Genomic DNA, 288,358 nt, shown 5'->3' on the forward strand with positions numbered 1-288,358 from the left:
TACACTTGTGAGCGAATGAGCATGAAAAAGACAAATGCTGTGTTAATATTATGAAAATAGTTTTGACTGCACAGATAGCCTGGTGGAGTGGATTCCCGGACCACTCTTTGAGAACCACTGATCCTAGGCTATTAGAGCTTCTGGTTGTAAAACTACCTACCTCCCCAGCCCTGACCTCCACAACTAGTGTTTTGCTTCACCTTTTTTACTAGAGAGAAGTGGAGCAAATTGGGCTGAACATGTTACTTGAATGAAAATTGTTCCTAAGTCTCTTAAGTCCTTTTTAGTTTACTTATCAAACCAGTGATCTGGTTATTTACTTAATTCTGTATATTAACAGAACAGTCACCAGAGAATGATGAATCATGCACATTCCTTTTATACAAGGTTGTTAGGAGGGGTGTCAGGATTGAAAAGGACCAAGTTCCAATGGCCGAGTAACCTGTTGAAGAAATCCAAACTTGGATGAAAGCTTAGGCATTCCAGATTTGCAGGAAGGAGTTGTAAGCATTTATATCTCAGTCAAAATCTTCCTCAAAACATGAATCTTGAAGCCCTCAGTTACTCTGCTCACACCCAGATGGGCCAGCTTTAATGTGTCCCTGATTAGAACATTTGACCTTTTGTGAGTGCAACTTATGGGACCAGTGTTTGTCAAATGCATCCTGAAAAATGGATTCAGATCGTGGCTTGAGGAATTTTTACTCTGATGTTTTGGAAGGTGGCATCCTGACATGTCCCTTTACTTAATAACTGTTTATTGAACATTCATTCAACAAATATTTATCGAGTGCTGACAACACACCAGGCACACTATACTAGGTGCTGGGACTAGAACAGCATCATGTCCTCAGTGCAGAAAATGTTAACGGAGAGAGAAGGATTAGGAGAGAGTAAGGGCTGGGGTGGGGGGGAGGGGGGTGTTGCCATTTTAATTGGGGTGATCAGAGAAGCTTCTGTGAGGTGACATTTGAGCAGAGACCAGAAGAAAGTGAGGGAGTGAGCCATGTGGATGTTTGGGGGAAGAGCATTCCTGGCAGAGGACAGCAAGGATATCTGTGGCCTGAAGCAGGCGAGGTCCAGAAGTGTGAGTTAGGGGCAGATCGTGGAGGCCCTCAGAGGCCGTTCTAAAGGCTTTGACTCCTAAAGAGATAGGGAGCTTTTGAGGGGGTTTGGAGGAGAGGAGAGGCATATCAGACTTGTCTTTTAGAAAGAGCGCTGGCTGCTCTGTAGACTAAGAGGGAAACCAAGAGAAGGAAGAGAAGGAGGCCATCAGGAGGCTCCTGCAGTAAGCAGTGCTTTCTAGTGGCTCGGACGCTTGGCAGTGCGGGAGAAAAGACGTATCCCGGGATTATTTTGAAGGTAGAGATGATGGATATAAGGTGTGAGAGAAGCGTTGGTATTAAGGATGACTCCAAAGGTTTTAATACACTGGGAGTTGGCTGGAGGGGCAGATCTGGGAGGAGACCTTGGGAGTTTGATTTTGATCTTCTCAAGTCTGAGATGCTTATGAGATATCATGTAGAGATGCTGAGTTGGAGGTTGGTTATGTGACTGAAGATCGAGAGAGGTACAGGGTGGAGATACAAAGTTAGGAGCCATCAGGATGTGGCTGTTAATGAAAGCTCTGCAACTGAAGGAGATCACCTAGGAAGTAAATGATAATCAGTCAGAGGACCAAACTCTGGGCCATTTCCAAGGTATAGAGATCAGGGGAATGAGGAGGAACCAGCAGAAGACTTGAGTGGTAGCAGCCAGTGAGGCAGGAGCAGAACCAAGAGACGAGCCCTAGAAGTCGAATGAAAAAGCATCTCGAGAAGGGAGTGGTCAGTTGCCAAATAATGTGCGGAAGGGAAGATGAGGACACCCCGTATGTGCAGGTGCAGAGGAGCCAGAGTGCCAGGCAGGCACTTAGGAGGTGTTCATGCACTTTTTTTTTTTTGGAATCAAGGTAATCTTTGCTTCAAACAGCTCATAGTTTGAGGGAGGAGCCAGTATGTGGGAAGGCACATAACCCAGCCAGGTAACTTGTCTGGGAGGTGAGCCTTCTTCAGCTAAGTCTTTGATGGCTGAGAAGAAACTCAAGCGGATACCTGTGTGCATTTCTTCTCTGTTCTGCATTTTCAGTTCTCTCCTCTCCACCTTCCCTAGGAAGAAGCCATGCTTGAGAAGTTGAGAAAGAAATAGAGGAAGCAAGTGACTGCCCCCTCCGACCAAAGAACAGAACCATGGAGTGAGAAAAACCCTGTGAAAAAGAGAGAATGGGATAGCTACCTATAAAAACAGTTTAAAATTCATCCCAAGACCATTCTCTTTGGTTTGAAAGAACTTGGTATTCCTAAGAAAAATCTGTTGTAATGCACATATGGCCACAAGGGGTCTCCCTTTCCTTGAAACTCACTGGTTTAAAGATGCAAAAAAGGGATGGCTGGTCACGTAAGGCCAGTACCAAATTTGGCAAAGAATTTACTTAAACTTTTAAGAAATCAAAGTGTCCCTTTACCAATAACACAGTTTATCAGTTTAAAAAAGGAAAAACCACAGGGTAACGTTGAGTAAACATGTACTGGGAAGAGTAAGGAGTGCTTCAGTGTCAATATACTTAATATTTAGGGGGTGATTCTTCCCTCTTTGGTGACTATTTTATTAATCATGATAGTTTGAAAAGCAACTTGTCATGTGAGGATAATATTGATATTTGATATTGATACCTAATATTGATATTAGGTGTTTAGTCTGTTATAAGCCTTTTTACAGCATTAACTCACATAATACCCAGCCATATAAGGTAGATACTATTATCCTTCATACCAAGAATCCTTTGAGATAGGTACTTTTACAGATGAAGAATTTGTGGCTTAGAGAAATTAACAATTTGTCCAAGGTCACACAGCTTGTGAGGGGCAGAACTGGGATCTGAACACAAATCTAACTCCACAACTATCTACCTGACACAGCCGATGGTAAGTAAGTGGATGCATGAATTTGTACATCCTTAAGAAACTGTTTTTTAATTTGAAAACATACAGTGGTTCTTTTTTTTTTTTTAATGTGTGTCTGTCCAGTTTTCCCAGCATTACTTGTTGAATAGACTGTCTTTTCTCCATTGTGTATTCTTGCCTCTTTGGTCATAGATTAATCAATCATAGGTACGTAGGTTTATTTCTGGGCTCTCTATTCTGTTGCATTGATCTATGTGTCTGTTTTTGTGCCAGTACCACACTGTTTTGATCACCGTAGCTTTGTAGTATAGTCTGAAATCTGGGCGGGTTCTATTTCCAGCTTTGTTCTTTTTCCTCAGGATTGCTATGGCAATTCGGGCTCCTTTGCAGTTCCACATAAATGTTAGGATTATTTGCTCTAGTTCTGTGAAAAATCTCCTGGATATATTGATAGGGATTGGACAAGATGACTTTTAAACCCCTCCCCATTTGTGTGTGGGTTTTTTTTTAAATTTTATTTATTTATTTTTATAAGCAGGTTCTTTTTAGTTATCTATTTTTTACATATTAGTGTATATATGTCAATCCCAATCTCCCAATTCATCCTCACCCCCCATTCCCCCCACAGTGGTTCTTAACCAGGGATGAGAGTCAGATTCATCTGAGGAGCTTTTAAAAAGAATGCAAGTGCCCAAGCCTTCTCCTAGGACAATCTAATTCAGTAGGTTGGAGATGGGGTGGGACTCTGTTCATGTTTTTAAGTTCTACAGGTGATTCTTACATGTACCTACCCTTGGTAGGGAACCACCATAGGGAGCTGTACGGTGGCTACACTTATGCAGGCTGAACAGCTCCCTAGAACACAGTAGCCACCAGCCTTAGAACAGGATTTTGGTGATTTGGCTGGCATTTAACTACAAAGGGTATTGAACTCCCTCTGGCTTCCAGTTTGAGATGCTCTTTCCTCTCCCCTGGAGAGCAGAGCTGGAAAGAAACGTGTGATTTTCCAAAGACCCAGCAGAAGTGGCAACAGCAGAACTCTCTGGGGGCAGCACTGAGGTGCTCTCAGCTGTGAACTGTGCAAGCAGGCTGTCGGTCAACCCGCGGGAGGAGTGAGTCAAAACCCAGATGATACAGTCTTTATCTACTGCTTTTTGCTGCATGTCAGCTTGGCAAAGAACCAGCAGTAGAGAGCTCTGAGGCTGGGTGTTTCTACCTGGGGGTGAAATGTGGGCAGAGAAGGGCTCTTTAAGACAGAGGGTTGTGAACGAGGAAGGAACCAAGTGGTAAGAACCAGGATCAGCTGGGGTGAAGGGAGAGAAGCTTTTCTATCCATTCCTTAGACAAGAACACATCTTCTGCGGTGACTTTAAGTGGCCTAAGTCATCATGGGATTTGGAGTATGACGGATTAGTCTGAAGTCAGATAATAATAGTTGAATGTTCTCAGGTCACTTCTGTGCTTGCTTTTTTGGTGATTTCTATCCTCCTCCTCCCCCATCTCACACACACACAGCTTCCTGTGCTTGGTGGCTCCTACCTTTCCCAGAATTACTCCGTGTTCCTGGTAACCCTGGGCTCAGTTGGAATTTCCAGTCTCTAGCCTTGGCCACTGCCTCTTGTCTTGGAGATTTATTTGTCCCTTTCACTGGATTTTGGTGGGAACCTGAGTGCTGGTCAGTCCCTTTGCTCTTGACCCTGCCCCAAGAGCTTTCTGAAGTCTGGCCTCCCAGGCTCTTAGGACAACACAGCAAAAGAGAGCTTGGAAAGGGAATTAAAAAAAAAAAAGAATCACAATCCTTGAGTATTTCTGAGACGACCTCATTCCAATACAACCAGAAACACTGTGTCTCAGAACTAGAGAGAGGAGGGCAGTCTCCCTGCCCGTCAGAAGAGAGAAAGGGAGTGATCCGTGGCCCATGCTTCTTGCACTGTGTTCTTTCCAGGGTTTTCCCAGGGTTGGGGGGAAGGGAGGGAATTTGGGGTTGTACTAGACTCAGACTCGCTTTATCTTCCCAACTCTTGTCTCCAGAACCTCACCTCTCTTCCTGAGTTCTCTCCTCCACTCTCAAAAGCATATGTGAACCCACGCCCCGTTCCTTTCTCTTTAGGTCACCAGATTCCTTTATGGGGTTGGCAGTGGTGCTATAACAGCCCCAGGTCCTGCGGGGGCATGTGAGTGGTGCTGGGGCTGAGATATGCTCACTTCTATGCTCTGGGGGACTCTAAGTGCTCCAGGACCGGGTGTTCTGCTGGTCTTCCTCTCCTCTCCCTGCCTGCAGACTCAGGGGACCAGGAAGGTGGAAGGGAGCTCTTACCCAAGAGAAGAAAAGCCACCAAAGCTCCCCAGCTGCCCACGCTTAGTTCTCAGCTTCCCGTCCTCATCCCTCCAACCACTCCCTGAGTCTGGAGCGCTAGCCCAGTTTGAAATACCCCTCCCACTTTGAAGGAGGCTGGGCCGGCCAGGGGGTTATTTTGGGAGCAGCTTCTGAGCTCCAATGGCCTTGTTAGGGCAACACTGACCTTTCCATCCCAGGAGGAGGGCAGGATTGGAGAGGGGCGGGGCAGGGGTGGGAGAATCACAGCCCTGCACACCCACCGGGGGTGGAGGAGAAGGGGGCCAGTCGGCTGCAGGAATTCAGCCTCGGGCTGGGGGTTGTCACCGAGGGGGAATTTCTCCTCTTTGAAAACGGACTGGGGACCCCTCCACCCCACCCCTTTCACTGCACTTCTTAAAGGGATCACACCGTTTTTCCTTTGACTCCATGGAAGCCAGGTTTGGGACACTCCGTGGACACTTTGAACCTCTCCTTCCCACTTCCTTCCCAGCTGGCAGCCTTCCTCTGGCTGAGTGAGTGGGGGCCTCCCAGGCATGGCACTGACCAGCCGACCCAGTGCTGACTTGGCTCCTGGGTTCCTTCAGCCTCGGGTGGCATCTTGCTTACCCCCTCCAGGGGCGCAGTGAGTGGGGGGGGGCGGCCCTGAGCTGCTTGGAGAGAGTCGTTGGCACCACCACCCCCATTGCCCTCTCCCCCGAAGCTGGAGGACGGTGAGGTGGTCAGGGGCTACGATGAGATGAGCGGGGGCCGCTTTGACTTTGATGATGGCGGGGCGTACTGCGGGGGCTGGGAGGGGGGAAAGGCCCACGGGCACGGACTGTGCACGGGCCCCAAGGGCCAGGGCGAATACTCGGGCTCCTGGAACTTTGGCTTTGAAGTGGCGGGTGTGTATACCTGGCCCAGCGGAAACACCTTCGAGGGATACTGGAGCCAGGGCAAACGGCATGGGCTGGGCATAGAGACCAAGGGACGCTGGCTGTACAAGGGCGAGTGGACGCACGGCTTCAAGGGACGCTACGGAACCCGGCAGAGCAGCAGCAGCGGTGCCAAGTATGAGGGCACTTGGAACAATGGCCTGCAGGACGGCTACGGCACGGAGACCTATGCAGACGGAGGTGAGCCCAGCCTGGGGCTTGCGGACCTGGGGGAGGGGCCAGGCAGGGTGAGGAAGACGGGTGGTGGGTGGGAAGATCCAGGGGCAGTACAGCACCAGATCAGAGGTGCCAGGATGTTATCTGCTGTGTGGCTTCGGGCAAGCGGCTCCGCCTCTGTCTGCATCTATTTCCTTGTTAGTAAAGTGGGGTCAATAATGGAGCTATTGAGAGGATTGGCAGAAGTGCTTCTAATGCAAGGCCTGCCATAGAAATACACGTTCAGTAAGACATTACTGCTACTGTTGCATGCTGGGTGTACCATCCGATGTGGAATATGCTCCAGAAGAATTGGTGTCTAATGTCAACTTTGCCATGAAAATTATTTTCAATCAATAGATCATGAAATATTCATTCATTCATTCATCCATCCATCCCCCCACCCACTCACCCATCCACCCACATACCCATTCATCCATCTATCCACCCACTCATCCATTCATCCATCCATCCACCCATTTATCTGTTCTTCCAACCATTCATCTATCTATCCATCCATCCATCCACCCATTCATCTGTCCACATATCCATTCATCCTTCCATCCACCCAGTTATCCATCCATCCAACCATTCATCTGTTCTTCCAGTCATTCATCCATCCACCCATTTGTCCATCCATCCATCCATCCATCCATCCACCCATCCATCCAAGCATCCTTTCTTTCAGTGCATATTCCTGTAGTACCACCTATTCACCAGGCACTGTAAAAAGGGTTCGACATAAAGAGGAACAAGATACATCCCATGGGTTCAAAGATAGGCTTGTGGACAAACAATTATACACAAGTATTCACAGAGTGCTGTGGCAGAAAAGAGAAGTTAGATTTGAGGAGATCAGGGGATGCTTTCGAGGAGGTGACATCTGAACTGAACCTTGAAGGGAAAATTATGTTTGAGAAGCAGATAGAGAATGGCCTCAGGTGCAGGATGGGCTCCTGACTGGGCTCCCAACTGGTGAATGTCTGAGGGCCCACCCTCGAATGCCTCTGGATGTTAACAGGTTGTGTCCCTGGAGTTTCTATGGCACTATGGCGGCCACGCAACCCTGGCTGGAATTGAACAAAATCTGGCTCCACATTTCCTAATTTGGTGACCTTGAGCAGTTTGCGGAACCTCTGCAATTCAGTGCAATTAAGTTCACCAGATGTTTATGCCGGACACTACACTACACACTGGGGACAAGCAGAGAGCAAGCTTCAGATTCTCCAATTACCAGATGGAGATAATCCTTGCATGCTTGCTGGACATCAGTTATCCATGCAAAATGGTGCAAGTACGCACGTGCTGAAAGTTCCTTCTTTCCCCTCCCCAAACCACGGTTTGTGTGTGTTGGGGGCCTGGATGTGAGTCGCAGGGACACACATTTCTGGGAAACTAGAGGCCGATGTCCCAAGATGTCTAAAACGGGGGAAACCCATTCATTCATTCATGGATCACCAACTGTGTGTCAGGCACCCTCCCACAGTGAGTCCTAGGGGCCAAGGCAGTGAGCAAGCATAGTCCTCAGGGACTTCCCTGTCTGGTGAAGAAGACAGAAATAAACCGGAAAACAAACATATATGCAATTTCCAGAAGTTACTAGTGTTATGAAAAAAATAGCAGAGAAGGAAGAGGGTGATGTTTTTGGATGGGGAGTTCCTGAGAAGTAGGGTGGAGAGGACTAGAGAGGGAGGGAAGATCCCAGGCAGAGGGAATGGAGACTGCAAAGGCTCTGAGGCAGGACTGGGCTCGGCATGGGTGAGGACAGCAAGAACACCGGAGCGGCGGGATCCGCGTGACTGAGCGGAACAGGCCGGGCTGATGGGGCTGCCGCTGGAGTGGCAGGCATGGGCCAGGTCACACACACTTGCAGGGCCTTGGGTTTTAGCCTAAGTGTGTCCAGGAGCCTAGAAAGGTGTGTCATCGGAAGCCCTGCCTCCCTGGTTTGTCAGAAGCCCAGACTCTCCTCCCGAATGAGACAGCCCCACATCCAGGGGGCCTGGAAACCTCATAGATCCTCTCCTACGAGTGCAACCCTCCAAAATTAGATGTGGCCACTGCTTCGGAAAATCTCTTTAATCAACCTGTCATCAGGTCTCCCAGGGGTTGTTAAGGACCTGCCCTTTGCCCCATCCTGGACAGTGTTGAGGGGAATGTGGACAAATAAGATCCTGTGATTAGGTACCATTGGGAGTCAGGCAATGCTGGATTATTCCCCTCCCCCATCATATTATTTGATCTCTTGGAGCTTTAGTTTCCTCATCCCTAAAATGGATTTATACTGATCTCTCCTAAGATTTCTCATGCGATAAATGTGTAGTTGCCATTATTACTATTAACTATCATCAATTCATTCAATAAATATTTACTGAGTGATTATTAGGAAGCCAGTGCTACGCTACACTGGGTGGGTGGTAGGCGGGTGGTGAGGAGGGTGTAGAAATGAACAGGATGGGAAAGGTTCCTGCCTTCCAGAGAATCTAAGAAAAAATGTGTTGGGTGCCAAGCAGGGATGTGCCAGGGACTAAGGGAGCAAGAAGCAGGCAGCTAACCAGACTGAGGCAATCAGGGAGGCTTCCTGGAATAAGTGGCAAGTGGAGCTCTGAAGTACCAGAGTGAACCAGGTGACAAGGGTGGAGGACACGTGCTCCAGGTGGAGAGAACAGTGTACAAAGACTCTGAGGTCCAAAGCTTGCCATCCAGCAGATATCAAGCTGAAACCTTCATCTTATCCCCAGTTTTGAGAAGTACTGAGCTAAGCGATAATATGTCCCCTTTCCTCCACTCCCTACCTTACCTTGCAGTCCAATGTTACAGGTGTCTGCCTGCTCCAAACCCAAACTGGAGATGTTGACTCATTGGCAAAATCAATTTATTGGGTCATGACCTGCATTTTAAAAAATGAAAGAATAGAATAGAACAGAACAGAATAGAAAATATCAAAGTGTTTCATAGAGAATGAGATAAAGTATTGTTTCCTGAAATGTTTGTTCAGTTGGAGATATATGTATATATATACATATATGGATATATGTATATATATTGTGTGTGTATTAAAATGTCTGTGTTTCTACATTGATGATTACCGTCTACTAATATCTCCACACAAAGTACTTAATCAGGAATAAAAGATGACCCTTTAAATTAAATTCAACAATATAGAAAATTCGCACATTATTATTTTCATGATTTCATGGTAGATTAATAAATTATTCATCATGGGCAAAAAAATGTGTTTATGATTGTGTCATGATTCAAACATATATATTTTTTACTGCAGGTCACGGTCAAAAAAATATGAATATCACTGTTCTAAAGTGACTTGACCTGGCATCTTCATGGAAGCCCCTGCCACTCCTAAATCCACAGACCTTCTCTCTTCCCCATGCTTGTTGCTTTGGCTGGAAGTTAAGCTCCAATTCTTTGGTGGGAAGGGTAAGGTGGTCAAGGCAAAGGAGCTCCAGCCTCCCAAACTCTGCCCTCAGCCTCCTGGCACCCCCTCCCCTGCCTATAGCCCCACATTCCTCCCCTGGCCATATATAGCAAAGCTAAAAATAGCTGCTGACTTAAAAGCCCAAAGCCTGCATACACCAGGTCCTTAAGTAGTAACGTGCTGCCTGGCGGTTTCCTCCCCAGAGACCCACAGACTCCAGGACTAGAAGGGCAACTAGTGATCTTTGCTTTCCTCAGATCTTGACCTGGGCCTGAGCCTTGGCCTCAGAGGCCCATAAATGGCCTGAAACTGCAGGCAAGATGTGTGCATATGTGCGTGGACTATCTGTGTTTTTCTGGGAGGTATTTCCTCAAAGAGCCATCAGATTCTCCAAGTAATCTGGTGCTCAGATAAATTCCAGAACCATGGGTCTAGTTCAATAATCCCCTCCCCAAAATGTGCAGTAGGAAAAACCAAGCCCAAGGTTGCCTTTTTTTCATGAAGTTAATAATAATAATAGTTAACATTTTCGGAGTAGGAAGGGTGTGCCAGGTGCTGATCTTGATACGTGGCATGTGTTATGTTATTTAAACTTTCACAGTAACCTTACGGGGAAGTACTATTGTTACCCCTCTTTTATAGAAGAGGAAACTGAGACAGATAGTAAGTATTCTCTCATGGTCCTCTAGCTGATAAGAGGCAGAGATGGCATTTGATCATTGTAAGTGATAATTAAATATTTTATACATATGATGAATCAGTATTTTAATAAATGACAGACAACTATACAAAATAATCAGGACTGGCTACATAATTTGAGGGACACAGTGCAAAATGAAAACGTGGGCCCCTTCTTCAAAATCAGTAAGAATTTCAAGATGGTGACAAGAGAGCATTAAGCCATGTTCAGGACCCTTCTGAGCAGGGTCCTGTGTGACTACACCGGTTAAATGCCCATGAAGCTGGCCGTGACAGTAGTAGCAATGGTCTTGACCATTTGTTGAGTGTTTACTAGTTTTTATCAGGCTCTGTGGCAATAGTAATAACTGTCTCTACCATTTACGGAGTCTTTACTAGTTTTTATCTCTCCGGCTCTGTGCTAAGAATCATACGTTCATTATATTAGTGAGGTTTATTTTTTATTTTTCCTTAACATAATTTTATATATATATTTTTTTACTAGCTATCTATTTTATACATATTAGTGTATACATGTCAATCCCAATCTCCCAGTTCATCCCACCACCACCCCACCCTGCCACCCCGGCTTTCCCCCCCTTGGTGTCCACGTGTTTGTTCTCTACATCTGTGTCTCTATTTCGGCCTTGCAAACCGGTTCATCTGTACCATTTTTCTAGATTCTACATATATGCATTAATATATGATGTTTGGTTTTCTCTTTCTGACTTACTTCACTCTGTATGACAGACTCTAGGTCCATCCACGTCTCTACAAATGACCCAATTTCGTTCATTTTTATGGCTGAGTAATATTCCATGGTATATATGTACCACATCTTCTTTATCCATTCGTCTGTCGATGGGCATTTAGTTTGCTTCCACGACCTGGCTATTGTAAACAGTGCTGCAATGAACATTGGGGTGCATGTGTCTTTTTGAATTATGGTTTTCTCTGGGTATATGCCCAGTAGTGGGTCTTTTAAAAAAATATTTATTGGAGTATAGTTGATTTATAATGTTGTGTTAGTTTTAGGTGTACAGCAAAGTGAATCAGTTATACATATACATATATCCACCCTTTTTTTTAGAGATTCCTTTCCCATATAGTCCATTACAGACTATACATATAGTCCATTACAGACTATACATAATCTGTAATACAGAGTAGAGTTCCCTGTGCTTTATAGCAGGTTCTTATTAGTTATCTCTTTTATATATAGTAGTGTGTATATGTCAATCCCAGTCTCCCAATTTATTATTGAGGCTTCTTAACAACTCTCTCATCTACTACACTAGCGGCTTTCAAATTTTTATGACCACAGCCCACCTTAAGATATGTATTTCCCATTGTAATTCTATGCACACACACACAAAAACATAAAACTGAAGCAAATCATCATGAAACAATATTTCTCTTCCTATATGCTGTACTTGTTCTTTTCTCTTTTATGAGATATTATTGATAGAATTATTGTTCTCTCTTGTTGAGAGAATTAAATGATGCACTGAAATACTTAAAATACTTAGAACAGTTTTAGGCATGTGGTTAGTGCTCTTATTATTATTATTACATACTGAAACACTGATATTTTTATGTTTAAGTATGAGACCTGGGTCAAAAACACAACCTTCTATGCTCTGGATACAGATTTCTTTATCCTTCCCAAAGCTGATGACTTAAGCTCATTTTAGCCCAATTGACTCTGAACACGGGAGCTAAATGAATTTGCCAGGCTAGAGGCCTGAATAATACCTGATGTCACATTATCTGGGCCTGTGATATGGGTTCCACGAAGCAACTTAACCCCCATATTTCTTTACATATTTGCTCTGCAAAGGAATATCGTTTCTATTGATCTATGTGTCTATCTTTGTGCCAATATCACACTGCCTTGGTTAGTGGAGCTTTAAAACAAGTTTTTAAATCAGAGTAAATCCTCCAACTTTGCTCTCCTTGTTCAAGACCGTGTCGGTTATTCTAGATCATTTCCATTTCTATATAGATGATAAAATCAGGTTGTCAATTTCTACTAAAAATGCCTGATGGAAATTTGATTAAAAATGCAGTTGATGGAGTTTGCTGAAGTATATTCAGCACAACTTCACAATTAAGATAAGCATAAGAACCAAAGGCAATTTGTAAAGGAGTGACTGTATTATCTCTTCACTAGAGAATTTAAGAGACCCATCTATGGAAAGTGTCTTGTTGCTTTTTAAATTCTTTTTTTCCATTTTCTTGGATCCTAGTTAGTTTTCTAAAAATGTGCTGCATTGTTCATACTGATGCATTCGTTCCATTCATTTATTGTGTGATTATGAGTAAAATAATTACAGAAAAAATGCATTTGATCTACACATCAATTTGGAGAGAATGGACATCTGAACAGCGGTGAGCCTTCCAATCATGGACATGGTATATATTCCTATTTATTTAGGTCTTCTTTAATTTTGTTTGGCAAAGTTTTAGAGTTTTCAATGTCTTGCACTTTTTTTTGATAAAATTAACAAGTATTTTACTTTTTTATGATATTATAAATGGCATTTAAAATTTCATTGTTCCAATTGTTCACTGCTTTTTCAATCCTTTCACCTTGCTAAATTAATTTCTTAGTTTTGGTGGGATTTTTTTGGGGGGGGGTTGTTTTTCAGATTTAAAAAGAATGTCTTTTAATTTAGAATTTCTTGATTGCTATTAAAACTCAAGTGTAGAAGTCCTAAGAGAATCTGATGGGACTAAAGGAAGCCTGTGTTACTTAAACACTTGGGGCTTAGAGTAGCCAGATCTGGGTCCAAATCCCAGTGGGACCACTTCTTAAGTCTACAAACATAAGCGTATCATGTGATCTCTTTCACCTTCCATTTCCTTTTTTCCATTAGGGATGTCAAAATCTCTCTCAAAATGAGATTGAAACAATGAAATGAGATAATACATAAAAAGGACTTAGCAGGATGCCTGGCACAGAGGAAATGCTGAGACATATATTCTCTTTTCTGTGTTTCTTTCACAGTCCAAAGGACGAACTAATTCAGGATGGCCTGAACCACACCTGCCTCCGTTTGGGGAAGAATATTTCAGTACAAAACCTAGCTTTTGATTTTGGAGCACTTAAATAAGCCAAGACTTTGCTTAGTTCTGCCTTGGGTCCTGCCAGTGTAGATGGAACCCAAGTCAGGCATGATTCCATTTCGAATGTAGGATCAGCATAATTTAACCTCATCTTGAAAATCTCATGTCCCAGTTCACAGCCAGGGGGTCAGCATGATAGTCATCTGGGCTGCTGTCACAGCAGCTTCTTGCCATTTATCCGGGACTCCAGGGGAGCAGAGTGGACCCTCAGTGAGACAGGGAAGTGGATGTCACTAGTCCTCTCTGCAGCCTTGTTTTCTGGGATGCATGTGTCCAGTTGGCCAAATCTCCCCAGACGTACCCCTGTCCAAGGCCAGGCCCTTGGCATTCATCGAGCTGGCTTGCTTCCAGGGCCTGCTAATTTCATGTCCCCAGCAGCTGTTGCTTGGACCAGCCCTGGCTGCCACACCTTTGTGAGGAATGTCCAGTCTCATTTTCTAAGGGCCCTGGTTGAGGGCGGGGTGTGGGGTGAGGGAGACAGGCTTGCTTCCTGCCGTAGACCAGAGGGCCGCCCCTGTTCTCTCCTTTCCTTTCCCAAGCCAGAGCCACAGAGTAGGTGGGCTTTGGGTCTGGTCAAGACCAAGGCCCCTACTTACTCCTGCATAACTGGGAGTCGACTGACCCGGACCCGCCTGGCAGAATCGAGAGGGCGATCCAGGGGCAGTGGGAACTCCAGAAGCCTCTCCCCCTAGGCGAGTAGTGAGCACCTTGTGCCTGGAGGTATTCAAGCATGTGCAGCTGACCATTGTTTGAACTGTATAGAATGGGGGCCACACCCTGAGGCCTGAGGGTGGGCCGCAACCTGCAGGAAATGCTCTGTGTGGCACGCACAATGTTTTTCTTACTTTTATTTTTAATTAAATTTGAATCCTTTGTGAATACCGTCTTAACAAAGTGATCAAATTTCACATCATTGATGACAGGACAACCAGAAAATAGGGGCCTTTGTTGGGATGTACAGAGAAGGACACAGCATCCCCTATATAATATTCCTGCCGGGAAGGTGTGGTACAGGGTAGTTCACGCAGATTGTAAGAATCTGGCTTTTACCCTGAGAAAAATGCGGGCTATAAAAGTGACATGCTCTGACTTTGTTCAGAGGGCTTCCTTTGGCTACTGTGTTCAGAGACGGTTTGGGGGCAAGGATGTGGTGCAGAAAGGGTAGAAGCAGTGAGATCAATTAGTGTGTCTATTGCAATGAGACATGACGATGGTTTGGACCTTCAACCTGGATCAGCAGAGGTGGGGAGAAGTGGTCGAACTCTGGGTCTGTTTTGAACCTGGAGCCGAAAGATTGGGCTGATAGATTGCATAGGGGGAGTGAGAGAAAGAAGAGTCAAAGAAGCTTCCAAGGCTTTGGCCTGAGCCACAAAGGATGGCGTTGCCCTGAGCTAAGCTAGGGTGAGGGTTTGAAGAGGGAAGGTCAGGAGCTCGGTGCTGTATACTGAGAGTCAGCAAAGCCCCGTTAAACACGGCACATGGGCGTGAGGGTTGTGGGCGGGCGTGCACACAGACAGGGAGCCCTGAGCAACCAGTGGGGGGTCGGAGCCCTGAGCAACCAGTGGGGGGTCTGAGCCCAGGCCGTCTCCCCTTGATCCCTTTCCTCCCCCACACTCAATTATTTCTGGCTTCCAAGGCCCTCAGCGTTGTTGAGCTGACCCAGGGCCTGGCAAAGATGCTTCCCCCGAGGCCCCAGGACTGTCAGCATCCGCTCAGTGTCACCTGATTAATCCCCTGTTGGTGATCCTGCGAAACCAGAGACAGTGGAGCTTTGATGGGAGGTAGCATTTGGGGGCCACAGGAAGGGACTTCGGGACCACCTCGCAGGCGAGCCAGAGAGCAAGGCCTTGGGATTGTTACAGGAAAAACGGAAGAGCATCTATATGCTCACCCAAAGGGACTGTTCAGTTAATTCATAAGACCATGCCAGGAAGTACGAAAACCATTAAAAAGACCGAGGCAGAACTACACCTCAATAAAAAAAAAAAAAGTTTAAAAAGAGAGAGAGAGAGAAAAAAAAAACAAGACAGAGACAGGGACTTCCCTGGTGGTCCAGTGGTTAAGACTCTGAGCTTCCACTGCAGGGGGCGTGGGTTCGAACCCTGGTCGGGGAACTAAGATTCCAGTATGCTGCACGGCGCAGCCGGGGGGGAGGGGGGAAGGACAGAGACAGACCCACCTATACTCATATGGAAAGGAACCTAAGGCATTTTAAGCAAACAAGAGCCACTGGACAAATATTTATTGCGGGGGGAAGGTGTTAGGGTGGGGAGCAGCTAATCTTTTAGTTCACTTGTGATATATACAGGCTTGTAAATAAGTAGAAAAAGTCCTGGAAGGACTGAAATTGTTAACAGTGATTACCTCTGGGGAGACAATACAAGAGTTTTTTATTTTAAATACTCCTCTGTTGTTTGAATTTTATGCAATGGGCATGTGCAACTTTGTAAGTTTTTCAGAAGTGCTCTCCCCGCAACACATAAACGTTTATATGCTGACATGCTAAGAAGCCTTCAGGGTACAAAGAGAGTTTGGGGGCTCTAAGGAGAGTCCCCCAGAATCTAGGCTCAGATCCCAAATGAGTTCCCTTCATTCTGCCCCACTCTGGGGTATTCAGCTCTTCAAGGCAAAGCAGGATTGAAAGGGCAAGGAAGGCAGGTGATCTGTTCTTTAGTCCCAGCTGAGCTACTGCCTGGCTGTGTGGCTTTGGGTAGGTCCCTGTACCACTCTGTGCCTAAGCTTCCTACCCTGTATAATGAGGGGCTGAACCACACTTACTCCTGGAGGTAAGTCGATTTCTTGCACATGCAACATCAGCTACTTGACTGTGGCTGCCCGGAGAGGTGGTGAGGGGAGACTGTTCCGCCTTATTAGGATTCAGCATCATGATCGATTAACAATGTCTGTTGTGGACACAGGATGGGGAAGTGGTAGCCCATGTGACAGATGACTTGTTGCCTTGGACTAGATGGTCTTCAAGGTCCATTCCAGCTGTGCCTTTCTTGGGATTGAAATATTCTCACTTACCCCCGAGTTGAGGTTGTCTATGACCCTGTTGTGCATGTGTGGATATCAGGAACGCGACAGTCTGTATTAGCTACGGGGCGCTGGCATCAGCTCCTACTGGTGCATGGCGGCCCATTGTTAAGTTTTCAGGAATTTTGCAAGCTGGCTGTTCGACCGCTGGTAGCTTCACTGGCCAGGGTGGGAATATTTAGATGATGGAAATTGGCCGACGCGATGAATCAGGGTTGTTTGTTTTTCCAAAGAGCTGTTTTACCAGCATACCAGGAACAATGTGCTAATATGAAATGCACTTCTCTCCTTCCCACCCAAATTTAGGGCAACCAACCCTCCCAGTTTCCAACCCTCCCGGTTTGCCTGGGAACTGTCCTGGTTTTAGTACTGAAAGTATTAAAGTTTCTCGGGAAACCCCTCAATCTCAGGCAAACGGGGATGACTGGTCACCCTGCAATCCTTTCCCAAGAAGTGAAGGGAGCCAACATTTATCGAGAGTCTGAGGTCTCTGCTAGATAACTCACAGGACACTCACAGCAACCCTGCAAAGAAAATTGCTTTGCTTCCTTTGCTGAGCAGAGATAGACTCAAAAAGAACTTGTCCAGGGCCGGGTACTCATGTACTCATTTGACAGTATCTGCTGGATGCCTTCTCTGGGAATCACATTGAGGGCTGGAGGTGCTGTGGTGAGCAAGGCATTGGGTCCCTGCCCTCAAGAGCGTGCATTCTAACAGCAGAGACCAGCATTGGACAGTTATTTAATTACAACATGGGATAAATAATTTGAAGGGCAAGTAGAAGGGTTTATGAGCTGATAATGGGTGAGCCTAGTCTGGTCGGGTAATCAGAGAAGGCTTCCTTGAGGAAGTGATCTTAGCCTTGAGGCTGAGATCTTAAGGATGGGTGATGGGAGGACCACATGGTGCCGGACAGAAGGAATATTGAGTGCAAAGGCTTGGAGGTGGGAATGGAGCATGCTGTGTTCAAGAAAATGTGGGGGCTTCCCTGGTGGCGCAGTGGTTGAGAGTCCGCCTGCTGATGCAGGGGACGCGGGTTCGTGCCCTGGTCCGGGAGGATCCCACATGCCGCGGAGCGGCTGGGCCCGTGAGCCGTGCCCGCTGGGCCTGCGCGTCCGGAGCCTGTGCTCCGCAATGGGAGAGGCCACAGCAGTGAAAGGCCCGCGTACTGAAAAAAAAATAAATAAATAAAAAAGAAAAGGTGGGAGCACAGAGACTGGGAGAGAGAGTGGGATACATGAGGCTGGAGGGTTGGCAGGGCCCAAGCCAAGAGGGCTTCGTGGGTCACAACGAAGAGTTTGAATTTCATCCTTACAGCAGATGCTGTGGGACACCCTCAGACACGCCGCAGGAGCAGGGTCCTCTTTTCCCCAGCCGCCGGAAGTTTGGGCTGCTGATGGCTCATAGCTGGCCATTGCCCTCTGTCAAAAGGAGGTACCTCCCTCTGGGGGTAACCCACAGTTAAGGACTAGTTGATACAGGAGTACAAAGACCCAGCCTCCTTGCTTTGATTTTGGACAACTCTGAAGGGCCATACCAGCTCCAGAGATCCCCATGGGATCCAGTGAGGCTTTAGCTGCAACTGTTCGACTTCTTCCACTTATTGAAGCCTGCTTCCTTCCTTATGGCTGTTTGCCCTGAGAGCCCTCCCCCCAGAATCACCCACATGCAATCTCAGTCTCAGAATATGTTTCCTAGGGGACAATCCTCCCTCAAGGTACTGGGAAGCCGTCAGAAAGTTTTACGTGGGGATAACCTGATCACATCTGCATCTTACAAAGGAGATGACTCTGGCGGCAGCGAAGCATGGATTGAAGTGGGTATCTGGGGAGGCAAAGACCAGGGCAGAGGCTACTGTAGTTAACCAGGGAATATTGGCACAGCCCTGCACTAGATGGACGGAGTGGAGATAAAGGGAAGTGGGGAGAGATTAAAGAGATATTCAGAGTCAGGTCTGTTTCCAAAACCCAAGCAATTTCCATTATTCTTTGCTTTTCCCAAAGATGTCTCAGGTTTGACTTGCTCTCTCTGGGACACAGGATCCGTGGTCTTCATCAAGGTGGGATGGGTCCCCTATAGTCAAGAGCATCTATGTGGCTGTCCATGGCATGGGCACGTGTGTTCACCACAATGTGCATTCCTGGTTTACCTCATCTGATTTAGGGTGCCTGGACAACAGCCGTGACCCTTGGACTCTTCTGGCGCTCACTCCCCTACCTGCCATGCTCTATCTTAAACCCTGTCTGAAATCTATTGTTGATGCTTCCATGGTCCTGCCCAAAGATCTTGAACTAACTTCTAAGACTACGTGAGAGGATTTGGAGAAGGATCAGAGATGGCTGTTGGACAAAATAGACAATATATAGACAAGATAGCGGCCATGGGTGGGAAGAAGTGATGAGAGTTTGGAGGAAGGAAGGTGGCCTGGGTAGGTTTCTGAAGCAGGTGGCTTTGAAAGTAGGCTTTGGGGGATTTGGGGAGGAAAACTGAGAAGGTGAGCTGGGACCAGGTCATGAAGACACTGAACTGTCAGGTAAGGACTTCCATGGGCAGTGGGGACCTCTGGAGAGGAGCTACTCCTGATTACTTTCTCTCCATCTCTGTTCAGTCCCCTAGGGACACTGACAGTTGGACACTGACAGTTGGACAGTTTCCTAGAAATAGGCAGGTGTCACCGGCCAGAGGGGATGGTGTTCTCAGTATTCATTCTGTATTTGGAGGCGGAATCCATGGTCTGACCCACAGGTCTCTTCTCTGTCTCCCCTTGGGTTTCTGAAACGGTCATGCTTTCTTCCGAGCTGAGGTTTGGGTGAGGGTTTCTGAACCTTTCACTTGTAAGAGGTATTCTGAGGTTCTTAGAGGTACAGACGAGAAAGCACTGGCCAGGATGCTTGACTGTGATCACCAACAACGGCTACACTGGTGTGATCATGAGCAAGTTATTTACATTTTTTTTTTTTTTTTTTGCGGTATGCGGGCCTCTCACTGTTGTGGCCTCTCCTGCTGCGGAGCACAGGCTCCGGACGTACAGGCCCAGCGGCCATGGCTCACGGGCCCAGCCACTCCGTGGCATGTGGGATCTTCCCGGACCAGGGCACGAACCCACGTCCCCTGCATCGGCAGGCAGACTCTCAACCACTGCGCCACCAGGGAAGCCCTATTTACATTTTTAGTGTCAGTTTTTCCCACTGTAAAATCAGAATGCTAATACTTGTATCTGTTTGGATATTTTTTTCTGTCTGCAAGTAACAGAAAACCCTAACTCCAGATGACCTAAACTAGCCCTTTCCAACAAAAATATGACATGGGCTCCAAACATAATTTAAAATTTTCCAGTAGCCACATTTAAAAAGGTGAAATGAATTTTAATCACATCTTTTATTTAACCCATTACCCCAAATATTATAATTTCCACATGTAATCAATATGTAATTATTAGTGAGATATTTTACATTCTTTGTTGTACTAAATCTTTTTATTTTTATTCATTTATTTATTTATTCATTGGCTGCACTGGGTCTTCGTTGCTGTGCGCTGGCTTTCCTAGTTGCGGCAAGCAGGGGCTACTCTTTGTTGAGGTGCGCGGGCTCTAGAGCGCAGGCTCAGTAGTTGTGGCACGTGGGCTTAGTTGCTCTGAGGCTTGTGGGATCTTCCCAGACTAGGGCTCAAACCTGTGTTGCCTGCATTGGGAGGTGGATTCTTAACCACTGCGCTACCGGGGAAGTCCCTGTACTAAAACTTTTAAATTCAGTGCTCAATAACCACACGCATCTAATGGCTACCTTATTGGACAGCACAGACCTTGTTTAATAAGGATATTTCTAATCACACGTAAACAAGAATCCAGAGGTAGGCAAGCCTCAGGACTGGTTAATTTGGAGGCACAACAGCATCAGCAAGAACCCAGGTTCCTGCTACCTTTTTGCTCTGCCATCCACAGAGTGTCAGTTTTGTTCTCAGCTAGTTCCCCTCATGGTCCCAATATGGCTGCCACAGCTCCAGGAGTCATGTCCACATGTGACAACATCCAGCAGAAAAAGAGGGTATGTTTCTCCACAAGTATCTCTTCAGAAGAACTAAGAACTCTTTCTTGTCTCCCTTGCCCCACACCTTTTGCTGACTTACCTCAGGTCTCAATGCCAGAGTTCATCACATGTTCATAGGCTCATGTCTAATCCAATCACTGGCAAGGTGGATAGACTTGAATGCCTGGCCTTTTTTTTTTTGGCTGTGCCTTGCAGCTTGCAGGATCTTAGTTCCCCTACCAGGGACTGAACCCGGGCCCTGGCAGTGAAAGCACCGAGTCCTAACCACTGGACCACCAGGGAATTCCCGAATGCCTGGCTTAGAGCAATCAGGATTTGCCCCTGGATTGGAGACCTTACTCTTAGTCCCATGGGAGGAATACTGGACCCTGGGACAAAAATTAAGGCTCTATTAGCAAAGAGGACAATTGTTGTTGGGTAAGCAACAACCAAACAGTAGCTGTACAATAATACCTGCTCCCCTGACCCCACCAGGTTAAACTGATGTGAGCCTTATGGTCATTTCCCAAAGTGGGTTCCAAGGAATACTAACCCTGACAGGTGTTCTGCAAGAAGGGTCTTCTGATTAGCTAGCATCTCCTCATGGAGACTCATGGTCCCCAGGAGCACTTTAGGAGTTCTGACAAACTCCCACAGGCAGGAACACTCTCATTTCATTTAACCTCCTCAAACTGTCTTGACTTCAGAATTGTTTTTCTTTTTTTCCATGATAAAATACATTAACACCAGTTTTGCGAAACACATTTTTTGGAGATCCTGCCTTAATGGATTATTAAGTTATACGGCCAGGAAAATTTTCCACAGGCTATACACCTCCAGTTTGGCCTCTTATGGTCAGAACTGGATGAGCAGTACCTACCACGTTGGGAAGATTCCTGCAGACCAGGTAGTGGATAGAGGCCCCAGTGACTCAGGCCACAGGCATCCTTTTCCTGAGAAGGAATGAAAAGTGCAGTTTTGCCCTAACTAAACTCATCCAAAACTTGGATTCAGACCCTATGGGAAAGTCGCACGTCAGGGTGCTGGCGTGTGGTTACTTGCTTATTTTCCTAGACTTAGTTTTGATTACCCTTTCGGTGTCTTCCTTCCCTTGCTTTCTCTTTGTCAAAGCAAATGTATTCACACTGACGTTTAAAACTGCAGAAGCCCTCTTATCTGATGTCATCAATACCAAATGCAAGCTGGTTAACTGAATGTTAGTAAGATCAGAGAAAGATTTTTAAAATGATTTATATATCTTATGACATTTATTTTCATTTATATCACATTTACGTATAGTGTATAGATATTCAGTCTTTTTCATTCACTAATCTTTTGATGGCAAAGCTTGTTTTGGGGGGGAGAGAGAGACTGTGCTTCGCGGCTTGTGGGATCTTAATTCCCCGACCAGGGATTGAACCCGGGCCCTAGGCAGTGAAAGCACAGACTCCTGACCACTGGACCACCAGGGAATTCCCGGCAAAGCCTTTTTTATGATGGCAGTGGAGTTTCCCATTGTCTGTCTTCCATTCCTGTAACGTATCATCTATAATTTCCAGTTTCTGTTGGTTTCTTTAAAATGGAGCAAGAAATTAAAGACACTGCAACGTAGTCCGAGTGTAGAAAACATCTAGATTTCTATCATTTTGTTCCAACCTTTTATAGTTATCCCATTCATGCCAAATTTGGGAGCGATTTTTAAGGAACTGTCTCCCTGTGAACATCCAAAAACATTCAGCTTGTGTTTGGAGAAGTAAGACTCTTCTTCTGTACACTCATAGTCCATTGGTTTAGGGAACAAATATTAATAAATAACAAAATTTCAATAATGAGTACAATGGAGGTAAACAGGTTTAGGAACAGTCTTAAATAAACACACAGTTCCACATGTGGGAACAGAGGCGTGGATTTGCTAGGTCATAGGCTGCTGGCCAGGCACATCAGAGTGCTAAGGGCATCAGCTAGCAGGTTTTACAACAGAGGAACAGAGCATGGTGGCTAACTGTAGGTCAGTGGAAAACTTTTACAGAATTCATATTAGAATCATCTGAGATGCTTTCCAGTATCCACATCAACAAAGTCATAATCTCTGGCCCTGGGAAGTGGATCTTAAACTATAGATGTGGCTTCCAGAAACTCCTCCATCCTGTGTGTTTAGAGGGTGTGGAGGCAGGTCTCACTGATGAGCAGACCCCCAAATGTTCTTCTCAAGGACAGAAGTTCTGAGGCCCGACTCAGGGGTGTTCCCAAACCAGCGAAAGCCGGGCATTCCAGGCCACCAGCCCGCTCTCTTACCAGCACACACACCTAGGCAGAAAACCAGAGCTGGTCTCATTCTCTCCCTCTGAGTTCTCTCTGTCCTCCCTGGCTCCTCTTCATCTTCCCAGTTAATCCCAGTTAATCCTTTGCCAGCTTTTCTGAGCAAAGACTCTGACCTGCCAAAAAGCTAGCCTTTATTGAGCACTTGCTATGTGCTAGCTGCCTCACATAGAGTTCACTTAATCTTTGGTCAACCAACCCTCCCCACTCCACTGCCAACCAAGATCTGGATCGTCATCTCTCTGGACCACACTGCTGGGGCTGCTTAACGTTTATTTCTGATGATTGATTAAATCCAGTCTATTGCTGGCACTAGACTCCAAGCCCCTCGAGGGCAGGGACCACGTCTATTTATTCACACTGCATCGCCAGCACCTAGCCCAGTGAATGCAGGGTGCACTGCAAATACTCGCTGATTCAAAGGAATGAATGAAAAACCATATAAAGTAGGTATCATTATCTCCATGTTATAGGACAGCTGAGGCTTACCGGGTTTCAATAACTTATGCATGTTGTAGAACTATCCAGTGTCAGAGTTAAGGTTAAAACTCAGGTTATTCTATACTAAACCTGAAGGGGAATTGCAGGGAGAAGGCGATATTCAGGTTTTATTAAACTTGGGAGCCTGGTCTGTATATTAGGACTACATTTACCATGGTTACAGACTTCACCAGCCTTTTACAAATATCCCAGTAACTCCCAGAGTTAGATGTGAGTATTCTCGGTAGCCACTGCCAGTCCCTACTGAGCATTTACCATGCGCTGAGTCATGAGGGGAAAGAAAAATGCAGTTCCTGCCCTTGAAAGAACAGCAGGGTGTCATTCAGGAGAAAATCCTCCCAGATTCATCAGATGTTAACTCACGGCTTCCTCAGGCCTGGGAACTGTGCTAGTTGCTGAGATCACAGCAAATAAGCTAGATATGATGCCTTCCCTCTTGGAAGCCACAGTTTGGTAGGGAAGGCTTAAGGTGAATAAATGATCATAATAATCAGTTAGCTGCTACTACACACAATGCCCAGAAGAAGTACTGACATCATGTGGTAGTACTCAGGGGGAAGGGCTCAGGAAATCATCCTGGATGTAGTCAGGTTTAAGCTGAATCTTGAAATATCACTAGAAGCTGGCCAGGGGAGGAGAGAGAAGAGCACACCAAGAAAAAGAAGGGAAGCATGTGCAAAGGCCCTGAGGTAGGAAGGCGAGTGTGACTGGAGAGCCGTTCAAAAAGAGTCGGGAAAGGTGGGCAGGGGCAGCCCACTCCGGGCTTTGTAGGCTGCTGAGAACCTTGGTCCTTACCCTGCGGGCAGTGGGAAGCCCTGTAATGTCTACAAGTCCCAGTGAGGGGATCATCCCCAAGGGTATTAGGAAGCGCTTCCTTACATAGAGGCTCCTCTCAGCCAGATGGCTGTGGGTGGGTCCTCCTCTCCCTCTTTGGATGCATTCTTCCTGTCCCCAGAGAGAACTGTCCTGACTTAGAGAGTCAGGCAGGGGATGGCTCCAGCACTTGGCTCTTCCCCCTTCCCAGGGCCCCATCACTCCCAGCCTCCCCTGGGTGTTTGTGCCTCTTGCCACTTGCTCGTAAGTTTCCTAATATAGCCTGGCCATTTCCTCCCCAACTGGAGGCCAAGAGCCCTTCTCCTGTTGCAATCTCAGTTTTTCCTGGGCTTAAAGTGGCCACGTCAGCCCATCTCATGCCAAATTTAAGCCAAAGGTAGACTGGTTGGTTTAATTTCACAAACTTGTCCAATCTCGAGATTATATGTCTTCCTTCTTTTCTCTGGTTTACCATCTTCTCTGCTCTTTTCTCACTCACTTCCCACTTTGATTTATATATTTTTTTCTTCTTTCTTCTGAGACTTCTGGAAGGAGCACAGCCAGACGTGGGTGTGAGTTTTGACTCTGTGCGTTTATTAGCTGTGTCATCTTCGGTGAGCCTTATAGGAACTATTAAATATCTCTCTGGTCATTTCGCAGACCTGTTTTCAGATGGATAGAGCAGAAAGAAAAGAAAATAGTTGGAAAGTGCATGCTATTCACTCACTCACTCACTCATTCAGCAAATATTTATTGAGTACCTATTTGATACTGTTCTAGGTACTAAGGATACAACAGTGAGCAAAAAAGAATGGAATCCCTGCCTTTGTGGAACTTACATTCCAGTAGGAGAGAAGGTTAATAAAAGAAAAAGCAAAATATATGTAATATTAGATACGCTATGAAGGAAAAAAGAAAGCAAAGAAGGGAGATAAAAAGAAAAAACCTTGGGTGGGGGTTATAATTTTAAATAGGGTGGTGAGGGAGTCTTCAGGGAGATGACATTTGAGTAAAGGCTTGAAGATGGTGAGGGAGTGAGCCATGCAGATATCTGGAGGAAGAACATTCTAGGCAGAGCAAACAGCAAATGCAAAGGCCCTGAGGCAGGACCATGGCTAGTGTGTGGGAAGAACAGCAAGGCCGCCTCTGTGGCTAGAGTGAAGTGAGGGAAAGGGGAGAATGGGAGGCAGTAAGGATGGAGGAGTGATGGGGATGAGATCAGGTAGGGCCTTGTGGGTCACTAAGGACTTCAGCTTTTTTTCTGAGTAAGAAGGAGCAGAGCAGTGTCGTGATCTGGCTTATTATATTTGAACAGAATCCCCTCTGATAGGTGCGTTAGGGAGATAATGGTGGCTCGGGCTACCATCTAGCAGCAATGGGGGTGGTGAGACGTGGCGAGATTCTAGATTCACTTGGAAAGTAGAGTGGACAGGATTTCCTGATGGATATTTGCAGGACACTGTACTGGGTAGGGTTTTTTTTTTTTTCCTTAAAAATTTATTTACAAATTATTCATTTATCAAATCAACTTTATTGAGGGATAATTTCCATGCAATAAAACACATTTTAAGTGCACAGTCTTTTTTTTTGAATTTTATTTTATTTTATTTTTATACAGCTGGTTCTTATTAGTCATCAATTTTATACACATCAGTGTATACATGTCAATCCCAATTGCCCAATTCATCACACCCCCACCCCCACCCCCCCCCGAGGTGCACAGTCTTGACAAACGTCTACACCTGTGTAACCACCAGCATAGTCAAGATACAGAACATTTGCATCAACTCAGCAAGTTCCCTTGTGCCCCTGCACAGTGGATCTGCGCAGTGGATCTGCTTTCTATCACCATAGTTTAGTTTTTTCCAGGCTTTCATGTCATTGGAATCATATGATTTGTCTCCGGCTTCATTCCCTTGGCATGTTTTTGAGATCCACCCATGTTGGTGTGTGTTTCAGTAACATGCTACTTTTTACTGCGGACTAGTATTCCATCGTGTGGTTGAGCGCAGTTTGTTTATCCATTTTCCAGTTAATGGACATTTGGGTTGTTTCCATCTTTTGTTGTCTCCCAAAGAAGGCGGAAAACAGGTATTATTTTTCTACTTTCCAGGTAAGGAAATTGAGTATCAGAAGAAGTAGCTTGGTCAAGGTTCCCCAGCTTAGATGGTGTTGGAAACCAGTTTGTCTCTCTCTGTGTTTCTTTCTGTCCCCCTGCTTCCCACACAATGTGGCCCCATGTGGATGAACTTGGAAAATGGAGCATAATAGTTTCCTATCTGTCTCCTCACACTTTCATCCTTTGTACCACACTCTCATTTCTTTATTCTCTACACTTGCCACATAATCCCACTTCCCCCCTTGAGTCAGACCTCAGTTCAAATCCCAGTTCTGCTTCTTCCTCACTGTGTGACTTTGGGCAAATCACATAACCTCTCTGAACATCAATCCACCTAAGAAATGGAGACCATATTTGCATCTTCCTTTGCGAGGTCATGCCCAACGCTCTCATCTCTCTCTGTCTCTCTCCATTTCTCTTTGGCCCTGTTACAGTTGACGTTCTCTGATCGTTGGTTTTTTATGGCTGGTCATTGAAGGGAGGTGAGCCCTGCTGTCCTCTCACCCCTGGCTGTTCCTGCCTGCCGTACTGAGGGACCAGAAGCACCAGACACCCTCCCCAACAAATTAAAGAGAATTTCAGGTGGCAAGGCCCGGGGATCTGTATTTTATCTTTAGCTTCTCACATGCAGCCAGGATTGAGAACTGTGGGCTCAGAGCATGAGTTTTGGGCATCAGATAGACTTGGGTTTTGATCCTGCTTCCTTGGTCAAGTCTAGTAACTTCTCAGATCACCAACTTCCTCTCCTGTAAATAAGCATCTGCATGAGACCCACCTCACAGGGTTGCTGGGAGGTGTAAGTGAACCCCCCGCATTGTACGTGATCCTTGATGAGGTCTCTTCACACACAAAGGGCTGGGGCTGGGTAGGCGTGGGACCCTGAGCTGGAGCAGTCTGTGCTGGGAGGGGCCGGGCCGCGTGGAGTCATGGGGACTCACTGTCCTTTGCCTCCAGAGTCACAGTGCCCCGATTCCTAGAAGCCCAGCATCTCAAAGTGAGGCCAAACCTTAGAGCCTCATCACCAACATGTCATTGACTGATGAGGCAACTGAGCCTGTAAGAAAGGAAGAGAGTCACCCAAGGTCACACAGTGAGATGGCGTCTCTGGACAGGTTCAAGCCAATCAATCAGCAAATATTTCTGGAGCACCTCTATGTGCCAGGCACTGTCCCAGATGCTGGGGACACATCAGAACAGAAAACAGGAAAGATCCCTGCACCCACAAGGCTTCCATTCTAGCAGGGGAGGAAAAGCAATAAAGCAATAAATATAAATAAATAAGTCATATGGTATGTCAGAAGGTGATAAATCCTATAGAAAAAAAAGAAAAAGTAGATCACGGATATCTTGGTGCTTGTGGGGACACAGGCAGACTGTAGTTTTAAATAGGGTGGTCAGGTAGTCCTCAGTGAGCAAACACTTGAAGGATATAGGTAGGAAAAGAGTTCCTGGCAGAGGGAACAGCCAGTGCAAAGGTCCGAATGGGAACATGCCTGTCAGGTTGACCTTAAGAGTCCCTTACCAGCCATCCTGGGTATTTGTTGTTAAGCCATTTGGTTCTTTTGGTTAACCAGGGCAGCACATCAGCTTGTGTTTAAAACAGCGGCTCTGAATTTCCCCCCTCCCTTCAGTGAACATGATGTGTCAGGCACTGTTCTACATACAAAAGGCACAAAGACGAAGGCAGGGAGATGGCTTTCAGTGGTGCTGCTGCGGAGAGACCAAGGAGGTAGAACAGCTGTGTGTGGGGGTGAGGGAGGTGTTGAGTTGGAGATGCTGTGTAACATCTGGGGGCATCCATCTCCAAGGCAACATGTGGAGCTGCAGAGGGGAAGAAGTTGGGGATATATTCAGGAGAATCTGCAGGACACAGATGGCAGTTATAAAAACACCAGATGATGCAGTCACCCAGGGACGGTGGGGAGGAGGTTTTGGACGGAGCCCCGGGGAGCACAGCCTGTTAGGATGGGGGTGGAATACGACGATATTTTGTCACCTTTGTATCAGCTTGTTCATACAACTCAGGTTACCTCACACGCTAGCATAACTTTGTAAAATCATATCACACATATCTTTTCTTTCTTAGTTCTTCAGCAATATTAACTCATTTAAACCTCCAACAACCCTACGAGGTAAGAGGCAATGGTTACCTGTTTGACGGGTGAGAAAGCTGAGCCTCAGAGAGGTTAAGTCACTTGCCCAAGGTTACACAGCTAGCAAGGGCAGAGGCAGGGTTCGGACCCAGCAGCCTGGCTCCGCAGTCTGTGCTCCTAACCATTACTCTGTGCTGCCTCTCTATTCACGTCGTGGCCACATGCACAGATTCTATTTCCCAGGAGATCAGGTATTCATACTCATGGACATGCAAGGCCTTCTTGTTACCAGCTTCCTGTACACGCCATCTTGCGTACACGTCGTCTTACACGGTCTCAGTTTCATTAATGCGCACAACTTCACACACTCACTCAGCCTCGAGTGTCTCAGATTACTTTGTGCTTTGACACTCAGATGGCCTTGTGTACTCAGACCTCACACATACCCGTAATGTCACCTCCACTGGGCACTCACTCCAGTGTGTACACACTGCATCATACACTCATGAGCTCACAGAGGCAAAGGACACCAATAGGCACGTTCCTAACAGTCTCCTCTACCCACGGCCTTGCACAAATACACACTCGCCTGTGCCCTGCAACATTCACACCGCTATGCAAACTCACCGTCTTATCCATTCATGACCTTGGACTTTCACGTCACCTTGCACACTAGGATAACCATGCACACGCATTCAACCTCACATACCGACAGAGCCTTGCCTGCTCACAAGTTTGCACTCTTTGATCCTCTAGTCGTCTTGCACCCTCACTCAACTTTGCCTTTCCTGCATACTTAAGACCTCAAATGCTCTCATAACCTTATATACGTCCCATGCTCACGTGATCTCGGTCACCCTCTGTGCACACACTGCCTTGCACACTCAAGCTTCTACACTCACACAAATGCAATATTCACGCTACCGCACAAACTCACTGTTGTGCCACTCGTGCTCGGGCACATTCACTTGCTCTGTGTGGTTCCAAATCTGTGCACACTCACAGAGCCTCATCTGCTCACACAGCCTCACACTTAAGACGGACTCACCCAACCTCACCCGATTCGCACGGTAAAGATCCTGGCGCATTCCCACCAACAGAAATACTCACACCGGTCACGCAAACTCCTTCCGGCCTGTCTGCTCGTGTCCCGGCACGCACTCCCGGGGCCCCGCCTTCCCGCACAACTTCACACACCGACACCCGGCATCACACCACCTCACTCCATCTTGCACGCTCGTGGCCTCGCCACGTTCTCACCGACGGAAGTATTCACACCACTACGCAGACTTCCGGCTTGCACGCTTTGTTCTCCCACACTCGTTCACGCAACCTCACACACTCGGAGCCTCACAGGCTTTGGTCACTCCACCCTCCCTGCCCCGCAAGGGCCTGGCCCGCCCCCGCCCCGGCGCCCCCGGGGGCCCCGTCCGGCCGCCCCACTGACCGCCCTCTCCTCGCCCGCAGGGACGTACCAAGGACAGTTCACCAACGGCATGCGCCATGGCTACGGCGTGCGCCAGAGTGTGCCCTACGGGATGGCCGTGGTGGTGCGCTCGCCGCTGCGCACGTCGCTCTCGTCCCTGCGCAGCGAGCACAGCAACGGCACGGTGGCCCCGGACTCGCCCGCCTCGCCGGCCACCGACGGCCCCACGCTGCCCGCGCCCGCCATCCCGCGCGGTGGCTTCGCGCTCAGCCTCCTGGCCAACGCCGAGGCGGCGGCGCGGGCGGCCAAGGGCGGCGGCCTGTTCCAGCGGGGCGCGCTGCTGGGGAAGATGCGCCGCGCCGAGTCGCGCGCGTCCCTGGGCAGCCAGCGCAGCCGCGTCAGTTTCCTCAAGAGCGACCTCAGCTCGGGCGCCAGCGACGCCGCGTCCACCGCCAGCCTGGGCGAGGGCGCCGAGGGCGCCGAGGAGGCCGCGCCCTTCGAGGCCGACATCGACGCCACCACCACAGAGACCTACATGGGCGAGTGGAAGAACGACAAGCGCTCGGGCTTCGGCGTGAGCGAGCGCTCCAGCGGCCTCCGCTACGAGGGCGAGTGGCTGGACAACCTGCGCCACGGCTATGGCTGCACCACGCTGCCTGACGGCCATCGCGAGGAGGGCAAGTACCGCCACAACGTGCTGGTCAAGGGCACCAAGCGCCGCGTGCTGCCGCTCAAGAGCAGCAAGGTCCGCCAGAAGGTGGAGCACAGCGTGGAGGGCGCCCAGCGCGCCGCCGCCATCGCGCGCCAGAAGGCCGAGATCGCCGCCTCCAGGTAGGACCCCGGGGGCGGGCGCAGATGGGTTGTGCCCCGCTTGGGGAAGAAATCCTGAGCCAGGGCAACCTAGGAGGCCCTGTTTCGGCTTCTTTCTCCATCAGGGGCTCCTCCATGACTCTGTATAGAGGACTCTATATAGAGGGTTCATTGGAGGTGCTTCGGGATCTCATGTCACCTGTTCATCTATTGTCCAGACATCCATCCGTCATCCATCCATCCATCCATACACTCAGTGACTCCCATCCACCCATCCACCCAACCCCTACCTTCACTTTTAAACCTTACATTCACCCAACCGTTATAATATCAACGTGAACAACCATCTCTCTACCCACCTATCCACCCAGCCCCTTAACTTCCTGCTTACTCATTCAACCACCCAGTCACCCATCCAGCCACCAGCCATTCATCCAACCACCCAGGCACCCATTCAACCACCCATCCATCCCCTCATCCCCAGCACCCACTTTCACTCAACTTCTCCCATCCACTGAACCACCAGCCATCCTATTCAACCATGCATCCATTCACCCAGCCACCCTCATTCACCCAGTTATCTCCATTTATCCAGTCACCCCATTACCCAGTCATGTTTCCATTCACCGAAACAACATCCACTCCCACCCACCTAGCCAGCCATCCAGCTCTCCATCCATTATGCATCCATCCAACCGCCTTCGTCACCCAACCATACTTAGATCCCACAATCCATCCACCTTCCATTCACTAAACCACCTCCACCCACCCATCCGCCAGCCCTGCATCCATCCACCCTCCGTCCATTCAGTACCTACCCTTTCATCCATATTCAAGCCCTCTATGTCTTTTTATTGTACTTCAGAAAAAGTTCCAATGTTGCCTTCAAAGATTTATAACACCTACTGTGTGCATGGCACTATTTTAAGTGGTTACAGGTATTGACTCATTCAGTCTCCTTAACAGTTTTATAATATTGGTACTATTTTTATTTCCATTTTACAGATGAGCTAAATGAGGCATTGAGAGATAAGGTGACTTGTCCCAAATCACCCAGGTAGCTAGTGGCCAGGTCGTAGGTGGTTCCTCCCCTCCTATCCAGCCTCATTTTCTACCACCTTTTCCTTGGACCTGGATTTTTTTCTCTGTACCAGTCACACTGGCCTTTTATTATCCTTCTCTGGTTCTTCCTGTCAGAAGGCTTTTTTTCCTCCTGGTTCCTTTGCCTGGACTGCTCTTCCTTTCTCTTGCTGCCCCCTTAGTGTCTATTCCTCCTTCAGAGCTCAGGTCAAGCTTGACCCCCATAGAGAGCTGATGAGGCCCAACCCCCCGTCACAGGCCACCTCTCACTCAGCTGCGTGGATGTCTTCTTAGAACATCTCACAGTTGCAACTTTATGCTGTTTATGTGATTTTCTTTTAACCTAGTACTTATAAGGAGCTTCCTATGAGCCAGTCACCATTCTGAGGTCTTTACATTCATTAACTCATTTAATCTTTACAAGATCGTGAGGGGGTAGGTACTATTATTATTTCCATTTTGCAAATGTGGCTGAGCTGCGGGGACAGCAGAGGGTGCGGCGGGACATGGTGACAGGGACTAGCCTGTCCCAGTGCCTGTAGCCATCCTGCTGGCGGCTCAGAATGAAGCGGGCTGGAGGCTTTCGCACTGTGGTCTTCAGGATTAAGCAGACCGAGGGCCAAATCTTGGCCCTACCATCTTTTAGCTCAGACCTGGGCAAATCAGTTTGCCTGTCTGAACTTCCGTTTCCCCATCTGTGGTGCCGCCATTGCTTAGTTGTACGTTCTTGGCTAAGTCAACCTCAGTTGTCTCATTTATAAAAATGGGGTTGGTCTGAGAGTTAAGAAACATAGCGCAAGTCCAGTGGTTCACAGCCCTGTCATGGCATGAGGTCCCTTGGAAGCCAACTTTGAGATGGAGATTAGTGTGCAGGAAGTTTACAGGAGCGCTCTCAGGATCAACACCTGTGGCGAAGGGAAGGCGGCAGGATTGGGCGGAGGGAGATGCCGGGCTGCCGTGCAGTCTCCACAACGCATCAGCCGACCGCAAGGGGCAGCCTGCAGTGCAGATGACCTTCAAAGTTATCCCAAGTTGAAGTGAGGGAGCTGGATCTTTACACCCTCTGCACTGGATGCAGGCTAACGTCCAGAAAGGGGCGTGACCTGGGGCTGGATGGCTCTTCTCAGCCAAGGGCAATCCCTGGACAGGACTGACAGCGGGCAGCAGTCTGAGCAGCTGGGTTGGGGGCAGGGGGAGGGGAGAAAGAAATCCTTGGTTCTGAAGGGGAGACTGGGTAGCAGATCCCATTGTCTACTACAGTGCTGGCCACCTAGCAAGGACTTCATCAATATTACTAGTCATTGTCGTCCTTCGATGAATTCATTCTACAGATGTGGAAACTGAGGCTCAGAGAAGGAAGACAATATGATTTAGCCCACCTGACAAGCGAGTGAGAGAAGCAGGGCTTCAGCCCCTGGCTTTCTGATTCCAAAGCTTTAACCAGCACATTTTCCCACTCTAAACTTGGTAAACTTTAAATTGTCATGAACGTATGCATAGGTAGTATCATTAAGGCAGAAAGAAGGTGTGGGTAATTTTCTTAAGACTTCTTGGTTAGGGGCAGAGCCAGGCTTGTGACCAGGCGATCATATAATTTATTGTCCAAACTTGGACACTTTTATGAGTAAAAGGGGACACTTTTAAAAAATAACACTTTTATGTTGTACTGATTTTAGATTTACAGAAAAGTTGCAAAGATAGTACAGAGAGTTCCCATATACTCTCCGCCCAGATTCCTCTAATGTTAACTTCTTTCATTACAGTAATACATTCATCAAAGCCAACATTCATACCTCACTGTTACCTAAACTCCAGACTTTAAGGTGGTGTCTGCCAGCTTCTTCTACTATAAAGTCACCATTTTCCCCTTTCCCTAATTTAATCTTTGGAACACAGACATCAAGTTCAGCCCATATTCAGGACGGAGAAGGGTCTGGAATTAAGCTCTACCTTTTGGAGGGGGAAGCATCCACATACATTATTTGGAATCCTTCTGTACGGAAGATTTGTCTCTTCTTCCAAATGGAACATTTAAAATTATTATGCCAAGTGTATATAGTTACGACAGGTGTAAGCCAGCACTGTCTGGGACACAGCAGAGCTTAGATTATGTAAGAGCTGAAGCTCTTGATTTGGAAGACCAAGAGTTAGCATTCTGGCTCTTCTACTGAATTGCTATGTGACCTTGCCCAAGTTGCCTCACCACTCTGAACCCTGGATCTTCTTTCTTCCTAGGGTTTTTTGGGGGAGTAGATGAGCTAATGCCTGTTAAATGCCTGGCACAGAGCAGCCAGCAATAAAAGCAGTCATTGCCATCATTTAACATGTTTGCTTTTAAAAGTGAGGAAGTGGAAGCTTGGAGAGAAGGAGGGATTCCCCCAAGCTCTCCCCTGCTGGGGGCAAACTCTTGACCCTCTCTGCCCCTTTGCTTTCCCGGTCCTTCCTGCCAAGGCTGTGCCCTTGAACATGAAGGTGTCGAGCTGCCTCCAAGAAGGCTGCCAGGCCCACAGCTGGGCACTGAGTCTCTGGAGTGAGAAGGTGGTACCAGCTTCCTCCGCGTGGTGCCACTGGGAGGGGAGTGTAGGGGAGATTTGGATTCCTCATCCTGGATGCCCGCGGGGCTGGTGGCATGTGGGGGGCAGCTGCCTTACTCGGTTTTAAACTCAGATTGAATTTCCAATTAAGGTCATCTTGGGGTTAGGAGGAAAAGCAGGGTTGTCTTTCTCCTGGGGGCTTTGGTGAGTATTCGGGCTGCAGAGAACAGAAAGCCTTCCCAGCAGCCTTCAGGCCCAGGCAGGCCTAGGGTTTCTGTCTATTGTGGCCTCAGGCTCCCTGTCCTGGGCTTACATGGAAGCTATCAGCTCAAAGTCTAGGATCAGGACAGCTTTCCCAGGGAGGAGGGGAAAGCTGAGAAGTCTCATCCTCTAAAGTGGGCGATGGATTGAAAATGATTCTAGATCTGTGCTGTCCAATATGGTAGCCACTAGGCGTATGTGTGTGTCGAGCTCTTGAAATGTGGCTCATGTGAATTGAAATGTGCTGCAAATGTGAAATACACACTGGCTTTCAAAGACTTAGTAAGAGGGGCTTCCCTGGTGGTGCGGTGGTTAAGAATCTGCCTGCCAATACAGGGGACAAGGGTTCGAGCCCTGGTCCAGGAAGATCCCACATGCCGCAGAGCAGCTAAGCCCGTGCGCCACAACTACTGAAGCCAGCATGCCTAGAGCCCGTGCTCTGCAACAAGAGAAGCCTGCACACCAGAATGAAGAGCAGTCCCCACTTGCCGCAACTAGAGAAAGCCCGTGCGCAGCAACAAAGACCCAACACAGCCAAAAAAAAAAAAAAAAAAAAAAGACTTAGTAAGAAAAGAATGTAAAGTAACCTAGTAATAATTTTTTATATTGATTACAGGTTGAAATGATTATATTTTAGATATAGTGGGTTATGGGCTTCCCTGGTGGCGCAGTGGTTGAGAGTCCTCCTGCCGATGCAGGGGACACAGGTTCGTGCCCCAGTCCGGGAAGATCCCACATGCTGCGGAGCGGCTGGGCCCGTGAGCCATGGCCGCTGAGCCTGTGCATCTGGAGCCTGTGCTCCGCAACGGGAGAGGCCACAACAGTGAGAGTCCCGCGTACCGCAAATAATAATAATAGTAATAATAAATAGATATAGTGGGTTAGAGAAAATGTATCATTGTAATTAATTTCACTTATTTCTTTTAAATTTTTTGAATGTGCCTACTAGAAAAGTAAAAAAAATTACATGTGTGTCTCACGTTATATTTTTCTCGGACAGTGTTGCTCTAGACCCATTCAGGGCCCTAAGGAGATAGTCCAACTCCTTCACTGACCAGATGGGGAAACTGAGGTACAGAAAAGGACAAAGAGATACCCATAGTCACTGAGTGATCAAGGGGGGAGCTAGCTTCATGGTTCCTGATTTTGTGACTACGAACTCTTTTTGTAATGCCTCTTAAGGTCGTGGATACTGGGCTGTGGAGGGAAGCTGGGATATTTGGGGAGGTGGCTAAACTTTTCTGGTTGTCATGACAACACCCTGATAAATGGCTCCCTTCTGGAAGGAGCACAGGGAGTGGTTCAGAGTGGGGCTCCGGCTCTGCCTCTTGCTGGCTCAATTTCATCTTCTCTCCAGACTTTAATTCTTTCATGTCTAAAAGGAGAATAATGGTATCTACCTCAAAACGTTTTCACAAGGGTTAAATCAGAGACTGCATATGCAGCACTCAGCACAGGGCTGGAAGCAGGACTCAATGAATGTTAGCTTCTCTTGTCATTGTCTAGGATTCTTGTTGTTATTGTTGTCATTGTGCCCCTGCAGCAGAGGCAGGGGCTGGCCTGCAGGAGATCTCAGCTGCCCCAGGGTGTGAGGCTTGGAACATCTCAGGTTTTTGACCAGGGTGGCATCAGTGTGGCCCTGAAAACAGGGCCCCCTGAATTGGTCTGTCCTCTGCTCCAACACCTCCCCACCCCCATTTCAAACTACCCCCCCACACACAGACACACACCCAGATTGACCCTGGAAATTCCCAAGTTGAATGCAGGGTTAGAGTTGGCTTTGTGAGTTGCCGGGAGGTGAATTTCTCGGGTAAGTAGCTAAGAGCTTGGGTTATGGCATTGAACTGACCCAGGTTTGAATCTGGGTTCAGCTACTTACAAGCTGTGTGACCTTAAGCAAGTTACCTCACCTTCCTGTGTCTCACTTTCCCTTTCAGTCAAATGGGAATTATGTTAATTCTCTTTCAAAGTACTGTTGCAGAGAGTAAAAGAGATAGCCCATGTAAATGGATTTTGCTTTGAAGGCATGCAAGGAGATATACGCTGTTACAATGAATCCGGTTATGATGAATCATTTTGTACTGATCTGAGTCTCCCTGAGAATGATATCACCCCAAGGGAAGCCTCTGTCTTCTCTCACAGTCCCTACAACTGTTTCCCAAACTTGCATCTTGTGCATGCCAGAGTCCCAATTTTTGCTATATCCATGTATCACCTCTGCTTTCCAATTTAATCTCTATCTTTAAATCAACTTACTTCAAAATATGTACAATTACTGAAAAGAAAGACTTTCGACTCCCTGTTGAAAGTGAGAGACCCATAGCACGGGAAGTTCTGAAAGCAGAATGATGTTATTCAAGTCTAAGGTCAAACTATTAATTCCAAAGATCCTAATCCTGAAGACTGCTTTCTTTTTGCTAAAAAGAGACATTGACAAGAGATGGACAGGTCTGAGAGACCTGTAGGCACCTGACTGAGGTTTGTCCTTGACCAACAAGAAGAATGGTCTGATGCTATTTCAGGCTGTGGCTTCACATCTGCCCATTTCCAGCACCTACAGGGTGTGCAGACCATCCTGGGGAAGAGGGTCTGGCCCTAGGCTAGGCCAAGGTAGGTCTAGGTAACTGCCCATGTTCGAGCCTGTTTAATTTTTATTTAACAACAATCCAGGTAGTCCTTGTTTCTAGGAGCCAGAAGGATTCTAAGTACCTTACATATATTAACTCACTTAATCCTCAAAACAACCCTATGAGGAAGGTACTATTATTCCCATTTTACAGATGAGGAAACTGAGGCAGAGACAGGTTAAGTATCTCAAACAAGGTCATTCCTCTGAGTAATGGCAGAACTGGGAGTTGAGACCCCAGAGCCAGGAGACCTGGTTCTAGAACGGTCTTAACTGTGATCTGACCTTTGGCTGGATTTCTTTCACAGACATTGATTAGCACTTACCCTGGGCCAGGCTTGTGCTGGGGCATTGGTCACCCAGTGGATCCGCATGGCCAGCATCCTCTGGGGACTCACAGCCTAGTGGCCAAGACAGAATGGGATTTGACACAGTCAGTGGTGGGTTAGAGGGACAAGTGAGCAAAGAGTTACTAACTGCCCCAGAGGTGGTCTGGGAGATTCCCTGCAGGTGATAGGTGACTCTGCTTAGGAGTTTGCAGATGGAGACAAGGGAGAGAAAGGTCATTCCAGGTAAAGCCACAGAGGTAGGAATGTGTGTGGTTTGTTTTGGAAGCCATGAGTCATTGGCAGGGCTGGTGTGGGTGGGGAAAGAGATTAGAGATGAGCCCGGGGAAGGCAGCCTAGCACCAGGTGAGGACGGCTTTGAATGCCAGGTTAAGGAGTTTCGAACTTACTATGCAGCAGGCATTGTTCTAAATGCTTAGCTAAATTCACTCAGCTAATTCTAACTGTGGCACACAGAGATTGTTAAAACATGCTCCAAGTCACATAGCTAGTAAGTGATAGAACTATAATTCTGGCCCCAGAGTCTGATCTTATCCAGGACAGTTTCTGCCACTTGAGATACAGTGAACTTCTCTCTTTCCTCTTTTTTTTTCTTTTTTTACATTGTTCAGAAAAACATACTTGCTAAAATTTAAGGAAATTCAGAATAATAGAAGATAAAAAGCAGTAAAACCCCTTTTCTACTTCTACCTCTGTTGCACCTCTGAAGTAACCATTGTTAACAGTTCACTTATAGCATCTTTCCATTTACCTATTCTGGTTTGTGTTTTTTTTTTTTTTTTTTGCGGTACGCGGGCCTCTCACTGTTGTGGCCTCTCCCGCTACGGAGCACAGGCTCCGGGCGCGCAGGCTCAGCGGCCATGGCTCACAGGCCCAGCCACTCCGCGGCATGTGGGATCTTCCCGGACTGGGGCATGAACCCGTGTCCCCTGCATCGGCAGGCGGACTCTCAACCACTGCGCCACCAGGGAAGCCTTTCAGCTTGCTTTTAATATGTTTTGAGATCTTTTCATCTTGTGCACGTACTGCCTTAATCTTTTTAACGACTGCATTATATTCCCCAGTTCGGATGTACCATGATTTATTTAGCCAGATCTCTCTTGATGGAGACTGAAACCATCTCATGTTTTTACAATTACAAACGAGGCTGCAGTGAACATCCTTGGCCCATATTCTTGCTCGTGAAGCTGGTTAAAGGGATGGCTCAGCCAGGTACCTTATCCTATCAGGGATATTTGAGCATCAGCAGAATGCATTGGAAATATAATGCCGTTAGCCCAGGTCTTGGCAAGGGACTGACTCTTGACGTTCACGGTCAAAATGTAAATTCTGTGTTCTCCCCTGACAAGGTCTATGGTACTCTTGAGTGGATTAACACAAACAAGCAAAACTCCAAATCACCCCTGTCAAAGGTCCCACTGCCCCTCCATATTTTTTTAAATAGAAATTTAAGAATAATCGTTGCAAGGCGTGTCAAGTCATTAGCCTGCTGCGGTGTCCCCGTGTCTCTGCCTGTCCCTGCTTGCACAGATATACTTTTATGGATTAAATTCCTAGAAGCGGAATTGCTGAGTCAAAAAGAATGTGCATTTTAATTATTAGCAGAACCCCAGTTAATCTCCAAAAGGGCTGTACCAAATTCATAACCCCCATCAACAATGTACAGTTGTGTGTGGGCGGTTTTCCTCACACCACCACCAACACCACGATTATCTTTCTTTTGCATCTTTGCCAAATTGTTTGAGCACAGTCAGGTGTTCCGTGAACCCAGTGATCACCGTCAACTGCCCAGGCCCACAGAGGCAAAAGTTTTCCCTTGTTCTGTTTCTGGCTCACCTCCAGAGGTTCTTGAATATGCGGTTCCACCGGGGGGATTAAACTCTCAGGGGGTGGCCTCAAAACGTTGGGAAGGCCCCCAGCCCCGGATTCCTGCCGTCCATCACATCTGTCCTTCAAGAACTGCCAGATGGACAAAATCCCTTTGCTCCCAGAGACCGAAGACTGGGATGAATGGAATTTCCTGAGTTGTCAGAGCTGGATTCTCCTGATATACATGAGGCAGCTGTGACTCTAAGGCTGTGACTCTGAGCCGAGTGGTCTATGGAGAGAGAAGATCTCGCCTGGGTCCCTGGCAGCGGGAGATATTCAAACTGTGAGGCAGTGTTTTTGGGGGAGGCAGGCCTTCCAAGCTCGGAGAGGGGAGAAGCAGAGAAAAGACAGCATCACTCCTATCAGTCCTCAGAAAAAGCCGGTCAAAGGACATGGCCCAATGTGCTCATGTTACAGATGGAGAAACTGAGGCCTAGAAAGGGACAGTGACCCAGAGAGAGGAGCATGGCCAGGGGGCAGAGTGTGGGAGGCTCTTCTGAAACCTCAGTTGGTTTCGGGGTCACATTTAATAGGTCATCCAGGAAGAGGACAGGCCTCTGGGAGGTAGAAAGGAGCATTTTGTCTCCCCCAGCCCCAGCCCTGTAAACTGTGCTTTCAGTCTGACTCTGGAACCTTTCCAGCTTGATATTTCAGCCTAAACAGCAGTCAGAGAACAGACAGGCAAACAGCCTGCACCTTTGCGAGAAACATTCCCCTTTCCTCCAATGCCAGGGTTTCCCCATGTCCCAGTGGAAGGTCTGACCATGTGAAGCCAGTGCTTGGCCCTGACCGTGGCACCTGAGCTGAGCCCCAGCAGTGCCAGGGACTCAGGGGTCATCACCAGAAGGGCCTGGACACAGGGTGTTGGGATAACGGTAACAGTGAGAATAATGGTGGGGACCATAGGGTAAGCGCTTGAGGCCTCAGACTCAGGGTCAGGCTGCCTGCGTTCTGGTCCTGGACACTTGCTAGCCTTGCAGGCAAGTGACTTCCCCACAAACTTCCTGTCCCTCCATTTCTTCATCTCTAAGATGGGGATCATGAGAGGTCCAGTCTTGGGCATATGAGAGGATCAAGCACTTGGGGGGCCGGGCACAGGTCAGGGCCCTGTTCTCACTGCTGGGTACCGGGCTCTGTGCTGATTCCCTTTATATGCATCATCTCATTTAGTCCTCATGAGGGAGGTGCTACCTATTATATTAACCCATTTCACAGATGAGGAAGCTAGCCCAAAGTCCCCAAGTAACTGACACAGCAGGGCTTCAAATTCTCTGATCTGGACTCTACCCCCTTAACCACTGCTGGAAGAGAAAGTCTTTGAGCTCCAACATTTTAGGTTACTATCCTGCCAGTCTGATATTCTGTGCCTTGACCTTGGTGTCTGGCCATGCTTTTGTATGGCAGAGTGGTTGAAAGCATGGGGAGGTGGAGAAATTGAAGTTCGAATCCCGCTGTTTCTTGCCAGCCTCGTGTCCTTGGTCCTTCCTGAGCCTCACCTTCCTCGTCTGTAGAATGGGGACAGTAACAGCCTGGCTCACTGTCGTGACGAGGACTAAATGAGATGATGTGTGTAGAGGATTTTATGTGGTCTCGGTGCTCGGTAAGGAGAGGCCAGTTTTATCATCATTCTTCTTACCCGGAGAGTCAGGCGGGTGGAACTCGGAGAGGACAGCAGGCATTTCCTCCAAGCTTCGTCCTTCCCCAACTGCAGGCTGTTTCCCTCCCCTGAGTTTCCACAGCCTAGTCCAACTTCCACTTGACTTCCTAAATCCACACCAGTGAGTCCCTGCCATTGGGAGAGGAGTTAAAAATAAAGCCCAGTCTTTAAATCCTTCAAGTAAACACCCAGCTCTCTAAAAATAGCACCTTTGTAACCGGTCTCTGGAGCCAGGTGGGGATTGCGGGATGGAAATTGGCGAGGCTGGTTCTCGCTGACAGGTTGGCGGGGGCCAAGCCTCTACATCACCCCGCCTTGCTGCCGAGCGTCTGGGCTTGAGGGGCAACCAAGGATCCCTTAGAATCTCCAGCCTCTTCTGTCCAGTCCAGAGCTGGCCACCAGCGCCTCACACTGCCCCACTGTAAGGGCCCCTTATCAGCTCTTTCTGCCCTAAACTCTCCATGCAACAGCTGGAGTGAGATTTTAAAATGTTAAGCGTGACCACGCCACTCTAGTAAGCAAAACCTTCATGGCGTCTTCAGTTTGGTTTCCCCTGAAAGCAGAGCCTGAGACAAGGGTTTGGGTGCAGGAAGTTGATTTGGGAAGTGACTCCAGGAAGGAGGAGGTGAGAGGAAGTGGATGGGTAGAGTGAGACAGGGAAGAAGGAAAAGCCAATATAAATGTGTGTTATCAAGGCATCGGGGCAGCCACAGGGACTGGGCTGGGCTGGGACCTCGGTACAGAACACACCCGAGATTGTGAACCTGGAGGATGGGGCAGAGGCAGGGGTGGTAGGTGGGCAAAGCGTTATCCACTGGCTCCAGTCCCCTGTTCATTGAAGATTTCCCCCAGGGGCATAACTCCACTGCACTTCCGGGTGTGCTTGCGCTTGGGGTCGGGGTGAAGGGGCCTCTTGCAGCACTGAGAGCAGGCTCCGGGTAGAACTCGGGAAGCTTGGGTGGGACACTGGCAGTACCAGGGCATCTTCCTGTACGTGGAACTGTCCTGCAAAGCAATGGGTGAAAGTGGGGATAGACTGAGGGACTGTGATGTGGGCAGCAGGGGTGTCTGCCCTTAGGAGAAATTTCAGATTCCCCTGCCTTGGCCCCCAAGACCCTTCCTGTCTGGCTCAAGCTTACCACAACAGCCCCATCTCACGCCAGTCTCCCCATCACTCACCTCCAGCCTCAGTTCCTCCAAAGGGCCATTCTCTTTCCTGCCCACGGTCCTTTGCATGTGCTATTCCATGTGCCTAAAATGCTTTTCCCTTACTCTTGATCTTGCTAGCACCTCGTTTATCAGGCCTCACCCCGCTCAAATGTTTCTTCCTCAGGGAAGCTCTGAGCTCTTTCCTAGTCTGGGCTCCCGGTTATATGTTTCCTGTGTGCCCTGGCCTCACCTGCCACCCCGACAATTGTCCCTACTCATTCTGTCTTCCCGACTACTTTGTATACTCCCAGAGGATGGCAACCCTGTCGGCTGCGTTCACTGCCAGGTGGCAGCACCCAGCACGGCACCCAGCACGTATGTGGGGCTCAGGAAGCATTGCTGAATGACTGATGTTAGGTCTCCAACATCTCGTAAGGGGAGGCACCCTCCCTTTGGCTCAGTTAAGCTTTCAATTACATTCAGCAAATATGTACTGAGCACCTACTGTGTGCCAGGGAGTGTTCTAGGCACTTAGGGAGGAAAACTTCAAGATCCTGGCCTGCATGGAGTTTACATTCTATCTGGGGAGACAGCACAGCAGACATAATAAATAAATTTTAGAGCACATGGGAGGGGGCAGGTTGCCTTTCTAAATATATGACATGAAGGAGTTGAATCAGTTAGCCAACCGGGTACCTGGGGGAAGAGCAGCCCAGTAGAGGGCAGAGTCAGGAAAAATCTCCAAGGTTGGCATGTGCCTGGAATGTTCTAGAAGCAGCAAGGAGACCAGCGTGGCTGACGTGGACTGAGAGAAGATGGTAGTATAAGAGGCCGGAGAGAGTGCAGGGGTGGGAAGGGGACAGGTCGCTGCCAATGTGGGAGCCACTAGCTACATGTGGCAATTTATTTTTTTATTATTATTATTTTTTTAATATTTATTTGGTTGCGCGGGGTCTTAGTTGCAGCAGGCAGGTAACTTAGTTGTGGCTCACCAACTTCTTAGTTGTGGCACACGAACTCTTAGTTGCAGCATGCATGTGGGATCTAGTTCCCTGACCAGGGATCGAACCCAGGCCCCCTGCATTGGGAGCACAGAGTCTTACCCACTGCGCCACCAGGGAAGTCCCGACACATGTGGCAATTTAAATGGAACTGAATTGAAATTAAATAAATTAAAAGTGCTCTTCTTCAGTCACAGTAGCCACATGGCAAGGGCCCCATGGCTACCGTGTCGGACGGCACAGAGGTAGACCCTTTCCCTCCTTGTTGAAAGTGTTGTAAACCCTGCCTCGCTGGGGCCTTGCAGGTCACTGTAGGGCATCAACCTTGCCATACATAACTGGGCACACATCCTGGGGTCCTTTCCTCACCTCTCAAAGTGGGTATGATAAAAGTCCGCAAGGCCATCTGGTTCAGCGCCGGCCAAGGTCAGAATGCCTTCCCCATCATCCTTGCCGAACGGCCCTTCGGTCACTGCTTCTGTGTCTCCAGGTGTAAGAAACTCACCACCTCTTGAGCCAGTCCAGGCCAACTTTGGACAGCTTTGGCTTTTAGATTTGCTCAAACTAGGAGAATGCTCTGCTTCTCTGTCTCTTAATTCGTTGGTCCCAGTTCTGCCCTCGGGGACTCTGTGGGTTAGAAACGTGTTCAGCTGCAGGTCACAGAACCTGTCTTAAGCACTAGGCTTATATCTTCTCACAGAAGAAGATCAGAGAGGCAGTGCCAGGCTGACGCGGCAGCTCCAAGATGCCCCCGGGGACGCCCCCCTCTGTCTTTCCCTCCTGCTCTGCTTAGAATGTAGTTTCTGTCCTTGTCCTCAAAGGTGGTCACAGCGCCCCTAGCTTCACCTCCACATCCAGGGCAGAGGTCGGAATGCGACATCTCCTTCTCCAGAGTGGGTCACATGGCCTTCCCTGAACAAGAGTAGGCTTCTGTTAGGAGGAAAGAAGGACAGAATGGATATTTCGTGAGCGGTTAGCAATGCCTGCCCTGGACGTCCCTGCGGAGATGTAAAGACTGTGATCTTAGTGCCTCTGAGAGTCTTCACTGGCCTAAACGTCTCCAGCCCCTTTCCTCAGCCCCTGTTTTCAAATCTCATCACTTTCTCCATATTCCAGGTGGAGAAACAGAGGCACAGACATCACTTAGTGATCGAGAGCATGGGTTTTAGGGTCATATAACACTGTTTCTTTCAACAGGTCACTTCCCTGAGCCTCAGTTTCCCCAACTGTGGAATATGGTGGAAATTAATAGAGTACTTACTGGTGAGGGTGTTGTGAGGGTAAGATGAGATAGTCCCGTCAAGTACTAGCCACAGTGCCTGGCACACAGCCATCACTCAGTAGTGGCAGTTGTCATTTTTATTATTATAACTATGCTTCCTCTTGCTTCAGTGATTCCTTCCGGTGTTGATGAATGAGGAACCAGAGACCGCAGACGGTGGGAGCTCTCTGTCGGGTCCCCTAGGTGTTTCCATTGTCCCAGCAGTCACCCCAGGGAGAGCCTGTCTCCTCTCGTCTCCAGAGGGGTGTAGAGTGGGACCACAGAGAGGAGGGAGGGGCTGCAGTGAGGATCCGTCTCTAAAGCCACCTTTGGCCAAGCACATCCCTCGTGAGGGCTATCGCATTACTGCCCATGGGCTCGTCCCATCAGCCCCGGCTCCGCGCAACCCTATCTGGGAAGGGGGTATTACCCCAAGGTCACGGCAGCCCACTGCCAACCCCGTAACCCCACAGGACTTGAGGTAGCCTTGCCAGAAGCCTGGCCAAGGACAGGGTCCTCTGAGCTCTGACCCACCAGGTAGGGTCAGAAATGCCACAGGGTGGGTCCTTCTGGTGAGAATTGGTCAGAGGTTCACCCGGGCAGCCCCCCACGCCCGTAGGGCCCAGGCATAGATAGTTTTTCCCTGGGCACCCCAGCTGGCGTGGAAATAGAGACCAGCAGCCCTCATTAGTTCTTCCTTTACATTTTTAAAAGGTCCTCACGGTTAGACAAAAATGTAAAGTTTATCTTCTTTCCCTGTTCCCCTCTGGTTGCCACCTCCACCCCTGGTCAACTGTTACCTGCAGTTTTTTCTTTTCCTTCCAGAGTTACTTTATGCTTATATTAAGGTGAAACTTAATGTTTGACCTACAAAACAGCAATTTCGCACGGTTCCACCTAATGTAAGCAAATGCAGAGATTCCTGTTTTCCTCTTTCTGCCACAAAAGGTAGCATATTATACATATTCACCTGAACCTTGCTTTTTTCTCTTTGCTGTGTGTATATATCAGAGAGCTTTCCAGATCTTTCCAAATAAAGAACTTTATCCTTTTTTTTTTTTTTTTTTTTTTTTTTGCGGTACGCAGGCCTCTCACTGTTGTGGCCTCTCCCGTTGCAGAGCAACAGGCTCCGGACGCGCAGGCTCAGCGGCCATGGCTCATAGGCCCAGCTGCTCCGTGGCATGTGGGATCTTCCCGGACCAGGGCACGAACCCATGTCCCCTGCATTGGCAGGCGGACTCTCAACCACTGCGCCACCAGGGAAGCCCAAAGAACTTTATCCGTTTTAACTCCCACATAGTATTCCATTATATAGCTGAATCATCATTTATTTAATCAGGCCCCTGTTGTTGCACATGATTGTTTAGGTAGTTTCCAGAACTTTGCCATGTGAGATAAAGCTGTACGTTCATTATTTCACCCATGGATCAGTATATCTGTAGAATAAATTCCCCCAAGTGCAATTAGTGGTCAAAGTCTCTCTGTAGTGGTTGTCCATTCTTATCTTCCCATCCACATTGTAGGAGGGTGAGAAGGCTGCCCCGATGTGCTGAATAATCCTGTGCAAGTCCCTGCCCTCTGTTGGTCTCCGTGTCCTGGGACACTGAACCGTCCTTGCCTTGTTTTGGAGAAAAACAGAGACCCAGAATTGGCTTTTTGCTTGGCCTTTCCCACACCCCAGCCACATGCACATTGTTACCACGGCTTCTTTGGGAGATGACTTCAGCCCGGACCAAGGCCAGGGCAGCCTAGTGCAGTCAGCACGGAAGAGCAGGCAGAGGGACCAGCATGGGCAAAGGCACAGATGCGTGACCATGTGGGGTAAGGCAGCGTTTCCCAAATGCCAGTCACTGATGTACCTTCCCGAGCTGTGCCACAGCCATGTACCCTCTGGATTATTATTTCCTTACTATTTTAAAAAACCTTAACTTTCTTAAGGCTAAATTTATTTATTTATCGGCTGCACCTCGCGGCTTGCAAGATCTTAGTTCCCCGACCAGGGATCGAACCCGGGCCCACAGCAGTGAAAGCGCCGAGTCTTAACCACTGGACCACCAGGGAATTCCCTAAATTTATTTTTATAAAGCGTCTTTAGGTCATTACCATAGATAGAAATGCAGTGTTACGTAAAGAGAAGTTAGCGGAAAAAACAAAAACACAACCAGACAATACCAAAAGAAAATCAGAAAAACATACGCACAAGAAAAAGAGAAAAATACAGTGAAGCAAAACATCGTTAAACCATCCCCAGTGCGGTTGCCTACTAAAAGCTCAGATCAAGGCTGATTGCTGCTCTGCTCTCTCTCTGTTAAAAAAAAATGGAATATAAGACTCACTAAAGGTATATAAACATTAAATGAGACTTTCTCATTGAAGAAATCAGGATGGTTGACTTTGAATCTTAAAGGAACAATGTTATCTGATGAATGTCCTGGTACCACCTTTCATTTTCCGTCCTGTCAGTAGTAAGCTTTTGAGTCATTGGCCTGAAGGACAGATTTCTCCTCTCCCTCTTTCCAGAGCCTGAAAGGGAGGGAAAGCCAGTCTTTAGAAGGGCAACTAGACGCTGGAGTTCTGCATGGGAGGAGCCCAAGCTTAGACCTTATACACAGTAGGCACTCACTAAATGCTCGGCAGTGACTGATTCATTAGTGGGCCTGAGGGGCTCTTACGAAAGCGGGATGGACATTGAGACTAACAGTACCTTCCTGAATCTTGTCCAAGGAAAGCAGATGTCCTGCTCTCACTCTCCCCTCCTGTGGCAGACGGTTTACCTCAGGGCTGAAGCTTGCTGGTGGAACATTGGAACAGGAGTCCCCCAGACTGGAGAGGAAGAGCACAGGAGTACCGTTGCTACTCTCCTCATCCTCGTCCATCCCTTCATTTAAACACACAGACACAGAACAGATCAGGCACAGGTTTATTTCTCACGCATGTAAAATCCAAAATGGGTACCCTTCTCAGCGGGCAGCTCTCCTCCAAGCCATGATTCAGAGACCCAGGCTCCTTCCATCTTGTGGCTCTGCCATCTTCAACATACGGTTTCCAAGATCATAGTGCTCTCTGCATCAAGCCAACGAAAAGGAAAAACACCCGCAAAGAGGCAGTGGAAGGTTCTTATTGGCCAGGAAGTAGGGCACATCATGTCTTCTCACATTCCATTGGCCAGAATCTAGTCACGTGGCCACATCTTCCTGCAAGGGAGGCTGGGAAACAGTCCGGTGTGTGCCCAGGAAGCAGAGGAAAGGGGTTTGGTGAACTGCTATCTAGTCTCAGCAATGTTTAGTGAACGTGGCCTTCGAGGCTCTTTATCATTTGCCTCCATCCTAATTCTTCATTCACTCACGACATTGTCAGGCTAAACTTTTCTCAGCTTCGTAAACACTTGGTGTGTGTCTGTCTGTGTGTGTTTTAACACCTTTTTGTGCCTTGGTTCCTGCAGTTCCCTCTATTCAGACCACCCTTTCCTCGCTTCTTTCTTCTCTTCTCCATCTGACTAGCTCACACAGACATGGAAATAAGCCCACAGCCTCAGAATTTAAAATAAGACTTTGTCATTTTCCCAGGACTACATGCAGGAAGAAGAGAGGATGCCTGTGCACAGCGTGGAGGGGGTCCCCTTCAGCTCCCCTAACTCCTTCACAGAGCAAAGCGCAGGTTTCCACAGATGCCGCCTGAGACCCACTCCGAGAATTGTCCTGTGATAAATAGGGAGGGGAGATCCTGAGATCAGAGATAGCAGACTTCAAGTGCTTTTTGCCAAAAAAGCTAGTAATCTGTGTTTCAAAGGGGGAGGGGAGAGAAATTACCCAGGTAGGAGATAAAACATAAGGATCTGAATCTGCTGAGACAATTAGCTTTTTTCTAGCTCATGTCTATTCTGTGAAGTGATGTGCTGATTCAACAGCTCTTGAAGGGTCTGGTGGGTGGCGGGTGGAGATGGAGAACCCTGCTTCCTTAAGTTTGCCAGTTTCCATGGTGTAGACACTGCCACAGTGGCTGATCTCACGCTACCAGCGTCCTGTCAAGAGCTTGCCCGGGCCATCTCCAGTCATGTTTAGTATCAGCCTTGATTTCTCCATCCCTGCTTTGCTTCAGGCTGTAGCTCAGAGGTCTCCTCTGCAGGCAAGTTTACCATGTCTGTTCTTCTTCTGGGTTTCCCATTTTAAAAAGCCTGAACTTTCCCAACTAGATTATTTTCCTATAGGTTTTCTCTACTGGTCTATAAGCGCCTTATGGCCAGAACTCTGATTTTAAGTTTCTTCATATCCCTGTTATGTTGTCAGATGCCTGCACTTAGTAGGCACCCAGGGAATGCCTATAGAAGGCAGGCAGGCAGGGAAGATGGGAGGAGGTAGAGTTGAAGAGCCCGGCCACGGAGGCAGATCCCACTCTGCGACTCGTTGGCAGTGTGACCTCAGGCAAATCCCTTCACCTGTCTCGGCCTGCTTCCACATCTGTAAAAAGCTCCTTTATTTTCCTCTGCTCCAGCTCAGCCAGGCCTATCACTGAATAATAATTATGATAATAATAGTCATAATGGCTGCCATTTATTCATTCAGCAAATTTTTAATAAGCACTTGCTGCGGGCCAGGCCCTGTTCTTGGTGCTGGGAATTCACCAATGAACAAAACTGACAAAAATCTGTTCCTTGTGGAGCGTACTACATCTGTAGTACGTCCTACATTTAGCGTTCTACATTTGCAATGTGCCATTAACTGAACGGAATTTCACAGGCATCTCATTTGGTCTCCGGGCAGCCCTGAAGAGCGAAGGTATCCTTTGCTCTATTTTATTGCTGCAGAAAGTGAGGCGAAGTAGATCGTGTGAGTTGCCACGGGTAAGCCAGTGCATAAGGGGTGGAGATGGGACTTGGACCCTTGATTCTGGTCCAAGACCTGGTTCTTAGCCATCAGGACATGCCCTTCCCAAGCCCCAGGCCCCCTTCCTGCCCACCTCTCTGCCTTTGCTCTGCATTTGGTCGGTTCCCTTTGGCACATCCCTCAGGCCCACCCAAGACCTGACCCCTCCCTGATGGTGTCTGGTCTATCTTGAATCTTGTCTCCAAATGCTTCCTTGTTACCCGACCGACCATGGCTGGTCACCAGGCATGGAATCCTTTACTTCTTTATTTTGCTTCCTTATGACACCTCTTTCCCCTCCCCCTTCACCCCACCACCCCGGGGCCTAGGCATGGACCCACATAAAGAGCTCAATAAATATCTCTTAACTAATGCATTGAAATCCTTAATTTTTTCCTTGGACTCTAGCTCAAGTCTCGTTTTTACATGTCTTCATCGTAAGGGTAATTTTTTCTTCCTGGGAAATCTGAGAGTCAGATCTGTTGGAAACAAAACCTCAGCAGCTCTCGTGCGCACCTGCTGTGTGTTGAGTATGGTGTTCATCTCTTGCAGGGCTGGCTCACAAAGGTGACAGACAGTCGCTGTCGGTGACAGTTGGCACCTTAGTTGTGGTCAAAGCTGGGATGACCACGTTGCCTCGTGTGCCTGAGATCGCCCTGGATCATGCTGGGTATAATTATAAACAGACCCCCTTTCACCCTCAGGTGCCCTGGTTTGAATGATAAGCTCTCCGGTCACCCTAAACAAATCCTGAGGACGTGACCCCCCCACCCCCCGCCCTTACTGCTCTAAGCACTTTGCAAATACCCACGCATTTAGTTCTCCCAACTCTGTGAGGTTGGTGCTGTTATTCTCCCATTTCACAGATGGGGAAACGGAGGCACAGAACTGTAAAGTAACTTCCTCAAGGTCACACAGCTAGGAAGAAGCAGGGCTAGGATGGGAACCCCAGTCATCTGGTGCCAGAGCTCCCCCGTTCAGCCACTGCCTCAGCAACAACTTCTCTAAGAGGTCTCCCCTGAGCCCGTGCTCTGGGCTAGATGTGTCTCCCCCTTCCCACCCCACCAGGAGCCATGGACTTGTCTCAGTCGTGACTGCTGTGACATGGTTTGGGGATAGAGGAAGACAGCAACGTGGTCGGAATCTCCTCTGGGTCCCTCACACCTGACACAGCGCCTGAGGCCAAATAAAATCTCTGGAAATGCTTTTCGAAGCAAGGGATGTGATTTTCCAGGGCTGGGGCCGGGCTTGGCCCCTCCCCGCGGTTTCTTCCTCCCCGTGTGGCAGCAGGGATGCCAGCCCCCAGGAGCAGATGGAGCTGCCTGGAATTCCTTCCTGAGGCTCCTTATCGGTTTTCAGAGCAGCCTGGGGGGTGAAGGGGGGTGTCAGGGACCTTGGGGGCTGCTCTGGGAAAAACTGGAATGCCGCAGCGGAGTACCACCTGGGGAGGGGCCGGAGGCTGGGGAGGGTGCTGGGCCGGGAGAGCTCAGCTGTCAACATTCCTCCAGCTCACAGAAAGCTCCCCTGTGCGCCTTGTCCTTATTTAGACAGGAGATGTCTGCTGACTTGGGCCTTGTGGGATGCCACGGCCGGCTGGCTCACCGGGTGGGCGGGGTGGGCTGGGGCGGGGAGCAGAGCACACCCAGAGCCAGGTCAGTGGGCTCTCTGCGGGCGATCCCAGTAGACCCAGGTGGGAAGTCCACCCCTTGGGGCGAAGAATCACTCTCTAAGTAATAGTAACAAAAGTAGCAGCTACCGTTGATGGGGTTCCCACTATGCACAGGGAGGCATGCTAGGCTAGTCTGTAAGTTCTAGGAGGTGAGTTTCTTCTGTTCACTGCTGTACCCCTAGATCTAGCCCGGGACCCGGCACACGGTAGGTGCTTGGTAAATACTTGTCACGATCAAATGAGTATACCCTTCGCATGCCGCGGTTCGCTTCATCCTCACAATAATTCTAGGGGCAGCTAAGTGCTATTATTAACCCAAGTTACAGATGGTGAAACTGAGACCTGGAGAGGTTCCACGACTTGGCAAAGGTCACACAACTTGGACATGGAGGAGCTGGGGTTTGAAACCAGGTCGTCTGACACCAATATTAATGAAAACTCCAACATTCATATTAAAAATTATTTAATATTAATCTTATTTTGGTGTTCACCACACTGGAATTCCTGGCTTTCCCCGTTTATTGACTGTGTGAGCTGGGTGGCTTATCTAACCTTCTCCTCCTTAGTTTTCTCACCTGTAAAATGGGAATCGGTAGTGATGTCTACCTTAGAGAATACTGTGAGGATTCAATGAAATAATACATGCCAATATCTGAGCGCAGTGCTGGCAAACAGTAGGCACTCAACAGGAATTGTTCTTCAAATGACCACACCACAATTTAATCAACTACTTCCCCACTTCTTGCCTTGGCTTCATTTCCAATCTTTTGCTATTACAAACAGGATGGCGGTAAATACCCTTGTACGTGTGTCATTTTGCACAACTTGAGTATGTCAGTTGGCCAGATTCCCAGGAGGGGAAGCACTATAGCACAAAAATATGTAGATGTTAAATTTCTAAAGAAAAAAGGGTTGAGCAATCTGAAGTGATAAACATGAATCTATGGAAACGTGAAAAATTATGTGAGTGAAAAATGTATAATAGTGAAAGCTAAACTTCTCTAGTGCACACTCGGTGCAAAAGGCACTGTTCTAAGCCCTTTCTCTATATTAATTCCTTTAAATTTCATAACAACCCTATGAGGTAGGCATTATTATTATCCAAATTTGTAATAGTTGTCTATCACTGCCTAAAAAATTATCCCCAAACATAGCATCACGAAACGACACATTTTTCTTATCTCGCAGTTTCTGTGGGTCAGGTATCAGGACGTGGCTGAGCTGTGTCCTCTGGCTCAGGGTCTCCCATGAGGCTGCAGTCAAGGTGTCGGCCGGGCCTTTGGTCCCATCTGAAGGCTCCCCTGGGGAAGGATGCACTCCACACTCACGCACATGGCTGTTGGCAGGATCCAGTTTCTCGTGGGCCATTGGACTGAGGCCCTGAGCTCCTTGCTGACGTTGGCGGGAGGCTGCCTTCAGTTCCTTGCCACGTGAGCCTCCCCAACATGGGAGCTTGCTTCGTCAAAGCCAGCAGGAGTCTGCTAGCAAGAGCAAAGTCACCATCTTTTGTAAACTAGTCATGGAAGGGATATCCTATCACCGCTGCCGTAGTCTTTTTATTAGAAGCCTGTCACTGAGTTCAGCCCATACTCAAGGGGAGGGGGTCCCATAAGGGTATGAATACCAGGAGGCATCTGAAAAATCTTCCTGCCACACTCACTTTTCAGAAGAAGAAATGGATGCACAGAGAGGTTAAGTGATTTTCCTAGGTCACACGGCTAATGTCTGAGTCAGGGTTTTCAGACCTGGGTAGCATAACTTCAGATTCCATGCTCTTAAAAACTGGCCCTCAAAACTGAATCTTTATTGTGTTCACAGCTCTGTTAAAAAATAGATGTACACGTGGAAAGGCTAGAAAAGAAGGCTCAAAAGCTAACATAGCTGTCGTTTTAGCACAGTGGGTTCCCAGTGCTGTTGCTTTACTGTTACTCTTTTCATAATTCATAAAATGTGATTTTAAAATCTGCCACAGACTTTTAAATATTTATTTATTTATTTGGCTGCATCGGGTCTTAGTTGTGGCACATGGGATCTTCGTTGCTGCATGCAGGGCCTTTTGTTGCAGCGCGCGGGCTTCTCTCTAGTTGTGGCACACGGGCTTCTCTCTAGTGCGCACAGACTCAGTAGTTGCGTTGCGTGGGCTTAGCTGTCCCGCAGCATGTGGGATCTTAGTTCCCCGACCAGGGGTCGAACCGCGTCCCCTGCATTGGAAGGAGGATTTTTTAACCACTGGCCCACCAGGGAAGTCCCTGGTGTAGACTTTTTAAAAAGGAAGTTTCACTGTGCAGCCAACTCATCCAGAAAAGGCCTCACTGCTGAGACCTGGGTTCCAGATTGGACTGCAGGGCCCAGTCCTATGTGGGCGGCGGCGGGAGCGAGGCCTGAGGTCCCCTCCCTGTCACTTCACTGGCTGCCAAAATACAGCCAGACTTTAGTCACACAGCCAGGCAATTCCCAGGTTCCAACTGACTAACCTTTCTTTGGAGAAGTTGAGGGTATCACTGCTGGTAACTACTAGCCCTGGGCTCTATGATAGGCAGGATGAACGCTAGGGATGCCCACGCCCCGAAGGGAAGAGGCGTGGTTGTGGCCAGTCCCAGCTGCTGGGCTCTTCTGGCTTAACTGAAGTGTGTAGCAGATGCGTGGGTCAGCAAAGGCTCTGATGCCAGACAGATCTGGAATCATGTTCCAGCCGGCTCTGGATCTCACTAGCCATGAGCCGTGGGCAAATAATTTCCTGAGCCTTCCTTTCTTCTCCTGTACAGTGGGTTGTCTTGAGGATGACGTGAGATCACAGAGGTTGTTGTAATTTCCTGTTGCTGCTGTAGCAAATTACCACAAACTTGGGGGCTTACAACACAGATTTATTCTCTTACAGTTCTGGAGGTCAAAAGTCTGAAATCAGTCTCCGTGGGCTAATAGAGTCAGGGTGTTGACAGGGCTGGTTCCTTCTGGAGGCTGACAGGAGAATCCAGTTCCTTGACTTTTCAACTTCCTGGTGGCTGCCCCCACTCCTTGGTTTGGGGCCCTATCTGCATCTTCAAAGTGAATCACTCCAGTCTCTGCTCCAACATCACATCATCTCCTCTCCTGTGGTCCCATCTGCCCCTGCCTCCCTCTTATAAGGACACTTGTGGTTACATTTAGAACCTGCTTGTATAATCCAGGATAATTCCTGCACCTCAAGATCCTCAATTTAATCACATCTGCAAAGCCCCTTTTGCCATATAAGGTAACATTCATTGGTTCCAGGGATTAGAACCTGGATATCTCTGGGGCCATTATTCAGCCGACCACAAAGATCAGGTGTCTGGCACATAGTAAACAGCAGCTCATTACTTTGCCTCCCCCTTAGAGGCTGAGGGGGGAAGGGGTGTCACCCACCCACACATGGTGAGTGTGAGCCCCCTCCCCAGCTGGGCTGGCAGCTCTTTTTCAAGAAGGGGAGAAAGGTTTCTGTAAAACATGATCTGGAACAGGTCACCGCTATGGCCTGGGGATTTCAGGCTGGGCTTCCAAGGTCGGGAGGTCCTACCTAGGGCCTGAAGGGGGGCACAGCCCCCTAGACTCAAAACCCATGCCCCTCCACTTCAGCTAAAACAAATTCACTTTGTAAAATTTTCAAACACTTGCATAGCGCTTTCTATGTGCCACGTCCTGTTCTAAGTGCCTTATGGACATTCACTCTATAATCCCAACAACTCTATGAGGCAGGGGCTATTCATAGCCCCATTTTACAGATGGAAAAAAATCAAAGTACAGAGAATTGTGTAAGCCACCCACAGTCAAAAACAGTGTTCTTAACCACCTCAAAATACCAAAATATTTACAGCAATTTTTCTTTTTTCAAAAACATCGGCTTATTTTCCAATTTTTTTGATGATGAAACCATATTATTTTTACTACATATTTTATATATTTATAATATATAATATAAAAATAACAAAATACAAATTATGAACATGTAACCCACCACATGGGCTTTCTCCTGCCCTGTAGCCTTCTGTTTGTTCTCAAAACTTTTCACCTTGTCTTATCTCTGACCAGACTCTACATCCTTCCAGAGCAGGGGCCATGTCTGGCTTAATGTTCATTGTAATAATAATGGGCAAGTGACTTAACCTCTCTGTGCCTCAGTTTCTTCATCTGTAAAATGGTTGTGGTGCCTATCTCCTAGGGAGGTACGAACCCTTAGTTTATTTCCCATTTTTTCTTATTAGAAGTAATGTTTCTAGATCTAAATGTAAGAAATAAACTATAAAACCCTGGGGATAAAATATAGTAGTAAATCTTTGGGCGTTGAGCTAGGCAAAGCTTTCTTAGATATGACACCAAAAGCACAGGCAGCAAAAGAAAAATAGATAAATTGGACATCATTAAACTTAAAGACTTCTATGCTTCAAAGGACACCATCAAGAAAGTGAAAAGACAACAGAATGGGAAAAATATTTTCAAATCATATATTTGATAAGGGACTTGTATCTAGAATATATAAAGAACTTTACAACTCAATAATAAGACAAAAAATTTGAAAACAGGCAAAGAATCTAAATAAACATTTCTCCTAAGAAGATTCATAAATGGTCATTAAGCACATAAAAACACGCTCAACATCATTAGCCATCAGGGAAATGCAAATCAAAACCACGATGAAATGCACCTCACAAACCACTAGTGTGACTAAAATTTAAAAATGGATAATAGTAAGTGTTGACAAGGAGGTGGAGAAATTGGAATCCTCATATGTTATTGGAAGAAGGTAAAATGTTGCACTCAATTCAGAACCAGTCTGGCAGTTCCTCAAAAGGTTAAAAAGACTTATCACATGACCCAGCAATTCCACTCCTAGGCGTATACCCAAGAGAAATGCAAACATACATCCACCCAAAAACTTCTACATGAATATCCATAGAAGCATTATTCTTAGTAACCAAAAGGTGGAAACAACCCAAATGTCCATCAGCTGTTGAACAGATAAACTAAATATGGTTTACCCACCCAGTGGACCATTATTTGGCAATAGAAAGGAATGAAGTATTATTTATGCTACAACATGGGTGAACCTTGAAACAATGTTTTCATGACATATCCTTCTACAAATGCATATTTAAATCCCAATTTTTTGGCAGTCCTTAGCATTTTGGAAGGGAATTGCTGGTAAACATCATTATAATAATAACAAAAACGGTAACAATAATGATAGCTAATATTTGTTAAGTGCTCAGTTTATGCTAAGCACTTTTGCGCAATCTTATTTCAGGCTCCCAGTAATTTTGTGAGTTAAATGTTATTAACCCCATTTCGCAGTTGAGGAAACTGAGGCCAGAGAGCAAAGGTCAGGTACCCAGAATATGATGGACGTGAACTTGTACCCTTAATCCCTCTGGTGAAGAGTTTCCCAGCAGGGCTTAGCACATGTTTGCCAAATGAATGCAGTCCAGGCAAGACTGGACCCTTGTCTACATCCTTGTTGGAGGGCAGGGGAACTTTCTCCCAGGGAGCTATCTGGGCAGGTGGCTGGACATCCCACCTGTGGTTCCTCCTCGAGTTTACTCTGACCATGATTGTTCTGGGGGGAAATGGCTACAGCCAGCCAGAGCTAGGGGCGAGGGGCTATTTTGGGAGAAGACAGGGCGGTGGCATCTGAAGCATCCCCTCAGGAAGACTTGGCTGCACTGCCCTTATCAACCACCTCTGCAGCTTCAGAGAGGCTGGCAGCGGCCTGAGTTGGGGGCTCTGATTATCTGCCTCTCCTCCAAACCTACCATGGGCTCCTTGTTCTGATGGATTTCTGAAAAATTTTTAAGTGAACAAATCAGTGACATTAAGTACATTCAGGTTTTTTGTTTCAGTCGTCTAAAAACAACTGTGCTTCTTATATATTTTATTAACAAGCACCTAGATAGCACTTTTGTGTCCTGGCTACTGTTCTAAGGGCCATATGACTGTTCATTCATTTACTCCTTATACTGTTTCTCGGAGGCAAGTGCTGTTATTATCCCCATTTTACAGATGAGGAGACTGAGGCTCAGGGGGCTCAGACTTGCCCGAGGGTATAAGGAGCAGAGCCAAGACCTGACCCCAGACAACCTAGCCAGAGCTGCCCCCTCTTAGCTACACCCCCATGCAGTTCAAGGCTTTGCTCTGCACCCCTGTCCATCCACTGATTTTCAGAGATGTGGCGTAGTTGACCTGGCGGGGCTGCATTAAGCTGTGAGCTCCTCAGGCGGCTGCAGGGTCTGATTTTGCCCCATCCCTGGTCCCAGCACGTGGAACACCTGGCCCAGTTAGTTAGTGCCAGGAAGGCCGCGGCTCAGTGTAATGGGGAAGAGCTTGGGCAGGTGCACTTTCTAGCTGTGTGACCTTGAGAAAGTGACTTCACCTCACTGAAGTCACGTGTAATTGTGGCCATAGCACAGAGCTGGGCACAAAGTGCTCAACCAATAACAGATGAATATTATTAATCAGAGTAGTAGAAGAGACCGTTGTTGAGTGGATGCATTAGAACAGAGGTGGGCAAACTTTTCCTGTAAAGCACCAGACGTTAAATATTTTTGGCCTTGCAGGTCACGGACTTCGGTGGCAACTACTTAACCCTAGATAATAGTAAACAAATGGGTGTGGCTCTGTTCCAATAAAACTTGATATGGACGCAAATCTCAATGCCATATAATTTTCACGTCATAAAATTACTCTTTTGGGTTTTTTCCCACACCTTTAAAAATATAAAGAGTGTCATTAGCTCACAGGTGGGACAGAGCCAGCGGGCTAAATTTGGCCTGTTGCCCTGACTTGCTGACCCCTGCAGTAGAATGTGAGCTCTACAAGGGATTTTTGGATACTGGGTTTGCTGTTGTAGTCACAGTGCCCAGAATAGTGCCCAGCACATTGTAGGCAGTCCATTAAGTTGTATGAAATGAATGAATCTGGTTGTTGAAGTGGGTCTTGAGCTGGCCCTTTAAGGCTGGGAGGTGGAAGGACTGAGAAGGAACATTCCGGAGGGGAGAACAACCAGAGCAAAGGAGTCAGGGGTACATCCTGTGGGTGTCTCCCTTTGGCCCAATGAAGCCATCGGTGGCCTGATGGAGACACCTGGGCAACAAGGCCAGATCTAATGGGGCGGTTAGGAGTCTGGGGTGGGCAAAGGAGTCAGGGGTGGGGCTGGATACTCTCAGACGTGCTTCCACTGGGTTATTGCCCTGCCCCATCCCTGAACCACCACCAGCCCTATTTTTAACCCTGCTGACGAAAGAAAATCTGTTGAAATCAAGAAGGGTGACTGATCCCTGCCCCACCCTGTGCCCCAGTTACTCTCCTTCCCTTCTCCCCATTAGGGGCAGAGCCATCCTAGGAGACCCTCCCCAAGAAACATCAAAGTGGTCATAGGAAAAGAAATGGTTCCTGCGCTTCCCTAGCAGGACCTGGACTCAGGGAGGGATCCTGGGGCTTGAAGAGAGCCACTCAAGGCTCCTGGGGGGTTGAGCAGGCCGGGAACTGCCCAAGAGAAGACTGGATTTTCTCTCTGTCTGACTAGTGCATGCTTCTCAAATTTTAATGAGCAGTGGAAGCAGCTGGAGGTTTATAAAATACAGATTCCTGGGCTCCTCCTAAGAAATTCTAATTCAATAGATCTGGGGGGGAGCCCCCAAAGCTGCATTTTCAACAAGTGCCTGGATGATGAGGGGCTGGGGGGTTGGTGAATGGACCACACTGTGAGTGCCACTGGACCAGAAGATAGCCTTTGGACCACAGCAGTTCAGCCTGCCCTGGTAAGCTGCCAGATATACCCCATCAAGGCTTCCTCGGGCCGAGAATTTGGAGAGCCTTGAAGGCCACCCTAAGTAGTTTGGACTTTATTTTCAGCACAATAGGAAGCCTTGCAAAGATTTTCAGCAAGAGGTGAGGCCAGGAGATGTATGGGTTAAGCAAGCTGCATGTCATTGGTTGTAGGAAGCGAGCCTGGAGGCAGGGAGGCTACAGATGGGAGTTGGGGGACCTTGCAGGAGGAGTGGTAGAAGGAAGGAGAATGGGCAGATTCAAGAGCTATAGGGGGAGCAGGAGAGACAGTTGGTGGTTGTTGTCTGTGAATATTGAAAGATGAAGAAGGGGGGTGTGGGAGACGCTGGGATTCCTGGCTTGAAGGCTGGGGAGCTGGGGAGCTATTCCTGAAATCAGAAGCATTTTGCGTGGGGAGCTAATAAGGTATTCAGTTGGTCAGATTGATGGATGTGGGCAGAGGAGCGTGCTTCCTTTAAACCCAGCAGCCCTTATTGCCTTGGGCTGTGTGGCCACTCCCCTCTGACCCCTGTTCTGGCTGCCCTGGAGGGTCCACCGTTGATCCCCCAGAATCTTCCAGGGCTCAGTGTGGAGGCTGCCATTCTGGCCTGAGGAGTCCTGCAACACAGCTTCCCAGGGCACCGGGAAACAAGCCTCATCCAGCTCACGTTACCAAAAAAGGACATTTTTGCAGTTTGAGGGTTTGCCCAGCCCTTTCCCTCCTCCCCCAGCCTGGGGTTTCAGGTTTCCAGGGAAGTGTCTCTGAAAATTTAGATCTTTGAATCACACATACCCATGTACAGGCAAATACGAGTCTGGGGATATGTATGTACCACACTCGGTTTTAAAATTTTTTAAAGTATAGTTGATTTACAATATCATGTAAGTTTCAGGTGTACAGCACAGCGATTCAGTTATACGTATATATATATATATGTATGTGTATATATATTCATATATCTAGGTATGTATATACATATTATATATACATATATTCTTTTCCAGATTCTTTTCCCTTATAGGTTATTACAAAATACTGAGTATAGTTCCCTGTGCTCTACAGTAGGTTCCTTGTTGGCTCCACACTGGATTTTGATGTCACAAATGTCATCTTCCTCCTTCTCCTTCTCCACCACCACCATCACCACCATCGTCACCATCATCATCATCACGAAGCCCCATCCCGGGCTAAACACTTTTATGTGTTGCCTCTCAGTAGTTTTCACAGCAGCTCCAGGGGGAGTGAGAGACACAGAATCAGACAGGGAAGTAGCCAAGCAGGGATGTGGTCTTACCTGGAGTCCAGCTTCAGCCTGATCCCATACATCTTTATTTTTACTAACCTCTAACTGAAATTTAGTATTTTCTTCAATTATGGAAGTTGGCAATAAATCAACAGTAGTATTGGCAGTATCTCTGACTTTGTCACTAATAGAAATCACATATATTTTCATGTCACATTACTGTTGTTGCACGTATCCTTGAAATATTCTTTATGTTAATCTATACTTTTAAATTATGGTAGTTAATAGACCTGCTAGATATTTTGTTTAAAGTGTTAATAAAGAAGAATATACATTATTATATTACAAATTTGTCCCTTTAAATATTTTGGTAACAGTGTGTCAATATAATTGCATCCCTTTGTAATCCTGTGTAATTTGTGCATTTTAAAACATTCCAAGAAGGGGTCCAGCGGTGTCACCAGATGCCAGGAAGATCTGTGACACAAATGAGGTTAAATTCCCTGTTCTGGGCCTTGGCCTCTGCATTTTACCAGCAACAGGGGGAAAAGAGAGGATGAAGAGGATTACAGGGGGCGTTTCTGTGGGCCAGGTCTGGAAATGGCGTAATCCTGTCTTCCCACAATGCTTTGGCCAGTCACCTGACCACACCTAACTGCAGGGGAGGCTGGGAAATGTAGTCCATCTGTGTGTCCAGAATGAAGAGGAAGTGGTCTGGGGAATGCACAGCAGTCTGGACCACAGGGCTCAATAAATATTCATTGACAGCTGGAGTGAATGAAAATTCTGTCCAGAGTGTCTCTTTGTGGGTTGGGGAGGAAGGGCAGAGGACTAGTTCTCTGGAGGGATCCTGAGTCTCCACCATGTTGTCTCCTTAGGACAAGTCACGCCAAGGCCAAAGCTGAGGCAGCAGAACAGGCTGCCCTGGCTGCCAACCAGGAGTCCAACATTGCCCGCACTTTGGCCAGGGAACTGGCTCCAGACTTCTACCAGCCAGGTAGGGCCAACCAGGGAGGGGAGGGGCAGGACGGGGTAGGGGGAGGTCCTGGGGGGGGGTGGACACCTTTTCTTTGTTTGTTGGAAAGCTGAGATGCTCAAGTGGGTCCACGCATGCCTTTGAGTTCCAGAATCTGTGGAGCGTGGTGCAAGCATGGGATGGGTGCAAGCATGGCACAAGGGGACTCATGCTGAGATTGTGGCGGGGTATCAGAGGCTCCCCCCACTCCAGCCCGTCTCTTCTCTCTGGGAAATGGGGCTGCAGAGTAAGGAGGACCCCCTGGCTCTGATACAGACTTTGCATTTGGGTAGAGCGGTGGGAGCCCATCAGGGTGGGAGACTGGTGCTGCCTGCACTGAGGGTTGTAAGGTGAGTGGCACGATTAGATTTGTATTTTCTAAACATTCTGGCTGCGGCCGGAAGACCAGAGGGAGACTAGATGGAAGACCGCGGAGCGCAGATCTGTGCCTGGGAGGTTAAGCCGCTTCCCATCACAGTGCGCCCCCTGCTGGTCCAAGGAAGAGCGACCCTGGCTGGCTGCCTCCGCCCTTGGGTGGTCATAGCAACAGCTGTCACCACGTGCCAGGCACTGAGCTCAGCATATTACAGGCTTTTTTTTTTCTCATCCGATTAATCCTTCCGTTAGTATTTATGAAATAGGTATGATTGGGCCCGTGTTTCAGATAAGAGAATGGAAAGAGACCAGTGTGACCATACAGAGCGTAAACTCTGGAGCCAGACTAGCCTGAGTGCCTGTCCTGGCTCTGCCCTTGGTCAGCGGAGTGACTCTGGGCAAGTGATTTTTACCTCTCTTGAGCCTCCTTTTCTTCATCTGTACAATGGAGGCTAAATAATAGTATACGCCGCATAGGGTTATTAAAATGATTAAATGAGTTAGTATTGGGGAATTGCTTAAAACAGTACTTGGCACTTGGTGGCCGTAGGTTAAGGCTGGCTGAGTACATAAATGAGACTCAGAGCGGCTTGCCCTGGGTCATCCAGTGCTGGGACCGGGGTTCGAATGCAGCCTCCCCGTGTGGTCCCCGGCAGGTCCGGAGTATCAGAAGCGCCGGCTGCTCCAGGAGATCCTGGAGAACTCGGAGAGCCTGCTGGATTCCCCCCACCGGGGCCCTGGCGCCGCAGGCCTCTCGGAGCGGCCCCGCGAGAGCCCGGAGCTGCACGAGCGCGAGACCCCTGCGCCCGAGGGTGGCCCCCCGTCGCCGGCCGGGACGCCCCCTCAGCCCAAGCGGCCCCGGCCGGCCGCGGCGTCCAAGGACGGCCTGCTGAGCTCGGGCGCCTGGAACGGCGAGCCCGGCGGCGAGGGCAGCCGGCCGGTCACGCCGTCCGAGGCCGCTGGCCGTCGCAGCCCCGCGCGTCCCGCCAGCGAGCGCATAGCCATCGAGGCGCTGCAGGCGCCGTCCGTGCGGTCGCAGGAGCCCGAGGTGGCGCTCTACCAGGGCTACCACAGCTACGCCGTGCGCACCGCGCCGCCCGCGCCGCCGCCCTTCGAGGACGAGCCCGAGCCCGAGGTCCCCGCGGCCGACTCGGCGACCCCGTCCCCGGCCGCCCCCGGCACGGCGGCCCCGCCCCGAGGATCCGCGCCCGAGAGCCCCGCCAAGCTGGAACCCAAGCCCATCGTCCCCAAGGCCGAGCCCAAGGCCAAGGCCCGCAAGACGGAGGCCCGGCTGACCAAGGCCGGGGCCAAGAAGAAGGCTCGGAAGGAGGCGGCGACGGCGGCGGAGGTGGAGGTGGAGGAGGTGAGGCTGTCGGTGGGAAGTCGGGTTCCCCAGGCGTGGGGGAGCTGGGGGTGGGATTCGGGGGCAGATGGCCGGGTGGCGAGGGTGATGGCGCAGGACAGGGCAGGCGGGATGTGGCCTTAGTTAAGTGCAGCCTGATCCACGGTTATGCAACACAGCCCTTGGGGCAGGGGACTGGCCTTTGTACCTGCTGTCTGGGCAGTTCTTTGGAGAAGGAGGTGGCTGGGAGTCCTAAGCGGCTGGGGTGGGATGCCCCTGTCCATCAGGCTCCCAGCCTCAGCTGCAAGGTGTAGCAGCAAGGGGCCCAGTGGGGGGCCTGGGTCCTGGACCTCTGGGCTTGGTATAGGAGGCTGGGAGCTAGGAACTGCAGCGCCAAAGACTGAAGCTGGGCTCTGAGGGACTGACAGCTGTGGCCCCAGAGGAATTAGCAGTGGGGAAGGCCGTGTTCTTGGGTTCCAGGCCCAGCTCTGCCCACTGTGTGCTCTGGGATACGTTCTTGCCCCTCTCAGGACCCTGAGCAGTTTGGTTATTTCCAAGAATCCTTCCAGCGCTGATGGTGTGTCCCGGTGCTGGGCACAGCAGTGAGCAAGAGGGTGGGGGTGTGCTCTCCCGGGGACTCAGGCAGCCTCTCTCCACTGTTCCCAGGTCCCCAACACCGTCCTCATCTGCATGGTGATTCTGCTTAACATTGGCCTGGCCATCCTCTTCGTTCACCTCCTGACCTGACCTCATCCACCAGGTGCGGCTGGGAGGAGGGGATGGGAGCCCCTGGGGGAGGAGAGTAAGGGCCAGCTGCCTGCCTAGCGGACCATCCTGTGGTTAACTGAGGCCCGTCCCCCAGCAGAGGCAGGGACCTAGAGTGTGGATTTGAGAGATCATCTCTTCCCAGTACACAACACACACACACACACACACACACACATACACCCCCTCATTAGCTCAACATTCGCAGAGCACCGGATCTCTGTCAGGTGAGCACTGGGGGCTTCATTCATTCATTCATTCACTAACACATCATTAATTTAAGCACAGTTTACTGAGCACCTGCTCGCTGGGATCTAAGGATTCAGCAGGGACTCACTCCTGCCCTAAGAAAGGGGGTGAACATGAGAGTAAACCTTTAACTTACAGCTCATTATGTGAAAGTCTTGCAGTTTAAAGGTCAAGCAAAACCGTTCTTGACTCCATCCCCCCAGACCCCCGCAGGTCTAGACTGAGGCTACCTGGCATGGCCGGGTCCTCTTCTCTCTGTCCTCCAATTCTCTCTTGCTCTCACCCTCTACTTGCCCACCCCCCATCCCCGCCCTCAGTCCTCTCTTCCTGATACCCTGCTGTCAGTCAGTTGGTTCCATTAATTGGTTTTCTCCCTGTGATGGAGCTCAGGGGCTGGGTAAGATCCGGGGGGGAAAGGAAGTGGGCTGGGCTGGGGTGAAGGAAAAAGGCCCTGGTTGGTCTCAGGGTGAAATATCTACAAGGCAAATAAAATCTTTCTCCTGCCGGGACCAGCCTTTACACTATAATTCCTGTGCTTGGTGATGCTAACAGAGTTTCTGCCTCTTGCCCTCCCCCACTCCACCAGAGACCCCCTCCCTTGATCCTAGCTTAGTGTGGGCTGGAGGTTCCTACTCAGTCCCAGAGGAGAAGGAGAAGGAATCCTTGTCCTGTCACCGGGTAAATAGCCAATGACAATATTAGCCTGGTAGGTGCTGGCGTGCGGGTTGATGCTGAGCTAGGCAGGGTCCATGTCTCATAGGGGATCTGGGAATGATTGCGGTGGGGACTGCCAACTTCCTGACCTGAAGGATGGAGAGGGGCGAGCCAGATGGCAGTGGGGGAGGAGGAAGAAAGAGAAGAGTGTCCCAGGTAAAGGGAACAGGCAGAGACAGCAAATAGGCAGAGGCAGCATCCAGCGGGGGGCCTTGCAAGGGCCAGGGGAGGCCTCCGGGACTTGTATCTGGTCCCACTGAGTCAGAGCCAAGGGCCAAGGCTGCCCTGGGGGCTTGGGGAGGCGGGGCTAGTGGTGGTGATGGAGATATTGCCCCAGAGAGCATCAGGCCTGAGGCTTGAACCCTGCCTGGAGCCTGGCTGAGCCTCAGCCTCCCTGCCCTTCTCCCCGCTCCCTTCTTCCCTCGCCTGACCCTCTTGCCGTATCTTTGCAGAGCCAGGAGTTCCTGCTGAGAACGCGTGGACCCATCTTTTTGCAGTGCCCCGCAGGGCAGCCGAGGAGGACTGGACTCTGGACCTGGATGCCGGGGGTCCAGCTCGCATCCACACCACAGACATTTAAGGAGGTTTCCCGTGGCGCCCATGCCCGACGCAGGCGGTGCCCAGAGGGAGAGAAAGTGCCGGGCACCCTCCGGGAGCTCTCTGCCCAGTGGCAGGGAAAGCCCTGAAGGCAGAACCTTGGTCTTGAGCACCCTGATCTGCTCCGTCCCCCATCCTCATCCATTCCCTCGCCTCACCCCTGGGTCACCCCCTCCCCGGGCGTTTCTGTGTTTTGGGAGAAGTCACCAAACCAGGATGCTAAAATCCCAGTCGCCTTCTTTCTACCCTCCCTTGCTTTCTTTTATCCTCTGGCTGCTGGGCTGAAGCCTCTCGGGCAAGTGGAGGGAGTGACAAGATCCTTGCGGTGGGCCAGCGAGGGAGACGCTCCGACAGCCCAGTGGCCCTTCCCATTGCAGTCCGGACCCCGCCCACACTCTGTCCCTTGCTTACAGATGTTCTGGGTGACAGTAGAGGAAATGGACATGTTCCATTTGAATATCCCAGGATACAGTGCTTCTGTCTCCTCCCACTGGTCCATTTAGCTTCCCTCTGGACCAGTAGAAGAGGGAGAGACGGGAGGAATTGGGGCCTTTGGCTGGGAAGCCACTGAGCAGGTGGCCAGGGGGTGGGGGTGGGGAGAAGGGCTAAGGGGTGGTGAGGATGGCCCTGTCTCTGAGTGCACCTGAGCCTGGGGCTGGCATTGCATGTGGGGCTTCCAGGATGCTGAGGGGGGAGAAGGGGTCGCCCTGCAGGAGCCGTGGGGCTGGTGCAAAGCTCCGGGGATGCCCCGTGAGTTGATTTGTCCGCTTCCGCTCCCAGGGGCCACCGCAGGCTCGGGGAAGCGTGAGCATGGAAGCCCAGGCAGATTTCACTGGGGCTGACTCTTGGGCAGGTGTTTGTCAGCCAGCGTTTCCCAGGGAGAGGGGAGCAAGTCTGGGCCTCCCACTGGGCACAGTCTGTGATAATAAGCCCCTCGGCTTGCTTGGCAGAAGATGGTATTTGCATGTAGCCCCTTAACAGATGTTTTGTACCACGCTGATCCTTCTGGGCCTTGGTGTTGGCTGCAGCTGGGGGGAGGCTGAGGGCTGTGGCCTCTGCCCCGGGGAGGATGGAGGGCAGGTCTTCCAGGCCCCTCCAAGCTGAGCCGGGGGAAAGGATGCGGCCACGGCACCTAAGCAGAGCTGGAGGGGGCAGCTGCTCGTCTCTGTTTGTCTGCTCCCTGGGGGCTGGGGCGTTGTGGTCTGGCCTCTCCGGGGCAGCTCTTTGACCTGGAGTTTGCTTCTGATGGGGTCGGCTTTCCCCTCCTCCCTCAATACTTGGGAACCTTCCCTCCAGCTTCACACTTGCTGTTTCAAGCACCGCTGGGGTCTCGAGGCGTGGTTGGAACCTTGGACTGCATTTCCGCGGAGAGGAGCCCGTGGGTTCTCCCATCCTCCAAGGGCTCTGCCTCTGTGTGTGGGCTTTTCTGGACAGCTAGGGAATGAGGGGGGTGGGCTGGGGGCACTGCTCAGGGCTGACGGCCTCCAGGCCTCGGCTCTGAGGTCACTGTCGAGGGTTTCTGGTCTGGCTCGGGGCCAGGGATAAGCCTTTGGCTGCCAGAGCTCCCTCCCGGGGCCTTGTTTGGGGGCTGGTGTTTGGGGTGAGGGTTCAGGAAGCTGCCGTCTGTGCCATAATAAACTTGCATCTGCTCACAGGCTCTGGCTGGGCTGCAGTGTCTGCTTGTGGGCTCAGGACGAGGGACTGGCTGAAGGAGAAGAGAGGCCCGGGACCCTGGGTCATGCTGGTCCAGGCCCTGTCTCTCTCTTACAGTTCCCATAATACCTCCTGAGGGGTGGCTGAAGGGCTTCAGTTCTGGAGGGATGCCCCAAAGGCCACAAACCTTCTAAGGCAGACCCTGGGTTTCTAAAGCAGACTTCCAGAAGATTCCCTAAGCAGCATATAGTAGAATAAAGAGCCTGCCTTTTTTTTTTTTTTTAAATCTTTGGCCGCACTGTGTGGCATGAGGGATCTTGGTTTCCAGACCAGGGATCGAACCCATGCCCCCTGCATTGGGAATGTGGAGTCTTAACCACTGGACTGCCAGGGAAGTCCCCAAAGAGCCTGCCTTTTGAGATTGGCCTCCCTGGGCTCTAGTCCTGCTCAGCGTACTTATTTCACTTCTCTGAGCCTCAGTTTCCTCATCTATAACATGGGGAAAATAATAATACTACCTCCTGGGGTTGTAGCGAGGATAATGTTAAATGTTGAAGCTTATGTAAAGCCCAGCTGTTGAGAGCAGTGAGAAGTGCAGACTTTCCATTTTGGGATCCTTATTGCTTTTGCACGAAAGTGCTGTCATCAGTCCTCTCACAAGCCTTTTGCATTTTGATAGAGACCCCAGAAGCCCCAAGGGGGTGGAGATGATTCACGCCCCCGTCAGAGAGTCACAGAATGTCTCAGTCAGAGGGGGGACCCAGAGACCATCTTCATACTCTACAGAGGCTCAGAGAGGAGAAGAGACTTGCCCAAGGTCACACAGCAAGTCAAGGGCAGGAAAGCAGTTATCTTGTTTGTGGATAAGTATTAAGGTTCTCTCAAGGCCAGGAGCCCCCAGTGAGATGGTTGGAGGGGAGGGTCCCTCGCCCATCAACTGGCTTGAGTGCAGGCAGGTCCCGGGGTGCTGTGGCCATCAGGAGCCCTGGCTTTCTGCCAGGGCTTTCTGCGTGCCAGTCAGCCCCTCTTTCTGGGTGTCAGCTTCCTCTTTTGCCAAGGAGACCATCGTTCCTGCCCTGTTGCCTTCTTCACAGGCAGTGCAGTTGTAAGAATCAAATGAGGTAGATTATGGGTGGTAAAGAGATTGTCAAACCCTGGAATAATCCAGGGATCCCCAGGAAGAAGGATGGGTTTGGAGGGACTACGGGAGGGATGGAGGGAGTGGGAGTGAGTGGTAATCTGCAGAGGTTTGGGTAAAATCCACCAAGAGAAGGGGTGTGGGGTAGGGTGGCAGGGCAAGTGGGCAGCCAGCCCAGTTGACTAGTCTGTAGACTGGATGTGTGTGTGTGTAAAGTGGGAGTGTGGGGTGGAGAGCAGGAGGACGGCTGCATTAGAATCACCTGGAATGGTTTGGCAAGAAAGCTCATTCCCGAGCCCCACTCTGGAACTTCCGAGTCAGGTAAGGTTGGTCGGAGTCGGGCGCCCCCTGGTGGCGAAGCACAGCTTACAGCCTGGCTGGTTCCTTTTTCAGCCTTGGCCACTGGCAGCTCTAGAAGTTTGTCCTGTCCTCTGCCAGGTCCAGGATCCGGTTAAGGTGTCTTGTGCCATAGGGGAACTTAAAACCACCTTGTGGGCATTGCCAGGGTCTGTGATCACTGACCACTGCCTTGGGGTCTTGGCAGGACTCTTCCAGGGCAGAAAAAGGGAGGGGGCCTGGGAGCTGTGGGATTCAGATTAGGGATTTGTGGCAAGATGGGAATTTCCTTTTTTTTTTAAGATGGGAATTTTCATAATTTCTGATGAACGCACAAAGGATCCGGCTGCGCTGGGAGAGATGCAGGTTCAGACTACGACCTATGGAGGCCTCAAGCCTGAAAAAGTTATATGGAGGACCCTCAAATAAGTAGCTCAAAATAAAAGCAATACCAAAACTGTAAAACACAAAACTTGCATGTATGCGGAAATTAGAATAGCTCTTCCTTTTTTGTCCAAACTTCTGACTGTGTTTATGGAGGCTGAATTTCTCCCTCCCTCCCTCTCTCTCCAGTCCACCCAGGGAGGGAAACCCCACATTCAACGGAGTCAGGCAGCTGTGGGTCAGGCCCTGTGCTGTGCCCTTCACTTACTCTATCCAGTGACAGAACAGCTGTGTGATTTAGTGCAATAACTCTAAAGTTAGGCTGCTGGTCTGAATCCTGGCCCCATCCCTTGACATCTCAAATCTTCTTGACTTCCTTTTCCAAGATGGTGGTTATGCTACCACCTGCCTCTTAAGATTAAAACTATGAATGAAGCCCCGAGAACAGTGCCCAGCATGGGCTGAGCACATGATAAATGTACCCTTATTCAATTTTCACAACGACTCCACGATGTAGATATGTCTCTCCATTTTACAGATGAGGAAACTGAGGCTTGGAGAGATGGAGTTACTGGTTCAGGGTATCGCAGGTGGGGAAGGGCAGAGGCTGTGCTCTTTCCACAGAACTGCACTGCTTCCCACAGCAAAGGAGTGAGCTTCCCGTCACTGTGGATAAGCCAGCTAAGAGCAGATGGCTACCGCACAGGGATATGGCCGAGGGGATTCATATATTGGAAATGGCTGGGTGAGATAATTCACAGTTTCTTGAGAGAGCTAGGGCACAGAAGGAAAGGTTCCCTTAAGAAGCTCGAGGAAACGACTTCCAAGGTGGCAGAGGTGGAAGGTCTAAGCGATCAGCTAATCTGGCGCCCTCACTTGTCATAGGGGAAAACAGGCTGGAGAGAGGCCGGTGACTTGCCAGGACCATACAGCAGGTCAGTGACAGACCAGGACCCCTTGCTCACAGGCTGACTGTAGGTGGGACCCTCCTGCCAGGAGAGCACATGCCAGGCTCCTCCATGTGTCAGGTCATTTACCTGCCCACTTTTTAGCGATCTTTTAGAGATATTCATGCCCTAGGGCCGTGGGGTCAGCAGAGGGTACCATCCTGAGCTTTGTTTCCCACTCTCTCTATGAACCCAGCATTGCCATAGTAACCACTCTCTGGGGATGAGTTTGTTGATCACGTGAGGGAAGCCATGGTATTCATTATTTTCATTTTACAGATGAGCAAATGGTGGCTCAGAGTGGTGAAGCGACTTGCCCCTGGACACACAGGGCCAAAGGTGGGACTGGACCCCGAGTAGGCTGACTCTAAACCCGGGCTCTTCACCACCTTACACTTCACTGCCTTTCCATGATTGTGAGTGTGTAACAAGGCTGGGAGACAGAACAACGGGGGCTGGACAATGGGGGGGAGGAGGAGGGGTGACTTGGAAGCAGGGCATGTGAACTGAGAGGAAGTGGTCCTGGAAAGGGGCTGGTGGGTCTGGGAACTAGAGCTGAAAGTGGCAACTCGAGAGGATGTGGGACTTCCATGAGGCAATTAAAACCGTTGGAGACCTAGCCTTGATTGGGAGAGAGAGGAACTTACAGGGGACGGCACATGGGGACCAAACAGATGGGCCAGTCAGCCCGGCCCTTGGGAAGCAGAGGTCCGCTCTGGCAGTAACGGGGGCCTTTGCCTCTGGCCCTCTCGGGGCTTCTGGACCCCCTTTGCAGAGGAGTTGGATTGGAATCAATGACTAAAATAATCCAAACCAAGTTACTTAGCAACTGGCTTTGATTTCTTGATGCATAAAGGCTTTATGGTGCCTGACTTTTTAAAATAAGGGTTTCATGATCAGATGTAATGATATTGAAAAGTCCATGTCACATAGAGATGCAATAGGGAGCTTCTAGCAAATCCAACAGGAGAATCACAGCACAGACCTTTGAGTTTTGGAGCAAAGTCATGCCTTCTTCCCCAGAGAAAAATATCAGGACTTGCTGTTGGGTCCTGTTAGAGACGAAATGCCTGGCTCTCAGGCCGCCAAGCCAGACATCTGGGCAAGTACGGTTGCAATCCATCATCAGGGGGAGCTAGCACGTACAAGGCCAGGCTCAAGTTGGTCCTCGAGGTGTAAGTTACATGAGCAGAAGTGTAGACTCCTGGGGCTCTTGCTTCTGTGGCTTTGCTGCCTGTCCGTCACTGCACAGGATGGTCTCAAGAAGAGTTCCAGCTGACTGAAGAAGAAAAAACTTGAATCCGTTTGCCGAGAGGGATAATTCCAGGAGGCCTGGAATTAGCCTGTTGTTTTGCTGAAGCAAGAGATGGACCTGCAGAGGGCTGACCCCTGCTCAAGGCATGAAATGGACTGATTAACTGTGACGCTTTATAACCATGGGTTCAAGGTGAGCTCGGGAGCAGTTTATAACAGCTTGTCAGCATGGTTTATTGATAACAGTTAGACTGATGATTTGCACCTGGTCTCCGTGAGGCCCCTAGAAGGCTCTGCTACAGGGGCTGGTTACATAGCAAGAATGTGTCCATGTGACCAGCAGGGTCCAAGACTCTATCTTAGGCTCCCTGATCCAGGAGAGAAAGCACAGCTAGTAGGACCCTGCAGAGGGGAGGATGGTTGGAGCTCACAAACAGCCTTTGGGACCTGGTTACGAGGCAGTCTTTGTCTGTGATGACTCTCTGTACTGTAGGGCAGTTGCTATATTGAATTCTTTTCTTGCAATAAACCTTAGATTATAGGTATTGTCATCTGGGGTCCTGTGAGTTTTCTTTAGCAATCGAACCCTAACTGCCACCATTAGTGCAACCTGGTTTGCAGGTTGTATTCATTTTCTATTGCTGCGTAACAAATTACCCCAGACACAGGGGCTGAAAACAACCACCTGTTTCTCATCTCAGTCTCTGTGGCTCAGGGGTCTGGCCCATTTTAACTGGGTCCTCTGCTCAAGGGCTCACGCGTCTGAAATCATGGTGTTGGCTAGCTGCGTCCCCATCTGGAGGCTCAGCTAGAGAAAGATCTGCTTCCAAGCTCCGTTGGGTTGTTGGCAGAATTCATTTTTGTGGGTGTAGGACTGAGGTCCCCGTTTCTGACTACCTCTTAGCCAGGGACCTCTCTTAGCAACGAGACCTCATTAGTGCTTCTTGGCCATGCGGCACCTCCTCTGAGAACAGAACAGATTACTTCCTTCAAGGTCAGCTTCGTCAGCGTGAGCTGTTACCCTGTTCTTATTTCGCCCCCTGGCAGCGGGACAGGGTGCTCAGGGCGGTGGAGGCCCCTCTTCCCAGGTTTCCAGACAGAAGGGGCTTTTAAGGAGGTGTGGGCAGGATATGGGAAGATGGGCAAGGCTGACGTGTGGGGAGCTGGGGTGAGGGAGACCCTGTAGTCTGAGCCCAGGCATGGCCTCGGGTCTCCCATCTTGGGGCAGGGGAGGGGGGAGCTGGAGGGCAGTTTTCTCAGCCTAGGCTCTTCCTTCCCTCCTGGCCTCCGAGAAGGAAGGAAGTCCCCTCTCTAGGCAGAACACCGAGTGGGGCAGAGGGTGGGTGTGGAGTGAGGGGTCTGGCTGGAGATAACGACCACACAGAGTGTCTCCCAGGCCCCTCCAGCCTGGGAGGAAAGCAGCTGATACACTCATCGTCACCTGTGCATTTGACACGAACAGTTATCCTTCCAGGGGAGTTTTCACTGGAAAAGAGAAGCCTGGATAGAGCAATGCATGATCCGAAGGAATATTTTACTCTAGAAAAATGTCAGTTATCCACAGGGGAGCTGCTTTTTGGCCAGGTGCTCCAAGCCAAAGCAACCCCTCCTCACCCCCACCCAAAAGAAGAAAAAATAAATAATCATACACCTGTTTCCCTGCTCACACGAGGAAGGATTTTAGCAATGTGGGGCGCTAGGATCATAGCCATCACTTATTAAGAGCTATTCATATCACTTGCATGCCAATGATATTATATTGTCTCATTAAGCTGTCAGAGCCACTCCATGGGATCGTAATTGTTGGGAGCAGGAGATGCAGGGTAAGGGTGGAGGTGAATGACCCATGTTACCTACTTGTATCTGGCAGAACTGGATTCAAACTCACTGTCTATTTGACACTAAAGCCCACCTTGGCTACTACCCATGCTGTTAGGCCTGCTACACTGCACTGCAGTTCTTGAAAATGACCACCAGGGGACGCCACCACTCCACACATGAATGCTCTCATGAATGTGCTCAAGAGAAGGCTGCTTTTATTAAGAAAATTCATCACCCCTGGACTTCCCTGGTGGAGCAGTAGTTAAGAATCCGCCTGCCAATGCCAGGGAACACGGGTTCGAGCCCTGGTCCGGGAAGATCCCACATGCCATGGAGCAACTAAGCCTGTGTGCCGCAACTACTGAGCACGTGTGCTGCAACTACTGAAGCCTGCACAGCTAGAGCCTGTGCTCGGCAACAAGAGAAGCCACCACAACGAGAAGCCCGTGCACCACAGTGAAGAGTAGCCCCCACTCGCCTCAACTAGAGAAAGTCCACGTGCAGCAACGAAGACCCAACGCAGTCAAAAATAAATAAAATTTTAAAAAATTTCATCATCACCATTGCTATTCTCTAATTCACCATAATAATAAAATCTACTATAAATTAAGCACTTACCGTATGCCAGGCCCTGCACAAGTACTTTACATGCCTTATTTCATACATTCCTCACAACAGCTCTGTGTTTTCAAAGGCCATTGTGTTTTGCAGATTAGAAGCTAAGATTTAAACCTAGGTCTGTCCGTCTGTCTTCAACACCCATACTCTTAACCATACCCTCAATGGAAGGCACAAACTGGATGCGTGGAGGGTGCATTTGGCTGGCAAACTTGTCTTGTTTGGGCCAGCTTGGTGTTTTAAAACACATTGAATTTAAATGCTTTAAAACACATTGAATTTAAATGCTTTTTGGCAGGACACCAGTCTCCGCTTAGCCACGGTCCTCACCATACCCTGTCAAACTGTCGTTTCTTTCCTTTTTTGGTCTTATCTGCCCAACTCTGACACCATTTGAATTTGCAACTTCATTTATGCCAATGACAGTGTGTTGACTCCCTTTATTCTAATAACATTTTGTGGACTGAAAAAAAAAAAAAACTCCTGGGGGAGCTTGGAGGTTTAGGAAGGCAGAGATGACAAATGGTTGTGGCCCAGTGTCATTCCAGAGACATGGGAGGCAGCCCTGTCTTGCAGTGCTGTCCCCTGACATGTTAGTAAATGGGTCCTGTTAGAGTAATTGCATGCACCAAAAGGGTCCTGTTTGAGTAATTGCAGTGTGCATGCACCACGTCGGATGTGTGGGTTTCCTGTGACAGACGACGGTGAGCTGGAGGTGGATGTGACGCATCTGGACTTCACAGCATCCTCCCAAGGCGGGCGATCAGAGTGATCAGCTACTTCATGGACCCATGCAGAATTTTTCCCGATTTGTGTGTCTTTTCTGATTTCCTTTTGCTTGGCCCATGAACCGGTAGTTGGACTTAACCAGCACTGTGGGGTTACTAATTAACATCAACCACCTCGTCTGTTAAGGAGTGAGTTGTGTCTCCCCTAAAATTTATGTGTTGAAGTCCTACCCTCCAGTACCTAAGAATGTGACTGTATTTAGAGACAGGGCCTTTAAAGAGGCGATTAAGTTAAAATGAGGCCATTAGGGTGGGTCCTCAGCCAATTTGTCTGGTGTCCTTATAAGAAGAGGAAATCTGGACATACAGGAGGGGGCACACGAGGAACTCTTGCACACAGAGGAAAGACCATGTAAGGACACGGAGAGAAGGTGGCCATCTGCAAGCCAAGGAGAGAAGACTCAGAAGAAACCAATCCTGCCGACACTTTGACCTTGGACATCCAGCCTCCAGAACTGTGAGAAAATGAATGTCTGTTGTTTAAGCCACTCAGCCTGCGGCATTTTGTTACGGCAGTCCAAGCTGTCTAATACACTGTCTTCATCAAAGGTGGTCTGGGTGGGGGCTTCGCAGGGCTGGCTGAGCTCAGGATGTAAGTCTGCGACCTAGAGCCAGGCTGGGAGAGAAGAGGAAGGAGCTCCAACACTCCCTGCCACGCCCCTCACCCCCGGCAAGAGACGCCATGTGGAAGAATTAATTGGTGTGCTTTGTTCTTCACGTTCTTCTCCTACTAGTGATTATAAGAGCACATCTTATCCTCATGGATAAGAGCACAGAGAAGCCAATCTCTTGCCTTCTAAGTTCAAAAATATGGTCTAGGGGTAAGACAGAAGTAGTCGGTAGGGAGAGGCCATCTAGCACTCTTCAGATTGGAAGAGTCTACCGAGCTTCGGACAATGAAAAAAGACCCACCTCAATGTACAGCATGGTACCATCCCAAGACATACCAGACACAGAGGAAACCAAAAGCTACCAGAGAAGGGAGAAAATGCAAGCAACATATGAAGAAATGGGAAGCAGAATAACATTAGATTCTTCAACGGCAAACTGGTAGCTAGAAGGCAATGAAGCCACACCTTCAGAATTCACAGAGAAAGTTACTTTCAACCTTTACCCAGTTCAACTATCAATCAAGTGTGAGGGGAGAATAAAAACACTTGCAGAGCCCCAAATATATTTCTGATCTACCTTTTCTCAGAAAGCTACTGGCAGATGTGCTCCATCGCAACGAACATGCAAAACAAGAAAGAGGAATGAACAGAATCCAGAAGAACGAGGACCTTCAGTGGAGAAAAGCAAAGGGATTTGCTTCGGACGACAGCTGTGAGTCTGCCCGGAGAAGGAGAGAACACATTGGAACACCCAGTATCTGACCATATGCCGAACAAGTTCACATTCTGTGAGACTGGGGGGAAATGAGGGACAGAGGAAAATGAAGTACCCAAAGAACAAAAACCAAAAACAACAAAAGTATTCGAGAAGGTATAATTAAAATACACACCTTGGCCCATCAGTAAACATTTGTTCACATGATAGGATGAATGTAAACGTGAAATGTTGATTTAACCACAATGATTATGGAGCTTCACGGGGAGGAGAGAGGAGGGGAGAGCAAAGATGAAGACATATGAGCACTAAATCCTTTTTTTTTTTCCCCACAGAGAGAGGTGAATAAATTCTTCAAACTGATGTGTTAAAAATCTATGGCCTATGACCACATTCCCACCAGCTACATGAGACCAGGGTCTGGAGCAGGCCAGCCCTGAGATTTGCAGGTTAAGACAAGATACAAATGGGGCCCCACCCATAGCCCACCAGCCTTGTCTTCCCACCTCTGACAAGCAGCCTGCAGTGGAGGGGCCTGGCATTTGTGTCCAGACCACCTAGTTCAAACGTCTGGCTCTGTCCACCTCCCTCCCCCGTCGATGACACACTGGGCCACCTCTCAGGGGTAGAAGCGTACAATCTAACAGCCAGGAGAACTGGCCCCAAGCACACTCAGGCCCTGGAAGACGGAACGTTGTTCAGAAAGGCGGAGGCTCTGGGTAGGCGTGTCTCCTTGGCTGCATGAACCTCTCACCCCATAGGGAGGGCAGTGGCCAGAGCGGGACCTCAAAAGGCCAGGCCGCCTAAGGCAGCACCGGTCTGCAGCAACCAGAAGACGAGCCCCAGTTTCCGATACATTGGTGGTTCTCAGCTGGGGGTGGTTTGGCCTCCCAGGGGTCATGGGCAGTGTCTGGGGGTATTTTGGGTTGCCACACATAAGGGAGAGGGGTGCTACTGGCATCTAGTGGGTACAGGTCGGGGATGCTGTCAAACTTCCTGTGATGCACAGAACAGCACTCCTCCTCTGCTCCCCACTCCGGTCCAACAAAGCCTTATCAGGCCCCAAATGTCCACAGTGACACGGTGGAGAAACCCTATGACGCATGTGTGAGTATTTTGGAGGCCACAGACTTGGGGTCCAAACCCTGACTCTGCCATGGACTTGTTCTGGATTCAATTATTTTTTTTCATCTCTCTAGGCCTCTGCTTTCTCAATTGTAAAATGGAGTTAATGGTAACTATTTCACGGGGATGCGTGAGAAATAAAACGGACTTCATATGTAAAATGCCTGCCACAGAGTAGGTCCTCAAAAGGTGTTGTAGGTGCTCCTTAGATGGGGCAAAGAAGTGAATAAATAATATTAAAAATGGGCAAATCACGAAATAGCAGTGTATCTAACCATATTTATTTGTGGAGTCACAGAGGAAATACTAAAAGCATTGAGGGTCTGGAGGGAGGTGGTGGGAGGTGGACCTGGAAGGCGTGGAGAGCAGTGTTGTTAGAAGCCGCGTAGTACAGTTTGACTTGTTAAGTTCCATACGTGTATTACTGGTCTAAAAGTTGAAGATGAAGACCTTGAATATTAGCATCCTTCCTTCCGTGTCCCTGCTAATTGCTATTATAAGGTAGCATGAGATTACTGTGGGTGTCCCACAGGCGTGATTTCATGCCGCCGAGCCCGGCTTGGTCCTGCACGCTCCAAGCGCCGCGGGGTCCTGCCCCTGTTTTCTTGCCCCTCCAGAGTCCTTACTAATTCTCAGGGCATAGCGGTCAGCTTGGGCTGCCACGACAAGTATCACAGACTTGGGGGGGGGGCTTCAACCACAGAAATTGATTTTTCTCACAGTTCTGGAGGCTGGATGTCCAAGATCAAGGTGCCACCAGTGTCTGATGAGAGCTCTTTCTTTGGGGTGCAGATGGCTGCCTTCTCACTGTGATCTCACATGGCAGAGAGAGGTGGGGAGGGGAGGAGAGAGAGAGAGGGATGGGGGGAGACAGAGAGAGAAATTACTCCTCTCTGGGGTCTCTTATAAAAGCACTAATCCCATCGTGGGGACCCCACCCACATGACCTCATATAAACCCAATCACCTCCAAGTACCATCACATTGGGGGTTAGCCTTCAACATATGAATTTTGAGGGGACACAAGTAAGTCCATACCCAAGAGCAGCAACTAAATGACAGGTGGCCTCGATGTCCCCTTCTCCCTCGACTGGAATGTCTTCATAGTGGTTCCTTTAACTGCTTCACGGCTGCAGTTTAGAAAGCTCTTTCTTGCCCGGTACTCTGTCTGATTTCCTTCCCACCCCTCAAAGGCGGTAAGAGTCCCACGTTACATGGTGGAACCGGCGAGTATATAGCAGGACAGAGACTGAGGCTGAGGTCCCTGCAGCCAGGGCTATGGACTCCTCGCCCTGTGCTGCTTCTCTCGGCCAGCAGCTGTCCCTGTGCCACTGCACCTCGAGTCTCCGTCATTTCCAGTGACAGTGCATCCGAGCCATCCGAGCGCATCCCTCGCCTCCACTGTCACCACCCTGTCTGGTACCGCCATCTTCTCTCCCCTGGAGGACAGCACAGCCCCCTGACTCCTACTCTCCTCCCGACAGCCAGAGATATCTTGTGAAAATGCAACTGGGATTGTGTCCCTCCTTCACTTGAATGACTTCCTGCTGCCCTGACGACAAAGGCCAAACTCCCTACTGTGGCCTAGGAGTGCCCATCAGGCCGCTGGCAGCATCCTCAATCCCATCTCGTGCCACGCTCCCCTTTGATCACCCCCCAGCCACACTGCTTTCCTTGCTAATTCTAAAACAAACCAGCTTCTTCCTGCCCCAGGGCCTCTCCATGAGCCTTTTCTTCTCTCAGGAACTCTGTCCTCTCAGATGTGGTCACTGCTGGTTCCTTTACCTCCTCAGGTAACCTCCATTCCCTTTCTGAAGTGACCCCAAGCTCCCTCCACCCATCCCTCTCGTGTCATCCTATTACGTTGCCTTCTGAGCATTTGTCACCATCTCAAACTATCCTTCTTATTCATGAGTTATTTGTGTAAAAATATGTTGGCTGGAAGGAGCGGTTCCAATGGCCCAGTGCAGGTGACCAGGGCTGCCTCTGAGGTGTACGTGTTAGAGAAATTGATTCACAGTTGGGGCCAAATATCACCACCCCCAACACACTCATACCCAGAGCTCCCGAAGAGATGCGTGAACCTGCGCCTCTCCGCCGAACCAGCATCCTGGTACCACCTACACCCGCGTTGCGTGGGAGGGGATGGTTGGAGCAGGGAAAGCCACTAGGATCCCTTCCTCAAAAGCCCTTCCTTCCCCGCCTTCTCCCAATCTAACAGGACCACCCGTTATTCTTGCTCAGAGCAACTATTTTGGGGCCCTTCTAAGCATCCTTATCACGTGATGTCTTATATGTATTGGTGGGTATCCTCGTTTAATGCTTTATTTCTCCAAGAGGGTGGGGACTTGGCCTATCTTATTCATCACCGTGTTGCAACACCACACACAGTGCCTGGCACTTAACAAGAGTTCGTTAAATATTTGTTGAACGAGTGCCAATTAACCCGCTTTGTGTTTAACAGGAACCTCTGGAGGGCAGCCTACCTCCACTGCAAAGCCTGGCTCTGACGGCAGAAGATCAAGAGCGGTCAACGTCAGATGGGCAGAGATGGGCAGGTGGCTGGGGGGTGGGGGTGCCTTCTGGCAGCAGGAACACCTTCCCTCTGGGGAGGAGGGAGGATGGAGGCCCAGGTAACGCCTGCATGTGGCGTGAAACTGAGGCCAGACAGATGAAGGGCTAAAGCGTTGTGATGAGGGACAGCCTGCCTGGGAGGATCTTGGTTCTGCTTCCTATGGGTCACCTGACCTTGGGCAAGTTCCTTCCCCATTTCCTCATATGTGACTTGGGGTGAGTAAAAGTCTCCTCTTCCAAGAGTTGCTGTGAGTAATAAGGAGTTAATAAATACATGTAAAGTTCTTCGAAATTATTATTGTTGTTATTTAATCTCTACACCAGAAGGTACAGGTTCCCGTATTATGTACTAGCCAGGATATAGTGGGGTGTGTGCGTGGGCATTGTGGGCGTGTGGTATGTGACGTGTATGGCGTGTGTGCCCCTGTGCTATGCATGTGTATATGTCTATATTCTTTTCCATTATAGGGTATTACAAGATATTGAATACAGTTCCCTGTGCTCTACAGTAAATCCTTGCTGTTTATCTATTTTATATACAGAGTGTGTATCTGTTAATCCCGTACTCTGAATGCATCCCTCCCCGCCCAGCTTCCCCTTTAGAGAATCACAGCCACAGGGCCAGCCTCTGGCGTCTGGGGTCAGGGAAGCATGGCACTCTCCAACCACGGGCCAGTCCTCCAGTTCAGTCCTGGTCACTGGGCAGGGCACAGCCCAGATGTCCCCTACCCAGGAAGCTTTGACAGACACCAGCCAGACTGGGGACCCCTCTTCTGCATTCTCCTGGCTCCCTCTTTTTGCACGGGCCACATAGTAGTTTTAATTTTATATTTTTGTGATTTATGAGATGAAATTATAACTTTACGATCAATTAAATATTACTGTTTTCATCCTCTGCCTCCCCTGCTTGCCTTAAGCTCCTAGACTGGCAGAATCTGTGCTCGATTCCACTTGGCCTCCCTGGTGCTCAGCGAAGGGCCTGGCAGAGAGTAATGCTGCCAGGTTATGCTCCTCGGTTATTTGCGTTCCTGCTGAATGAATACATTGAATTTTCGCATCCTGGACTCCGAAAGTTAATTGGAAGGCCCATCGTGCCATGTTGCCCACAATCGGTCTAATGTGGAAATCTGTACGTAGCCCTGGAGGGAGGGGTTACCACTAGGCAATCCTAGGACCAGCCATGCCTTCCTTCCGGGGTGGGAGGCTCGGCCTTTGGCCCCGCTGGGAGCCCTGCTGGATTCCAGTGTGTTTAGGGGGCTGGGAGATGGATGCCGCTGAAGCAGGCGCTTGGCACCAGGAAGGGCGAACGGTTTTGGTTCTGGGGCCAGTTTCATGGACAGGGGGTGGGCTGGGCATGGAGGGTAGCTGCAGGCAGGAGCTGAGGGTCCTCACAATGTCAGGGCCACTGCACTAGGGTCCAGGCAATAGCACGTGACCTCGAGGTACGGCGGGCCCAGGCCACAGACCGGCCTTGGCATAGCGGGGGCGCAGTGGCTGCGGGGGTACCTGGTCTATTCTGAGGCTGTGGAGTCCGGGGTGCAGGTTTGGGAGCACAGGGTGAAGGCATCTGCGGCAGAGGCCTCAGTGCTTTTACGGCGGGTGTGGCGTCGGGCTCCCGGGGAATCCGTGGGCTGTACCAACATCATCTCAGGGCAGAGTTGGAAGAAGGCGGCAGACACTGCTTCCTGGGGAGAGGACTTCTTAGGGGAGAGGATTTCTTTGTGAGTATGTGGGAACCTAGATCCCCCCTTGCGCGAAGCTTGAGTTGGTTTCAGGGGCTGAAAGTCTTGCATTTGAAGGTAGGGCCAGAGCCAGTGAAAGAATACGGCGCTTCACTGGTGTGGCCTCACTGCTCAGCTAGGATGGGTAGGTCCATGGCCCGAGAAATAGAGCCTGAGATGGGATCTCTGGGTCAAGAAGCTTACCAGGTGGGTGCTCTCAGAAGGGGGTGAGGTAAGCAGGGCAGGGTAGAGAAGCAGCTAAGCAAGGATGGAGACCTGCTGCATCATGATCTGCCGGGAGCTCTGGAGCATGAGTGGTACCAAGGAGCCGGCTGCTCCGTTATTCGGTCACTAGCTGAGGATAGCTCTGGGGAACGGGGCATCCCCTCCTGGTCCAGGGCAATGCCTGGGACAAAGGGGGCCGCTGAGAACTGTGAGTGGCCACCACTCAGGAGCTGGGAGATGGGTTCTGGCCCATAAAGCGATCTGGGGGAGGCACCAACAGCATCCGCTGTAGTTAGCATCGTGGGCTCCACGGCCCTGAAATCGGCCTTCTCGTACCTTCCACTGACCATTGGCCCTGTTTCCACTCTCTGGGGCCGCAGGACGCACCCGCTTGGCCACCCCCTGATCTATGTAGGCAGAGTATTCAGACTCTGCTTGGGTGCCTCTGACTGTCCCTTGCAGCCGAGGGAGAGGCCAGCCTCGGCATGTGGATGTGTCCAAAGGAATCCCGAGCTCCTGGTGCAGCGATGGGCGGCGGGGCAGGTAGGAGTGTCCGCCTCGAGAGCGAGAACCCGAGAGCCTTGCACTCTTGTTATCTGGGGCTGTCTGCATGGATCCCAATGATGCTGTTTTCTCCAATGTCGAAGCAAGAGTCGAACATTAAACTAAGTCATCAGTGTGTTACTGACAAGCTCCACATAGGGAAGGAAGTCGTGACCACATGAAATATTTATGCTTCACGTCGCAACGATGCTACTGACATGACAGCGTGTTGTCTTTGTTTGGCTGGTTTTTCTTTTTTTCTTTTTCCAAAGTGGATTACAAAGTGCCCCCCCCCCAGTGAGGGGGGAAACTGCCCACAGAGAAATTGCGCCTCATCCCGGGAGCTGTTGTCTGGGCGAAGCGGGGCTACGTGATTGGAGAACGAGGGGCCAGGCCCGTGGAGCCTCCTCTGTCTGGGTCATGGGCCTGGTTTGGGGTGCCAGCACCTGTCCCCCTCCTCAAAATAGCTGTGTCACGGGGTGCAAAAGCCGCAGTCTCCCCAGAACTCCACTACACCAGCGACCGTGATTTTTCCAGATACAATGAAAGTAGTCACGTAATTATTACTTTTTTGGGAAGTATCACCCCCTAAAATCTGTCAGGAAACCTGGCTAGGAGCCTCTCCTTGTCTGGGATGCTGGCTACACTCGGGCTTGGAGGAGTCCCTCTGCCCGCCCTGGGCTCCTGTTGCCCTGAACCCACCTCTCACCTCCACCAGACTGGAAGCTTCCAGAGGTCAGAGGCCCCATCGGTGGCGAGGGAGTGGTCAGTAGGGACTCACTGCGGTCACCTGCCCGTGAGGGCCCTTGCGTGGCCAGCACTCTATGCCAGAGCGCCTGGAATCATCATGAGAACCCTACGTGTTCACACCATCATTATCCCACTTCTACAGATGGGAAGACTGAGGCCAGCAGGGCTCTGTCACCCATAGAGACCCTTGGGGGTGGGGAAAGGGCAGGTGGGACTTTGCCCTCAATCTGACTGACACCAGAGGCTCTGTCCTGGTGAAGCCACCACCAAAGTCCACTCCAGAAGGCCTGGCCCTGGCTTACCAAGTGTAAGGAGAGACAGGCTTGTTGCCAACTTTTCAGAAGTTTTATTATAAAGAAATTCGAGAGAAGCACTGTGCACCGAGGCAGACATTTGCAGGGTCAGAAAACGGCTGCAAACATTAAGAACCCAAACCCAAACCGAGCCCCCAAAGCACGCACACTTCATGATAAACTGCAGTGTCGTTCTCGGTTGTTCCTTATAAATAGACAGAAGTCGTTGTTGGCCATTTTAAATAAACGTATGATTAAAAAAAAAAAAAGCGCAACGTCTCTGAGTGTGGCTATAAATCGTCCGGTTCCTGCTGTACAGACAGACGATCAAACGGTTTGGCCGCTTCTTTCGTGCACATCTCCCTTAAGATAACACTTAAAAAAATGTGCTAAGGGTCATAGAAAATGCTTTTTACCTTAAAGGAATCTACTTTTCCCCCACCCCTCCCCACCCTGCAACAAAATAATCTTACAGGTGTCTTCAGCACAGTTTCTAAAACACTTAGTCAACTAGTACTTACACGGAGCCAACAGTTTATGTTTCATAATGTCTTGTTTGCACTGTAAAACCGTATTTGCACGTCTGGGGCGGAGCTGGTCCCTGCCCTATGCATCTGGGGGCGGGTTTCTGCTGCAGAGTGATCCATCCAGGGGCGGCTCACGCGACTTTGGGCTGGGGCCAGACGTCCCGACGTGGGGTACGGTGGCAGGGAGAGGAGCAGGGTCCACAGTAACCCTGGAGCAAGCAGGTCGGGGGCGGAAGGTTCCTGCAGGTTCTTTGGGCTGGCGGCGGGCGGTGCGCTGCCTCTGCAGAGTCTGGTGGGAGGTTGAGGAAGAGACTCAGCCCGGGGCCATGGTCGTGTCACTGCTCTCTCTTCTCCGGCACCCTGCTTCCTGCCAAGGCCTCTTTTCTGCTGTCAGCCCTTCAGGCTCTGAGCAGTGCCCTTCCAGCAAGCCTCAGGGAGGAGAGGGAGGTGGGCTTAGGTGAGGTAGAGCGATTTATCCCTGGGGAGGAGGCTGGGGGAGAAAGGAGAGGCTGTCAGAGTGGATGTGACACCTCCACCCCGCCCCAGGCGCCCCCCTGGCCCTCAAGGGCCTGGACACAAGGCCCAGGGCACATCAGGACACCTGCTCCCTGGCCCTTCACGCCCTCCCTGGATTCGGCTGCCCCTCTGAGGATGAATGAGGGTCTGTCCTGGCCCCTCCCTGACTACCCACTGGGCAGAACCGAACACCCCTCCTGGAATCCTGGCAGGGGACCACCTGGTCCTCAGCGGATACAAAAAGCTCAAACCTCAAAATGACACCAAGTCTGTGCTGTGATTGGTGCCCAGAGCTCCCATGGGATCAGGCTGAAGCCAGTCTCCAGCTGAGGCCACGCCCTCGCTAAGCTCCCTCCCTGCCCCGGTCTGCTTCCCTCCCCCACCCCGTCTCCTGCAGGTTCTCCCTGAACATGTATACATCGTCGAGGACACCCAAATCCCTGCCTCAAGCTCTGCTTCTGAGGAAGCTGACTGAAGACAGATGGCTTAGCTATGAATGCCATGTCAAGCACTTGTGAAAAAGAACAGGATGGAAGGAAAACCAGCAAGAGTGAAGACAGGCCTTAGTTTCCCCTGCGGGCCTGGCAGCAGACCAGCTGAGTCCCTCTGGGGCCTTGTTTTGGTCCTCTCCTGAAGACGACGGGCACCCGGTGCCCAAGAGAACCTCCTGCAGGGCTGACAGTGACCTGCGGTGTCCCCCTTGTCTTTTCCCACCCTGTCATCCCGTCCTCACGCTCCACGTGTAGGCAGGACAAGGGCAGCACCAAGGGCGGGCGAGTGGGGTGAGGGCCGACCTGCAAGTGCTGATGCCACACTCCCCGCTGGGGTAACTGCTGTCCCAGTCTCCGCTGCTCGTGGGGTTGGATGGGCCAGGGGAGCGGGATCCGGAACCACTGGGGAACTCAGAGATGTGAGGGAAGTCCTGCCGAGGTGGGGAGGAGGCGGTGAGCAAAGGAGAGAGAATGGGGTGCATCTCAGGCAGCAAGAGGGGACGGGGGTGTGTTCACAGAGACACCTCCCCGGCTTATAAGAAATCTCCGCTCTGCCTCTCTGCCTGGAACGCTTCTTTCTTTTCCCTAGTAGAGCACGTTCTGGAAAATTCAACCCTTGTCTTAGCTACATGGGGGGGAGGGGGTGACGGACTTTCTTTTCCTGGACCTCAGTTTCCCACTCTGTAAAATGGATTTCTTGGGCTGAGTGACCTCCCAGGGCCAAGCAAGCCTTGTAATTACCAGTGTCTGTGGAGTAATTAGGGGGATCTGGCTTCAAAGGCTTTGGGGAGAGCCAGGAGCTAGGGTTGATCTAGCAGAAGCCACAGTGGCCTCAACCCCTCCAGCCAGAGAGCAGAAATGGACAGAGGCTGAGGGAGGAGGGTCTGAGGTACCCTAAGAATCTGAAGAATCTGTCTGGCTACTTGCCAACTGTTCTCCGCAGCCAGAGCATCTCACGCAAGGTGTACTTGCCCCATTTCACAGTTGCGGTAACTGAGGCTCAGAGAGGTAAGGTGCTAAGGCTGAGGTCACACAGCCGGTGAGTGACAGGGCCAGTATTTGGAATCCCAAGCTGCCTCCCCTTTCTGCAAGGGGTCCCCGAGGGGCATGTTCTCACTGGACCCTGCTTACCTGTGGCCCTGGAGGTGAGGGGCTCACGGCCAACTGCACCTGGAGTGCCATGGGAGCGGGCAGGATGGGAGGCTGGGGGGCTGGGGACATGCTGACAGGTGGGCTGAGGAGGGTGCCCTGGGTGTGGGGCGGCAGTGGCAGTTGCTGGTGCAGGGGGCTGCTGAGAGGGAAGGAGGGGGGCGGTGGCGGGGATGCACTGAGGCCTGGCAGCAGCGACTTGGAGCCCAGCGTCCGGGCAAGGCTGGCGGGGGAGGCCCCGCTGCGGAAGGCCTGCAGGTCGGATGGCGTCAGGAAGGAGGCCAGGCCTGGCATGGCGTACATGGGCTGCTTGGGTGGGAGCATTTTGGCCGGTGGGTTCGCCTGAGTGTTCTTCGTCTCACCCTGGTCGGGGGAGCTCTGGAAGGAGACAGACACCAGTCACTCTGGAGAAGGAGCATAAGCCAGAACTTGGGCCACGAGGTTGTGTGGTTTTGTCACCCACTGGCGTGGCTCCTGGATGGCCCTCAGGCCCCTGGGGAAAGAGCTGGGGACTCACCAGAGATAATCCAGGGTCGAGCACACTTGGCTCTGACAATCCAACCACCCCTGCTTTAATCCCTGGGGCCTCCCCTGCCCACGGGTGAACCCATGCTTCTCAGCCTGGCCCGAGGGGCCAGCATCGTCCAGCTGGGCTATCCTCTACTTAGGCTTCTCCCCAGCCTCTGCGCCTCAGTGTGGGCCGTTCCCTTGATTTGGGACACCCTCTTCGCTTGGCCCTTTATGGCCTAACCCAGAAGCCATGTCCTCTGTAGCAGCTTCCAGACCACCTGCTGCCCCCCGTGGACCACACAACCACTGCCAGTGCTGAGCCTCCTGCAGTGCTGGGGCTGAGGAATGAGGCAGAGAGCGCAGGACGGGAGGAAAGGCCACATCTGAAGACTGGCAAAACTGGGTCTCAATCCCGGTACAGCCACCTAACAAGCTGGCTACTCACAGGCAGGTCGCTTAACTCCACTGTGTAATGGGTCCTTCTTGGAAGAATTAAATGAGATGCATGTACACTATGCATGTAAAGCACGAGCTTGGCACAGAGGCGGTGCACTGGAGAAGGGACCACACTGGTCTTATCCATCCCTCCCAAGACCTATGGTGTTGACCATTCCCGCCTTGGTTCTTGCTCTAACCCTCAAGTGGCCCCATTCTTATCAGGGCTGGGCCTAGGGATCCCAGGTGTTACCTTGGAGACAAGGCTGGCCCTGTAGGCTGCCAGAGCCTTCAGATACTCCTTCTTCGCTGCTTCGGTCTTCCTCTTGTAGGCCTGAAAGATCCAAGATGTGGGCAGTATCGAGGAGAGGTCAGGTGGTCAGCCTGAGCTCACAGGGCTGGTAACTGGCATTTACCTCGGAGCTAGCTCTGCTCCTATTCTCCCTGCAGGCCCCTGAGAGGAGGCCACGGGCCTCTGGTCAGCGGATAAGAAAGCTCTGGCTTGGACCCCAGACTTTTAAGAGTTGGAGGCCAAGATGGATGAAGATGCCTGTTCTCATTTAACAGATGAGGAAGCAGAGGTCCAGTTTTTTTCTCCACTTAACCAAGTGGCTAGTGAACGCAGCTGCAAAACAGCCAGATCAGAAGGGTCCTACCTCCCCAGCTTACAGATGGGCAGACTGAGCCTAGCAAAGACCTCTGCAGGAGCCTCTAGTTCCAGAGGCTGGGCCTGGTTCCAGACCTTCCAAGTCTGACCTCAGAGGCTTGAGGCATGGCCCAGAAAGGGACGGAGGCTCACCTGCTTCTGCTCCTCTCCCAAGCTGTCCCACATGGAGGCCACGATTTTGGACACATCCCCGAAGGTTGCACTGGGGTTCTGTCCCTTGATGGCGGCCTGAGTGTCTCTGAAGAAAAGCGCGTAGGCCGACACAGGCTTCTGCGGCTCATTGGGGTCCTTCTTCTTCTTCTTCTTTGGGTTCTTGGCCTTTCTGCCGGGGTCGGCGGAGGGTCTCTTTTCTCCCGACATCTGCCCGGGTGAGAGGAGTCAGAAATCAGAGAAGTCCGGGACCTCCTGCCAAAGGGGACCTGACCCAGCCTCAGGCAGAGCTGGACTTTCCTCAGCTTTTCCCTGCTTGCCCAGCCCTGCTTATACACAGGCAGCACCTGGGGGCTGGCCCCGCTCCTCCCGGGCTTGAACACACACACACACACACACACACACACACACACATGCATGCACACATGTCCTGGGTATGAGCCCTGGGTTTTTCTGTTTTCTTTCTTTCTTTTTCTTTTTTTTAAGTCTAGTACTGCATTTTTCGTTTAACTCATCAATGAGAATCAGCATGATGGTAAAGTTGATTCAAAGAAATACAAGAGAAAGAAACTGGTTAATGCCCTGGAGAACAATAAAGCTATCACCTCTGGGGCTTCTAGTCTTTTGTACTGGACAGAAGTCATTTGTGTCTCTACAGGGAAAAATTCATTTGCCTTGTAATCAGACAAAAATCGTTCACATCTTCATTGCTTTTCCCCCAAGTTAACATCTTCCTTTACAGAGTGTAAACCCCCTAATCAATAATGAAGGAGGAATCAAAACAAAGGCACAATCTCCCAGAGAATCAGGTAATTTTTGAGAGTCTGTTAGACGATGCTGTACTATGCCATTGAAAGAACGTGCAGTTATCCGTTTTTGGACTATTTCCAAGTTTTGGATAGATATATTTTTCTTAACAGCTCTCCCCTCCTGTGATCACAAATAATCCCCAAAGATTATCCTTGATTACCTAAGATCAGTCTCTTCCACCACATTTCAGCTGTGTGATTTGGGTCCAGTGGCTTAGTCCCCCTGACCCCCTTTGAAGTTGTTGGATGGAGTGAGGTTAATGGAACTGTCGCCAGGTGTGGCCTCACCCTGGACACCTGGCCTCTGATGCAGTCAGACGCCAGGACCACCATACTGTGAGCACCTCACTTAGGGCTTCCAGGATGCGGAGCGGGTGGGAATACCCCCCCACAGACTAGGACTCCCGGGCCACCCAGGGACCACGGATGTTGCTCAAAGGCCCTGGATCCTGCCGCAGAGACCATGGCTCTATGCACCAAGGAAATGAAAGTGACGCCATGAGCTGATAAGGAAACTGTGGGCCAGTGGATAAGACTCAGGCCTGCGCATCTGAGGGATGGGGAGGGGCGGTCTGTAGCCACACTGGTTCTGTTCCTGAGTGTTTCTCTGCAGCCACTCACCTCCCCAGGCCTCAGTTCTGTCAGCACCGTGGCAAGGCTCTGACAGGATAGGAGATGCGGACGGACGCGCCTTGTAATTGATGGAGAGCTGAGCAGATGAGGCACTGCAGGCGGTTAAGGGCACGTATGCTGGAGCCAGATTGCAACTACCTTGGTTTAAATCCTGGTTCTATGACACTTGATACGTTACTTAACCTCTCTGTGCCTCAGTTTCCCCATCTGCCAATCGAAGATGATAAAGGCACCTACCACATAGGGTTGCGATGAAGGTGACGTGGATTAATTCCTGTCGTGTCCTTAGAATAGTGTCTGGCCCGTGAAAGTGTTTTAGAAGGGTTTGTTAAATAAAAAGAAAATAAAATTAAAACTGCCCCCACCTGGACTACAATAGAGACCAAGTTATCCTGAGGATGTAGCTGGACCAGGATCCAGAGGTGCCCACCCCAGCCTGGAGGTCAGGGTACCTGCAGGATGGCATGGGTGCCACGGTTACTGCCCAAGGCCTCTGCAGGGCCGCCACGTGGAAAGGGGTGAGAGGCCCTTATGAAGAAGAAAGGGAGGGAGGCGTTGTGGAATCAAGCCTGGATTCTGCCGGCGACTCATTGGGAGATTGCGGGCATGCACATCCACCCCTGGCCTTTCGGGGCCTCTGTTTTCGTAAAAACAAGATGCTCTTCGACAGGGAGGGAGATCTAGAGTCAGTGCAAAGAAAGGATGGGAGCCTGGACACATGGTGAGTTCTCATCCCTGACGTATTCTTGAAGAGGCAGCACCACCCCTGGTTCCAGGGATACAGGGTGGGCCACGCCCCCAAGGGGGGGAGTCATTTTTAGTGCTCCATCCTGCAGTGCTGCCCAGAGCACTGCTGGACCACGCATCTTTGTGGTCCTCCAAAGTGGGCCAAAAAGGCCAAAGTGGTCATAAGACATGGCCCTGAGGATCTTGCCAATGCCATCAATGCCATCAATGCCACTGAAATGACCCATTGGCTATTCAGGAATAAGACGACATCACGTTTATCCAGAATTTTCCTCCTTTTTTTTTTTTCCAGCAAAGGGTAGAGTTATACTCTTCTAGTCTTTTCTAGAAGTAGGTGATGACCATTTCCATGCAGGGCCTGTCCCCTTGCTGACAGGAGGGCATCTTAAGCCTTTGCATCTCCATCCCTACGTACCTTGAAATGCGCTTCCGACTCCTCCTCCTGAGTCGAACTGGAGGGAGACGGGGTCGCTGACTTGCTCCCTGGGGGTGACGGGGAGCTGTGGGCGATGCCACTCCGGACGCCCATCTGAGAAATGAGCTGGGACTGGCTGAGGGAGCTCATGTGGCTGGCCAGCATCGCCGGGCGGCCCAGCAGGGGCCCTGGTCGGCCCGAGTCATAGGCAGCAACCTCTGAGTGGACCATCTCCTGGATCTGAGAGAAGAGGAGATTGCATGTTGAGTTCGAAGGGACCAGCACATCTGCATGTGTATGTACCAGACTCAGAGGAGGGGGTCCCCTCTGAGCTGTGGCTTCCCCATGGATCGCCCACAGGTGAGGGTCCATTCTATTCCGACCCCTGCACAATTAGATGCACCTCTGGGGGGTGCCCTTCTGTTGATAGTCACCCTGGACAGAGAGTCAGCATCTCAGCCCTTGCTAGAGAGCCCAGTCCAGCTGTGAGGAGATCATTTTATGATACTGGGTTTTTCTTCCTGGAACACAGTGTATCTTTGCATTTATTCACTATGCAGCGTGATAGCAAAGAGCATAGACGTTGGAAGCCGAATGCATTTTGAATCCTGGTTCTGCTGCTTATACACTGGGTGACTTTGGCCAAGTTACTTAACCTCTTTGTGCCTCAGTTTCTTCACCTGAAAAATGTGGATAATGATTAAATTTACCTTCTAGGGCTGTTAAGGATTAAATCTGCCTGGCACATAGTAAGCCCTATCTTGTACGAGGGTTTGTTAAATACATAGAATAAATAAATCCCTTAATAAAGTTTGCACATTTTTCCCCCACAGGTCAGTCGTTTTCTTATTATCTATTCACCATGATATTTTCTAACTGGTTATTTTTAGAATATAAAGCAAGCTACTAATTTTTATATACAGGCATTTCTCATACTAAACACATTTAGAATAGTGTACACTTTTTGCCTAAAAATTACATACACACACACACTGTTCAGTGAGGCATGCCAATTTGCATAGTCTTACAATTATTTTTATTTCCTCTGAATTTGTGGTTAAATTCTAATTTTATTTATTTACTTATTTATTGCGGTACACGGGACTCTCACTGTTGTGGCTTCTCCCGCTGCGGAGCACAGGCTCCGGACGCGCAGGCTCAGCGGCCATGGCTCACAGGCCCAGCCGCTCCGCGGCATGTGGGATCTTCCCGGACCGGGCATGCACCCGTGTCCCCTGCATCGGCAGGCGGACTCTCAACCACTGCGCCACCAGGGAAGCCCTAAATTCTAACTTTTAATATCCAGTATCTGTGTTTTCCTTTACTTGTTCTTCGTTAGGGAGCCTCATCGGTTTTCTATTTTATTTTGTGGGATTTTTTTTTCCTCCTCAAAAGAATCAAATTTCAAATTTGTTTATCAGGTCTACTCCTCCGTTTTCTAATTCTTTAATATCTAATTTTATCTTTATTAATCTCTTCCTCTGATTTTTACATATTTATTAGTGTTGCTTCCCCCTCAATTTTGGGTCGCATTTTCAATTCAGTATTTTCATTCTCAATGTTTAGAAGTAGGTTTCATGCTATGAATTTTCCTCTGAACATGACCTTAACGTTTCTCAGACTTCATCACGTGAGATTTTCATTATTGTTCTTTTTGATGTATTTATTTTTAAATTTCAGTTTTAATTTCCTCTCATCCAATCGATGTTTAAGAAGAGTTCTGAAATTTCCTTTTTTTTTAATTTAATATAATTTTTTAAAATTTTTGGCTGCGTTGTTTCTTCGTTGCTGCGCACAGGCTTTATCTAGTTGCAGCGAGCGGGGTCTACCCTTCATTGCGGTGCGCGGGCTTCTCATTGCAGCGGCTTCTCTTGCTGCGGAGCACGGGCTCTAGGTGCGTGGCCTTCAGCAGTTGCAGCACCCGGGCTCAGTAATTGTGGCTCATGGGCTTAGTTGCTCTGCAGCATGTAGGATCCTCCCAGACCAGGGCTTGAACCTATGTCCCCCTGCACTGGCAGGCGGATTCTTAACCACTGTTAACCACTTCCCTGTGCCACCAGGGAAGTCCGAGTTCTGAAATTTCTGTGCCACCAGGGAAGTCCGAGTTCTGAAATTTCTAAGAGGTCAAAACTTTTTGTTGTTTCTTTTCCTTTTGCTCCTAATTTCTAGTAACAAACGTGATCTAAGAATATGATCTGTACTATTTGCACTTTTGAAAATTTATTCAGGTTTCCTTTAAGACCCACATATGTTTAAATTTTGTATATATTTCACAGTATTTAAGGGCAAAGGGGAGCTGTGTTTGCAGAGTAATATAATAGTGTGACATTTCTCTGTCTTATCAGTGGTGATTATATTATTTCGATTCCTTTGGTTTGTCAAAGTTGCCTACAACTTTCTGCTTCCATCAAAATCTCCCTTTAATGCTTAAAGTTTTTGTTTTGGGAATTTGATGTTGGTTTTTATTGCAAAAAGAAAACTGGCAATTATATCTTCATAACGGATTAAACTTTAGTATTATTATAAAGTGTCTAATTTTTGCCTTGAATTCAGTGGAGTCTGATATGGACACTGCTATCCTTGCCTGTATATATATTTGTCTGAATTTGTTTGGCGTTTCTTCATTTCTGAGGAACTTTCTTTTTTACGTGTCAGTTTCCATTCTTTCGGGTTATCTTTGTCAAATGTTGGTTTTTTTGTGTGATGGTCAGCTTTAGAAAAAGAACTGAGTTGTTTCTCTTTTTCATTATGTCCTGGAAGAGTATAAATAACAAAGAAATGATTATTTTCCTTAGAGAACTGAAAGAGTTTAGACATAAAAACATCTGAGGCCCAGGGCTTTTTGAAAGATTGATTTTCACAATATTTGCTATGGCTAATAGGTCTATTTTAGTTTCCACATTCTCTTGAGTTAGTTTGGTTTTATATATATATATATATATATATATATATATATATATATATACACACACACACACATATATTTAGAAAATTGTATACTTCATCCAGATTTTAATACCAGTAGCATAAAATTAGGATACCATTACCATATTTTTAACCTACTCTATGGTTTTAAATCCCCATTCTCAATTGTAATACTGTGAATGCATGTTGCTTTTTAAAATTTTCCTTCTCAAAATTTATATATTTTTAACTGTCCAAAGAACCAGTTCTTACATTTAAACAAATCTATTTGACAACTTTTCTGATCATTATTAAATTTTGCTTTTCTCTCTATTAATAGTAACTTCGGGTATCATGTTGCTTTTTATCTAGCTTTTCAAATTAAACAATTTACTTATTTTCACATTTTCTTTTTTAATAATAGAAGTAGCTAGGGCAGGGGTTCAAACAGGGACACTTTTGCCGTGTAGGAGATGTTTTTGGTTTTTAACTGGGTGAGGGGGGTGCTGCTACTGGTGTCTAGTGGGTCGAGGGGCCAGGGATTCTGCTCAACACCCTATAAAGCACAGAATGCTCCCCAACAAGAGTGATGTACCCAAAATGTCAACAGTGCTGAGGGCGAGAAGTCCAGCTCTGTAACCATGATGTTTTCCCCCTGAGGAGGACTCTAGCTGAATCATAGAAATATTTTAAAAATATTCTACAACTGAAGATCTGATTTTCCTTTTTACCCTAAAATTATTTGGAAAAGAGTCTTTATTCATGTAGCCTTTTGTGACTGTGGCCAGGGAACATAACATCTAGGATTTTATCTTTGTGGTACTGAAGTTTTCATTATGGCTTAAGATATGATCAATTTTTGTAAAACTTTCATGTGCCTCTGAGATAATGTTTACTCGGTAACATACACATTTCTCTATGTGTCTATTCAATAAACTGTTTTGACTACTTTAGCTGTGAAATCTCGAGAAAAATGAGTTTAAGCCTCCTACTACTATTGTGTTCCTATCAGCTTCGCTATAGAATTTAAACCGGTTTTCTTTATATTGATGTGGTTATTCATTCCCATATATGTCCCAGAATGCTATATTTTCACACGGCTTCTCCTTGTTAATTTTTTTTAAAGTATGTTTGCCTCAATTACTGTTTCTATCTTAAATCCTACTTTATCTGTGGCAATTATCACTTTCTTGATTTTTCCACTGTTTTATTTACTATACTTCCATAAAAATTTTTTTTAAAAACCACAGTGAGGTATCACCTCACATCTGTTAGAATGGATATTATCAAAAACACAAGAGATTACAAATGTTAGCAAGGGTGTGAGAAAAGGGAACCTTTGTATACTGCTAGTGGGAATATAAATTGGTGTAGCCACTACGGAAAACAGTATGGAGGTTCCTCAAAAACTTAAAACTAGACTACCATATGATCCAGCAATCTCATCCCTGGGTATATATCCAGAAGAAATGAAATCACTACTTCGAAGAGATATCTGCACCCCATGTTTACTGCAGCAACATTCATAATAGCCAAGACATGGAAACAACGTAAATGTCCGTGAACAGATGAAGGGATAAAGAAAATATGGTACATTTTACAATGTTATTCAGCCATAGAAAAGAAGGAAACACTGCCTTTTGTGGCAGTGTGGACGGACCTTGAGAGCATTAGGCTAAGTGAGATGAGTGAGACAGAGAAAGACAAATACTTTATATTCTCACTCACATGTGGGTTCTAAAAAAGCTGAACTCAAATTGAGAGTACAGTGGTGGTCGCCAGGGCGAGGGGGTTGGGGGAAATGGGTAAAGGTGGTCAAAGGGTACAAACTTCCAGCTGTATGATGAATAAATTCTAGGGATCTAATATACAGCATGGTGACTATAATCACCAATACTATATTATATAATGAAAAGTTGTTAAAAGAGTAGATCTTAAAAGTTACCACCACATACACACTTATTATGGTAATTATTTCACAGTATATACATGCATCAAATCATCACGTTGTATACCTTAAATATGTTAAATCTCAATAATACCTCAATAAAGCTGGAAAAATTTTTGAACACTTTGAACAAAAGGTAGATTTTAAAATCTATTCTCTAAACATCCTTTTCTGTTCCAACATGTACACACTCCTTTTTCCATGAATCTTAAAGAAGGATCTGACATTATTTCTTCAAGGGCAAATTGGCCTTGGGGCTCTGTGTTTAGGGCTTGTTTTTTGTTTCTTTTTTTTTTCCTTCCCAGCTGCCTGTTTTAGAATTCTTCAGTCAGGTATACCTGAACTCAGTAATTTAATATATGGCCAACACTTGATAATGGCAGATTTTGAATTTTTGCAAATCTGCTAAGTCTGAAATGCTCCCAAAGTTGTTCTAATTTGCACTGCCCTGTTTACTAGAGAAGTCAAACATTTTTTCATTCGTTTCTTGGCCATTTGGGTTTCTGTTTATACTGCTGGTGGGAGTGTAAACTAGTAAGATACACATTTTAGGAAGAAATCTGATAATCTATATCCCATAACCTAGCAATTCTATACCAAGATATTTACTGTAAAGAACTTTCCCACATGCACAAGAAGACATATATACTGCAGGAAACTTTAAAGACTCTGAAATGGGCAAATGAATGTTCTTTCAATGGGTGTTGGCTAGTCGACCTCAGGGTTATCTGTTTCTATAGAAATGTGTGCCTTTGTCTTTGACTAGGCTATTTGACAACTTTGTAAGCTGTACAAAAATGATATTAGTGCAACTTATTGTTTTATCATTAAGTTTTTTTAAATTGTGGTAAAATACACATAAGATAGGATTTACCATCTTAACCATTTTAAAGTGTTTCACATTTTTGTGCTACCGTCACTACCATCCATCTCCAGAGCTCTTTTCATCTTGTAAAACTGAAACTTTGTATCTATTAAACCATAGCTTCCTGTTGCTTCCTCCCTACAGCCCCTGGCAACCACCATTTTACTACTATGAAATTTGACTATTCTATGAATCTGACTGCTTTAGGTACCTCCTGAAGTGGGATCATACGGTATTTTTTCTTTTGTGTCTGGCTTATTTCACTTAGCATAATGTCCTTAATGTTCATCCACGTTGTAGCATGTATCAGAATTTCCTTCCTTTTAAAGGCTGAAAAATTTCATTGTATGCATATAATGCATTTTGTTTATCCATTCATCTATTGATGGACACTTGGGTTGCTTCCATATTTTGGCTATTGTGAATAATGCTGCTATGAACACAGATGTACAAAGATCTCTTCAAGACCCTGCTATCAACTCTTTTGGATATACACCCAGAAATAGAATTGCTGGATCATATAGTAATTCTATTTTTAATTTTTGAGGAGCTGCCATATTGTTATCCATAGGGTCTACACCATTTTATATTCACACCAACAGTGCACAATTTCTCCACATCCTTGCCAACTCTTGTTTTCTCTCTCTCTCTCTCTTTTTTTTTTTTTGGATAGTAACCATCCTAATGGCTGTGAGGTGGAATGCAAATGATTCTTATCCATAAAAATGCAAAAAATGTTTTCTGGTAGAGGTACAAGTTGATCGCATCCTGTAGAAAAGAAGAACCCGAACATTGTATTCTTGCTCTATAGATATCAACCAGTTTTGCATTTATAAGAAAATTTATTTCAGCATTCTTTTTTTGTGTGTGTGTGTGTTACGCGGGCCTTTCACTTTGTGGCCTCTCCCGTGCTCTGGACGCGCAGGCTCAGCGGCCATGGCTCACGGGCCCAGCCGCTCTGTGGCATGTGGGATCTTCCCAGACCGGGGCACGAACCCATGTCCCCTGCATCGGCAGGCAGACTCTCAACCACTGCGCCACCAGGGAAGCCCTATTAAAGCATTCTTGATTGCCTGTATATGTACCTATTCATCAGATTGTTCTTTAAGCTGATTATAATATCTTACTGGCTTCCTCATTAGTGAATGAATTAAATAAATTGACATGTTTTCATTTTATATGAAAGTCATATTACCTTTCAAAAATTATATACTACAACAATGATCATTACAGCACTTTTTTTTTAACTCCAGAAAAACTGGGAATAATCTAAATGTTTGCCAGTTGGGAAATGGTGGTAATCTGTGATCTATTCACAGAATGGAATTCTGCACAGAGTTGAAGTGAATGGCCCGGAGCCACACCCACCAATGAGGATGAACTCAAAACAATAATGAGTAAAGAGTTTCAGAAGGATACATACAGTAGAATACCTTATGTACATGTTCAAAACATAAAACATTACTATAAAGTGTTTAAGGCCATATAGAAATGCAGTAAAATCATAAAACACCTATTACAGCCCCTTCCTCTGTCGTGCAGGCGTGCCCTGGGGCTCCCCAAGTCTCTGGCTGAGGTCACATCCTTGCTCAACTCCTTCCTCTGTGGACTCTGATTCCTTCTCCTTCGATAAACAGCATTCACAAGAATCCTCGTCTCAGGCTCTGCTTCCAGGAGCCTCACCTAAGTCTCTCTCCATCAGGTCAATGGGTCTCCCCTCTCCGTGGGCTGCACCCCATAAGCATCAAATCATGTTCACTTCTCTCCCGTCTTTACGTGAAAAGCTCCCTTAGTTCCAAGTCTCCTAAAAACTGCTGTCCCAACTTTCTCCCCTGCACAGCCAATCTTCTGCAGAGAACTATCTATTCTCACTGTCACTAGGACCTCCCCTCCCATCGGCAACTCATTTGGCGTGTACCCTCCTTACTACGTATACCACTTAATCATCTTCATCATCCTCACCACCATCTTCATCAGTAGGAAGAGGAGGGGAAAGTTTCATTAAGCATTTAATACATGCCAGAAGCACTGCTAAGCTTTTCCATATATGGCCCATTTAATCACCACAGCTACCATACCAGGTGGGTAATATAGTCATCCTCAGCTGAGGAAGCCAAGGCTCAGAGAGGTTCAGAGACTTGTCCATGATCGCACAGCTACTGCCGGTGGAGCTGGATTTCTACAGACCGTCATACTTCCTCACTAAGCTATGATGCCTTCCCCAAGACACCCCTTAGTCCTTGACTCCAAGAATTGCTGCCTTCCCCGACAGCCCTCTTCCCTCCAGGGCCTGACTCCTGGCTGTCCAGCTACCTCACTAGTCACTCCTTCTTGGTCTTCTCCAGCCCACTCCTTCAACACTGGCATTCCTCCAGCTCCATCCGACTTTCCCTCCTTTCTTCCACGCCCCCTGGGTGAGTCGTGGCTTCTGCATGGATGCCTGCAAATAGGGGGCACCCCCCAGAGATGATTCCAAATTCCCATATCCCACCTAAGAAAGTGTTTTGTTGAAAGCCAATTTCAGGCTTTGAAAGAAAAAAGGTGAGCTCACCGGAGCAGTACACAGAAGTGGTCAGACGTCAATCCCTCCACACATTCCAGAATTCTCTACCAGTTCACAGGGCCCCTTCCCCAATCACAGTCCACCCTGCTCTGCCCAACACATTTGGTAACCATTGCCTTTTCTCCTAATGAGCTACAGCAGGTGCTGGGAGGGGTCAGCCCGCTTGCCCTTGGCCTACTTTGGGGGTCCCCCCGACACCACCAGTCCAAGGGTTATCGCCCCTGTTGCTGGTTTCCTGCGTCTCCCTGCCTGACAGCATTCTCTGTCCAAGGAGGCTGGAAGTGCTGAGCCCTAGAAGTGACCCTCAATCTCTGAGGGGCTGCAGTTTGTGGATAAAGCCCCGGCTTCCCCTCCCCTCAAGAGGACGATTCTGAGTCTCATTCCACACGCCTCTTGGAGGGTCCACAACAGGATTCCAGTTGGTCCAGGTGGTCACAGCTCATCACCCTGCCCTTTACTGGCTTTCTTCCCTTCCTGTCCCTCTTCCCTTCTTCATTCCCAGAACATCCTGGGATCACCCCTCAACAAACTACTTGCCCCGAAACCTTTGTGTCAGAGTCTGCTTTAAGGGGGATCCCAATTTAAGACACCAGCCCTCCTCTCGGCCCCCAGCATGGCTTCCTCAAGCCCAGGTGCTCTGCTGGCCACCACAGTGACCCTTCAGGAACATAATATGTCTCCTCCCTCCTCAGAAGCTTTTAATAGCTCCCCCATGACCCACTAGCCCAGTCCTGGCCTTGTAGGAGCCCACAAAGATCTGCACCTTCTCTTTCCTGCCGACCTCTCCAGATCCTTCCCAGAGCTTCCCAGGACATGTGGGCTTCGAGCTGGAATGGATAGTTTCCCCTGTGGCTCACTGGTCCTTTCATCATCTTCAAGCTTACCTGAAATGCCACCTCCTCAAAGAAGCCTTCCCTGACTCTCCTCCCTCTTTCGGCCATGCCCTTTACCTGGGCCTTCCCCTGGGCTCACCCTGGTGGGTACGGAGCATCTGCTTATGTGCAGAGATATATTATGTGCTTCCCCAGCCCCAGGCAGGTGGCCAGCCCGCAGCTGGCACTTACGAGATGTCTGGTAACCAAATGAACCAAGCCTCCTACTTCTCTCATGGAAACATACGGTCACCTCCAGGAGCCTCTCCAGGAAGGATGAAACAGAGGAAATAGTAAGGGTGTCGCTGTGAACATAATTAGGTTCGCCTGGCTTAATAGATTCTCAGGGCTGCACACAAAGGTGTTTTTCTGCAGAGCATCATTTGCATTCTCTATGGAGAGTACCCCAGGTGCTGAGAGCAGCCCCACGCTGCAAGGAGAGAACAAGAAATCACACCCGTCTCCTTCCCACTTTCTGCTGATTCACAGAACGCACACCCGCCCTGCTTCCTCTGAGGCAGGGACAAGGTGTCATTCAACACAGCCTCACGCTCTGCCCAGGGAATTGGAACTTTTTTTTCTGGAGGCAACAGCGGCTCTGCTCAATTCTCTCATTGAAGCCTCTGCCTCAGTTCCAGAGGGTCCAGAAACTTCTCCTTAATTTTCGAGCACAATCAAACCACAAAGGAAAATTAACAAGCCACTGACCAGCATTTTACAATCCCTTCCATAGCCTCGGAGCAGCTCTTTCTAACAGATACTAATATTCCTGTTTTATAGAGGAATGGTAACCATAGTCATAGTGATACCATATACTTACTATCATGTTTAGTGAGTACGCACTATGTCCCAGGAGCTTCATGAACAAACCTTTGACATAAACACTCTTATCATCCCCATTTTATAATAAAGACACTGAAACTCAGAGAGGGTAATTGACTTCCCCAAGGTCACACAGCTAGGTAGTGGGAAAGTCAGAATTCTGGCTGTCTTCCAAGACTGAGATCTTTTTACTGCACCCACGGACCTTAACGGCTCTAATATAGGTGGAGGGTAATGAACCTGCTCTCACAGGACAGCTGTAAGGATCAAATGAAAAAATGTTGTAGAGAACCTGGCACACAGTAGGTGTTCAACAGGAGAGGTTTCCTTTCCTTCATGCCCTCATGGACTTGCTCAGGGTATAACCTTGAACTGGATCTCAAATGGGCTAAGAGGTCAAAAACAATGGAAGTTTCTGGATTATGAAAGAAATATGAGAGAAGCCAAGAGGGAGGCTCTGATGACAATAAAAATAATAGCACAAGGCCTGGCAAAGGGGTGGTGCTTCAAAGATCTTTGTTAGATATTTGTTAGATCAGGAGTTGGGAAACTTCTGTAAAAGGCCAGGTATTAAATATTGTAGGCTTTGCAGACCAGATGGTCTCTGTTGTAAGTACTAAATTCTGCCATTATAGCACAAAAAGCAGCAGTAGACAATATGTAAATGAATGGGGTGGCCATGTTCCAATAAAACTTTATTTATAAAAACAAGCAGAGGGCCAGGTTTGGCCAATCGATAGCCATGGATTGCCAACCCCTTGAATGTTGTTAAGTAAATAGAAATGGTGCTAGAAAAACTACCCTGTATTTGTCAGTTAACATCTGCCAGGCACTGATCTTCTGACTACATGTAATTCTCACCCAGTTGTGCGTGGGAGGAAGGTGTGTTTATCAGTAGCATGTTACCAATGAGGAAGCTGAGGCTCAGAAAAGTGCCCAAGGTCAGAAGTTGTAAGTGGTGGAGCTGGGATTCAAACCAAGGGCTGACTGGTTCCCAGGCCTGGGTCCTCAGGCACTACCCCACCCTCCTGCCCAGCCCTGCCCTAGGAAACAGCTGCTCGGTGTGCTGTCCTTGGGCACAACCCTGCCCTGGCCACCAGCTGGGCTCTTGCTCTGTCTGAGTCACATCACAGCCTCTCTTTCAAATCAGAAAGACTTGGACTGGCGACAGAGGCCTGGTAGTTGGCCATTGTCCTCTGACTCTGAGCTTCCATGGCTTGTCTTGAGCCTCTTTCTCATGTCCTCAACTGGGCCTCTGCCTCCAGCTGCCCTCATGAGAACTACCTCTGTGGTCCTTTTACTTCTCGAGTCCTCCTCCTGTTATTCATTCAACAAACATTCTCTGAGGGCTTCTATGTCTGAGATCCTGGGAAGAAGCAGGACGAAAGAGCAGACTAAAAACACCCCATCTGGGGTGCACCGTCTGATGGCGAAGGCAGAGATGCAGCCACCCAGTTTTTTGTTTTTATAAATTTATTTACTTATTTACTTTTGGCTGTGTTGGGTCTTCATTGTTGCGCGCGGGCTTTCTCTAGTTGCGGCGAGCGGAGGCTACTCTTCGTTGCAGTGTGCGGGCTTCTCACTGCGGTGGCTTCTCTTGCTGCAGAGCACGGGCTCTAGGTGCTCAGGCTTCGGTAGTTGTGGATGCAGGCTCAGCAGTTGTGGCTCACGGGCTCTAGAGCGCAGGCTCAGTAGTTGTGGCGCACGGGCTTAGTTGCTCCACGGCATGTGGGATCTTCCCAGACCAGGGCTCGAACCCATGTTCCCTGCATTGGCAGGCAGATTCTTAAGCACTGCGCCACCAGGGAAGTCCCACCCAACTTGAAACAGTGCAAGAGCACAGGCGTGCAGTGGGATCTGGGGAGGGGGCTAGAGAAGGGCCCCTCCAACGGCTGGAGGGTTAGAAAGGCTTTCCACAGAAAAGACTCTGAGCTGGCTCTCAGAGGGGAAGTCTGCAGAAGACAAGGAGGGGGTGGAGGGCGTTCCCAGAAGCAGGAACAGCATGTGCGAGGGCGCAGAGGCATGCAACAGTCTGATGGTTCATTTCCTGTGTCCACTTGACTGGGCTACAGGGTGCCCAGACTTTTGGCCAAACATTATCCTGGATGTGTCTGTCAGGGTGTTCCTGGATGAGGTTAATATATGAGCTGGTAGACTGAGTAAAGCAGCTTGCCTTCCCCGATGTGGATGGGTATCATCTAATCAACTGAAGACGCGAATAGAACAAAAAGGCCGAGTAAGAGAGAACCTCGCCTCCTGACTGCTGGGACGTCGGCCTCCTCCTGGCCTGGAGCTGCACCACCAGCTCTCCTGGGTCTCCAGTTTGCTGACTACAGATCTCGGGAAGAGCAGGAGATGAGGATAAAGGGGTAGCAGAGGCTAGGATGTGGAGGGCCGAGGTGGAGGACCATGCCTGCAGGTGCTAAGGCTTGAGGCAGAGGCGCGTCAGAAGCCAGGGCTGTGTGCCGCCAGCCGCCAGGGAGTCCTGTGATTTGCAGCAGAACTGCTTTCCTGGGGGAAAGTTGTCCCAGGACTCAGAAGCAGCAGACACCCTGCATAGCAGTTTCCCATTGCTGCTGTAACAAATTACCACAGACCTGATGGCTTAAAAGAACATGAACTCATTACCTTACCGTTCTGGAGGCCAGAATCCATCTCACTGTGCTAACGTCAAGGTATGGGCAGGGCTGGTTCCCTCTGGAGGCTCCAGGGGAGAATCTGTCTCCCTGCTTTTTTTTAAGGATGGATGTGGTCCTTACTCCTTGGCTCGTGGCCCCGCATCACACGGCCTTTTCTCTCTCTACTTCCATTTTCCCATTTTCCCAACACTCCAGGTGTTGGACCCTCCTGCCCGGCTCTTATAAGGACTCATGCTTACATCATGGGGTCCATTCAAATAATCCAGAATAATCTCCCCATTTCAAGATTTTAACTTAATCACATCTGCAAAATCCCTTTTGCTGTATAAGGTAACATACTCAAAGGCTCCGAAGATTAGGACACGGCCATCTTGAGGGGCATTCTTTAGTCTACCGCACCCCAGAATCAATGATGTGGGTGAGGCAGGAGATAGATGGGCCCAGGCTGAGCAGCTGAAGTTCGGTCCCCTGTGGACAGATATTCCAAAATAGCAGGAGGGAGGAGAGGCTGGGCCCTCTTATCTTTGATAAAAGATAAAAGACTACATATTTCTCATTCTTGAAGTCAAGGAGACCTTCCCAACTATAAAGCTCCTTGGAGGTCAAAAGGGCAGTGACGTCAAGCTACCCATAGGCCTCTTTACTGGAATCTATCTTGGCTAAGAGATGCACAAGCACACATGGGAGGTTCCTGAGATATACCAAATACGGACTCAGAACCAGGCAAAGCAAGATGACTGGCCAAAGGACACCTGGGAGAAATGCCCCACAGAAGTGATTCAAACTACCACAAGGGCACGACTCTCTCTCTGAGCCCGCCCATATGTCTATCCACACGTACTCTTTTTCCTCCTAATAAACACTTTACTTGTTTCACTGCTTTCCGTGCCTTTGTGGGAATTCATTTCTGCAAAGCCAAAGGGCCAGGGCCTTGTCAGTGGATACTGGTGTGGCTAGGATTCAGCCCTCTCACTGCCACGGCCTGACTTCAATCTCTGGCCGGCAACCAAAACCCTGCTTCAAAAGCCAGTGCAGGCTGAGGCCACCCGAGATCAGGGGGAGTCACAACCAAAGCTCTCCCTATGCCAACCCTCCCAGGGATACACCACTCTCTGAAGTTTCCTCAGGCTTTAAGAGTCAAATATCGGAAAACTATTTGCTTTTAGGAAAAAAACTCCAGCACAAAAGAGATAGACAGCCATTAGGAAGCCTTCCCCAGTGCCTGCCTCTCGCCCCGAAGCCTCATAAGTAAGTATTTCTAATAAACTTTCATGCTTGGTGGGAGATCCCTTGCACACTGACACATTTCTCCTGAAATCTGAGATGTCTTGTTCAGAGTAATAGCTATAGTGCCCAGGTGCCCAGCTGCTATTGTAAAATCAGTAAGCATTTAATTGAAACAAATGACTATAATAATAGTACATTATCCCTGCAGGCTGAGCACCATCACAGTTTTAATTACTGAGTTAAGCGTCAGACTGCTTTATCCTTGAGAGCAACAGCCCCATTACAGGTTACGCTGATCATCCTGTATGAATATGAAGGCACCAGCAGGGAAGGATGTAAATGGAAAGCAATTTGTCCTCTTTGGGGCTGGTTTTGTCTTTGAAGAAAGGTTTGCAAACACAGGTTGCTGAGACACTGGGTCTGGGGTTGCCCTGATGGGGTTGTGAAATTTCTGCCGGGTTGGGATGGCGGCGTGGTGGTCCTTAGGTTTCCCATCCCTGGGATGTGAGCTCTCACTCCTCTGCTTGGAGCCTGCACTAGACCCCGACTTCACTCTAAGTAAAGGCCTGAGTCTTTACCAAATCATACGCCCCTAGAACATCCCACTGCCACCGCCACTACCACCCAGACCTCTCTGGTCTTCTCCCCATTTTGCTTTCTCCCCATTCACTCCACTCCAGCACCCACACCTCCGGCCACCCCTCGCACACCCAAGCTGATGGCCCTCCTCTAGCTCTGTGTGATGCCCCCTAGTGGACAACAGGCAATATTTGGAGACATTTTCAGTTACAACTGGGAGATGCCACTGGCATCTACTGGGCAGTAGGCCAGGGATGCCGCTAAACAACCTATTAGGCACGGGACAGACCCCCACCATGGTGAATTACCCAGCCCCAAATGTCAATAGTGCCAAGGGTGGGACGCCCTGCAAGTTAGCTGTTGCCTTTGAACGGGATGTTCCTCCCCACCAGCGGGGACACCTACCCGACTTATTCCCTCATCTCCTGCCAGTCTTTGTTCAAACCTCCCCTTACCTGAGGCCTTCCCTGACCCTCCCACCTAATACTGCAACCTGCCCACGACCCCCACCGCTCCTGCCTTCCCAAGCCCCTTCAGGCCATTGTTCTTTTTCTTCCTTCCAAAGCACTGATCACCTGTAAACACACTGTGTGACGTCTTTATTGTCTCTCATCTTGCCCTCCCTGCCAGGATGTAATTCCCACACAGGCAAAGATCTGTGTTTTGTTCACCATCGTATTGCACCCGGAACAACACGTGACACATAGAAGAACGTCTGTTGAATGAATTATCCGCCCAGACCCCTTCTTCCTTTTCCTCCCACACCTATTCTGCCTCCATATCAGGCAAGGCCACCTCCTCGTGATCTCCCAAATCCACCCCTCTTGCCCAGGTTCAGAGCCTGCAATGATTAATTTCACGTGTCACCTTGGCTGGGCTAAGGGATGTCCAGATAGCTGGTAAAATGTTACTTCTGGGCATGTCTGTGAGGGTGTTTCCGGAAGTGATTAGCATTTGAAATCTGTCCACTGAGTAAAGAAGATGGCCCTCCCCAATGCAAGTGGGCATCAGCTGAGGACCCGAATAGAACAAAAAGGCAGAGAAAGGGCAAATTTTCTCTCTTCTTAAGCTGGGACTTCCATCTTCTCTGCCCTCAGTCATCAGAGCTCCTGGTTCCCAGGCCTTTGGACTTGGACCGAATTATATCACCAGCTTCCCTGGTTCTTCAGCCAGTAGATGGCCGATTGTGGGACTTCTATGTATCTATCGATATGCTATTGGTTGTGTCTCCCCGGAGAACCCTGACTAACACAGAGCCCATTTCTTTTTCCTGGACAGTGAAACGTCTCTTACTGGGCTGCTCAGAGGTCTCTCCAGCACGCGTTTTTGGGGGTGACTCCCACGTGCCACATGGCACGTTCTCGATCGCTTGAGGGCAGAAACTGAGGCCTATGGTCTGTCGCAGTCCCAGGGCCCACACGGGACTGCCTATGAGCCACAGGCCCTGGGAGACAAAGAAGGTAGGCCCAGGCCCTGTCATTCAGGAAGGGCCACCAAATCCAGCAGGACGGACAAGTGAGCCACAGCCATGTGAGTACAGTGTGATGTGCTATGAATGCACTCACCCGCTCAACAAATGCAGCGTGTCCCCTGCGACCCGAGCTCCTGGGACACAAACTATCCCGTCCCTACGAACGGGTGAGTGATGCGCCACATGGATGCCCCGTTCAGGCACAGGTGATTCTTCCAGTGCATTAATACTTTGCGCCACCAAGGAACAGCCTGTGAACGCAGAGGATGCAAATCCAGATGAACTCAGCGAGCAGTGGAGGAATCGGCGCTATTCCCCTTGCCCGTTCACCCCACCTTCTTACTCTCATCCTGTCTGGCCACGTGTCTTGGCATGAAAGCGCTTTCCGCATGCTTCTCCCCAGTCTTCGTGCATTTTGCCGTCGTCTCTGTAACCCAGCGGTGTTACACCCCCTTCCATCAAGCTACCTTCTCAGTTCTTACTGAGAGTTTTTTCATTGTGCAGGAATAGGCATTAGGCTAGTTACAGTTCTCTGGCTACAAAGTTGCAGAGGTCTTGAGAGGTTTGCCCTAGCCCTATTTTTCCTATAAGCTCTGCTATATTTAGGATTTTGCAGCCATTTCAGGACTGTATCTCTCATATCACAGCAGAAACGTCTGTATTGATTAAGTATCTGCTATGTGCTCAGCCCTGTACTGGACACTGGAGATTCACAGTGACTAATATAGGTGGGGTCCCTGCCCCATGGAGCTGACAGTCTCATGGGGGAGACAGACATTGATCAATTCCACAACGAAATCAGTATGTAGTCACAACGGTGACGAGCGCTGAAAGGAAAGCCACAGGCCATGGGGAGGTTGTCAGAGGCAGACCGGGGATCCAGAGAGGCCTCTCTCTGGCTGCGGTGAAGGAGGTTGGGGAGGGGTGAGGAGGGCAGGGAAGGATGTGCTTGAAGTGCAGGCAGGGGCCAGGCTGGGGTAGGACTTGAATGCCAGGTGAAGACGTTCAGATTTGATCCTGAGGGTCGCTGGGAACCCAGAAAGGCAGATCAGCGACTTGAATTTTACAAAGGCCAGCCCGGCAGGTATGTGGCAGGTGGCAGCTTCCAGGTAAAAAGTGACACCACCACCATCCCAGATTTGGGTAGATGGAAAGTAAGAGATGGCTGTGAGAGTTGCTGAGGGAGAGATTTGGGACTGGTCATGGCATGGGGTCAAGGGTGGCACTGGATGGCCAATGAGGTTCACGGGCTGGTCAAGTGGGAGAAGAGGCGGGTCCAGCTAGGTAGGGAGGAGAGGTCAGCTGTGAACAGGCTGAGCTTGGGCCCAGCATCCTAGTGGGGTCTTCACATGGGGACGGTCGATTACATGGTCTGGTACTTAGAGAAGGGGACCGAGCAGTGGAAAGTGGCCTGGGGTCCTAGAGGTATCCAGCCACAACGGAGAACCAGGTAGAGAGACAGAGAGAGAGAGAGAGAGAGAGAGAGAGAGAGAGAGAGAGAGAGAGAGAGAGAGAGAGAGAGCGCCTGCAAAGGAGGCCGGTGGGGGGGAGCTCTGAGCAGTGAGGACCCCAGGAGCATCACGTCACACTGAGGAAGCAGAGGAGGGGGAGGGTTTCAGGACAAAGGGGTGGCCAGTTGATCTAACAGCGCTAAATGCCAAGTATGACAGGCAGAACATGCCCGATGACTTTGGCAACGTGGAGGCCACCCCGGCCCCCGACGTGGACTCGTTTTGTAGTCAGGGGGGTTGGCAGAGGCCAGAGTTAATGCGAGGGGAGGGAATACAGACAACCAGGGCCGATGACTCCTTCTAGAAGCTCCGCTGGGACCACGAGGGGAGAGATGGGACAGCAGGCAGGTGTCGAAGGACGACTTTCTTTTAGACGCTGAAGTACAATTGTGGAGGATGGGCGTTCCTGTCACAGTAATGCCCCCATGGGGATGTTTACTGCAGAACTGATGGGCGACAACACGGCCCTGCCACTCACCGGCCACGTTCTCACCCTCCGTCTCAAGTGATCCTTTTAACAGCCCTGCGAGGCAGGTGCTCTGCTCCCCCACTTTACGGAGGAGCAAATGGGGTCTCAGAGGTGAAGCAACTGCTCCGTGTCCGCAGCTCAGATGGAGCAGGGTCGGGATCCCAGCCCAGGTCTGCCTGACCCCAAAGTCTGAGCTCTTCTCAGTACTGAGGGCGGAGGGGTGCAGCATGGGCCCAGCAGGCCCACGGTTAGAGTGCCCCGAGGGAACGGTTCTGTTATCGCTGCACAGGGGCGGCAGCACAGCATATCTGCCTTGTTTTGACTACTCCTGGAGCCTTCTGTGTCTCTGGGAAAGATTGAGAGGGGATGACAAACCACTAGGAAATGCTGCGATTAAAACAAGGCTGGAGACGACGTTTGGGGTCCAGAGTCAGCACGATGGTCACCCCTGGGCGCCAGGGGCCTGCTAGGACCCGGGTGCACCGGATTCAAGGCAGGGATAAAGCTGGGGGGCCCCCAGAGGACAGATCACAGGCGATGAGGGCTTGGTCCTGCAGGCAGTGGGAGCCTGGGTGGCTGTGAACAGCAGACGGCCCAACAGATTTCCTGCGTTCAGGTTAAGAGACCAGAGGCAGGATCACCAGGTACATGGGGCAGACGCCACGGACACGAGACAGCTGCGGAAGAGCCACCACCCTGGGTCACAGGAGGCGGATAACCTGTCGAGGCTGTGAAGCCTCCATCTTCCTGAATTTGATCTTCAGCTCCTCTTGGAAGGGGGCCTGGTGCTGCCTGGGGCTGAGCCACATTCTGGGAAGGTGCATCTGCTTAGCTGGCAGGCAGCCTCCGCTTCCCCAGCTGAGTGGCAGGAAGGGTGTAGTTTACGTCCTTATCTCCTTGTCTGTCTGTCTACCCCACTGGAATGTAAGCTCCAAGAATCAGGGATTGTCATCTGCTCAGGGCTTGGGAGAGTGCCTGGTACACAGTAAGGGCTCAATAAAAGTTTACAGAATGAATGAAAAAGTACAGGAATGAATCCTGGTGAAGGGAAGCTGAGCAATTGCCTACGTCTTGTTTGAAGTCTTGCAGCTTTAAGCACCAGAGTCAAATTCAGGACCGGAAAAGGGGGTTATTTCTTTCCAGCAATGAGTTCCCTTTCTCATTCCCAGTCCAGCCTCCACCACTATAACCAGTCCAGTCCCACCCCCAGTCCAGATCACTGCCAGGGACTCCGCCAGACCACCGTCCTCAGCACCTCCCTCTGGGGATGGGGCAGCTCTGACGCCCTGCAGGCCCAGCTCCCTCTGCCTGGAACCCAATTTGCCTCCCTTCTCAGGACTCCGCTCAAATGTCAGCACCTCCAGGGAGGCCTTCTCGGGCTCTCCCACCTCAACCAGGGTCCCCAGGTGACTGTCTCTCATGCACCTTGTTATTTTTTCCATTCGCCTTGCCATACGTGTAATCATACATTCACCAGCGTGTGGACGCTGTTCTGGTAGTGTGCTCCGTCCGTGAAGGGCAGGGACCGTGGCTGCTTTGCTCGGAGCCGTTTCCCCGGTGCCCAGCCCCAGGCCTGGCACACAGCAGCCACTCAGTAAATGTTGAAGGAGGGATCCAGGTAGCCCTGGAAGCTCTGGGCTCCAGGGCGGCAGCCTCCCGAAGCTCCAGGCCAGCCCCATGGAGACTGAACCCTCAGTGGGACCCGCCTCCCACGTCTTCCCTCTCCTGAGCATGGAGGCGCGTCACAGCTAGGTCCCCGCTTCCTTCAAGCCTCTCCCCACCCTGCTCCCCACTGGCAGTCCCCACACCACAGGTTCTCGCCTCTTTGCCGTTGTTTATCCTCTTCCTTCAGCCATGGATGCCTCTCCCATCCCCACACGTCTAGAGATTGGCTGAAGTCAGCTGGTCCTGGTGTGTCCCTTGGGACCCGCGTGATTGATTGATTGATTACCCATTCCCTCTCTCTGGGCTTCCTCACTTGAGGGGCTCTAGGGACTCCCCTGGCACTCCAGTGGTTAAGACTTCCACTTCCACTACAGGGGGCACGGGTTTGATCCCTGGTCAGGGAACTAAGATCCCACATGCCGTGCAGCACCGCCAAAAAAACAAAAACAGGAAACAAAAACCAACCAAAGAAAAAAACAAAACAAAACCCAAAAGCAAACAAAAATAAAAACGAGGGGCTCTAAAGGTGGCCGAAGTGGAAACAGATTTGCATTTCAGAAAGCTACACTAGCTGACCGGGTGGGGATGAACCAGCTCATGAGTGAACCGGGGTGGGGGGAAAGAGGCAGGGAGACAAGTTCAGAGGCTTTGCACCAGCGCAGGCCATGACAGGGGATGCTGAGCTGGGGTTCGGCAGTGGGCCTGAAGCCGGGGGCAGTGGAAGTATGGGGGCTTCGGGAGGTGGGCTCAGCATGGCTCAGAGATTTCTGGCAGGTGGCGGGACCCCACAGAAGAGGGAAACACAAGGAAACAGAAGGGTTATACTCACCTCCCTCCTCCTTAACGCTTAACATTCTACATTCAGAATTAGCACATGTGCTAATTAAAACCATCTTTCTGAAGAATTTATTATAGGATACTCCAAGCTAATTATAAATTCTCTGTAGCTGATCCTAAGTGGTGTGCTAATGTGGTGTTGAAATCTCTTTGGCCATGCTCGTTTAAATTATTCATCAGGCCCTGCAACAGTTGTGAACTGTAATTTAAACAGTCAGCTCATGAATATTCAATTAACACAACAAACACTGGCATGTTTTACTGCCTTGCCGCTCAATATTTTGTAACCTCACCCGTGTTTACATGTTTTTATGAACTCTCGAGAAAAGTGCTGCCTGTTGAAGTCCCTGGTTAAGTGGAGATTGAAACGCTGGGGAGGGGGCAGGAGGCAGCAGGCATTGTTTCTGACAACCTTTCTCAAAAGAGTTGTGGGTGATCAGGCTGGAAGGGGCCTGATCACCTTCCAGATGGGAAGCCCAGAGAGGGCAAGGACTGGCCCTGAGGTCACACAGTAGATCCAAGGCACAGATAGGACTTGGAGTTCAGGGGTGGTTCCCACTGCCTAATCCAACACAAATTAATTGGCAAAGCGGGTCTGAGGACGTCTGACTCTGAGTCAATGTTGGGAACGTAGAGGAGGCCAGGTCTTCCCTGCTCCCCGGCCTTCTGAGGGCCATGGGCAGATGTTGCCAAATCAGGTACAGCCGTTCAGGGTAGCAGGCTGTTTAGAATCCAGGCTAGCTCCACCCTTGAAAATCAGGGCTCCCAGCCCCCTCCATGGCCAGGTCAGAGGACTATGTGCCTCCTCTCTCCGCCGTGAGCTTTAGGGCCCCTGCAACCTGTAAATAGTTTTGAAGCTTCCACAAATGGCTTCCTCCTTTATCCTCACATCCTCCCATGAGGCAGGCGCTATGGTGATTCCCATTTTTACAGATGAGAAGACTGAGGCTCAGAGGGCTTGCCCAGGGTAGAGCTCTCCTCTCCTCCCTCTCCTGAGACCGCACCCTCAAAAAATCATTTTCACAACTCCTAAGGAACCCATCCCAAGAGAGTTTCATGATAGAGAAAAGTCAGAAATAGCCTACATGTCTATCAGTAGATTACTGTTTACGTTCACAATGAGACAGCCATAAAATCAAATGTTATGCAGCCACTAAAAATAAGGGCACGACCTATCATTATGGTCATGGAAATACATCCATTACCTCCTGTTGCAGAAAATCAGCAGGTCGCAGAACAGCTCCGATAGAAGAGACTGGAAAGTACAGGAAAAGGCACCGCGTTATGGTCCCTTTTATGTAAATTACGTGTATAAATCACAAAGGTATGACTGAAAAGATACTTAGCAAATGGTCAGGCTAATAATGGTTATCTGTGGATGGTGCAGTTTTAATGATCTTTTATTTCTTCTTTATATTCGCTTCTGTGTAATATTTTGACTGTGAACATGTGCCATCTTTAGAAAAATCAATCAAGCTATGTTTTTGAAAGAAAGAAGTTAAAGATCTAAGAACACTTCATTTCAAAATTTACGGGGTACAGCCAAAGCCACACTCAGGGAAAAGGCACAGCCATAAGGCTTTTATTATTAAACAGTAAACAGTAAAAGCAAACGAACTAAAGGATCTAAAGTGAAAACTCTAAACATCCACAGGAAAAAAGGAAGAGGGATTAATACACATAAAAGGGAGGGATTAATACACATAAAAGGGAGGGATTAATACACATAAAAGGGAGGGATTAATACACATAAAAGGGAGGGATTAATACACATAAAAGGGAAGGATTAATACACATAAAAGGGAGGGATTAATACACATAAAAGGGAGGGATTAATACACATAAAAGGGAGGGATTAACACACATAAAAGGGAGGGATTAATATGCATAAAAGGGAGGGATTAATACACATAAAAGGGAGGGATTGATACACATAAAAGGGAGGGATTAATACACATAAAAGGGAGGGATTAATACACATAAAAGGGAGGGATTAATAAACATAAAAGGAAGGGATTAATACACATAAAAGGAAGGGATTAATACACATAAAAGGGGAAGTGAATAAATGAAGAAAATTGAAACATAACTCTGATGGTTGGTTTTCTGAATAAAATGAATAAAACAAAGTTGACAAACCAATAACATGGTTAAGGATGAGCATAAAAAAAACCGGGAAACTACAATACACAACTTTAGGAATATGACTGCGGTATAATCACAGGTACAAAGCCTATAAAAATTACATTATACTAAATACAATTCAATGGTGATAACTGTACAGATCTCAGTGTGATAAACTATTCATTTTCTGAAGATGGTATATAACCTGTATAGTGAATATATAGATTATACTATAATCTGCATTTCAATACAGAAAAATGACGAAGCTATCTCATAAAAAGAAAACTACAAAACCATTTCACTATTAAAAATATGTAAAAGAAACATCTTAAGTTACATAATAGGTACATTAAATCCAGCCTCATGTTAAAAAAATATATGTGTGTGTGCATATGTTTAAATATGTATGTATACACGCATGCCATACCCAATTAAAATATATTAATATGTACTGGGAACCCATTAATAAAATTTATTATCTCAATATACTAGGAAAGAAAAACGTATATGATCATCTCAATACGTATCTTGGAGCCATTTGATAAAACTCAACAAAAATTATGAGTAAGCTGAAAGATTAGAAATGTCTTTTAAAATATGCTAAAAAACTGACTTTATGCCAAGGGTGAATTTAATCCCCATTTAACTGGGGGAGAAAGCAAAGATCACTGTTCACTGATATCATCCCTATTAAGTGAAAGTTTGACCCAATGCAGTGAAACAAAAAGAAATGAGTTACAACCACTGGAAAGCATCTTCTCTGTAGATGTGATAGCATTTCTAGAAATCCTCAAAACCTCAAATTCTCAAGTTAGAATTTGAGACAGCCAGATAAAAGTAAATATAAGAAATACACTGCTTTCTTATTTACCCACAAAAAACCAGAAAACGTAATTGAAATGTTCTAACCATAATAGCAAAAATATAAAATTCTAAAGAATGAAATTTATAAGAAATATGTTGGACCCATACATACGTATGTATATGCATATGGATATATACATATATAAAACTATAAAGAAAGCAAAAATTATTGAAATAAATGGCGATTCACATTGTTCCTGAATGGGACAACTCAAGAGTATAATGATATAAAATCTCTCCATTTTAATTTGTGGATGTAATGAAATTCCAATGTAAAAAAGTATATCCAGGATTAAACCCAAGCAAGACCAGAGGGCATGAGTAAGTTGAATGGGAAACAGCAGATCACACATCATGTCACAAAACACAGTTGCACCAACGCCTCAATTCACACCCGCGGCTGTGTTGGGAACGAGGGAGTCCTGTACAACGTGCCGAAACGAGAAGGAAAGGACCAAGTACGACTTACAGATGGGCCAGTTCCCTATGTGGGTACACACCAAAAGTGGGTGATGACTCTATTTTAGCAACGTTCGCGGCAGGTCTTGAAAGAGAAGAGAGCGGTAAGATCTTCCCAGGGGATGGAATGTGAGCAATTGCACCCCATCATCCACTTTGTGCGGCAGGAGAGGAGGCTGAGGTGAGACTATATAGTCCATTCTCATAACTCACGGTGGTTCTGTTCTATAAAGCCACCCCCAACACTGAATCAGTGAATACTGAACCACCACTCCTAGGAGAAATAAGGGATTAGGTTCCTGCGAGCCTCTGGTCACAGGAAATGATGATATTCTCATCAACCGATCAATATACAACCTTGTTTTATGTGTGTTTCTGTTTAAAAACACCTCATTTGGTATGTATTGTTGACTCATTAATATTGAATTCCAGGCACTGCCACTCGTGTCTGAACACACCCATTTTCTCTCTAAATAAATCACAGCCTTCTTGAGCTTAGGGACACCAGGCAGCACTTCGGCACTACAATTGGGGGCCACTTTAAACAGTGAAATCAGCCACTAAAGGCAAGAAAATGCGAAAAATGTGGCACTAAATAGACCTTGGAAAGGAGACTTGTTTACAGCATGAAGGCTGAAACAAGAAGGCAGAACATCACCCCCTGTGACCTCAGCGGGGGATGTGAGATTTGGATTACAAAGTACCACGAGCATTGATTTGGGGGTTCTAAATGAATTTTGGCAAGTGGATGAGTTGGCAAACACAGAAATCTGCCAATCATGAGAATCGACTGTATACAGAGTCACAGCAGGAGCCCACGGCCTGGCTGGCTGGTCAGAGGCCTGGATGGCAAGGAGCTGTGAGCTTGGGGGCCAGTTGTCTGGGGTACAGGCATATGGATGGAGTTATGGGAGTGGGCACAAAGTGCGATCTTTGAATCACGTTTTTGCCAACCAGAAGGCATTCACCACGGGAGAGGCACTGAATGATCACGTAGACAAGATGGCTCACTCGATGCCTTAACCAACCTTCATCTCCAGCCACCGCAGAACCGGCACTGGGCACGTGGATGGAGTAGCCCAGGTGCAGAGACGAGGCTATACATGGACCCGATGACACGAGCTCCCATGGACCAAGGCCAGTTTAGCTGCTGCTGCCTCTGCCTATCCACCCTCGCAGCCACAGGGACCAGTGCTGAGCCCCCAGCGTGGCACCAGTCCCTGGAGAGGTCAACCAGTCCCGGATGGTAAGTTGATTACATTGGGCCTCTTCCATCTTGGAAGAGCCAGTTCATCCTCTCAGGGACAGATATTTTGGGCACAGTCTGCCTCTCCTATCTGCAGTGCCTCAGCCAGCTCTCTGGGGGCTGACAGAAAGCCTGGTTCACAGGCTTGGAATCACATATGGCATAGCATCCCACCAGGGGGCCCACTTCACAAAGACAGAGGCATGGGGATGGGCCTGTCACCATGGGATCTATGGGTCCCATCACATATCTCCCCAGGATCTGGCCTCTAGAATGCAGGAATGGCCTTCTACAGGAGCAGATGAAGCACTAGCTTGGGGATAACGCTCTGAAAGGATGGGGTGCTGACCTTCAGGACGTGGTACTTGCATTAAATTGGAGACCTCCATGTGGTTCTGTGCAGAATACGTGGGTCCAGGAACCAAGGGGTGGAAGCAGGAGTGGTCCTACTCTTCATCACTCCCAATGACCCACTAGGGCATCTTATGCTTCCTGGTCCAGTAATTCTGGGCTCTGCCCAGTTGGAGAACCTGGTCCCCAGAGGGGGACACAACAGATCCGGCTGCTGCCGGGGCCCTTTGGACTTCTTATGCCTAGGGACGAGGAGGAGAGAGGGGAACTCACCGTCGTGGCAGGAACTGGCCCTGCCTGGCGGGAGAAGGGAGGTCTGCCCTGTGGGTGCAGGGAGGAATACACACGTATCCCAGGTGACCCACTCGGTGCCTCTCACCCCTCCCTTCCCCACTGCGACTGTCCATGGACAGGTGCAGCAACCCGGACCTGAGAAGTGTATGTGTGAGGAAAAAGACCTCTCGGGAGCAGGTAAGACACGAAAGCCACCAGATCAGCAGGGGTGATAGCTGAGGAAGAGGGGAATTGAACCAAGGACGGCACTGGAGGATGAGTACTGATCACGTTTCCAAGAGCAGAGGCAGCAACGAAGGCTGCCACTAGTTCCACTACATCTCCTTCAGGAACCGGGGTCCAGGGAACCGTGGAGATACTGCTCCCTCGCCTGCATGGAGAAGCAGATCTGTGTGGCACAAGGAGTGGACTGTGGTGGCCACGGAAACGCACCACTCAGCTCTCCTGCTGTGAGAACCCAGTGCTACTCTTCTGGCTCCATGAACGTGCTCTCGCCAAGGCCACGCTTTCCACGGGCCACCCCAAGCCAGTGACTGAGCACACGGGGGTACTGAGGCAGGGCCATCTGGTGAGACATGCAGCTCCTCCAATGGGGATTTTGGTTCAAGGATCCCCCCTTGGCCTGGCCAAACCTTTCTTGAAACTATGCTGCCACCCAAGACTCTTCCTGCCCAATCCCTCTTCCTCCCGCCCTCCCTCCCTCCCTTCCTTCCTTCCTTCCATAGATATAAAACCTGCATCACAGTCTGGAATTCCCCCCACCTCCCGCCTTCTCTTTCTCCCTCTTCAACAAACCTCTTCCATGTCTAATCCCGTCTAGCGCTGCTTCTTGGTGGAGTCGAACTAATGCAACCAGAATCCTTGTTTGGGAGAAAACTGTACTTCTTTTGACTTGTATTGAGAAACATACCAATACCTTGCTCAGGGTGGAGGGTGGACCCAAGGATGCTCAGTTTAAACCAAAGGGGCCCTAAACTAACCTCTAAGGAAGGTCCTATTCAGAGAGGAGCCTTCATTCAGCTGAGCTCAGAGGTACGTCTAGATCTGCAGGTCTGGGGACAGATGCTGAACTTGAGGGGATTATGGTGTGAGACCGAACCAAGAGGATCCAGACGCCGAACACGCCATGGGGGCAGGGATGAGACAGAGAGGTCATCACAGTGTCAGTGTGGCCAAGAGGGGACTCGGGAGCACAGACATGTGTCAACATGATGGGTACCCCCAGAAGACCCCCAGGGAAGCAACTTTCTCTACCAATATTTGGGCAGGTAGATTTCTCGGGGGAAACTAGAAAGGATACAGAGTCCTCCATGTGGGCTGGCAGGGAAGAAAAACAGCTCATACACGAAGTGCTTAGAGACAAATAATAGCATTGTTATGGCTACCGTGCTGAGCATTTTATAAGCATTATAGCATTTAATTTTCAAAACAACCCCATAAGGTAAGGGTTACTAACATAACCATTTTATGCATAAGAAAGCTAACGAGCAGAGGGGGTGGGTAACTTGCTCAACACAGCAAGCAGCTGGAGGGACTCAGATTTAAATCCAGGTCTCCGGAAGTCCAAAGCCAGTGATATTAACTTTTGCAAAGTACTAACCCCTTTTCAGCAGGTACAGAGACACGGTGTGAGTGTCCAGGGTAAGGGGCCGTAGCAGAGGCTAAGCTCCTATTCCCAGAGGACAGTTTTGTTTCTGGTGTCATTGGCTGGCCTTTGGTCACCTGCGCTGTGGATACCTGCGTGGGTGGCAGGCTTCCGCTATGTGCGGAACCTGGGCACAGAACCTGGGCCCTACCACACTGGGGGTTATGAGAAGATACAGTTCCAGTTTACTGTGACCAAGGTCGCAATGGTGGGGACATGCAGAGAAGGGCACAGCCAATTTGCTGGCTGGAGTTAACCTGCTTCTCCTAGCAGGGGCACAGCAAGTAAGAACACATCACGTACACAAGGCAGGTGAAAGGGGGCGGGGAGGAGGAATCTTATGTGCAAAGGCATAGGGGTCTGAGGTCTGGGGTTCCCAAGCGAGAAAAGGAGTCTTGTGGGATGGAGGAGTGACTGTCTCAGGCTGACCCTTTGGGCCCAGGATCTCGGGCAGGGGATGTCGCCCTGTGCCTTTAGCCGAAGCCTAATTCATCAGGTCTAGCTGCTGCCAGGGCTGCAGATGTCGCTTGAGTCTTTTGGTCCGACAACCCATACTCTGTCCGCTCATGATTTCCGAGAACAGGCTGCTCCGACGGCCCTTAGCTGGTACACCGCACAGCCCCCAGGCACAGCTAGCAGAACCCTGCCTCCCGGTCGCACAGAGGTCCTGGTGAGCCCCCGGCCCGCGTTCCCTTTCTTTTCCCCCGGTACATGCTGTTTCTAATTCTGCACAGGCCCTTGGTGCACAACGAAAGCCTCGCAATCTAAGGAGATGTGGCCTGAAGTCCTTCTGATCCCAGGCTGCGGACGGTCCTCACACCAGAGTTTCTGCTTTGAGGCCCAGCCAAAAGGAGGCACGGGGGGCTGGGACGAGTCAGGAGCCATAGGCAGAGGTGTGGATCCTCTGGGGAAAAAGGTTTGCAACTGTCACAGGTGTGATGACATTCTCAAGGCAGACAGAAATGCAAGTGACAGTTCTGTGTGTCCTAAAACCACGGAGAACTCAGGACTCGGGTGAGGATGATGGCGATCCAGTGGTTCTGAGCGGGATCAGAATCCCCTGGAGGGCTGGTTAAACACAGGTTGAGGGCCCAGGAGGGGGCCTGAGAATCTGCATCTCTTAACAACTTCCCAGGTGATGCTGATCTTGCTGGCCTTAGGATCCTGTTTTAGATGTAGATACTGCCGGAGCCCCAACGAGAACAATTCCTGGGCGTGCTGACTGTGAAAGGTTCATGGCTGCCTCCTTCTCTAAGAATTGCCCTTGGCCAATGGGAGCCTTCCTGCCTAGGAACTTACGCACATGCCCCACCCCTCCTGGCCTGTGACCAATGACTGACACCACACACAGGGGTCTAATTCATGCTTAAGAGCTCCCTATGGAACCAGGTAGACCTCCCTCTAGCACGGATCTGGACACCACCTGGAATATCTCATTTACTCCTTGCAAATATCCCATGAGGAAAATGCAGCACAGAGAGGGTGAGTAGGTGGCTGAGGTCACACAGCTGATCACACATCTGACCTTGGAGCTCCCACCCGACTCTCCCCCAACCACTAGGCTCTGAGCTGCAATGTTGAGGGCACAAGACACTTGGGGTCAAGGGAACGAGGTTCCTGTCCTGCCTCCACCACTTCCTGGCTGTCTCTGGACAAGCCACTTGCCCTCTGAGTCTCAGGTACGCATCTGTTAAATGAGGCTAATTCCATCTCCCTCCAAAGTTGATGAGATGAGGTGGGCCGTAAGATGGAATAGACTACAGGGTCCCCATCTGGCTTACTTACCAACAATAATGTAGGCAGCACTCTACAGTTTGTGAAGTGTTTACACAGGCAGCATTTATTTTTCATTCATTTCTTCACTCACTCAGTCATTCAACAAACCCGTATCGGTCACCTGCTACATCTCACACAAGAAGCTAAGCACCAGGACCATCCATCCACACATCTGGTTCTCACAGCCACCCTGTGGGGTAAATAGCACCAGCTCCACCTCACCTGAGGCTCAGAGACAGGGAGTTACGCCCCAGGTCACCCACCAGGGCAGAAGAGACTCCATACTCCCGGTTAAGTGCTACCACTTGGACCCCGGCTGCCACCATCACAGCTGGGACCACAGCCCAAGCCAGCCGGTGTGCTGAAATCTCTCCCAGGATGCCCTTCCTCTCGAAATGCTCTTGGTGTCTCGACTTCAGGAGTATATCGATGCTCTCTTCTGGAGCCTTAATATTTTGATGAGTTTTATTTGTGCTGCTGCCTTTTATAAAGACCCCGAGTTCTAAATGGACAAAGCCACAAGATGAGAAAAAGAGGGCATGGGACTGACCTTTTATTATCCGGCAGAGCAAGGGGAAAATGACTCCAATAGATCTCAAGTTTTCTGTGCTCCAGACATTCTGCGGAGCCAGAGATGGTTTCTCAGCAATGCCGATGGTACATTAAAAGCTCATTTTCCCAAACGTGGTACTGAATATGCACTCGGAGGAATGAGCCATTATACTGGGTAATATCGAAGCTGCAGCTGACGAATGTTGCTGAGATTTTCCCTGAATTCTCCCTCGTGACTCGGGAGCAGGTCTCAGAGGGAGAGGTACTCTGCTGAGCTGGGCATCTGGCCCAGAATGGAAGTTAAATGCCTGGCCCTTGCACCCTTCGCGGCCAGAGGGTCACGGCTCCGATTAGGAGCCTGGCAAGGGGTGGGGAGGATGGACACCAGAGGGCACCTAAGTGATCGTAAAACATCACAACCGTTTGGTGAGTCTCAGCAGAAGAGGTGGCAATTGGGTCTGAATAAGGACATCCAGGCAGGTGTGAAGTTTCCTCCCCTCAGGCTTCTGCTGCTGTTCTCTGGCCCCTAAGGCCCAGCCCCAAGGCCACCACCTCCAGGAAGTCCTCCCTGCTACTATTCTCCTCTGAGCTTGTCAGCACTCCTCTGCTCCTCACTCCAAGCTAGCACCTCACACTTCATGCTGTGGTTACTTATGAACGTGAATGGCTTGACTCAGAGTCGGTTAAAGGGGTTCTCTATCTTGGCTCATTCACCCCCTTGCTCATTCAATAATTCACATGAAGGCTGTACAGGTTGGCTAATGGAGTGCACAGGCTGGGGAGTCAGCCCATCTGGGTTCAAATCTGGGCGCCACCCAGCCCATCTGGGTTCAAATCTGGGCGCTACACAGTGGTGGTGTAGCCAAGTGATTTATCTCTCTGTGCCTCTGTTTTCTCATCTGCAAAATGGCAACAATAATACCCTTCATCAAGATGAAGGATTAAATGAGATAACAACTAGAAAGGGCTTAAGTTGGTGTCAAGCGTATAATAAATGCTACATAAATGTTTGCAGATTACAGATAATTTATCCATTTATTTAGAAAAAGTTCACCGAGAGGATATAGGGGTCAAACAAGGAGTAGTCCTTGCCTTCCAAAGGCCAAGATAAGGAATCCGTGACCACAGGGAGTGTGAGAGGTGCTCCAGGGGGCTAGCCATCATGGTTCTGTTCTTGGAGATGCTCCACATCAGTGAGCTGCTGGCTCTTGTCTGGCACAGGGGTTGTGGGTGAATAAGACAGCCACAGGGAGAGCCAAGCGGACACCAAGCTGAAATCATGGCTGCCGTTACCCTTCCCCCTCCCCCAGGCTGTGAGCACCCCAGGGCATCTTTGAGTCCCCTGTGACTTAGATACCACCCTGCAGGCAACCTCGATTCACCCCATATACGGCCTGAAGGGTGCAGAGAGCACTGGGCTTGGAGCCAGAGACCTGGATTCAAGTTCCGTATCTACCCTTTTTCTCACTGTGTGACCCTGGACAATAATCTCCCTTCTCCCATTCATTCCGTCGATAAACAGAGACTGAGGGTTATCTGCGAGCCAGGCCCTTGTTAGATGCTGGTGCCAGAGAAAAGCATAAAGCACAGACCCAGCCTTCAGGCTGTGCCGGGCTGGTGGTACAGACGGGCATCTAAATGGCCAACCACATATTTCCATGAACTCAGACTGATCTCACCTTTATTTAAATTTCTGATACACAGTTCATCATATTTTTTGGTGGTAATTTTGGTTTATAAAAATACTGCATGAAAAAAATGACTTCTCTTGATTCCTGAGTTTTTGGCCACATCCTCAAGTTTTGTGATGGAGACAAGCGCCTACACCCAGCCCAAAGGATCCAGAGAGCCTCCAAGAGAAGATGACTTCTGAATTGGGTGCTAACGCAGGAGCAGGAGTCCACCAGGTTGACAAGGGGGAAGGGGCTTCCAAGCAGAGGGAACAGCATGTGGTGGTTCTCCAACAGGGGTGATTTTGACTGGGGGCTGCTCCTAGAGGCCAGGGATGATGGGTAGAGGCCAGGGATGCTGCTAGACATCCTCCACTGCACAGAACTGCCCCCACAACAGAAACTGACCCGGTCCCCAATGCTGGTAGGTCCAAGAATTGTGAAACGCCACGCTAAAGCACCAAGGGGTGAAACATCATGGCGTCATGCTACCTTGGGCTGATTCCTTGGCTTCTCTAAGCCTCAGTTTCTGCATCTGAAAAATGGGGATAAAAATGCTGCCTACTTTAGAGGGTTATTGGGAAGAGGCAATGGCACCACATCTGTACACAGCAGGTGCTCAATAAATAGCCCTATCTTTTCCTGCTTTGAACACCCCTCAAACTTTATAGCAAACCCTTCTCAAAAGAGACAGCTTCCCTGGGTTCCAAAGAAAACTGGGACATGGAAAAGAATACGTTTTGTTCTTTCCCGACCTTCCTCTTCGAGAAAACCATGAGTCTTATCTCTCAACGGACGTGAGCCTGTGCGTAGAGAACTAGCCCGTGTGTTGGCTTATCACTGGCCTGAGTTTTAACAGGGACTGAATTTTTATGGCTGCGTTATAAACCTTTGCAAAAACCATTTTTAAACTAAAATACATTGACAGGTTCTTAACTACTATAGCTACTAAATTAAGCATGAGGGATGGGGGTGGTGGTGGGGTGCAAAAGGAAACAAAAGTGCCCTGAAAGAGTCAGTGGAGGTAAAATAATGTTCATTAAAAATAGAAAAACAAACACACAAAAACATCTTTTGTGTTCAACTTCATACTCGTACATCATAATGGTTCCAGTAAAAGGCCATTTCCCCCTGAGATAATAAAAGAATTGAATTTTTCCTTATCGGTCATCTATTTTTCTAGCTGAAGCTATTACTCCCGCTCTGGGGTTGCTAGGCAACAAGAAATATTAATAGCAGCTTTTATTAGCTTAGCTTTTGCAGCCGAGTACCAGAATGAGAAAATGGGAAACATAAATGTGTTACATAAATCTTTCAACCTTTCAGAGCCGGTGTTAGTCTCTGTTTTCATAATGATTTATTGAAGTGATGGTTCATTTATGAGAAAAAGGAGTACAGGATAAGAAAACGGAGCAGTCCCCTGCAGGAGTGTTTGAAAATAAATAATTATAGCAGGGAAGCAAAAGCTGTTTAAAGCCATTTTTCCGAGTTTTATGAAATGTAAAAAGACATTTCTTTCGCTTATTGCCCCTAAAAAACAGGGGGAAGGAGTTTCTTATGGACTCTGCGGAATATAAAGAAACCTCCGGACTCCGGGTCCCCCCGCCCCCATGTAGGATCCTCAGAGGCCCATTTCGGACATAAGTACCCCACTCCCAACCCCAGAGGGAAATTAGCCAAAAACATGGCAACCAGGAAAAGTTCAGGCTGTAGACGCCCTTGCAGACACCCTACTTTCACTAAGATGGACCCTTCCCCTGGTCACGCAGCCAACAGGAGTTGGGTTCGGGGCCCTCGCTTTCTTGGCAAGCAGTGAAACTGTCACTTTGCTGTTGCTCTCAAGCGCTGAGCCTTGACCAAGGCCCTAGTTTAATGACTATGCCCGTCCCCTGTCCACCCCCAGCCTCTGACCTGCCCTCCCCGACACCCACCTCTTGGACCAGCCCCACGTTGGCAACTCAGCCCAACAACGGCTCCAGCAAAGCCGACCGCAGGCAGGTCAGGCTGGACAAACAGAGATACCCAAACCTCATCAGTAAAATGAATAAATTAATAAATAGAGTAGCTTACATTTATTGAATGCCCACTGTGTGCCAGGCAACTGGGTACTTGCCTACATCTGATCATTGAATCTCCATAAGCTCCAATAAGGCAAGTAACACTACCTCCATTTTACATATGAAAAAACCTGAGGCGCCGGGGCAGTTAACCCCTGGCTCTGGGTCACAGGGTGGAAGGTAACAAATGGTGGAACTGCGTTTTAAACTTAGGTTGGCCTAACCCCAGAGCCCACGCTCCTAAATACTGGGTAATACTATACATCAAGGAAACAAAACACACATACACACACACACACACACACAAAATATGATCACAAATTCCTGCCCTGCCCTGCATTCATGCCCTTCTGCAATGTGACTCTGCCATTTCTCCCTTCAAGAGGTGGGGTCTGTTTCTGGACATGAGCAAATATGATGCAAGCTGAGGTTTGAAGTGGTTGCACATGGGAGCCTCTTTCTTGATGCTCTTGGGAGCCCTGTGGCCATCACCATGTGAACAAGCCTAGGCCACGATGTGACGAAAAACCTGTGACCACGTCATCCCCATTGACCCCAGCCAACTGCTGAGATGTGAACAGGGCCATCTGAGGCCACGCAGCTCCAGCCAAGCTGCAAGCTGACCGCAGAAGTCAGCCAAGCCAGTCCAGATCAAAAGAACTACCTTGCTGACCCACAGAAGCACAAGAAATAGTAAAAGTTCATTGCTTGCTTTAAGCCACTAAATGTTGGGGTAGTTTGTTACACAGCAAAAACTAACTGATTCAATTGTAAAACAACGACAACAACGAAAAACAAATCATGCATTAAGGGCAATAAAATGAATGAATAGGTTGGACTAGGCGGGGGCGGGGTGGGCAGGGAGAGGTGTCTCTACTGGTCCTGTGGCTCAGAAGACCAGACGACCAAAGGTTGGGGGTCTTTGGTCCCTTTTTCTTAGATTCCAGAGGGGATCCCCTGCATCTCAATTTGTGAGAATCAAATAGAGGGAGACCAAGTCTCCTGGGTGGAGAAGGAATAAGTCAGGGAAGGGAGGACAGAGAGAGGAGATTGGAGGGGAAGAGTGAGAACAGAAAGAGAAGGGGGAAGGAGGTGGGGGGGGATGAATATTAAGGATCCTCCCTGGTCAATACACAGGCCCTGCCCATAAGCTCTGAGCCCCGCCCCCAGGCTCCAGACCCTAGGCCAGGGCTGCAGGCTCTCTCACGGGAACCACCTCCAAGGCAAGGGGGTGAAGTGCAACTAAGAAACTGCCCAGCCCTCTCCCCAAAAGCCCCTCCTAGGATCCTATCCAGGAAAGACCCTTCACTTGGTATGGCCCCCAGCCCTCTCTGTGCAGGGAGAAGGTCCAGCCTTGGCGAGACAATTTGGGAGCGAGCCCTAGAACACAAAGGGTCTAAAACTACCAGTCTGGCACTCAGGATTTTAATCCAAGTTGATAAGTTTTGAGCCCCCCAGGCCAGTGGCATGTGTTGCGGTGGTAGCAGGGTCTCCCCAACCCCAAACCCATATGCTTATCCAGAGTGTCACAGCTGGCAAAGCAACTATCCCCATTTTCCTATCTGTGAGTTCACCAGAGATGGAATCCCAATCCGCATTCTATAGATGGGAAAACGGAAGCTGGGAGAGAAGTGACTTATCCAAATTCCCAGAGAAAGCGGTAAACAAGAGTCGGTGCTGGAGGAGAATGTTCGAACGACGGCTGTGCGCCACCCCTGTGCTAACTGAAGCCCGAGCCTGGACCACAGAATTTTAGTGACCCACAGGGCTCATCTTAGGGAGACCCCACATTTCCCAAATCACCGGAACCCATGGCTGATTCTGCCAGAAATCACTTCCCATCGAGCCCCATCTCCACCTGCCCAAGGCTCTCCCAGGAGTGTCTCTAGTCTAGAAAAAGGTACAGGTTCCCCAGGAACTTATCTGGGGGCATCAAGCTTTGTCCCTTCCCAGGGTAATTCCTCTTCTGGGTAAGCCAGGACCGTAAGCTCGAGCATTTCCCAAGGACGACTGCAAAGTAAATTATTTCAGACTTAACAGAGGCTGCGTAATAAATTCCACTCTTCTAGTTTCTTTGGGTATTTTAGAAACTGATTTATACATACAATATCTCTCTCAAAATGAGACAATCAACACAGGATAAAATTACTGAGTTACGAAAATAGGGGTCAGATGGAGGTGCGGTGCTTTAAATTAAACTGGCAAAATATATCTTTCATACTAAATTGACTCTTTTTGTCTTGGAAATGAATGTTTAATCAGTTAAGATGCTGAAGTCGAGGGAGAAGCCTTAAGCATATTTAATTTTGTAAAAGGAGCCTGCTGCTCCTTGTATAGGACTCCCGCCGGCAGCCATACCTTTAAAGCACAAGAGCCGACTCCCATGCATGCTGGGAGACCACGCGGGCCGGGCAGGGGACCAAAAGGAATTGGTGGCCTCTGGCATCAGAGCCAAGAGGGCCTGGCGTTAATGAGATGGCTGTCAAACACCTTGGCCTCATCCACTGCTCCAAGGACCCCATCCTTGACATCTCAGCCTGTGCAGAGAGCACCTGAGGCATCCTGGTCGTTGGCGCATCCTCTGTGCCACTGGTGACCCTGCAGCCGAGCTGCTCCATGCCTTGGGCACCTGCTAAAACTGAGAGGTGCGTGGTAGACAGCTGCAAGTAAATTCTGGTTTTGTGACCTAATAACTATGTTATACTCATTCATTCATAAAATACATAAACTACTAGTGTCAGGTCATCACTTCCTTTAGGAAGCAATAACCCCACATCTGAGCCAGCTGCCTCTTCTAGGGGGACAGAGCAACATGCACTGATTCTATCAGAGCATTTACTGCATTTTCGAAAATGGGCTCTTCACCAGTCTCTCCACCTGCACCAGGAGTTCCTCAAGGGCATTTTGTAGATCCAGAGTTCAGAACAATGCCTGGTACCTAGCTGGCTCTCAATCGAGGCTGATCACTGTGGTTAAGTCCAAAAATGGCCTCTTCAAGACATCAGATTCTAATCCCTGGAACCTGTAAATGGTACTGTATTTGGAAAAAAGAGTCTTTGCAGATGTGATTAAGTTAAGGCTCTTGGGATGCGGAGATGATCCTAGATTATTCCTAAATGCCCTAAGTACTTAACCATCCTTATAAGAAAGGCAGAGGGAGATTTCACTGACAGAAGAGAAGGCGATGTGATGACAGGCAGAGATTGGAGTGATGCAGCCACAAGCCAAGGACAGATGGCTATCACAAGAGGCCAGGAGAAGTATGGGATGGATTCTTTCCCAGAGTCCCTGGAGGAAGGTCACTCCTCCTGACACCTTGATCTTGGTCCAATGATACAGATTTTGGACCTCCATCTTCCAGAGCTGTGAGAGAATAAATTTCCGGTGCTTTTTTTTTGCGGCACTTGGGCCTCTCACTGTTGTGGCCTCTCCCGTTGCAGAGCAACAAGCTCCGGACGCGCAGGCTCAGCGGCCATGGCTCACGGGCCCAGCTGCTCCGCGGCACGTGGGATCCTCCCGGACCGGGGCACGAACCCGCGTCCCCTGCATCGGCAGGCGGACTCTCAACCACTGCGCCACCAGGGAAGCCCAATTTCCGTTGTTTTTAAGCCACCGAGTTTGTGACAATTGCTAGAGAAGCCACAGGAAACTAATACAATCACCTACCTGCTCTGAGCCGCCATTTCCTCACTGCAGTCGTTCCTGCCTCGCTCGGAACTTGGGAGCATTACGTGGGAAAATGTTTGTAAAGCCTCCTGCACAATGCTTAACATCTAGAGGGCGCTGACACAAATTCCAGCATCACCCACATAGCAGCACATCCATACACACAGACACACACCTTCAAGCTTCAGCTCAGACACATTTAAAACAATTGTCTTCAAGGGTGCTTTGTCCCTCTTTGCCATATAGTCCCAATGGATGGACACGTTCTTATTTGGTTTCCTACTTGGTCCGGCAGCCTTCCCCTGGGGAAAATAGTTTGGCTTATCTTTCATTTCATAACGAGGGAATATAAAACCCAGTGAACCCTTGAAAACTCTCACTAATGGAAGAATTAAAGCTATCTGAATTTGTGAAGCATCTTAAACATGCACTAGTTTTTAAAGAAATCTGGAAAGTGGCTACAAAGTACCTATCTGGACTGAGCCCAACAAAAGCATTTTCTAGGAGGAAGGATCGGGGGTGTGGGGGGGTCATCTCTGATAAACAGATAATATCCTTTGTAATTATCAGAGCTATTATAACCAGGTGGCCCTACCAAGGTACCTGTGAGTATCTGCAGTCTGTTCCTTTAGGTAAATGAGACTAATGGGAAAACACTGCCATTTGGTTACAGTGGGAATTCATTTTTATGACTAATAATAACAATAGCAAACATTCCCTGATTGTTTACTCTCTGCCAGACATTTGTTAAGACTTTACATACATTATCTCAGATACACGTCACCGCAAGAAAAGAGGACTGAAGCTCAGGATGTGGGACCAGGATTAATACGGGTCCGTGGGATGCCGGAGCCCACGCATTTATCACTAGCCCACACTGTCTCCACTGACCACCAGCATCCCAGACCAGTGACACTGTGGACCAGAACTGCAGCTAGACGCACCCCTTATCCACGGCCCTCCCCAGGGTACACACCAGAGACGTCTGCAGGGCCCCGCCCCTGCCTCTGTTACCATAAATCCCGAACCAGGACGGTCTGGAATTGTGAGGTTTTTGTTAGGATATTAGCTGGGCAAGCAGCTAAGGTAAAAGCGTTGTAACAAAGTGGAATTAAAACCACATGGCTGTGGAATCCGCAGGTCTAGAGAGAGAAGGGGAAGCGGAGAACCTGCATTATTGATGGGCTCGTTCCTCAACAAATGGAGCATCAATTTCCATTGAGCACTTTAGTCAGACCCTGAACAATATAAAATGTGGGGCTTGAGTTGGCTTCCTCCCTCCCTCCCTCTCTCCTTCTCTCCTTTTACGTCTCACTAGCTTCGAAAAAACAAAAGTGACGCGGCTCTCAAAAGTATACATAGAGTACACCAGGTTTTTTTTTTAAGCAAGGAGATTTGGCGGTAATAAGAGTAAACAATAAATAAATAAAATACAGTTAAGATTGTTAGACGACAAACTGTATACCTGAAGGTCCCAGGCATCTGCTAGAATTGGGCCACACATTTGGCCATGACCTCTGAGCAGCCTCTGCAGAGATAAACATGATCCATCCAACATCATGTGATTCTGACGGGAAATCAATTTAGTGGCCCCTCCTCCCCTCCATAGGTGTGTTTGTGACAAAATCAAGGACTGCTTCCTCCTGGACACAGTGGTGGGTCCAGCCATGCTGTCATGGTCCTCCCTGGAAGACCCAAACTGTCACCTGCCAGAGACATCAGGGAAGATGTTGGCTGCTGGAAGCCTTCATGCCTGCTGCGCAGATGACACTAACGATACTGCTGGAGTTCCTGGATCCAGCTATGCCTGAAACCCTTTGTCCACCCCTGGATATTTCAGTCTTTTTTTCTGCATCAGCTCATTTGAGTTTGATTACTGTCACTTAGGAATGAACTTAAGGGTTGTGACTAGCTGTGAAGGAAAAAGCAAAAATAAACACACATCACAGTCATTCAGGAGAAGTACTAGAATTCCCTTAAGGAGATTTTCCCATGGTACAAAAAAATCTCTACTGATCTTCTATAGGTCTTGATTGTTCAAAGCAACCATCCATGCTGAAGAATCATACATTTCCTCAGCATGGTATTCAGGATCTTCATGATCAGGCCCTGCTAGTTTTCACTCCTCTCTCCCTGTATAGCTCCATGCCCTTTCTCTCCAGCCCAATAAAAAGAACGACCTACATGCCACTCCTAAGCACAGCACGAGGCTCCTGCCTCTTGCTTTTGTACATGCTGTTCCCTCAGCCTGGAAGGTCCTTCCCTTCCCTGGTCTGCCTGCCAAATTCCCACACATCCTCAAAACTCTAAGTCAGTAATCACCCTCTTCCCTGCTAGCTGAAGCAATACGATATTTTAAAAATAATCTGATTCTATTTATATGAAATGTGCATAACAGGCAACTATATAGTAGATCAGTGGTTGCCTAGGGCTAGATGATGGGGGAATTTGGGGATGATGGTTAAAGGGTATAAGGTTTCTTTTGGGGGTGATGAAAAGGTACTAAAATAGAGTGTGTTGATGGTCACACAACTCTGTGAATATTCTAAAAGCTACCGAACCATATACTTCAAATAGGTGAATTGTATAGTAGGTGAATTATATTTCAATAATAAAGACTTTTTTTTTTTTTTGGCCACACCAAGCAGCTTGTGGGATTCTTAGTTCCCTGACCAGGAATCGAACCCAGGGCCCCTGCGGCAGAAGCACAGAGTCCTAACAGTTGGACCGCCAGGGAAGTCCCCCTCAATAAAGTCTTTAAAAAATAAAAATAAAGATGAGACTATACTATTAAAAAAATAATAAAACAAATAATACCGAGATATTATAAACTCAGCTTCAGAAATAAGTAGTGTGAGGACATAAATTTCCCTCCATGCCCACCCCCAATATTCTGCAGACCCCCATGCAAGTAACCAACCGAGCCCAGACCCTGCCCATGAGCAGAGGGTCCTCAGCAAGGCACTGACATTCTGCTCCCCATCAACTCCCTTTCCTGCTGTAACCAGCAGGAACCGTGGCAGGTAAAAGGGACTCACCGTGGGCAGCTGGCCCGATAGCAGGTGGCTGTCCTGGGCCAGCATGTTGGACACCATGATGGCTGGGAGGTCCATGGCCTGGTAGGAGTAAGCAGGGAGCAGCCCGTTGGGCGTGAGGCCGTGGCACAGTGAGTGGTAGCCGGCTTCGTGGTCCCCCAGGTGCAGGAGGGATGGCTCAGGGAGGTTGGGAGGTGTTATTGGGGGGATCTCATAGTCTTCGTTGCTCTCGTTCTGGCTGTTGTAGGTCTAAAACATCAAAAGGGCATGTTGTTGAGGGTCAATGTCTTACAGCTGCAGAACAGGTTTGACAGCACCAAAAATAGCAACAATGACAACCCCTTGGCAAAGGAGAGAGGGGATGATCCCTCTGCAAGGCACACAGTCAAGATGGCCCAGTCAGACTCCTGACCCATCCCCAAATGGGTGCTTCCTCCTACTGTACAGCCTGTATACAGAAACCTGCCCTCCTGGAGAATGGGGTCAGCTCCTGTTCACCTGTTCTTCTCTGTTTTCCCACCAGATCTGGCCCCTGCAGCCCACCATGAATCCATCTGTCCACACCCACCCATTTTACAGATGGAAAAACTCAGGTCCAAGAGGAAAGCGGCCCTTGCAGGGCCAGTAGAAGAGCTGGGAGTGGAGCTGAAGTATCCTGACTCCCTGCCCCATGGTCTTCCAGGGCAGCTGGGCGACCTTCTCTTATATGTTCCCAACTGGGTCCTCTCTTGGTCTTTCTCATCTTGGTAAACGGTAAAAACATTCCCCCAGGAGCACAAGCTACGAGCCACACTGGACACCTTCCTTTCCAAACATTATTTGTTCCTTTTTCCCACCTCACTGCACTGACCAGGAAGCTCCATTACAATGCTGAATAGAAATGGTAAGAGTGGACACCCTTGCTTTTTTCCTTATCTTAAGTAGCCCAATATTTTTACCACTAAGCATGATTTGCCATAGGTTCTTACAGGTATTTTATAACAGGTTAAGGGCATTCCTTTTTCTTTCAATCATGCATCAAATTTTAATTTTATTGAATTCCTTGTCCCTGCATCGACTGAAAGTCTCAAGTGACTTTTTCCTTGAATTCAGTTAATATGGTAAATTGCTACACTCGGTTTTTCTAACGTGAAAACAACCCTGCATTTCTGGAATAGACCCTACTTGGTCACTTTATGCATGATTAGATTTTGATTGCTGATATTCTGTTTAGGATTTTGGCATCTAGTTCACGAGTAAGATGGGCCTATGATTTTCCTTTTTCATACTGACTTTGTTGGGTTTTAGTACCAAGGTTATGTTAGCCTGGGGAATCATTCCTCCTCTTCTGTGCTCTGAGAGCGATTAGACCTAGGAGAAGAGTTATGTGTGAACTGCAAGACGGATCCAAGAAAACATGAAGGAGAAGTTTCAAGGTATAGAGGACAAAGTGAGGGTGTCTAATGGACATCTGTTCAATCAGCCTTCTGGAGGGAGAACAGTGAGAATGGGGCAGAGGAATAACTGAAGAGATAATGGTTGGGAATATTCCAGATGAAGGACACCAAAGGTCCTGGTGAATATGATAGTAAATCTTACAACAGTCATAAAATATAATGTGTAGAGAAGGAAAAAAACATGAAACCACAACAGCATACGAGAAATAAATCTTCTAACATCCTTATATTCTTTGGTAAATTAAGTATGTGTATTAAAATAGCTAGGGCAGTTGAAGCCCATTACAATATCTGGGTCTTGGTGGGTAGGCTCTCAGTAAATATTTGTTGGATGAGGTCACTGAGGGGGTGGGGATGGGTAGGATTCGAGTGGAGTTATGGTGGGAAGAAGGCCCACATGGTCTCTAAAACACCTGCTTGTTGTTAACGTCTCTCTTCTCGGGCATCTGTGAACCTCACCACAATTCCTGGGGAAGAGCCCTAGACTGCCCTTTATAGCCACAGAAACACGCTCCGAGAGGTAGTGCCTAGCCACACGCATGCCCCCACCTTGGACCCAGAGCCCAAGCCACCTCTTGCTTCCTGGCTCCCTCTGGAGGGATCCTGTGAGATTATTTCACGGGTAGGCAAACAGCAGGCCAGGAAGCAGTGACCTTGCTGGTGGCAAAGGGCATCCGGAGCCATCAGGAATAGGATCCAGTCTTCTGACCCCAAGATCTGGCTCCTTCCTACCACATGAAGTTGCTTCCGAGAGCTGGTCCAAGCTGGACCGTCCCCTGCCTAGTTGCTCTATATGCATACAACCAAAGTTATATATCTTGTACTGCACGATCTTAGCCTGTCATTGCTCTCTCTCAGCTCAGTTTCCATACTCGCACAAAGGGGGACAGGGGATGGGCTCATCCACCTTTCAAGCTCCATGGCTAAGTATACACATTAGCTGTTCTATCGATATCCATGGGATTTCAATCCAATTTGACGGGAGTCCCCCAGCTGGTGCCTGGGAGTAACAGAAGGACCAGGAGAGGGCCCAAGGAAGATCCCGTTTCTCCTGATCAAGCTTGACACATAGGTGGAAACCATGTCCTGGTAGGTCTCAGCTCTACCATAAACAATTTCCTTGAGCAGTTTTTTCAATCAGGGAATATAAATATCTAACATTTATTGAGCATATAGTATGTGCCAGGTGTGAGCGCTTTACAAAAGTTTAATGCATTTAATTCTCACAACATCGTTGTGAAGGAGGTTCTGTTATTATACAGCCATTTTATGGATAGAGACACTAAGGCACAGGGAGGGGAATCCACCTGCGAAAGTCACACAGTTAGAAAAAGGTCTCACTCCCTCCTCCCCTAATTTACACTGTCTGCAAAGGAAGGCAACGCTTTCTAGTCTGTGACTTGGATCCTGAGACTTTGGGTCCTAACAATCCTGAGAGGCAGTGCCAATCAAGGCCAAACTGAGGGCTTGGGCACCAAGAAACAGGCTTTGGTCCAGCCTTGTTATTGATGAGCTTGGGAAAGTAACTCCTCCCACTAAAAGGTGAAGATCAAAAGCCCGTTTTCTTACACAGGACCCCAATCCAATGCTCTCCCTTACTGTCTCTTACCCAGAATATAGCCCCCATTGCTAGTTACTGATCACCCAATATATGGTGGGTGTTTTATGTGCACATCATCTCTAATTATTTTTTCTCCGTAATTTCCTAGGTGTGTAACAAATGGTATGTGTCTCTAATATCCCAGCTGTGTCTACAGTGACCTCCTATGTCTCCTTAATTACAAGTGTGTGTCACCTATGATCTCCCTAATTCCCCAAGTGTGTCTAAACTGACCTGGGACATCCCTCAAATTCCCCAGGGAGGTCTACCTTGATGTGGGTGTCTCCCTAATTCCCCAGGTAGGCCTGCCCTGAACTATTTCTCTTCCAGCTTTATTAAGATGTAATTGACATATAAATCTCAAATTGTTAAACGCATCCTGTATTTATCCTCATTCACAGGTCAAAAAATAATCCCCATTCACATGTCAATGTAATTGACATATAAATCTCTAATTGTTAAACGCATCCTGTATTTATCCCCATTCACAGATCAAAAAAATCAAGATCTAGAGGCTTCGCCCAGGTTACAACTAGGAGGTAACTGGGTCTGATCCGTATCTTCTCGTATTGCTGTGACAGTAGCAACCTCTTTAAGGGCCCTCCAAGCATCAGTCTCCCCCTCTGAGTCTATGTCCACTCTGCTCCCAGTGCCCATTCCTCAAATAAAGACCTTCTGAACACTCCCTGCCTAAACACTAGTATGTCTCTACTGAAAAAGAGACAGAAAGAGAGAGGTCCCTCTAAACATCTTAACATGGTCCCCAAGGGTGATGAAAATGCTTCAGATTGTATTTTGATGCATTTTGGTGCATATATGCAGGTGTTAATGTAACTTCACCTTTACGTGCCTCTCTTCCAAGACAAGATACCCAAAGGTCAAATGGTATAATTTTGTGGTTAAGGATATGAATGGTACATAATTTGGTGAAGGGAGATGGATTGCTCTAGGGAGCAGAGAGGGGAAGGGGGAGAAATACCCCCAAGAAATCAGAAATGGCTGGAGAGAAAGCACTCTGTACCCTTCTATGCCTGGCGCCTCGCTAGTAAACCCGCCACCTCTGATGTGAATGCAACCATCCGCCCCGTCTGCACCCTCACCAAGACAGCTGAGCAAGGCTCTGGCCAAATTTCACCAGAAATCACGCTCACCAGCTCTGCGCGGGATCTTCGTGCTGCTGGGAACCGCTCCCTCCCACCTTGTTAATCTCCACGATGATTCTCCCCAGAGTAGTCCTCTAACTCCCTTTCTGCCCCTTTGCAGATGACCAGTCACCTTCTACTTCATTCACAGGGAAAACAGAAAATAGCTTCCAAAATGTCCTGACACCAGAACCACAAACCTGCCCATCTGGCACCAACTTGCCTCCTGTTTTGATGCCAGAAGAGCCATCCCTACTTCTTCCGAAGGCCAGTCTCCCTACGTGTGTATGAATGGTCCTACCCCGTCCTTTCTCCCTCTGCCCCGAGGACCTTGGTCATTCCATTAACCGTCTTGTCCCTGGCTCTTCGGCCTCCCCTCCCTGCTGGACTGACACAGGCTCAGCTCTCTGGTCTTACACCCCACCCCCTGCAGCTGGACCATCTCTCCTCCGGTCCACACCCATCTTCTGGAAAGGGCTGTCCTCACCCATCGGCTCCCCTCCCTTGTCTCCCATTCACTCCATAGCCCACTGCAACCTGCGTTCTCTTCCCTCCATGCCCTCACCAACCAGTGAGCTCCATGGCACCAGATCCAACTGGCTTTCTTTTCCAGCCACGTCTCATCTGTCCCCTCAGCAGTGACAGTCCAACGAATCCCTTTCCTTCATCTTGCAAACATCCCTCCTTTAGCCTCCAGGACCTCGTGCTTTCAGTTATCTGCCCACCTCCTTGCTTCTCTGTCTCCAGTGTCAACTCCTTCTCTGCCAGCCACGTTGGAGTTTCTTGGGTTCAGTCCTGAGGGTTCTGCTCTTCCTGCCCTACACCTTCTCCCCAGGTGGACCTCACACAGTCTCAGTTTCAACTTCCATCTTGATGCCGCATTTCCACCTCCAATTTTGGTCACTCATCTGAGTTCCAGATCTGAGCATCTAAATGCCTACTCAATGCTCCCACTTGATGTCTCACAAGCATCTCAAAGTGAACATGTGCAAAGCTGCAATCACGATGCCCCTTCCCCCAACCTGCACCTGTGTCTCCCTCATCCTCCACCCAGTTAATAAAGCCACGAACTGGGGGCTTACCTTCAGTCACCCCTCAAGTCCAATGAAACTCCCCTGAAATATCTTTTAAACCTATCCATTTCTCTCCATTCACACTATCTTGGTCCAGGCCACCAGCATCTCTTACCTGGGGAACCGCAACAGCTTCCTTACTGGTCTCCCATAGCCCACTCTTGTCCCCACCAATCCATTCCCTTCATGCAGCCAAACGGGTCTCTTGAAAGATGATCATCTCACCACATAACTCCCACACTTACAAGGCTTTGACGGCTCGCCTCTGTCCTAGGATAAAGTCCATAGAACCAAACATGGCTTGTAAGTCTTCACCTGGCTTGGCTCCCATCACCCTTCTAGCCACAGGGACCTTTCCTGCCTCCAGGCCCTCACACAGTCTGTTCCTTCTGCTAGAATGCTTTGCCCGCTCTTCCTTCATCTGGCCCATTCCTACTCATCCCTCCGCCATAGGTTTGGTTTAAATGTCTTCCCTGACACTCTCTAGAGTGTCACACACCCTGCATTTCTTCTTGGAAGTACTCATCAGATTTGTAGCTAACTTCTTGTATAATTATGTGTTTAATGTTTAATGTGAGTTCTGCCGGGACAGCCCTTATATGTCCTGTTTTCCAGCAACTGGCACAAAGTCAGAGCTAAATAATTAGCTGGATGGGTGAATGGGCCACGTCCTATGGCAGGTGCCATAAGCATGCATCTCACTCGACCTTCGTGACTGCGCTGGAGGTGGCCATTACGCTGCTATGTAGCAGTAGCCATTAGGTATGTAGCCATTACTGCTGCTACAGGAGGCAGTACAGTGTAAGTGGTCCAGTGCCGTGAATTCTGGCTCTGCCACATACTAGCTGTGTGGCTTTGGGCAGGTTACTTAACCTCCCTGTGCCCCAGTTTCCTCGTATGTGAAAAGAAGGTAATAACAGTATATACTGTAGGGCTTCTGCAAAGAGTAAATGAATCAACATGCGTAAATTGCTCAGGACACCTCCTGGCACAGAGCCAGCCTGCTCCAGTGACGGTTGTTATTGCTGTTGTTATTGTCCTTGCCAGGAGTTTCAGAGACATTAAGGAACTTCCCCAAGGACACAGGACAAGTAGACAGCAGCTCACCCACTCGGTATCCTCACTGTTTTGCCCACCGTGAATGTTCCTAACTCCTCACACCACAGGTCTGTGCAGCACAGGGTGATGTCTGGCTTCAGCCTGACCACCGAGATGGGTGAGGGGCTGACTGCCTTTAGATGGCACTCAGCCACAGGTATCATATCATCCCGGAAAGCAGAGTCCCAGGAAGCCTTCCCCAGACCCTCCCACAGCAACTCCCCTCCTCTCATTCCCCCTCCACAGCCTCATCTGTGCTCCCCATGGCATCCTTATCGCCTGCAATGATTTGCGACTCTTTCCTTCCCTTTAGCTTGTGTCCCCTCCCCACAGACTCCACGGGGGCAGGGGTTAAGGCTGTCTTGTCACCAATGCCTAGCACACAGTCGGTGCTCAATTAGAATGTGATGAATGAGCACATGAAATGGGAGGACGCACCAGGCTTTGGGTTTAGACTTTACCTGGGGGTTTCCATATCTGCCCCTCCCAACAGACTGGAAGTCCCTCAGTCACCCACTGTTCATGTCTGTGGACTGTCACCTTCCTCTCTACTCCCTGCACCCACAACAGGTGCTGTCACATGGCATGTGACAGTAAATGCCAAATGACTGCACGAGTCCATGCCTTTCATTTAAAACACCAAAACCCTAACACACTGGAACCAGCCCAAATGACCAGAAGCCTTTTCCAAAAATAAGCATATGTTGCATCAAAATATTGGAATCACACAATTATGACAATTCACTTAAAGAGGCAATTAGCACACTTAACAATAACTAAACGTGCAAACGCGTACATGCCTCCTCTGAATGCAATTAAATCCTAAACGCATGACACCTGAATGCCACCCCAGCCTGCTATGGATTCATACTGTGTGCCAGTCTCTGGACCCGGTATTTCCACACGCTTTCTCCACTGAGTCCATATGAGCTCCGCAGGGAGGTGACTGTTCTCTCCATTCTGCAGATGAAGAACATGAAGCTCAGAGAATGAAGGTGTCCCGAGTTATTCTTGGGGTAACAAGAATTATTGTTGGGATTCAAGCCCATGTCTTGTGACTCTGAATCCATCATTTTCCCACACTGGGTCAGAGACCTATTCAAGACTCATATTCCTCACTTCCTCTAAGTAAGAAATGAACCACTCAGTGATGCCTAATTTGCTCTCCAGCACGAGTGTCCTCATGAGAATATAGAAAGAGATGCCAAGTTGTAAGAGCTCTAGAAGCTAAAAAGATTAGCAAATCTTACAGGGAAACTTCTGTAAAGAGTTGTCTTTTCCTATCCACCCATCCTCTCTCAAACACATTCCAGGGACTTCCCTGGTGTTGCAGTGGTTAAGAATCCACCTGCAAATGCAGGGGACATGGGTTTGAGCCCTGGTCTGGGCAGATCCCACATGCCGCGGAGCAACTAAGCCCATGTACCACAACTACTGAGCCTGAGCTCTAGAGCCCACAAGCCACAACTACTGAGCCCGCATGCCGCAAGTAATGAAGCCTGCATGCCTAGAGCCCATGCTCCGCAACAAGAGAAGCCACCGCAAGGAGAAGCCTGCGCACCACAACGAAGAGTAGCCCCCGCTCACCGCAACTAGAGAAAGCCCACACGCAGCAACGAAGACCCAACACAGCCAAAAAATAAATAAGTTAATTAATTAGTTTAAAAAAAAATGCATTCCAATCACATTTTCATCCCACCATCCACCAAAACTGTCTGGCAAGGTCGCCAGTGACCTCCATGTTACTAAGTCCAATGGTCAGATCTCAGTCCCAACTGTCCACGTTGACCTTCTCAGAAGCATTTGACACACTTGGCCACCCTCCTTCTCCTGGGAATAAATTTCTTCAAGTGATTCTAGGACACCACACATGTTGCTCTTCCTAAATCACAGGCCTTTTCTTCTCCATGTCCTTTGCTGGTTCCCATTCTTTCCCTCAACCTATTAATGATGTCACAGAGCTCAGATCCCAGACCTCTTCACTAAATACACTCAGTCCTTGAGGATTTCATCTAAACTCCTGGCTTTAAATACAATTTGTATGCTGCTGACACCCCAGATCATATCTCCAGACCAGACCTCTCTCCTGAACTACAGGTTCATAGAGCCCACTGTATTTGACACCCTTGTTTGGATTTTAATAGACATCTCAAATTTAACACGTCCAAAAGAGAACCTGTCAATCCATGGTTTTCTCCTCCTCAGCTGATGGCAAGTCCATCCTTCCAACTGCTCAGGCCAAATGCCTTGGAGCTATCCTTTGACACCTCTCTTTCTCTCATACCCTACACCAAATCAGTCAGGAAATCATATTCACCCCACTTTCAGAACAGATACAAGATGGAACCTTTACGGTCCAAGCCACCATCCTCTTTACCCTGGATGAGTGCAGTAGTCTCCTACCTGGTTTCCCTGCCTCCGCCCTTGCTTTGGTCTATTCTCATTCAGAGACCAGAATTATCCTGTTAAAATGTGAGGTCATGTCATTCCTTTGCTCACCACCCTCCAGTGGCCCCCTTCTTACTCAATTATAACAGGGTCCTCAGCAATTCCATTCCTGGGCATATATCCAAAAAAGACAAAAACACTCATTCAAAAAGATACATGCACCCCAATGTTCATAGCAGCGTTATTTACAATTGTCAAGGTATGGAAGCAAACTAAGTGTCCATCAACAGATGAATGGATAAAGAAGACGTAGCACATGTGTGTGCATATACATACACACACACACACACACACACACTACGGAATACTACTTGGCCATAAAAAGAATGAAATTTTGCCATTTGCAGCAACATGGATGGACTTGGAGGGCATTATGTTAAGTGAAATAAGTCAGACAGAAAAGGACAGACTGTATGGTATCACTTATATATGGAATCTAAAAATACAACAATCTAGTGTATATAACAAAAAAGACCCAGACGTACAGATACAGAGAAGAAACTAGTGGTTACCAGCGAGGAGAGGGAAGGGGGGGAGGGGGAGTATAGGGGTGGGAGTGGAAAAGGGTTATTATGGGATTATATGAAACCATGTGTGTGAAACTTGTGAAAATTGTGAAGCACTGTAGAGTTTAAAGAATCTTTCATTCAATAAAAAAAGAAGAGGGTCCTTATAATGGCTACATGGTCTACTCCCCCACTCCCACGTACATCCCTTTCAGCTTCCCGACATCACCTCCTAATATTCTCCTCGTTCATGCCAGTCTGGCCACACTAGGCATGATTCTGTCTCAGAGCCTTTGCACTGGCTGTTCCCTCTCTCTAGAATATTCTCGTCTTAAATATTCACTGAGCTCATTCCTTCACCCCTCAGGTCTTCACTCAAACCCCTGCTTCTCAATGAGGTTTAACCTCACTGCTCAATTTAAAGTCACAAACCATCAGCCACACTCTACTGTTTGTTTGTTTTTATCTCTTGTTACTTCCTAACATCCTGTATACTGGGTTGGCCAAAAAGTTCATTCAGGTTTTTCATAAGATGTTAAGGAAAAACCTGAACGAACTTTTGGCCGACTCAATATTTTATCAGTTTATTATGTATTACCTGTCTCATCCCACTAGACTATCAGCTCCACGGAGGAGGAGATTTTCACCTGTCTTGTTCACTGCTGTATCCCCAATTTCTTCAACAGTGCCTGGCATGTCATGAGTACTCATAAAGTATTTGATGAATGAATGAATGAATAAATAAACAAATGAACTACTCATCAAATGCCAGAAGAAAGAGTGGTAAGAAAATGAATGGACTGGCAAACCATGAAGATACCCCCTTCTAAGGAGAAGGCTTACTTTTGGCTCTGATCCAAGGGTAAGACACAGGTTGAATCAGTCCAGCACTCCTCCCTTCCTGGAAGTGGTGCATGAAAAACTGTTATCGACTGTCCTTTGTGGGGAGTGAGTGGGAGTGGGGAGGAAGAGGCAGTGAGGCAAACAACAGGGCTAGGAGGTAGGGCTTTACCAACACGTGACATCTACCATACAGATGTGTGTTAGGAGGCTGCTAGAATCACCTTATTTCTCAATTCGTCCATTTGTGCTTTTCTTTCCAAATCAACTAAATAATGAGAACTCAGAGCAAAGCAATATGGCTGGGGGAGAAGGGGCATCCAGGAGACTGGCAGGTTTCTCATGCACCAATTCTAGGAACGGAAGACTACTGGACTGGTCCAAATGACCTTTGTGGCTTGCGCTTGGGTCAGAGACGGGTGAGCCTTCTCCTGGAAGTCCTAGGAGGAAAGGTCTTAATTGAACATCAAAGCCAATGAGTCCTTGAGATAGGGGAATAAACAAGCAAGGGAGCAGCCTCTGGGCCTTGAGAAAGGGATGGAGAAGAAAGAATCTAAGAACATCCATTGGACCAGAAGCCTGTCACAGTGATAAGCTTATGTTCCATGAAATTATCAGAATAAACTCATTTGCTTACCACAATAAAATAAGTGAATCAAAAATTCAACCATAGGAAGTAACAAATATATATATATATAGATAGATAGATAGATAGATAGATAGATAGAGATATATTCTTTTAAATAACCCTTTCCGAAACAAATACTTAAAGCTCAAACCTAGAGAATGAAAAGAAAATCAAGAAAGGGATTCTAGAAGGAGTGGTGAGCTGAAAAACTACTACAACTATATTAATTCAAAATAGCTGTTGATACTACAATTTATATTAATTCAAAATGGCTGTTGATAAGGTGACTGCAGGATTCAATGTGACTATCTTATAAGGATTCCTAAAATAGAAGAGGTATAGGACAGAATTATAAAACTAAAAATGATCACAAACTAAAAATCAACAGGATTTTGCTAGAAGCTATGCCTTCCTTAAAGAAGACTCCAAATACTGATTAGTTATTTACAGTGTAAGGAAAATTTAAGTTTAAATATTTTGTTCTAATTTTTTACACGTATTGAGTTGAACTTCACATAACACAAAATTAACGCTTGCGTGGCATTTAGTACATTCATGTTTTGTGAACACCACCTCTGTCTAGTCCCAGAATATGTCTGTCATCCCCAAAAGGAAACCCCATACTTATTAAGCAGTTTCTCCCTACTCCCCTGGTCCCAACCCCTGGTAATCACCGATCTGTGTTCTGTCTCTGTGGAGTCACCTATTCTGGATAGTTTCATATAAATGGAACCATACAATATGCGACCTTATGTGGCTTCTTTCACTCAGCATAATGTTTTTGAGGTTCATCCATAATGCAGCACATATCAGTAGTTCACTCCTTTTTTATGGCTGAATAATATTCCACTGTATGTATAAACCCAATTTGTTTATCCATTCATCCACTGATGGACATTTGGGCTGTTTCCACCTTTCAGCCACTGCGAATAGTGCTGCTATGAACAAGTTTGTACATATATTTGTTGGAGTTCCTGTTTTCAATTTTTGGGGGTATATAGCTAGGAGTGGAGTTTCTGGGTCATATGATAGTTTGATGTTTAATTTATTGAGGAACTGTCAAACTTTTTTCCACAGTGGCTGCACATTTTACATTTCCACCAGCAACGTCTGAAGGTTCCAATTTCTCCACATCCTTGCCGCCAACGCTTACGTTGCATTATTTTTATTATAGCCATCCTAGTGAGTATGAAGTGGTATCTTATAGTAGTTTTGATTCGTATTTCCCTAATGACTAATGATGTTGAGTATCTTTTCATGTGTTTTTTGCCATTTGCATATCTTCTTTGGAGAAGTGTCTTGAAGTCTTTTGTCCATTTTTAAATTAGGTTTTCTTTCTGTTGCAGTATTGTACGTGCTCTTTATATATTCCAGATACTAGACCCTTATAAGATGTATGATCTACAGATGGTTTTCTCCCATTCTCTTTCTTGATAATGCCCTTGATACACAGATGTTTTTAATTTTCACGGAGTCCAATGCATCTATTTTTTCTTTTGTTGCTCATGCTTTTGATGTCCTATCTAAGAGTCCACAGCCAAATCCAAGGTCAGGAAGAGTTACTCCTATGTTTTCTTCTAAGAATTCTGTGGCTTTAGCCCTGAGACATAAGTCGTGGATCCATTTTGAAATAACTCTTGTCTATGGCATGAGGTAGAGTCCAACCTCATTATTTTGCACATGGCTGTCCAATCGTCCCAGCACTATTTGGTGAAGAGACTGTTCTTTCCCCATTGACTGGTCTTGGCACCCTGGTTGAAAATCAATGGACCACAGATGTAGGAGTTTATTTCTGGACTCTTATTTCTATTCCATTGGTCTATATATCCATCCTTATACTATTCTATTGTGAACCACACTGTTCTGACTATTGTGCTTTTGTAGAAATTGGGAAGTGTTCTCCAACTTTGCTCTCCTTTTGCAAGATTGTTGTGGCTACTCAGGACCCACTGCAATTTCATATCAACTTGAGGATCAGCTATTCCATTTCTTCCTAAAAAGGCCGGTGGAAACTTGATAGAGATTGCACTGCATAGGTAGATGGCTTGGGGAGTACTGCAGTCTCACCAAAATTAAGACTTCCAGTTCATGAGCACAGGATGTCTCCCCCATTTGCTAAGGTCTTCTTTAATTTCTTTCAGCAGTGTTTCATAGTTTTCACTGTTCAAGTCTTTCACCTCCATGGTTAAATTTATTCCTAAATAGTTTATTCTTTTGCATGCTGTTATATATGAAACTGTTTTCTTAGTTCTTTTTTTTTTTTTTTGGATTGTTCATTGTTGGTACGTGGAAACACAACTGATTTTTGAATATTGATCTTATACCCCGAAACTTTGCTGCATTCATTTATTATCTGTTTATCATAATTTTAAAGAAAAGAAGAAATTCCACACTGCTGGAGGAACAACAATAATAACAACAACAAATGGAAAAGAAAATAGAACCTGATCAAACCAACAAAAATCTGAAAAGAAAAAAAGAAAATAGAAATGAACTATGAAACATGATAAAGAACCTTCAAAAAATGACAGTATTAAGACTAAATACTAGTAATCACAATAAATACAAACGATTTCAATTCTTTTATTAAAAGATAAAAAATTAATATTTTGATTAAAATAAATGAATCTAGCATGTGACATTTATAATAAGCATGCGTGAAATAAAGTGACACAGAAGGTTAAAACTAAGCAGATATATCAGGCAAATAAAAAGCAGAAGTGGCAAAATTAATAACAAGTTAAGTACAATTTGGGGCAAAAGGCATAAAAGAGACTAAGAGTAATACTTAAGTTGATAAATGACACAATCCACTAAGAAGAAATAACAGACATAAACTTTTATGTAGACGGACAAACCACAGGAATATAAAACGTTGAAAAACTGTGAGAAGTACAAAGCGGATTTAACCAAACCATAAACATGAAGAGATGCTAACACAACTCTTCAAAAACTGACAAACGAATCAGATAGAAATGAGTAAGGACAGAAGATTGAATAGCACAATTTCCTCTCTTGATTTGTCTCAAATTTAAAGAACACACATTCTTTTCAAATGTCCATGGAACACTTAAAAAACATGAGTATGTAATAACTACTCAGATAACCTCAAACTGTTCAAAAGGCAGGGATGATATAAGCCACATTCTAGGATCTAAATGCACTAACCTAGTTTTTAATTTAAAAAAAAAAGAAGGGAGAGAAGGAGGGAGCAGAAAAACATGGAGGGAGACAGACCCTCCTAAATACTTGGGCATTTTAAAAGCAATCTTCTAAATAACTTTTGGGTTAAAGAGGAAATCACAACTGAAATTACAGACAATGAGAACACTACCTGACAAAACCTGTAAGAGGTGGACAATGGAAAATTTACAACTTTTTACCTAAGTGAATTTACTGGAAGATAAGGAAGACAAAATAGATGAATTCAGCACTCAACTCAAGAAGCTAGAAATAGGAACAAAAGAAACCAAAAGTCAGTAGAAGACTAATAAAATAGAAAACAAACTTTAGAGAAATACAGGAAAGAGATGGTTTCTTGAAAAGGCTAACAAAAGAGTAAACCACTGACAAGAAAAAGAAAAAAGGACACCCAAAAAAGGAATGAAAAATACATTGATTCTTTGAAAGTTGTTGAGAATTCCTTTGTGACAGAGTATAAGGCTATCATAAATGTTTTTTATTTTCAGCTTCATTCTGTTGTTTAAATCTTCTAAATAACTATTAGTTTTCTTTTTCTGTTTGATCTATTGGTTTCTGAGACAGGTAGGTCAAAACATTTCCACGATTGTGATGTCATCAATTTCTTCCTGTATGTCTGTCTATTTTTGGCTTCATATATTTCAGAGCAATGTGGTTAAGTATTTACATATTAATGATTATCGTATCTTCTTGGGGAAGGGTACCTTTCATTATTCAATGGTTTATCCAATTAGTGCTTACTAGAAAGTTCTCAGACTGACATTTGGATTACCCATTTCCATCACCCACCCCGATGCTGTATAGGCAGAAGATTCACTGAGGGGGGATCTATAGGAGTAGAGTGTGATTTGGCTTTCCCTCCATCCTGAAACCCCACTTTCGAGCCAAGTGAGAAAGACCCCAGTAGCGCAGCTTGTTGGGACTCGGAATGCAACACAAAAGGGGAGGCGGCACCTCATTCCGTGGCGAGTCTGGTGAGAAAGAAAGAGCTCTCAGGAGGACCCAACTTGTGTCCCCAGAGTTGAGAGGCTCTGTGACTAGAAGGTTTTGAAAGATGGGAGGAGAGCAGAAGCTGCCTGAAATGTCAGGGCCAGGAGAGATTGAGAGAATGAGAGCGAGTCAGAGAGCAATCTGCACGTCCCTGGTTTGGCAAGTTAAGGATATGAGTTGCTGAGGACAGGTGAAAGCTAAGGACAATGGCTGGCTGAAGGCATCTATAGAGGTCCCACCCAAGATGGTAGCCTGACAGGGCAGGGGGATCTCAGCAGCAGGAGGTATGTCAACAGGTATACCACCCACAGAGCAGGTCACAAGAGGTGAGCTGCAGAGTGAATCCCCAGCTCAATATGCCCCATGGAAAAGAGCCAGCGTGTGAGAGCCTGCTATAGCAGCAGGCACGGAGGGTAGGACTTCAACAGTACTAGTCAGCAAGAGGTTTTGACCCTAGCCCTTAATCCTGCCTTACCCTGTCCTGACCCTGGAATCTCCAGCAGCATCACAGGAAATGGGAGTGGATGGAGAGGTAACAGACCACCCCCATGTCCACTGCAGGTTTCCAAGACAATGAGCCAGGAAGGAAAGAACATGGGATGGACCGCTGCTTTCTTGTATCCTGTGGAGTCCAGTCCGCTGAATAACCCAGAGTGACAGCAACAACACCTTATGTTGACACAGGACTTTGGGGTTCCAAATGCTTCCACATATTACAAATATTTTCCCATAAAAGCCTGAAGATTCTTGGAATACATAATCAGTGAGTACTTTTTCTTTTTTAATTCTACAGAAAGAACGCTGTCTTTGGACCTAGACTGACCTGGGGGAATTCCAATCCTGCCACTTACTTGCTGAGGGACCTTTGGCAATTTATCCCAACTACCTACTCCCGAGCGTCTTTATCTACAAAACCCCACCTAACAGCTGAGAGAATTATATGAGGAAACAGATGTGAAAACACAGGAACAGAAGTCAACACAAATCCCCTCCCCGGCCCCCAAGGAGGGGAAAAAAGAAAGACCTCAGGGTGTAAGCAGAACAAGTGTTAAATATCTTTTCCATTTTGGAAACTGAGGTTCGAAAAGGCAAAATGACTTATCCAAAGTCACACGGGTAGCATGTATGGTAACAAGGACAAGAAGCCCTGACTGTCTGGGGCCAACACATACTCTACCATTATTCATGCCCCTCCTCGCACGTACATCAATCCTGATTAGCCCAGGACAGTCCTGCTTTATGCCTCTTGTTCTGGGGTAATTTTTAATAGTGCCTTCTTTCACTTTAAAATTGTCCTGGTTTGGACAATAAACTATATGGCCACCTACCATCCTAACAAATTAAACCTACACCCTATAAAAACATCTCAGCTAGAGGACTGGCATTCAATTCAGTGTTTCCTGACTCTGTTTTCAAAACAAGGAAAATGGCATCTTACCCAAACCTGAAACCCCATCAACTGGATCAGGGCACCCAGCGCCATAACTTCTTATTATGTGTACAGTAATTTTATGGAATTCAGTGGGGACTGAAATGCAATTTTGTCAGGATTGTCTGTGTCCATAATGACCGAGTCAAATTAATCATCTTGGATAATACCCCTGTGTCACCCGTCCCAGAGATATTTAATAGAATCTTTCTGATTCATGTCTCGCAGACCATCAGATCTGGAGTATTGCCACCCTTCTGAAAATCGGTACAATTATGTCTTCTTGTTGGGCTATCATTTTCCAGGACTAAAAAATGCTTCTTAAAAATAAATAAATAAAATCCCATGCCACATATAAGTGAAGCAGGAGTGAAAAAGCCATATTGTTAAAATTAAATGTGGATTCTGGAGGTGGTGGGGGGAGGAGTATGTAATAGCTTTTTAAGCCTCTATTTACAGACAGAACCTCCAAGTCATGGCAACACGGACGGAGGAGAGTGTAGAAAACTCTCTCACTGGTGGGCCTGATCCTGAAATGCTTGGATCGCAGCAGACAAAGGCATCATAATGTGACAAGGACAACCAGTCACACTTGACATGAGTTTTGTTTACTAAAACTATATCTGGGAACAAACATGATAATCCCTGTATGTTTTTTTGCTCAGAAAATTATCTGAGTCACTTTAAGGTTCTGGCAGCTTTCCAGACTGATACACTTGTGGGGAATGTTTCTGGAAAAATGAGGAATTAGCAGTGGGGTTCCCTTCTTTAGGAGGAATCAGTCCCAGCAGAACTGAAGTAGCAAGGCTGGGGATAACCTGGGGCCACAGCTTTTGAGTAAGAGGGAGTGGCCTGAGCAGTAGGCATTACCCCATTTTACAGATAAGCAAGCTCACTTTTCCAGTAAGTGGCAGAGTTTTATTTTCATAACATATTTTTTTACAATCACATATCCAACTGCCTCTTTGACACGTTCCCTTGGATGTCCTAGAGGACAGGTCTGCAAATTTTTTCTGCAAAGGTACAGATAATAAATCTTTTTGGCTTTGTGGGTCAGTCTCTGTTACAACTATTCAACTCTGCCGCTGTAGCATGAAAATAGCCATAGACAATATTGAAACTAATGAACAAAGCTGTGTTCCAATAAAGCTTTATTTACAAATGACAAGTGGTGGGCCAGATTTGGCCCATGGGCCATGGTTTGCTGACCCTTGTCCTAGAGGTGGTTTTTCTTCTCCATAGAACTTTTAGCATCTAACACACAATATTCTTGACTTTTTAAAGGTACTTATTGCCTGTTCCTGTCACTAGAATGTGAATTCTGCTGTTTGGTCACTGATTATCCCAAGGGCCAAGGACAGTGCCTTGCACATAGTAGGGCCTCAATAAACATTTGCTGGATGAAATAATACATGAATGAATGAGAATAGGGGTTTTGGACTATTGTGTTTGCTGCTGTATCTCCAGCACCTAGAACACTGCCTGGCACACAGTAGGTACTCAGTAGACTTTTTTTTAAATGAATGAATGCATGAATGAATTTACTGATGGCCCACTGTGGTAGAGGGCTGGGCTCTGCACTATTTTCCCTGTAAGTTCTAAGAAGTCAGCAAAGGTCTAAGGTGGTCTTCTCCTTAGAGATGCTGCTTAGTACAAAGTAATTCTAACTTGACCCATGAGGGTCTCTTGGTTCCCTGTCCCCATCTTAGAAATCATCTTCCCATGAATGTGTCTCAATTCCAGCTCTACCCTTGGCAGTCTGTGTAACCTTGGGAAAGTCACTGCTCCTTTCTGGGCCTCAGTTATACCACCTGTGAAAAGAGGGATTTGGACCAATGGATTTTTTTTTTTTTTTTTTTTTTTTTTTTGTGGTACGCGGGCCTCTCACTGCTGTGGCCTCCCCCGTCGTGGAGCACAGGCTCCGGACGCGCAGGCTCAGTGGCCATGGCTCACGGGCCCAGCCGCTCCACGGCATGTGGGATCTTCCTGGACAGGGGCACGAACCCGTGTCTCCTGCATCGGCAGGCGGACTCTCAACCACTGCGCCTCCAGGGAAGCCCTGCTGATATTTCTGATGCTGTTTTTAGTCTCCTGTGCCCAGCACGTCCTGGGTGGATGACTTTGGCAAGCTGTTTTACCTTCCTGAAAGTCAGTTTCTTCATCTGTAAAATGGGTACTTTAATAGCACCTCATGGTGACTACCATTTGCCATGCACCAAGCCCTATAATAAAAACTTTGGGTATAAATGTATCTTATTTACGTCTCCCCACATCATTTTGAGGAACTTCTAAAGATAAAATTGAGGCTCAGAAAAGTTGGTTGACTTGTCCAAGGTCGCCCAGCCATGAAATGTCAAGACCAGAATTTGAGCCCAGGTCAGTTGGTCTTCCCCTGTCATTACCTTTATAACTCATCTGACCAACAACATCTCTCTATTGTTGCCCATGATGGGCTGAAACCTCACTCAGAGCCACTAGACTCCATCTCAGGGGCCCCTTCAGCCTAGGGGCGACTCAGCCTGGTGGGGGAGACCAGTCTCTGGCCACTTGAAAAGACACTAGGGACTTTCCTGGTGGTGCAGTGGTTAAGAATCCACCTGCAAATGCAGGGGACACGGGTTCGAGCCCTGGTCCAGGAAGATACCACATGCTGCAGAGCAACTAAGCCCACGTGCCACAACTACTGAGCCCGTGTGCTACAACTACTTAAGCCCGCGTGCCTAGAGCCAGTGCTCCGCAACAAGAGAAGCCACCGCAATGAGAAGCCCACGCACAGCAACGAAGAGTAGCCCCCGCTCGCTGTAACTAGAGAAAGCCCGCACGCAGCCAAAAATAAATTAAATAAATAAATAAATAAAAAGACACCAGTCCCTCCTAGAGTCTCAGGCAGGGGGTGGAAGAGGCTGACCCATCAAAAGACATAATCTAGAAGGTCCCTCAGAGGCACCCATTCAGCCCACATTCACAGATGCAAAAACCAGGGCTCAGAGAGGGCACATGACCTACTCAAGGGCACACAGTGAGAGAGGCTGAAGAAGCCAGAGCCAGGACTCAGCACCATCCTGGAAAGGTCCCCCATCTGGCCCATTTCGACTTCCTGATCACTGGGTGACCTTGCATTGCAGCAATGAACAAGTGTGTTAAATCAGGGACTCTCCTACCCTCCCCAGCAAAGACTCAGGCCCTACAGAGGATGCTGAGTTGCGGGTGGCTGGGAGTGGCCGAGGGGTGCTGTTTTAAAGAAAACCCTTGAAATTATGTCTCCAACCCAATGCTGTTCCCTCCCCCAACCCATAAACTTCCTGCACCATCTTCATTGTTTCCATCCCATTTAGAGAGAGTGAACGTTTCCTGGGATTCAATTTCTCTCATAATAGTTGGAAGGAAACAAAACTACATGCTGTAAACATTCACTGCATTGTACGAGAAACCTCAGCATTACGGGGGAGGTGTAATAAGTGCAGACCCAGGTCTCCCACCCCCAAGCCCCCGCCCCACAAATCCATCCCCAATGCCTCCCATGCCTGTGCCCTCAAATATCTAAACATCTCACAGCCAGGAATCTAGAGCTTTAAAATAAATATATATATTTTAGCTATTGGAATACATAATTAAGATTGGTGAGGTGTAAGTACCGACTCCTTCCCAGCGGTTTTCTCTCAATGAAAACAAGAGAGGCTGGGCCATTTTTCTGAGCACGTGTGTAGGACAGATGAGGGAACATTCCTTAGTTCAGCCTGACATATACTCAATTCTCTCCATATACACATCATGGGTTTTTTTTTTTTCCTTCCTTGCATTTTCTTCTCCAGCTGCGAAGTGATATTAAATTTCATCAGATTTGAACAAAATCTGTGGTCTTGAAACAGTTTCCCTTAAGGCCCTTCATATTTATTCAGAATTCATGAATCATGTTCCGATAACAGAACCGTAATTATTTTTAAAGTGTGATGTTTGTGGCTTTAATAGGAAATGCTTGCAAAAGGCCTTTTCTCTTTGCTTGTTTGTAATCTTAGCAGTAATCACTGCTGTTCCCTTCTCTGCACCACAGCAGGCAGAACACAATTTCATTTTCATATGAATCGGGAGCTCTTCACCCAGGTTTTAATTAAAGCAATAAAAGCCATGTCATCTTTGCCCTTTACGATGTACACAGATTCAGAGGCCAGAGTTACTAAGCCTAGAATCTTAGATTTCAACAGTGGCAGGAGGTCTCTGGGTCCCGGGACATTTGCTGGAGGTATTTTTGTTTGTTTCAAAAAGACTCAACCACCCCTCTCTCTGTGGCTACAGTTTCCTTCTCTGTTAAACAGGAAAGCAACCATACCTACCTGAGATGAAATGAGACCAGCCACGGAAAACATTTAGCCCCAGTGCCTGAGCCCAAGGAATTTCCCAGTAAATGTTCATTAGCAGCAGCAGCAGCATTATTTAGGGCTGGAAAAAGCCTACAGACCATCTGCCTTCATTATTCTCAGGAGGGGACTGAGGCTCAGAGAGATACCAACACCAGATGAAGGGAACAGGGCAGAGCTGAACCTGGAACCCAGAGGTCCTGGCTCTTTCCTCGTTCTGGGCATCCTACACTGCCCCCTGCTGGAAGGAGGCTGCGCATCGACCCAGTCTAGGTCTATGCTTGACCCAAGTGGTAAGAAAAACAGACCAGGCACCCCTGGGGATGGGGCTGACATCCTTCTCTTTCTCCAAGGTCCCATCCAGACTATTGTCTACCTTCCCTACAAATCCCACCCCACCCCACTCAGCTCCATCAGCATCCAGCGGCTCATCCATCTCCAGCTCACCTCCTTTCCCCATCATGCTCCCAGCCTTCAGATCTAGGCTCTGACTTCCCATCCATCGCAACCCAGCACCATCCCAAGTCCCTTCAGCTCGGCCACCACGTTGATGCTGGGCTCTCAGCTCCTCACTCCCCAGGAACGTCTGCTCCACTCTGTCAACACCCCCTCCCCAGACACACCCAAGACTCCATCAATGCCCATGGCTGCTCACCTTCGAATCACCACCCGCTTCCCACTCCGTGACTAAGGTGTCCTCACTGTCCAGCACCTCCCTCAGGGATTCTCTGAGCCTGGGGTTCCCTCTCTTCTGTCCTTACCCAGCTTGGATTCCCTGGTCCTTCACTTCAGTCTCTCTTGGGCAACGAAGCTTGAGTGTCCTTCTGGTACACCTGCCTGGCAAATCCTTGCCCTGGATTCACCCAACTGTCTGCCCTTACAGCACCTGCACCAAGAACTCAGTCTTCCACAAGCCATAACAAATATCGCAGACCGCCCCCATCCCCTTAGACCTCCAGTGCTCTGACTGTCAGCAGGTGACCCAGCAACTCACCAACCTCTCTGAGAAGACAGGTGCATACAGGGGCGGACGCCCTCTGCTCCGAGCCATCCCATCTACAAAGCCACACTCCTTTCCTCCTTGGTCCCTGCTTCTGGCCAAGGCCAGAGCTTCTACCTCTGGGCAGGACCCACCCCTCCCACCCTCTCCCAAAACTTAAGCCATCAATTAACTCTTTCCTGTCCTGAGCCCTGAGCATCACCTCTTTTCTGGATGCCTTCCATCAAGATTAATTCTAAAGACTCTATCATCTTTAAAAAATCCTTCCCAGGAGTCATCTCACTGAGTTATGGTCCTTGCTCTTGTCTTCCTCAGCTAGACTTCTTAGACATTGTCTAGACTTGCCATTTACGTCCTCACCTCTCACTCCCTCCTCCATCCACCCTGGGACCTGTAGGACATCCCCTACACATCAGAACTGCTTTTTCTGAGGTCCAGGATGACTTTCTCTTTGCTAAAACTATTGGACATATCTCAGTTCCTATTCCAACCAACCCCTCAGAAGCATCGACCTTCTGCTTCTTCTTGTTTAAATTTTATTTAATTTTTTGAAGTGATACTAAATCCTCATGGTTGAAAACCCCTGAAAAGGTCAGTGAAAAGTCTTTTTGCTACTCTTGTCTACCTCCCAGTAACCAAAACACACACACACACACACACACACACACACACACACACACACACACGATGTACAGTGTCACTTTTACTAGTTTCCATATATCTTTCCAGAGTTATACAAGCACACAGAAACATACATTCTTACTATCCTTTTGGCATAAATGGTAACATACTGTACTTACTGTTCGCCATCTTGCTTTTTTCAGGAAATAATGTATCAAAAGAACTCTATCACTTCCAGCCACACAGTATTCCACTTGATATATGTACATAATTTCTGTAACTAGTCCCATATTACTGCACATTTGGGGGTTTTTTTTCCAATTTTTTTGCCACCATAAACAGTAACAAAATGAATAATCTTGAATATGTCATTTCTCATGTATACAGATATATCTGTAGGATATATTTCCAAAAAGGGAATTACTGGGTTAAAGGGTAATGCGTTTGTAATTTTGATAGATGCTGCCAATTATCCTTTCATAAGGGTTATACCAATTTACTCTCCTTTCAGTGATGTATAAAAGTGCCTCTTTCCCCTCAGGGGCTCCAACACAGTGCGTTATCAAACCTTTGGATTCTTGCCAATCTAATAGGTGAAAAATGGTAGTTTTGCTTCTCTTATGAACTATTTTTAGCATTTTGTCATATATTTAAGATATCCATTTATATTTCTTTCTCTGTAAACTATTAGTTCATATCTCCTGCCCATTTTTCCACCAGGGTTTTGAACTGATTTCTAGGAATTCTTTATATATGAGGGAAATCAGTCCTTTCAGTATACCATAAGTTGAAAACATTCTTGCCCAATTTTTCATTTGTCTTTGACTTTACTTATGGTATTTTGAACATACCAAAGTTGTTTTGTATTTTAATTTATGGTCAATTTTTATGTCTTCTCTTTTAAGACTCTGAGTGGTGGAAATGCCTTTCCCACTCTGAAGTTGTAAAGTATACTTTAAAGATTTTTTTTTCTGGTGCCTTTATGGTTTCCTTGAGTACATTTAAATCTCTGATTTATTTAAAGTTTATCCTTTGATAGGGAAGTAGCTGGATCCAACATCATTTTTCCCCAGATCCCCTCCCTCCTTCTTGGAACACTGCCATTGGCTGCTAAGACTCCATGTTCTCCTCCTACTTCCCCAGCCACTGCTTCTCAACCTTTCACAGTTGTCTTCTCCTCTACTTTGCCTTCAAATGTTAGAGCCCAACATTTAAGAGTCATTGGTCCCCTACTCTTCTCACTCTCCTCTCTCTCCGTAAATTTCGTTCTCTCAAGGTTTTAATACCATAAGCTGAGGACTTCCAAGTTCAGTTCCCCAATGAGCTCTAGACTTATACAACCATCTAGCTACTTAGACATCTTTACTTGGATGAACATCTCAAATGGAACATGTCCAAGTCTGGCCTCATCAAACCTGCACCTCCCTAGACCATCCCCAGCTTAGAAAGCTGTACCATCGTGCTGGGAAAGAGACTCATCATCGAAGCCTGGGAGTCTCCTTTACTCCCCTATTTCTCTCTCCCTCTGCATCCATCATCATCAAGATCTTCCGGCTTTATTTCCAAAATACATCTCAGATCCATCCACTTCTTCCCATCTCCTCTTTGCCTCTACACAATCTAGGACAATACATCATCCTTCACTTGGACTATTACCACACCCTCCCATTTGGTCTTCCTTTATCCACGCTTGCCACTGAGAGCTTTTAAAACTGCAAATCTGATCACATCATTCAATCTCAGTCTCTCTCTGTCTCTCACTAACAAAGCCCAGTAACTTGCTTTGACTAATAAAATATGCTGGAAGTAGTCATGTGCCAGTTTTCTCTCTCTAACACACGCACGCACACACGCACACGCACGCACACACGCACACGCACGCGCACACGCACACGCACGCGCACACGCACGCACGCAAGCTCTTTCAATAATTCTTTTTTTTTTAATTTTAAAAATTTCTTTTATTTATTTATTTTTGGCTGCATTGGGTCTTCGTTGCTGTGTGTGGGCTTTCTCTAGTTTTGGAGAGCGGGGGCTACTCTTCATTGTGGTGCACAGGCTTCTCACTGCGGTGGCTTTACTTGTTGCGGAGCACGGGCTCTAGAGCGCAGGCTCAGTTGTTGTGGCGCACGGGCTTAGTTGCTCCGCAGCATGTGGGATCTTCCCGGAGCAGGGCTCGAACCCGTGTCCCCTGCATTGGCAGGCAGATTCTTAACCACTGCGCCACCAGGGAAGCCCCTCTTTCAATAATTCTTAAAACAAAGTCTGAAATATTTAGCAGAAGTGGTATTTATAGATGGCCAATAGGCACATGAAAAGATGCTCAATATCTCTAATTATTAGAGAAATGCAAATCAAAACCACAATGAGGTATCACCTCACACTGGTCAGAATGGCCATCATTAAAAAGCCAACAAATAATAAATGCTGAAGGGAGTATGGAGAAAAGGGAACTCTCTTACACTGTTGGTGGGAATATAAATTGGTGCAGCCACTATGGAAAACAGTGTGGAGTTTCCTTAAAAAACCTAAAGACAGAGTTGCCATGTGATTCAGCAATCCCAGTCCTGGGCACATATCCGGAGAAAACTCTAATTCAAAAAGATACATGCACCCCAGTGTTCATAGCAGCATTATTTACAATAGCCAAGACACGGAAGCAACCTAAATGTCCATCGACAGATGAATGGATAAAGAAGATGTGGTGTATACATACATATATATATATATATATATATATATTTTTTACTCAGTCATAAAAAAGAATGAAATAATGCCATTTGCACCAACACGGATGGACCTAGAGATTATCATACTAAGTAGTCAGAAAGAGAAAGACAAATACCATATGATATCACTTATACGTGGAATCTAAAATATGATACAAATGAACTTATTTACAAAACAGAAACAAACTCACAGACGTGGTTACCAAAGGGGAATGGGGTGGGGGAGGGAAAAATTAGGAGTTTGGGATTAGCAGACACAAACTACTATATATAAAATAGATAAACAATGAAGACCTACTGTATAGCACAGGGAACTATAGTCAATATCCTGTAATAAACCATAATGGAAAAGAATATGGAAAAGAATATATGTGTGTATATATATATGTGTGTGTGTCTATATATATTTATAGCTGACTCATTTTTCTGTACACCAGAAACTAACACCATGTTGTAAATCAATTATACTTCAATTAAAAAAAAAAGAAGTGGTATTTACAGCCATGAGAGTGGAAAACTCTACCCACAACTAGGAAGGCTGTAACGAGGAGGTGACATTTGCAGTGGCCATGAAAGAACAAATAAGCATTTGCTGGGTAAAAACGGCCAGGGGATTCCCATCAGAGGAAACAGCGCGCACAGGGGCGCAAAACTGTAAATGAGCACAAGAAGTGACCAGAGGTTCGTCTCGAGTGACCATTATTAAAGCATTATTTATGGTAATAAAAACAATAAAAAGAAGACATAGGCAGTTGTTTTGAACACTGGCACTTTACATACTATCTTAGGTTAGATTCTCTTGAAGTAGAGCTGAGACGGGGATTCCCATGAGAGTAACTTATTGAGAAGTGACTTTAGCAAAGGGGAGGGAGGGAAGCAGGAGAGGGCATGTGATGGAGCTGAGTAAGGATGTGGTCTCAGCTAGAGTTGGCTGGAACTCCATGGGGAGTGGCCCAGTTGGTCCCCCTTGAGACAAGGGGTGGGGCCTTCTAGACCATCTCCCATTCCCCTTCCTGGTTCATGGTTCCCGTTTGGCAGAGAATTCTCTAAGGAAGGGTCAGCTGTGAATAGGTAACAGCCAATACTCACAACAGCTGGATAATGGATGTCCTGAGCTGATGAAGGGAATCTGCAGGGGAGGTACCAACAGAATCCACATCGCACTCCTCGTTTACTTCTCAAAACACCTTAGGAGGCAATCATTACTCCTCCCATTTGACAGAAAGCTGACATAACTTACACAAGGGCATCTGGCTGGGATGTGGAAAAGCTGGAATTTGAATCCAGGACTGCTAAGACCCAAGCCTAGTTCCTCTCCTCTTCACCCTCATCCCAGGAAGAGGGAGAATCTTTCTGGATCACTTAACCAGGAAATATCAATCCCTGTAACTCCTGAATGGGGAACCCTCTCAGGAGGGGAAAGAGCTGATCTCTACTGGGCCCTCTGCCCCTAGAAGTTGCTGACGGGCCAGAAACCATGCCTGACAAATGCATCTTGGGCTCAGACCAACCAAGAAAGTCTGGTACAAAAGAAACTCAAGGTCCAGGGAGGTAGGAAAAGTGATAATATATGAAAACTAAGGCAGCTATTCAGGAATTTTGGAGAGACTTGCAAAAAGCAAACAATGAAGCGAGCATTTGCAAAAGAAACTTCAAGCCCATGAGAACTCGTCTGAAAGTTTTTACAAGGGGACACAGTTGGCTAATACATATCCTGTAGGAACCTCTGTCTCAGCTGCAGAGATAAAGAAGATGGTGTTTCAGGAGAAGGTTAAATTAAAGAGCAGGTTTTTAACATGATAAAATTGCACTTTCTGGAAGCAAACATCTTCCAGAAATGGCTTCCTGCTTACATATAGAGCTTTGCACATAGAAGGTGCCCAATAAACATGTGGTGAATAGATGAAGCTTGCATTTAACTGTATTTATAAAATGCATTTCATGCCATTTAGAGTGTTTATCCTCTGAATCCTCTACCAGCTATGAGACCTTCATTTGCCCACATGTGTATGTCAATCCTTCAATAATTGGGACAATACAATTCCTACAGCTGATGAGGCCACACACCATGACTGGGTATTCATGTACAAATGTGCATGTGTGGGTTCAAGCAAGCATTCCAGGGAAGAGACTGGAAGGAAAGGTAGAGAACTTTTGCCATTAAGGACTACAGGCCTTGTCCATCTACAGATGAATGGATAAAGAAGATGTGGTAAATAAACACAATGGAATACTACTCAGCCATTAAAAAACGAATGAAATATTGCCATTTGCAGCAACATGGATGGACCTAGAGATTATCATACTAAGTGAAGTAAGCCAGACAGAGAAAGACAAATATCATATGATATGACATATATGGAATCTAAAAAAATGATACAAATGAACTTATTCACAAAACAGAAATAGACTCACAGACATAGAAAACAAAATTATAGTTACCAAAGGGGAAAAGGGAAGGAGGGATAAATTAGGAGTTTGGGATTATACACTACTATATATAATATAGATAAAAAACAAGGACCTACTGTATAGCACAAGGAACTATATTCAGTAGCTTGTAATAACCTATAATGGAAAAGAATCTGAAAAAGCATATATATACATATATTTATATATATAAAATAACTGAATCACTTTGCTGTATACCTGAAACTAACACAACGTTGTAAGTCAACTATACTGCAATAATTAAAAAAAAAAAAAAAGCTAGAGGCCAGTGGAGCCCCACCATGCCACAGGAGCTGCAGGTCCCAGAGACGTCTTACTCTTCAGTAAAATCAGTGTGAACTACGTGGCACATGCTTCCCATATGTGATAGTTTGTTAAAAGACCACACTGCTTTGCAGCACCTCCCATCAACAGAGTCTATTTCCCCATTCCCTGACTCTAGACTGGCCCCTTGACTTGTTTTGACCACATTCTAGAATATGTTAGAAGTAGTCATATGCCAGCTGGAAGCCTAGACCTCAAGAGGTCTTGCAGCTTTGGCTCTTGCTGCTCTGGGAGCCCTTTTCCCACCACGTGAACAAATTCAGGCTAGCCTACTGGAGCACAAGAGACCATCTGGCACAGAAGGGAGTCCTCCATACCAATCAGCCCACAGCCTACCTGGCTGCTGACTGCTGCCACTTAAATGATCCTAGCCATGACCAGAAGAGCCACCCAGCTGAACTCAACCAAACTGCCAAGCCATGGAATCATGAACTAGATAAATATTTATTGTTTCAAGCCACTAATTTTGGGGGGTGCATGTTATGCAGCAAAAGCTAACTGATACAGGGCTTCCCTGGTGGTGCAGTGGTTGAGAGTCCGCCTGCTGATGCAGAGGACATGGGTTCGTGCCCTGGTCCGGGAGGATCCCACATGCCGCAGAGCGGCTGGGCCCGTGAGCCATGGCCGCTGAGCCTGTGCATCTGGAGCCTGTGCTCCGCAACGGGAGAGGCTGCAACAGTGAGAGGCCCGCGTACCACAAAAAAAAAAAAAAAAAAAAAAAAAAAAAAAAGCTAACTGATACACTATAGTAAGTCTAGATTGTAATTGGTAAGTCTGCCCACGTCAAGGTTGGCTTGTGCCACCACGTGGACTCAGAGAATCCTGATATCTTCTCTATAAAGTTCTAAGTTAGGGAGACTCTCTGAGTGACAGCACAAGAGACTTGGAAGGACCCTTAGGGAGTCCAACCACCTCGTTACACTGTTAAGGAAATGCATTCATTACATAAGTATTTCCTGAGTGCCTCCTTTGTGCCAGGCATTATGGCCCAACAGGGGGGCACAACAGTGAATAAGAGAGACCAGATTCTGCTCTCAGGGAGGCCACAGTCTAGGGTAGAAACCAGATGTTATTCAAGTCATCCCACAAAGAAGCAGACAACCACAGTGACAAACGCTGTGAACTAAAAGGACATGGTACCATGAGACAGAATTATAGAGAAGGGACCTAATTTGGATTTGGGGTTCACCAAGAGCTCTCTAAGGAAGTGACATTTAGGCTGAAGCAAGTTGGTGGCAGCCTTGAGGTGGGAACGGAGCTCTCCACAGACACAGCAAGGTGTGTGGAGCTTTGAGTCCCAGCCCTGCAGGTTCAAATTCCATCTGTACTGCCCCCTGGCTGAGTCAATCAACATCCTTGAGCCTCAGTTGCCTCATCTATGAAATGGGCTTAAGGATACTGTCTTACTTCTTCATGGTACGTCTCAAAGCGGTCGTGAAGGTCAGTTGATATAACCACTGAGAAAAGGGCAAACTGTCGAGTGTTGGGTGAACAGCTGAAGCTACTGTTAGCAACTTGGCGGGGGGACATTTATTTGTTCTCCAGCTACCCTGAAAAGGACTGTGCCCCCCTCTGCCCAAGCCTAGAGCAGACGCGGAGCCCCACTGAGTCCCACTTGCCCTTCTTGGTGGAAGCACAGTACCAGCCCTCTCCACTAGGGACTGAGCCAGTGCCGACTCCAGCACAGCACGGTTCTGAGAGCCAGGGCTCAGGACGTTAGCAAAATGCAGTTGAAACATTGTGAAAGGGCTCGGATAAGGTGTTCAGGAGTAAACTCTGGTCTTTGGAGACCATCACATTTCCAAGTGGATTATGGACAATTCAGTGACTTCTGTGATCTCTTCCAAAATGAGCATTCCCAGGACTGCAGTCTGGCTCACCAGTTCTTGCAGCTTGGCACAAGTCAGAGCAATATACCGGCAGCTTCTCAGCAGGCCCCCTGGTGCTCACACGGTCACAGTCACATAGACGGGGTACGGCCTGGCAGGTCCACAGGCACACCCCTGCAGTGGCAGAGGAGGGGGCTGCAGCGCCCTGTAACAGAGGAGCTTCCACGCCACGCTGGGATGATAACAGTATCTCCCCTCACCGGCAGTGTTCCCTAAGGGCCACAAGCCCATGTCTCTCTCATCTGTGTCCCCTACAGTACCTCTCACAGAGTGGGGCACATAAATGTTTGTGAATTAATAGGCTTCTGTTTCCCCAGCTGGAAAATGTGGTCCCAGCCACCCAACTTGGACTGCCATGACCTCCACGACTACATAGCCGAGGGCGGGGGGCAGCAGCTCCAGGGACAGGCTTGTCCTCCAGCTCCCCAAGTTTCTCAGCAGCTATGAAACCCCTCTGCCCTCCATCCAGCACCCTGAGCTGCTGCCATCCAGCAGGCACCACTGCTTTAGGGAAGCATCTTCCAGGATGTTTGCGGGACCCTCCATGGGGCCCCAGCCTATAGTGAGGACCCTCTCTGGCATCTGAGTCTCTAGCGAGGATACTCCCAGCTGAGAGAAACCTTAATTTCCAGAGACCAGGCTGTCAGTGGCAAATCTGTCCAACTGGCATCTGGGACTCCCAAGGGGCTGGGCTGGAGCTGGGGACAGTCTTGCCCGGGGATGACTCAGCCCCTTTCACCACCAAGAAAAGCTGCACAGAAAGCCTCTGCTCTCCTCCCTTTTCACCATGTCCACAACCCTCCCCAGTGGGCAGGAGAGCCCCGAATGCTGATACGTGGGTGTGAGCACCTCCACGCCAACATCTGCCCCCATGGGTGCTGTGTGGTGACGAGAGGCAGGCAGCACCAGAGAGCATGTGACAGCTCTATCCGTTGCTGCTGAAAACTTGCCCTCTGTGCATGGACAGTGCAGACAACACATTTCGAGTTTTATCAAGTTTTCAATGATGCCCATTGTAAGCCAACAGTAGCCAGGTAGTTGATGTACAGAAAACACTACAGTCCCAGTTTGATTGCCCAGTTGAGGGAGACTCAACTGATACTCTTGATCATTCTAAGAGAGGACAATAGTGGGCTGAGCCACCTGCTCTGCACCCCTCCCCTCCCACCCAGGGAGCAGCTTGGCTCCAGCAAGCCCAAGGCTGGACAGGGAGGACGGGGCACCCACCTGGCTGGTTGATAGGAGCTCTGGGTTTCCGTCACTCATCCCCACGTAGGCACTCTCACCATCAAACTGGAACAGAGAAAGAGAGGCAGCTCTGATGAAAATGTTCTCAAGAAGGGCCCAGGAGAGGCCAGAGGAGGTCAGGGGACTAAAAGCACTGAGGGGAAAAGACTCTGGAGCCTGAAGAAGCAAAGACTGAGCCCAAGATGCCCAGTCCCCATTTCAGTAGGACTCCCTCTAGGGTAGAAGAAGCAGTCCTTACTCTGTGAGCTCTGATGGCTTGGGTTCATCACACTTAGGATGCAGAGAGGAAAACCTTTCTGCCCTTTATACCTTGTCCATAGATGTGTCAGGTTGCCCTGTCAGATACTGAGCTCCCCATCTCTGGAAGTATGCAAGTATTTCTCCCGGCCAAAATGACATCAGGCTCTCAGCTAGAGCTGGAATTCCACAAGCTGGAGAGAGGCCAAGGTCTCCAGAGCCTTGGGATGAGGACAGCCTGCCCCTGACCCATCCTCCGGGCCTTACCATCCCAAGTGGCTCTGCCCCCTCACCTTTGACCCTTAGGCAGTGAGGACTGTGGCAAAAACCAGGTACAGGAACTACACCCTGTGTTCTGAGCGGCTGCCAAGGCTGGAGTTGTCTGCAAGAGGGAGCAGGTGTAGCGGGAGAAGCAGGGGCTCTGGGGCCACTGGCTCCCCTTCTCCCTGATGTGTGATCTTGAGCTGGTGTCTGAACCTCTGAGGTGCCACATCTGTCAAATGGGGATAACGGCAGTGGTCCTCTCTCCAGGGGATGCTGCACTGAAACGTGCAAAGCACTTGGCTCAATTCCAGTTCCCTTCGCTTGAGACAAGTGTCTTGGGTCGGGTTCTCTAGAAGCAGAGCCTGAGACAAGGGTTCAAATGCATGTGATCTTTGAGAAGTGCTCTTTAGAAATAACTGGTAAGGGAGGGAGGGATCAGGATAGGACGGGGGAAGGAGCTAAGCAAGGATGTGGTCCCAGCTGGACAGTCGCTGTAGCCTGATCCCACCACAAGCTCTGGGGCATGGATGGTACCACAGTTAGTCCCAGCATGAAGCAAGAGGCTGCACTTCTGTAGCCCATGTACATCAGTCATTGGCTGTGGGCTGCCCTTAAGGGACAGAAGGAGTCATAACCCGAGAAGGGTGGCCCCCATTTGGCCAAGGACAGTTCCCCAGAGAATTGTGCTAGCTGTGAGCCATTTTTAGCCAGTGCTCGCAGCAGATGGGAGTAGGCTGTGCTGGACAGTAAAGGGATCGGGGGGGCGGGCACCAACAGCAGCTGGCCAGTGTACTGTAACTGAAAAAAACCCTTTTATTAGGTTATATTCATATGGTTCAAAATTCCCAAAGTACAAAAAGCAACAGAGTGAAAAGTCGCCTCCCCCCACCTCCCAGGCATTCACCGCCCCTCTCCAGAGACAACAGCTGCATCTATCAGCTTCCTATACATCCTTTCAGAGATAGTCTCTGTATATACATTAGAGTCATTGCTTTCACATAAATGACAGCATACTATACACACCATTTCGCACCTTATTTTTCTCCTAGCAACACATCCTGAAAAGTGTTTTATGTCAGGACATAATTTTGTTTTCTGGTACCTAGTATGCCACAGCATGCCTGTAACATATATATTTAACTAGTTAAGCACGTGGGCAATTGAGTTGTTTCCAGGCTTTTGCTATTTCCACATTGCTCCCATGAATATTTTTGTACATCCATCATTTTGCATGGGTGTGAGTCTATCCGTAGGATTAGTCTGTATAATCACGGCATCTAACCGTGTGTGCGTCTGTAATTTGGATGGATATCACCAAGCAGCACTCATGGAGGTTGGAAAAGTCCACAATCCTGCAATCAACAGTTCATCCAGACCCTCTTCGCTCAGAGAGGTTTTCTTAACAACGGCTCAGATGCCAGCCTCCTACCTCTGTGTGCTCTGAAGCCCGCTACCCACGATTCCCTTGCCCTGTTTGCCCTTGTTCATCGTTCCACAGCCCCTTTACCTTCTAGCTTTCTACATAATTTACTTATTTACCACGTTCATTGCTTACAGTTGGATTTCCCCTACGAAAATGGAGGGGACTTGAGGTTGGGGTCTTAGTCTGTCTGTACACTGATGCCTCCCAAATACCTACAATAGTGCTTGACACAGAGCAAATACTCAATAAATGCTTGTTGAATGAATGAATGAATGAATGAAACAGCCACTACATCACTCACATTGTCTTTTACCAGGCCAGTCTTTTCATCGGGGTAGTGGGATTAGGGTTTATACCCAAGTGCCTTCCCAACACAAGGATGGGCAGAGTCCTTTGGTGACTGCTGGATTTGCAAAAGAAAAGGCCATCCCATGCCTAGAGTCTGGGCATGACCCCAGACGCAAGGCTCCATCTACCACACTGTACCCCTGGAGCTTAGGCTTCAAGGCTCTGCTCAGAAACACCTCCTCCAAGAGGCCTGCCATGCTTTCACCTCCTTTGGCTTTCCCTCTAACAACATAGATTGTCTCCATATCTGTCTTCTGCCCCAGAGTGGGAGCAGCATGGAGGCTGGAACTGTGTCCTGGTCATCTCCAAATCCCACAACACCTGACACAGACTGGCATCAGGAACGGGACTACGACTTAGGCAGGGTAGGGTGCTCTCAACAAAAGCTCCTGGGTACTTATCAGATGTGTCACCATGGCTACATAGTCTTCGATAAAAGTAAGACCTTTTTAAAAATCACATGTAATTTATAAGTATGTTCTAAAAGAAAGAATGATGGGAAGTGGAGGGGGAAGAAATTGAACCAGGTATTTGGAACATTTTATAAAGCAATAGTCATCAAACAGTATGGTATAGATTAAAAGTACAGGGACGTGTATTAAAGGAGCAGAGGGAAAGATATCCCCCAAACGCTGTGTAATAATGTCCCATTTATTAAATGGCTAGAGCGAAGCCACCCTGGTCCGCTCTCTCCTCCGACATGCACAGCAGGCAATGAACAAATATTTGGTGAATGAATGAATGTGCTTGGCACCAAGCAAAATGCTTTCCATAAAAGAGCTCATTTAACCCTCACAACAACCAGTGTTTCAAACCAAGGAAACAGGTCGAGAGAATAAACAGTTGCCCAAGATCACGCAGTTAGGGAGACACTGCACTGCAGAGTGCTCTGTTTGCTTCCTGGGCTTGGCCTCTCCCACGAGGCTGTAAGCTCCTTGGCGGCAGGGATCATGGCCTGGCTGCACCCTGCCCCCCCCCCCACACACACACATAGCCAATCATTTGCCGGGGCCTTGCACATACTAGGTGTTCGATGTGTATGTGGTCGCGCTTCGCCGAGGAAGGAACTCCCTGCAGCGAGCAGTGGGGAATGGTGCGGAGGAACAGAGACCCTGGATTTTGAGGCGTGTGTGCCGGGGGCAGTGAAGAGGTTGAGCAGTGGGCTTCTGCATTCACTTGTTTATTCAAACAAGAAAGAGCAGCCACATGCCAGAGCGAAGCTTGCTTCCTGCTTCAAGGAAAATCTGAGAAGTTGGCAGAGGTTCCCAAGGCAGGGCCTGGGTCAGCCTCCATCGGGTCGCCCCTGCGTGCTTTGCATGGTGTCCTGGAGCACAGGACTCGGCTACTGAGCAGCTATGAACAGAGGCCCCAAGGTGGTGATTGGGTAGGTGATGTCTGCTCTCTGCCCGCCTCTGTCCAGCGCTCCACCACCTCCGAGCCCTTGTAGGGGGAAGGAAGGAGGGAAGGGGACTCCGAAACCTCCCAGGCTTCCCCTGGCTTGGCCCCCAGGGCCCTAAGGCCTGAGACTTACACCCTCAGCCCTCCTCTTGGGGTGGGGGGCTTTCTGGGGGAAAGAACCTGCATGCCAAGGGGAGAAGTCACAAAGCCTAGACACTGAAGAGTCCCCTCCTCCTCCACGTGCACAAAACAGACTGAAGACGCCCACATCGACACCCACTGCACAGCGGTGATGCTGAGTGAGCATCACACAAAGGTATACGAGGGCTTCCCTGGTGGCGCAGTGGTTGGGAGTCCGCCTGCCGATGCAGGGGACGCGGGTTCGTGCCCCGGTCCGGGAAGATCCCACATGCCGCGGAGCGGCTGGGCCCGTGAGCCATGGCCGCTGAGCCTGCGCGTCCGGAGCCTGTGCTCCGCAACGGGAGAGGCCACAACAGTGAGAGGCCCGCGTACCGCAAAAAAAAAAAAAAAAGGTATACGACACACAGTGTGCCCAAGCATGGTGACAACATATGCATCACAAACTGGTGGGGGCCCACGTCACACACAACAGAGTGTTCAAGACAGCACTCAGTTACACACATACCACATGCATGGGTAGCACCAACCATCACAGACGAAGACGTCCAGAGCACGAGCATGAGCGTACACGGCACAGACCTTCACGGGACTGGCACGCAACCGCCGGAGCCTGCACACACGGAAGGGAGGGGGCGCCCAGATGAGAGTAAGTACCCCAGCCATCTGCAACTGAATACGTATATAACTCAGAGAAACGTGCACACAAACACACATGACCCGCGCGTGTAGAGACACACAAAGGCACCGAAGAACTTAAATTCTGTGCATATCTCAGTTTCTGAGTCCCTCAGTCAAAAATCTTTTTTCACACCACACAACCTTCCACACGCTTTAAAATGTGAAAAAAAAAAAGTGTGTGTGTGTTTCAGGAGGGTGGGGAACAACGGCCTAAGAATTTCCACGAAATGCCAGGAGAATATCTCTTACCACTGACTGGAATAGATTAATTTTCCCCATTTCATATTCTAATTATAATTCCTTTTCCCAGCGCCATCTTCAGTCGTCATTACAGCTGGAAGATTGTTCTGCGAAAGCCAGCCCTTCATCTTCTCTTCCCAAGAGTTTTGTCATGGAAATGAGTTTGGGAATCTGAAAGAATCCACATTTTTGCAAATAGCGGATGTGTGGGGATAACCCTTTCATGACGGCCACCAAGGAGAGGCTTCTGAAGGGTCTGTCTCTCCCCACAACGTGTGGTCCCCTTGGTGAGAGGGGCAGCTGGTCCTCTAGTCCAACAGCCACCACCCCCACACACACACACACATGCACAAAGAAAAGGATAGATCCCTTATCTATCTTTAAGCAAACTTAGCAAATAGGCAGCCAAGGTGAAAGGTGAGACGCCCTGATTTTAGCGAGTCAGATGATGCGAGCTCCATCTGTGCCCCTTGGGCAAGCTCTGTAACTGCTCGAGTCTCCGTTGCCTTATTCTGATGACCCACAGAGCCACTGATTCACAGGAGGTGGAAATTAAACATCTGTGGCATGGACAAATGTGGTAACTGGGTGGATGAATGGATGGAAGGAAGGGAGGGAATGAAGGATGGGATGGATGGATGATGGATGGTACAAATCAGCACAATCCCATAGAAATATAAAGCAAGCCACATGTGTAATATAAAATTTTCTAGTAGCCACAGTTAAAAAAAAAAAAAAGGGACTTCCCTGGTCATCCAATGCTTAAGACTCTACGCTTCCTGGAATATTACTCAGCCATAAAAAGGAATGAAATTGGGTCATTTGTAGAGATGTGGATGGACCTAGAGACTGTCATACAGAGTGAAGTAAGTCAGAAAGAAAAACATATATCGTATATTAACGCATATACATGGAATCTAAACAAATGGTGTAGATGATCTTATTTGCAAAGCAGAAATAGAGACACAGATGTAGAGAACAAACGTATGGATACCAAGGGGGTTGGGTGGGATGAATTGGGAGATGGGGATTGACATATGTACACTACTGATACTATGTATAAAATAGATAACTAATGAGAACCTACTTAAAGCACAGGGAACTCTACTCAGTGCTCTGCGGTGACCTAAATGGGAAGGAAATCCAAAAAGGAGGGGATATATGTACACATACAGCTGATTCATTTTGCTGTACAGTAGAAACTAACACAACATTGTAAAGCAACTATACCCCAATAAAAACTAAAAAAAAAAAAAAAAAAAGACTCCGCGCTTCCAATGCAGGGGGTGCGGGTTTGATTCCTGGTCAGGGAACTAAGATCCCACATGCCGCACTGCGCGGTACGGCCAAAATTTTTTAAAAAATTAAAAATAAATTAAAAAATAAATAAAATATAAATAAAGTTTAAAAAGAAAGTATAAACTGGTGACATTAATTTTAAAGACATTTATTTAACCCAATATATTAACAATATTGGTTTCAACATGGGATCAACAGAAAAATTGTAAATGAGACGGTTTACGGTCTTTTTTTGATACTGTCTTTGAAATCCAGTATGTATTTTACCTTACAGTACGTCTCCGTTTAGACTTAGCCTCATTTTGAGTGCTCAAAAGTCACAGGTGGCTGGTGGTGAATAGAGAAGAAAACAGTTGGGATGGAGAAGATGCGTGGGTGGATTGCGGGTAGGCGTATGGGTTCAATGGATGGATGAGCGGACGGACGGATGGATGATGGATGGAAAGGGGGGTGGGGAGATGAGTGGTGGGAATGAGTGGGATAGATGGGTCAGTGGACAAAAAGATGACTCAGTGGTTGGACAGATGGAATTAGAAGGTGGGATGAATGGACGGATGGGCAGGTGGGTGGCTGGGAGGAGAGCAGTTGGATGAATGAGATGGGATGGCTGGGTAAGTATGAAGAGACGGGTGTGACGGGAAGATGATTAGGATGGTGGAGGAGATAAACAGATGGCTGGAATGGGTGTGTGGGATGCCTGCGCTGATGGAATGGGCTGAATAGTGGGTGGACAGATAGGTCTGGGATTTCCTCGTCGATTGGATGATGCTGTGGCTTCTTAGGGTTACAACATGTCACTGACTTTCAAACACTCACCTGCAGCCAAGTTACCTCCAGATTGCAATGCACCATTTCCCCTGAACATTTCCCCCATTTGGTCCATGAGCACCTCAAGTTCAACACACCCAACACTGAACTCACGACATGTGTAGAAGCCTGCTCTTTCTCTGGCGGTCTGCCATCATGAGAGATGTCACCTCTCCAGAGTACACTGTCAGTACCTCTGGGGTGACTCTGGACCCCATCCTCCTGATCCAATCACCAGCAGAAGCTTTCTGCTCAGCTTCTTCCATCCCAACCCATCTTTCACCCTGGCTATCACTAGCAATCTTTCGGCAATCATTTCACTGCTCAGATCAAAACCCTGCAGTGACTCCACATCATTGATTCTGGCATCCAGGACCCTCTATGACAACCAGCCCTGAGACTCAGCTCCCACAGCGCCCCTCAAGGCTGCAGGAACCTCCAGCACCCTTGCTTTTGCACACATTGCCCCATCATCAGCCTGGAGCACCCTCCTCCTTCCTTTCTCAATCCACTGAAATCCAACTCTTCCTAGGTCTTTTCTTTTTCTTCTGGCTATGCACTCCAACCTTAACAGTCCTGCTTGCTTCTATAAATCCGTATTCTTGGGCCCAATCTTAAAGCCCCCATCTCAAGCCAGCTTTGGACTTAATTCAACCTCCATGTATAGTGTGATATACTGGGCAACAGCATTGATTCTTGAATAGGAGTATCAGCTCCACCGCTTACTTAGCTGTGTGTGACCTTGGATTTAACTTCTCTTTGCCTTAGTTTTCTCACCTGTAAAATGGTAATGATCGCAGTTAATTATTACTGCCTCATAAGGTTTTTGATATCTGTTATCAGGTATGAGTTAATATCTGTAACATAATAATAATGGTAATGACTTTTGACAAGTGTTTAATAAATGTTATCTTTTATTATTATATGCTAAACTATTATCCCCTCATCAGCCGCAGTGCCCCTCAGTCTTGCAGAGGACTGTATCTCCTATGTCTCTGAGACCATCAGATCCTCCCTCAACTCTCCCTCCTCCTCCACATTATTAATATCACACCCATCCTGACCTCCTTTCCTTTAGTCTAAACAGGTGAAGTGTCTCCCTCCCGTTCAAGGTGAGCCCTTTCACTTTGACCCCGTCCCTCTCATGTCTTTCCCTCATTCATTCCCACGCCTAGATCTAAGACCTAATTTAAATATGCTGAGTAAAATGAAATCAGTCGATGCCCTTATATCAGGCAGCAAGCACCTACAATGTACTGAGTAACACACTCCCGACATCGGCGGTTAACCGTAAATAAACCTGGTCACAAGGCACTGAAAAGAGGTAAAAGCAAAGGGATTCTGAGGTCACAGAAGGGGCAACTGTCATTGTTCGTTGACTGGTATCTAGCGATTGGTTACCATGTGCCTGACATTGTACAGACACCAGCCATGCCGTAATGATAATGACACAGCTCCTCAAGGAGCCCCCAGTCCTTTGGAGAAGCTTGGGCGAATAAAACGTTCCTATTCTCCAAATCTGAGAAAGCAAGACAGGCCATTCTTTGGCCGTAGTCCCACAACAGGAACAAGTAACCACAAACCTTGTCTGACGCTCATCTCAATTGGTCAGTGACAGTTTTGTACCCACCCAGACTTTGAAAGTCAAGCGATCAATAACTCCAAGAGCTACATGTCCACAGCTGGGGGTCAGCCTTTCCCAGAACCTCCTGCTTCTGAAAGTACCCCCATCCCTGGACTCCACGCTTCCCCAAACCCTACAAAACGCAGCTCTTGCTTGATTTGGACAGACTAGCTTTGCAAAGTACAGCAATGAATTCAACATCTTGTTTCTGATATAAAATGATGGCCTCATCTTTGACAAATGTGACAATGGTAGGATAAAGTTGTCACAGAGGAGTGAAAGAAGGGAGAAGGGCCTTTCAAGAGAAGTATCCTGAAAAGGATAACTTGGAAGCCCCATGATGGAGAACATATAGGAGTTGGCCAGGCAAAGAGCAGGGAACATGACATCTGAGGCTGCTGTGAGCACAGGCCAGTGGGCACCTACTCTATTCCAGACCTCATCCCAGAGCTGTGCCTGGTCATCTCACTGGAAAGCCCCAGAATTCCCAAGGTTGCATGACCAGCCCCATCATAGACATGAGCAAGAGGGTGGTTGGGGAGCTTGCCCAAAGCTACCCAATCAGTTCCGAACCTGCCCTTGATGTCAGGGACCAAAGCAACAGTTGTTCTGTAGAAGCTGCTGTCCCTCCCCTCTGTACAGAGACACAGATCAAAGACCAAAGATGCACAGTCCTCAGCCCGGCCAGTTGCAGACACCAAGAGATATGCCTCATGGAGATCTAAAGAGGAAACAATCAAAGCAGCCTACACCGCTCCCGCCTGCCCCCACAGGGGCCGTGAGAACACTCGTTCTGCACAGATAAAACAGCTCAAAAGTATAGAGGCAGCAAACGTGGCAGCTGTGCCCTGGGCTCTGCCGAGAGTGCGGTTTTATGTGGTTTTCTCTCTCCCAGAGAGATACACATCACACCAGGGAGATCGTGGGGGAGGGGCAGAGAGGCGCTGCACAGATGGAGCAGGACAGGGATAGGGCCTCAGGTTCAAACTCTGACCAGACCCCGTATGCTTAACTCCAGGTCCACGGTCACTCAAAGAAGGATGACAGCACAGTGGTTACAAACGTGGGCTCTGGTGCCAAGCTGCCTGGGTCTAAATCTTGTGCCTGCTTTTCAAGCTGTGCAACTTTTTAACTAAGTTACTATGTCTCAGTTTCCTCATCTGGAAAATGGGCATGACTATCACTTGGATTAAATAAATTAACTTATGTGCTTAGAACTTTGCCTGGTACAGAGAAAGCACTCAAAATTGTTAGCTATTACTTATATTACTACTTAAACCTTACAACAACCCTAAAAGCTTGCTATAATCGCCTCCCTTCTGTAGATGAAGAAACTGAGTGGAGCTTCACGCAAACCTGTGAGGTCCTAAGTGTGGGAAAAACCCCTTATGCCTCCGCCCACCATATGTAATTTGAAATAAAATTTGTAAATTAAAATCTTTGTAAGACAGTCCAACTAGGGGCTAATTTTTTCTATGATGATGACATTCGCACTTTGTTCCTAAATGTCAAATATCAATTTCTCTCCAAAAACAAGTTTTTCTCTTTATCAGTGCTTTGCCAGACGTGACGCACATTCTTATTCTGCCCACCAAGAAATCCAGAGCTCTGATTGAGGCCCAGAGAGGTTAGGGGATCTGCCCAAGGCCACACAGCCAAGACGTGCCCAAGCTGAGTCTGCAGTCCAGGCTGCTGGACCCCCAAAAGACCACACTGGCTTCCCACCTCCACTGTTTCCAAGCTGTGTGAACCAGAGCAGGTAACCTCGTGACTCTGGGCCAGGGGCCTTGTCTGCCAGGAAGGAGAGATAATGCCTTGAGCATGGTCTGCCAGAGGGGCTGGGGGTCTTGTGATCAAGCCCAGTGTTGTAGCCACTGCAGGACCTGCTTTCCCACCACTGACCAGAGCTGGCTTGGATGATGCCACGTGTTTTATCAATTAAAAATATTGGAAGGTAATGTAAAAAGACAGTGATCAATACAACTTCAGTGGCAGAGTGCTACCAGGCACCTGGCTCCTCCAAGAGGTGGGAATCATTGCCCCCGTTTTACAGACAAGGAAGCAGGGCCTTCCCAGCTCGCTCTAACCATCCTCCTTCTAGACCTGGCCTGTCCAGCGTGGTGGTCATTGAACACTTGGAATACGGCTGGTCCAAACTGAGAGGTGTTTACATGTAAAACACATACCAGGTCTCAAAGACTTAGAACAACAACAACAAAAGAATACAAAATGCCTCATTGGTATATTTATATTGATTACATGCTGAAATGATAACATTTTGGATAGATGGAGTTAACTAAAATATATTATTAAAATTAACTTCACCTGTTTCTTTTTACTTTTTAAAATGCGACTACTAAAGAATTTGAAATTATGTAAGTGGTTTGCATTATACTTCTGTTGGACATTGCTGGCAGAGATGCTGTCCCAGCCACTATCTGCTCCAGACCCAGAATCTTGGAGATAGCAATAGCTGAATCCAATTCTCCACGAGAGATATGGGGAAACTGAGGCCCACAGAGGGAGAGTGATGTTTAAGGCAAGCAGCTGGTACAGAGGCATTCATTCACTCAACAAACGTTAAGTTCTAAGTGCTGGGATACAGCAGAGGACAAAGTGTGGAGCCACATCCCAGGCCAGAGGTGACATGGTGATGTTGCAGGTTTCCTTGCCCGGCCAATACACCTGGGGACCAGGGCAGCTAGACTTGCACCAATTCCTCAGTTCCCCATTGTCACCTCAGATCACAGAGCTCAGAGACGGGAAGACATGGTGAAACTCCAGCTCCAACCCAGAGCAGATCCACCTCAAAGACCGATACTGAGCCCCCCAGCACCTGCCAAGACATCCTGATGGGCAGGGTCTCTCAGAGGGCACAGCGTGGCCGGGCAGGCCTGTGATTCTATCACTGGTGGCAGCGTACACACCGTCTGCATTACTGCAGATTTATGGCAAAAATTATCCTCTCTCTCAGCTCCATTTAAAGCCATTTGGAGCTTGCTCCCATCCCCGATTATAAATCTAATTGCACATTCCAAACAGACAAGCACTCATTAAGCTTTAATTATGCACATGTTGTTTTCAACAAACATTTTCATTTGGCCGCTGTGAGGGGGAATGGTTCCAAGGGGGCTGCCAACGCTGCCTGTGGCTGGAAGGAGCTGGGGCCCGAGAAGTGGGTCAGGGTGTGGTCTGTCCAAGAGCAGGACCAGGACCCCATCAGATCAGACTGATCAAGACTTTGATGGCCTTCCACCAGGCTTCTGCTGCTGGAGATGCCAACGCGCATATTCTCAGCTGGTCCCATCTGCATCCGCAGTACGTCAGAGTCTCATCTAAGCTGGAGCCAGTGGGCCTCTCTAGGGTGGGGAAGGGCGACCCACACTCCCAGCTCTGAATGATAAACCCTCCCCCATCAGGAGCTGTCCCTGCTCCCACCCCTCTCCCCCTGAACTGCAGCTGGCGCCATCTTTCTCCAGCACCTTCCATCCCTTCATCTGTCCACTCATTTATTCCACAACGATGGACCAAGCACAGCCTTGATCAGGCAGTGAGGGGCCAGTGGGGAGCATGACAGATAAGCGCCCTGCCTGGTTTTGCCCAGGTCATTCTCCTTCAAGGTCCATCTCACAACTGGGAGAAAAGTCTAAACTCTTTACTGTAGCATTCAAAGCACTTAAAAACCTCCATCCTGCCAAACCTGACTGTCTAGGCTGGCCTCCCGTTCCTCTCTCACAGTCCTTCCCTGTTCTGCCTTTCGAGATGTCCTGAGATCCCGGCACGGACCACACTCTCCCACACACCTTGGCCTCTGCGGCTCTGTACTCTCCACCTGAATCTCCCTTCTTGTTCTGTTCCTTGCGGTTAACTCCCCAACACTCCCGCGCTGTTCCCCTCCAGGAAGCCACCGCTGATACCCACTCCTGGAGCCAGCTGACCGCCCTCTGCTTGCGGGAAGCTCTGGAAGTGTTTATTGGACCCTATAATGCTGTTACCAACTGCCACACGTCTGGCTCCTAAGACCAGACTGCCCCGCTATTTCCCCATAGCACCCTCTGCTCCAAGGGTGGGGAGGAGAGGTATCCACTCACTGTGTGGCCTCGAACAAGGCCTTCCTCTCTCTGGCCTCAATCTCCCCATTTGTACGTGGAACGGTTGAATGGGCGAGGCTCTCTGGGCCCTTCACAGTTCAGTCAGTTTTAAGTTTTGTGGTTCGTTCAGCAGCTAGACCTTTCTCTTCCCACCTGAAGAGGGGTCCTGAAGCCGCCGACGCACGTCCAAATGTTCAGCCAGGACCCTCGGAACAGAGGGAGCTCACCAAGCCACGTCTAGAGTGTACAAAGGGCGCCCACCCAGAGATGGGGATCAGGGATCGCGGAGGACTCTGAGGCCACGCCTCAAAGAGCTTCTGGAAAAATAAGCAAGGAAAATAAGTGTGTGTTTTAAGATGGTTATCGAGGTCCATTCACATCTGACGGTTACCTGCTGTTTTAGGGCAGGTTCCCTGGAAACAGACTCAGGGTGAAATCTGCCAGTTCGAAGTTTATTGGGGAGCATAACTGCAGACAGAGGGAAGCAGGTGGGCAGAGGGCAAGTTGAACTGTGATGCCGTCACAACAGAGGTCTCAGCCTGTCCCAAGGAGACTCTGGAGCTGCGATGGCTCTGTAGATGTCCTAAGTTGAGGCAGGAGCCACTGCATTCCCAAGCAGCCCAGCCATTGGGTCCAGGCTGCCCTGGAGGAGGGTGACTGATAACCTTGGACAAGGTCCCTCCTTCCACCAAAGGCAATACCCAGAGACTCGGCTGCGGGTGGCAGCAGCCAACACCCTCCACAGCTGGAAGAATGAGTGTCTCAATCAGGGAGGGATCTGGGTGACTTACAACAGCATCCACTACAGCTACGATCATTTATGCATTTTAACTCATCTGCGCAACATTTACAGCCTGCTTACGATACGTCAGGCACTCGTTTAATTGATTTACGAGTTTTAACCCATATAATCCTTACAACAACCTACAAGGTGAGTTACTGCTTCTAAGGCTCCCATTTTACAGATGAGGAAACTGAGGTCAAGTGAGGTTAAGCAGCTTGCCCAAGGCCACACAGCTAGTAAGTGGTGGAGTCAGGATTCAAACCCAGGATGCCCACCTCCACAGCTGACGCTCTCACGACTGGGCTGTGCTACTTCCGTGGCCTTGCCCTGCTACTCACGAAGACACAGAGCTATCCACCCGCAGCCTTCTGCCCAGAGGCTGGGCTGCGGTCAGCGGTCTAGAGCCTCAGGCTGCCCAGAGTGGCCAGCATTTGTGCTTGACAATTATCTATCATCCAAGCGGTTGGGAACAAGTCCCAAAACTGATCCTTGCCAAAGACAATTAACTAAAAGCCACATGAGTGTACATTGTGGGGACTGTGGCTTGGGAGAATGAGTGTGACTGAGACAATGAGAAGCAGATGATTTGGAAGATATTTTCTCCCCAGTGCTACAAAACAAGCCCTCAATCATGCCACAAAGGGCTGGTATTGTTGGAAGGGAAATATGTCAACGACAGCGTTCAATCGTGGGGCGGTTAAAAAAAAAAAAAAGAAAGAAAGGAAAAGAAAAAAAATCTTTTGAAATCGTAATTTGACCTAGAAAGGTTTTCTAGGTCACCTGAACTTGACACTTATGCCTCTAACCCCAAAACCTAACATAGACAAAGTACCAAGTTCACTTCCTTCTGTTGGTACCAGATAACACAGGAAATGATATTTGTAAACACTGCTACTATATTTTTTAGCACTGTATTGAAATCAGCCCTTGGACTTGAGAGCTGAGAGAACACTGGAGCAGACCAGTTTTGGAAGCCTAGGCTCCGCACTTAGCTTCTGTGTGGCTGTGTGGCCATGTGGCTGGGACAGGAACCTCACCTCTCTGATTCTCAGATGCCTCTCCTGTAAAATGGGAATGGGGCTGGCAGGGCTGTGCGTGCCTCCTGTCAGTGTGCGGGCACACCGAGGTGCCCTAGAGAGGCTGGATTCCCCTATCACCCCTGCCATTTGCCTAGGCTGAGGTCCACTCCTCTGTTCTTCACTACGGAAGCCCTACGTCCTAGGTCTGGGCTCTCCCTGGGGACCCTGCAGCACAGAAGCCAGGAGGGCAGTTAGGACCTCTGGGTCTGGACCTTATTCCCGGACAGAGAGAGAGAGAGAGAGAGAGCAAACCCCACTCCAAGGCAGAGCACATGCCAATGAGTTCTTCAAATTCATCTTTACTGCCAAGCCACCCAGTTTAAACTAAATTATAGAACCTCAGGGCTGATAGGCTCTTAGACTCCTTCCCATTATCCCACTGGGGAAACGGAGGCCAGGGCTGGTAGACTGCCCCCGTGACTGGCCACAGCATGCCAACGGTCAAAACCACCACAGTACTGGGGTTCCCGAGCCTGTGCCTCCGGAAGATAACAAAGACCAGTTACCCTCAAAATCCAAGATGGCGGCAGCATCCCCGCCTTCCCCAATCCCTGATCTGAGAATCTATGATGTAACTGGCCATGTGCCAGGCTCTGAAGGTACCAGGGACACAGAAACGATCCCCAGGGAAGCTTGGGGTCCAGAGGCAGTACAGACACCAGCACTAATGACAGCTGGCGTGATGAGGCATTAGGTAGAGATAGGCCAGGTGAGACAGTTGATACACACCTGCCAGGTAGAGGGGCCAGAGTGATCAGAGAGCTGGGAGGCGAGGCAGCTGGGAGGGTGAGAAAACTGGTGTGTGTGTGTGTGTGTGTGTGTGTGTATGTGTAGGTGTGAGGTGGGCTATAGTGCAAGAGTGCACGGGAAGACTCAATATTTACTGAAAAAAAACAGTGAGAGTTTGAAGCAATATTCCTAACAGAAGAGTATTTGGGGAGGTGCCATCTAGTTTGGCCAGAGATAAAACATTCTGTGAAGCAACAGTTAAATAATTAAAGCAGTGGGGCAGGGGTGTCAAAGGAGAACTTTAAATCAATGAAACAGAAGAGAAGGTAGAGAATTAGACCCAACTCTGTACAGAAACACATTATGGTTAAGGAGGGCACTTACTCTATGCCAGGCATCATGTGACGTGATTTACGTAAGATATTTCACTCAATCTTTGCAATGAGCCTACAAGGGAGATGCTACGACCCCCTTTTACAGAGGAGAAAAGCTCGATGTAAGCAGCGTTACACGGCTAGAAAGTGGCAAAGCCAGAATCTTAACTCTGCGAGCTCCTGCCCATAACAACTACTCTATTTTGTCTCTCCTTTTGGAAACAAAGAGACAAAGACCAATTATTTCATAAACAGAATGGGGATAACAGGGTTACTCTGTTCCTACTTAGGAACACTGGACTAGATACCCATTGCAAGCCACCTACCAAAACGTACTCTAAACAGATTCAAGAGTTAAGTCTAAAAAGTCATGTTATAGGGAAATAGAAAACAGAGCAGAATGTTTATCAGATCTCTGGCAGCAGGATAACTTCCTCAGCCCTTGAAGCGATCACGGAGGAAGGGAGATTGACAGATTCAAATATATACGCATTAATATCTTCTGTAGAAGGAAGCATAATAAAACCAAAATGAAAAGGACATCGGACTAAGAAAATATCAGCACCAACTATGAGACAGTTAATAAATACGATGCAGAAACGGCTCAGTCAAATTAAAGAGAGCAAGATGCCGACAGACGGAAAGACACGGGACACAAAACAGGAAAGTCACACAGGAGGCACTCTACCAAGAGACAAATACATAGGAAAAAATGTACCCTTGATTCTATGGAAATGGGAGAAATGTACATGAAACACACCAACTATAATGAAACTGGGATACTTCCCACCATTGCTGACATGGAAAACAGCCTTCTGGAAAGGAATATGGCAGCCACCACCAGGCAGATAGCCAGCCAGAAGCAGGGTAGATGAGAACCCAAGACCCCTGCCTGCTGCCTCAAGAGTCACCCCCGCACCACACTGCTCATTTGTCTCGACTCCACCCAGTCTGAGCATCTGGTGCAGTGAAGAAGACAGGACCAGGAATTATAAGTGGGTGATAAGTGCACTGGGAGCCAGAGTTCATGGGAGCCTAGAGACTTCTCAGAGGAGGTGGTTTCTAAGCCAATCTACCTGCAGGCTGAGCAGAATTCGCCAGGTGAGGGAGAAGGCACCAGATGGACAGGACAGGCAGGCTGGTGGGAACAGCATTTGCCAAGGACAGAGGGCTGGAGAGGAGGACCCACTTACTTAGGGGAGGCAGTGAGAGCTGAGCTGCAAAGGCAAATAGGACCTTATCACCATGGGGCTTTTCAGGGCTACATAGGGTGGGGGTGGAGGGTTGAGACCGAAGCCCGGATTGTGGGCTGCATTTTAGAAACTGGCTTCTTAGCTTCAGGTGAAGAATGGATGGGGGAAAGTAAGACTGGAGCCTGTCTAGGAAGCCAGGCAAAAGCTCCTGTGATGATCCAGGGGTGGAGCTCAGAAGCAGGACTCTGAGCAGGGAAGAAACGCTTGCTAAAGCAATAATAAGTAAAAGAGTGTGGCAGTGATTCAAAAATAGAAATTTATATTGATGGTTAGAAAGGGAAGCAGGGTTGAAGCCAGAATAAAACCACGACAGTCTCCAGTATATTTTCCAAAATTCGGAACTAAGAGTCTCAGAGATGAATGAAAACTGCCAAGAGCAAGGGATCACCCAAGAGTCAGAAAGGGGGTGACTCACGCAGTTTGCAAACCCTAATTTCCTCTCCTTGGTCACACACTTCCTTCTGATTTCTTTTTCTGATGATTCATAAGAAAAAAAAAATTTCCCCTTTTAAATTCAAACCAGAAATGCTTGAGCACCGGAGCTTACCCTGCCCAAGCCTTAACCTTGGCCCCTCAGCCAACAAAACCCAACTTAACCCCAGGTGACTAAAAAGACACTGGCTGCTAAGAAACCAAGAGGAAACGAGGTTTCTGCCTCTGCCACGGCTGTCAAAGGCCCCTGTGGACCCTCCCAGACCCCAGGAGGGTCTTCGGCAGCAACTCACACACCCAGGTCCACAGCCCCTTAGCCAGAACCCGGGGAGTTTCAGAATTCAGAATCTGTTTGGATTTCATAAAAGTGAGAAAGTGAAGATTCCACGAATTAGGTAGTAGCCTCTGTGGGGTCTGGGACAACACCTGCAGTTAAAACACATTCAGATGTCTGCAATGAATCCTATGAATGTTCACACAAGAGGGCTCAGTGAAACTTATATCTGTTAGTTTAGATCAGGCTTGGGGGCCGAATGAGTTTGCAGCATAGTTACAAGATAATTGCTGGTTGCAGAGCCTTTTGGGTTTCAGATAAGGGAGTTTAGAACTGAATCAAGCACTGGGCACACATGCACTAGGCCCTTGTGGGACACTGTCCCTCTGTATGCCCATTTTACAGATGAGGAAACTGAGGCTCAGGAACATAAGGAAACTACCCAAGGTCTCACAGCTATTAGATGACTCAGCTGACATCTTTCCACAGGTACACATGGATCCACCAGGATGCCGAAATGCCAGGCAGAGCATTTACCATTACAGGGAATGTGGGCATCACTGGGAGTGGGTCAAGACCAGGTGCAACAGGAATTGGGTCCCTGCAAGGTGTCTGTCTCCTCAGGCAGGCCTGGGAGCATCAGCCATCCCCACAGGCCCAGAGCTCCCTGAATCCACCACAGACATGGTCCTAGCCCCCGAAGGCCTCAGAGTCCCCTAGAGGAGGCAGGTGACAAACAAACACACAAAGTGTCTACAACTGTGACAAATGCTGTGAAGCAAACAGAGTGCAGAAACAGAAGATGGAGAGAAACACAGAGTACTTGAAAAGGTCTCTCTCTCGAGGTAACAGTTTAACTGAGGGAGCCCTGAAGGAGGAGAAGGGCCCTGCCACGTAATAAGTGTGTGTGTGTGTGTGGGGGGGCAGCCAGTGCATAGTCCCTGGGGTCAGCCAGCAGAAATCTCTGGCATGAGGGCAGGCGTAATGTGGCTGGAACACGGTAAGCAGAGGGGCAGGAGCAAGGATGAGATCAGAGCAGTCGGCAGGGGCCAAAGCATGTGGGGCCCTGGGGTCGTGGCGGGGACTTGGATTTTATCTCAAATGGGAAGCCACTGGAGAGTTTTTGCAGAGAAGCAACGTGCTCTAATTTCTATTTTAAAAGATGACTCAGGCTGCCACATGGAAGACGGATTCCATAAGACTCCATTCTCTGAGTCTCAGTTTGCTCATCTATACAATGGGTTCATGAGAAACCTTGTGAAAAGCATAACCAAGGGCTGTCTGGCAGACAGCTGACTCTTGGAAAGTAGAAGAGCAAAGCCTGGGTTTTCCCACCTAATCACAAACCAGGAGAACCCAGTCCTAAATCATCCATACACAAGTCACTCCTCTGCTCAAAATCCACAGTCCTCAGGATAGAGACTCACCTCTTTCCCTCGGTCCTGCTTGGTCTGGCTCCTGATTTCTCCAGTGCCATCCCTCACCGTCTCCCACTGGACCTCTACTCTCCTGCCAACTCAACAACTCGTAGAATATGCCAAGGTCTCCATTCCACTGGCATTACTTAGTCTCCCCCTCCTTTCTACAACCACTGATGAGCACTTACCCCGGGCCAGCCGTGTCCCGAACATTGAGAGGCTCAAAAAGGGGCTGAGGGCGTGTGTGCATATACATGGAACGAGAATCCAAAATACCCATCCTGACCCTCTTCTCATTGCTGGGCTGGTTCTTCTCCCCTCGCTCATGCATCCACTTCCTGAAGGAATATTTATTGAGTGTGTGCTTGGTGTCAGACACTATTGCAGGCCCCTGAGATACAGCAGTGACCAGAGATCCTCGGAGCTTCCCTTTTGCATTGGAGACAGAAAATAAACGATAAACGTAGTAAGTCATGTACTTAGTATGTTGGACGGTTCTAAGTCTTATATGGAAAGAAGAAAAGGTTGGGCAGGTGAGATGAATCAGGAGTGGTGAGGTGGAGGGTATGAGAGTTTAAACAGGGTGGTCACGGTGGGCCTCACTGAGAAAGTGATAGTCGAGCAAAGACTGGAAGGAGGTGAGAGAGTGAGCCGGGCAGGTAGGTGGGGGAGAAACAGCCCGTGCAAAGGCCCTAAGGTGGGAGTGTGCTGGTAGGGACCACTAAGGTGGGCAGAGCAAGCGAGGGGGGAGAGGAAGAGCGGCCAGAGAGGTAACAGGGGATAGAGTGTACCCCACAGATGGCACTGAGATTACCCCTCCCCAGAGAGAGGAAGACAGCACTTTTTCCGCCTGCTTTATCTGATGCTGTGGTTGGAGGAGCCGGCAAGGGCAGGCGTGAGGGCTGCATAGCTCGGCACATCCGAGCAACCACATGGGGCCCCAGAGCAGCTGACATCCGCTCGGCCTGTGGCTTCTTCCTGTGGCTTCTGCATCTCAGGTTGCCCCGACGGCTGCTACTGTTTGCTCCTGTTTGGGGTTCGATGCAGGGCTCCTCTGTGTACGGGACTGGGGCCTGCTCTGGGCCTGGCCCCCCTTTAGGTTTGCTGTGCTCGGAGAAATGGGGAGTGGCCACTGAAATGTTCCAAGTGCCTTTGGGGACACTTACTGTCCAGCAAGTGGAAAAGGAGAGGGAATTTGTTACAGGTGTCATCTTGTCAATCCTCTTGACCCTCCAAGCTCAGAGAGGTTGAGGCTTTCCGAGGTCACACAGCCAAACCAAACCACAGGCTGAGGCTTCTGATCCGGTCAGTCTAGGTCTGAAGGCTGTTAATTTGCAAAGGACTCTTCGCATTTACTATCTATAGTAATGTTTCCCAAGCAGAGAGTCCGTGCTATCCAGCCTTCCAGAAGGCATGAGGATAAAGGTGCGTCATACGTGACTTCAGTCCCCTCCGAGCATCACAGCGCCGATGGGAAGGGCACAGAGAAGGGCCCCTGGCTCAGTCTCTTGGGGGTGGGATGAGGTGGCAATCAGAGAAGGCTTCTAGAAAGCAGTGATGCCACAACTCTGTCTGCAAGAATAAGCAGCAGTTCAAGGGGCAGAGAAAACCTATTCTGGGCAAAAGGGTCTGGGTGTACAAAACCGAGAAGCATGATAGTTTGGTTAGCAGAGGAGGGGCTTTAGGCAGCAGCAGGGCAGTGATTCTGCCCAGGAGGGAGGAGACAGAGGCTAGCTCTGACTGCAAAATCTGAGATCCGACAGGTGCCCCCGCCCCGAAGCAGGCATATGAAGGATTTTGAAACAGATCCAGTGGGTACAAGTGACCAAGGCTTCAAGCAGGGGATTGATTCCCGGAGATCCCACTGGGGGCTGTGAGCAGAGCAGACTCTAAGAGGGAAGGTGGAGGCAGGGAGGCCTGGGTAGAGGCTCCAGTGTCACCCAACCACAGGTAAGAGTGAAGAAGGGAGACGTGGTTGTACCCTGAAGACACAGCCAGCAGGGAGTACGGCAGAGAGAGGGGTCAGGGATGACTTAAGCCAAGGAGTGGACAGTCATGATGTTTATCAAGATGGGCGTAATGGGGGAGGGCAAGTCTGGGGCTGGGGGCACCTGAACCAAGATAAAGACCATTTAGAGCCACCGTCTCCTTCAGATGAACAGTCTGGGGTGAAGACGTGCAAATCAAAGCTGCCTTTCTACACTATTCCCCCATCCTTAAGGGGCATCCATTCCCCTGTCCCCAACAGCTCTGCATAGCAAGTTAAGACCCGCAGAAGGTAAGAATGTTGCCGCAAGTCTCATGGCCAGAAATCACGAGAGCGAAGCCTGTCCACCCAGGCCCCCAATTCCCATTCCAATGCCCATCTCCACAGACACCCGACAGCGGGGGAGCCCTCACACCCTCCCTGGAAAATGTCACCGCAGGGTCTGGGAGGAGCTGGGGAATCCACTCCCCATCTATGATTGTTCAGAACTTCGTTTGCTGTTTTTCACACATGTGAACATTTGCCAGGCCTCCTGGCTAGACAGAGATGGCGACTCCTGGGCAGTCCTCCGGCCCCTGAGGCAATCACAGTGGGTGCCACAGGGACAGCCCAGCTGTGCCCAAGCCGCCTCCTCGGGAAACCCTGCATCCCTGCTTCTGCTCCCAATTTCATTAATTACTGGTTTGTGGATGCACGAGGCAGCGGGGAAAGAGTCGTTACGGGTGCCACTAATGATGGGAAGGAAATTAATTTCAAACATGCAGTTCATCCTCCTCTGGAGGGTCCCCACACAGCCCTGATTTCCAACAAGGAGTAACACAGTAGGGGCTGCTGGGACCCGCCTGAATTATTTCTCTGAAGGAATCAGAGACCAAAAAAGGTGAAGAACTTGCCCTAGATCACAAAGCAATTACAACAGCAGGGTACATACTTGCAACTTGCGGTTTCCCACTCCCTGGGCACCTTCGTTCTTTCTGTAAATATTCAGTGGGTGCCTGCTGTGTGCCACACCCTGTCAAAGGCTCTGCAGGGTCCCTTCCTCAAGAGAGATGAGTATTTTTATTTACTGAGCACCAACAGAGTGCTTGATAGATCTCGTTTAATCCTCCTAACAATCCATCATTTTGTAGGAGAGGAAACTCTGGATCAGAGAGGTAAGGTGACCTGCCGGAGATCACACAGCGAGCGCAGAGTAGAGCCAGGACTCAAAGCCAAGTCTTAAACCTGGGTTCAGCTTCTGTTCTCCAGGTTCGAGAGATGTGCGGGGGATGGGGGTGGGGGTGGTGATACTCCAGCCACACCCTCCCTTCCAAGACCACTCCCTCCTCTCTTCCAAGGCCTTTCTCCCTGACCCAGGGCTCTCAGCAAACACTGGTTTACTAGCTGGCTTTTGTCTTGAGATCCCAGTTGTATTATACAACGCTGGTGACTGGTATTCAGTAAGCTGTTCAGGAAGTGTTAAAAATTAGAGTCAGTTCTGTTTCAACACAGCGAGTAAGCCCCTGTCATTTACTCCTCTCCCTGTCAAGAGCCCATGAACGTGACCAGAGACAGAGAAATTCATATCAGCCAGGGCTGCAAAGCAGACTGCGGCCGTGCATTCAAGCTCCCTAAGAAGAGAACCAGAACACAGAGCCTCTGGCTACAAGCACAAGGGGAGAGCTCCCCAGGTCATACACAGATATGCCCCCCCCCACACACACACAATCATCACAACACAGAAAAGCAGGTATCAGTGTCCCCATTTTATGGATGAGGAGACTGAGACTTTCCAGGCTCAAAAAGCTTGCTCAGGGCTTCCCTGGTGGCGCAGCGGTTGAGAGTCCGCCTGCCGATGCAGGGGACATGGGTTCGTGCCCCGGTCCGGGAAGATCCCACATGCCGCGGAGCGGCTGGGCCCGTGAGCCATGGCCGCTGAGCCTGTGCGGCCGGAGCCTGTGCTCCGCAACGGGAGACGGCACAGCAGTGAGAGGCCCGCATACAGCAAAAAAAAAAAAAAAAAAAGTTTGCCCAATGTCACAGATTGTATTTGAGGCAGAGCTGAGATTTGCAACCGGTACCTAACCCAACCCCTGGTACACAGCAGGCACTCAATAGCTATTTCCTCAATGGATGGCTGGCTCCAAAGCCTTCCCAGCAGACTGGGGTCTGTGACTGCCTGCTTTTAGACCCAGTGTGCAGAAAGTGGAGATCACACACAGGGCACAGAAGCTCCTGTTTCTTGGTCTCTCTCAGTTGACCTGGGATATTCCGAGCCAGGGAAAGCAGGCCTGAGAGAGTGGCGGGGCTTCCATTTCTGGGACACACGTGCATGCAGCCAGATTTGCAACAATGACTACGACTGTGATGAATGGGCGCCAGAAGAGGTCAGGCCTCCCACTCTCTCTCGGCTCAGTTGGGTGCAGCCCTGTCAACGGTAACAAGCCCCGCCCCCAACTCAGCCAACTCCCATCACAAAGACTGTCTCCCCAGGGTCGGCGGGAAAATGCCATGAACGTTGTGTTTCTTCATTCAAAATCCCTGTCACCTATAATGCGTGTGTGTGTTTGCCCTTAAATCTGTGACAATGTCCTTTCTCATTTTTTGCTGTCCTTTCTTCTACAAAAGCAGGGCAACTGGAGATCCCAACTGGTTATCTTTTCAATATCATTAATGGAGAAAAGGAAAAGGTGGCACTCGCCAATCGGGAGAGGAATTTTTGATTCCACAAACTCCAAAATCCAATGGAAGAGGCAGGCTCAAACTTTGTTCCTAGTGATGTCCCCAGCTACTTCTCACCCCCCCTGCCTTGAAAGGCCCTTCCCACCCCTCATCCCAGGTATCTTCTGGGCCAGCTCCATCCTTGTTTCAATCTGAGTTAGCCAGACCCCCCCCCCCCGCCCCCACCATCACACCTGGTCAGGCCCGCTGCAGGGCATATGCTAAATGGATGTACGAATGAGCGAACAAACGCCTTCTGAGCATCTGGGCACCAAGACCTGCTCTTCAGGGGCTGGTACCAGCCACTTCCAGAATTTCTTTTCAAGAAGGAGCTGCCAACTGCAGGCCTCCTGGACCTTTCAAAGTATCTTCATTCTACAATGTGACAGACACCTGTCCAGGTCCCTGCCTGCCCCCACCCAGACATCGTCTGTCTTCACCCCGCAGCGCCAGCCTGACCACTTCCACCCCAGGAGGCAGCGAGCACCCGCTGCTTACCTTCTGCTGAAACACACCTGCAATGCACCAGCGTCTTGTAAGTAGAAGGAACCCGAGTCTCATTCCACAGAAGCCCCAGCAGCAAGAGAACGCGCCCGCGACAGCCTCTGTGCGATTCTGCTGCATAATCAGCAGAGAAAGAGAAAAAAATGCCAGAAATAGCAAGCTTTATAAGCCCTCCTGACAACTCTTGGTCCTCTATTGGCTGGAGGCCCGGTACCCCAACCCCCCCATCCCATTCCTATAAGGTGAAATGGGAAAACCTGTTATTTAACCTCTTTTATCAAAATCCATCTTCTATCCCAATTTGGGCCTGTGTGTTCAGAGCTCCTGGCGGCGGTCTCCATACCAGGTCTCCGGGCGCAGAAGGGGAGGCAGCTCAGCTCTGCATTATTTGTGGCTTAAGGGCCTTCCCCACTGCCCTGGGAGCGGCTGTTGGACCGGAAGGGCTTTAGGAAGGCACTTGGGCAGCACCTGTGTGAAACCTGCATGTCATTTCATTTGGCAATTAGACTTCGAGCATCCATCCTGCAGAAACATTAGTACCTGCGTGCACCACGCCTGCTCACTCATGTTGCTCGTTACAGAGAAGAATGAGAGGCAAGCTAAACGTCTAAAACAGGGTCAGGCTGAATCGACTGAAGTATATCCGTTCTGTGGAATATGATAGAATGAGGAAGGTCTGTAGGTGCTGACTTAGAACTGGCTGGGAGCAAGTCAAGCACATGACCCCGTTTTTATAAAAACCAAATGATGCGTGTTTGGATTTGCACTATTAAAGGTGCCGAACTGTTCATAGTGGTCGCCCTTGGGAGTAGGAGAAGGAGGTATTTTCAGCGGCTGCTTTTTCCTTTCTTGTTTTTTTTTTTTTTTTTTCTTTTCCACAAGCATGTACTACATTTGTAGTTTAAAACAAAAACATAAGAGCCTCCCTGGTTCCTTTCCCACTCCTCTGAAGCCAGTAAGCCAAGGGCCAAGGTCACCCACCACAAGGCTGGGTCAGGTCTGGGACAGTGCTGGCCCGAAGCACTATGGCTCCCCTGGCAGTCTCATTAGCTTTCACACAAATCCAGCTGAATTAGGGCTCCGTGAAGAAGGTGGACTTTGGAATAAGACAGAACTGGGTCTGAATTCTTGCTCTGCCTGCTGGAACAGGTAACTTCCCTGAGCCTCAGTTTCTTCATCTGTAAAATGGGCATGATAGCACCTGTTAATTACCATGTACTATGCTGGGGGCTATTAAGCCAATTTTAATCTTTTGGACATTTCAGAAACATCAGAGGCTGCTGAGGAAGCATCAGAGAGCTGAGGGCATCTAGAACTAAGTGAGAGGAGTTCTGGGGGGTCGCCCCACTTATAACAATAATAAGCTAAGTGACAGAGAGAAAGGCCTGGGGAATGGCAAATGCCACATGATAAAGGGGGTTGCTGCCCAGCATGACAGGATGAGGAAGGATTGAGGGGATTAGAAAAGGCTCCAAAGGGAATTCCCTGACAGTCCAGTGGTTAGGATTTTGCGCTTCCACTGCAGGGGAAGTGGGTTCGATCCCTGTTCAGGGAACTAAGATCCCGCATGCTGTGCAGCACAGCCAAAAAAAAAAAAAAAATTAATTTAAAAGAAAAGAAAGAAAGAAAAGGCTCCGGAGAGGAAGAAGTCTTGCTTGTGCCTCTGCACCTTTCTCATGCTGTTCGCTCTGCATAAAATGCCTTTGTCCAGATCTCCACAAAACCCTTGTATACTGCTCAAGCTCTCCTTCCTCCCCAGAGAGGGGGTCCACTGACTCACCCACACCTGAATTATTTTCTTTGTAGCACACTCCTCCAGCCGATGGCTTCTGGTTGCTTGTTTTGATGGTTTTTATTTCTATGTTTATTGTTCATCTTCCTCCCTAGGCTGTGAGCTCCCTGATGGCTGGGACCATCTGTCTTGTTGAGCTCTGGGTCCCAGCTCCTAGTACAGGAACGGACTCACAGTAGGTGCTCAACAAATAGAAAGTACACACAATCTGTAGATACAAGACCAAGATCCAAGCACATGAAGTTTGTCTGAAGGAAAGGGAGATGCAGGTTTTGCACTGTGATAGAAAGGGATGAAAATTTGGGACATACTGAAGACTTGGAAATGTACACACACAAAGCTGGAAGGGTGCAGGAAGAAACCATCCATGAACAGTCATATAAGCTTAAGATGGGAAAGGATGTTCTGGGCCCAAATCTGTATGAACAAGGATGTTTATTTCTTCATTGCAACATTATTTATGAGAACATGGAAATGACAACAAAATCCACTGAGAGGGGATTGGTTAAATAAATCACAGGTCTCTGTACAGTGGAATACTAGGCACCTAGGAAGTGATCAGCATTTACTGCTATGGAAAGAAGCTCATGCTGCTTGTTGAATGTTAAACTCGCTCACTGGAAACCAGAGATGCTGATAAAAGGTGTAACTGACTGGCACACGGACAGTGTGAAGGCAAAAATCCTTCAATTATCATTTATTTATTCATTCACTCACCAAGAATTTTCTGTTCCCTCTGCCTACTTTCCACGCCATGCAGGGCGGGGTTCCAGACACCAGGGCAATGTGTGAGCAGGACACTACCCGTGTCTTCAAAAGACATCCCAGCTCATGTATGTAGTGAGACAGTATGACGGAAGGAAGACGGTGCTCACAGCTAAGGGCCCCAGGGTCATCAGCTGAGCAAGAACTTCACGGAAAACGTGTCATTTGAGCTGGGATTTGAAGGAGGGGCAGAGTTTGGGTGAACAGAGAAGGGAGGAAGCATAGTTAGAGATGGGACAACACAGGACAAATGCAGGAAGTCCCCACATTCTCCATCAAACACTTACTGAACTCCACCATGTGCAGGGGGAAGGGAGGCTGAGTCTGAGGACAGAAGATTCTGGATGTACTGGAAGGAGGAATTCTGGGGTGTCACCATGTTGTCCTCAGTGTGCAGTGACAGAGCAGCGTCCCAACGTGACTGACTCACCGTGAGAGTCCCAGCCCCACGGGGCACACGGGGCCGGGGCAGGAGCGTCCACCTGGCAGGCTGGGTACCTGCAGCCGCCTGCAGGTGAACCTGCAGAGCGTGGATTCCAGAAGGAGGGCTCTTCCCTTTGCACTGAGTACTTGGCCAAGCACCATGGGGTGGCGGGGGTCCCAGCTCTACAGACCCTCCGCTCAGCTCCCCCTGGGGTAGAGCCAGGGAGGGGCCCCTGCATCTTGACAGAACTCAGCATTTTTTAGCTTTATTTTTATTTTTCGAATTTGGAGGCAGCTCGATGGTTATGGTTCAAAACAAAGACAGATGACTCAGCTTCCTGTGGAAGGGCTGCAGCCTTTTGGAAAAGGTATTTCTGTTCTAATGATTCTCTCTTCTCGGCCCTCCAGGCAGCTCATCCAGGCTGCCTTGTTTTTTTTTTGATGGTCAAGTGTTTCCACAATGGGACCAGGGACAACTGCCAGGCTCTGGGGGCCAGACTGCCTGAGTTTGAATCCTGGCCCTGCCCCTTACTCGCTGAGAGGACCTGGACAAAATTAAACCCTCTCTGAGCCTGCATTTACTTAAGAATTCCTTGCAGGATCTCTGTACAAAGCAGTGGTCTGCTATGGAAAGGGTCCAGTCCGGTGCCTGGCACAGAAGAGGTGGACAATAAATATCACTGTTAATAACAACAGCCACCTGTGCTGAGGTCCTACTGTGCCTGCCTTATCTCACTGAAGCCTCACACCTGCCTAGCCCAAGTTCCCATTTTACAGATGAGGAAACTGAGGTTCAAAGCAATGAGTTGACTTGAACTGCCATCTTCCCGTTCCTGGGAGTCAGGGTCCACATCCCAAGTCAACTGAGAACTGAATCTGTACAAGCTTTTCCTTTCCATCTGACTCTCTCAGCCAAGCACACACCGGCCCCTCACTGTCTTTATCTGCAACATAGGGACATTATTCTGAGATTGTTGAAATACTCTAGCCAAAGCTTAATAAAAATAATTCCACGAAGGGCTCAGAAACCTTCAATAATAGCCTTCAACAACCCTCCTCTAAGACTAGGAGTCAACAAAATCTGAGCTCGTCATGTGCAACATCCCAAGGAGAGGCAAGGACCTGTTAGGAAAACCCCTTCACAAGTGTAGAGGAAACTGGAAAGCTGAGAAAGAGGTGTGAGTTCATGCAAATAAAAAGAACAGGACTTTAAAACGACCCATCATTCAAACGGCCACCCTGCACCATGACATTAACACGGGGTCTCTCAAACCTCTGTCCTGGAACTAACGTAAAAAACGAATCTGGTGCAGGTGAGCACAAGGTAACCCAAGAGAGCCAAAACCCAAGTTTCCATCCCCCTTCCCCTGCATCACCCCAATGCGTACGCTGACAGAGCAACCTGAATAGTAACTGACTAATTTTTAGCCCTGTGATTACCAGCGTTGATTTCCATGGAACCTTCTTTTCACAGCACCGGGAACCTCTCACGAGTAGTAATTGCCAAGTTCAATTTTAGCTCTGTCATACCCAACCATCAGTGCTAACTAAGGTGCTGCTCCCTCACCAGGTAAGCTGGTAATGAAGTCGGCTTCGCTGCTTAATTTCACAATATTGTGATGCCGCCATCAGCACCTGGAAGTGCTGAGAAGCTACAAAGCTTCTTCGAGATGAAAACAATCTTGCCCCAGGGAAGTGACTGAAGCCATTTGCACCTCTAAGGTGCCCTGTCTGGATCCTCAAGCTCACTGGGATGTCGTGGTCGCTTAACCCCACGTGCTTCCTCGCCAGAAACGCTGATCACCAAGGGGCCACGTCGCACACTTGAAGGTGCTCCGCGCCCTGCCTCCCTCCATCCCCTGCAACTGCCTCCCGTTTCCCTCTCTCCCTCCTCACAGTCCTCCCAGCATTCGAACTCCAACTCACGTCTGATTGCACAGCCGGTCTCACCAAATGGGCCCTTGCTGGTCCTCCAACCCCACTGTGTGTACTCACCTGGGGCTTATGCACCACGCCACGTGCCAGCCTCAATTTGTCAAAGTGCCCATTGGCCTTGGCATATGTCCTGTGATTAAACAGCTTCTACTCCCCGTACACACAACCTTCCCCCTGACTGGGTTCTGACAGCAGAACGGCACTCTGAGCACAGCTGGTTTTGTTTGGGCTGACCCTAGGCTGACTTAAACTTTCGCCCCAAAATTGACAGGCGCCAGCTATGATGGGGCAGAGGGCTGGGAACTATGCCCTCTGGGTGCCCACTACACGCCAGGAATGCACAGGTACATATGCCCACAGTCAGCCAGACAGACAGAGGAGCAGGGTCTCATCCCCCCATTTTACATTTGGGGAAACTGAGCTCTGAGAACATCCATGAAGCTGGTGAGAGGGAGGGATTTCTTTTAGTTCCAAATACCAGTTAAAGCTGTGCTTCCCGTGAGGAGCTGCCAAGCATCTTCCCTTTGGATAAAGAAATCCTGGAGTAAATCTATTTCCCTTTTCACTTGTCCACCAGGAAGCCCACAACCAGATGTGCAGGCCAATTTCAACAACTATAGAGCCCAAGGCCAACATATCTGTTTTCATTTTCCACCTGGAATTTGTTCTATTTTATATTTTCCTTGGCTTTGATTTTTTAATGTATTATCTATACCTTTATATCTTCGTGTGTGTTCTTGTGAATGAATGACCAAAAGTAAGCAACCACCAAAAGCCAGACACGGAGTGGTGAAGTGGGTGTTCCAAGGTCCCAAAGGCAGCCCAGGGGTCTGTCTACCCGGGTACCCTCCACACTGACCCCATCTCCTGCCTCCTCTCCTCAATCAAAAAGCTAACAGTGTCTGAGCATCTGCTTCCTGCCAAGCATGACAGGTCCTGCTACATTCACACTAACTTCCCAGCAACTCCAAGAGGTAACACTAGGAACAGCACATACTCTGTCCCAGGTACTGTTTCCCGTGTTTACAAATATTGGTCCTCATGATGACCCCATTAGGTAGGTGCTATTATCATTCCCATCTTACAGAGGCATGAATTGAGAGGTTGGGTAACTTTCTAGATGTGCACAGCTAGTAAGTGTCCCAGACAGGATTGGAACTAAGGTTCTGGGCTCTATCGTCCATGCTCACTGCCATGAGGCTGTCAACTGAGTCAACAAGTCCCTCACTTTACAGATAAGGACCTAAGGTTCCCAGAGACAAGGGGTTCCCCAAGCTTGGTTCTGACTGTCCAGTCTGGATGGCCGCAGACACAGAGGGAGAAGCCAGGGGTTCCAGAAAACCCCTTTCCCAACTTCCAGCCAAGACAAGGCCATGCTTCTAGAAGTCAGGGCATAAGTCCTGACTTCTTCTACCAGAGATGCAAAAGGAGGCTGCCAGGCAAAAACACAAAGACTGGAAAACATTCCCAGTCTCCAAGACCAACACAGCTGCCTCTCCGCCACCACCCTGGACCCCTCTGTGCTAGGGGCAGGCATCACAGGCTCCCCACACGGGGGGCTGATAAACTCCCTCTGCCCTGTCACACTGGTGGCTGAGCGCCCAATTCAGCCACATGCAGTGTGGAAATGAGTTGTGAAGCATGAAGACCCAGGTTCGAATCCCAGCTCTGCCACTTAGTAGCTGTGAACCCTGGGTGAGGGTGAGCCTCTCTGTCCACTGGGGTATTAATGTCACCACCTCGCTGCACGTCTGGGGAGACTGGCAGAGCCTATTGGGACCCTGCCCTCCCTCCTAGGGTAGCTTTGCCACCATGTTGGTGCCCGCCCCCAGCATCGTCCTGGCAAATCCTTCCAAGAGATGAATCTGCAGATGATAAAGGGATGGGGAGGGCAGGGAGGTTTGCTCCAACTTACCTCATTCAAGACATGCTTTCTGGAACAAGAAGGAAAAATAAAATTAAATAATAAAATTTGAGGTTGACTAGAAACCCAAAATCAGGACTGATTTTTCCAGAACTTCTCAGTCCTACCTCAGACAGGGAGGGGGGGCCAAGAAGGTCCCTGGGGTTGGGGGGGGGGGTCACTGAACCCCCAGGGGACATCTGTGACGGGCCCTCCTCCTGGCCATCGGCAGCGGGGTGGGCTGCTGGCCCACATGATGCATACTGGTTGCCATGGTTTCTGTTTATTCTGGGAAAGACAGCTTCCCTGACATCCAGGCCTGGTAAAGACGAGTGTTTGCTGCACTCAGACTGTGTCGTCACCGAGGTCCCTTGCACTGTCCTCGGCCGCACAGAGACAAGAGCCGTCATACACAGAAGCAAAGGCGCTAACGTTAACTCAGCCCCACTGGTCCCTCCTCACCCGACCCAGGGTGGATGGGACCAGGCCCCATTTTCAGATGAGAAAACCAAGGCTTGGGGCTGGGCAGTGACCTGCCCAGAGTTTCATTGTGATGTCAGCGAGAAGCAGGGATTCAAATCTGGATTTGTCTGACTTGTCGCATTTTTCCAACCGTGTGCTGGCTCATTTATGATCATTACTCTGTCTCCCAGGGAGCTCAGGCCTTTTCCCAAAACTGTACCTCCTGATATGCCTTGAGAGAACCTATCAAACGCTTGGGGACATCAAAGGCAGCTCATGGGAGTAAGCAGAGAGTTCCCCAGGGGGACCCAGGACTCATGTCCCCACCGCAGATCTGACCACATCATTCTCGGTTCATGGTTCAAAGACAGCTGGCCAACAGAACTAAATCTAAGCCCCTTACTTAACCCAGCGCCCCCCTGCCCCTGCAGTTTCATGCATCTGACCCTTTTCTCGCGGTCTCCTGGCCCTTTCCAGTGCTCAAATCCCTCCTCTTCCACAAGGACTTCCTGGGTGCCCACGTGAGCATCATCTCGTCCTCCTCCCAGAGACCACCAAGCCCAGCTGCCCCTGTGAGCGAGCCACCCATGGAAAGGTCTATCCCCACCTCCCTCCTGAGACTGGGTCACGTGGAGGCTGCTCAGGGGACAGCTGCGAACCATAAGCTCCTTTCTCAGCCCAAACCAGCTGACACTTAAAGGGAACTGGCATTTCACCGCATGCTCAAATGTGCCAGGTCCCTCCCTCCACGGGGCCTTTGCACATGCTATTCTGGCTGTCTGGAATGCTTCCCCTCCGTCCCTATTACCTAGCAACTCCTGGTCTCCCTACAGGTCTCAGCTTAAGGGTCAAGAAAGTCCTTCCTGACCCTCCCTGTTACCCACAGCCCTTGTGCAGCTCTCCTAATCACACCTGTCACGTTCACATTATGTGTTTCGTTATGTGATTATTTGTTTGCTGGACTAGAGGCCACATAAGTGCAACACTAGGTCTGTCTTGCGCTGGAGTCCCAGCCACAGCACCCGGTGCACAGCAGGGCCTTGATAAATGTTTGTGGACTGAAAGAGCGAGGGGAGCTGTGGTGGGTTAAAAAGATGACCACAGGTCCTCCGGTTTCTGCATGCTCACCCTCTGTGTTGTGGTGTTGCACCTCCTCTCATCAAGAGCCAGAGTCTGTTTCCTCATGCCTTGAAGCCAGGCTTAGCCATGTGACTTTATCTGGCCAACGAGACAGCAGTAAATGTGCCTCTAGCAAAGGCCTGAAAAGCGCCTGTGCCCTGGTGTGAGCTCTCTCGCTGCACTGGGAACCCTGGAGCACCAGGTGAGCAAGCCCGAGCTAGCCTGCTGGAGGATGCGAGGCTCTGGGAAGAGCTGACCCAACAATCAGCCCCCAGCCAGCAGCCTGCCAAGTGCCACACACACACACAGGGGTGAAGCCATCCTCTATCACCCAGCTGTCAGCTCACTGGCCAAGTGACCAGAGATGCAGGACAGAGCCCAGCAGAGGCCAGCCCAGCACAGAAAGCCCTCCAGCCAACCCACAGATTATAAGCAAATAAAATGGTGGCTGTTTTAAAGCACTAATTTTGGGTGACTTCTTACACAGCAAGCGATAACTGATACAGGAGCTAACAAAAGAGTATGGGCCATGATACACTCACAGTCAAAGAGCATAGGTCTGATCTATACAACATCAAGTTGAGAACAACAAAATCTTCTTGGGAGGTGGAAAGCAGCTGGGGGGTGAAGGTCAAGCGCCCGGGTTTGAGCCCTGCTGGCCTATGACTCTGGCTTGAGCTTGGACAAGATGGGCACTGCCTCTGTGCCTAGGTCTGCCTGTCTCTGCAGTGACGATGACACATCCTATGCCAGATTTCCCCAGGAGGCGTGATCTGAGTCTAAACAGGGAGCGTATGTGAAAGGGCGTCCCAAAGGAAGCTAAAGATTCTTTGTACATGGGAGGACACGTGCTGCAGAATAACGATCATGACTCCAGAGCTACTGCTACTAACAGGTGAGTGACCTTAGGCAAGTTTCTCAACCTCTCTGAGCTTCAGGTGTCACCTGACACACATCACCTGACAGGTGTCAGGTGTCTGTGACATGGTAACAATACATAATGTGAAGGGCTATTGTGAGGGTTCAATAAGACAGTGTACATAAGACACCGAGCACAGTGCCTGGCACATAGGAATTCAATAAATCCCCACCCCCGCCCTGCTGGCGCCCCTCACTGCCATCTTAACCCCACAACCCTGTGTGGCAGGAGGAGTTTCCATGTTTGAGGTCAGCACCTTGTGCCAGGTGCCAAGTTGTGACTGTAGCTTACATAACATGAGACACAGAGAGAAAGAGCTTTACTTGAAGGATAAGAGGGAAAGAGCTGGATGTTGCCAGCTCTGACTTGGGGAGAAAACTCAGGCCTTGGGGAAGAGCAGGAAGAAGCATAGAGATGATTCAGAACTGAGACCTCGCCCTAAAGGCTGACACACCCCAAGCCCACATCTGTCTTCATCCGGGATGATTATTTGTGGTCCTTCCACCATTCACCTCCAAGGCACCAGCACACAGCCTGGCAGTGACCTCTCAGGAAGGACAGAGGCAGGAAGGTGGGCTAGGGAGCTCAGCCTGACACAAAGTCCTCAGTTCTCAAATTGTGGTCCACTGACTAGCAGCTCAGCATCACCCGGACCTTGTAGGAAATGAACAGTCTCTGACCCCTACCCAGATCTACTGAATCAGAATCTGCATTTTAACAAGACCCTTACATGATTCCTATTAAGAGAGATAGTTATCCCATTTGGGGGATCATGCAACCAACGTGGTATTAACCAAATCTGCCCATCTGTTTTGGCAATCATATAGCTAACACGTGTGTTACCCAGCCCTGGCCATCAACTATGGAAGTGAGCCGACCAGTGTAGCCATAACCATCCCAACCACCAGCTGTGCCATCTCCATGCTCCATGCTCTGGGTGGACGTGAAGCTCCGTGTCCTTCTGATTTGAGCTCCAGTCCCCCACACTGTACACGGTCACCAGAATTCTGTTTCTCTTTGATGCCCCAGGAACCAGTCCCAGTGTTTGCATTAGGCAATTAGAGTGTTTGCCTCTACTGCCTTCTTGAAGGGACCCCAAACCCCAGCACCAGACAGCTAGGAAAGGTTCTCCAAGGGCACCTTTGGAGAAGATGTTGCAAAGAGGACAGACTCCCCAGGGCCTTGGAGGATGAAGGAAGGGGAAGCAAGGCCACTGATGTCTCTGCCTTGGAAGAAGAAGGTTCCTGACCTGCCCTGAGTTAGAAACTCCTCTTCAGAGGCCCCACTCTAGCCCACCCCAGGGAATGAGCCCCTTCAGAGTCCCTCCAAGGGGATGCCTGTGACCTTTGCAAAACGAAATGCAATAACCAAGTCCTATGTGCCGAGGAGACCCCAGGGCCAGCCACAGAGGCTGCGATAATCCAGCCGGGTGTTTGGACAGGAGGAGCCCTGCACTCCATCATCTCGGCCTGTTGCCTGAGGAGGGAAGCGGTTCACCTTTTGCTAATCACCCTAATTCATTTTTTATTACTAACTTTCCTGTTTTCTATTTGCCGTCTCATTGAAGATATTACCAAAGGCATTTAAACAGCATCAGACCGTACCACAATGGCAAACATAACTCTTTTTATTGAAATCTGCATTAATATACATATAATTCCCTGATCACCAAGACCTCACGGTGCACATGCTAGACCCCAAGTGAAGGAGGGTTTGGCAAGAGGCATATACACGATGGAAGGTTTTTCAAAAGACGATCAACTCTGCCAGGAGGGTGCGGTAAGGTGGGTGCTTTGGGGACTTCCCTGGTGGTGCAGTGGTTAAAACTCCACGCTTCCACTGCAGGGGGCACGGGTTCAATCCCTGGTCAGGGAACTAAGATCCCACATGCCGCGCGGTGCCAAAAAAAAAAAATGGGTGCTTTCTCGTGCTGTTGGTGGACAGTGGATAATCCTTCTGACATGATGCCCTGAATCAAGAGCCATAAAAGCGCTCGCTGCTTTGAGCCAGAAGTTCTACGTTGGCCGTGGCCAACAGCCTAGTCTTAGCCTTGACACCCCCTCTCTAGCACACCCCACGGCCAACCCGTCCCCAAAGCGCATACGTTCCACCTCCTAACATCTTCCATATCCCTCTACTTCTCCCCATTCTCATCCCACCAGTACAGTCCAAGCCAGAGGGGGGTCCAAGAGAACTTTGTGCAATGACGGGAATGTTCTATATGCACGCTGCCCAATGGGGGCTATAAAACACTTGAAATATGGCTGGTGTGACTGAGGAACTACATTTTATTCCATTTTACTTTAAATTTCAATAGCTGCATGTAACTAGTGGCTACCATATTGGAAAGTGTATCCCCCAAGCCATCACCAGTCCTCTTCTAAACGATAGTAATCACCTCCCCACTGTCTACTTGCATCCATTCTTGCCCCCATCCATTGTTTTCCCCTTAAGACAGCCACAAAGATTCTTCTCAAATGCAACACATCTCAACTGTCACCACCTTTGAGACAAAGTCCAACCTCCCAGACACAGCCTTCGAGGCCCCATCTCTGGGACAGAGAATACTCCAGTTATCAGGGAGCCTATGGTGTGCCAGGTGCTGGGTACAGGGGTGGGCAGCAGGCAGCAAAGGCCACCCAGAGGGGGTAGCACTTGAGCAGAAACTTAAAAATGTAGGAGCCTGCCAGGTAGGTCAGGAATGCCAAGACCAGAGGCAGAGCAGCGAGAACTGCTCTGAGCGACATCCATGAGCCACCAGCAAAGAGTCAGCCCTTGTGAAGCTGATAATTTAGTGGGACATAAACAATAAAAAGAACGAATAAGTACATTACACACTGTGAGAAGGGGAAAGAAAAAGATGGGTAAGGGGTTTCTGGGGGACTGGGGTAGAGGGGAGACGTCTGCAGCATTAAATAGTAACGAAGGAAAGTGCTCAAATAAACCCTGTTCTTGAGTCTGTGTGGTATGACAGTAGCGGGTGATTTCCCCAACTTTTTGGCAGGGAACACAGTCTTCAAAATTTACAGTTTAATAAGAAAAAGGGGTGATAACTTCAGGAGAGAAGTGACCAAAAAGTCCTACTTGCCCAACAGAAGCATTCCCACAGGCTAGAGAGAGATTTCCTTATCTCCGAAGGTCAGGCCAACTGTGCCCCAGATACCCCAACCCAACCAACCAGGAGTGACACCTCCCTCCTGAAAATGGCAAGGTCACTACCCACAGGGAGATGGGAAGTGGACAAAACAGGGGGCTGAGGTCTGCCAGCCCTGCCCCCAGAGAGTCAAGCATTGATGAAAAATCCTAAGGGTTTCGACCATCAACCCTCTTGACTGCCATTTCAACTTTCTTCCTTGGGCTCTGTCGTTACAATGGGAACGCACATTTATTAACATCTGCAAGGCCCACACACTGTGTCTCTCACATTTATGTGTTTAATCCTCTTGACAACAATGTACAAATATGACAAGTGAGGCCCAGAGAGGGTAAGCGAATTATTCTTGGAAACACAGCCTGGGATATGTTATGGTGGCCATCTCTGGAAAGTATAACCACCACACTGATTCATTCTTTCTTTTTATTGAGCACCTACTACATAGCAGACACCACGCTAAGGTGCCAGGGACTAGGGAGTGAAGAGAACAAGCATGATGCCACTGGTTGGAAAGCTTACTGTCCTCAAGGTGGAACAGACACTCAAGTCATATCATAGATATATCATGCAAGGCGGAAAATACACTGGAGGCTGAGATAGAGAATAACAGGGTAACTGCATAGATTAGGGGGGTCGGAGTCTTGGAGGAGGTGAGGATAAAGCTGAGACCTGAAGGGTAAACAGGAGCCAGCCTTGTGCAGAATGAAGACAAGGACATTCCAGACCAAGGGAACAGCATATGCAAGGCCCCTCAAGCAAAAAAGACCATGTGGGTGGAGGTGTCTGGGGAAAAGCAAGAAGGGTGGGGTAGTTAGAATAGAGTCAATGGAGGCTGGCTTTGCTCCCCACCGTATCCCCAGCACAAAGCCTGGGGCCTTGGACACAGCAGCTGGGAGTGAGGCTGGAAAAGCAGGCAGGGGCTAGATCACACCGGGATGTCTGCACCAGAAAAGGCATTTGATGTTACCTACACACCAGGGGAAGCATTGGAAGGTTTTAAGCGGAGGTCTGATTTCAGTTGGGCAGAGTTCACCAAGCCACAACAGAGACCCATGAGGGATTCTGCCCAGAGAAATGACAGGATCTAATTTACACATCAGACGGCGCTCCATCACGGTCGGCATGGCTCCTCAGCTCATTGTGATGTGTGACTTGTGGTCACTGGATAGTGAATGTCCCCAAAAGCTAAGTGCCCCCAGCTTGTATGTGGGCGGTGGCCACCTTTCAGGAAAGCAAGACAAAGCAGCAAGTGACAGGACATGTTGACAGAGCATCGGACAGACTCAAGGCTGTCAGCAGAGGGAATATTGTTCCAAAGACGCCACAACAGGGTAGTGGCTTATTGTTAACGTGGAGTCTTTAGGAAGACACAATTATGTGCTTCACTGATACTATAAGACATAATCCAAGACAGCACGCAAACATTTAGCGATCGATCCACAAGACAAGTAAAAGGACTAACACAAGAGCCAGCGGAGGAAATGCTTGCACTGCACAGGTGGGAGGCCAGGCCCTGCAGGTTTGGTTTTTTTTTCTCTTTGTCTCATTTAAAATCAAAGTTTGGCTCTTAGGCACCCATAGAGAGTTTTGGAAAGGGAATTAAAAATTGAGTATCCCAGATGCTTAAACACACATTATTATCTCATTTAATTTCATCAACAGGTAAGCACAGTTAATCCCATTTTGCAGATAAGGAAACTGAGGCCCAGAGATAATAAGTAGCTTTCCAAATGGCCTTGCTCCCCTCTCTAGCCACATCTCTCGACACTCTTGGCCCCTTCGATGGCTTTGCATGTGCTGTTCCTTCTACCTGGAATGCTTTTCCCTATCTTCTTCACATGGCCAATTTCACCTTCAAGCACAGGTCAGGTGTCCCCACGTCAGAGAAGATTTCCCTAACTCCCCCGCTGCCTGGCCTGGTGGTCTCACACCCATTTGGAATTGTTTCTTTCTGCCTGTCTCTCTAATATATTAGACTGTGGCTTCTCAAGGACAAGGACCAGGTCTTCATCTCCTTTCCACGCCTGGCGTATGCCTCCAAGCCCTGCATACAGCAGGCAGTGAATGTTCTTTGCACGGCTGAATGAATGAATGAGTAAATGAATTAACTCTTAATACGTTTCAAAGCCAGAATTTGATCCCAGGCCAATATGACTCCAAAGCATATCTCTTGGCCAGAGTGCGAGTGTGTCTTATATAATCAATCAGAAAACACAAGCATGGGATACATTTCAAAACATACCAAGGGCTTCATTCATCCCTCCAAAAGAACTGCTGAAAAGCGCCATACCTCAGGGGAAAATAGGATGGCAAATATGGACAAAGGGTTAACCAAACCCTTTTCCCTTTTGCAAAAGCATTTCAGCTTTTTTAACTGTCTGGCATAACTCCCTTGGAAACCTGATGTAGGCAGGATGCTCACTATATTACTAGGTAACTCTGCTTGTGGTAAAATGACCCTTGATTGGTAAGTTGCATCTGGACTGGAAGGAACTATAAATAAGTTATAAATACATTACAAAGATTTGCTAAAGAAGCCATAGTTAAAGTTGCCCTGAGTGTAGTGACTCTTGTAACTGACATGCCCCTTGCAGGGACCCTTGATGTGGATACTATGGAATTGTTACAAGAGATGTTCCTTTGGGAACTAAAGCTTCTAAGTCAGGGTGGCTTCCAAACCCACCCATGTGGGTCTCACTCCCTTGCATCTTTACCAAAACCTGGCAGGGCGGGGGCTGACAAAGAGAAGAGCTGCTGGCCACCTCTGTGGGCTCCCGCAGAGCCCACTGCTAGAAGTACTCCCACAGAAGAGGGACAGGTCATGTGCCCTGCTGGCAAGAGGTGGTTCCTGTCCCAAGTCCTTCAAGGAGACGGGTACCAAGGGTAACCTGTGTGAGTCTTGTGAGTCTGAATGTTTAATTGAACTTTAAAGGGTTCCTGTGAGAGCTTCAATGAGAAAGAAGAGAACTGATACAGAGGAGAAACGAGACCACCCCAACCAGAAACACCACTACACTTAATTCTGAACTCAAAAGCTCCTTAGACCTCCAATTTATAAAAAGACATAAAAACCTGGGATGACATCTATGCTCACTGTCCTTCGAGGGCCCAGCTGACCTGAACAGCACCTGGCACAGGAATGAGGGAGGGAACGACCTACCTGATCTCCCAGAAGCCTCACCACAAACCTGAGATGCAAATGCAATTATGTGAGATAACTGAGGCTCAGAGAAGTTAAGTGACAGGTCCAAGGTCACACAGCTTGTAAGTGACAGGATATGAACCCAGGCACTTCCATAGAACTCAAAAGTTATATTTGAATCCACTATCTGGGTTCATATAAAAATTAACTTACAGCTCTGGTGGACATATAGAACATAGAATGCATAGGGGTGGGGTGGGGTAAAGAGACCTCCTTAAATAATGTAGGTAGCACCCAATAGGCACTCGTTAAATCTTCGCAGAATAAATGAGCAAAAAGAAAGGCCCCGGGACCACCTTCCACATTATCAAGTTCAGTTCGAGTCAAAACATAGCAGTGCGGAACAATAAAATTTATGCATGAGATTGACCCTGGGTTATACTACTGAGTTGGATTCATTTCTAACAGGTTTCTCTATCATTCCTACAAATTAGGCCCAACTCCGACATAAGCACATTTGAATTAGCTCTAATGTGAAGGCATTCTATTACCAAATGATGTTCGAAGTTGAAAACCAAGGCAGAAGGCCCAGCTGGGAACCCCTTAGCCCCCAGAATAGGCAATGCATCAACAGTAAAAACAAGGGGTGGGCTGGTCCATTCTTGCATCCCTGCAGAGGGTGAGAGCTCCAGCAGGCACTACGGAGGCTGCAGGAGCAGGGAGGGCATAGGCCAAACTCCAGCTCTGCCAACTAGCTCCTCTGCTGCCCTTTGTAACCTGACCTATTTGGATCTCAGTCTTCTCAGCGACACGATGGGGACACATGTGCGTAGCACAGTTCTTACGAAGATTCAGCGAGATGATATGAGTGCGTGAGGCTGACATGCAGTAAATGCTCAGAGAATAATTTGTGCTTATTTCTACCCTACTTTTCTCCATAAAACAGCACAAATTTTAGAAATAAAAATCTGTGAGGGGGGCTTTTTGTTCAAGATGATGGGTAGAACACATACTTTTTCCTCTCCCCTCTTCTAAACCCCACCAGAATGACAAAAAAGGGGAGGTAGATACACCCACATCTTCATAATTCATATGTACACACACACATATATTCATAATTCAGATAGGGAGATGAAAACTGAATAACTCCAAAAGAGCCCATAAGAAAACAAGAAAGGGCTGGGCACCAGAATCATTGAGAGGGTGCTGGAAAGGAAGAAGTCGAAGAGACAGACTGACAGTGAAATCTATCAGTTCTAAGGCACCAGCACACCAACACAAGACCTCCAGAAAAGCTATTTTCCTAACTGAACCCCAGAAAATCCCAAAGCAGGGGCAGCAGGGGCTGAAAGCCCTGGGCAGGGGGAGGTGACTTGACCTTTGTGTTAGTCTACAGTCCTCAGAGAAGCTGACTGTTGGTTTTGCCCTGAGGCTAAAGCCAGGAAGAAGAACTCTTTAATTAAATGAGAAATCTGTCTCAGGGATTCCCCCACCATGGATGGACATGATGCAGGAAAAACAAAGTGCACCAGTGCCCACGGGTAACTGCTGGCTGATAAGAGAAACAGATGTCCCCAACCTCAAGTGAGCTGGTCCCATGCTCTAGTAGAAGTCTCCAGCTTTAAGTGTCTACACACAGGCCCCACCCAGGGCACCGAAAATCGACATTCACATTGCCTACCCACATGTTCATGGCTTTCACAGATGTTGAGGGAACTTACAACGACAGAACAGATCAATCTGGACCCTTGTTCACAAAAAAACGTCAACCAAGAATCACCAGGCGTTTGTAGAAAACATCAGCATAAAAGAGAGACCAGGAAGTGAACCAAAGACTTAACCAGCAAGAAAACAGAGTCAATGCAGCAAACAGAAGATAACTTTTTAAAAAAACTGAAACAGTATCTTCAAAAAGATTCAAGACATTCCCACATCCATAAAAAAAAGAATGGGCTACTAGAACATAAGCCCAATCAAGGAACAATACAGAATCCTGAGAAATGAAAAAGTGATTACAGAAATAGAAACAATAAACTCATTAGAAGTACTGACTGAAGAATGGTTAGGCCTGGAAGTATACCCACCACACTCCCCTCAGTGGTTAGCCCTGGGGAGCAGGGCTGAGAGGGCAGTGGGGAAAATGAAAGAGAATGAGAGGGGGCTCTACTTTTTTTTATTCTAATATATTTCTGTTTACTTTATAGAGAATAAAAACATTAAAAAAAAAAAGAAGAAGAATGGCAGGACTCAAGACAAAGGGGGAAATGATAGAAGAATGAAATGAAATTGGGAGTGAGTTAATGAGCAAAAGATGTCCCATGAAGGCTTCCCTGGTGGCGCAGTGGTTAAGAATCCACCTGCCAATAAGTGGTGCTGGGAAAACTGAACAGCTACATGGAAAAGAATGAAATTAGAACATTCCCTAACACCATACACAAAAATAAACTCAAAATGGATTAGAGACCTAAAGGTAAGACCAGACACTATAAAACTCTTAGGAAAACAAAGGAAGAACACTCTATGACATAAATCACACAAGATCCTTTTTGACCCACCTCCTAGAGAAATGGAAATAAAAACAAAAATAAACAAATGGGACCTAATGAAACTTAAAAACTTTTGCACAGCAAAGGAAACCATAAACAAAACGAAAAGACAACCCTCAGAATGGGAGAAAATATTTGCAAATGAAGCAACTGACAAAGGATTAATCTCCAAACTTTACAAGCAGCTCATGCAGCTCAATATCAAAAAAACAAACAACCCAATCCAAAAATGGGCAGAAGAACTAAATAGACATTTCTCCAAAGAAGATATACAGATTGCCAACAAACACATGAAAGAATGCTCAACATCACTAATCATTAGAGAAATGCAAGTCAAAACTACAATGAGGTATCACCTCACACCAGTCAGAATGGCCATCATCAAAAAATCTACAAACAAGAAATGCTGGAGAGGGTGTGGAGAAAAGGGCACCCTCCTGCACTGTTGGTAGGAATGTAAATTGATACAGCCACTATGGAGAACAGTATGGAGGTTCCTTTGAAAACTAAAAATAGAACTACCATATGACCCAGTAATCCCACACTACTGGGCATATACCCTGAGAAAACCATAATTCAAAAAGAGTCATGTACCACAATGTTCATTGCATCACTATTTACAATAGCCAGGACATGGAAGCAACCTAAGTGTCCATCGACAGATGAATGGATAAAGAAGATGTGGCACATATATACAATGGAATATTACTCAGCCACAAAAAGAAACGAAATTGAGTTATTTGTAGTGAGGTGGATGGACCTAGAATCTGTCATACAGACTGAAGTAAGTCAGAAAGAGAAAAACAAATACCGTATGCTAACACACATATATGGAATCTAAAAAAAAAAAAAAAAAAAAGGTTATAAAGAACCTAGGGGCAGGACAGGAATCAAGATGCACATGTAGAGAATGGACCTGAGGACACGTGGAGGGGGAAGGGTAAGCTGGGACGGGACAAAGTGAGAGTGGCATGGACTTATAGATACTACCAAATGTAAAATAGATAGCTAATGGGAAGCAGCCACATAGCACAGGGAGATCAGCTCGATGCTTTGTGACCACCTAGAGGGGTGAGATAGGGAGGGTGGGAGGGAGACGCAAGAGGGAGGGGATATGGAGATATAGGTATATGTATAGCTGATTCACTTTGTTATAAAGCAGAAACTAACACCCCATTGTAAAGCAATTATACTCCAATAAAGATGTTACCAAAAAAAAAAAAAAAGTATCCGCCTGCTATGCAGGGGACACGGGTTCGAGCCCTGGTCTGGGAAGATCACACACGCCGCACAGCAACTAAGCCCGTGCGCCACAACTACTGAGCTTGCACTCTAGAGCCCACGAGCCACAACTACTGAGCCTGCACTCTAGAGCCGCGTACCACAAGTACTGAAGCCCGTGCGCCTAGAGCCCGTGCTCCACAACAGAAGCCACCGCAATGAGAAGCCCACGCACCACACGAAGAGTAGCCCCCACTCACCTCAACTAGAGAAAGCCCGCGTGCAGCAACAAAGACCCAACTCAGCCAAAAATAAATAAATAAAAATTAAAAGAAAAAAAAGATGTCCCATGATATCCTATGTCATGCCTACAAGTGACACAGGCATTTGCCTCTGAGCTTCCCGGTTGCTCAGAAAAGTTGAAAGATTGATAAAGGGACCACCATGGATGCTGACCTACCCTGAGGTGGAGGCAGGGCAAAGAGGCTCTTGAAGAATGTGACAGGACTCCAGTCCAAAGAGAAAGCCACGGTCCCCTGCCCAGATGTGACTGACTCAGGCATGGCCCAGAAACTCCTCAGAAATCAATGTGGAGTCCTCCCTACCACACAGGAAAATGTGTGACATCTCAGCGCAAGAACTCTGGAATCCTACCTAGGAATGTGTAAGAGAATCTCCTTGGGCCCCAGAAAATTCCATTAATTATCATTTTTCTTCACTCGGACCTAAGAAGCAGTTATCTCCCAGCTCTCCCTCACAGCATGAAGCAACGAAGAATCTAGTAAGTGACTCAAAAGTCTCTAAAATTTAATCATCAATATGCTGACCCTTGATTTCTTGGGAAACAAGAAGAAGGTGAGCTTTCTCCCCCAAATGCAGCTCCGTGAAATGGACACTGTGGTGCTTCCCTTTCCACCCATTCATTCCCTAACTTCTGGGCTCACAGCTATACCCTGTGGGGGTCACCTGAAGCCAGTGACCAGAGGATGCAAGAATCAAAGGAATGGGCGGCCCCCTTGCCTCAGTTTGAGACAGACTGGAGTCCAGTTCCAAAGGTCCCTGTGGGATGCTTTCATCATTAACTGTATCCCAGGCCAGCATCTCCCTCTGACCAGCCATGCTTCCATTACTCCCTTCAAGGTGCACCTCCTCAGAACTTCCCCCCAGATACACCTTCCTTCCACAGGCAACTCTCCACATCAGAGTCTATTTCCAGGGAGTCCAATGTAAGATTCTCTCCAAGGTGAAGGAGACGCTCCCCATGACCCAGAGGGGTCCTGAAAAAGGCAGGAGTCTCTGGGACACCTGACCACGTCCAAGTTAGGGCTACATGCCCCAGGCCAGCAGTACATCCTTACTGTTCCAGGCCAAGGAGGGAAAATCCTCCCATATTCTAGACGAGAGCTGAGCTCTCTAAGTGTGCTTCCCAGACCAGCAGCAGTGCCATCACCAACTTGTTGGCACTGCACATTTTCAACTCCTCCCCAGACCTACTGAATCAGAACTTCTGGGGGGTGGCACCAGCATTCTGTGTTTTAACTGCCCTCCGGGTGATTCTGCTGCACTAAAGTCTGAGGAGCAGAGCATCCCTGGCTACTGGGGGAAACCAAACACAAGTCATTAAACTTTCCCAGAGCAGAATGTAAGTTGGTGAAGCCACTATGGAAAACAGTATGAAGGTTACTTTAAAAACTAAAATAGTGTTACCATATGATCCAGCAATCCCACTCCTGGGTAAATATCTGGAAAAGACGAAAACTCTAATGCAAAAAGATACATGCACCCCAATGTTCACAGCAGCATTATTTACAGAAGCCAAGACAATGGAAGCAGGCTAAATGTCCGACAACAGGTGAATGGATAAAGAAAATGTGGTGTGTGTGTGTGTGTGTGTGTGTGTGTATATATACATATATAATGGAATATTACTCAGCCATAAAAAAGAATGAAATATTTCCATTTGCAGCAACATGGACGGACCTAGAGAATATCATACTAAGTGAAGTAAGTCAGACAGAGAAAGATAAATATCATATGTGTATATATATATATATATATACACTCATATCTGGAATCTAAAAAATAATACAAATCAACTTATTTACAAAACAGAAACAGACTCACAGACATAGAAAACAAACTTATGGTTACCAAAGAGGAAGGGGGAGGAGGGATAAATGAGGAGTATGGGATTAAGAGATACACGCTACTACATATAAAACAGATAAACAACAAGGATTTACTGTATGGCACAGGGAACTATATTCAGTATTTTGTAATAACCTATAATGGAAAAGAATCTGAAAAAATATATATATATATACATATAAAACTAAGTCACTTTGTTGTACACCTGAAACAAAAACAATATTGTAAATCAACTATACGGCAGTAAAAAAATAGGATGCCTACTTATGATAAACCCCAGTTTCATATAAGTGAAGGATATTTTGTAGGCATTTATAATAATATTAAACTCTCCACCAAAAAACAAACAAACAAAAGACGAAAAAACTTTCCCACAGCAGAAGACCAAGAGACAGTGACTGACAACGGTCTGGATCCAGCAACATGAAACATTCCATACTCTGAACCATAACTCTGGCTCCAAGGCACCTTTCTACTTAAAATCCAACCAGCTGGGATGCGACCTTCCCTCCTCCCTCCGTATAACGATTCCTGCTGTCATCCCTCTGCCCTGCAGGCAGCACTCCCTGACTTAGGCTGACAGTATCCCCAAATCCCCTCCAAGCCACCTTGCAATGGGTGCCCCTCTGCCTAGAACGCCTTCCCACCACTCTGCATGCCCCCCATGTGGCCTGCTTGGTGTTCCCTGTAAGACTCTGCCATGTGCAGCCTTCCCACACCTCTGACACTATCACTTCCCCAGACAATTATGTATTTAATTATGACTCTGCCTTTCGAGCCAGTATATTCCACACAGCCTTTCATCTAGGAAAGCCAAGTTTCCCATTGAGTCCCTGCACCTTCAGGACAAGGCTGAATCCCCTAGCACACAGTAGGCACTCATTAAAACCTGCTGAACATCTGAAAAACCCAGCAGGAAACAGGTCATTACGCACTGAAAAGCCACAACCTTGCTGCTCATTCTAGCAGGCACCAGAAATCGCAACTGTACAGTAGCAAGTTTAAGCATCAGGGTAATTGAACAAAATTTATTATCCCGTGTTATACAACATGCTTTCACTAAGATATAAAATTACAGTTTACCACGACTCATTAAGTTAATAATTACTTACCACATGTTTTTACTGCTGCTCCCAAACCATGCTGAAAAATCACTATGTAGGTTTTTTTGGTCCATGTAAATAAACAAACAGGATAACTGTCAACCACATGGATACAGGATTTGCTGACAAGGAGACAGAGGACTAAAATACCGAACAGGAAGCACGAGCCCCAAAGCTCTGCCACTCTCGTCACCATCATCTCCTAGTTTATCTGTACCACACTTTCCAGATTAGTGGTTCTCAAATAGGGGTGATTTTGCCTCCCCACCCAGGGAATACTTAGCAAAGTCTGGAAACATTTTTGATTGTCGTGACTAGAGTGTGGGGTGCTACTAGCATCCGGCTGGTAAAGGCCAGGGATGACGCTCCACATCCTATAATGCATGGAACAACCCCCAAGACAAGGAACTGTCAGGTCCAAAATGTCAATATTGCTGAGGCTGGGAAACACTGTTCTACATTAGAGGGAACTTCCATGTCTGTTACTTTAATCTGAGCTTCACAGCTACAATATGAGGAACGCATCACTGTCCCCTTGTACAGATGAGAAAACTGGAGCAGTTGAATCATGTGCACAAGGTCAGCGGCCCATGCCGATGCACGGTGCAGCTGCAGTCTGAACCAGTCTTCTCTGCCTCCTAAACCCACCTCCCCTCCCACACAGATTCAAGAAGGAAAAAGAAAGATGCAAAGGAAGTGAGCAGCTCCTTGTCTGTCCAGAATGCTGCGCAGAGACCTCTTCAAACCCTAGGCCCCGGAAAATCAGATCCAGAGACCAAGGCATGGAAAGGCCTGTTGTTAGGAAGACACTTCCCCCAGCAACCAGTGCTGAAACTAGATTCCTCTTGCATTTTAACTTTCAGTTGTGCTGCTCTTTGTGAATAGAAATGAAAGCACTTCCTGCTGGGGCTGAGTACCTTACAGGCAGGATTTCCAGCTCTGATGGCAACCTTGTGGAGGAGGTGTTGATGTGCCCATTTTCCAGATGCAGAGACTGAGGCACAGGGAGGTGAAATAACTTGCCTGCACTGAAGATGGTAAGGTAATGTTCAACCCCAGGTCTGCCAGGTCCCAGAATTTACACTGCCTTCCTAACCTGAGACCAGCGCTGGGAAATCCGAGAAGCAAAATAAACGCCCTACAGAATCACAGGGAGCTGGCAGCCACCCTGCAGGGCGATCCTTGGGATGCCGGTGAGGCTCTTCCCAGTTTACTGGCTGCTCTCCATGCTGGGCTCTGCTCCCTGGGCCCACTCAGGGAAGTTCTTCTAGGAATGTCAGGTCAACCAAAACACTCTTGGCCCCTGCCCTGCCCTGCTCTGGACACGATGTGCTCACCGCAAAGTCTTCGGATTATAAGAGCCAAACAGATGCTAAGTTCCTCAAGCCACAGGGAACAACAGGCCAGCTCTGAATTTGTTCATTCGGCAAATATTTACTGAGCACCTATGTGCCAGGCAAGCTCTGGGAATACAAAATACACGGTGGTTCCTACCCTCTGATGCATATGAGGGCCTATCTCTTCAAAAAGCATCATCCTGGGCTTCCCTGGTGGCGCAGTGGTTGAGAGTCCGCCTGCCGATGCAGGGGACGTGGGTTCGTGCCCCGGTCCGGGAAGATCCCACGTGCTGTGGAGCGGCTGGGCCCGTGAGCCATGGCCGCTGAGCCTGCGCGTCCGGAGCCTGTGCTCCGCAACAGGAGAGGCCACAGCAGTGAGAGGCCCTTGTACCGCAAAACAAAACAAAACAAAACAAAAAGCATCATCCTCATCCTTGCCGGTGCACCACACTCTACAGTTATAAAGGACATGCCCCAGACTTTATTTCGTTATATTTCCACACCATAGCTCCCCATCTCATGAGGCTAATGGTCACTAATGTGCTCTCCCTTTGCACAGAGGGGAACAGAGGCCCAGAGAAAGGCACTGTCATGCTCAAGGTCACCCAGCAGACGTGGGGGGGGGGGCGGGGAGGGGCTGCGTCAGGCCTGGGCTGCTGCTCCTGACATTGGTAAGGTACGGAAGTGTGGTCCTTGAGGAGCCTCTGGGACACACTGGGGGAGGGCTATAGGGAGCACCTTTAGACAGAAAGTAAAAAATCTTCCTAACAGAGACAGAGGCACCCTTCCAGAGCTCCCCCAGGACCAACCAGCCCAGGGCTCCTTCCCCAGGACCCATCCACAGCCACCTGTGCCCCAGCAGAAAGATGCTGCGGGGACCTCATCTACTAGGGTTGCTGAGCGGGTGTCTCATATCTCAAGTCTGGGTGAGGTGGGACCAGCAACTTCCACTTCATAGATTTTCACCATAAGGAGCCTGCAATCATCCACTAACCGAGCTTTTCTAGATCCCATCCAGGGGCAAGATGCTGTACCCAGAGCTGTGTGGGTGGAGAGTTGAATCACTCACCCGCCAGCACAATTTCCTGAGTAATTATGGGTCAGGCACTGTGCCAGGTGCTGGGCATGGTTCCTGCCTGGTGGGAGCCCACAAAAGCCTGTATACAAACAACCAAATCGCTGCTGTATAAAGTGTGGTCTCCAGAGCTGCAGCAGCATGGATGGGCGCTCATCAGAGAGGCAAACCCTCAGGACCCCAGCGCACATCAGCTGAATCAGAATCTCAGGGCAGGAAGGGCTGCCCAGGGATCTGTTTTTGTTTCAAATCTTACTAGATGATGCTTAATGGGTACATAAATTTGAGACCTACTGATCTAGACCACAAGGCCTTCCCCAACCTCCCTACTTAAAACTGCAAACCAGCGCCTGGACCTAATGTCCTTAACCCTCTTCCCTGCTTCATATTTCTCCATAGTTGTAATGATGGCATCAGTCACAATACCATATCTACCTCACCCATATATTTACGACTTTCCATGCTGACATGTAAGCTCCAGAGGGTAGCAATATGTGTCACTTTGCTTCACTGCTGTACCATCAGTTGCCTAGTGCAGTGCCTAGCACAAAGAGGTGCTCGATAACTGTTTGTTGATTGAATGATGGATGACAGAACATGTCAAAACCCATGCAGTTTTGAACCCCAGTTCTTGGGGTGATGGGGCGTGCCTGGAGACAGAGAGAAGGTTGTTGGCCATAGAGCACTGCATGGAGAAAGTGCTACCCAGGATGGCCTTGAACACCCTGGGTTCATCCTGGGTTGACCTTGTACCCAGGATGTTTGGACCAGGGATGAAGGATACTTGGAACACAGAGATGCTAAGCCTTTTACTGGAATAGGTCCCAGGTGGTTGATAGCATTGTTATCTAATTAGTAGCTGGTATGTGTCAAGAACTTTCCTATCCTATATCAACTCACTTAACTCTCCCGAACCTCAGAGGTAGACAACGTTGTCCTCAAGAGGATACTGAGGCTCAGAGATATTAAATAATTTGCCCCACTCACAGAAAGCCTTGTATAAGGATGTTCACAGCAGCTTTATTTATAACAGCCCCAACATGGAAACAAACCCAAATGTCCATCGGCAAATAAACAAATCGTGCTATATTCGTACGATGTAATATTACTAAATAAAATAGAAAAAACTATTGACATACACAACATGGATGAATCTTAAGGACACTTCATTGAGCAAATTGAACCCCAATGCAAAAATGTATATGCTTCATAAGTTCTAAAACTTAAATTAACTTAGTACACTTAAACTGAACTTAAATAAAGCATTGATAATGGAAATTAGATAAGTAGTTTCCTCTAAGGGTAGGGGGTACTGACTGGAAAGGAGCATGAGGGAACTTTCTGGGGTGACAGAATGTTCTATATCTGGATTGGGATATAACCACACCATATGTGTGGTTATATTTGTCAAAACTCATGGAACAGTACACTTAAAATTTGCATTTTATGGCTTCCCTGGTGGCGCAGTGGTTGAGGGTCCGCCTGCCGATGCAGGGGACACGGGTTTGTGCCCCGGTCCGGGAAGATCCCACATGCCGCGGAGCGGCTGGGCCCGTGAGCCATGGCCGCTGAGCCTGCGCGTCCGGAGCCTGTGCTCCGCCGCAATGGGAGAGGCCACAGCAGTGAGAGGACCGCGTACCGCAAAAAAAATAATTTGCATTTTATTGTATGTAAATCATATCTCAATGAGCTAAAATCATTTGCCCTAGGTCACAAAGCCACAAGCAGAGATTTGAATCCAGGTTTGCCCAATCCCAATGGCCAGTTTCCACTAGTCTGCCATGGTTGAGCAGAGGCCCCAGGCAATGCCCCCAGCCTGATAAAACACCTTGCCAAAACCCTAATGAAGGGACTTCATAGTTACCCTAGAAGGACATCATGACTCCTAACCCCCAAACCATGGCAGAGGTGTGTGGGGAACACCAGACAAGTGTGAAGCTGGGAGTCCAGGAGCTTGGGTTCAGGCCTCAGCTGTGCTCTTCATTTGCTACGTAACCTATGAGTATACTACTCCATGACTCAGTTTCCCCTTGTGTGAAGGAAGAAGGAGGGGATTAATGGTTCCCAGGAGGGGGCCACAGACAGAGCTACAGGGCCACAAATCCTTATGCTCACCAGGCGCCATTACTACATAAAATAAGTAATGTGCCTGTTTCATATCTTGTAAGCTATTTTTCAAATGCACGGTAATATTATAGTGATTAATAAACATCTATTTCAAAGCAAAAATGAAACCATAGCAGCTTTGAGTCATTGTGTATCTTCTCAAACAAAAGATACCCAAAGAACAGCCACTGCTCATGACTTTGGTTTAAAGAGGCTGGAATCTCTGTGTTAGAGGATCGCTAAGGGGACAGTCACCAAGGGAACGGTCGCCAAGGGCCCTTCCAGGTCAACTGCCCCATGGCTGTCCAGCATCACTTGGCAAAGGCTTGCCCTTGTGTTTCTCAGGCCCTGTGGGGACAAGCCTCTTATCTGGGCTCCAGGGACAGAGCCCCCAATTGTGCAGGCTGTGTCCTGGTTCTGCAGCCCAGTCTATAGACCCCAATTGTGGTCATGGCTGCATCTTGGGCCTGTTTCCCCTCCAGTTCTGAGAGTGACCAGCCGTAAGGACGGAGCCTCCCCAGTCCCTCAACATCAGCTCCTGGGCACAACTTGCCCCAGCCCCCCGCAACCACCAGCGCTGAAGGCGACTGCCCCCTGATGATCTGCTACCGACAGGCTTCTGACCCACCGCTCCCTGAGCCAAGTGACTTTCTCTGCCTCACCCTGCCATGAGGCTGAAGGATCGAGAAGCAGATCCCACGTCCAAATGCAATGCCAGACCCTTCTGTCACCTACCTTAGCGGCCCAGCTGCCACCCTCCTCCACCGGGACACACCCTCAGCTCTGGGTCAGGGGTCCTAGTTCACAGGCAGAAACCAGAATCACCAGCTTCTGACTCCCTGATTGGTTCCCTCCCACCAGGGTTTCACACTGGTTCTTGGTGCTGAGTCAGAGCTTTACAGACCATCAGAATAAAGCAGGGGCCTCGGCTGAGTTCCACCTCCCAAAGGCCCCCTTATGAGACCACCCCACTCTGATGGGGTTTACAGAAACACCACCCCCAAAAGGAGCACTGCAGGCGAGGGGCACCCATGCAACCAGACTCTGAGGCCCAAATCCCCAATCTCACCCCGGCCCCCAAACCAGGAGCTGGAACCTTGCCAACTTCATATTTTAAAAAATAACAAAGCCAAGGGCAGAAGATAGACGAGCTGCCCCAAACCCAACCGTCTTCTCCTTCCTAAAGACTCCACTTGCTACTTCTAATCAATTCTTCCTCCGTCAGATGGAAGCAGCCCGAGAACCGGCCTTCTCTTGAAGACACCATCCCCCTCTTCGGCTTCTAACTTTGCCCGTCACCGGACAAAAGATAATCGCCCCATCCTCTGAGAGACCTCACTTGCCGCCTGCCCCCGGCCCACGCCGCCCCCGGCCCTGAGGGCCCCGGACCCCACCCCAAGCCCCAGACGAACTGCGCAGGGCTCTGCCCCCAGAGTCCAGAAGCCGCTCCCCAAGGCCTGAGGACGCACTCAGCCTGGGCGGCCCCAGGTTCCGCGCGGGGACGCCCCCTCCCCGCAGCATCCCCACAGCAAGAAGCTTGACGAAAAGCCCGTGGGGTGGGGTTAAGGCCCCGGAGGGCCGCCGACCCAGCCACCCGACGCGCACTCACCACACAGTGCCATGGAGCCCGCGCGTCTGCGCCAGGGCCGCGGGGAAACCCACGCGCGCCGTTCAATCCGGGCTCCGAGTGACGAAAAGCCGCGCTCGGCTCCGGCCGGCCCCGGACCAACGCACAGACCCGCGGACGCACGGACCGTCCGGCTTTCTAACTAAGTTCGAAAGTTCCCTCCCGGGCGAGGGAGGAGACGCGCGCTGCGCCGCTGCACCTCAGCGTCCCGGGCTGGGCTCGGCGCGGGGAGCGGGGTCGGTCGCCGCCCGTCCGGGCTTCCAGGCGCGCGAGCTCGCATCGCGCCCGAAGCAGCAGGGCTAGGACCTGCCTGCGGGTGGAGGCGGCGATCTCGGGAAAGAAGGGGTATCCCTCACCGCAGCCCCAGCCGGGAGGGGACAGGCCTCGCTCCCGGGAGGGGACAGGCCTCGCTGGGCTATGGCCAGCTTGCAATCCGAGGCCCCGCCGGGCGGTGACAACCGATTACCAAACGGCCCAATTAGTGCGCTGCGGCGCCGAAAAGTTAAAACGCCCACGCGCGAGTGTGGACGGCCGAGGTGGGGGAGGGGCGATGTGGTGGCCGCGGCTGCCCCCGGGTGTGACCGCGTGTGGCTGTCAGGGCGATTAGGGTGCCTGAGGTTCCACGTCCATGGGGTGGCTATGGGTGACAGCGTGCGACTGTCTTGAGTCACTGGGAGCGTGAGCGAGTGACTGTCGGAGCGACTTCTTTGTGTGCCTGTCCCCAGTTGTGACTGCGTGTGACGGCGGATGGGGGCATGGAACGCGGTGTCTGGCGTCGTAGTGTGGGACCGGGTGGCTTGCATGTGGCGGTGTGGCAGCTCAGGTGGGCGAGTGACTGCGTGTGGCTGTGTAGAAATAAATGACTGTCAGGGTGACTTGTGTGGGACGGGAGTGTAAGCAGGATGGCTGTGTGTGTGACAGTGGGTCACTGTGTGTCGGCTTGTGAATGCATGCGAGGCTGTCAGGGGGACGTGGGTGAGTGTGTGTCACTGTGACATCGTGTGAGTGACTGTCGGGGTGACTTCTGCCTGTGATCCCAACAACTCTGGGCGTGAGTGTCACCGCCAAGGGATCGGCGTGAGTGGCATGTGCCCGTCGGCGGGGCTGATGGGTGCGTGTCCCCGCGCGTCGGCACCGCCGGCATCTCCCCGCGTGTGTCCCCGAGAGCGCCCGCGTCCCGAGCCGCTGTGGTACTGCTGCCCGCGCTCCAGCCCGGGGCGCTCTGGCTCGGCTCTGGGTCCGAAGGCGCGGGCAGGCCCCGCCCTCCCGGGCCCCCACCCCGCCCCCGCCTACCTTGCCGCAGTGGTAATAGTCCAGGGGCGCCAGGCTGGCCGGCTCGGCCCCGGGCCGCGCGCCCACGGCGGGCGCCGAGGGGTACAGGCGGACGTCCATGGCGGGCGCGGCGGCGGCGGCGGCTCCCGCGGGTAGTGCCTGGGCGGGCGGCGGGTGGGAGCCAGTGTGCGAGCCAGTGTGCGAGCTAGTGTGGGAGCGCGGGGGGCGGGCCGGGGGCGGCGCCCGGCGGAGCGCCCCGCCCCCGCCCGCCAGCGCGCGCTATTGTTCCGGCCTCGGGCGCCGCGGAGGGCCTGGGGCCCGGACCCGGGTGAGGAGGTTCCTCCCGCGGGCCAGGCAGACGCCGGGTCCCCCGCCTGGCTCTCCGCCCCCGGGGGTTCCGGAGGGTTGCGCGCCGGTCCAGACGGCCCTTTCCCGTCCCGCCTTCCGCCACCAAGGGTGAAGGGAGGGAGAAGCCTGTACGACACCCCTCCCCAGAAGTGGGACACTCCCCGCCCTAGATATTTAGGGCGTCGCTGAGCCCTAAATGTGGCGGAAGGGAAGGCACACTTTCGGAGATGGGTGCTGCCTTACCCCGGGGCTGCGGCCTAGAGCCCGAGGCTGACGTTAGGATGTTCTCCCTCCGTGTCCCACTGATCTGAGTCACTGCGAGAGTGGCCCTGGAGGATTGCTGCTTAAATTCTCACTTTACATATGAGGAAACTGAGGCAAGGACTTGTGGCGTCGGTAATGGAGTGGGCTCCGCTGCCCCCAGAGGATCTAGGACTGAAACCACCCGGAGAAGGCAGAAGGATCCTTCTCCCTTTCATGACAGAGAGAGGGCCGTAGAAATAGCCTAGAAAGTGAAGTTCTGGGGAAGAGTCCAGAATCGAGAAGAATGGAAATGAGATGGCTCCCATGGTGGGACGGAGAGGTGACTTAAACAGTCTCCCCCGCCACACACACACACACACACACACACACACACACACACACACACACACACACACACACACACACACACACACACACACACACACACACACACACACCTAACTCCTCACATCACCTGCTGGCAGCTGGTCTGTTGCTCCTCCCCTTCCCTTCTAAGAACTGTCTACTCTACAGTCCCTACTCCCTCACCTCCCACTGACTGGGCCACCACTGCCCTCTGCCTTCCTGACTCTGGCACACTGAGGCTGCCTTGCTGGGAAGGGCGCAAGGCCAGGAGGCAGAAGTGAATTAGAATGGGATTCTTGGGTGGCAGCAGGACATGAGATGCTATCTGGAAAAAAGGGAGTGAGCCCCTTGCCCACCCAAGAACCAGCTTAAAACTTAGCTCCCAACTGCAATTTGGGCTTTGCTGGTCCTGGCTTCAAGCTAGGACCACTATTTGTGACCATAAAGATCCCCTAATACAAGACAGGTGTGGGAAAGAGGCTTTCACTAAAGGTTTGGGAACAACAGAAGGAAATTACAGCTCAGAAAGAAAAGGACTTCTAAATAAATTTCAGCAGTCATTTTTTCTAGAATTCATTGCCATATCTCATTAGAAGGAATTTCCCACTGGCCTCTCTCCTTTTTTCCATCTGGACATCCAACTGACCCAGCAGTATTTATTGAAAAGATCACCTTTCCTCCCACTTCTCTGCAGTGTTAATTTTGTCATAAATCAGGTAGTCCATGTGTGCATTGGACAGTTTCTGAATTTTCTAGTCTGTTCCATTAGCCTATTTGTCTCTCATTGTGCCATTATCAGTCTGAATTTCTATAGTTTTATAATAAGTCTTAATGTCCCATAGCATGAATCTACCCACTTTTATCTTCAGGAGTGCCTTGACTGTTCTTGACATTTGCATTTGCACCTTGAATCTTTGGATCAATTTGGGTAAAACTGACATTGTCAACATTGTCTTCCTATCCATAAACATGGTATGTCCCTTCATTTATTTACGTTTTTTAAAAAAATCATCTCAGCAATGTTTCGTAGTTTCCTATGTAGAGAACTCGCACATCTTTTATTACTTTTAGTCCTGGGTATTTTATGTTTTTGACGCTATTGTCAATGGTTCCTTTATATATATATATATATTTTAATTATCTGTTTGTTGCCAGTACAGTGTGGTAGTTTTAAAATAAGTCAGCAAATTCTTTGACATCCTCCAAAGGGGTGGAGTCTAACCCTTAAAAAGGGTTGGTCTTGGTGACTGGGTTTTAACAAATAGAATGTAGCAGAAGTGATGCTGTGTGGCTTCTGAGTCTAGGTGATGAAAGTTGATACCTCTTTTGTCTGGCTCCCTCTTTTGGGACATTTGTCTTTGGAACCCTAAGCCACTGTGTAAGACATCCTCAGCTGCTGTGCTTTGAAGAAGTCTAAAGTAACCCACACAGAGAATCCATATGCAGAGACCTTGAAACTAAAGAAAAGAGAGGAAAATGCCTAGCCAGTCCCCTGCTGTTCCAGCTCCATCTACTACCTGACTGCAACCACATGAAAAACTCTGAAACATCCAGCTGAGTGCTTCCTGAATGCAAAACACACAGAAACCATGAGAGATAATAGACGATTATTGTTATTTTAACCCATGAAGTTTTGGAATGGTTTGTTACTCGGCAATATAGATCTGGAACATATTACATATAGAAGTAAATTTTTGTATAATGCCCTTGTATCCAGCAACACTGCCAAACTCACTTATTCTAACAATTTATCTGTAGATTGTTTGACTTTAAAAAAATATACCATATTCCATTTCATCTGTAAAAATGAGAGTTTTAGTTTTTCCTTTTCAATCCTTAAACATTTTATTTCTTTTTCTTACCTTGTTGCACCGGCTAGTATTGCCAGTATATGTTGGAAAGAAGTAATAATAGCAGGCATCCTTGTCTCATTCCTGATCTCAGAAGGAAAGCTATCAATATTTCACCATTTATTATAGTGCCTGCTGTAGTTTTTTGCTTGCTTTTTTGTTTAATTTCATTTTGTTTTTTGTAGATACCTCTGTTGTGGGTTGAGGAGGTCAATCTTTACAGCAATCCTCTGAGTCAAGAAATAAGACTGCTGTGGCCATTTTACAGACAAGAAGTATGAAGCCCAGGGAGGAATCTTCAACATCACAGTGTTAATATCAGGACTAATCAGCAGTACCTAAGTCCAGAATCCCACCTGGAGCACTTCCCACAGCCCATATTTCCACAGTCTTGGTCTCACTAGCTCTGGCCAGGGCTGCAGAACAGCCACCAGAGTATGGAGGTCCATGTGCAGTGGGTCAACTTCAGGAAGCAATTTGGCTTCCCTGGGGTCTGCCAGCAGCAGCAAACACCAACCCTGTCAGTCACCTATGTCCACTCCCTTCCCTGAGGGGAGGTCAGCACCAAAGAGATCTCTGGGAAGTCTGGTAGTGGATCCCAGCAAGGAAGTCTGGTAGTGGATCCCAGCAAGGAAGCCACGCAGACCCCAAAGCTTGGGCTTGCCCTTTTTTGTGGGAATTGATCAGATAGGAAGTTGATGACTCATTTCCCTCAAAGGAACACCTCAGCCTCATTTTTTGTTCTCAGGACAGGAGTGGGGTTTCTCTTCCTCTTGACATCAGGTGCAGTCTGGGAGAGGGGAGTCTCACAGCTGGTTCAAGCCAGCTTGGTCATGCCCTGCCTGCAGTAATCCAGTCTGGGGACCCAGAGTACCTGCTTATGCATCTTCCAGTTCTCAGTGTCTGATATCATAAATAGCTGAGATATCAGAATATGGATGTGTTGTAACATACTTTATTATTATTTAGCTATGGTAAGGAAAATGGATCAGGAAACAATTGCCATTGGAAAGATAGTTTGTTACTCACAGTTCCCAAGAGGAGAGGCGTGCCATGCCGTAGGGGCCACATGGGGAAGCACCAGGGTCAGTTAGGAGGCACGGGGAGAGGGAATAATTGTAGGCAAGAACATTTATTGTGGGTTCCATGTAAAGGAACAGGCAAAGCAGCATAAACAAATGTAGGATTGGCTAGTTTGAATCATTCCCTTATGGACGCATGGTAGAAATGTACTTCCCCACCCACTTGTGCTTAGGTAGGACCTTGTGACTTACTTTAGCCAAGGAACATGAACAGAAGTGGTGTGTGTCACTTCCAGGTGGGGGATTTACGGGTCTAGGCATACTTAGCCTTATTCTCTTTTCCCTCCACCATGAAAACCCTAACAAATTCCAATTTATTCACTAAAACCCAGTAGAAGTAACACCTCTTTGGTGAAGACTTCTCCAAGAATCCAACTCATTGCTCCAATTTGCTGCTCCAACAACTGTCTGCACACAGGACTGTTAGTGTAGATTTCACCGAACCGTAATAACGCATTTGCCCTATGAGTATCTCCAGGGCAGGGATGATGGCTCACTCATCTTGGTGCCTCCAGTGACTCATACAGGATGGCTGTTTCATGCCCACTTCCAGGGGAGGTAGGGTTTTCAAGGGACTTCCTATCTACACACACATGCACACCCTCGGGAAGAAGCAGCCACTGAATTGTCCAGATTCCAGGGAACAGATGGGCTACATTTGCCAGTGAGAGGAGTCACAATTTAGCACATGTGGGTGACTCCTGGCAGTATCTGCTCCTCTGTCTCTTCCCTCCCAGTGGCCAGTGTGCATAAGATCTGACTCAGGCTTAGATGTGATGGGATATGTCAAGCTCAATTGGGGTGTGGAAAAAAGAGGTCCCCAGGGAAAAGCTCACCTCTCTTAGTTGGGGTCTTCCAAAAGCTAATTCTGAGGCAAGAATCCTAGTGCAAGTTGTTTATTGGAGAGTGATCCCAGGACACACAGGTAGGGGGTAGAAAAGTGATCTCAGGAAAGAAAGACAGTCAGTAATGGGCACATTATCATGCAAATTACCACTGTAGGCAACTGGAGCCTCACTCCACTGGGGATTTCTGGAGAACCATGTAGAACACTACCTCAGAGTTCTCCCACTTGACGGGCAAGTAGTTGGAGCCTTTACCCACCAACTCCTCACAGCCTTGGTTAGAGGCTGCTCTCAGAGAGCATTAACTCCAGGGCAGTTCAGCCTGGCAAGGAGAATGGGGTTCTGTCAACCAGAGAAAGCCATTAGACAAGGAGATGCAGGTACCAGCAGCCACAAGCTGGGGCTTCATGCACTGGAATGGTGAGGTTTGTGGGGATGTGGGCAGAGCCCCGGTAGTGTCTGCCACAGGGCTCAAGTCCACCTAATAACAGAGCATAACTCTGCTTTCTTTAGGCACTCTCACTCCGTGTGTGTGTGTGTGTGTGTGTGTGTGTGTGTGTGTGTGTGTACACTCTCTGTGTGTGTGTTTATGTGTGTGTGTGCGTTTGCACGTGCACGCACGCACCTCCTTCAGGAACTTGGTTGAGGTGGGTGGCTATTGTCTGGTTCATCAGTTGGGCATTCTTGGGGCCCTAACCATTGTACCCCCTCAACAGCATTCCAACCTGTCCATTATTTCTGACAACTGGCCAAGTCAGCCCACAACTTCCACTCAAAATGTCTGCTGGACAAAAGATCAAATGAACCGATGCACATGTGGCAGAGACTTTAGCACAGGATAATTCACTTAGGCCCTTCATATAAGAGCACTGAGACACCAAAGGCTCTGAGTTCAAGTCCTAAGCTCTGCTCAACTCCCTGTTTTGCCTTACCCAAGTCAATGTACCCCTTTGAGCCTCAGTTTCCACTTCTGCAAAATGGGAACGTAGTGCCTTCTCCACGGGTTTGTTATGAGAAGCAATGAGGGAACAGATAGCAAAGCACTTCTAAAACTCTGAAGCACTATTAAATTGTGAGTCGTTGTTATTAAACCATGTTTACCTAGTCAACTGCTCAAAGGCCCCTCACAAAAGGAGGGGACTTCTCTCTGATGTCCCACCCATGAATCGCTCTCCAGCTTTCCAGAGGGGCAGTGCCAAGGTCCATCTGGGAGACTTTACACTCTTTGGACTTTCTTGGGGAGAGGAAGTGGGGGCTGGCAGGAAAGAGGGAGGGTGCAGAATCCTTGGGAGATGACTGAAGTTCATGGAGCCCTGCTGTGGGAACCAGCACATTATCTTTTGGCATCCCCTCACCAGCCTTCATGATGGGCATTATTATCAAAGCACTTTTTTGTTGTTGTTTTTTGCGGTACGCGGGCCTCTCACTGTTGTGGCCTCTCCCATTGCGGAGCACAGGCTCCGGACACGCAGGCTCAGCCGCCATGGCTCACAGGCCCAGCCGCTCCGCGGCATGTGGGATCTTCCCGGACCGGGGCACGAAGCCGTGTCCCCTGCATCGGCAGGCGGACACTGCCACTCAACCACTGCGCCACCAGGGAAGCCCTATCAAAGCACTTTTTACAAATGAGGAAACTGAGGCTTAGAAAAAAGTCCCTGAACCTCAAACGTGCAGTGAGAACTTCGTGGAGCTGGGATGCATACTTGAAATCCATGCACCTTCTGCAACAACACACTACACTTGAGTTTAAATGACATCATGCAGATTGTCTTACAATACAAAAAGCTTGTAATGAATGAGCCATCTAGAACATATCCCCTGAGAGCTCGCAAGGTTTCCTTACCTTTGTCTGCCATGTACGCACCTGTATATTAGTGTGTGCTAGTTACAGAAGGAAAGAAATCAGAAAAGTTAAATGTGAATGAACCCCACTCAGAAAAGAAATAAGATAAATAACGATGTGCTGCTCTCTAAGGGGAAATTAAAAGAAGCTCTAGTAACAGCTAAGAAGTACTGAGTGCCAGATGTGTGTCAGGCACTATGCTAAATGCTGTACATCTCTTACCTCTAATAATCTTGACAACAACTCCATGAGGTAGGTACTACTCTTATCCCTATTTTACAAGTGAGGAAACTGAGGCACAGAGAGGCCAAGTAACTTACCTGTAGTTAGTACATAGTGTAGCCAGGATTTTCAACTAACTAGTTTGGCTCCAAAGTCCACACTCATAACCACTAGACCTTACTACATCTCTCTAATCTTACATATAAATTTCAGCTTATGCAAAAAGAAAACCCTGTTAGTGTTTTGATTTGAATTATATTTAGTTATTAAATTAACTTGGGGAGAATTGAGGGGTTTTTTGATAAAAAGTCTTTCAAGCCTTTGAGATTTTATAAATATGTATATAAAGGAACAATATTAAAGTTGTGGATGAATATCTTGTGTCAACAAAACTAACTAAACTCTCTTATTTGTTCTAATAGTTTTTCGGTAGATTCTCTTGGATTTTCTGCATGAATGGTCATATTATCTGCAGAAAGAGAAGCGGGGGGAGACTGATTCTGCTCTTCCATTCCAATCATCTTACTACTTGCTTCTTTGTCTTTTCTTATTTCATTGTCCAGCACCTCTAGAATCAATGTTAAATAGAAGTGTTGATATCAGGAATTCTTGCCTTGTTCCTTACTTCAATAAGAAAACTGATTACAGTTCACCTTTAAGCTATTAAGATATTAACTGTAAACTTTTGGTGATACTCTTTATCAATTAAAAAAGTTTCTTTTTCTTCATATTCTGCTAAGAGATTTTTCTGGGGAGCATGAATTAGTAGTAGTTTATAATATTTTTAGCATATATTAAAATAATCATCTGGATTTTATCTTCTAATCTACTAATATTGTAAATTATATTAATAGATATTTTCATGGTGAACCATCCTTGAATTCCTGGGATAATTGTTGGAACTTCTATTCAGTCATAATTCATTTTTTAATACACTGCTAAATCCATTTGCATTATTTCATTTAGAATTTTTTGCATCTATGTTAGTAATTGAAATTGGCCTTAAATTTTTTGTACTGTTATTGCCAAGCTTTGCATGCCAAGGTTATACTCATTTTGTCTAATGAGTTGAGGAAGCATTTTGGTAACTGATTCAACTGCTTAAATTATAATTAGATCATTATGTCATATTTTTCTTCAGTAAATGTTGGTAAATTATACTTTTCTAGAAAGTTGTTCATTTTCTCTAACTTTACAAATGTATTAGTGTAAAGGTGTTTTTAGTCTTATGGCTTTAAGAACTCTTCTGTATCTATTATCTATACTTTTTCTTTATCATACTCAAGGTTTGTCTTTGTCATTAGACTATATTTTTCCATATTACATATTTTCTATTTTCTGTATTCTCCTCTAATCTACAAATTTTTATAGCAACTGGGTAAAAAATCAATACTTTTAAAAACAAAGGTAATTACAAATTACCTGGCACTTAGAAAGTATTTGGCAAATATTAGTAAGGGTAATATATGAAACATATTTTTGATCACATGCCAGAGACTAGAGATTGAACCATGATCAAGACATAATTTGTGCCCTCAAGGAGCTCACAGCTGAATTGGGAAGACAAACAAATAGTCAATTAAATACAGTGTAGTAAACATAATAGAGGTGAGTAAAAATAGAATGGGAACACAAACGAGGACTTCCTGAAGGAGGTAATGCTGAGCTGGGCACCGTAGGGTACTGAGGAGTTAGTCAGGTGAAGAGATAGGTATCTCTTGGCCCTAACCTTAGGCCCATCTTCAGTTGACTCAGCTCTCGGCAGGAGTGGGCTGCCTGGACTCGGGAATCTGTGATCTTAAGTCTCCTTCATTTCCACAAGAGAATGTCTGCTAATATTTCCCCCTTCTAAGGATAACAAGGCTCCACTTTGGACCCAGACACCCCTCTGGCCTATATTCTCCATCACCTGTAGTAGCCTCAGTGATGTACAGGCTTGGGCAAAGAAGAATAAAGATAGAGTTCATTGGTACTTCTCACCTTGAAGAAGATATCTGACTATTTGTTTGTCTGTCTTCCCATGAGGGAAATTTCTAGCATGATCCTAACGTTCTGTATCTTGATAAAGGTTTGGGTCACACAGGCGGATGCCGTTGTCAAAACTCAGAGAATGTACATTTAAGATTTGTACATTTGGGACCTCCCTGGTGGTGCAGTGGTTAAGAATCCGCCTGCCAGTGCAGGGGACACATGTTCAAGCCCTGATCTGGGAAGATCCCACATGCCGCAGAGCAACAAAGCTCGTGCGCCACTACTACTGAACCTGTGCTCTAGAGCCCGCGAGCCACAACTACCGAGCCCACATGCCACAACTACTGAAGCCCGTGTGCCTAGAGTCTGTGCTCCACAACAAGAGAAGCCACAGCAATGAGAAGCCCATGCATCGCAACGAAGAGTAGCCCCCGCTTGGCCGCAACTAGAGAAAGCCCGTGTGCAGCAATAAAGACGTAATGCAGACAAAAATTAATTAATTTAAAAAAGGTTTGTACATTTAATTCATGTAAATTTCAAATCAAAAGAAAAAATGTCAACAAATACTGGACTCTAAATAATTACATGCATGCTGATGTATTTTAGGGAAGTTAAAGGATGTCTGCATTTGAAATGTGTCCAAAAAATAAGAAGGATTAATGGATGGGTAGAGAAATGGATAGATGGATAAATATGCAATAAAGCCAGAAAAAGTAAAATGTTAATGGCCAAATCCAGGTGGTGGATATACAGGTGTTCACTGTAATATTCCTTCAGTGTTGTTTATTAAAGTGTCATAATAAAGTGCTAAAGGAAAATACCTTGTATATTGTGGTAGCAATTGTTTAAAGACATATTTTCTGCCTGACACGTTGCCTGCATCCTGCTATTTATGATGCTTTCCCCTTTAAAAGAATGGAGGGAGAGAGAGAGAGAGAGAGAGAGAGAGAGCACTTCCTCTCTCTCTCCCTTCCTTCCCTCCCTTCCTCCCTCATTTCATCCTGGAAATAGCAACTAAGCACCAGCACTGGGTTAGCAGCAAATCCCTCTCAAGTTCCCCTCCTCTATCAAGCCCTGCTCACCCCCTTTGCATCCCCCCACCCCAGCTCCTGGTCTGGCATGCAGCAGATCATACAGGACCATCTAGGGAATGCAGAGACAGAGACAGAGAAAAAGTGTCCTGTGTCCAGCAGGTAGAATTCTAGATGATTTTTTTCAAACTTTTTTTAATGGTGTCAGATTGCCTTTTGGATAAGAACACACAGGTCGCCTAGGGGCCCCAATGATGCTGTCAACAAGGCTTTTCACCCATTGAGGGAGGAGGAACCAGCATGCTGACTTGCAGTGATGTTTGTTGGCTTGGCTACGTGTTTATTGTTGGCTTATTTATTTTTTCTTTTGTTTGCTATGTGGTTCCTTTAAAATATCCAGAGAAGGAAACCACTACACATAAAGAAATTTGAATTTTTGAATGCCCGCTTCCCATCTGAAATGTCACTTGCCCGTTAAGTCTCTGTCCCTGTGTTGCTGTGGCAACCTCCGCAGCACTCTTTGCCCGGGGTGACAAAGGGGCCCTTTGTTAGCCGGGAGGCCAGGTCTGGGTGCAGGGACATCCTATTCAGCCCATCGTAACAAAGGAGCACACGTCCCCCTCTCTGAGCAGGGCAGCCGCCGGCCTGATTATGCCTGCACTGTTGACAACCTTCCATGGGGAGACCGGGAAAAGAAGTCCCCTATTATTGGCATCTTTGAGCCAAAGTTGTTTTTTTTTTTTCCTTTTTCTCTCTCTGTGCTGCTTGCTGTACAAAAACCCCTGCAAAGGGCCCCATTCATGCTCTTGCAGAGAAAAATACCAATTGTGAGGCCTCCCTGGAAGAGGGATGGGGCTCCCAATCTTAATTGAATCTCCTAAACTTGGTTATTAAAATGGCAACTCCAGCAGCAGGGGGTGAGAAGATGGGTTCTTCACATTTTAGCAAGCAGCCTGGCTCTGGCCCAGAAAGAAGTCCTGGCCGCCCCTGGATCTGGAGTGACCTCTGTACCCAAGAGCAGGGGGCTTGTGCCAAGGGCAGCCCCCCACCACGTACTCTCATCAGATCTGGGGCTCCAGTGTCATTCAGCCTTGGACTTTCCTCCTCCCTCAAAGTTGAAACCCCCGGGAGGAGGTGGGGTGGGCACGGCCCAGGCAGATGGCTGAACTGCCCTGTGAGAGTAGGCTGGGAGCCCAGCATCCTGACTTCCAGGCCCAGGCTCTTCGGGGTCACTGGCGGGTGGAGGACAGTCCCAGGCCAAGGCTACAGCCCGTGGCCCTCCTTCTGCTTCCAGAGCCATGGGCTTCCACCCCTCTACCTGCAGATTAGGATCATTTGAGGCCCTTTTCCATTTCCTCTATCACTGTTCCCACCAGAATCGTCTTTCACATTCCCTTTCTGATCCAGTGATGTATGTAGAAGCTAAGACTGGGGGACTCCAGCAGAGCCAGAACTGGTGTCTGTCTTATTCACTATGCACCAGGGGCCAGCACAGAGCCTGGCGCACCAGGTGTACTCTGAAAGTACTTGTTGAACCAGTGAATCAAGAATGAGTGAATCTCTCAGTATGGACTCATTTCATTGTACCAACCACTCCTTGAGGTTGAAGCCATTTTCCTCATTTAATTCCATTCCTGCTGTCCTCTGTTGTAAGGTCCAGGGCTGGAGCAGGCTACCCAGATGACAGATGTGCTCCTGCCCAGAGGGGCTGCATTCAGACAGTTGTGTGTGCAGACCCTGCAGTCGAGGACAGTGAGTGCCCAATGAGGGGGTGACCCCGGAGCTGCAGGAAGCAAGAAGGGAGGATGCAAGGGGTACAGAAAGACTTCCAGGCTGAGGACACTCCCAAACAAAAGAATGACCAGAGCCGGCTGAGCAAAGAAGAATGCTTTGTTCAGATGCAACAGCAAAAGGAAGGCAGAGTGGTATGTAGCAGTCCATGATGGGCAATAGCCCCGTGAAGCTGACTGTCGGTAGAGAGTACAGAGCATGGCAGAGAGGCCTGGATACAGCTGGAGAGGCAAAGTCAGAGGGAGGACCCTATGAGCCAGGCTTAGGAGCTCACAGCCAAGGTGACCATGGACAGTTGCACACATTGTGTACTGTGTAAAGGGGGTGAGTAGAGTTGAAATCCAGCCTGCATTCTGCTGGCCAAGCCCTGTGGCCATGGCTGAATCCTTCCACTTAAAAAGGCAGCAAGGTCAGTTTGCAAAAACATCAGTTACTCAGATGCCTGTTCCCAGGGGTGGGCAGCTGTGTCCTGAGTCTTCAGGCAGTGTTTATTGGGGGGAGGGGCTGCCACGTCCAAAGGGAGGCCAGGCAAAAATCCGGATGAATTAGCAGGTCCTGGAGAATCATTCGGGGCTACCTGCGTTGCCAGGGATGTCTGAACATGCACCCTCCGGTCCACCCAAATTTTCCAGCCTTCCACAACAAGGGGTGAAGGCATTTGCAAAGGAACCATGGAAACTCTCAGCCTCAGAGTCAATTCTGAATCAAGAGAGAAAGGAAGGCGGGAGGAGACAGAGTGTGAAAAAGGGCGGAGGTTCCGGTTTTTGAGGTCTCCATGGGATGGGGCTAGAGGAACTGTGAGAAGGCTGAGGATGGTATAATGAGGCCTGCAAGTTGAAGGTTTTAATTTAATGTGAGGGAGTGGCAGTACTAAGGGAGAGACAGTCTCTAGGGTGTGTCCCCAGCAGTGAGGATGGGCTGGCCTTCAGAGAGAAGGGTGAGTCCAGGACAAGAAGACGGGGTGGTAGGCTGGATCCCAAGGCGGGAGATTGAAGCCTCAGGCCAGCAGCTAGACTTGGGGGTAAGAGGCAACCAGACCATGACCTCCTCAAGGAAGGGCAGGAGTGGAATCTGCCTTGTGTCCCAGGTGCCCAGCCCTGCTTCTCGCACATGGTACATGAGCTATAAATATTTGTTCAATCAATGACCGAATTGATAACAGCAGTGATCCAGGTATTCTGAACGGCATCTGTGAATGTCTGAGAGGTTTGGAAGGGAAGGAAGCAGGGGAGGGTGTGCCAGAGGAGAGGAGCGCGCAGGGAGGGTGCCTCTGTTAGGGTAACATTAGCTGCTGTAACAAATAACCCCCAGCTTCAGTGGTTTAACCTCACTGCACAGTCCGATCTAGTTGTTGCTCTTTGGTTGACAGCTTTACTCCATGTGTGATTCGGGGATCCAGGCTTCCTCTCTCTTGGGCTCCACCCTCCCCCAGGGCCTTGGAGTTCTTTGCATTGAACTGGCAGATAAAGGCTAGGAGAGGGGAGAAGCCCCAGTTGCTTTGTACAAACCCCAACCAAGAAGTGACCTGTCACTTCTGCTCACCTTCCCTGGATGAGAACTAGTCTGTGGCTAACCCTAGATGCAAGGCACACTGGGACATGTAGTCCCTGCCTGGAAAAATGCCTCTTCAGAACAGTGTTACACCATGGGAGGGGCAGCACAGATTTTTGGTTCAGTGACACAGGAGGTGACAGGGATGTGAAGAAGGTGGGTACAGGTGTGTGGTCGTGGCCAAGGACAAGAGGGGCCACCAAGTGAGCCTTGGATTGAGCTCTTGGCCTTGCTTGAGACTCTAATTGGAACATGCAGGTGAGTTGTACAGGGGTAGGGGTGGGATGTGACTCTCTCACATTTGATCCTCACTGAGTCTTGGGAAAGGGAGCTCTTCAGCTCATGACCCCTTCTTGACAGAAGAGGAAACAGGGTCCAACAGAGGACCTTGGGCAAAGTCAGAAGCCAGAACTGGAACCCAGGGCATCTGTTTCCCAGTCCTCGCTGGACCCATCTAGCAAGGTCCCATCTAGTGGACCCATCTAGTCCACTACATCTAAATCGATCCTCCAGAACACCACTGAGATTTTTGTGTCATTGCAGAAAAACATCCCAGCACATCATAATCTTTTTCCCAAGCTTCTAGAGAGCAGCCTGTGACAGCTGGGAGGAGGGGCCTTTATTCTCAGGCCCTGTGGGTGGGGCTTGGCTAAACTCACCCTGCTGGGTCAGGGATTCTTCCATTATTGCTCAGCAACTCCATTACAAAGTATAGGAACTTTGAACTTGTTTTTAAACACTATCAACTCTGCTCTGTGTTCGTTAATTTCCCTTTGTCCTGAAGCTGGACCCAGACAAAAACATCTTTTCCATCAAAAATTCAAAAGGACCCTTACAACGTGACAGTGGCTTAAATAACAGCATTTATGATAAAATCCCCCCACCCTCTTTTTTTGTTTTTTCTTTTTTTGGCCTAGCACCAAAACTCAAATGCCAAAAAGGCAACCCATCTCAGCTGCTTTGAAACAGGCTGTGTCAGTTCAAAGACTGTTTCACTTTGGACACTGTGTGACCCTGTTTGAGCCTCCTATGAAATTAATAAGCACAGGCAGATCGTCAGCCCTATACCCCAGTGCTCACCCCACGCCTGGCACACAGCAGGTTCAGTAAACTTAGGATGGAAACCCAAACCCTGGTTTTCTCTGACTCCCCCAGAAGGCAGCCAATTAGAGTTGGAGGAGAAACCCCTTACTCGTGGTTTTCCATTTTAAACCCAAGTGTTCTCACACTGCCTTAAAATGTATCAACGCAATGGCACCAGAGTATTCCCAGTACCCAGCTCCATGTAGATCACAGCAAACAATCAATAAATCTTCTTTGCATGAATGAACCAATTAAGTAATTAATGTCCCAAGATGGGCTTTCACTCATCACATTATTTCCTGAAACCAAGGACATGAGGGTACCTTTTCTTTAGCAAAGGGAAGTCACTGTAAATTGAAGGATTGGGATGTGCAGAATGACATCTCTGGGGCCTGTGGCACCCCCCCTCTGACCCCAAATCCTACCCGCCTAAGGCTTCCACCCCCAAATCTTCCTCTCCATTACTCCCCTCCTCCCTGCTGCTTACAATCTCCACCCTCAGACCCTGCACACCCCCCTTATTTCCCACCCACCTGTTCTAGCCTCTCACCCTCCAGCTCCGATGCCCAGCGTGGCCTCAAGTCCCCTGGGGTCAGCCTCTGAGGGAAAGAGGACTTACATGACTTCTCCTAATTCCCATCACTGCCCCTTGGTGGGGAGATAACGGGAGGGTCCAGGGGGGCCCTCTGGGTGGAGGAGTGGCGGAGTGGGGTTCTTTCAGCTCCTGGTACTTAGCAAGCTCCCCATGGCCCAGCCTGCCCACCTGGAAGCTATCCCACCTAACTGGGAATTCAGGGAGGCAGATACCTGCAGGAGGAGGGGTGGACAGAGTCTAAGGCTCTTTCCCTCTCCCCCAACCTAAGTATTTATTTAACCCTCAACTTTACTCCAATCTCAAAATTAATATTAATGCTATCAACCCTTTCTCTCATATATGTTTTTCAAGTTTTTCTTCCACATTGGTGTTTGTCTTTTACTTTCATGCCTTCTTTTGCTGTATAGAAATCTGTCCTCAAAAAAACAAACAAAAGAAATCTGTCCTCTTACAATTAAATCTGTCAATCTTTTCCTTTAGTTTCTCTAAAGATCACTAAAATGTTCTCTTGGGGTCTTTTTTTTTTATGCTGTATGGATTTAAGGATTGCTTTCTCTTTTTTTTTTCTCTTCATCTCTGATTTATCTCTGAAGTTTATTTTGGAGTAAGACCCAAGGACATTTTTTAGCTTAACTTTTTATCCCAATGGCTAGGCAATTTAGATACGATTTAATAAATAATTCATCATTTCTTCCCCAAATGTGAAACACTGACTTCATTATGTGACAATAGCCACGGCCCCTTGAGTCTATATCTACGCTCTTTGGCCCCTTTAATTAATTCATCACTCCCCATCCCTTTTACTTGCAACATGCTTAGGTAAATGGGTAAGGCGAGTCCCACTCACGCCTCCTTTTCAGGAAATGCCATTCTATTCTTTCATACCTACTGTTCCTGATTTATAATAATTGTTAAATTCCCATCAATTTGAGGGGGATTACCTTGAATGAAAGACTAATCTAAGAAGAACAGACATCCTTACTATACTAACTCTTCCTATCCAGAATAGGAAGTCCTATTGGGTACTTATTATATTTATGAAAGTCCTATTTTATATCCTTGAGCGGAGATTCATTATTTTCTCCATATTAAACCATTTCCTGATCTTGTCTCCTGGAATCCTCCTGGATGCACGTTTTTTACTTGACTCCCAGGACACCACACTTTCCTACTTTTCCTCCTGCCTCCCAAATGGCTCCTTCATGGTATTTTTTGCTGGTTCCTCCTCTGCTCCCAGACCTCTTAACAATGGGCGCCGAAGCTCAGACTTAAATTCACAAGGATTCTCCCAAGTGAGTAATTCAGTGATAAATATCTTTGTGCAAATGGGTCTTCCCATGGTTTGAGTATTTTTCTCCTTATGATTCCTCACCAGTGGGGAGCGCTGAGCAAAAGAGCCATGGAGGGTGTGATTTCTTCTCATGTGAGTACTAACTATGGTTGCCTGGATTCTTGCATGGATATCTTGGCTCAGTGCAGAGAGCTTTGGGAGACTGGGGTAAGAAAGCCACCTTGTCTTAGGGTTAAGCTTCCATGTTGACCTATGAGGATAGCAATCTCAATTTGAAATGCCAACGCAGGAGCTCTATTTAGAAGGAAATTGTGGTAGATTGCAAAAATCGCCCCTCCTCCACGTGTGGAAGAATGATCTCTGGACTAGTCAGTCCCGGGTTCGAAACTCAGCTCTTCTCTCTACTCACAGTGTGGCCTTGGGGAAAGTAACAACATCTTCTGAACCTCTGTTTCCTGCTCAGTAAAATGAAGACAATAATATTTAGATGTTGTGGGTAATTGATTCATTTATTCATTCATTCGGCAAACATATATTGAGTGCCTGTCATACGCTTGGCGTTGTTTTAAACACTGGGAACCCAGCACCGATAAAACAGACAAAAACTCATGCCTTTGTGGAATTTACATTCTAGGAGAGGATAGACAATAACAAAATAAGCAAACTTATAAAAGCCAGTGTTAATGCTAAAAAGAAAAACAAAGAAAGGAAATGGAATGGCGTGAGGGTATCGCATCTGAGGCAGGAAGGACTCTTGTTAAGGCGACATTTGACTGGGGCGTGTCAAGGGTAGAAGAAGCAAGATCGTTTACGTGCTATGGTGATCATTGAGAGAGGTGATGGTGGCTTAGGATGGAGTGGTGGCCACGAGGATGGTAAAGATATCTCACCCTTAGTGTAGTAGGACCAAAAGGTTCGGCCTGAGAAAGTATAAGAATTGAATTGCCATTGAGCTTGAGCATGGAGCAGGTGTAGGGGAGATCAGGAGTTCAGTTGGGACAAATTATATTGGAGAAGTCTGTTTACTTCCGGATGGAGAGAGCAGGCAGGTAGCTGAGTGTACGGGTCTGAGCTCGTGGGAGTGGCCCAGACTAGCAATACAAGTTCAGGATTAAATAAGAAAATCAAATAAAGTGTTTGGACCCCTGCGAATCTTAGAAAGGAGACAGACAGGTCTATACCGGGCGCTTGTCTAGGGTGACTCCCTGCTAACTTGCTCCAACATATTAACGTGGAAAATCACGTTAATTTTGCCTCTGCAAAATCACACATTTTTTACATGTCACGGTCCCTCTAGGCCTCTCACGGATGGGTTTGAACCACCAGTGTCCATCAGGAGGACCTTTAGAACTTTTTCCAAACACTCCTTCCTGACTTAGTTGTGCCCTGTGGATTCCAGCTCAACGGGACTAGGACTTCATTTTATAAAAGGTCCCCAGGTGGTTTTTGTGGACACCCAAGTATTATCCATTGGTCAGAACCCTGAATGCTAAACTCATAATGCCAAGAATATTATTTTAAAAGAAAGAAATTGGAAATATACAAATAATAGAGGTGGGTAGACTTATCATCATTTTATAGGTGAGGAATCAGCAGCTCAGAGATTAAATAATTTTCCTAAAATCACATAGCTGGTAGCTGACAGCCAGGATTTGACACAAATTTTAAGGCCAAATGCATGTTCTTGTCACTACACCACTCTGCTGCTTGGTCACTCATAATCCCACTGAGGGGAAAGTCTACTCTGACAGCCTGAGTGATAGATATGTGTCAGGGGTAAGTCTCCCTGCCCTCTTAGCCAACTTTTCAGCCTGAAAGAGGTAAGGATTTAGTCAATGTGTCCCAAATCCTGGTATAATCAGAATCCCCGGGAGGATTCCTGTGCCTCTGTCCCAAAAGTTATACTTCGTCAGATCTGAGTGAGAAACATAGCCTTAGATGCAAAGTGCTAGCTGCCCCAAGTACTCAGTCATTCCTGAGAATCTTTCTTCCACTTCCTTCTGATGCCCAGCCTCATGTCATGAACCTCCCCAACCTCGGTTCTGGTCCTTGGGTCCTGGCAGGAGAGGGTTAAAGCCCTGAGAGCTCAGGGGCTCTTCTCTCATGAGAAAAGAATGTGGAGGGGAGCAGCTGAGCGGGATGCGGGCTGTCCAGTGCTGAGCATGGCCATTGTTGCAGAACAATTGATCTCCAGGAACAGAACAGCAGACGCTAATTATGGGACACTTGTGTTGTCATGTAATTATGAAGCCTCTGTGACCATTAGCATAAGAAACTAAGCTCACTGGCTTGTTTTGGTCATAACTTTCCCCAAACTGCTCTACTCAGGAATCTGAAGAAGTAAGACTATTAACTCAGAGTATCATAAAAGACTCAGCCCAGAGATTCTCGAGTTTGGTCACACTGAAATCTCCAGATGCTTGACAAATGTACATACTCTCAGGACCCACTTCCAGAAACTTGGGTTTGGTGGGCCTGAGTGCAAATGAAGGTAGGTTAGCCATTGAAATCCACAGAAATCCAAATCTAGCCCTCCTTGGGAGGTGGCAGAAGTCCTGGCAACCATACTGGAGTATTCTAAGTAGCCTTGCTCCCTTTCAAGGACTCTGATGCTCAGCTGATGTGGCCTGAGCCTTGTGAACTAATAAACACGTCCTCAAACACTGACCAAACCGCAAGATAGCTCACGAGGAAGGGCAAGTCGGATGACTATTTCTCTGCTCACACAGAGCCTCGGATCTGATGGGAAAATAAGAATCAGAGAAGACAATGATACAAAACTGGAGTGATGAGGGCTCTGAGGTGGGGAGAGGATGAAGAAGGAAAATGACCTCATTGGAGGGTCCCTCAGTCTCTGATCACTGAATTAGTCAGGTGACTTCAGACACGAGTCAGAAATCTATGGTAATCTAGCTTGGGCAAAAAAGAATAATTAATGGGTGTGTTTGCTTAGTATGGAAAGAGCTACAGCTGCTGCAGAAATCACCAGAACCCAAAGTTAAATGCCTCCAGAGCTCTCTCTAGGCTTCATTCTTATACACTGGCTTTCCGGGCCACCTGAACACCACAAACTCCCTCCCTCACACCTTTCACACTCTCCCATCTGAAAGATGCTACAGGGCTTCCCTGGTGGCTCAGTGCTTAAGAATCCGCCTGCCAATGCAGCGGACAGACACGGGTTCGAGCCCTGGTCCCGCAAGATCCCACATGCCGCGGAGCAACTAAGCCCGTGTGCCACCACTACTGAGCCTGCACTCTAAAGCCCATGAGCCACAGCTACTAAGCCCACGTGCCACAACTACTGAGCCTGCGCTCTAGAGCCCATGAGCCACAACTACTAAGCCCACGTGCCACAACTACTGAAGCCCATAGCCTAGAGCCTGTGGCACAAGAGAAGCCACCACAATGAGAAGCCTGCACACTGCAATGAAGAGTAGCCCCCACTCGCCACAACTAGGGAAAAAGCCCGCGTGCAGCAACAAAGACCCAACGCAGCCAAAAATAAATAAATAAAATTTTTTAAAAAATGCTCCACCTCTTCTTTTAACTCCAATTTGAAAACTCCTAGGAAGACTCCCGATTGGCCCAATGGGATCCATTCTCCAGCTCTGGTCCAGGGAAGAAAGCTGCAATGACTGACAGCCCACAGAACCAAAGGGTGAAAGTAAGATGCGGAGTCTCTCCCCCAATAAGAGGAGAGAGGGACTGAGCAAAATTTGTCCCCTATAGTTACATACCCTATTGCATTTAAACCTCACAACCACCAAGTGAGATAGGGAGACTTATTCTCCATTTTGACAGATGAAAGTTTCTCAATGTCACACAGCTAGTCAGTGGCAAAGCTGGACTTCCTGACCAGATCTCCCTGTATCCCAAGTCCATGCTCTCTGTTGTATTGTGCTGAATGGCATGTCAGATGCATGAGGAGAAGGACAGGCAATGCTGGGGGGAAAATGCACCAGAGATGGGACAGGTGAGCTGGGATCATATTCTAGAGAGATGTGAGTGTTAGACTAAAACTTAGGCTCTTATTTAGAATTCAGTGGGGAGCCACTGAAGTTTTTTGAGCAGGGGTGTAATATTGAATTTGTGGTGCTAACCGAGATCTCTAAAAGAGCTGGGCATGTGCTAGTCAGTGCAGAGAGAGGTTAGGTTCTGAGGGACCACACACTGTTCACAGAATCATAGACCCTCAGCTTCTCCACCTCAGCAGAGCTGTCTGCCAGTCACCCTCACCCAGACATCCTCAGTCCCAGGGATGGCCAGGTTCTGAACTCAACATTTTTATATATATTCCCTCCTTAACTTCACAATAAGGAGGAAATAGGTGTCATAGTCTCTGTCATAAGACCCTGGCGAGCAGCTGGGAATATAGAGAACAAAGCCCCCAAAGGAGTCAGAAGGAGGAAGGTGGAGTTAAGGGCTGTCAACCAGGAGAGAGTTCAAGGCAGGATGCTGAGTTCAAAAGGAAACTTAGGGTGCTTGTCAGAGAAAATGAAGCAGGACTGAACCTGTAAAAACAGAGTGATATAAGAGGGGTTAGGTGTGCTTAGAAGTATACACACAGGCTTTGGAGCTCGAGAGAGACTTGGACTTGAATCCTAGGACCAGTGGATACCGCTGAAATAAACTTGGTATCCTATATCTATATCTTGTCATACCAGGAACAATCCATGAGGAGAGGTGGAGACGTAGAGGCAGGCAATGAGAACACTCAACTTTTTTTAGGAACTTTAGCTATGAAGGGGAGAACAGAAACATAGTAATAAGTATTTCTGATCCAAAGATGCTGGTCTTTTAATGGAGAGATGAGAGGACATTAAAACAAAGATAGGGACTTCCTCGGTGGTGCAGTGGTTAAGAATCTGCCTGTCAATGCAGGAGACATGGGTTCAAGCCCTGGTCTGGGAATATCCCACATGCCACGGGGCAACTAAGCCCGTGCGCCACAACTACTGAAGCCCACGTGCCTAGAGCCCGTGCTCCGCAACAAGAGAAGCCACCACAATGAGAAGACTGCCACTGAAACGAAGAGTAGCCTGGCTCACCGCAACTAGAGAAAGCCCACGCACAGCAACAAAGATCCAACACAGCCAAAAATAAATTAATTAATTAATTAAAAATAAATAAATAAATAAAACAAAGATAGATATGGTGGGGTGATGCATGGAACATTATCTTCTATGTTTTTCTCACCAGCTCCATTTGTTAAAACCAGAATCCTCCCACATTGTCCCTGAAATATGAGACCTGTGTGACCCCAAAGGAGGTAGCTTCAGAAGAATCCAAGAACAAATATGTCTTGTTATTAACTTTTGATTTTAAATGCCTCCACCTGGAAGTAATACAAGAAAGATACAGAGGACAATCTATACAACGATTCCATTAAATACAATCAGGGGGAAAAATGATTAAAATGTAAAAATAACACCTATATGAAGGCATTTGAGAGTTAAAAGAGCAGGGAAAAATTACCAAGACAAGTTCCAGGAGGAGGAGGAAACCAGTGAATGTAAGTTTGGCAGCTGGGGACACTTTCCCTCAAAAGGTCATTCACCAATTCTGTAAAAGTTCTGAGAAGAGAAGTGGCACATTCAACATCCTCAAAGAGGGCAAAAATAAATGTCAGGGCCCATCAAGATTGGGGGAGAGTGGTAATCACCACAGGTTTTGGGTTTTCACCTTGAAAGTCTACACCCTAAAATTAAGAGTAAGCTGGAAGATGACCATCCCCTCCCACAGGGACAAAAGCCTAACTATGGATTAAGGTAATTCTCCCTTGCTAGTGTCCACAGGCACTTGCTAGAATTAAACGCAAATCCTCTCTGGAGGAAAATTACATCCTCCTGGGCCTCAAATTATTTCTACAAGTTTTTATATGTAGTGTCCAGCACACAATCAAAAATAACGAGGCACAGGAGGTGATGACATGACATGAAGAAAACCAGCAGAAACAACAGACAAATGAATGGTTTCACAACAGCTCCAGGTTTTGGAGTAATCAGATACAACATTTCAGATAAAAGGAAAGATGGAGAATTTCATTAGGGAACTGGATATTTTTTTAAAGAAAATAGAACAGCTGGTATGTTTTGAGGGAGAAGGAGAGTGGTAGGAATGAAATCAGAAAGGCAAGGGACAGATTGCAAATAGTTTTAAAGGCTACTGTTATTCTAAGTGCCATCGGTAGGCCAGCAGCATCAGCATCACCTGGAAGATTAATGCAAAGTCTCAGGCCCTGCTCCAGACTTATAGAATCAGAATCTGTATTGTAACAAATCCCCTGATGATTGTTCTGCCTCTTAAGGATTGAGGGGCACTGTCACAGGCCACTTGAGGACTTTGGATTTTATTCGACATGTAAAGAGAATCCACACGAGGGATGTGAACAAAAGATTTATGTTTTTAAAAGGATCCTCCTGGCTGCTGTGTGAAGAGTAGGCTGTATGGGGTCAAGGGAGACCAGTTTCAATGCTTTTTACAATAGTTCAAGAGAGAAAGAGAGCAATTAGCATCTGGCATAAGGGTGAGGGTAGTGGAGGAAGTTAGAAGTGATCAGATTCATGGTGAATTTTGAAGGAAGAGTTAATAGAACTTGAGGATGAATTGGGTGCAGGGGTGATGAGGGAACGAAGAGAATCAAGAATAACTTTTAGGGGCTTTGCTGGTGGCGCAGCGGTTGAGAGTTCACCTGCCGATGCAGGGGACAAAGGTTCGTGCCCCGGTCCGGGAAGATCCCACATGCTGCGGAGCGGCTGGGCCCGTGAGCCATGGCCGCTGAGCCTGTGCGTCCGGAGCCTGTGCTCTGCAACGGGAGAGGCCACAACAGTGAGAGGCCCGCGTACCGCAAAAAAAAAAAAAAAGAATAACTTTTAGGTGTTTGAACCTGAGCAGAAAAATGCATGATGGAGTCATTAACTGAAATAAGGAAGAGTGAAGGAGAAACAGGTTCTGGGGTGGGGGTGGTGGTGAGGAGATCAGTCAATACTTCTGTACTCTCCTTTGGACAGTTTACGTTTGAGATGCCTATTAGATATTAATTGGAGGTTTTGAGTTGCCAGGTGAATATATAAGTTGAAGATCAAGGGAAATGTCAGAAGATATAAAACAGAGAGTCATCACTGTGTAAACGATGTTTAAAAACAACTGTACTGGGACTTCCGTGGTGGTGCAGTGGTTAAGAATCCACCTGCTAATACAGGGGACATGGGTTCAATCCCTGGTCCAGGAAGATCCCACAGGCCACAGAGCAACTAAGCCCATGTGCCACAATTACTGAGCCTGTGCTCTAGAGCCCGTGAGCCACAACTACTGAGCCCATGTGCCACAACTACTGAGCCCATGTGCCACAACTACTGAAGTCCACGCACCTAGAGCCCATGCTCCACAACAAGAGAAGCCACCGCAATGAGAGACCCACATACCACAACAAAAAGTAGCCCCCGCTCGACACAACTAGAGAAAGCCCTCATGTAGCAACGAAGACCTAACGCAGCCAAAAATAATAAAAAAATAAAAACAACGTACTTAACTCCTGATGATTGTTGGGTTAAAGTATAGGACCAGAAATAAGAAGATCATGATGAAAGAGGACTGGTAATTAACAATAAAATCAATTTAGGATGGAATTTACTCTAAATATTATGTATTTCTAAAAATAAACTCTCAGAAAAGAATTGCCCTAAATTTTAATCCTTACAAAATCTTTCATATTATGGGAATATACTCTCAATTTCTTTATTTTGAACAAAAATCCTGTTTGGGGAAGAAACATCAACCTGAAATGACCTCAATCAGTGCTGGTTTGGGATGATTAGAGATGGCACCTGACAGAATCAGTAAATAAGGAAGGCAAAGAAATTTGACACAGATTTAGTAATTATTGCTGGAGGTATCATCTCACAATTGCAAGTGTCAGATGTCTTTGTAAACAAGCCTCTTAAAGCTCACTTTAAAATCAATACAGGAAATGGTTGTCTGTGGAAATCATGCACAAACACCTCCAGGACAAATTAAACAACCCAAAGCCTGTCCTGACATAATGTGTTATTGTGGTTTGGGATAAAAGTTTCTGTGATAGCAAACATATAGATTCAAATATTAATGTATCTCAAATGCCTTAAATGGAAATAAAGATAAGGTGGTGTGGAAAACTGTTAGATGATTTTTAAAAAATGGCCCTACAGATGACAAGAACACCGATGTCCAAGATGCCGGTGAAGAGCTTGAACAAAATTGCTTCTTAAAATATGAGTGGAAACAAAGCAGTAAATTAAATTATTTTTATAATATACAATTTTAAATGTGTGGGTAATTATTCCAAAAAAATTTATGAGTAAATATCTGCTTCAGTTATGCACTAATGTTTTTTTAATATTTAAGTTGGCTAAGAATCTGGAGGCTGTGCTAAATTGGCAAATGGATGGAGGTATGCGCTATATTCTGGGCTGCCCTGTATTTAAGCCATATATGGTATTAGATATTCCTATGGCTGTAAAACGAAGTGCTAAGTTACGGCACTATCTCCGAGTTGGAGGCATGAAGAGAAAGACATGGGTGAGCCATGAGAAAATCAGAGACCCACTGCCCTACACAGACACCATTCTGAGGCTATGGTAATGGGGCCCAATAAGCCCAAAGCTCCTATCACATCTCTCTGATCCAGAGTCCTAATACTGCTGAGGGTACAACGTTCTAAAGGAGGAAAGTGTACACATGTACACACACACACACACACACACACACACACACCCCACGGATGTTATCCAGGCAAAGGCAGAATCGGGGAGGAGGGGGCTAATTGTCTTCAAGCTGTTCTCACAAATATAGACCGACATCATCAACAGATACAGGTTGGGGTGGAAACACTAGTGGCCTTCAATACAGAAAGCCTATGGTTATGATTTTTTCCTTTAGCTTGACATCTCTTCAAACTGGTTGATCCACTCCCCAAAAGGGAAAAAAATGGGAGTCAGAAGGGGTACCCACAGTGGGCCAGGGCACTTCCCCATCTCCACGTTGCCCAGGGGGTACAACAAATATAGAACAATGTACCAACTTCCAGTTAAAGATGATGAATTGAACCCAAGCATTGAGCTCTGCTCCCTTTAGAATTTCTATTAAAGCCACAATAAGGGGATTTAGAAACAACAAATAAAGCATAGATTAATAAGGACCAATAGGAGAGAAAGCAACATCAAAATTTTGGAAGATGGAACAATGAGACATATTTAGCTGAGAACTAAGAAAGCTGAGTTCTAAGACAGCAGGGGTAAATGAATTTATACTAAACCCCTTCCGATCTCACCAAAATAATCAGCAATTGTTATCAGGTATCTCTGGATGTAGAGGGGAATATTTGACTAAAAGCTGGATGATTGGTTGAAAGTCTGTTGAAGAGACTGTCAGGCACCACTCACCCATTCCCTCCCTGATTCTTCACACCCAGGCAGAGGACTGAATGTCTAGTTTCTGTACAAGGGACACCAAGCATCACTGAAGGGAACAAAAGAATTGAATAAACATACACACCCTGGATCTTGAAATCCCCAAGCCTCTTCCCCTACTCATCTTGGTGAACTGTGAAGGCCAGGCGATTGTGAAAGTTTTCTCTGGGGAATCTGAGCAGTGCAACAGGAAAGACCCTCAGATGCTAACATTGGGGTTGCCCACAGATATGGCCAGTGAAATCACCCACAGTGAAACTCACAGTCAACAAGCTCTATTCATGTTTCAGAGCTTCCAATACTTTTCTTAGTCCCTTATTATTAAATATGTTCAGATAACTAAGGACTACCAGACATCGGAGAAAACCACTAATGTGAAAATCAGAGACCAGGTTTTTAAAAAAGAGGGGGTTATGGCAGGCAAGATAATGACCCCCGAAAAATGTCCATGTCCTAATCCTCAGAACCTAGAAATATGTTATGTGGTAGGTTAAAGGCTGCCGGTTAAAGTAAGGTTGCTAATCAACCGACTTTGAGATGAGATTATCCTGGATTATCCGGATGAATCCAACCTAATCCCACGCATCCTTAAAAGCTGAGACCATTTCCTGGTGATGGTCAGAGAGAGATGTGACAACTAGAAAAGAGTGAGAGAGATGTGAGTTCCTGACTTTGCAGATGAAGAAGGGGGCCATGAGGAAGCAATGTGGGTGGCCTCTAAAAGCTGGAAAAGGCGAGAAAACAGATTCTCCCCTGGAGCCTCCAGAAAGGAACACAGTCCTGCAGACACCATGATTTTAGCCCAGTGAAATCCGTATTGAACTTTTTTCCTACAAAATGGTAAGACAATAAATTTGTGTTCATTTGTTACAGAAGCAATAAAAACCAATACAAGGGGGTTTCAAGAAACAGCTATGATTCAGGAAGAAGACTTCCTTTTAAAAAGTATTAACTTCCTCAGAGGTATAAAGTATTGCAAGCATGAAACAGGAACAGGGTTCTATTTTTGAGAAAAGAAAGATTCTGAGAACAAAAAAGTGCTCTTAAAGTTAAAAATAAGATAGGAGAGGGACTTCCCTGGTGGCTCAGTGGTTGGGAATCCGCCTGCCAATGCAGGGGACACGGGTTCAAGCCCTGGTCCAGGAAGATCCCACATGCCGCAGAGCAGCTAAGCCCGAGCACCACAACACTGAGCCTGCGCTCTAGAGCCCGCGAGCCACAACTACTGAGCCCACGTGCCTAGAGCCCGTGCTCCGCAACAAGAGAAGCCACCGCAATGAGAAGCCTGTGCACCGCAACAAAGAGTAGCCCCTGCTTGCCGCAACCCGTGCGCAGCAACGAAGACCCAATGCAGCCATAAATAAATAAATAAACTTATTTAAAAAAAAGAAGATAGGAGAAAAAAAATTTTTGGAGAAGGAAATTTTAAGTCAATAGCAGGATGGGAAGATACAGATGAGGAAATTTCCCAGAAAGTAGATAAAAAGACAAAGATATAGGAAATTGGCAAAAAAGATAAGAAACTGTCCAAATAAGAGGAGTTCTGGAGGAATAAAGGGAAGTACATAAACAGGTTCTGCTAGCAATTCTATTGTGGGCAGAGGTCCCCACACCAAAAAGCAATTCTCAGACACCAGCTGGGTGTCCAACAATTCAACTCAATTTGGACACTATATACCAGACTCCACAGGTTAAGGTTCAATCCTGTAAGACACATCCCCCCACCCAGGCCAATCACAAGTCCAGTTTGTCATCTATGCTTCCAACCCCCTGGCTATAAATCAGAGATTCCAATCACCCACTCCTCAGGTTTCATTAATTTGCTGGAGTGGCTCATAGAACCCAGAGAAACAATTTACTTACTAGATTGCCGGTTTATTATAAAAAGATAGAACTCAGGAACCACCAGATGGAAAAGCTGCACAGGGCAAGGTATGGAGAAAGGGCACAATCTTCCATGCTCTCTCCGGGAGAGACACTCTCCCACATCTCCACGTGTTCACCAATCTGGAAGCTCTCTGAACCAGGCCCTTTGGGTTTTTTTTGGAGGCTTCATTATCATCTGCCATTGGGGTTTGATTCAACCTCCAGCCCCTCTCCCCTGCTCCGGAGGTTAGGGTGGGGGATGGAGGGTGAGGTACTGAAAGTTGTAACCCTCTAATGACACGGTTGTTTCCCCTGGCAGTCAGCCCCCATCCTTAGGTTACATAAGGGCTTTCCAAAAGTGACCTCATTAACATAGCAAAACACTCTTATCACAGGAAATGTGAAGGGTTTTAGTAGCTCTGTGCCATGAAAGGGGTCAAAGACTGAATATATATTTGCTATTATAAATCACAATATTACTGTATGTCAGTAACAAAACAATAACAATTCTCCCCAAAGAGAGGACATCAATTCCCAGACTGAAAAAGCCCACGAGTATCTAGCAAGATGCTAGTGGAATATGATACAATGTCCAATGACAAATAATGAATTATCAACATCTCCCTGAGATTCTGTCAACTGTTGCTTGATCCATGCCATCTCTTGTATCCTTTACTTCAACTGTTCTATTTTTCCTGCTTAATATTGGTTCTTTTAAACAATTTCTTAATTTTTCTTCACACTCTTTACATCTTCCCTTATTTCCTTAAGTCTTTTTATAATGCTTATTTTAAATTCTGGATCCATCTGTCTCAATAATTCTGTGTCAGATGGGATGCATATAGTTTCTTGTGTTTCTTCCATAAGAGACGTACTTCTTGGGTGTCTAGTTATTTTTAGCCTGTGAGTCATGATCCCATGATGGCCAGCAGAGCACCTAGCTGTCCCGCGTTTACTCTACTGACACTGGAGGTCTGGGCTGTTGCTTCCAATTTCTGTGGTGAAGTGACGCTCAAAGATGGTATCAGGGCATTTCAGGAGGAATAGCTAGAGCAAAACTTTTAAAAAGCTTTCCTTCAAGCCAATGGGTTTTAATCCTGGTTCTTAAAAATGCCACCTCACCACAGACTGATAAAATCAGATGTAGCCTGAGATGAGTATTGTCTTTCTCAACATTGTATTTTAGAAAAAAAAAAAATTCAAACCTATAAAACAGTTGAAAAAAATAGTATAATGAACACCAGTGTGATCTCCACCTGGATTCACCAAATGTTGCCATATCTGTTTCCTCTCTCTTTCTCTCTCTCTCTCCCTCCCTCCCTCATGGGAGTGCAGGGTGTTTTGTTTTGTTTTGCTGAACCATTTGAAAGTAAGTTCCAGACATCATAACTTTTCATCTCTAAGACTTCAACATGAGTCTCCTAAGAACAAGGACATTCTCTTACATATCATTGCTATCTGGTGTGAATATTTTTAGAAGTTTCCTCAGATAATATTTAATTTGCATCCAGGATTGAGAACCACTGCTCTAAACTATCTTCCCACCATTGCCTTTACTTGCCTTATCTCCTACACTTCAACGTACATGAGTATGCACACACACACACCACAAACACAACACACACATATACGCCACACATACTATATATCACGCACATCACACACCACACCTCACACACATACATACACACACACCATAAACATACACTGAAACACCACACACAGACACACACACTCCAGCTCAAAGCAGCCTTCAAACTCCCCAAGGATTTCCAACAGTTTTGTTTTATTTATTTATTTTTTGGGCCGGGGTGACCAGGGATGAACCTGTGCCCACTGCAGTGGAAGCGTGGAGTCCTTACTGCTGGACCGCCAGGGAATTCCCCAACAGTTCTTTGTTAATTCCTCAAATCCAAGTTTCCTCCTGTTTCTATAGTTTCTGCAGGATAGTTTGAGGGCAAGAGCCATCAACCTGGGCTACAAGGTCACCCTGACAGAAACTTGCAGCCCCTAGGCTCTGTATCTATTTCATGATGTTGATGTATGGTATTTGATAAAGCAGTGGAGAGATATCAGCATTTTAGGTGAAACATCACAGTCTAGAAAAACTGACGGCAATCTTAATGCAAAATTAAGTCTGATCTTGAATTTGTTCATAGTGTTCTTAAGAGTATATGAATTATCTCTTCATTGAAAACAAAATACACTAAGACTAAATTCACCCGCTCTCTCCATAGCCCCATTTCAGTCTGGGTTTTAAATGCCTTGAAATAGTATTTTAAGTTACATGATGCAGTCTTCAAGTTCCCTTTTAACAAAAATTTCTTGTAATAGTGCATCTTTCCCCATATTTTTACCATGTTACATATTATAAAACTTCAATAGTTTTTCCAATCTGATGTGCAAGAGATGATGTTTCAGTGTTTTAATTGCATTTCAATGGATATCAGCAAAGTCAAGCATCTTTTTACAAGCAAATTTTATTTGCTTTTCAGAATGTTTGCCCATTTTTTAAAAAGAGATTTTTAAAGAAAAAAACTAATAGTCTCTCTCTCCCTCCACTCCTACCTTGAAATAACCAATATATTCTGTTGGTTTTGTATCCTTCTTAATTTTTCTCTAAATGCATCCAAATATATAGACACTTAGATGGTTCTTGTAAGGTGATTCCCAAGCTACTCAAATACATAGGGATGGTGTGTGAGGTGTGGGGAATCACCAAGGAAAATCTGACCATGTTAGTCTGAAACAAATAAAAATCCTAACTAGAATCCTAGTCAAACATGAAAAAAGGAGACATAAGCAAAAGCTTCGCCACAAAAATAATGAAACCAACACAGCAGCATAGAGATGTGAAGAGTATGTTTCTGAAAATTGAACCCATAAAGCATGAAAATTTGGGGCAAATCTACTTTCAACAGAACGGGAAAAAATCAACGGGTCAAAATAAAAAAAGATTAAAAATGAGGTCCTAGAACAACAGATCAGGTTAACAAAAGGATGGGCAATACTAGGAAAAAATATTAAGGAAATGAACAATGCTATTGCAACATTTAAAAAAATAGTTTAAGAAGCAATGAAAAACAGACTCATCATTGAAGGAACCCAAATCAGCAAGATTGAGCGTAGATATGAGGAAAATAATACAAAATATAGAGGCAAAGGACAAGAGAATGAGAAAACCCACATGGAGAAGACAACAGAGGTCACATATAGGATAACTGGTAATCCTAAAGAAGAGACCAGAACAAACTGTATCCAAAAAAACATTTGAAACATAAAAGAAGAAATCTTTCCTAATATGAAAGAGAACTTCAAACTGAAGCCTGAAGCAGTCCACCAAAGAAAGGAAAAAGTGAAAGACAATAACTAGGCAAATTCTGATACAATTATTTCATTTTACATCTAAATTAAAATTTATGTAAATATCCACGGAGAAGAAACAGAACCTTGACTTTTCTGCCATTCAATTCACTGCCAGAAGACAAAAAAAAAGGTTTGAAGGAATAAAAAGAACATGGTCCTAGAATTCTAAGCTCAGCCAAGATGCCAGTCTCCTGTTAAGCAAACAGACAAGATGTGGTTAAACGCTGGAGAGTTTGCAGAGGAGATCACTATAAAAGTCTTCCTCAGGAACTAGTCGAATAAATAAATATTTTTGGATATGAAAGTTGTATTATGGAAGGGTTGCAGTGAGCCCCAAATCTATCCAAATCCTAAACATGGAATTAAGACTCAGTAACCATGACTAATATAGTTATAAAACAGAATGAAGGTATTCAATTCCTTGGCAGAGAAAGGCACATAATACAAGATTAATAATAATTTCATTATAATACACTGGGACAAAAATTCAGGATACACAGATAAGTAAATCTGGTGGTTTAGATTTGGAGTTGAGATTGACAGAGAGGACAAAAGGAAGTAAAAATGTATATTTTCTTACTCATTTATATAGAGAGATGAAGGACCAGGTCTTACTTCTAAAATTGATGAATTGGAGAATCTAGGATTAATTGTTATTCAATTATTAATAGATCTAAAGCACAGAATCTATATAGTCATTAAATTACTTTTTAAATTATAAGCAATACAGCAAAAGACGCAAAGCAAATAATACTGCCATGAATCACAGCAACTAAAAACACAATAGCCTAGGGCTTCCCTGGTGGCGCAGTGGTTGGGAGTCCGCCTGCTGATGCAGGGGACGCAGGTTCGTTCCCCCATCTGGGAGGATCCCACATGCTGCGGAGCGACTGGGCCCGTGAGCCATGGCCGCTGGGCCTGCGCATCCGGAGCCTGTGCCCCGCGCCAGGAGAGGCCACGGCAGTGAGAGGACCGCGTAACGCACAAAAAAACAAACAAACAAACAAAAAACGCAATAGCCTAACAACACTTTTAAACAACAGAAATTATTACGGCAATAAATGAAAATGGGATAAACATATTTTTAAAAAAAAACTTACTTGAATTAAAGCACAAAATAGAGCTCCAGGATGTCTACAAAACACTTAAGTAAAACAAAATGATTCAGAAAGATTAAGAGTAAGAGGAAAAGCAAAGAATGTTCTAGGGAATGCAAACAAACAAGAAAGCAGAGCCACAGTGCTAACATCAGACAAAGTAGAATTCTCTCAAACATTCAAATACTATAGCAGTCTCTTGCCATTTAAGTAATTCCAGTGCATAATGAAATTAAAATTTCAATTATTTTTACAAATTATGCAGGACTCAATATAAAAAAGTAGACAAAGCACAAAATGGAACACTATAAACCCAATTATGAATACACCTGCAAAATACTAAATAAGATATCAGCACATAAACCAAAGAGTATGTTAAGAGAAAAAATGTGAGATTAAGCAATGATTATTCAAACTTTGATAGACTATTAATATAAAAAGAAAAAGAATAACCTCAATAAATGCCCAAAAATCAATTTAAAAAGATAACATCTATCCTTGAGAGCAATGTTTCATAAAATAAGAATAGAAGGATATTTTCATAGCATGAAACCTCCCCCCGCCACCCCTCCAAATTTCACACTGACGTCAAATGACTGTTAGCCACACAATCAATGGGAAGACATTTGGGAACATTCCCCTTAAACCATGAGAAAAACAAAAGAGACTGTTATTACTCTCTTCTGAGGTGCTACCAACATCACTAGGCAAGAGAATGAAATAAAAGGTGTAGATATTAGGAATAAAAGCAAAATGATCAATATTTGCACATTATATAATTTTCTACCTGGAAAAAAACCAAGAAAATCAATTTAAAACCTGGTAGAAATAATAATAGTTTCAGTGAAGGCAGATAGTTTAAAAATAAATATACTAAAATCAATAGTTTTCTTAGATTTCCAACAATGACCAATTAGAAAATATAGCAGATTTAAAAAATTGCATTCATGCCAGCAATAAAAAACAAAAGATACCTAAAAATAAACTTTAAAAATATGCATGATCTATATGAAGAAACAACTACTTAACTCTGTTGAAGCATTTAATAGTAAAAAAACAAAGAAAAGAAAGAAAGAAAAAGAAAGAAAAAGAAAAATAGCATGTTTTTGGATAAGAACAAAGTTGGTTACGGTAAATACTTTTAGAAGATAATTCAGCAGTGTCTATCAAAATGGCAAATAAGGGACTTCCCTCGTGGTGCAGTGGTTAAGAATCCACCTGCCAATACAGGGGACACGGGTTCGAGCCCTGGTCTGGGAAGATCCCACATGCTGCAGAGCAACTAAGCCTGTGCGCCACAACTGCTGAAGCCCGCAAACCTAGAGCCTGCGCTCTGCAACAAGAGAAGCCACCGCATTGAGAAGCCCACACACGGCAACGAAGAGTAGCTCCCACTTGCCACAACTAGAGAAAGCCCGCGCACAGAAACGAAGACCCAACACAGACAAAAATAAATAAATAATTTTAAAATAAATAAATAAAATGGCAAATAAGTATACCATTTTATTCAGCAAACCCATTTCCAGGGACCCTACGGAAATTCTACTACAAAGTACAAAATTAGTATATGCAGAACAACTCAAGAATTTTGACCTGAGCAGTTGGGTACAGTTTCCAAAGTTAGCAAAGTTTATCAAATTGACAATATATAGTAACAGCCTTAAAAGTGCTTACCCATTTTCTTCCATTCCTAGGAATTTATTCCTAGGAGATAAGCATGATCATGCTCAGAGTTAGTTTCTGGGAAATTTATTGCAGTGGTGTTTATACTAATGAAAAAATACAAACAAGTTAAATGTTTAACAGTGGAATATTGGGGAGCACTTAACACTGATGTAGAAGAATATTCAGTGATATTGGAAGATATACATGATGCACTGTAACATGAAAAAATCATGTTACAGGACAGTATATTCTGCATGATTAATGTGACTGAAATTTTGTTGAAAAAAACTAGTATATGGATATGATACGAATATATCTAGAAAAAAAGACTAGAAAGATACAAACCAGATGGTTGACAGTATTTGTCTCAGGGTTATAGGTGTGATTCTTCTTCTTCTTTTTTTTTTTTTTTGCGGTACGCAGGCCTCTCACTGTTGTGGCCTCTCCCGTTGCGGAGCCCAGGCTCCGGAGGCGCAGGCTCAGCGGCCATGGCTCACGGGCCCAGCCGCTCCGCGGCATGTGGGATCTTCCCGGACCTGGGCACGAACCCGTGTCCCCTGCATCGGCAGGCGGACTCTCAACCACTGCGCCATCAGGGAAGCCCAGGTGTGATTCTTAATTTTCCTTCCGGCTATCTTTTCTGAATTTTCTCCAATAATTGTGTTTTACTTCCATAAAATAAAAACTGATTTAAAATCGTTGTTTTCTTCTGTGCAAGGCCCCAAGGGAACTCAACCTGCCACCTTGACATGTAAGAGTACTTTGTGGGTTTGGAAAAGTCTCTCTTCCTCTGGGTCCTTCAGTTCCTCATCTGTAAGCCAGAGAGCTGATGATCACCACGGTTCTTTGAGCACTTATCATGCTCTCTGGCTTCCTTTAAACCACCACCATTAGCGCTTTATGGCACTGCTCAGAAGCCTGTTGCTGGTAAATTCACTCTCTGACCACAGCAGATGCTGTGAGGGTCCCACCCATGACCCCTGGGCCCTGACCATACCAGTGCTGACCCAACTTCTAATTGCCATAATCTGCATGTCTTTGCCTGAGGGCTTTCTCTGGTGGGCAGAGATCTCTCCTCATCCCTGCAGTCCATCTAAGTGCTGGGGACCTAAGGAATCCCCAACCAGGAGCAACCTTCAAGCAAAAACTACCCGAGTTGGTGTATAGATACCCCAGCTCCCTCTCCTCATGGGTGGATCCCAGGATTCCCCACTGGGATTGACCTTTAGTTGCCCACTGTGGCAATGGGCTTAACTATGCACCCCATACTGGCTTCCTTCCCTTCCCTGCTCGCTCCTCTGCCTGTGTGTCCTGGGATCACCTTCCGTATAAACCACATGCTCTGGGATCCTTTTCTTAGGATCTGCTTTTGAGCAACCCAAAGGAAGATAACTCACACTCTTCACCTCCTCTCCCCTCAAATCTCCAATCCCCACCACCTCAGCTGGGGACCTTGCCTTTTATTTTGTAGAGGAAGTAGAAGCAATCAGACATCAACATGCATTCACACAAGAAACTCTAAAGGCCAACACATATATGAAAACATGCTCAGCTTCACTGATGATCAGGGATATGCAAATTAAAACAACTGACAGGCCATTTCATAAACACCAGATTGGGGAGAGTTATCTAACAAGACCAAATGTTGCGGAGGAGGTGGAATAAACAGGAACTCTCATACATTCTGGGTGAGGGCGTTGGCACTCTCACCTTGGAGATTTGGCAATATCTAGTAAAGTCGGAGATGTGTCTGCCCTATGACCATATGACCCTATGACCCAACGATCCCACTTTCAGGTAAATACCTGAGAGTAACTCTTCTACATGGGCTCAAGGATAATCACTCCAGCATCGATATTATTAGGAAGAAAAGAAGGAAACAAACTAACTGCCTATCAATAGGGCACTGGATAAGGAAATTTAAAAACATTCTTACACTATAACACTATGTTAAGGCAAAGGAACTACATCTACTTGTAAAAAGGTGAATGGATCTTAAAAGCACACGTTGGGTAAAAATAAGTTGTATACATTACGCACATACATTATGGCACTATTTTATGTAAACATCAGAAGCCTCCCTGACAGAGCAGTGTATTGTCTGTGATCATACACAATGCAATGAAATTTAAAACATGGGTAGAATATGTTACCTTTTTTTAAAAAAATTTTTTGGCTGTGTTGGGTCTTCGTTGCTGCGCGTGGGCTTTCTCTAGTTGCAGCGAGCAGGGGCTACTCTTCGTTGCAGTGCACGGGCTTCTCATTGCGGTGGCTTCTCTTGTTGCAGAGCCCGGGATCTAGGTCACGGGCTTCAGTAGTTGCGGCACATGGGCTCAGTAGTTGTGGCTCGCGGGTGCTAGAGCACAGGCTCAGTAGTTGTGGCGCATGGGCTTAGCTGCTCCGCAGCATGTGGGATCTTCCCAAACCAGGGATCGAATCCATGTCCCCTGCATTGGCAGGTAGATTCTTAACCACTGCACCACCAGGGAAGTCCCCAGAACATGTTACCTTTAAACACAGGTAGTGACTTTGGTTACCTTTGGGGACTGGGATAAGGAAGGCTCCAAGTGTATCTACAATGTTTCATTTCTTCAAAAGAATTTTAATCCATTTCTTTAAAAGGGAGCGTAGATGGGGGGGGCAGGGAGAGAGAGAAATAGAACAGACCAAAGCAAATACGGCAAAACAGTAACCTTTGCTAAACCTTGGTGGCAAGTTTCTGTTATTTTGTAATATTAAACTCTATATTTTTCTGGATGGTCGTAATATTTCTAAATTTAAAATAAAAATTATTGGGGTGATGGAAATGTTCTGTCTTGATTGTGATGGTAGTTACATGACTGTGGACCTAGGTCAAAGCACCTTGAACTGGACACCTGGAATGGGTGCATGTTCTCACATGTAAATTATACCTCAATAAAGTTGACCTTAAAAGAAAGAACAATTCAATGAGATGTTGACTGGCAGGTGTGCAGCCTCTCCTGTGGGACCTGGTTCCACATGGAAGTGGACAGAGGAGAGAGATGCCACAGACTATGGGTCAGCCTTGAAGGTCTGTCCCCCAAACTTCAGAACCTCAGGGCAAGTGGGATACCCTTTGCTTTGGGGGAAGGGTGAACCAAGCCCTCCTTGCAGAGTCTAATTTGAGAGCTTTATGGCCTAGGGAAGAGCTGACTCTGCTCCTACCATGAGTTCATCATGTTCTTTGGCACCTCAATGTTCTCTCCATTTAATTTTTCAGAAACACCAACACATCAGAAAAGAAATCTGCCCTGAAATTGCTGTTTGGATGAATGTGACATTTGTAAGCCAGCGACGGAAACTGGAGGAGCCGATGTGTTTGCGACTCACAGCCTCATCTCACGGCCCACCCTCTCAAACAGTGCACACACTTGGAGGTGGGGCGCAGGGGGACTTTTGCCTGGATGGAAAAATACAGCTCAGTAGACAGATTCTCAATGAGACAAGGAAGGAAAGAAGAAGGAAGGGAGGACAGGCAGTCTGGCTAAAATACATCACTTGCTGTGTGCCAGGTCCACTGTGCCATTTCATGTTCAAAATACATATTATCACACCCATTTTAGAGATGAGAAAATAAGCTCAAAAAGGGGATGTGTTATTTTGCCAAAGACACAAAGCTAAGAAGGAGCAACGTTGGATTTGACCCAATCTGTGTGATGTCAAATTCCTTAGAATATGCCTACATCAAAGAGAAAAAACTCACTGTTTCCTTCCTTTTATCTTTACTTCTCTCCTTTTTCATCCTCTATGAGGAAACAGGTCCAGCGACACTGAGGGATGTGTGAATAAGCTGTTTTGGGAGCAGAGGCAGGACAGGGTAACTCATCGGATGGTGAAGTTAAGGAGGATGGAAGAACCCAGGATGAGTCACAGGTTTCTGTGCTGGGGTTGGGCACAGAGATAAAAAGGCTTCACAGGAAAAGGAGCTGCTGGCGGGAAGTGAAGGGAGGGTATTGGACTGAAGTATCTCTGGCCTCCAAAAACGGGATCCTGAGACAATTGAATATCTGGTTCTAGGCTTGTGGAGACAGGGGTACACTAGGAAGTTGGGGATCCTTCCAAAAATGAGCCTTGTTGTGGTTAGACTTTCTTCTCAGAGTCTAGGATAACTCCTCAACGTAAGGGGTCCAGGTGGAAAATTCCAACCCAGGGTGAGCCAATACTTTGGTGAGATTTCATCCATTTCCAGTAGGCAGAGGAGAAAACCACATTCACATACAATTGCACTTATAATAACACCTGCATTTAATAATGGTGAATTTTTGCAGTTGCCTAACAATGAGATGGAAAAAGTAATGATAAAAAACTTAGGGAGATTGGTTCAAGATGGCAGAGTAGAAGGACGTGCTCTCACTCCCTCCTGCGAGAACACTGGAATCACAACTAACTGCTGAACAATCATCAACAGGAAGACACTGGCACTCACCAAAAAAGATACCCCACATGCAAAGACAAAGGAGAAGCCATAGTGAGACGGTAGGAGGGGCGCAATCACAATAAAATCAAATCCCGTAACTGCTGGGTGGGTGACTCACAAACTGGAGAACACTTATACCACAGAACTCCACCCACTGGAGTGAAGGTTCTAAGCACCATGTCAGGCCTCAGAACCTGGGGGTCCTGCAAGAATCAGACTTTGAAGCTTAGCAGGATTTGATTGCAGGACTTCGACAGGACTGGGGGAAACAGACTCCACTCTTGGAGGGCACACACAAAGAAGTGTGTGCATCAGGACCCAGGGGAAGGAGCAGTGACCCCATAGAGACTGAATCAGACATACCTGCTGGTGTTGGAGGGTCTCCTGCAGAGGCGGGGGGTGGCTCTGTCTCGCTGTGAGGACAAGGACACTGTCCTCTGTCTCGCTGTGAGGACAAGGACACTGATAGCAGAGGTTCCGGGAAGTACTCCTTGGCATGAGCCATCCCAGAGTCCGCCATTAGCCCCACCAAAGACCCCGGGTAGGCTTCAGTGTTGGGTTGCCTCAGGCCAAACAGCCAACAGGGAGGGGACCCAGCCCCACCCACCAGCAGACAAGCAGATTAAAGTTTTACTGAGCTCTGCCCACCAGAGCAACAGCCAGCTCTACCCTCCACCAGTCCCTCCCATCAGGAAACTTGCACAAGCCTCTTAGATAGCCTCATCCACCAGAAGGCAGACAGCAGAAGCAAGAAGAACTACAACCCTGCAGCCTGTGGAACAAAAGCCACATTCACAGAAAGACAGACAAGATGAAAAGGCAGAGGGCTATGTACCAGATGAAGGGACAGGATAAAACCCCAGAAAAACAACTAAATGAAGAGGAGATAGGCAACCTTCCAGAAAAAGAATTCAGAATAATGATAGTGAAGATGATCCAGGGCCTCAGAAAAAGAATGGAGGCAAAGATTAAGAAGATGCAAGAAATGTTTAACAAAGATCTAGAAGAATTAAAGAACAAACAAACAGAGATGAACAATACAGTAACTGAAATGAAGACTACACTAGAAGGAATCAATAGCAGAATAATTGAGGCAGAAGAATGGATAAGTGACCTGGAAGACAGAATGCTGGCATTCACTGCTGTGGAACAGACTAAAGAAAAAAGAATGAAAAGAAATGAAGACAGCCGAACTGACCTCTGGGACAACATTAAATGCAACAATATTCACATTATAGGGATCCCAGAAGGAGAAGAGAGAGAGAAAGGACCCGAGAAAATATCTGAAGAGATTATAGTCAACAACTTCCCTAACAGGGGAAAGGAAATAGCCACCCAAGTCCAGGAAGCGCAGAGAGTCCCATTCAGGATAAACCCAAGGAGAAACACGACAAGACACACAGTAATCAAATTGGCAAAAATTAAAGACAAAGAAAGCTTATTGAAAGCAGCAAGGGAAAAATGACAAATAACATACAAGGGAGCTCCCATAAGGTTAACAGCTAATTTCTCAGCAGAAACTCTACAAGCCAGAAAGGAGTAGCATGATATACTTAAAGTGATGAGAGGGAAGAACCTACAACCAAGATTACTCTAGCTGGCAAGGATCTCATTCAGATTCAATGGAGAAATCAAAAGCTTTACAGACAAGCAAAACCTAAGAGAATTCAGCACCACCAAACCAGTTCTACAACAAATGCTAAAGGAACTTCTCTAAGTGGGAAACACAAGAGAAGAAAAGGACCTACAAGAACAAACCCAAAACAATTAAGAAAATGGTCATAGGAATATACATATCGATAATTATCTTAAACGTGAATGGATTAAATGCTCCAACCAAAAGACACAGGCTTGCTGAATGGATACAAGAACAAGACCCATATATATGCTGTCTACAAGAGACCCACTTCAGACCTAGGGTCACATACAGGCTGAAAGTGAGGGGATGGGAAAAGATATTCCATGCAAATGGAAATCAAAAGAAAGCTGGAGTAGCAATACTCATATCAGATAAAATAGACTTTAAAATAAAGAATGTTACAAGAGTCAAGGAAGAACGCTACATAATGATGAAGGGATGAATCCAAGAAGAAGATATAAGAATTATAAATATATATGCACCCAACATAGGAGCACCTCAATACATAAGGCAACTGCTAACAGCTATAAGAGAGGAAATCAACAGTAACACAATAATAGTGGAGACTTTAACACCTCACTTACACCAATGGACAGATCATCCAGACAGAAAATTAATAAGGAGACACAAGCTTTAAATGACACAATAGACCAGATAGATTTAACTGATATTTATAGGACAGTCCATCCGAAAAAGGCAGATTACACTTTCTTCTCAAGTGTGCATGGAAAATTCTCCAGGATAGATCACATCTTGGGTCACAAATCAAGCCTCAGTAAATTTAAGAAAATTGAAATCATATTAAGCATCTTTTCTGACCACGACGCTATGAGATTAGAAATCAATTACAGGGAAAAACACGTAAAAAACACAAACACATGGAGGCTAAACAATACGTTACTAAATAACCAAGAAATCACTGAAGAAAACAAAGAGGGAATCAAAAAATACCTAGAGACAAATGACAATGAAAACACGACCATCCAAAACCTATGGGATGCGGCAAAAGAAGTTCTAAGAGGGAAGTTTATAGCTATACAAGCCTACCTCAAGAAACAAGAAAAATCTCCAATAAGCAATGTAACCTAACACCTAAAGGAACTAGAGAATAAGAACAAACCAAACCCAAAGTTAGCAGAAGGAAAGAAATCATAAAGATCAGAGCAGAAATAAATGAAATAGAAACAAAGAAAACAATAGCAAAGATCAATAAAACTAAAAGCTGGTTCTTTGAGAAGATAAACAAAATTGATAAACCATTAGCCAGACTCAGCAAGAAAAACAGGGAGAGGACTCAAATCAAGGAAATTGGAAATGGAAAAGGAGAAGTTACAACAGACACCGCAGAAATACAAAGCATCCTAAGAGACGACTACAAGCAACTCTATGCCAATAAAATGGACAACCTGGAAGAAATGGACAAATTCTTAGAAAGGTATAACCTTCCAAGACTGAACCAGGAAGAAATAGAAAATATGAACAGACCAATCACAAGTAATGAAATTGAAACTATGATTAAAAATCTTCCAACAAACAAAAGTCCAGGACCAGATGGCTTCACAGGTGAATTCTATCAAATATTTAGAGAAGAGCTAACACCCATCTTTCTCAAACTCTTCCAAAAAATTGCAGAGGAAGGAATACTCCCAAACTCATTCTACGAGGCCACCATCACCCTGATACCAAAACTAGACAAAGATACTATAAAAAAAGAAAATTACAGACCAATATCACTGATGAATATAGATGCAAAACTCCTCAACAAAATACAACCAAACAGAATCCAACAACACATTAAAAGGATCATACACCATGATCAAGTGGGATTTATCCCAGGGATGCAAGGATTCTTCAATATATGCAAATCAATCAATGTGATACACCATATTAACAAATTGAAGAATAAAAACCATATGATCATCTCAATAGATGCAGAAAAAGCTTTTGACAAAATTCCACACCCATTTATGATAAAAACTCTCCAGAAAATAAGCATAGAGGGAACCTACCTCAACATAATAAAGGCCATATACGACAAACGCACAGCAAACATCATTGTCAATGGTGAAAAACTGAAAGCATTTCCTCTAAGATCAGGAACAAAACAAGGATGTCCACTCTCGCCACTATTATTCAACATAGTTTTGGAAGTCCTGGTCACAGGAATCAGAGAAGAAAAAGAAATAAAAGGAACACAGGTTGGAAAAGAAGTAAAACTATCACTGTTTGCAGATGACATGATACTATACATAGAGAATCCTAAAGATGCCACCAGAAAACTACTAGAGCTGATCAATGAATTTGGTAAAGTTGCAGGATACAAAATTAATGCACAGAGATCTCTTGCATTCCTATACACTAATGATGAAATATCTGAAAGACAAATTAAGGAAACACTCCCATTTACCATTGCAACAAAAAGAATAAAATACCTAGGAATAAACCTACCTAGTGAGACAAAAGACCTGTATGCAGAAAACTATAAGACACCGATGAAAGAAATTAAAGATGATACCAACAGATAGAGAGATATACCATGTTCTTGGATTGGAAGAATCAGCATTGTGAAAATGACTATACTACCCAAAGCAATCTACAGATTCAATGCAATCCCTATCAAATTACCAATGGCATTTTTTTATGGAACTAGAACAAAAAATCTTAAAATTTGTATGGAGACACAAAGACCCCAAATAGCCAAAGCAGTCTTGAGGGAAAAAAACGGAGCGGGAGGAATCAGACTCCCTGACTTCAGACTATACTATAAAGCTACAGTAATCAAGACAATATGGTACTGGCACAAAAACAGAAATATAGATCAATGGAACAAGATAGAAAGCCCAGAGATAAACCCACGCACCTACGGTCAACTAATCTATGACAAAGGAGGCAAGGATATACAATGGAGAAAAGACAGTCTCTTCAATAAGTGGTTCTGGGAAAACTGGACAACTACATGTAAAAGAATGAAATTAGAACACTCCCTAACACCATACACAAAAATAAACTCCAAATGGATTAGAGACCTAAATGTAAGACCAGACACTATAAAACTCTTAGAGGAAAACATAGGAAGAACACTCTTTGACATAAATCACAGCAAGATCTTTTTTGATCCACCTCCTAGAGTAATGGAAATAAAAACAAAAATAAACAAATGGGACCTAATGAAACTTCAAAGCTTTTGCACAGCAAAGGAAATCATAAACAAGACGAAAACACAACCCTCAGAATGGGAGAAAATATTTGCAAATGAATCAATGGACAAAGGATTAATCTCCAAACTATATTAACAGCTCATACAGCTCAATATTAAAAAAACAAACAACCCAATCCAAAAATGGGCAGAAGACCTAAATAGACATTTCTCCAAGGAAGACATACAGGTGGCCAAGAAGCACATGAAAAGCTGCTCAACATCACTAATTATTAGAGAAATGCAAATCAAAACTACAATGAGGTATCACCTCACACCAGTTAGAATGGGCATCATCAGAAAATCTACAAACAACAAATGCTGGAGAGGGTGTGGAGAAAAGGGAATCTTCTTGCACTGTTGGTGGGAATGTAAATTGATACAGCCACTATGGAGAACAGTATGGAGGTTCCTTAAAACACTAAAAATAGAACTACCGTATGACCCAGTAATCCCACTACTGGGCATATACACAGAGAAAACCATAATTCAAAAAGACACATGCACTCCAATGTTCATTGCAGCACTATTTACAATAGCCAGGTCATGGAAGCAACCTACCTGCCCATTGACAGACGAATGATAAAGAAGATGTGGTACATATATACAATGGAATATTACTCAGCCATAAAAAGGAATGAAATTGCATCATTTGTAGAGTCGTGGATGGATCTAGAGACTGTCATACAGAGTGAAGTAAGTCAGAAAGAGAAAAACAATTATCGTATATTAACGCATATATGTGGAACCTAGAAAAATGGTACAGATGAACCCGTTTGCAGGGCAGAAAGAGAGACACAGATGTAGAGAGCAAACGTATGGACACCAAGTGGGGAAGTAGCGGTGGGTGGGGGTGGTGGTGTGATGAATTGGGAGATTGGGATTGACATGTATACACTGATGTGTATAAAATTGATGACTAATAAGAACCTGCTGTATAAATAATAAATAAAATAAAATTCAAAAATTGAAAAGAAAAAAAATCTCATTTCCTAAATGAGAACCACAGGGGTAGAAGACCCTCCCCCCTTACTCTAGAAAATAGTGAGTTGGCCAAATGCAGACAAACCTACAATATTTGCCTCTAACTGAGAGGGGAGCAGAACTCTTTCAAGGGGATGAACACCCGGACAAACACTCTGACAACAAATAAAGGCTTTACAGAATGGAGAGAGAAAACAGCACTTCCTGTGGGTGAGGTAGCCCAGGAAAGATGTGGAATGCAAAGAATTACCCACTTGGCCTCCCTGTCAATAGGTGGAGGAGCTGGGATCTTTAAAACTCAATCTCACAAGAAGGCAGAAGAGCTTGGCTGGATCGATGGCCTGAAACTGATTGTTTTTATGGCAAAGATGTAGCCTCAGAAGGTGGGCTGTCTCTGAAGCTGCTGGGACCATCTGAAATTGAGAGTGTCCCTCCTCCCCACTGTCCCCGATTGGATGTGTCCCCAGCCAGGCTGAGTGACTCCCCTGCAGGGCTTTAAGCCATGTGCTATGTGGAGAAAAAAATCATACAAGTTTTACTTGTAACTACTACCCAGGTCCCCAGCCCTTCCTGTCCCACCTTCCAGGCACCAGAAGAGCAGCCCTGAAATTCACGATGTGATGGGTGCAGAGAAGACCCAGGTAAACGGGGAAGGAGGTATGGGAGACTCCAGCTGTTCTACATCTGGCAAATAACTGACCTGATAAAACTCCTCCGGTTCAAAGATAAATAAGCAACAACAGCAACAACAAAATAACATTAAAACTATGGAAATTTTCAAAAAGCAGCAATGTAGGAAAGGAAGAGATAGATCAGGTTAAAAACAGATAAAAACTCAGTTTTGGAAAAAGACATGGCCCAGGAAACAGAAAAAAAATTAGACCACAAATGTATCACAATCCCAAGAAACTGAAGATAAGACAATAATTTAACAGAATAAGATTAGAAGGATTGCAGAGCCAAGGTAAGAAATTTTGGTCCAGAATAATACCACTATGCTACTATTAAAGAGACAAGAAACCATGAGGATAGAACTGACCCAAGAGAAAAGTAAGATGGGAGTATTAAAGATAGGCTACAGAAAAAATCATACAAAATGCAGAGGAAACAGTCAAAGAGCTAGGGACAATTTAGAGAAGATGATTGTATCGATGACAGACAATGGAGGTCAACACACAGATGAGTAGCCTTAAAGAAAAGAACAAAACAAATACATCATAAAAATAATCCATCATATGATGAAGGAAAACTGAATATGAAGATTGAAAGTATACTCATTTTGCAAAAATGTTATTAGAGGCAGATGAAAATCAAGACATACTCTGATCAAGATGTTCAGCTTAAAGAAGTTAAGAAGGAGTTATATAAATATCCAGCCGGGAATACCAAGTTATCAACAAGAGGAAGAATATCAGAATCTCCTCAACTTCTCTACATTAACGTTTGATGTCAGAAGACCAAAGTAACATCTGCAAAGTTTTGAGGAAACAGAAGTGTGACTTAAGAAATTTATACCCAGGGCTTCCCCGGTGGCACAGTGGTTAAGAATCCGGCCGCTAATGCAGGGCACATGGGTTCAAGCCCTGGTCCAGGAAGATCCCACAGGCCGTGGGGCAGCGAAGCCCATGCGCCGCAGCTACTGAGCCTGCGCTCTAGAGCCCGCGTGCCACAACTACGGAAGCCCGCACGCCTAGAGCCTGTGCTCTGCAACAAGAGAAGCCACCGCAATGAGAAGCCCACAACCAATAGTAGCCCACGCTCGCTGCAACTAGAGAAAGCCTGCGCACATCAACGAAGACCCAACACAGCCAAAAATAAATAAATAAAATAAATTTAAAAAAAAAGAATTTTATACTCAACAAATATTTTATCCATATTTACTCAAGGACTGTAGGATCCATCAACATTTCTCTTAAAAAGGTTTTGATAGGGCTTCCCTGGTGGCACAGTGGTTGAGAGTCCACCTGCCGATGCAGAGGACACGGGTTCGTGCCCCGTCCGGGAGGATCCCACATGCCGCGGAGCGGCTGGGCACGTGAGCCATGGCCACCGAGCCTGCGCGTCCGGAGCCTGTGCTCCGCAACGGGAGAGGCCACAACAGTGAGAGGCCCGCGTAACGCAAAAAAAAAAAAAAAAAAAAAGAAAAAAAGAATGGGTTCTGTGGATTGGGCAGTGGTGCTTGTAGCAATGCTGATTTCTTGATTTGGAGGGTTGCATGGGGGGTTGCGTAGCAGAATAAACTTGGTTTGGGGAAATACCCACTGCAGTGTTTAGAGATGAGCAATATTATATCTGCAGTTTGCCCTCCAAGGATTCAGAAAAAGGATCACAGAGAATGAGAGCACAAAGGTGATAAAAACATTAACAATTTGAGAATCTGGGTGAGGGGTCTATGGGAGTTCTTGGTATTTCTCTAGCAACTTTTCTAAGCTTGAAATTTCAAAGTATATTATTTTTTTAAATACTCAATGTTAGTGAGGGAACAGGAAAACAGATTCTCTGGTGATAGGATCGTAATTTGGTACAACCTAGAGAAAGGGCAATTTGGCAATACCCATCATTTCTCTGAGTCTATAAAAAAGTGCATAAAAAAGTAAGCAAAGATATATATTGATATAAGGATATTCAGCACAGAATAGATATAAACTTGAAAAATTGGAAACAGCCCAAGTCCAAGTACCCATTAGTGGTTATTGAAAAAGTTAATCATATCCATACAATTTAATTCTCAGCTACCCTGAAACAATGAAATATTGTTCAATGAACAAATATAGAAAGGTGTTTATGATACAGTTTTGAAAAAACTTCATTTATTCATTCAGTTGGTTATTAGCTCAGCAAATATTTATGGAATCCTACTATGTACAAATTATTGGGCAAGGTATTAGACTTATAAAGATTAATAAAGCACAGTTATTTTCCCCTCTGAACCTCAAATTCCGGTTGAGGAGACAGACATATAGGCAAATAATATTTGTGGTTTCTTAGGTGAAAAGTGCAAGTTATAGAACAATTTTCATAGAATGCAATTTGGGTAAAAAAGAATTATATGAGTGGTAATGTGTGTAAGTACATGCATGGTGACAAAAGCACACATAATGTATTCTTCTCCATTATCAGTGGTTCTCTCTGGAGAATAGGTTAAAATGGGGGAAATTTCACTTTCTGTAGTGTTTAGAAATTTTTACAATGAGCGTGTATTCCTTTTATAACTGGGGGAAAAAGCAATACAAATATCTACGACTAAGAACAAATAAATAACATAATGTTACCTGAACGCAAAACAAGAAAAAGATTGGTCTTGTCTCTAAAATCGAGATGCAGCTTCGCCCCAGGAAAGATTGACCTAAATTATTATTAATTGCAGTTGTGGGCCTGAGCGCTTTGCCATGTCTGCAATTTTTAAAGTGAACAAACATCTTGTTCTCAAGATAATCCTGAACTGTTTATATTTGGTCTTCCTGAGAAAGGAGGCTTTGTGACTCCCTGGGGTTGAAGGGAGGAAGGGGCAGGCCCTACACAGTTCTCAGGTTTGCCTGCTGAGGAAGGCCACCCTCTAGGGCCCCCCATTTTAGCCACGGGGGGTACACTTGTCAGGAGCATCTCTCCACACTGAAACATCCTGGGGTCCAAGCTCTTCCCGGCTCACCTCTAACTCAGTGACCGGGGATCTGACTGGAGGGGGCTGGTAAATTTGGATCTAAAGAAAAAATTCATCTTTCTCTTTACTTGCCTCTAACTGAAATTCAGCATTTCCTTCCCTTGTGAAGACTGACGACAAACCGTAGTGTTTGCAGTGCCCGTGACTTTGTCACCAAGAGAAATCACAGATATCTTCATATCACATTGCTGTCGCTGCTGCGGTCTTGAAAGACTGTTTATACTCATCACCGCTTCAAAATTATGATACTAATTAGACCTGTCCCTAGCTCTTGGTATTTAGTGCATTCATAAAGAAGCACATTTATTACTATATCAAAAATGTTTTCTTTTAATATTTTGATAACTGCGTTTCAAAATAATTGGAGTCCTTTGTAATCTAATGTATTTTATTTTATGCGTGCAAAAGATTTGCTCAGTGAAGAAGTGCATGGCTCAGAAGGGTTAGGAATCTTTGATCTTGAGGATTACAAGGGGTTGAGGGTCCCAGGAGGCCTTACAGATCACCCCAAAACCCTCCTGCTATGGACTGAATGCTTGTATCCTCCCAAAATGCATAAGTTGAAGCCTAATCCCCAGTGTGATGGTATTTGGAAGTGGGACCTGTGGGAGGTGATTAGGTTTGGATGAGGTCATGGGGGTGGAGCCCCCAGGATGGGATTGGTGTCCTTATAAGGGGATGCAGAGCTCAGAGTTCTCAGCAGACATCGAATCTGCCTGCTGGCGCCTTGATCTTAGACTTCTCAGCCTCCAGAACTGTGAGAAATAAATGTTTATTGTTTAAGCTACCCAGTCTAAATTCCGTGTCCCTGTGAAATTTAACTCTAATTGGGGGCAACAGATAATGAGCAAATAAGTTAAATACATAGGCAGTGATAAGTACCATGGGGGAAAAAACAGGGTAGGGCAGGGGAATCAGAAATGTGAGGGTAAATAGGGGGTTGGCTTTGAAATCAGTCATCAGGGAAGGTCTCTGGGGCAAAGACCTGAAGTCAATGAGGAAATAAGCCATGTAGATATCTCAGGAGGGGAAGAGTGTTCCAGGCAGAGGGGACAGCATATGCAAAGGCTCAGAAGCTTGAGAGAACAGGTAACCGTTGAAAACTGCAAGAAGGTTGATGTAGCTGGAGCAAAAGTGATGGGGCCAGTGGTGAGAAATGAGGGTGGAGAAGTGCTCAGGGACCATGTCAGGAAAAGCCTTGTGCTTCAGGCTAATAAATGTGGGCTCTGTGCTGAGGGAATCTGGGAAGGAAGTTACCCAATTAGACTGTGTGTGGAGGGCAGGGCTGGGGGCAGGCAGGAGACAGGAGTCTGGCGCTGAGGCTGTTACAATAGCTGGATGATGATGACTAAGTTAGGGGCGGAGGTGTCTGGTGCCAGGCAGAGTGTATTAGTTTCCTGTCGCTGCTGAAACAAATCGCCACAAACCTGGTGGCTTAAAGCAGCAGAAGTTCATTCTCTCATGGTTCTGGAGGCCAGAAATCTGAAATCAAGGTGTCAGCAGGCCTGCACTCCTTCCAGAGGCTCTAGGGCAGAATCTGTTCCTTGCCTCTTCCGGCTTCTGGGGGCTGCCAGCACTCCTTGACTTGTGCCGCAGCTCTCCGATCTCACCTCTGTAGTCACGTTGTTGTCTCTCCTCTGCGTCCAATCTCCCTCTGCCCCTCTCTTACAAGGACAGCTATAATTGTATTTAGGGCCTGCCCGGATGATCCAGCATAATCTTCCAAATCTCAAAATCCTTAATCACATGTGCAAAGACCACTTCCCACATTAGGTAATATTCACAGGTTCCAGGGACTCGGGGTGTAAGAGAAGGGGCAGACCCGAGCCTGCCCTCACACCTGTGAGCCCAGCTTCTAGCTGATGCTCCCTCAGGGGTGATCATGGGCCAGTAGATCAGATAACAGGCCGTGCCGGGCACCTCAAGCCTGATCCATGTAAAGGCATTACCTCTCCTGGGAAGCTGAGGATGGGAGCTGTGCTAGGGCTGCTCTGCAGTCAGCGAGGAACCCTGGATACCTTCCACGGCAGGGTGATGTGGGATAAAGTCGACATCCTGCATCCCCAGAGCCAGTCACTGCCCCTCTCTGGGCCTCAGTTTCCCCATCTGTTAAATGGGGGTTCTGAGCAGATAATCCAGAGATGTGCTGCCCAATACGGTAGCCACTAGCCACACGTGTCTTCAACGTGTCAAATATACATCAGATTTCTAAGACTTAGTACAAAAAAAAAGACAATAAGAATATAAAATATCTCAATACATTTTTATTTTGATTACATGTTGAGATGATAATATTTTGGATATACTGGGTTAAATTCAATATGATAATTAAAATTAATTTCACCAGTTTCTTTTTACTTTTGAATATGGCTACAAGAAATTTTTAAATTATGTATGTGGTTTCCATTCTCCTCCCATTGGATAGCACTGCTCTGGAGACTTTCTAAGTTTAAATTTTTTGAGGGGGGCATGCACGTGGGTACTAGGAGTGTGTGTGCATACGTATGTTTTGTGTTGAGGTATGAAATTGTCAAGAGGAAAGTGTGTGCTCGAAGGTGTACAGGTAGATGGTGTGCACACAAATGGGGGAGTCTGAGTATGATGCAGAGAGAGGATGTGGGGGAGGAAGCATCTCAGGGAGGCAGGTTTGCCTGCCCCTGACCACCATCCACATAAGTGTGGTCCTACGCGGGCAGAAAACTCCTTCACTTCCATCGCCCTTCAGGGAACTCATAGAAACCTGTGGGTTAAGGGTTCTGGTCCCCCCTTTGTAGATGATGAAAATGAAACATCATTAAGTGTGAGTGACACGTGTGTGATACTTTCCATTATACGCTCATCCACGATAGCAAAGAGGCAGGACCCCAGCGATGAGTCTGGAGACGCATTTTGGAGCTTCTTTCCTCTTTTTGGAGGTTCTCTCACTTAATCCTCACAATAGACTGGAGGGTACAAACGAGGAAACTGGGGCTCCGAGAGGTGATGTAATCTCACCCCCCAGAACCACCATTCTCAGACACCACCGTCCACCCGATGGCTACACAAACTAAGGTGGGGGGGGTCGTCCTTGCCTCTGTAGTCCCCCTCCCCCTTCACACCCACCCCACTCATCACCAGCTCTGCTGGGGTCCACCCATCAGATTCTCTGCCACCATCTCTCCATCCCTATCAGCCCCACCAAAGCCTGCATCAGCTCTTCCCATTCATTCTCCCCAAAGCCACTAGAGGGCGCTTTTCAAATCACAAATCACATTTGGAGACTCCCCAGCTTAAAGCCCTTTGTTGGCACTCCCTCAGGATAAAGACCAAAAGCCCTAGGCAAGGCTCCCAGGCTCTACCTGCTCTGGCCCCATCCAAGCTCTCAAGCCTTATCTCTCACCACGCTCCCCCTTGATCACTCTGCTCCAGCCCGACGAGCTTCGTTCAGCTCCCCAACACACCACTCTCCTTCCCGCCATAGGGCTTTTTTGTACATGGGACTTTTTGTTCCTTCAGCCTAGGATGTTTGTCCCTCCCATCGTTGCCTAGCTACCACCGACTAATCTTTCATAGCTCAGCTCAAAGTCATTTCCTCTGGGAAGCCTGCTTTGACTAATATCACAATATGATGATGATAAAGGATGATGATGATTTTTAGAAAGTAATCTTTTTAGCTCTTACCATGTATTCAGAACATTCTAAGGACTTTGCATGTCTTAATTCATGTATTCCTCACAACAAACCTATGAGGCAGGTACCTTAATCGTCTTCATGTTACAGGTGGAAACGGAAGCACAGAAAGTTTCATCAGTTTGCTCATGGTCACACAGGAGTTTAGCTCAAGAACCCTCCATCTCTGGACCAAATCCTATATTATACGCACTCGGCACTACCTTCCTCACCTTCAGAGCGTTAATCATCATCACCCCCATAGCTAACCTTTATTGGGTATTTAGTACATTCCATGCACTGTTACAAGCATCTTGTGAGTACTATCACTGTTGTAATTTTACATTTGTTTGTAGGACCTTGGCTGTATGACAGTTCAAGTTGTTCACATTCCTACTCATACCCTGTTTCATTTATTCCCACAACAGAATATTGGTTAAGAACAGGAAACCTGAGGACAGTGAATTTGAGATACAAGTGAATGAGCATCGCTGCAATGATGGTAATTCACTGCATATGCCTCGTGGTAACACTCACTGATGCCATCTGATCACAGTCCTTATAAAGCACATCCATATGCTTCAAGCTCCTCAAAAACCAATGAGAAAGAGAGAAAATTCGGGGATGAGTACAACTGACTTGACTTTTCACTTATTGGAGGGAAAAAAAAAGGAACCCACAATGTGTTCCTTGAGTAGGTCTCACTAACACCAGCCTGAAGCCTTCTCTCCTATTTAGTCAATTTGAAACAAAACCTCCAAATGAACTAATAAGCCATGGCTTTTATCTTAGCCACAAAACTCAAAACTCCCTAACATCAGGCCATGAAAGCAGTTTCTCTCTGTGTCAGATTAAACACGTGATTAAATGTCAGTCTACATTTTAATACGCATTTGTTCCCCAAATCAAACATGACACGTTATTTAAAGATGTATTGGTCAGCAAACTGTGTAGTTTGTTATGTGTATCTCTTTTTAAAGGGGCAAGATAAAAAATGCCTCTCTATGTAACAATTGTATTAAACATGAACTCTATAATACAATCCTTAATAGTATGCTAATTTCAATAATTAACTACTTTTTTAACATACACCATATGAAATACATGAAATAGATTATAAATCTTCTAAGAGGGTTGGAGAGATTATTTTTGCCGTGAGTGGAGAATGCTGATGAGCACACCCTCAAGGCTCAGTAGGGGGGAAGAACTCTACAGAGGGGATGTGATTGATCACGTGGTACAGAAGTGGGGTCACATGCCAGGCCTCCTGCCCACCCACCCTCCCCCCCGTCAGCTCAATCCTCAATCCGTCCTGGTGCCCACACAACCTCTCACCTGGAGGGTCTTCTACCCACTACCCACCTGCCACCATCCTCCACTTTCACTTGCATCTCTCACTTCCCTACTGGCTACGTCTTTGGTCCTACGGTTCCCTCACTTCCTCCAGGAAGGCCTTCAGCTGCCCACCATCAGGGTTCATCCCCACCCTCAGCTCCCACTGAGTCTAGTTATTTCACCTTGTCATGCTCGGGCCTCTCATCTCCCTCCCCCTTGGGACTCTGACCTCCTCCAGAGCCCAGCTGGACCTCACGCCTCTCTGAGCACAGAGGAGGGGCTCACTATACAAAGAGGCTGTTAGCCCTCAGCTCCTACAGGACTGGGATCTCTCCTCAGCTGGACTCATTCACTTCCTGAGGGATGAAGTCCTGGGTTCAGCCGGGCCATAGGGGCGGACAGAGGCCTTGTTTAGAGCTATACATACTGGAGAGAACTTGGGCAGATCACTTCATTCTTGGAGGCTCCAGTGTTCTCACCTATCAAATGGGAGGAAACTTCTCCCCACTCCTTGTCCCCAGCCCAGAGCGAGTCTCCAAATACCCAGAAGTCAGCCTTCATAGGAGTCCTTTCCTCCACCAAATATATCTGGGTCTGACCTTGACCCTCGCCTTCCCCACTCTGTCCCCAGACCAAGCTGCCAGCGATTCTCACCTGGGCTCCCCGCAGCCTCCCTGCCCCCCACCTCCAGTCTACTCTGGAGACAAAGGGCTCTGGTACAGCATAAGTCAGTTTGTGTCACTTCTCTGCTCCGGCCCCTCTGACAGCTCCCCCATTTCCTTCCCCAGGGCTAAAGTGCCCTCAGGCTCTGGTCCTGCTGGCCTGGTCCAGATCCAGTTGCCAGCCCTCCACACCGCCACTCTCCCGCCGCACATGGCAGGAAGGTAAACTTCTTCCGGGCTCCACAAACTTTCAGCTTTTTCTCATCGCTGAACCGTAGCACATGCCTGGATCGCTCTTCCTCCCTATCTTCAAACAGCCGGCTCCTCCTGTTCCAACGCTTCTCAGCCTACAATCTCCATCCCTTGGAGAGGCCTGCCCTGGCCGCCCCATCTGCAGAAGCCTGCCTCTGCAATGCCCAAACCACAGCAACACCGGTTACCTTCATTGCGTGGATCACAATGGTAATTCATTATTTGATTGCTGACTTATTGTGTCACCCACAAGGCTTTGTCCTGTTCACTGCTGTTTCCCCAGTGTCTGAGACAGTGCCTGGCACATAATAGGTGCTCAAGAAATATTTGTTGACTGAACTAATGAACAAACAGCTAGGGGTTACTGTGTGTGGTACCCCATGAAGGCCTTGATGGATTTAAGGGGAGGTTTTGGGGTTTTTTTTTTTTGCAAATAATCAACAGCATTTTAAAATTTATTTAACTATAGTTGATTTACAATATTGTGTTAGTTTCAGGTGTACAGCTTTAACTTCTTTTCCATTCTAGGTTATTACAAGACACTGAATATAGTTCCTTGTGTTATAGAGTAAATCCTTGTTGCTTATCTATTTTATGTATAATAATTAATCCCACACTCTTAATTTATCCCTCCCCCTCCCCTTTCCCCTTTTTTTCTATGTCTATGAGTCTGTTTCTGTTTTGCAAATAAGTTGATTTGTATTACTTTTTTAGATTTCACATATAAGTGACATCCTATAATATTTGTCTTTCTCTGCCTGACTTACTTCACTTAGTATGATAATCCCTAGGTCCATACATGTTGCTCCAAATGGCAATATTTCATTCTGTTTATGGCTGAGAAATATATATATATACATATATATATATATATACACACATACATATATATACACGGACATACCACATCTTCTTTATCCATTCATCTGTTGGTGGACATTTAGGTTGTTTCCACGTCTTGGCTATTGTAAATAGTGCTGCTATGAATATTGGTGTGTGCGTATCTTTTCAAATTAGAGTTTACATCTTTTCTGGATATATGTCCAGGAGAGGGATTGCTGGATCATACGGTAACTCTACTCTTAGTTTTTTAAGGAACCTCCAGACTGTTTTCCATAGTGGCTGCACTAATTTACATTCCCACCAGCAGTGGAGGAGGGTTAGGGGAGGTTATTTATAAATAACCCAAAACAGACCTACAAATAACTATTCACCTTAAGCAAGGTTCTCTGCAGCTTGGCCTCTGTCCAACCCCAGACCCCAACTCTGCAGACCCTTCCTGGTCCTCTCCCATGGTTCATCCCAGGATGAACACACCCCACTCCACTCAGCCACACTGGTCAAGGACTGGTCAAACCACAATCAAAGCATGTTTTTAGGACAGCATAGGACAAATTGCCACCCTGACTTCAACTGGTGGGAGTGAGATTAGTTCTGGGCACAGACTGACCACCCCCTCAAGTGCCACTGTGCTGAAGACACGGCCCTGCAGTCTGAGCCTCCGTGGCCTCAGTTTGTAAAATGGAGATAATTCCACCCCCCTCACAAGGTTGTGAGGCTAAGATGCCCAAATGTATGAAGAGATCCCTGTATGTTGCCTGGAGCATGGCAGCCCTCCAGACCACGTTAGTCTCCCTCCAATCCCACCCCCTCCTCTTTCCCTTGCCAATCCTTGAATCAGGGAAATTGTGGAATGCAGACTGTGTCTCTCAGTGTTCAGAACCAATTACCAGGCTTCCGTGGGTGCCTGCCTACCTCTCACGGTCATCAAGTGTCTTAATTAATTATGATCTGAAAGGGTTTGATGTTCCAGGAGTGAGGGAAAAGGCGTGAGGGAACCCAGACTAGTTTAAGGAACATTAATTATTTAATAGACATTATTCATAGAAAATTGGAACTAACAGTCAAATGTAAATTTAAGGTTGGGACTAACAGTCAAATATAAATTTAAGGTTGGGAGCATTATGATTATTTTGACCCTAAATCCCATTCTCTCGTGCCCATTATCAAGAAGAGGCTATAGGTCTAGCAGAAGAAAGAGAAGGTTCTAGTCTGAGCTCTGCCGTGGATTTGCTGTGTGACTTCAGGCGGGTCACTGCCCCTCTCTGAGCCTCAGTTTCATCTTCTGTCAGAGTCTGTACTAGATGGCCTCCCAGGTGCCTAAGCACTGACTCTCTCTGGAAGAGACAAACACCACTGGAGCCAGATCATCTCAGGGTAGTTCAGAAATATGCCATCCTGGGCCCATTTCCAAGGTTCTCATTCAGTGGGTCTGGGATGGTCCCCAAAGTCTAACAAAGCTTGGAGTTAACTTTTCTGCAGAGGTCTGTGGGCCATACTCTGAAGAGAGGTGGCTGTAACTTTGGGACATCCAGGGAGGACCCCTCAGAGAGGATTTGGACATGAATGAGATCCATTTTTATTAGCTGCCTACATGCTGAAAGGGCATGTTGAAAAATATTCGAGTGGATTCTCCCAGTCCTTGATTCTCCTCTTCATTAAAGTTCATGTGGTTAATTCTGTGGTCAAAAACATAAAATCTTTCTCTTGTAATTATCTCCTAATCAGTTCACTACAGTGACTCCCCAAAAAGAAGCCATAATTCTTGTCCACGGGAACTGAAGAAACACACACAGATAAGCTCTCTGAAGAGAATATACATATATGTATTTCCTGAACACACAGAGGAGAAGCTTGAATCTGAAACCCTGGGAAGTAATCCATCCACCCACCCACCCATCTATCTATTCATTCACCCATCCATCTATCCATCCATCCAAGAAATACCCATCCATCCATCCCCCCATCCATCCATCCATCCATCCATCCATCCACCTATCCATCCATCCAAGAAATGCTTATTGAGGACCTACTATGTCCCAGCCACTGGGGACACAGGTGGTAAGCCATACAACTTTGTCTCTACCAGGGATACAGATGTTAATTAAGTAAACAAACTAAATAATTACAAATTGTGAAGAATGCTATGAAGGAAACAAATAGGTCTCTGAAACAGAGAATGACAGAAGAAGAAGCCTACCTTGAATGAGTAATCAAGGGAGACTTCTCTGAAGAGGTGACATTAAACCTGATATCTGAAGGATGGGAGGCACATTGAGAAGTCTTTCCGGTAGAAAAAAGTCAGTGCAAAGACTGTGATCATGAACTGCTTGGGAACCTGAAACATTCCTTAGTCCAACTCCCTTTCCAAATGGTCAAATGATCTTCTAGCTACCACTTACATGCTTTAGGTGATGGGGAACTCACCACCTCTAGGAACTTCCCTCCCCACCCATTGTTGAGGACTTTGATAGGTCAAAGTTATTTTTCATATGAACCCCATAACATCCGATAACATAAGGTCCAAGTTACGAACTTAAGGCCACTCAAGTTACTCTAAGCTGGTCCACAAGACAGCTTTGGACAGCTGGAAACAACAACGATGCCCCCAAGTAAACCCCCTCTTTGCCTGATGTGCCTCTCTAGTTCCTTCAGTGGTGCCCCACAGGCCATCCTCGGTGCTTTCCATGGCATCTGCTCTAATGACCCATGTTCACCTTATTCTGCAAGCAGAGAACAATGAGGTCTGACCAGGATTACAACAGGTAGGACTCTTGCCTCCTTTATTCTGAGTGTTATACCTCCATTACTGCAGCCCAGGGCACCGAAATCTTTTCTCCTTCCTTCACACTGATAGAGCAGTGATCATTACCCAGAGGAAAATCTGGCTTGTGTTTTTCTTTTTTTGATCCCTTCAAGCTCCAGTTACCCCTGCCCATGCAGAGCTCAGCTGACCCTGTGATCAGTGCTTGGCCAGAAACCTGACTACTCCCTTATTTCTGTGCTCTTGTAAAAAGAAAAATAAAATCCAAAGATGGCAGAAGTCATGTCTGTGTTTCTCCGAACAGTATACCTGGAACCTGGAACAGTACCTGGAACAGAGTAGTTTCTCAATAAGTATCAGGTGAATGGCTGGCTGATGTGAATGAATAACCAGCCAACCAGGCCTCTGATCCTGACTGCTTCTTACCAACTGGGGACAGTGTCTCGGCCCCCCTGAGCCTCCGTTTCTAGACCTACAGATGGGTCTCCCAGTTCTATTCATAAATAGCAGTGTGTGGACAGAGCTGGTGACAACACCTGGCACACAGAGTCCTGGAGAGAGACTGTCTCCTGGAGCCCTGACCTGGCCCTCTGTAGGCCCTCCCAGCCAGGCATCAAGGCGCCTTGTGGGTGCTGAGTGGGGATCTCTGGGTCCTGGGGCTCAGAGATGAACTGTAGCTAACATTTATTGAGTGCTCGGCATGTGCTCGGCACATGGATTTACTCATTGCATCCTGACAACAGGATGATGGGCCCAGCTTATATCCCCAGTTTTCAGGTGATGAAATGGAGACACAAAGAGATGAAGTTTAACAGCCACGAAGAGGCAGAGGTGGGTTTCAGTTCTAGAAACCTTCAGGCTCCAAATGCCCTGCAACCTCTTTGATCACCACACCCTGGGGCCTGAGGGCGCATCTTCCTCCCTAAATGCTGAATAAGAGAGCAGGTGCCGAAGGCCCCCTGGGCCTGCAGGGCTTGCTGGAGCTGACAGCGCCACCATCCGCCGCAGGCTTGAGCACAGATAGCACGAAAAAGGCCTTGCGGAGAGGTTTGGAAAAGGTGTTTGAGGGATCTGATGATACCCTGTGTCTTGAATAGTTTTGTGCATTTATCAAATGCTTTCTATGCGCCCGACTGTTAAGTGACTTGTCAAACCACAAACATTTTCTCACCTATCCTCATAGTAGGCATATGAGAGAAGCATTTTTTGCCCCCATTTTACAGGTAGGAAAACTGAGGCTCCAAGAGCTAGAGATTTCCATGCTTGCTGCATCTTTCTACCCCCTGCACCCAGAACATGTAGCATCACTTTGGCCTAGGGCACTTTCCCCAGCCTCTGTCAGAGGCCTGGAGAGGAGGGAGAGAGACTGTGGTGAAGGTCCCAATGTGGGGTAGAGGAGGAGGGGACAGTGGGGAGGTATGACATTAGACAGACGGACTCTTTGGCCCTCGGCCATGACAACCCCCAGGCAGGTTAGTTAGCCTTCCTGAGCCTCAAGATCTTCCTGAGGAAAGCAGAGAAAACACTAACAACTCCTCATTATGGGACAAATTATGAAAAAAATGTAGCAAAGTCCTAGGCAGATAATAGGAACTCAGTAATTTTAGGGAGATGATGGGGGGTGAAGAACAGGTATTGGGTGGGGCAAGGAGGACAGTGAGAGCAGGGAAGCATCCACCAGTGTAGATGTGACAACAGTGGTACAGGGGAAACCTGGGCACTGCCCTTAGGGCTGAACTCTCCTTCTCCTTTCTCCTGTCTCTACCACACCTCATGTCCATGCCACACCGTGAGAAAGATTCCAATCACACCATCTGTGCTAGAATCCTCACTACTACAGCAATAGCCCCACTGTTAGAATTCTTCCTAGGTTGGTAACCCCGCTGGGCTGAGTTCCCCTATTTTAGGAATGTCCAATTAGCCTAGGAGTTCAATGAACACTCTGAATGAACTTAAAAATGAAGCATGTCCTCAAAAATTTAAACATAGAATTACCATTTGATCAAATTACCATTTGATCCAGCAATTCCACTTCTGGGTATGTACCCAAAAGAACTGAAAGCAAGGTCTCAAAGAGATATTTGTACACTCATGTTCATAGCAGCATTATTCACAAAAGCCAAAAGGTAGAAGCAACCCAAGTGTTCATTGATAGATGAATGGACAAGTAAAATGTGAAATATATATATATATATAAATATATAATTCATCCTTAAAAAGGAATGGAATTCTGACACTTACTACAAATGGATGAACCTTGAGAACATTACGCAAAGTGAAATAAGCCAGTCATAAAAGACAAATACTGTATGATTTTGCTTACATGGGTACCTAGAGTAGTCAGATTCACAGAGTCAGAAGTAGGATGGTGGTTGCCACAGCTGGGAGGAGGGGGAATAGAGAATTATTATTGTTAATAGGTACAGAGTTTCAGTTTTGCAAGATGAAAAGAGTTCTGAAGATTGGTTGCATGACAGTGTGAATGTTTTTAACAATTTTGAACTGTACACTTAAAGATAGTTAAAATGGTAAATTTCATGCTGTGTGTATTTTATCACAGTTTTTTAAAAAATGAAGCATGGCTTTACCTAGAGGCAGGGGCATGGACTGCTTGACATAGAGTTTCCACAATCAAATGAAAATATAAGAGCCCACAGTCCCAGAGCCAGACGTGCCTTTTATTCACAATCAGCAATGAGAAGAGGGTTCATTAGATATCTAATGATTGATTTTAAAATTCTTATTGAAAGGCCTGATAATCTATATTCAGAATCAGCTTGCCCTGCAATTAACTAAAAACCCCTTATGACAGGAATTCATACATAATCGCTATCAGTGGAGTCAACTTGTAAGAATATTCCAAGCATTTAATTGACTTTTAAAAGAATAGCTACAGCAAGCTAATTAAATATCAATTCAGAGAATGTGTTAATTGATATTTAATAAGGATGTCAGTTGATGTCTAACTAGCCAATATGTCTCTTAAAATATGTCAATTAGATGCCTAAAGATCCTTTCTAAAAGGGATCAAGAACTGAAAGCATTGAGGATATAATTGGTTAATTGTTTTTAAATTACAGATTGCACCCCTCCCTGCTGATTTTGCCTGGATCATACAGCCATTTATAGGCTGCTTTGCCTGGTCTCCAGAGTGTCTTTATCTACAGATCCATAAAGCCAGAGTTGGCTTTTGTTGGGCTCTTGTGCAACATCTGTAGAAAAATGGGACCTAGAGAGGGTGAATGAAGTTCTCCGTCAGGTCAGGCTGGAGCTTTGCCCCCACTCCGCATGGCTAATTTTTTTTTTTTTGCGGTACGCGGGCCTCTCACTGTTGTGGCCTCTCCCGTTGCGCAGCCCAGGCTCTGGGCACGCAGGCTCAGTGGCCATGGCTCACGGGCCCAGCCGCTCTGCGGCATGTGGGATCTTCCCGGACCAGGGCACGAACCCGCATCCCCTGCATCAGCAGGCGGACTCTCAACCACTGCGCCACCAGGGAAGCCCAGCATGGCTGATTTTAGATGGTCAGGTCCAAAGGCCCCTATACAGAGCCCATGCATGGAGCATGTACCCTGCCTGACCACTCCCCCCTGCCCTGCCCTAAGACTCTTCTTCCACCTGGATGCCACCACACCTGAAACCCACACAGCCCAAGACATTTCCTTCCTGTCTGCTCCCTGGTCACAGTAAGAAATTTAATCAGGAGAGCCCTTGTAAATGTGGAACCAATAGCAGAAGCTCTTATGCTTCCCAAATATTCCCACCAAACAATACCAATGATAACACTAGCTTTATCCATTCTCTCACTTACCGAACATTCACTGCATGCCAACTGTGTGCCAGGAAGTCTGCCATGAGCTGGGGATCCAGGCATGGGCCCAGACCTTATGGAGCTCACAGTCCAGTATGGAAGAATTAATAAAAAAGATTCAAAGGTCACTAGGATCACGTTCATGTGATATTTGTCATGGGGTGGAAGCCCATGATGGGCTTGATCTGCCCTGGGTGGTCGAGATAGGTGTCCAGCAGAAGTGATGTTGGAGCTGAGACTGAAAGATGAGTCAGTGGTGGCCAGCTGAGCAGGTGGGGAGAAGGATAAAAGAACATTCCAGTCCCTGAGATGAGAAGATGTATGGAGTGTCAGTTGGAGGTAAAGACCTGCAGGCCTTGAAGTCCATCTGTAAGATCTGAACGTTGGTCCAGTTACCCACTGCTGCATACTAGACCCCCCTAGACAACTGCCGTTTTATTACGCTCATGCTTTCTCTGGGTCAGGAATTCAAACAGGGAACAACAAGGATTGCTTGTCTCTGTTCTTCAGTGTCTGGGGCCTCAGCTGGGAAGACATGAATGGCTAAGGGTGACTCGGTGGCTGAAGTTGAGGGGATCTAGAACCATCTAGAAACTTCTTCACTCACTGACTTCTAGGCTGGAATGACTCAGCTGTGACCTTCAGCCAAAGCACTGATATGTGGACTCTGAATGGCTTGGGCTTCCTCACGGCATGGTAACCTCATGATGATCAAGGCATCTTACATAAAATGGGTGCAGCCACTATGGAAAATGGTATGGAGGTTCCTTAAAAAACTAAGACTAGAGTTGCCGTATGATCCAGCAATCCTACCCTTAAGCATATATCTGGAGAAAACTCTAATTTGAAAAGATACGTGCACCCCAATGTTCATAGCAGCACTATTTACAATAGCCAAGACATGGAAACAGCCTGTATGTCCACCGACAGATGAACAGATAAAGAAGACAATGGAATACTACTCAGGCATAAAAAAGGAATGAAAGGTAAGAACTGAAGCCATGGCCACAGTAGATGATGTCACCTAGGACCAAGCCTTGAACCACGCCAACTTGTAGAGGTCAAGTAAAGGAAGAATAGTGAAGGGAACAGTGAAGGGAACAGTCAGAGAGACAAGAGGAAAACCAGAGAAAGGTGGGGTCATAGAAGCCAAGGGCAAGGGAATTTTCAAGATGGAGGGAGTGGTTAGTTCTGTCAGAGGCCACTGAGAGATCAAGAAAGTTGAGGGTCGGGGCTTCCCTGGTGGTGCAGTGGTTGAGAGTCCGCCTGCCGATGCAGGGGACACGGGTTCATGCCCCGGTCCGGAAAGATCCCACATGCTGCAAAGCGGCTGGGCCAGTGAGCCATGGCCGCTGAGCCTGTGCGTCCGGAGCCTGTGCTCCGCAACGGGAGAGGCCACAACAGTGAGAGGCCCGCATACCACAAAAAAAAAAAAAAAAGAAAAAGAAAGATGAGGGTCCTTCTTAAGAAGGGGTACTAGAATTTGAACATAGATGGCCAGATGCCAAACTCTGAGTTCTTCCTCACTTCCATATGACAGGGCCCTCATGAATTATGAATATTGTACATCTCTACTCAAAATCTCAGTGGGATTAGTTCCGAATCCTGGCAAAAGTGATTCTAAAGTTCATCTAAGAAAATCAACCATGGAAGTAAGCCTGAAATGTTTTGTGAAACAAGAGAACTCAGGGCTTCCCTGGTGGCGCAGTGGTTGAGAGTCCGCCTGCCGATGCAGGGGACACAGGTTCCTGCCCCAGTCCGGGAAGATCCCGTGTGCCGCGGAGTGGCTGGGCCCGTGAGCCATGGCCACTGAGCCTGTGCGTCCGGAGCCTGTGCTCCGCAACGGGAGAGGCCACAACAGTGAGAGGCCCGCATACCAAAAAAAAAAAAAAAGAGAGAACTCAGAGAGAGAGAGAAAGATGATAAAACTGAACGCAGTGCCCGAAGGTCCTCTGTAGTAGTGCTCCGAATCCCACTTGTGCCTCACTGTACATCAGCCGCCAGGATGAAGAGAGAGTGTGATGGGGAAAGCAGGCAGCTTGAGACAATGGCCTGGCTGAGCAAGTCCCCTCACCTCCATGACTCTCTGCTTCCCTACAATTCTAGGACTGTAGGATCTTGAGGTCCCACTGACCCCATTGCAAGATAATCAAGTGAGACAGCACCTAGAAGAACCGTCATGGTGGCCCATGAATCACCATGAGATGCCACCTGCCCTCACAAAGAGTTAAACAAACAGATGGTGTCACAAGGGAGGGCTGATAAAGTTGCCATGTGATCTCAGAGGAAAAGGACCGAGGCCCAACAGCCATGCAGTCATAAGCATGACTTTCAGAATGACAGGTCAGGCTTCAAGTTCTGGACCTTGCTAGCCGGATGCCCTTAAGTGGGTTTCTCAGCATCTCAGAAGGAAGCTGGAAGCTACATGTTAAGTCAGTTTGTCACACCCCTTAGGCCACAGAGGTTAGAGGGATAATTAAAGAGTGGCTTCACCTTGCCCAATATCAATTGATGATCCCAAAATGGGGGCAAAGAGCCAGCACTTACGATCAATCAGCAAAGAACCTGGCTCCTCTTTCATCTAGAAGGGAAAACCATCAGCAGCTCCAGCGGCTGTTGTTGGAGATGCTTATTCAGTTACCAATAACAACAGTTGCCATGGAGATGGTCCAGCCTGCCATCCTGGAACGACTCTCAGGCCAGGGCAGGAGTGGCCACATCCACACCCTTTCCAAACTAAGGAGGCAACTTGAGCCCTGGCTCTTCTCCAATTACCTGGTTGGGGATTTCTTCCACTTTATTTTTCCCTCTTCTTCCTGCCGGAAGGTGCAACTATTTGAAAATCAACTGGGATATTGGCAAAGGCAGGGGAAGTCTCATGGCTGTGCAATTGCAAAATCTTTGTAAAGTCACAGGACAGCTTATTTGGGCGCAGGGGGTGGGGGTTTCCTGAAGGCAACAGAAGGTATGTGAAGCAGCTACGGATGTTGGGGCTGTCGCAGGATCTGTGCAATGCAGGACTGCTTTGGGAACTCCTGGAGGTCTGTGTTGGGGTGCGCCTCCTCAGAGAGGGCCAGAGGCAGATGGGGCTGTCTCTAGAGGTGGTGGCTGGATGGGCAGCTGAGACCGTGCACCTGGAGAAATGGCAATGCCCACACTCAAAGAGGACCTCAACGGCTTCCCTGGTGGTACAGTGGTTAAGAATCCGCCTGCCAACGCAGGGGACACGGGTTCGAGCCCTGGTCCGGGAAGATCCCACATGCCGTGGAGCAACTAAGCCCGTGCACCACAACTACTGAGCCTGAGCTCTGGAGCCCGCGAGCCACAACTACTGAGCCCACGTGCAACAACTACTGAAGCCGGCGTGCCTAGAGCCTTGCTCCACAAGAGAAACCACCGCAGTGAGAAGCCCGCGCACTGCAATGAAGAGTAGCCCCCGCTTGCTGCAGCTAGAGAAACCCCGAGCACAGCAACAAAGACCCAGTGCAGCCAAAAATAAATAAATAAAATAAACAAATAAATAAATAAAGAGGACCTCAGTTCTCCAAGTCCTCAAAGGTTGCTCTTGGAGGAAAGGAGGCCAAATCAGAAATAATATGAATGTTAGTGGGAAAAGGAACCAGAAACCAGCAATCTTCACAACAAAGAAATCAAAATCCCAGAGGGGATGGGGCTTACCCACAGTTACCCTAATCTCATGCCCAGGAATCTCAACTCCCCATCTGGTTCTTCCCATCACAGCATAAATCGGGTTGTTCCTGGAAGGTTACTCAATGAGAGCAGAGCTTTCTAACAATGAGAGTGCCATCCATGGACTGGCTGTCTGCTGAGGTAGGTAGTGAGTTCCCTGTCATAAGAGGGGTACAAGCAGAGGTCAGAGAGCGTTTGGGTAGGGTATTTCAGAGATGATTTCTGGGAGGCAGTCAGGATTATATGACCTTGGAGCCCTGTCATCTCTGGGCGCCATGATTCTATAGTGAGTGGAGATGTCCCTGGCTCCAACTGGAGCAGACCATACCAAACCCCACTAGCCTGGGTTCTTCAGCTGTTTCTTCTTCAATCCCAGGGCTGGACCACAGAATGGAGAGTGCAAATGCTTTCTCAGCTCATACACCAAGAAATTACCCAGAATTGCTTCACACAGCAGCAGCCAGCTCAGCTCTCTGTCCAACAGCTGGTACAAGGTCTGGCCAAGATGACTTCTTAAAGATCTCCTGAAAGAGCACCCATATGTGAGAGATGGAAACAGGGAGGAAAACCAGTGCCTTCCCCCAAAGTCCCAGTGGAAAAAAGAAGCAGGCAGGCAGCAGTCCCAATAGCTCTCGTGGTCCAAAGTCAAATTTAGGAGACTGTGTAATAAAGATCTGACCTGGGCACCATCCTGGGTGTCGTGTCATCAGCTCACAGAGACACGAACCTGGGAAATTTTTCTAACGTCCCTGAGGCCTGCTTCCCTCAGATGAACAACCAGATACTCATACATGCTAACAAAGCAGATCTGTAATGATGACTAAGAAGGCAAGGCAGAAAGCAACCAACACAATGTCGCTAATAATTGATGGTTACCGATTTGCTTCAAAATGATGCAGTGGGGTGAAGGGGGTAGGCACAGGAGGAAGAAGAGATAAAACAAGACTGACCCTGAGTTGATAATCAAAGCTGAGGTCTGCAAAGTCAAGCACTACACTGTCATTTGTCTTTCTCTCTCTCCCCTCACGAGCGGACCATGGGGTTTTCCAGAGGCTGCACGGCATGTGATAGGACAACAGATTCAACATAGAAGCAGATCTGAGAATCCAGCTGCCTATTAAGTCAGACATTTAAAAAATTTGCAAAATGTAGGGCTTCCCTGGTGGCGCAGTGGTTAAGAATCCGCCTGCCAATGCAGGGGACATGGGTTTGAGCCTTGGTCGGGGAAGATCCCACAAGCCGCAGAGCAACTAAGCCCGTGCACCACAGCTACTGAGCCTGCGCTCTAGAGCCCGTGAGCCACAACTACTGAGCCTGCGTGCCACAACTACTGAAGCCTGTGCGCCTAGAGCCCGTGCTCCGCAACAAGAAAAGCCACTGCAATAAGAAGCCCGCACACCACCACGAAGAGTAGACCCTGCTCAGCGCTACTAGAGAAAGCCCACCTGCAGCAATGAAGACCTAATGCAGCCAAAAATTAAAAAAAAAAAAAATCTGCAAAATGTAAAACAATGACTCTCTTCTCACTAATTTTTGTTGGAAAAAATATAGTTAAATTTTTATATACTATATAGTTAATTTTTTACTATATAGTTTTATATACTATATTTTTTACTATATAATTTTTTACTATATAGTTAATTTTTATGAAAAAGTTATTTAACAGCCATTAGGATGGCTATCATTAAAAAAAAAACTACAACAAAAAGCAACAGGTGTTGGCATGGATGTGGATAAACTGGGACCCTTGCGCAGTTGCATGTGGGACTGTAAAATGGCACAGCCGCTGTGGAAAACAGTATGGCGGCTCCCTAAGGAAATTAAACATGGAATCACCATTTGATCCAGCAATTCCACTTCTGGGTATATACACAAAAGAACTGAAAGCAGGGTCTCAAAGAGATATTTTGTGCACCCATGTTCATAGAAGCATTATTCACAATAGCCAAATAGTGAGAACAGCCCAAATATCTGTTGGTGGTTGAATGAATAAACAACATGTAATATATACATACAATGGAATATTATTCAGCCTTAAAAAGGAAGTTCTGATATATGTTAAAACATGGATGAAACTTGAAGACACTATGCTAAATGAAATAAGCCAGACCAAAAAAGACAAATACTTTATGATTCCACTCATATGGGGTACTCTAGAGTAGTCATATTCATAGACACAGATAGTAGAATGGTGGTTCCCAGGAGTTGGGGGTAGGGGGAAAAGGAATTTGTTGCTTACTGGGTGGAGAGTTTCAGTTCGGGATGATGAAAAAGTTCCAGAAATGGACAGTGGTGATGGTTGCACACCAATGTGAATATACTTAATGCCACTGAACTATACTTTTAAAAATGATTAAAATGGTAAATTTTATGTTATGTATATTTTACAACAATAAAAAATAACATAAAATCCAATTGCTAATGCATAACTGTCATCTAAAAGCTTAGAGTAGAAACAAATTATCAAGGACAAAAGTTATTTGTTTTGACATGTACTGGGATTATTGTTATTTTTAGATGATTTAATAAATAAATATTTTTAAATGTCTGAGATTTAATGTCTAATATGTTAAATATCAATAGAAGCAGCTCACATAAACAAAAGCTCTTGGAGGTCCTCAAAAAATGTTTAAGCATATAAAATATTCCAGGGACTAAATATTGAGAATGGCTACATGATATTATTCTTTCTGCTTTGAATGTGTTTAAATTTTTCTGTATTAAAATATTTCTGGGAGTTCCCTGGTGGCCTAGTGGTTAGGATTCTGGGCTTTCACTGCCGTGGCCCAGGTTCAGTCCTGGGTCAGGGAACTGAGATTCCCGCAAGCCGCACGGTGCGGCCAAAAAAATATATCTTATTTTTAAAAGAATAGACTATTGTCTTTCCTTCTTTGCTATTTGGGCAAACTGCTTAACTTTGATGGACCTCAGTATCCTCGTCTGTCAAGGGGGTAGATAATTCCAAAGCACACAGTCTCTGAAGCAAATCTGACCCCGCACAGGCACGGGGGCTGCTGTCCCCACCCGGAGCTTTGGCAGAGACCTGCGCCTCCCTAAGTTGAGGAAGAGGGAGTGTGCTCTTGTATTAATCAGCTCCCATTAATTTTTCAAAGTAGACAACAGCCCACTTACTCATTTCCCATAGAACCTCATCCATAATTGATCCTGAGCTGCACTTATCCAAATAGATGGAGAAGATGCCCGGGGCATGTGAGGCTCTGGGAGGGTTTTCTGCTGATGAGCTTACCCTCCAAATGAATGACTGTCTTGAGAAGGTTCTCAAGCTCGAACTTAAGACATGTTCTAACCTTTCCTTCGATCAAGAGTAACAAGGAAGAGGAGAAAGAAACGACCCCCTAAAGGCTCTGAAGGATTGCTTTGAGGTTATTTCTATATACAGACCAGCTTGAGGAGGTTAGTGGAAGCCAGCCTTGTGGACAACTCAGGTCTATACAGACCCCAGCAATTTCAGCCTTGAAACTACATCTCTAATTACTTCTACCCTCATGGCCTCTACTTGAGGCCGCAGGCCTCTGGCCCCAACCTCCACTCCAAAATAAATGCCAACTGCATTGAAGATTTAAATGTTTTTTAAAAAAGAATGAATTAAAACCCTTAAAGACAACATAAAGTGAACAGTTATCAGATAAGACTTTATGGTTAAACAAAAGAGAAACAAAGCCATCTGGGAGAGCTGGCCTGGCACTCACATCCAGCCCTGGTCTTTTCCTGTTGAACATAAACAAACAATTTCACAAAACACCTACATCAGACAAGGCCAAGATGAAAGCAAGATCACTCTGTAATCATATCTGAACTGCATTCATTTCCTGGGGATGTCGTAACAAGTACCGCAAACTGGGTGGATTAAATAACAGAAAGTTACTGTCTCACAGCTCTGGAGGCTAGAAGCCTGTGATCAGGGTATCTGCGGGGCCATGCTGCCTCTGAAGGTGCAAGGGAAGAATCTGTTGCAGGCCTGTCTCCTAGTTTCTGGTAGTTCCTTGGCTTGTGGCAGCATAACTCCAGTCTTCACAAGGTATTCTCCCTGTATGTGTATCTCTCTGTCCAAATTTTCCCTTTTTATGAGGACACCAGTCATATTAGATTAGGGGCCCACTCTACTGACCCCATTTTAACTAATTACATCTGCAATCATGCCATTTCTAAATAAGGTTATATTCTGAGATACTGGGTGGTCAGGACTTTAGCATGTGAATCTGTGGGTGAGGGGACACAATTCACCTTGCAACTCACGAACCTAGGCAAAAATAAGGACATTGTCCAAAACACAAAAATGACCAAACATCCTCTGTGTTCGTTTCCTAGGGCTGCTATAATAAATTACCACAAGCTGGATGGCTTTTATAACAACAGAAATTTATACTCTCACAGTTCTGGAGGCCAGGAGGCTGAAATTAGTCTCATGGGGCCAAAATCAAGGTGCAGGCAGTGCTGTGCTCCCTCCAGAGGCTCTAGGAGAGTCTCCACTCCTTGCCCATTCCAGCTTCTGGTGGCTGCCAGCCTTCCTTGGCTTGCGGCCACATCACTTCAGTCGTCAATGCCAATGTCTTCAAATCTCCCTCAGCTCTGTCTTCACATTACCTTCTCATGGGGGGTCAGGGCAGGGACAGGTACAGAGAGACAGACAGACAGACAGTGTGTGTGAACCTTTGTCTCTCTTATACAGACACGTGTGATTGTATTTAGGGCCCATCTCAGGATCCTTAATCACATCTGCAAAGACAGTTTCTTCCTATAAGGAATTTTTCCACATAAGGAATTCCAGACTCCAGGTATTAGGATCTGATATCTCTGGCGACCATTAGTCAGTCTACTACACACCCCATCACAGCTCATGAGGGTGACTGCTCCTTCCTTACCACTGACAGCTTTAATCTCCCTTCGTCCCTCCCACTTTCTAAATAGTATTTATTAAAACATCCAGTCGTAGAAGTACCTCCACTTCCAGTAAGCATCCAATTTGGAGAAAAGCCTTGTTTCCCTGAAATCTTCTCAAAATCACTTGATACAACTCCAAATTCTATAAGTCCTGTGTGACTCCTCTGAGGAGGTGCCTCACCACTTCCCAGGATGTATGGTCTCTCTTGTTGCAATAAGTCAATAAACTCAACTTTATTCAACTACAGGCCTATCCGTGGTGGTATCTAGCAGAAGAATATTAACAGTAGCATAGAAATATGAGATATCACAAAGAAGAAAATGCTAAGTTTAACTACACAGGTGTGACATCATCAAAAACACGGCATGGGAAGCATCTCCAAAAACCCCCTCCTCCATAAAAGCAGTGAGAACACTGGCAAGAATGGTCAGAATCAACTACTTCAGAATTCTAGAAATTAACTGAAAGTTTGCCTCAAACGGGGGGGGGGGGGAACACTTTTTTTTCCCCAAGAAAAACAATGAATCTTGATAAGAACAGTGAGCTTTGTGGCATCTTAACTTGCGCCAGTCCCATTCCCTGCTCTCCAGCTCACAAGAGCCTTGAAAAGTAACAGCCCATAATCACAGGGAAAACGAGCAGCCCGGCAGCCACTGAAGTAGTCAGAACAGGGTTGGAGCTTTTGAGAGCTCCATTCTCAGAAAATCTCATTATTCGATCTGGCTAGCAGTTCCCTGGAAAACCCCACTCCACTTGTAAAACTCCTCTTTATTTGACCTGGCTCGGAGCTCACCCAATGTGAAGTCTTTTCCCAGCCCCCCCACCAACCCCGGGAGGCTTTTGTCAAAAACAAAAACAATAAGCAGCAATTATTTAACACTGTAGCTGCCTGAGGGAGAGAGAAGTTTGGGCAAACAAGTTAAGCTGAGAAATGAGATTCCATAGAGAGTTTTGAAAAGAAGGCCATACACAGACATAGCGCTGTGTGCATGATCAGGAAAGACATGAGAAGGCCCTAAGCTATACCTCTGGCTAACTTTGAGGGTCCAGGAAGTGAAGGCTAAGCCAGAGCTGCAGACAGCTAGGCTGAGTACTGGAAGCACACACCAACATACATCCCGAGTCCCGTTGCAAAGACTGGGAGACAGTGGATCTAGGTGTTTAAGGAAATCTCTGTCCAATCAATACTGACCACTAAGCTGAGAAGAGATGTCAGTGGCCACAAACATCATCAGACTTTATATAATTAGTCCAGGAAGGTCACTAAAGAAATAATCACAACAATAATAAGAAACAGCAAAAACAACAAACCCTAGGAAGAAGAGAGTCCAGAGTTGTTACATTATGTCATTTAGAATGCCCAATTTCCAACAAAAAGATTATAAGATATACACAGAAACAAGAAAGTATGGCCAATACACAGGAAAAGAAAAGAGTCAATAGAAAGTATCCCTGAGAAAACACAGCTGCTGAACTTACTAGACAAAGCCTTTAAATCAACCCTTTTATATATATACAGAGAACCAAAGGAAACCACATTTAAGAATTAAAGGAGGAGAAGCCTGAGGTGATGTCAGCAAGATGGTGATATAGGAGATTCCAGCCCTCAAACTCCACAGAAACATTGATTTTGACAACCATACACAGATGTAAGTACCTCTGTGGGAACCTGGGAGTCCAGTGGAGATTCTAGCACCATGTTCAAAGAAAAAAAAAATCCAAGAAAAGATGCCTTGAAAAGGGTAAGAAGTACAGTTTCGCTTCACCCATGTCACCCCTCTCCCAAAGTGGCATAGCTCAGTGCCAAGAATGACACCCCTGGGACTTCCCTGGTAGAACAGTTGTTAAGAGTCTGCCTGCCAATGCAGGGGACACGGGTTCGATCCCTGGTCCGGGAAGATCCCACATGTGGCGGAGCAACTAAGCCTGTGCACAACAACTACTGAGCCTGTGCTCTAGAGTCCATGAACCACAACTACCGAGCCCACGTGCCACACCTACTGAAGCCCATGCTCCTAGAGCCTGTGCTCCACAACAAGAGAAGCCACCGCAATGAGAAGCCCACGCACCACAACGAAGAGTAGCCCCTGCTCGCTGCAACTAGAGAAAAGCCCGCACACAGCAGCGAAGACCCAACGCAGCCAAAAATAAATAAATAAATAAATTTTTTTTTAAAAAAAGAGAGAGAACAGAAGGAGTAGGGCAGATGCATCCACAGAATAAAGCTTAAGGGACCCCAAAAATCTCTAGCTGGACTGACCGGGGAAGGTCTTTCTCTCCTAAAGTAGTCAGTAAAGACTGGAGGAAAGGACTGCTTCTTCAAATGTTAAGACAACAGTACAAGACACATAAAAAATCAAGAAAACAAAACATCACCAAAGGAACAACATAAAGCTCCAGTGACTGACCCTAAAAAGTAGAGATCTATGAATTTCCTTACAAAGCAGTTTAAATTATCATCTTAAAGAAGTTCAGTGAGCTACAAGAGGCCACAGATACACAACTAAACAAAATCAGGAAAACAATACATGAACAAAATGAGACGTTCAACAAAGAAACTGAACCAGGGAATTTGATCAAAAGCTTCAGCAGCAGACTCAGCCAAGCAGAAGAAAGAACCAGTGAACTCAAAGACGCATCATTTGAAACTAGCCAACCTGTGAAACAGAAGGAAAAAAGAATGAGAAAGAGGGAAGAACACCTGCGTGGACTGTAAGACAGCAACAAGAAAAGAAACAATATGTGCATTATGTGAATCCCAGAAGGTGCAGAGAAAAAGAAAGGGGCAGAAAGATTATTTGAAGAAATAATCACAGAAAACTTCCCAAACCTTTGGAGGCAAAGGAACATCCGTATCCATAATGCCCAAAGAATCCAAAACAGGCTGAATACGAAGAGATCTTCAACGGGACAGATTATAATCAAACTGTCCGAAGTCAAAGATAGAGGGAATTTTTTAAAGCAGCGAGAGAAAAGTCACTCATCACATACAGTGGAACCCCCATAAGATTATAAGAGGATTTTTTTTTTTTTCTAAGACTACAGTACCTGGTATTCCCAGGCGGTCTCCCATCCAAGTACTAACCAGGCCCGACCCTGCTTAGCTTCCAAGATCAGACAAGATCGGGCGCGTTCAGGGTGGTATGACCGTAGACCAAGAGGATTTCTTAACAAACCCATGAAGCCCAAAAGATAGTGGGATGATATATTCAAAGTGCTGAAAGGAAAAAAAAAAAAAAGCCTGTCAACAAGGAATACTCTGCCCAACAAAGCTGTCCTTCAGAAGTGAATGAGAGAAAAAGACTCTCCTAAACAAAAAAAAAGCTGAAGGAGTTCATCACAACTAGATCTGCCTTACAAGAAATGCTAAAGGGAATTCTCCAAGTTGAAATGAAGGATGCTAAGTAGCAACATGAAAACATAGGAAGGCGTGAAACTTACTGGTAAAGGTAAGTATATAGTAAAATTCAGAATACTCTAATATTGTAATGGTGGTGCATAAATCATTTTTAATGCTAGCATAAAAGTTAAAAGACTAAAGTATTTGAATAACCATAGCTACGATAATTTGTTAATGAGTACATATTATAAAAAGATGTAAATAATGATATCAGTAACATAAAATGGGGGAGAGTAAAGGTGTAGAATTTTTGTATGTGATCAAAATTAAGTTGGTATCAGCTTAAAATACACTGTCATATTCCTGATGAACATAAATGCAAAAGTTCTCAACAAAGTACTAGCAAATTGAATTCAACAGATTATTTAAAAGATCAGGGGCTTCCTTGATGGCACAGTGGTTAAGAATCCACCTGCCAATGCAAGGGACATGGGTTCGAGCCCTGGTCCAGGAAGATTCCACATGTCGCGGAGTAACTAAGCCCGTGCGCCACAACTACCGAGCCTGTGTTCTGGAGCCCGTGAGCCACAACTACTGAGCCCATGCGCCACAACTACTGAAGCCCGTGCGCCTAGAGCCCGTGTTCCGCAACAAGAGAAGCCACC

The 288,358-nt window shown here is 47.3% G+C and overlaps 2 protein-coding genes and 1 non-coding gene across 6 annotated transcripts; 1 reads left to right on the forward strand and 2 right to left on the reverse strand.

Moving 5' to 3' along the window:
- Positions 1–5,532: 5,532 nt before the first annotated feature.
- Positions 5,533–66,840, forward strand: JPH2 (junctophilin 2). 3 transcript variants are annotated; one of them, XM_060124657.1, is made up of 6 exons: positions 5,533–6,395; positions 30,024–30,813; positions 61,007–61,125; positions 62,175–62,881; positions 63,527–63,620; positions 65,041–66,840. In XM_060124657.1, the coding sequence occupies exons 1-5, from the start codon at positions 6,017–6,019 to the stop codon at positions 63,605–63,607; spliced, it is 2,076 nt and encodes a 691-aa protein (XP_059980640.1). In that variant the 5' UTR covers positions 5,533–6,016; the 3' UTR covers positions 63,608–63,620; positions 65,041–66,840. The 3 variants fall into 3 exon arrangements, with proteins under 3 accessions (XP_059980640.1, XP_059980641.1, XP_059980642.1); XM_060124658.1 differs by lacking the exons at positions 63,527–63,620; positions 65,041–66,840 and having other exon boundaries at positions 62,152–62,561; XM_060124659.1 differs by lacking the exons at positions 30,024–30,813; positions 61,007–61,125; positions 62,175–62,881; positions 63,527–63,620; positions 65,041–66,840 and adding an exon at positions 13,532–14,529.
- A 16,348-nt stretch (positions 66,841–83,188) lies between these two features.
- On the reverse strand, positions 83,189–215,101 carry TOX2 (TOX high mobility group box family member 2). Of its 2 annotated transcripts, XM_060123355.1 has the most exons (9): positions 215,003–215,101; positions 160,828–160,893; positions 129,844–130,089; positions 89,730–89,969; positions 87,108–87,335; positions 86,562–86,642; positions 85,346–85,741; positions 84,518–84,645; positions 83,189–83,697 (listed from the first exon to the last, which is right to left on the reverse strand). In XM_060123355.1, the coding sequence occupies exons 1-9, from the start codon at positions 215,099–215,101 to the stop codon at positions 83,661–83,663; spliced, it is 1,521 nt and encodes a 506-aa protein (XP_059979338.1). In that variant the 3' UTR covers positions 83,189–83,660. The 2 variants fall into 2 exon arrangements, with proteins under 2 accessions (XP_059979338.1, XP_059979339.1); XM_060123356.1 differs by lacking the exon at positions 84,518–84,645.
- A 72,288-nt stretch (positions 215,102–287,389) lies between these two features.
- Positions 287,390–287,508, reverse strand: LOC132506541 (5S ribosomal RNA). The gene has a single exon (XR_009535868.1). It is a non-coding gene; the product is annotated as a 5S ribosomal RNA (ribosomal RNA).
- Between the last annotated feature and the right edge of the window lie 850 nt (positions 287,509–288,358).

Source organism: Lagenorhynchus albirostris, chromosome 15 (assembly GCF_949774975.1).
Source record: "Lagenorhynchus albirostris chromosome 15, mLagAlb1.1, whole genome shotgun sequence".
NCBI classification, from domain to species: Eukaryota; Metazoa; Chordata; class Mammalia; order Artiodactyla; family Delphinidae; genus Lagenorhynchus; species Lagenorhynchus albirostris.

What these genes read in the sequence shown, in the direction of transcription:
- JPH2 (XM_060124657.1), top strand. Translation starts at nt 6,017, where the DNA reads ATGAGCGGGGGCCGCTTTGACTTTGATGATGGCGGGGCGTACTGCGGG. An exon ending in GCCGAGATCGCCGCCTCCAG is followed by an intron (nt 30,814 to 61,006) that starts GTAGGACCCCGG and finishes TTGTCTCCTTAG; the next exon opens with GACAAGTCACGCCAAGGCCA. An exon ending in CGGAGGTGGAGGTGGAGGAG is followed by an intron (nt 62,882 to 63,526) that starts GTGAGGCTGTCG and finishes CACTGTTCCCAG; the next exon opens with GTCCCCAACACCGTCCTCAT.
- TOX2 (XM_060123355.1), bottom strand. Translation starts at nt 215,101, where the DNA reads ATGGACGTCCGCCTGTACCCCTCGGCGCCCGCCGTGGGCGCGCGGCCC. An exon ending in TGGGAGAGGAGCAGAAGCAG is followed by an intron (nt 86,643 to 87,107) that starts GTGAGCCTCCGT and finishes TGGATCTTTCAG; the next exon opens with GCCTACAAGAGGAAGACCGA. An exon ending in TGTGGCATCAGCACTTGCAG is followed by an intron (nt 83,698 to 84,517) that starts GTCGGCCCTCAC and finishes TTTCTCCCCCAG; the next exon opens with CCTCCTCCCCAGGGATAAAT.